The 236,761-nt window shown below is 48.5% G+C and overlaps 20 protein-coding genes, 5 long non-coding RNA genes, 1 other non-coding gene and 2 pseudogenes across 56 annotated transcripts; 13 read left to right on the top strand and 15 right to left on the bottom strand.

Moving 5' to 3' along the window:
* Window positions 1–9,904: 9,904 nt before the first annotated feature.
* On the top strand, window positions 9,905–67,011 carry M1AP (meiosis 1 associated protein). The gene is made up of 9 exons (XM_037064925.1): window positions 9,905–10,352; window positions 19,069–19,254; window positions 21,050–21,218; window positions 38,662–38,835; window positions 42,649–42,811; window positions 43,991–44,132; window positions 64,130–64,336; window positions 65,382–65,522; window positions 66,443–67,011. Exons 1-9 carry the CDS (start codon window positions 10,113–10,115, stop codon window positions 66,608–66,610), a joined length of 1,590 nt encoding a protein of 529 aa, XP_036920820.1. The 5' UTR covers window positions 9,905–10,112; the 3' UTR covers window positions 66,611–67,011.
* On the bottom strand, window positions 10,289–12,493 carry LOC119000111 (uncharacterized). The gene is made up of 3 exons (XR_005069246.1): window positions 12,314–12,493; window positions 11,370–11,481; window positions 10,289–10,488 (listed from the first exon to the last, which is right to left on the bottom strand). It is a non-coding gene; the product is annotated as an uncharacterized LOC119000111 (long non-coding RNA).
* On the bottom strand, window positions 39,478–47,736 carry LOC119000112 (uncharacterized). Its single transcript, XR_005069247.1, has 3 exons — window positions 47,463–47,736; window positions 41,226–41,312; window positions 39,478–40,008 (listed from the first exon to the last, which is right to left on the bottom strand). It is a non-coding gene; the product is annotated as an uncharacterized LOC119000112 (long non-coding RNA).
* On the bottom strand, window positions 57,024–57,501 carry LOC119000110 (60S ribosomal protein L27a-like; annotated as a pseudogene).
* A 626-nt stretch (window positions 67,012–67,637) lies between the features above and the next one.
* Window positions 67,638–70,496, bottom strand: DOK1 (docking protein 1). Its single transcript, XM_037064921.1, has 5 exons — window positions 70,371–70,496; window positions 69,759–70,058; window positions 69,488–69,581; window positions 69,116–69,300; window positions 67,638–68,888 (listed from the first exon to the last, which is right to left on the bottom strand). Exons 1-5 carry the CDS (start codon window positions 70,428–70,430, stop codon window positions 68,076–68,078), a joined length of 1,452 nt encoding a protein of 483 aa, XP_036920816.1. The 5' UTR covers window positions 70,431–70,496; the 3' UTR covers window positions 67,638–68,075.
* A 688-nt stretch (window positions 70,497–71,184) lies between these two features.
* Window positions 71,185–86,225, top strand: LOXL3 (lysyl oxidase like 3). 3 transcript variants are annotated; one of them, XM_037064911.1, is made up of 16 exons: window positions 71,185–71,341; window positions 72,785–73,109; window positions 74,941–75,104; window positions 75,673–75,887; window positions 79,868–79,924; window positions 80,548–80,607; window positions 82,791–83,010; window positions 83,253–83,433; window positions 83,574–83,728; window positions 83,960–84,127; window positions 84,264–84,426; window positions 84,626–84,869; window positions 84,967–85,082; window positions 85,167–85,303; window positions 85,392–85,503; window positions 85,674–86,225. In XM_037064911.1, the coding sequence occupies exons 2-16, from the start codon at window positions 72,797–72,799 to the stop codon at window positions 85,745–85,747; spliced, it is 2,379 nt and encodes a 792-aa protein (XP_036920806.1). In that variant the 5' UTR covers window positions 71,185–71,341; window positions 72,785–72,796; the 3' UTR covers window positions 85,748–86,225. The 3 variants fall into 3 exon arrangements, with proteins under 3 accessions (XP_036920806.1, XP_036920807.1, XP_036920808.1); XM_037064912.1 differs by lacking the exons at window positions 79,868–79,924; window positions 80,548–80,607 and having other exon boundaries at window positions 71,186–71,341; XM_037064913.1 differs by lacking the exons at window positions 71,185–71,341; window positions 72,785–73,109; window positions 74,941–75,104; ... (1 more) ...; window positions 79,868–79,924; window positions 80,548–80,607 and adding an exon at window positions 80,624–81,620 and having other exon boundaries at window positions 82,309–83,010.
* On the bottom strand, window positions 86,173–89,409 carry HTRA2 (HtrA serine peptidase 2). The gene is made up of 8 exons (XM_037064916.1): window positions 88,773–89,409; window positions 88,460–88,664; window positions 88,185–88,379; window positions 87,938–87,970; window positions 87,602–87,707; window positions 87,392–87,461; window positions 86,633–86,728; window positions 86,173–86,527 (listed from the first exon to the last, which is right to left on the bottom strand). The coding sequence occupies exons 1-8, from the start codon at window positions 89,276–89,278 to the stop codon at window positions 86,362–86,364; spliced, it is 1,377 nt and encodes a 458-aa protein (XP_036920811.1). The 5' UTR covers window positions 89,279–89,409; the 3' UTR covers window positions 86,173–86,361.
* A 150-nt stretch (window positions 89,410–89,559) lies between these two features.
* Window positions 89,560–92,890, top strand: AUP1 (AUP1 lipid droplet regulating VLDL assembly factor). 4 transcript variants are annotated; one of them, XM_037064918.1, is made up of 12 exons: window positions 89,560–89,704; window positions 89,785–89,922; window positions 90,002–90,152; window positions 90,352–90,536; window positions 90,832–90,904; window positions 90,996–91,069; window positions 91,552–91,618; window positions 91,718–91,820; window positions 91,953–92,072; window positions 92,188–92,303; window positions 92,487–92,602; window positions 92,719–92,890. In XM_037064918.1, exons 1-12 carry the CDS (start codon window positions 89,655–89,657, stop codon window positions 92,753–92,755), a joined length of 1,230 nt encoding a protein of 409 aa, XP_036920813.1. In that variant the 5' UTR covers window positions 89,560–89,654; the 3' UTR covers window positions 92,756–92,890. The 4 variants fall into 4 exon arrangements, with proteins under 4 accessions (XP_036920813.1, XP_036920812.1, XP_036920815.1 ...); XM_037064917.1 differs by having other exon boundaries at window positions 91,938–92,072; XM_037064920.1 differs by lacking the exon at window positions 92,719–92,890 and having other exon boundaries at window positions 92,425–92,516.
* Window positions 92,891–93,000: 110 nt separating this feature from the next.
* Window positions 93,001–100,471, top strand: DQX1 (DEAQ-box RNA dependent ATPase 1). The gene is made up of 12 exons (XM_037064915.1): window positions 93,001–93,609; window positions 93,934–94,186; window positions 94,446–94,639; window positions 95,186–95,570; window positions 95,907–96,140; window positions 96,230–96,329; window positions 96,432–96,590; window positions 96,674–96,865; window positions 98,614–98,733; window positions 98,902–99,092; window positions 99,414–99,604; window positions 99,821–100,471. The coding sequence occupies exons 2-12, from the start codon at window positions 93,953–93,955 to the stop codon at window positions 99,972–99,974; spliced, it is 2,154 nt and encodes a 717-aa protein (XP_036920810.1). The 5' UTR covers window positions 93,001–93,609; window positions 93,934–93,952; the 3' UTR covers window positions 99,975–100,471.
* On the bottom strand, window positions 94,766–94,864 carry LOC119000375 (uncharacterized; annotated as a pseudogene).
* Window positions 100,472–104,047: 3,576 nt separating the features above from the next.
* On the bottom strand, window positions 104,048–107,593 carry TLX2 (T cell leukemia homeobox 2). The gene is made up of 4 exons (XM_037064910.1): window positions 107,505–107,593; window positions 105,625–107,283; window positions 104,931–105,168; window positions 104,048–104,816 (listed from the first exon to the last, which is right to left on the bottom strand). Exons 2-4 carry the CDS (start codon window positions 106,028–106,030, stop codon window positions 104,600–104,602), a joined length of 861 nt encoding a protein of 286 aa, XP_036920805.1. The 5' UTR covers window positions 106,031–107,283; window positions 107,505–107,593; the 3' UTR covers window positions 104,048–104,599.
* Window positions 107,594–110,659: 3,066 nt separating this feature from the next.
* LOC119000355 (U1 spliceosomal RNA) lies at window positions 110,660–110,819 on the bottom strand. Its single transcript, XR_005069297.1, has one exon. It is a non-coding gene; the product is annotated as a U1 spliceosomal RNA (small nuclear RNA).
* Window positions 110,820–112,246: 1,427 nt separating this feature from the next.
* Window positions 112,247–114,817, top strand: PCGF1 (polycomb group ring finger 1). 2 transcript variants are annotated; one of them, XM_037064905.1, is made up of 9 exons: window positions 112,247–112,377; window positions 112,856–112,961; window positions 113,119–113,271; window positions 113,650–113,721; window positions 113,839–113,944; window positions 114,147–114,180; window positions 114,279–114,365; window positions 114,501–114,581; window positions 114,684–114,817. In XM_037064905.1, exons 1-9 carry the CDS (start codon window positions 112,285–112,287, stop codon window positions 114,729–114,731), a joined length of 780 nt encoding a protein of 259 aa, XP_036920800.1. In that variant the 5' UTR covers window positions 112,247–112,284; the 3' UTR covers window positions 114,732–114,817. The 2 variants fall into 2 exon arrangements, with proteins under 2 accessions (XP_036920800.1, XP_036920801.1); XM_037064906.1 differs by lacking the exon at window positions 112,247–112,377 and adding an exon at window positions 112,419–112,458.
* Window positions 114,818–118,492: 3,675 nt separating this feature from the next.
* Window positions 118,493–120,755, bottom strand: LOC119000100 (uncharacterized). The gene is made up of 3 exons (XR_005069245.1): window positions 120,567–120,755; window positions 118,929–120,098; window positions 118,493–118,528 (listed from the first exon to the last, which is right to left on the bottom strand). It is a non-coding gene; the product is annotated as an uncharacterized LOC119000100 (long non-coding RNA).
* A 404-nt stretch (window positions 120,756–121,159) lies between these two features.
* LBX2 (ladybird homeobox 2) lies at window positions 121,160–123,000 on the top strand. Its single transcript, XM_037064908.1, has 2 exons — window positions 121,160–121,364; window positions 122,345–123,000. The coding sequence occupies exons 1-2, from the start codon at window positions 121,160–121,162 to the stop codon at window positions 122,734–122,736; spliced, it is 597 nt and encodes a 198-aa protein (XP_036920803.1). The 3' UTR covers window positions 122,737–123,000.
* Window positions 123,001–125,581: 2,581 nt separating this feature from the next.
* TTC31 (tetratricopeptide repeat domain 31) lies at window positions 125,582–133,777 on the bottom strand. Its single transcript, XM_037064904.1, is given in 14 exon segments — window positions 125,582–127,209; window positions 127,211–127,341; window positions 127,483–127,584; window positions 127,811–127,952; window positions 128,040–128,130; window positions 128,214–128,265; window positions 128,594–128,788; window positions 128,897–128,977; window positions 129,086–129,142; window positions 129,594–129,677; window positions 129,848–130,077; window positions 130,194–130,296; window positions 133,388–133,476; window positions 133,628–133,777. Coding segments are annotated over 14 exon segments (1,632 nt in total). The 5' UTR covers window positions 133,752–133,777; the 3' UTR covers window positions 125,582–127,058.
* A 142-nt stretch (window positions 133,778–133,919) lies between these two features.
* Window positions 133,920–141,521, top strand: CCDC142 (coiled-coil domain containing 142). Of its 4 annotated transcripts, XM_037064899.1 has the most exons (10): window positions 133,920–134,988; window positions 135,310–135,396; window positions 135,487–135,633; window positions 135,769–135,899; window positions 135,971–136,084; window positions 139,384–139,498; window positions 139,706–139,883; window positions 140,010–140,209; window positions 140,376–140,859; window positions 141,436–141,521. In XM_037064899.1, the coding sequence occupies exons 1-9, from the start codon at window positions 133,926–133,928 to the stop codon at window positions 140,633–140,635; spliced, it is 2,295 nt and encodes a 764-aa protein (XP_036920794.1). In that variant the 5' UTR covers window positions 133,920–133,925; the 3' UTR covers window positions 140,636–140,859; window positions 141,436–141,521. The 4 variants fall into 4 exon arrangements, with proteins under 4 accessions (XP_036920794.1, XP_036920795.1, XP_036920796.1 ...); XM_037064900.1 differs by lacking the exon at window positions 141,436–141,521 and having other exon boundaries at window positions 139,384–139,468; window positions 140,376–140,815; XM_037064901.1 differs by lacking the exon at window positions 141,436–141,521 and having other exon boundaries at window positions 140,017–140,209; window positions 140,376–140,587.
* On the bottom strand, window positions 136,867–140,899 carry LOC119000099 (uncharacterized). The gene is made up of 3 exons (XR_005069244.1): window positions 140,815–140,899; window positions 138,123–138,314; window positions 136,867–137,063 (listed from the first exon to the last, which is right to left on the bottom strand). It is a non-coding gene; the product is annotated as an uncharacterized LOC119000099 (long non-coding RNA).
* Window positions 141,522–141,662: 141 nt separating the features above from the next.
* Window positions 141,663–142,444, top strand: MRPL53 (mitochondrial ribosomal protein L53). Its single transcript, XM_037064907.1, has 3 exons — window positions 141,663–141,779; window positions 141,880–141,992; window positions 142,091–142,444. Exons 1-3 carry the CDS (start codon window positions 141,688–141,690, stop codon window positions 142,222–142,224), a joined length of 339 nt encoding a protein of 112 aa, XP_036920802.1. The 5' UTR covers window positions 141,663–141,687; the 3' UTR covers window positions 142,225–142,444.
* Window positions 142,445–146,783: 4,339 nt separating this feature from the next.
* On the top strand, window positions 146,784–150,566 carry MOGS (mannosyl-oligosaccharide glucosidase). Its single transcript, XM_037064895.1, has 4 exons — window positions 146,784–147,293; window positions 147,479–147,705; window positions 148,189–148,385; window positions 148,624–150,566. The coding sequence occupies exons 1-4, from the start codon at window positions 146,942–146,944 to the stop codon at window positions 150,365–150,367; spliced, it is 2,520 nt and encodes an 839-aa protein (XP_036920790.1). The 5' UTR covers window positions 146,784–146,941; the 3' UTR covers window positions 150,368–150,566.
* Window positions 150,567–150,713: 147 nt separating this feature from the next.
* Window positions 150,714–153,141, bottom strand: WBP1 (WW domain binding protein 1). 2 transcript variants are annotated; one of them, XM_037064897.1, is made up of 5 exons: window positions 152,892–153,141; window positions 152,462–152,563; window positions 151,860–151,962; window positions 151,557–151,733; window positions 150,714–151,385 (listed from the first exon to the last, which is right to left on the bottom strand). In XM_037064897.1, exons 1-5 carry the CDS (start codon window positions 152,958–152,960, stop codon window positions 150,925–150,927), a joined length of 912 nt encoding a protein of 303 aa, XP_036920792.1. In that variant the 5' UTR covers window positions 152,961–153,141; the 3' UTR covers window positions 150,714–150,924. The 2 variants fall into 2 exon arrangements, with proteins under 2 accessions (XP_036920792.1, XP_036920793.1); XM_037064898.1 differs by lacking the exon at window positions 152,462–152,563.
* Window positions 153,142–153,637: 496 nt separating this feature from the next.
* On the bottom strand, window positions 153,638–156,007 carry INO80B (INO80 complex subunit B). The gene is made up of 5 exons (XM_037064896.1): window positions 155,865–156,007; window positions 155,441–155,633; window positions 155,097–155,215; window positions 154,795–154,964; window positions 153,638–154,246 (listed from the first exon to the last, which is right to left on the bottom strand). Exons 1-5 carry the CDS (start codon window positions 155,920–155,922, stop codon window positions 153,716–153,718), a joined length of 1,071 nt encoding a protein of 356 aa, XP_036920791.1. The 5' UTR covers window positions 155,923–156,007; the 3' UTR covers window positions 153,638–153,715.
* Window positions 156,008–159,951: 3,944 nt separating this feature from the next.
* Window positions 159,952–174,365, top strand: RTKN (rhotekin). 7 transcript variants are annotated; one of them, XM_037064884.1, is made up of 13 exons: window positions 161,329–161,429; window positions 161,575–162,208; window positions 167,091–167,290; window positions 169,102–169,163; window positions 169,258–169,311; window positions 169,408–169,525; window positions 169,750–169,959; window positions 170,704–170,798; window positions 170,898–171,004; window positions 171,243–171,371; window positions 172,043–172,211; window positions 172,983–173,087; window positions 173,681–174,365. In XM_037064884.1, exons 2-13 carry the CDS (start codon window positions 162,137–162,139, stop codon window positions 174,007–174,009), a joined length of 1,650 nt encoding a protein of 549 aa, XP_036920779.1. In that variant the 5' UTR covers window positions 161,329–161,429; window positions 161,575–162,136; the 3' UTR covers window positions 174,010–174,365. The 7 variants fall into 7 exon arrangements, with proteins under 7 accessions (XP_036920776.1, XP_036920783.1, XP_036920779.1 ...); XM_037064885.1 differs by having other exon boundaries at window positions 161,333–161,429; window positions 161,571–162,208; XM_037064881.1 differs by lacking the exons at window positions 161,329–161,429; window positions 161,575–162,208 and adding an exon at window positions 159,952–160,308.
* Window positions 174,366–174,491: 126 nt separating this feature from the next.
* On the bottom strand, window positions 174,492–178,378 carry WDR54 (WD repeat domain 54). Of its 4 annotated transcripts, none has more exons than XM_037064890.1 (11): window positions 178,293–178,377; window positions 177,686–177,908; window positions 177,455–177,517; window positions 176,992–177,058; window positions 176,846–176,899; window positions 176,405–176,532; window positions 175,462–175,610; window positions 175,285–175,363; window positions 174,985–175,068; window positions 174,754–174,825; window positions 174,492–174,679 (listed from the first exon to the last, which is right to left on the bottom strand). In XM_037064890.1, the coding sequence occupies exons 2-11, from the start codon at window positions 177,905–177,907 to the stop codon at window positions 174,548–174,550; spliced, it is 1,050 nt and encodes a 349-aa protein (XP_036920785.1). In that variant the 5' UTR covers window position 177,908; window positions 178,293–178,377; the 3' UTR covers window positions 174,492–174,547. The 4 variants fall into 4 exon arrangements, with proteins under 4 accessions (XP_036920785.1, XP_036920787.1, XP_036920786.1 ...); XM_037064892.1 differs by having other exon boundaries at window positions 178,288–178,376; XM_037064891.1 differs by lacking the exon at window positions 178,293–178,377 and adding an exon at window positions 178,145–178,239.
* A 271-nt stretch (window positions 178,379–178,649) lies between these two features.
* CUNH2orf81 (chromosome unknown C2orf81 homolog) lies at window positions 178,650–184,326 on the top strand. Its single transcript, XM_037064889.1, is given in 4 exon segments — window positions 178,650–178,748; window positions 182,294–182,515; window positions 182,603–182,833; window positions 182,980–184,326. Coding segments are annotated over 4 exon segments (1,656 nt in total). The 5' UTR covers window positions 178,650–178,730; the 3' UTR covers window positions 184,165–184,326.
* Window positions 184,327–186,960: 2,634 nt separating this feature from the next.
* LOC119000087 (retinol dehydrogenase 11-like) lies at window positions 186,961–191,380 on the top strand. The gene is made up of 6 exons (XM_037064880.1): window positions 186,961–187,192; window positions 187,362–187,601; window positions 187,894–187,983; window positions 190,233–190,421; window positions 190,905–191,011; window positions 191,121–191,380. The coding sequence occupies exons 1-6, from the start codon at window positions 187,015–187,017 to the stop codon at window positions 191,307–191,309; spliced, it is 993 nt and encodes a 330-aa protein (XP_036920775.1). The 5' UTR covers window positions 186,961–187,014; the 3' UTR covers window positions 191,310–191,380.
* A 7,564-nt stretch (window positions 191,381–198,944) lies between these two features.
* LOC119000086 (uncharacterized) lies at window positions 198,945–207,881 on the bottom strand. Its single transcript, XR_005069243.1, has 4 exons — window positions 207,814–207,881; window positions 202,871–202,959; window positions 202,624–202,747; window positions 198,945–199,224 (listed from the first exon to the last, which is right to left on the bottom strand). It is a non-coding gene; the product is annotated as an uncharacterized LOC119000086 (long non-coding RNA).
* Window positions 202,342–231,663, top strand: DCTN1 (dynactin subunit 1). Of its 12 annotated transcripts, XM_037064875.1 has the most exons (32): window positions 212,900–213,183; window positions 214,893–215,138; window positions 215,431–215,509; window positions 215,667–215,701; window positions 216,398–216,418; window positions 218,802–218,819; window positions 220,280–220,300; window positions 221,514–221,708; window positions 222,068–222,265; window positions 222,424–222,628; window positions 222,705–222,783; window positions 222,896–223,055; window positions 223,176–223,280; window positions 223,457–223,648; window positions 223,738–223,854; window positions 224,061–224,213; window positions 224,810–224,970; window positions 225,074–225,242; window positions 225,514–225,582; window positions 225,807–225,869; window positions 225,982–226,131; window positions 226,289–226,450; window positions 226,539–226,670; window positions 226,877–227,002; window positions 227,231–227,373; window positions 227,658–227,824; window positions 229,214–229,228; window positions 229,424–229,557; window positions 229,671–229,863; window positions 230,101–230,180; window positions 230,706–230,795; window positions 231,183–231,663. In XM_037064875.1, the coding sequence occupies exons 1-32, from the start codon at window positions 213,151–213,153 to the stop codon at window positions 231,315–231,317; spliced, it is 3,846 nt and encodes a 1,281-aa protein (XP_036920770.1). In that variant the 5' UTR covers window positions 212,900–213,150; the 3' UTR covers window positions 231,318–231,663. The 12 variants fall into 12 exon arrangements, with proteins under 12 accessions (XP_036920771.1, XP_036920770.1, XP_036920767.1 ...); XM_037064876.1 differs by lacking the exons at window positions 212,900–213,183; window positions 229,214–229,228 and adding an exon at window positions 202,342–202,420 and having other exon boundaries at window positions 229,391–229,557; XM_037064872.1 differs by lacking the exon at window positions 229,214–229,228 and having other exon boundaries at window positions 229,391–229,557.
* Window positions 231,664–236,761: the final 5,098 nt, after the last annotated feature.

Here is a 236,761-nt window from a genome sequence, read left to right as displayed (position 1 = left end):
CTCCAAGAAGCAGACACCAAAATGAGATTAAACATACAAAGATTTTATTAGACAAATCACCCATGAGAGAAAATGGCAAAGGAGCCAGGAGAGACTCCGAGAGCAGTCAGATGTGATGCAAGTCTGACCCCAAGTGAAGAAGAGAGGGAAGGAAGCATCCTAGACTGTAGGAATCCAGCAGGGCTGACGAGGAATCACTGACCCAAAGTTGTTCATTAGAGGAGTTCTGTGTCTCCCACTATCAAGCCTGCCTTAGCACCCCCACCACATTGTCATTGGCTGGGAGCAGCCTGTGGAGAGTGTGGTCTCCATGCAAATATGGCAATGGATTCTAAGGTAGCAGCTGATGCCCTTGGTCAATTATCCTCCTTGTAGTTCAAAGTATGCAAGGTACTTTCTCAGCAGTTTGTCACCCTCAGAGTTTAGTGGGGTCTTTAGGAAATCACATCACAGTCCCCCAAGTCTGGCATAGTCCTTAGCACATTTTTCAATCAATGCTACTCCAGATGGATTAAACAACATATAGAAAGTACAAGAGAAATGTATTGCAGGTGGGTGTTCTTGTTTGGAACTGAGTGAAAATATTGTTAGAGTTGAGCCTGGTAAGGTAGGTGGGGTCAGTTATAACAGATCTTGCAACCAAAAAGGAAACACAATTTTTAAGCCAAAGAATGACATGACCAAATATATTTTTACAAGAATAATTCTAACATCAGTGTAAAAGATAATACAGAGATTAAAGACAGGAAGACTAATTTGGACTATGTAAAAGAGCTGTGGAGAAACTACCTTTTATATTAAAATGCAGGAAGTGTATTGGAAGTTAGATTCCTACACCTGGGACATATGGGTTAAATGTTTCTGGTTTCACTCCAAGGAGCAGTTGAGAAGAAAAGTGAGTTAAAGGGACTAGAACATAGGCTGGTGGGTTTTTTCTTATTTGTTCTACCCTGTCCTGAGCTACTCATTGATAAATCGACTTCCCCTCTCTCAATCCACATCTCAGGCAATGAACCGGGGGGGCGGGGGTGGGCGGGGGGGCAGACAATGAAGAAGAACAAAATGGGAGAAAATGCTTGTCCATTTCTGATCTGGTGCTAGCATTATCTTTGCCTCTCCTCTGTGTAGGTTAACACGGAGAAAAAGACCCATTTAACCAGGTGGAGTTGAAGAAGGACCAGGACACTCCTGTTCCACATGGATTTTGTCAAAGGACTGTAGGAATCAACAGCAAGTAAATGAAAACAAGCACGAGGCTAGAGGGGCGACTCTCAGGGAGTTGTGGAGATTTGAAAAGGCTTCGAAGAGCTTCCTGAGGGAAGACTAACCTCTAAGTTCCGTGAGGGCAGGGGCCGTTGGTGTGGGTCCTCTGTACCCCAGTCCTGGCACAGTGCATGTCCCAGAGTGTGCCCTCGACAAATATCTATTGAATAAAAGACAGGCTGCCGAAAGAACGAGGGGGGGGGGGGTAGCTGAGAAGTGTCGACTTTAGCATAATATTCTCCACAAAATCCAAAACTCTACCAGAGGCCGAAGAAAAGCTGTGCTCCCGACAGCCCGGGGCTTGGAGACTGGGGTCCTGAAGGGCAGCCTGAGGTGGACCCTGACGCGGCTCGCGCCGTGAGCTGCTCGGCCGGCCGCCGCCGGCCTGAGGGGGGCGCCTTCCGCCGCGCAGGCGCGCCGAGGAGCCCGAGGGCCGCGTGCTGGGTTCTCTGCTTTCCCGCGCGGGCGCTTCTCCACACCTCGCGGCAGGAGGAGGGCTAAAAAGCGCTGCACGGAGGAAACAGGAGGGAAACGCGAGACGCCACCTCGGAGGCTGGGCTTTGGCCAACTCGCGTCTGCCCCAGGCAAGTGATGGAAGCTCCCCGGCAGGACTGCTGCCCGGAGGCCAAAACCCACCGCGGGTCGGGGCGGCCCTGGCCCGGGTTTCTGAGGGCCGGGCAGGCAGACGCCTTGTTTCCGGGGAGGGCTCTCCCAAGCCTGGCGACCCGGCCGCCCTTGCGTCAGTCACGCTGGGCGCGCTGCCTGTGACCACGACACTTTGAGGGGCCCATGAAAATGCTCCAACTGCTTGTAGTATCAGAAGAAAACCATGAAAGGATCAAAGACAATGTGTTGATTTTTTTTTTCTTACATCGGGGAAAAAAGTGAAATTTTTAGGGCACTGAAAAACCTATTAATTAATTTATACTTTTTTAATGAAGACGGGCCCCAGGAAGACAAAAGTGCGTAAGATCCACGAACTTTTAAACTCAGAGTTACAGGAGAGAGAACCATTGAATGATTTATCGCACATAAATTGTCCTAAAGGCTATAAAAGCATGGTCTAGGCACTTTTATAAGGGCATGGGAAGTGGCCACAACATATTAAGACCTCTGTTATCTAAAGAATGAGTAGGATTGGGGGGGGGGGATCAGAAAAGAATGAGAGTGTGAACCATAGAGGTCTGCAATCTGTGGACTTGAGCGGCGCCTCGGGGACCAGATAGGGTGGAAGGGGGTTGGGCAGGGATGGCATGGCATGAGAATGGAGAGTTGAAAGGAGACACAGTACAGAATTTAGGAGCCAGAGTAAGGATTTTGGATTTTGTCCCAAGTGCAATTGGAAACCATTGAAGGGTTTTTAGTAAGGGAGTAACTTGATGGCTTTTGGTTCAAGGCTCAGTTCCAGGTTTAACCAGTTTGTAGGGGGATACCAGTAAGTGGGTGTTCTTGGCAAAAGTGGGGAGTATAGTGTAAAGTCAGAAATAGATGCTGCTTAGTACCATGCCCAGACACCTCAGATGCATTAACTGATCATGTTTGAGGATATAGGGAAGAAAGCTGCTTCTTACCTCATTTAAAGCACAGTCTTGGAACTGCACACAGTGTGGGATCTAAAAATGACTGTGCAAGCTGAAACCGTTCAAAGTAATCTTAATAATCAATGGGGAAATTACATTTATTCCAGGACCTCTCAAAACTGTTGTCAAATGTTAAAACTCTCTTATTGTCCGTTATAAGTTTACAGGGAAATGAAAAATAATAAAACTAGTATCTATTTTTACACTATAATTTAAAACATCAGAAACATTGAGAATTAAAGTGTTTACTTATTTGTAAAAATTTTCAATAGTAGTTTGAATAGTGCTTGTTCTTGTCTTCTTCTCAAGGCAGAACTTATGATAAAGCAAGCATCTTTTCTATGCCTTAGCAAATTGTTATACTCGTAAGTTTGAATCAGCTTCCGACGTTTTATCCTTTGTGCTCTAAATTTTGTAAAATATCTTGAAGGGTCCCTTTAATATGAAACTTTTTTGTCAGTGGCACTTTGGGACATCTTTTTTTTATAACCACTTTTTTGATTGATAAGTTCACCTTCAATAACTTCTGGCTGTTGATCTAGAGTCTATCAAATAATGTCAATATTCTCACAATCAGCTCTTTCTTCTATAACTTCATTTATGCTTAACTCAACTTTCACTTTTGTTATTATATCACTTATATTTTCTGTTTTTTAAAATATATTTTATTGATTATGCCATTACAGTTGTCCCATTTCCCCCCTTCATTCCCCTCCACCCTGTACACCCCCTCCCCCACCATTGCCCCCCTTTACTTTATGTCCATGTGTCACAAGTTCTTTAGCTTCTACATTTCCCACACTACTCTTGCCCTCCCCCTGTCTTTTTTCCACCTACCGTCTATGCTACTTATTCTCTGTACCTTCTCCCCCCTTCTCCTCCTCCCACTCCCCTGTTGCTAACCCTCCATGTCATCTCCATTTCTGTGGCTCTGCTCCTGATCTAGCTGTCCACTTAGTTTGCTTTTATTTTACCTGCAGTTGTTAATAACTGTGAGTTTGCTGTCCTTTCATTGTTCATATGTTTTATCTTCTTTTTCTTAGATAAGTCCCTTTAACATTTCATATAATAAGGGCTTGGTGATGATGAACTTTTTGAACTTGACCTTATCTGAGAAGCACTTTATCTGCCCTTCCATTCTAAATGAAAGCTTTGCTGGATAGAGCAATCTTGGATGTAGGTCTTTGGATTTCATGACTTGGAATACTTCTTTCCAGCCCCTTCTTGCCTGTAAGGTCTCTTTTGAGAAATCAGCTGACAGTCTGATGGGAACTCCTTTGTAGGTGACTGTCCCCTTATCTCTTGCTGCTTCTAGGATTCTCTCCTTCATTTTAATCTTGGCTAATGTAATTATGATGTGCCTTGGTATGTTCCTTCTTGGGTCCACCTTCTTTGGGACTCTCTGAGCTTCCTGGATTTCCTGGAAGTCTATTTCCTTTGCCAGATTGGGGAAGTTCTTGTTTATTATTTGTTCAAATAAGTTTTCCACTTGTTGCTCTTCCTCTTCCCCTTCTGGTACCCCTATAGTTCGGATGTTGGAACATTTCAAGATGTCCTGGAGGTTCCTGAGCCTCTCCTCATTTTTTTGAATTCTTGCTTCTTCATTCTTTTTTGTTTGGTTGTTTGTTCCTTCCTTCTGGTCCACTCAGTTGATTTGGGTATCAGGGTTTTTTTTCTATCACTATTGGATCTCTGTGCATTTTCCTTCATTTCACTTAGTGTAGCTTTCATCTTTTCATCTAATTTGTGACCAAAATCAACCAGTTCTGTGAGCATCCTGATCACCAGTATTTTGAACTGTGCATCTGATAGGTTGGCTATCTCTTGGTTGCTTAGAAGTATTGGCTCTGGGGCTTTGAGCTGTTCTTCTGCTTGAGCCATAATATTTTGGTCTTTCACACTAGTCTGGATGAGTGGTTCGTTGTTGTTGGCCTTCGGTACAGTTCAATTTTCTGTTTTGGTTGTGTTTTTGTTTTTAAATCTTTGTTGTCCTTAAATTTGGTTGTGCAAAGAGGCACAGTATTTCCACCTATGCCTCTATCTTGGCCAGACACTTATCTCTCTTTTTTTTTTGCTACACTTTTATATTTGCTGGCCAATTCTCTCTTTCAATGAACTATTTTTGTAAAGTGTCCTGTAGGTTTATCACTAGGAGACAAGGAGATAAAGTAACCATACACTTTGCTATCTGTGCTTAAGCTAAGAAATCTGCAATGACTAGTCACTGACAAACTTTGAATAAATGACATAACTGATCACTGATCATAATGTATATCTGTTATTTGCATAATGATTTGTGGGCTGAAGTTTATGGACTGAGCTGTGATCTGTACTTTTTGTGAATACTCACAGTATTCTATGGTAACTAAAATTTTAACTGTGTTGATATGTACTGGTGTTATTTAACTAAGCTGCATTTAATTTGAGATTTGTATATGTATTAGAACCATGAAAAGTTAGAACTGCCTGTACTCTAAAATGGCAAGAGTTTCAAATGTGAGGAAAGATGGGCAGGAGGAATAGAAGCTCATTCTATATTGAATAAGACCTCTGTATGGGTGCTTGTGTGTCTTATGTGAACCTACCTGTCTGTGTGTCAGCATCAAATTCAGCATTACATTAGTCTCATGTGCTTAATTTTAAAAGTACAGTTAAAAGATATTTATGATATGTGCTTTTTTTAGTAAATACTTTAGTCATTGACTTGGATTTCTGGTTCAAGATTACTTTCAACAGATTAGCATATTCACTCATTTATTTGTTCATTTTGACCAGCACATACTGGAGTTTAATGAAAAATTATTGAACAAACAAATGCTAACTTCCACTGTCCAAAAAGGAGAGTTTGAAAGAGAATAATTTCACAGGTTTATTTTGAGGAACACAATTATGCACTCTTAGATCCCTTTTAAAGATCCTAAATTCTAAAGTGTGACTGAAAATTATCATAAATATCTTTCTCTTGGACCCAGGAGAAAAAATTTTTAAAGCTTTTATTTTTTCTGCATTAAAACAATTATATAAAACAGCTATAAAACAATTACATAAACTCATTTAAGTTTCTAGAGTTGGGGACATGTTTTTTTAATATTAAAAAATTCTTTTATGTTTGTCTTAATGTTCTTTTTGAAATATTTTATTGGTAAATATAACATGTATAGGATATTTCATAAAATATCAACATTGTTTAAAATTATAAAGTAAGCACCCATGTAACCACAATAAAGATCAAGAAATAGAATATTGCCAATACCCCATAATTTCCCCCTTTGTCCCTTCTAATCATAATACCGTCCTTCCTTTCTAGAGAAAATCACTATCCTAATTTTTGTGATAATAATTTTCTTGCTTTTTAAAATAGTTTTAAATAGTTTTACTGTTATGTACACATCTCTAAACAATATAGTTCTTTTGCTTATTTTAAAAATCTGTGTAGATGAAATCATACTATGTAAATTCTTTGTGTCTTGCTTCTGTTATTCAGTATTGTTTCTTAGAGTCATCCATGTTGTTGCATGTAACTCTAGTTTTCTGAATTTTATTGCTGTATGTGTAAATATAGCATAATTTACCAGTGTAGTGATGATTAGCATATGTATTATTTTCAGTTTGGGGTAATTGTGAACAAAACTATTATCAATAGTCTTTTCACTGCTATGATCTGACTTTGTTCATGTACCTTACGCATTCGTTATTCACAGGTTATGTGATTGTGAACACAAAATATCAGAAAGAATCTACAGATAAGTCATTATAATTAATAAAAGTTGCAGCAAGGTTATTAAATACAAAATCAGTGTATAGAAATCAATTACATTTCTAGGCATTAGCAAAAAACTAAAAATGAAATTAAAAAAGATGTCATGTAGAAATTCCAGCCAAATTGAGGCATAGGCGCTTCACTTCTTTGCACAACCAAAAGGATAACAACCAATTCAAAAACAAAAACCAACCAGAACTGCCAGAAAATCAAACTGTATGGAAGTTTGACAACTAAAGAGTTAACAAAATATTCTTCCAGACTGGTAGAAAAGGCAGAGACAGGAATCCCAGGCTGAGAGGATGCATGACCAGATGGCAGCTGGCAGACTGGCACAGTGAGGAGGTAGCTGGCAAACTGTGCAGTCCCACACTTGCATGCGGATAAGCCAGGAGGAACAGCTGGTGAGCAAGATAAACTGCGCAACCCAGGGTTCTAGCACTGGGAAATAAAGCCTCAAAACCTCTGGCTGTGAAAACCAGTGGGAGTTGCAGGAGCGGGAGAAACTCTCAGCCTCCCAGGAGAGTTTGGAGAGGCCCACGAGATCCTAGAATGTACACATGAATCAGCACCTGAAAGGGTACAATCCAATTATGGGAAGCAAGGGAAGTGACAAAGTGGGGCAATAGCTGAGCAAGCTAGCAAGCTGCATTGTTCCCTTGCTGACCCCTTCCCCATATACAGTGCCACAATGTAGCGATGTGGGTTGTCCCATTCTTACAACATAACAGGTGCACAGAGACAAAGAAATATGGCCCAAATGAAATAATAGATCAAAACTCCACAAAAATAACTAAGTGATGAAGAGATAACCAACCTATCAGATGCAGAGTTCAAAACACTGGTAATCCGAATGCTCACAGAAATGACTGACTACGGATACAAAATAGAAAAAGAGGTGAAGGCTATTCATAGTGAAATGAAGGAAAATATACTGGGAATGAACAATGAAGGGAATGAAACAAGGACTTAAATCAATGATTTGGAGCAGAAGGAAGAAATAAACATTCAACCAGGACAGAATGAAGAAACAAGAATTCAAAATAATGAGGAAAACAATGAGGCTTAGTAACCTCTGGGGCAACTTTAAACATTCCAACACCTGAATTGTAGGGGTTCCAGAAGGAGAAGAGGAAGAGCAAGATATTGAAAACTTATTGGAAAAAATAATGCAGGAGAACTTCCCCAATCTGACAAAGGAAATAGACTTCCAGGAAGTCCAGGAAACTCAGAGAATCCCAAAGAAGTTGGACACAAGGAAGCAAACACCAAACACCAAGATACACCATAATTATATTACCCAAGATTAAAAATAAGGAGAGAATCTTAGAAGCAGCAAGAGAAAATGAGTTACCTACAAAGGAGTTCCCATGATACTATGAGCTATTTCTCCAAAGAAACCTTACAGGTAAGAAGGGGCTAGAAAGAAGTATTCAAAGTTTTGAAGTGCAAGGACTTACACCCAAGTTTATTCTATCCAGTAAAGCTATCATGTAGAATGGAAGGGCAGTTAAAGTGCTTCCCAGTAAAGTTAAAGGAGTTTGTCATCACCAAGCCCTTATTATATGAAATGTTAAAGGAACTTATCTAAGAAATAGAAGAAGATCAAAAACTATGAACAATAAAATGGCAATAAACACAACTATCAACAACTGAACCTCAAAAACAAAAATTAAGCAAACAACTAGAACAGGAACAGAATCACAGAAATGGAGATCACATGTAGGGTTATGGGGAGTGGGAGTGGAAGAATGGGGGGGAAAAGTATAGGGAATAAGAAGCATAATTGGTAGTCACAAAAGAGACAGGGGTAGGTTAAGAATAGTATAGCAAATGGAGAAGCCAAAGGACTTATATGTACAGTCCATGGACATGAACTAAGGGGGTTGGGGAATGCTGGGGGAAGGGGGGTGCAAGGGGAGGGGAATGAAGGGAAGAAAAATAGGATAACTATAATAGCATAATCAATAAAATATACTTAAAAATAAAATTAAGATTAAAAAATGTCATGTAATTAATATTAAAATTAGCAAATCTCAAAGAATAAAATTTAAGAAAGTGTGAGGATACCTTTTGAAGATAAAACTGAATTATTTTATATTTTTTATGTACATAATATCATCTCAATGAGTTTTATTTCTTTTATAATTCTCTTTCTACATCACTGTTTTCAATTTACTTATATTTTGTTTAGGATTTTCACATCTAAGTTCATGGATGAGATTATCCTATATTTTTTCTTACAATACTCTTATCTGATTTTTATATCAAAAGTTATGCTAACCTAGTAAAATTAATTGAGCAATGTTCCCTCTCCTATTTCCTGAAAGAAGTTGAGATTGAAATTCTTGGTCTTTGAGAGTTTGATGGAACTCATCAGGGGAGTCATCTGACACTGTCTTTTACTTTGTGGGAAGATATTTGACTACTAATTGTTTCTTCAGTGGTAATAGAGTATTTAGGTTTTTAAATCTTCTTTTTGATGTAGTATTAGATATGTAGATATATTTTTCTAGGAATTTGACCAATAAAGCTGAAGGCCAAGGCATGAAGGGTCTTGAACAGGTCTTGAAGGGGAAAACGTGGCCATATTTTCATTTTTAAGAATTACTAGGCACTCGCCCTGGCTGGTGTAGCTCAGTGGATTAAGCGTGGGCCTTCGAACCACACGATCGCAGTTCGATTCCCAGTTCCCAGTAGGGGACTCACAAGAAGCAACCATACATTGATATTTCTCTCCTTCTCTCTTTCCTTTTCCCTCTAAAGATAAATAAATAAAATATTATTAAAAAAAGAATTACTAGGCACCAAAAAAAATGTGCTAAGCACTAATAAATAAAGCTGGCAAAACAGGTGCTCCATCTTTGGGAAACTCACAATATAGTGGGGGAGGCAGTCATAAAAACAAAGCACTAGACAGCACAATAAATGCTAATAAAGTTTATGAGAGGAGATAGCTTACTCTGGGGCTGAAATTTGAGTTCTGTGTAACTTTTCTGATAGTTCTGTTCAGCATCTCTAAGCATTCTGTCTTACATTACAGGTACATATCAGATCCCTTGAGAGCTCTTAAGCTGGAAAAGACTTCCAAAATATTCATCATTTTCAAATGTATAAATTAGTGGTTTTTCCTGCATTCACAAGTATTGGCATCCATTACATTCTATAATGCCAGAATGTTTTCATCCCCCTAAAAGAAAGACTTCATCCATTAGCAGTCATTCTCCATTTCCTTCTTCCCTCAACCTCTCACAACCATTAATTTACTTTCTGTCTGGTGAATTTGTCTGTTCTGGACATTAAACATAAATGGAATCATACACTTAAAAAAAAGATGGGATAGCCTGCATTGAGATTCTTGAGTTAGTATCTGATGACTCCGTTCTGGACTTTCTGTTTCAACAGAGCATATAACTCAGTTTTACAAACACCATTGATTTCTCTTTCCTCCCTACAGGTGTGGAGAATATCCAGGTGGTGGCTGCAGTTCCGCCTCCGGTCTGACTGCCATGTATCATGGGCGAACTACTGGTAAAGGGCCCCCCACTCCAGCACAGATTTACCAGCAACCCTCGAGGCTTCTTATTGTGCATGTTCCTCTACCATCTTGGGCTGACATCTGCTCTAACCTCTGTGAGGCTCTGCAGAACTTTTTCTCTGTATCCTGCAGCTTGATGGGCCCCAGCCGAATGTCCCTCTTCAGTTTATATATGGTACAAAATCAGCATGAATGCATCCTTCCATTTGTGGTAAGTGTATTTATATTTGTTCCCTTTATCCTGCTCCAGAGACCTCACATCACAGCTATTATTATTTACAGCAATAATTGTTCCTGTTCCCATACCCAGTACCCCACAAGCAACGCAGTGACAGCCAGATGTCATCCTGCACATAAGGGAAAACCCAAAATTATTAATGTGGAAGTTAGCCCACATATTTCCCCCTCCTGAGAGAAACCTTGGTGTTTACAGACCTCTGGAATATTAAAAATTGACTCTTTTTGCATACTCCCCTTTAAAATGCAAGCATGGGGAAACAAGTCTCTAAATTTCTGCAGAAGTCTCTGGCTATTCAAGTGAATAGCAAAGACTTATCCTTTAACCCAGGTTCCAGATTTCTTTGCTCAGATAGCCCTAACTGTACAGAAACATGAGAATACATTCTTTACAGTTTCACACAGAAGGCAAAGGCTGGGCCAGGGGCAGTGCTTTTACAAAGCTCCCTCCTACATTGACAACTATCTCTCCTTCCCCTCAGACAAACCCTAATTATCACTTTATCCCCTATACAAAGTTTAGAATCACAGGAACCAGAAAGACTTCAGAGGTTCTCATGCATCTCTTTCCTGAGACAGCTTGCTGCTGGGATAATCAGAGAAGGCCTACTGAAGATCCAGGACTTCCATTTTCACCTGGTGGAAACCTTCCCCTAGTATCCAGGGAATTTATGTGAGAGCCTGGATTCCCACCCTCCTACCCAACATTAATAAGTTATCTCTTCCCCTGAGGTGGTGTAGGAGGAGGCAGAGTGAAGGCCACGTGGAGAGCACTAGTGAGGCACCTTTTTACTTCTAAGGCAGGGTGGTGACAATGAAGGCCCTCTAGAAAGGCAGGGCTTTATGCCCACCTGACCATAATGAAGCTTCCCTATCCCCAGGGTGCCCATGGGGGCCATGTGGAGAGACCAAATTTCCATACCTACCCAGAAATAGCAAGGCATCTCCCTTTCTGGGTTGTAAAGAGAGATCAAGTAGGGTCACACCTCACCTGGCAATAACTCTCTGGAAATCTCACTTTCCCCATTTGGCACAGTGTCAGAGGAGGGCTGCTAAAGCAGGAGATTTAAACAAAATGCAGGGTTTCATAATACCCCAAATGTCTGGAAAACAATGTTAAAAATCATTCACCTTATCAAAAACCAGTAAAATCTCAACCTGAATGAGAGCACAGCAGACACCAGTACTGAAATGACACGGGTGTTGGTTATCTAAGAAAAAAAAATTTTAAAGCAACTATCATAGAATGCTTTAACAAGCAGTTATTGACACTGATCAATGGTTTCTCTCTCACATCAATGTTTCTTTCCCTCTCTCCCTCCCTTTCCCCCTCTCTAAGAATAAATAAAATCTTTTTTAAAACAAATATATCCAACTCATTTTTTATGAAGATGCAAAAGCAAGCCACTGTAAAAAGGATAGCCGTTCAATAAATGGTGCTGGAGCAGTGGGACAGCCACAGAAAAAAATAAACTTCAACCTCAACCTCTTACTTAAAAATTAGCTCAAAAGATATCATAGTTTTAAATGTAAAACTAAAAATTTGAGAAGAAAATGTAGAAGAAAAGTTTCAGGACCTAGACATGACACCAAAGGCATAATCCATAAAGAAATGACAAATTGGACTTCATCAAAATTAAAAACTTTTGCTATGCAAAAGACTTTGCCAAGAGGACAAAATAACAAGCTCCAGACTGAGAGAAAATATTTCCAAACCACATATTTGACACATACACACACACACACATATAAATATAATTCAAAAATGGGCAAAACACATGAAAAGAAATTTCACTGAAGAGGATATATGGATGGCAAATGAGCACATGAAAGATATCCAACATCACTGCGCATTAGGCAAATGCAAATTAAGTCCATGATGAGATGGCACTACACACCTAATAAAACAGCTAAAAAATAAAATAGTAACAATACCAAATGCTGGCAAGGATGCAGAGAAACTGGATCTCTCATACATTGATGCTGGGAATGTGAACTGGCACAGCGATTTGGGAAAACAGTTTGTAATATTCTTAAAAATCTATACATATACTTACCACATGACACAGCAATTGCACTTTAAGACATTTATCCCAAAGAAATCAAAATTTATATCTGCACAAAAACACATAGTTAAATATTAATGACAGCTTTATCTGTAATAGCCAAAAACTTGAAACAACCTAAATGTCCCTTAATAGGTCAATGATTAAGCAAATTAGTATGTCAATACCATAGAATACTACTCAGCAATAAAAAGAAATGAACTATTGACACATACCACTTGGTAGAATCTCAAGAGCATTATGCTGAGTGGGGAAAAAAGCCAATCTCATATGGTCGTGCACATCAATTCTGTTTATATGACACTCCCAAAATGACAAAATTATAAAGATGGAGAACAGATCAGTGGTTGCCAAGGGTTGGGAATGGTAAGGACTATAAAAGCATAGCATGAGGAAGAGCTTCGCAGTGATGCGAGAATATGAGATAGAACTCTATGCACACACTGTACCAAGGTTTGAAATTGTGCTCTAGTTTTACAAGATGTAACCACTGGAAGAAGGTGGGTGAAGTTCTCTATATATAATTTTTGCTGTTTTATTTAAATGTATAGTCATTTCAAAATAAAAAGTTAAAGTAAAACAAAGGTGACTTTACACACTAACTAGAATGGCTTCAATTAAAAAGGCAGACAACACTGACAGGCAATCCAAGTGCTGATGAGAATGAGGAGAAACTATAACCCTCATTCATTGCTGATGGGAAGGTTAAATGATACAATCACTTTGGGAAATATTTTGTCAATTTCTTAAAAAGCTGAATACATACTTTTTATATAACTCAACAATTCCACCCCCAAGAATCTACCTGACAGAAATGAAAATATGCATCTACACAAATAAATACATGAATATTCATGGCAGCATTATTCATAATAGCCCCAAACTGGAAACAACCAGAGTATCTATTAACTGGTGAATGAGTAAACAAAATGTGTAAGTGTCACTGTATATTATTCACAGACTATCTATTTTATGAATATAGTGAGGACAGAGTGAAAGTGACACTGATGCTTATAATCATGAGGCAGATATATTCCTCCATTGTGCCATTTTTCTTGCACATCTCTGTCCCAGGACCACATTTGGTTGTGATATCTCTCTTCTGTCAGGCAACAGGGGTAGGGAAAAGAAGAGAGCGATATGGGAGGACAGATGGAAGATAGCCAGCATAAAGAGGTTCTGAGAAATGAGTTCATGTCCCAAAGAAAGGTAAAAGGATTTTTTCCCCTCCTCAAGTGACTATGTTATATGCATCCGGCACTCCTCAGTACACCTGGACCCAGATGAATCCCTTGATCCCTTATTACTCTAGTAGGAGAAACAGGCCATTCTAAACTAAAAGCTTCTGATGGTATCTCAGGAAAAATTGCAAGCCAAAAAAAATTTTTCCAAAAGAACAGTAAGTTCAAACCTGGTTAAAACTCAAGAAAATCACTAGAACAATGCTACTGCCTTACATATAAAATAATCAAATCTTTGAGGAAAAATGTTATTTTAAATCCACTGTCTCTGGCCTATATAAGTGTCTGACATTTTTCCGTCTTCAGATTTAGCTCAAAATATAGATNCCCAGATGAATCCCTTGATCCCTTATTACTCTAGTAGGAGAAACAGGCCATTCTAAACTAAAAGCTTCTGATGGTATGTCAGGAAAAATTGCAAGCCAAAAAAAATTTTTCCAAAAGAACAGCAAGTTCAAACCTGGTTAAAACTCAAGAAAATCACTAGAACAATGCTACTGCCTTACATATAAAATAATCAAATCTTAGAGGAAAAATGTTATTTTAAATCCACTGTCTCTGGCCTATATAAGTGTCTGACATTTTTCCGTCTTCAGATTTAGCTCAAAATATAGATGGAGAAAGATAAGCAGGTAAGAAAATTGCCCAAAATGAACTCTTCAATATAACTTTCATATTTAATTTCTGAGTATAATCAAGTAATCCTGAACTTTTAATAAGGAATCCTGACAGAGGAATCATAATTAAAATATTGGAATTCCTTTTATACCGCTCATGACCTTAATATAAATAAATCTGACCAAAGTGATTAATCTCCTCTCAAAGCTATTTTAGAAGGATTCCCTTATTGTGAGTTTACCAATTATTTTTTTAATTTTTAATTTTTTCAATTACAATGTACATTTAATATTATTTTGTATTAGTTTCAGTATACAACACAGTGGTTAGATAATCATATACTTTGCATAATCTCCCCCCCCCCAGTATTTCCAGTACCACCTGGCAACATACATAGTTACCTTACCAATTCTTTTATCTTTTAATGAGAATGGAGACATTATTCAAATCATATGTAACCTACAGTGGGATTTTAGGATTAATAGTGGTCCTAAAACCACTAACTTGGCTATCTTGTGGTCCAAGTTGGCCACTCTTAGGGCTATATTCCAGCAAGCAGAAAAGGAAAAGGAGCAAAGAAAACTCTGGCACCCTTTTTAAAAACTCATCAAAAGTTGTTCCCATCAGCCCTGGCAGGTGGCTCAGTTGGATAGATCATCCTCCTGTACACCAAAAGGTTGCAGGTTAGCTTCCCAGTCAGGGCGTGTAGGGGAGGCAACAGATTGATGTTTCTCACATCAGTGTTTGCTTGTTTATTTGTTTCTTTCTATCTATCTATCTATCTATCTATCTACCTATCTACCTATCTATCTCTGTCTCTGTCTCTCCCTTCCTTTCTCTCTAAAAATCAATGAATATATGCTCAGATGAGGATTTTTAAAAAGTTGCTCCCATCACTTTGTTTACCAGCATCCCACTGGCCAGAACTTAATCACACTGAAACTCCTAGGTGTATGAGAAATACCTGGAAATGTAGTCATTCCAGCTAGTTACAGGGCCCAGATAAAAACTGATAGTTTTGGTACCTAGAGGAAAAGGGTAAGCATTGAAGGACAACTAGAAATCTCTGCCACCACAGTATAAGCCCACAAGAAAAAAAAATAATGAGAGAAGAAAAATCACAAAATTTTGAAAGCTATATACAAGTGAACAAGTGATAATTGAGTTAGCAGTCCCAAGAATGCTGAATCTTATGACAGTAGAGGGGAAAGCCAAGGAATAAAGCAAATTATACCACCAAGTCCTCAGAAGGCTTTGGAATTAGCAAGAACAAGTACTTCTGGAGGAAAGCATGAAGGTTTAACTAAAAGTAAAAAGATGTTGAACCTTTAGATTCTCTCTTCTACTCCAAAAGCAACAAATTTAAGCTACCCTTTGGAAGGGGTATCTCAATATGCCCCATACCAATGCATCCCTAGAAATTTCACCAAGATAGGAGACCCCTTAATTGTAGTCAAATTTTTTCCTGCCCTCTGCCGCATAAATTTCTTACCAATAAGTCCAGAGTAGTTGCCACTTCTTGCTCACTAAGTCTAATCAGCATGATGTCATTAATATAATGGGCCAGAGCGATATCTTGTGGAAGGAAAAGGTGGTCAAGGTCTCTGTGAACTAAATTATGATACAAGGATGGAAAGTTGATATCTCCCCGAGGAAGGACAGTGAAAGGGTGTTGCTGGCCTTGGCAGCTAAAAGCAAACTGCTTCTGTGGGACTTTATAAATAGGAATGGAGAAAAAGGCATTGCCACGTCAATAGCTGCACACCAATAACCAGAGGACATGTTAATTTGCTCAAGTAGCGAAACCACATCTAGCACAGCAGCTTCCATTGGAGTCATCACTGGTTAAGCTTATGATAATCCACTGTCATTGTCCAAGACTCACCTGCCTTCTACCCGGGCTAAATAGGCAAGTCGAATGGGGACATGGTGATAATTGCCTCCCTGCATCTTTCCAGTTCTCGATGGTGGCACTCTGCAGTGCCTCCAGGAATGCAGAATTGCTTTTGTTTACTATTTGCCTAAGTAGGGACAATTCTAATGGCTTCTACTTGGCCTTTCCCATCATAGTAGCCCTCACTATACAGGTCGGAAAACCAGTGTTGGAGAATTCTGCTAGCTGTTAAGTATGGCTGTTCCAATCATGCATTCTAAAACTGAGGAAGTCCGCCACAGGCTGCATTCAGGGACCCAGTGGACCCACCATGAGACAGACCTGAGCTAAAGGTCCAGTGATCACCAGGAATAGACTTCCAGGAAATCCAGGAAGCTCCGAGAGTCCCAAAGAACTTGGACCCAAGAAGGAACACACCAAGGCACATAATTACATTATCCAAGATTAAAATGAAGGAGAGAATCCTAGAAGCAGTAAGAGATAAGGGGTCAGTCACCTACAAAGGAGTTCCCATCAGACTGTCAGCTGATTCCTCAAAAGAAACCTTACAGGCAAGAAGGGGCTCGAAAGAAGTATTCCAAGTCTTGAAATCCAAAGACCTACAGCCAAGATTGCTCTATCCAGCAAAGCTTTCATTTAGAATGGAAGGGCAGATAAAGTGCTTCTCAGATAAGGTCAAATTTCAAGGAGTTCATCATCACCAAGCCCTTATTATATGAAATGTTAAAGGGGCTTATCTAAGAAAAAGAAGATAAAAATATGAACAGTGAAAGGACAGCAAACTCACAGTTATTAACAACCACATCTAAAACAAAAGCAAACTAAGAGGATAGCTAGATCAGGAGCAGAACCATAGAAATAGAGATGACATGGAGGGTTAGCAACAGGGGAGTGGGAGGAGGAGAAGGGGGGAGAAGGTACAGAGAATAAGTAGCATAGACGGTAGGGGGAAAAAGACAGGGGGAGGGCAAGAGTAGTGTGGGAAATGTAGAAGCTAAAGAACTTGTGACACATGGACATAAAGTAAAGGGGGGCAATGGTGGGGGGGTGTACAGGGTGGAGGGGAATGAAGGGGGGAAATGGGACAACTGTAATGGCATAATCAATAAAATATATTTTAAAAAGAAAATAAAAAAGAATACATAGATTCTCAATTTCCATAAGTATTCTTTTTTTAAACTTCTTTGACTAATTATGCCTATGATGAGGTCATCAGGCTGCTTCTTCATTCCCACCAACTCTGTCACAATCACCTCCTTTCACTTCACAAAGAAAATCCCAAGTACAAAGAAAGAGGGGAGAGCTACATATTTTTCACCCATTATGCATCTTACTGTGATGAATTTCCATGTGGTTTTAAAACTTCCAGGAGCATTAAACAAAGGAATAATTCAAAATGTTGATATCAGTGTAAGAAAGTAAATGACTTATGACTGGTTTTAGTCTTTTGCATACAGGTGGTTTCCAATTTTAATAAACATGAAGGTAAAGCAAACTTAATATCAACTGATAGATCATTAAAATAATTTTTATTGGTAGATCTTTGTATGACTTCTGACATACAACCCAGGAGGAATTTGACATTTTGATTGACATCTTATATTTATGAAGACAAGGTTTTCAGGCACCGAACCCTCAACCTAGGCATGTGATCTGACCAGGAATCCAACCAGCAACCTTTTGCTTTGCAGGACAATGCCCAACTAAGCCACATCAATCAGGGCTATAATTTTATTTTTAAATGTTGATATTTAAAATATGCTGGAAGTTATATTCTTAGCAGCATTTTACATTCTGATTTTTTAAATCTAGATGTCAATTTAAAATTGAAGAAGTGTATCATTCTTCAGATACTTTTAGGTGTACATGAAAAGAAATGCTTGAAGTCTGCTAGTTTCTACATATCATCTCATTTTCTAAGTAAGTTTCTTATCTTTCTATCTAGATTTCAAGTTCTCTTTGTATACAAATTATGTCCTATTTCTTGTGTTTTTCACAAAGACTCAGGGAAAGGAGCATGTAAGCAAAGTCAGCAGTTGTGAAACTGAGTGGGGCAGCCTTGGTTTAAGTGGTCTTTGTACCCTGGCAGTCGTGCTCATGAGTTTTATGTGCATTTACAAATATTTCTTAGTTCTGCTGTTTGGTCAGGAAGGTTTCCTTATCCCCAAATATATCTCCTCCCCCCCCCCACTTCAAACAGTGTCACAAATTTTCATTTCACATTTATTCAGAATGCATATATCCTTAGGAGATGTGACATTGATCTAAAATCAGACCATATTAGATTACTTCCTGATACAAGTTTTTATAAAAGAGGGTGAGGAGAACCTTGAAGTTAACCTCTTGGCTCCTTGAGCAGACTGCAGACTAAACTGATATTTACCAGGAGGTGATCCTGAGGAACAGATTGGTAGGACCTTATCAGTTATAAACAACCACATCAAAATCCCCATTTCTAGGAAAACATCACTCTTGAATAGAGAAGCCCCCAATGCTTAGACTGAAAAAAAAAGATAATGTTTAAGAATAACCCTGCTAAGCCTCCAATTTTTAGATCACCCTAAAGTAAAAGTAAGCAATCACAATTGGACCTTCCTTTGGGTGACGGAGTGATTTAACACTTCCTTTCCTGTTTCTGGTAGATCCACATAATCAAGGCCCTTGGGCTGCAAATTTTCTTTCTTCTGGTATGGGGAAGATTTGAGTGTGGTGCCTGGAACATAGCAGGCATTCAGTTAATGTTGGTCAAATAAACAGATTTTTAGGAAGAGAAGGGACTCCTGGGGAGTAAATGGTAATGAAGTTAGACTCCCAATTAATCTGAATTTGGGTCACTAAAGATTTGTATCTTCAATTCATTTTTCTCTGCAGCAAGTGAAAGGGAACTTTGCTAGGCTGCAGGCCTGCATCTCAGAACTCCGCATGTTACAGAGAGAAGGTTGTTTCCAACCACGAGGCACTTCCCTGAAGCTGGCAGTAGAAAATGGGCTCCAGCAGTTCAACCAGTACTGCAGACACGCCACCACAGGTGCCGCTCTGGCCCACACTGCCCTGGAGGTAAGAGGCTGGCCTTAGGATCCTAAGCCATCTTCCCATTTCAGTCCATCTAGATGCTTCATTATTTATCACTTATATTGTTCCATGTTTCATACACATTGAATGCAATTTTCTTTTTTTATGTCAACTTTATTGTATTTTTTCCATTACCATTTGGTCCCCTTATACCCACTTTGAATGCAATGTTCAAGACTAGATTTTCAGCCCACTACCGGCAGGAAACATGGTCCCTTTTTCCTATCACCTGTGCAATACTTAGTACACAGCCAGGCATAGAGAAGAGCTCTAAAAATTGGGACGAAAGTGAATTATAAGGAAGAACTGAAATCAAAATAAAATCTGAATATGCCATCTGCCTTTGGACTTTTGGAACTTGCAAAGCAATCATTTAACTGCCTAGATTGGTGTCTGTATTTATATATTCTGGGTACCCCTAAGAATTAACAGTTGTTCTTGGGCCACTTGTAAAGTATGATTGTCTAACTACTATGCTGTACACCTGAAACTAATGCAAAATAATACTGAATGTAAACTGTAACTAAAAATAAATAAACAATAACAAAGAATCACCACATCTAGTGTAGTCTAGTTCAATATCAGATCAAATAAAAAAAGAACTTGTCATTGTTTTTAATCAAATATTGGCATCAAAATGAGTAAATTTTCTTGAGATTAGCAAATATGCAAGTGAAGAAATTTCTACAATTCTGATGCCAGACTGAGGCAATCTTAAAATATAGTAAGTCAGCTTTGGCTGGTGTAGCTCAGTGGATTGAGCGCGGGCCTGCGAACCACACGATCGCGGTTCAATTCCCAGTCAGGGCACATGCCTGGGTTGCAGGCCAGTTCCCAGCAGAGGAGGACCCACAAGAAGCAACCATACATTGATATTTCTCTCCTTCTCTCCTTTCCTTCTTCTCTAAAGATAGAGAAGATAGATAAATAAAAATAGATAATTTATTTATCTAAAGATAAATAAATAAAATCTTTAAAAATATATATAGTAAGTCATGACCATACACTCCATTGAGTGTCTGAGTGTGAGTTAAAGCACTTTCCATCTCTGGTAACCTCAGGCATCAAACTGAGCTTTAAAAACAATTTAAAAAATAATTGTGCTTTCATCTGCATCTCTCTTCATCAATCAAAAATGTCTAAGTACAAAAAAGAATTGCCTCCCAGAGTTTCAAATTCAAGGCAAAACTGCTGATATTAAGAGTATATTCATTCAGTTGGAACAAAATACTCAAATTTTTCACAAACACCTCAATTTTCCTTTATATCAGATGTATTGGTCAAGGGTGAGTACATTTTAGACTTAAGGGATCAAAAGAAACAGCTCAGCTGGATCCAGGCTGAGCAAGGAAAGAAATCTACATGGAAGCACCACTGTGGAAAAGGAACATGTAGGCTCTCTGCTATTCAGTACACATATAGCAAGTGGAATTTAGGGATCCGATTTTCTTTATTTGCTCATAAAATCAAAACGTTTTGAGCAGGACAGATACTACCAGTGCTTCAAGCAATCTGTAAAAACTAAAACACAGGGATGGCTTCTCACTGGTCACTTTCTGAGGTAGGCTTACCCTGTTTGAAAGGGTCCTGAGATGATCCAAAATAACCTGTCAAATAAAATTTGATTTGTGAATTATTGTACAATTGAATCCTCTCCCTTACCCTAAAGACAATAGCCATTACCACAGACTTCTCTGGTGTTTATCCTCTAGACTAACCTATGTTCCTCACTCTGTATATAAGGAAAGGCAGACACACTGATTCTTGGATTTATTTCCAGATTACTATTCTGACTTCCCAGCCTGGAAAAGAATTGGTCAAACAGTTGGAGGAAGGATTGAAAGACACAGACCTAGTCAGGGTCAGGAGGCTTCAGGTGGTTGAGATCGTAAAGGAAACCCTAGGGTGTATGGACTCAGGATCCCCTGTTGAAGAGTCCAGCAGTGATGGTAAGAATTAAATGTAAATGTAAAAACAATAATAACAGTTTTAATGAGTAGTGTTTTACAGGTCAGGAAGATCATTTCCTGTGGTACTTTTATGTTCTTAAATGAGATGAAGCCAACAGATTTCACTGTGGGTCAGACCTATGCTTCTAGGCGTTAGTGATGAATTTTTAATCATAGTTTTTATTTCAGAAGCAATATATGTATGTTAATGAAGAGCCTGAAATATTGTAAGTATGAAAAATAAAAGTTCTTTCCTCCTGTAACCACTTTTAAGAGATTCAGGCATCCCTCCCAATGTTACTTTAGGTAGCCATTCTAACACATATATGTGTTAGACACATATGTGTGTGTTACTTCACGTAGACATTCTAACACATATATGTACAAACACATATATGTCCCTCAATATCTGCAGGGTATTGATCCCAGAACCCCCACAGATACCAAAAGCTGCAGATGTGCAAGTCCCTTATATAAAGTAGTGTAATATTTGCATGTAACCTACCACCAACACAATTTACATCATCTCTAGATTACTTATAATACCTAACACAATGTAAATGCTATGTAAACTTTTGTTATGCTGTATTATTTAGAGAATAATTATCAAAAAGAAAAATCTATACATGTTTAGTACAGACACACTATCATAGGTCTGTAGGTCTTACTACATAAAACATCAATAACATATAACTTTTTTTTCAAATATTTTCAATCCACTTAGTTGAATCCACTGATGCAGAACCCATGGATATGGAGGGCCAATGATATTTAATATTTTAATGTGATTACCTATATAATATTCTATAACCTTCTCAGTTTTTAGTCAGCTATCTATGTGAGTATCTATAAGATGATCTATCTCATTTTTTCCTGGCTACATGATTTTTTTTACTGTGTGACTGGTTGGACTATAATGTATTGGTTCAATCACTTATTAATGAACAATTTGTTTTATTACATTCTGCTATTAACCAATGCTGTATGAACAGACTTTTATGCAGGTTGGCTTCATGGGCTTATGACCAGCACAGTCACTCAGGGCCCTGCATTCATAAAAGCCCTGTGCTTAGGACTCAGTGCTCTTAGTTTGCTGTCGTGACATTCTTAATAATTTTGATATTTGAATTTGTGTTTTGTAAGTGAAGTTTGATGGAACAATGAAGCAGTGTGCCAGGGGGTTGGAGTTTTGGTTCACATACACCCTGTCTCCTGCATCCCTCCCACCTCCTCAGAATGGGTTCTCAGTTACCAGTCCTGGTATCACTAACCTGTCTACCCCCTCTCAGTTAAGAGATAGAATGAATCTACCCCCTTCAAGCAACCACTGGCATCCAGGTCCCTGCCAATAAATCCTACATAAATTACCCATAATTCTATACTTCCTAGAAAAAAATATCTTCCTACTGAGTCTTAAAGGACAAGTAGAATTAGCCAAGCAGAAGAAGAGAAAAGGAGCACTCAAACAGGGGACCCAGAGGCATGAAAAAAAAAGATGAATCAAACTTTCAGAGACATGCCTATGATTCGCTATGGCTGGAGGTGTATCAGGTGGAGGGATGAGTGATGCTGTAAAGGTAGGCAAGGGTGAGATCAAGAAGGGCCAAATACGCCCTAAATCCACCCTAAGATTTAGCCCTTCATTCTAAGGCAATGGAAAATCATGAAAAGATTTTCGTCAGGAAGTCAGGTAGAGATTCCCAAATTATAGAACTTAAGAGGTTTTTAAACTGATTTTAACTTATCCAACAGTCAAGTTACAGTTCACCCTCCAGCAGTCCTTCCTGGCTATATTAACCTTCTCCAAGGTTATACACATAAGGAGGCACCCACTGTTCTGATACTATTGACCTCTTCCTGGTCCCACATGGATAACATATTCTGCCCTTTACTCCCTAATGAGTCAAGGAGTTGGTAACTAGGAGTGAGTTTCCCATTAGATTCTGACACATGTGGATCCTTCCAGTATCATGAGGCCACTGCCATTGTTCTGGTCAGGGAGGGAAGGTGGGCAACTAGCCTTAGCTGTGTGGTTTACCAGCTCTCCCCTCCTGCACACACTCTGCTTTTCTCAAGTCAGTGTCCTCACTGTCTGCCCTTCTTTCTCTACATTCCTCCACTCACAGTAGACTTTTCCTCTGAATTCCTTCTTCTTTCCTCTGAGTTCCTTCCCCTATCTTCTTCCAGCCGAATACTCCCCATCCTTTGAGACCTGATTCAGGTTTGTGACTACAGAATTGATTCTTCTTTCCTTAAAACAACCACATATTTGTGGTCTGCACCACACAACTTAGCACTTAATTATATACCATGTAGAATTGTTTACCCCTGCTTTATAGTTTGACAACTTTGCCTTCTCACCTAAAATTATAAAATATGTTTCATTTGTTCTCTCTGCATTAAATATGACCTCACCTATAAGTGGAAACTAGTGAACGAAACAAACAAATGAGCAAAATAGAACCAGGTGCATGGAAACAGGGAACAAACTAGCAGAGATCAGAGGGGAGAGGGACAAGGGAGGAAAGAAGGGGAAGGGTCTAGTTAAAGAACAAGGGTAAATGTCCCACGGACATGGTCAACAGGGCAGGCATCGACTGTGGGAGTGGGGATGCAGGCGGGGCGGGGGGAAAATTGGAACAACTGTAACAGAACAACAATTTAAAAAAACAAACTGTAAGTACCTTGAGATTAGAAATTTGTCTTACTCATTTTTGTGTCCCAGTGTACAACATATACTAGAGTATCAGTAGACACTTATTGAATGAACTGATGGCAGTGACACCTGTGAGGCTGTTCTGGGTCTGCCCAGCATCCCCTGCACCCCCGTCTCTAGTAACACCTCCACCTTCCTGGTCATAGAGTAGGCCACGGACTCATCCACCATTTATAGCCCTTCCCAGTGGGTTCTCAAACTGAATATGTGAGCAAGAAGCTCTTCTTCTTTCTTTTTGGCCATGAACAGATCAGTCATGGACTCTGTCCTTTTCTCCCTTCTGTGACTGTGCCCAGAAAGAACTTAGTGTATCTCTAATGCACAGAGTTCAGAGTACTCTGAGGCCGCCCAATGCCTTCACTTAGAATTGTTAGTGGCTAGGGCTGTCTGAAAGAGCTTTTAAATGCAGGAAAGCAGCTTTCTACCTTTGTGTCACTGCAGATCATTTTCCAGTAACTTCCTATTTGCATATAAATAATATATCATCTCATAAATTGCTTGTAATTCCTTTTTGTGGGTTAAGTGTACATATGATTTATGGCTTGCAGTCTTCTACTTTGCCCATACTTTCCTCGTAATTAATTTCTTTAGGGCTGTGGGGGTGGTTGTGTGCCCTGGCCTGGTGGCTCACTTGGTTGGAGCACCATCCCATACACCGAAAAGTTGCAGGATCCTTCTTCAGTCAGGGAACATAGCTAGGTTTCAGGTTAAATCCCCGGTTTGAGCACATATGTGAGGCAACTGATCAATGTTTCTCTCTCACATCAATGTTTCTTTGCCTCTCCCTAAAATCAATTTTTTTAATTTTTTTATTCTATTATGTTTTGTTTCATCTTGGTGTCCTTATCAAAAGACTAGCAGCATTAGCTTCTCTCATTCTCAGAGGGTTGCATGCTCCAGAATTAGGTTGCCTAAGTCTAAATTTCAGTTCTATCACATACTAACTATATGACTTTGGGCAAGATACTTAGCCTGTCTAACCCTAGTTATTAATTCTTACCCTATACAGTTGTGGTGGTGATTAAATGAGATCATATAGGTTAATTACTTAGTACATAATAAGTTCTCAGTAACAGTTAGCTGTTCTTGTTATTAATATTTTTTTAAGTGTTTGGCCCTGGCCAGTGATTAAAGCATTGTCCCATACAGCAAAAGATTGGGAGTTCAATTTTCAGTCAGGGCCCATGCTTAGGTTGTGGGTTTGATCTTCAAGTCAGGGCATGTATGAGAGGCAACCAATGTTTCTCTCTCACATCTATGTTTCTCTCTCTCCCTTCCTCTCTCTCTAAAATCAATAAACATATTTTTTAAATTTAAAAATAATTTAAAATGTTTTTGTATATAGGTGGTTTGATATTTCTGAAAAAAATTTAATGGGCAGGTCCCAAGTGGACTGTGAGCCACCTGAGGATGTGACTATGTCTTAAATATCTTTATATCACCAGTATATATCACTCTGTCTGGCACATAGTTGACTCTCAATAAATGTTCAATAAATAAGTGAATGAATGGGAAAAAATCAAATGATTTGGGAGAGGCCATGGTCAACCTGTCTGACACCAACTCAGATAGTTACAGACATATCCCAATCACCCATAGCTTTCCTTCATAGTCCATGAACATCATGAATTGATTCAAACACTTCTTGAATTCATTTACATATAATTTTTAAAACTCTGATAATCATGATCATCAGTTAAATAAAAATTGTCTGTACTCCACTTTTCAAAGAAAGAAACATGTTACAAGGAAGTGTTGATATTGCAGATTAGTGTAAAATGTAACTATAAGGCCCTGGCATCATCCCAGTTGGTTAAAGCATCATCCCGATATGCCAAGATTGCAGGTTCATTCCTTGGCCAGGCACATACAGGAAGCAACCAATGAATGCATAAATAAGTGGAACAACAAAAATCGATGGTTTTTCTTCTCTCTTTCCCTTCCCCCCCCCTCTCTCTCTAAAATCAATTTTTTTAAAAAGTAACTATGAGTCCTGGCTGGTATAGCTCAGTGGATTGAGTGCAGGCCTATGAACCAGATGATTGCGATTCGATTCCCAGTCAGGGCGCACGCCTGGGTTGCAGGCTAGTTCCCAGCAGGGGATGTATGAGAGGCAACCATACATTGATGTTTCTCTCCCTCTCTCCTTCCCTTCCCCTCTAGAGATAAATAAATAAATAATCTTTAAGAAAATAAAAATTAAAAAAGTAACTATTGAGACTATGTCCTTTGATAGGTCTAAAGTCTGTCTTCTTTAGTACAGCCCTGTATAGTGAGAACTAATCATTACAAAGATGACTTGGAGACTCTAAAAGATCCAAGAAAAAGTGAACTTAGAAATTAAGAAAGTCGACTCACATTTTAGAAAGTTATTTAATAAATCTAAAATGAAAAGGTTAACTTTAAATCACATTTATATCAGTTAGGGTTTTCTATAAGTTTTCAGCTTGTATAGCCTGTTATATGTTTTCTTCTAACTGTATGTTAAATAGCACCTTCATCTGTTCCTGCTTGGTCTAACTTCTTAATTTTTTCTTTACTTTAAAATTTAACTGAAAGAACCTGCCTAGTGCTCTTTTTTCTGGTTAGTTTAATTTGTTATTACAAGCTATACAGATTTAAACACTACAGGAACATAATGTAAACAGTTTGAAATGATCCAAAATTCTATCCTCCAGAGATAAACACCATCAGCAGTATAGGACATTCTCCTGAATTGCTCTCCCTACATATGCATGTATATGGACATACAGGTAACATGATTATTGTTATTGATATTACCTACTTTTATAAAAAGAGAACTATACAGTACTCACTGCACTGTATTTTTGTTTTTCATTTAACTGTTTATCCAATATTTTTTCCATATAGAGATCTAACCCATCCCTTCTAATAGCTTTGAGATATTCCAATGTGTAAATTCATCACCATTTATTTAACCATCCAGTTGTATTTTTACATTTTACTGAAGAACAGTGTGACCTTGAACAAGTTGCTTAAACTCTTTATTCCACAATTTTCTCATTTACAAACTAGGGTGAATAACAGTAGCTACTTCATAGGGGGTTTTTTTTAAGATTTTATTTCTTTATTTTTAGAGAGAGAGGAAGGGAGGATGAAAGAGAGGGAGAGAAACAACATTGTGCAGTTGCCTCTCTTGCACCCCCTACTGGGGACTGGCCCACAACCCAGGCATGTGCCCTAACTGAGAATTGAACCAGTGACCCCTTGGTTCTCAGGCCAGTATTCAATCCACTGAGCGACACCAGCCAGGGCACTTCATAGGGTTTTTACGAGGATTAAATGCAACTTGTGTGTAAAGCACCTAGAACAGTGCTTGGACATATGAGTAAGTAAATGTTATCTGTTGATAGTAGTAATAGTAGTAGCTTTTTACATATGTCTTTTTAACCAAGAAAATCTCAGGCTCTAATAATTTTTTATTGAAAAGAAAATCTGATCATAAAATAAATTTTTAATAAAAAATCATTCTCACTACCCCATTACACTGATTTTAATTCTGTACGTTGTCTCTCAGTTCTCCACAATCATGTTTAGGTTACATATTATAATTCATGTATATAATTTTTTTGTTTTATAACAAAAAATAACATAACATAATTTTTCTATAATTTTTGTTATTTATCTATTTTGGGGTTTTTGTACTTAATTGAGGACTAGGAAATATTGGTCTAAGAAATAAAAATATGTACACATATACCTCTCACAGGGGAAGCTTGGATGCCTTCCTTGTCTTTCTATGCCCTCTTTACATATAAGCCAACCCTACACCTTAGGGCAAATCCTTAATGCCGGATCCTGATTGTAAGTTTGGTATCTAGAGGGGGCTGCCCATTCCAGCAGCCAAAGTTAACCCCATAGAAGAGCCATCAATCAAGGGAATAATGCTGCTAGTTGGTTCCATTTTTAAATAGTTTCTGAGCCTCAAGGAAAAGATATGCGAAATAAAAAACACAGTCTCTTAACATACTCTAATATCTGTATATAGATTGTAATAATAGCAACATTTTATTGCTCATTTACTGTTCAAATACTTTCCACTCCAGATAGTTTCCACATATTCTCTTATTTAATCTTCATGTATCTAGATGAAGAAAGTAAGGCATAATGTCTTGTCCAAATTAAATCTCCCAAGGTCATAATTCTCAGTTAAATGATAGAACAGAGATTCAAATCTAAGCTCCCTGGCTCCAAAGCTCACACACTCTACACTGCCTCAGTTGAAAAGAGCAACAGAGATAACCAACAATTCAAAAGTTGGTTCTTTGAAAAAAACTGATATATAGAAAATCCTTTGGTAAATCCAATGAAGGAAAAAGAAGAGAAAAGGCACAAGAAACTATGTTCAGGTTGGGAAAGGGGAACATAAGTACAGATAAAATTAAGAATTTAAACATTTAGACAAAAATAGGTACATTCTATTAAAAAATAACAAATTTGACTCAGAAATTAAAAATCTGAGTTGTTCCCATAATATACCAAACCTAGATGTATAGTCAAGTTCTACTAGAATTCCAAATAGTACATCACTCCAATCTTATACAAAGTGTTTTGGAAATTAAAAAATAAGGAAGGAAGGAAGGAAGGAAGACTTTTCAAGTAGAAAACCAGACAAGGATAATGTAAGAAAAGAAAATGGCAGGCCAATCCACTCATAAAAATCGTTAAAACAATCTTAAATTATCCAGTCATATGTAGAAAGAGAATGCGGTGCTAAGTAGGATTTACCCTAGGAATGCAAAGTGATTTAGCAATAGAGATGTATAAATATAATTAATAACATTAACAGATTAAGAGGTAAAAGACATGTTGTCTTATTGATTAAAATACAATAAGATTCATTCACTATTTAAGAGGAAAAAAACTCTTAGTAAACTAGGAATAGAAAGTAACTCCCTTAACTTGGCAAAGTGTGTTTACAAAAAAAATCTACAGTAAATACAATCTTAATGGTGAATTATAAAAAAAATATTGCCTTCAAAGAATTCAAGGATAAGACCCAGCTGGTGTGGCTCAGTGGTTGAATGCCTGCCTGTGAATCAGAGGGTCACTGGTTCAATTCCCAGTCAGGTCACAGGTCCCCAGGACGGGGTGCACAAGAGGCAAACACACATTGATGTTTTTTTCCCTCTCTCCCCTCCCCTCTCTAAAAAATAAAAAAATAAAATATCTTTTTAAAAGATCAGAAATAAGATACGATGCCTCATCACCATTTTCATTCAACATGGTTGTCCTAGTCTAGTAAGATTTTTTTTTAAGTAGTAAAAGGTATAAAAATTGTAAAGAAAGGAACAAAAGTAACATTATTTGAAACTTATTTGATTGACTACATTAATCACTAAAAGATCCTATGAAAAAATTGTTACAATTAGTAAGAGTTTAACAAGGTAGCTCGATATAAGATCAATATTTAAAAATTAATAGCATTTCTATAATTAGAAACAAGCTCTGAGAAAATTTAATTTAAAGAAATACCTTTTACCATAATAAAAAAGTAAAAAATTAGAAATAAATCTTAACAAACGACATACAGAATATTTATTGGGAAATTGATGCCCCTTAAGGAAGACATAATTATAAGCGAAGCAGTTTAATGGATATAAATTATATATATATGGCTAAGATATATATTAAGGCTAAAGGTTTGCCTTACCAGGTATTAAGATGATTAATTGTAAGGCTATTCTAACTAAGATGCTGTCAGACTGAAAGAAGAATAGACGAACTGTCCAGTCTAGAACAGATGAGCAAGCCCAGAAACAGACAGCATGCTATAAAAACTGGCATGTGGCTAGGCTGGTATGGCAGAGCAGTGGGAAAAGGATAGATATATTCCATTCAAAGGACATATATTGTCGTTAAATCATACTGGAAATATCAGTATCCCATATGGGAAAAGTGAAATTTGATCCTACCACACATCATTCATAATAATATCTAGATATTATTATCTAGGTTTTAGATAGGTCGGAGGCTTATATGTGGAAGGGAAACCTTTAGAACTTTTATAAGAAAATAAAGAATAAGAATTTTATCACCAGAGGTAGGAAGGAGGATGAAGGATTTTCTAAATGAGGCACAAAGTTTGCTAACCACAAAATAAAAGATTGATAAGTCTGACTACTTTAAAATTAAGAATTTCTCTTCCTCAAAAGACATCTCGAAGAGAGTGAAACAGCGAATCATAACTATATTCCCAACTCATGTGATCAGTAAAGAACTGGTATACAGAATAAAGAATGCCTGAAATTCAATTTTTTTAAAAAATACTCTCTAATTTTGAGATGAGCTAAATATCTGAACAGGCATTTCACAGAAGAGAAAATCTAAGTGGCAAATAAACATAAGAAACATTCTCACCCTCATTAATAACTAGGGATATACAAATTAAAACAATGATATACCATTTTATGCCACCTAGATTGCAAAAAAATTAATGTCTCAATAATATTGACAACAACAAAGCAACAAAAATTCTTTTACACTGATCAGAAGAATGTAAATTGGTACACAACTTGTCATTTTGTTGTAATAACATTCACAATACTCTTGTCCTAGTAATTGTATTCTTAAAGGACTGTCACCAGAAAGACTTTTACAATATACACCTGGAGACAAGAATGTGACCATCTTGTCTCCAGGTGTATCTTGTAAATCTTGAATATTGACATATTCAAAAAGCCAGAATTAGAAACAACTCGAATGTCCATTCAATGAGGGGTGTGAATAACTATTACAAAGTATATTCACAACGTGAAATATTATACAGTTACAAAAATGAATGAACCACAACTACACACAATAGTATGAATGAAACTTAACACTGAGAAAAAAGCAGATAACCAAAGATATACATTAACAATATAGCACCTCTTCATAAAGCGCAAGCAAAACTAAAATAATGAAGTACTTGTTTAAAATAATAAAACAACTTTTGAAAGAAAAGGAATGATAAAAAACTGTGTGTGGCAAGGTTTCCCTTGGAGAAGATCAGGGAAAAGCATACAGATATCTTGCTAATATTGATGACGCTCTACATCTTCAGTTGAATAAAGGAATCATGGGTGTTCACAATGCTGCTGTGCTGCTTAGCTTACATGTATGTTACATGCATTGATTTGCATGTGATAAGATTTTATAATAGCTTTCTAAAGACTGGCTAGGTAATAAATATGCCAAAACTAAAAAGGCCACTGTGATCAATGCACTTTAGCATCCAGAGGGCATCTGTCCAGGTTGACAGCAGTCTGTACTCATTGGGTGTGTAAGTCTTTTCAGCCAGTTACAAATCAACCTAATGTTGCCGTCAACCAGCCTACGTCTCTCAGCCTTGTACACAAGGATATCAGGTTCCCTTCTTAAGTGCTCACAAACCATCTGTTTAATATTTTCTCTGAAACTTTGCCACAGATCGATGTCAAGCTCTTCTGGAAAGGTATTTTATCCATATGTGTTCTTAGGAAACACCAAATGTTACCAACCCAAACATAGAAGACAGAGATTCGTTGCTTCCTGAAGGATTCCAGGGGGAAAGGGAGGTAGCCCTCTTCAATGCTTCATGCTTCAGTGCACTTGGCTGATTCCACATTTTTCCCCTTTTAGTGTCTTAGAAAATAGACTGGAAAATACAGCTGTATCTTGAGTTTGTCTTTGATAACTGTATTAAAGTCATTTCCCTGTGGCATTAGAACTAAATTACAACCACTGGTGTATTTATTACCTAAAGATTTTTAACACAGAGAGACATTTATTTCATTAAGAGAAGACTGGTCTCAGAAAAAAGCAACCCTTCCCTTTTTAAAATTGAATTAAAGAATTCTTTAGAGCTCAATGGAAAATATAAAATTATCTGAAAAGTGAAATTTTTAAAAATTTCCCTCACCAACTTTATCAAAAAATAACTTACATACTGTACACTGCCTTCATGCAAAGTGTACAATTCAATGAGTTTTGACAGTTGACTGTGCCCATAAATCATCACCACAACCAAGATATTTTTTTATCACCCCTAAAAGATTCTTTTTGCCTTTTACACTCACTTCATCCCTGCCTCAGACCCTGGTGTATACCACTGATCTGCTTTTCGTCTGTAGATTAGTTTGCATTTTATGTAACAACTCATTGAATTATACAGTCTATTCTTCTTTTCTGTCTGATTTTTTCCATTCAATTTTTGAGATCCATCCATGTTGTTTATATCAGTAGTTAGTGTCTTTTTATGGCTGAGTATCATTATATTGTATGAATTTGTCCCATCCTGTTTAACCATTCTCCTGTTAATGGAAATTTCAGATGTTTGTTTCCAATTTTTGCCTTTTGTGACTAAAGCTGCTAGAAATACTTACACACATCTTTGGAGACATATGTTTTTATTTCTTTTAGGTCTTACTGTGTTTATGGTTCATCCTTTCCCATTCATTTATTTTCAGCCCATTTGATCTTTATACTCAAAGATTATCTCTCATAGACAGCATATAATTGAGTCTGCTTTTATCTGTTCTGTTAATCTCTTCCTCTTTTTGGAGTGTATAGTCCATTCACATTTATCATAACTGTTGATATGCTTGAATTTAGGTCTACCATTTTATTTTTTGTTTATCTTCTCTGGTTTTTGTTCATATTTTCCCTGCTTCCCTGCTTTCTTTCAGGTGATGAAATATTTTTGGAATTCTATTTTAATTTATCTGTTTTCATTTAGCTATATTTCCTGGCATTATTTTTAGTGGCTTCTCTAGGAATTATGTTATATATTCTTAACTTTTCACAGTCTACTTAGAGTGCAAACAGTTCCACTTTGCATAAAATGTTGAAGACTCAGGATTACAATACTTCACATAAGTAGGGATTAAAATAGAGTTTTTAACTTTTTGCAGCTTACTTAGAATTAATATAGTACCATTTCATGTCAGATATGAAAACATTACAACTATCTAGGTCCACTTATCCCCTACATACATACATACATACATACACACACATGTCCTTATTCTGCTTTATTTTTCTTCATAGTATCTATCATTATCTGCAATTATTTTCTGTTTTGTTTGTTTATTGTCTGTTCTCTCACTGGAATGTAAGCCACAAAAACAAAGAATTTGCCACTTTCATTGTTGACACCAATCAGTGCTTGGCTCATAGAAGACACTACATAAATAATTACTTATGACAAATTAAGTGAAAGAATAAATGAATGAGTAAAGAGTATTCTCTTTGAGTTCTAGGAAATTCATTTTCTCTATTTCATACTCTTCTGGTGATGTCTTAACCCCTCTTGTAGACTAAGGCCAGAGAAGATGGTCACCACTTGGGAGCCCTGTACTTACTTCTTGGCAAAGTCCACACTGCCGTAACCACCACTGTCCCTGCCACCTCCTTTTCCGAGAATCCGAGAATCACCTCCACAAATGAGGCAAACGAAAAGCAAGCTGGTCTGCCGCCAAAGTTGTGAACTGTTGGAAGCTATCCTCATGCCACTGCTGATTTAAGGACTGGTTAAATGGCTCTGCGTGAGCTGTTCCTGAGCAAGCTCTGTCTGCTCTGATTACTTAACCCGGTTGGTAACATCCGAGAGCTACTCCTACATTCCAAGAGTAGACAACACTGATTACGAACTGACGCAGGGAGGCTAAGATCCCGTAATTTCATAGTTTCTGAGGTTACAGGGCTCTTTTGAGAATTGTATAAAAGCTAAGAACCTATCCCCTTCCACCACCCCACCAAAATATATCTATACACATGCAGATGAAATCGTATACCATTTCAGGTGGTTCTAAGAATCCCTGAAGCCCATCCACGATGCCCAAGAATAGGCTAGATGAGGATCATTTGGAAAGAAACAGAGCTAGCCAATCGAACAGGCCAGGGCCTCTGTCAGACTGTAGAGGATGTGCAGGACTGGCCGGGAGCCCCATTTTCTGGACCTCTTCTTCAGATATTCCATGTCAAGAGAAAAATACAGCCATTATATATGCATATGCGTGTACTAAAACATTAAATTCTCCCATTAAAAATTTACACATTTCCATTTTGTAACCCTGATTTTAGGCTGACCTCTGAGAAGGACTGCTTTAGGCATTACCTCATTTTCAATGATCAGGCATTCTTAGTCTTTCACATGAGTGCAGCCCTTCCAGAAAAGCTCAAAATGAACTCTTGCTCTGCAAAACAAGTCAGAGAGATAAATTAAAGAACCGTATGATTTCACTCATATGTGATACATAAAACTGAAAGCAACAGATGAACAAATAATGCAAACAAACAAACTCATGGACACAGACAACAGTGTGGTGGTTACCAGACAGGGGGGAGGGAAGGTAGAAAAGGGTAAAGGGGCCAAATATATGATGACAGGAGACCTGGCTTTGGGGAGTAAACACACAATGCAGCACACAAATGATGTGCTATAGAATTGTACACTTGAAAGCTATATAATTTTACTAACCAATGTCACCTCAATAAATTTAATTTTTAAATATTTTTTATGAAAAGGAACCTATAGCCCTGACTGGTGTGGCTCAGTTGGTTGGGCACCATCCCCCAACCAAGATGTTGCTGGTTTGATTCCCAGTCAGGACACCTGCCTGGGTTGTGGCCTGGTCCCTGGCTGGGATGTGTGAGAGGCACCCAAGCGATGTTTCTCTCCCTCTTTCTCCTTCCATTCCCCTCTCTCTAAAAATAAATAATTTTTTAAAAGAAGCTATAGTAAACCAAAAACAAGAAATCTTGTTTCCTGATGAAGATTTAAAATATGATTCTTTAAGAAACAGTTTAAATGTTTAAAGATAAGGTTGTGGAAATCTCCCAGAAAGTATAAAATTGGAGGCAGGTGCGGGCAGGAGGGAGGGTGGCAAGGGCGGGGGGGGGGGGGGGGGGGGGGTGGGGGGGGANGGGGGGGAGCTTAGTGAGGAATCTAACTGCTTGTGACCACAAGGGGGCAGGATAAATCCAAAAAACTGAATGTGAGTGCTGGCTGCTGTGTAGGCTGCCGTGAATTAGGCCTTCCTGGCTTGTCTTAACTACACACTGCCGGCTAGCTGCACCCTCACTCTGGTAACATTTTTATTTCATACCTTCAATCGGACCTAGCTCATTCAATGTCCTGTGCCCTGCTCGCCAGTCAACTTGGGAGCTGCTCTTCAACATCTGAGAAGTGAGAAGCCTCCTCCCTGTTTCCCAGGTTTAGCACATGTAGGTGTATTGTACTTGGGAGGAACTCAGTGCCAAGTGTTGGTGGTCTTATGTATGTTGGCGCTGGGGATGAAATAATCACCAAGGGAGTTGACAGGGGGGAAAGTTTTAAAAAGGAAAGCACATTCTTGTCCTGCAAAAGCAATTAATTTTGTTGATCAGAGTGAAAAATAAAATACCATTTGTTGAAACTACTTCATGTCATTCATAGATAATCATCTCACTTCTTATGCCTCACCATAACTGAAATAGGCTGCACTATCCCCACTTTGCCCAAAGTAACACAGCTGACAATGTCCAAGTCACGATTCAAACCCTGGTCTTTCCACTATATCCAGCCATGTTTCAAAAACTCACAGAAAGAGAATAAAACCCTTCAGGGGAAACCAAATAACAAGTATAATTTGTTCTGACCAAATGAAGCCCACAGATACCCAGGGGGTGCTGATTAAAACTGAAAAAAAGAGAGTATAATTAAGCATAGCTTCCTGGACAAAGTCAGCTCTGAGTTGAATTCTGGGGGAGGTGCAGGCTAGAGATTGATAGAGTAATAAAAGCACTAAGGAAGGAAGGAAGTCATGTGGTAAGGAGACTAACTTAGTTGAAACAGAAGAGTTACAGGAAAAAGTAATGAGAGCCATGGAGGAGGGACCAATTGTTTAATTTATTGTTTAACTCCACGGGCCTTTGCTGAGCTCCAGCTCCATGCACACTACCTGTGGGGGATGGGAGCAGTCCGATGAGCAGTCACAGAAAAAGGGAAGGGTGGCGTGTTGGAGAAATAACCAGTATAACCGGTTGTATAGGATGAGTGAGGGGAGAAAAGATGATAGCGGGAAGGCAGCACGTGCTCTTAAGCAAAGGTGGGATCTGATGAAACCATACTTTAGAACATTTATTTGGTCATAGTAGTACATTAAGTACTGGAGAAGGAATGGAGTCTGAATGGAGGTCACCACTCTGATCCAGGCACAAGGAAAGGAGTGCCTGAACCACTGACAGAGAACATGAAAAAGATGTTTTCCCTTCCACCCGTTCCGCTTTACACGTTAGTTGTTAGCTTGGACAAAGCAACTGTCCCTGGGAAGCTGCTGAGTCCCTTCTGAGCCTACAAAACTGCAGAATCGAACCTGAAGCACAGTGTCTTGGTGGGAATTACATGAGAGCTTTTTCAGAGAAAGAAGCTCTGGTCTGTGGCTCTCCCAGGATCCTGTAGGTTGAGAACTTGGGAAGAACTTCGGGAACGTTGATGGGGTGGGTATCTGCAGAGAACACTGGAATTGTCCCTTATGGACGTGCCATGTGTCATTCAGGCTTGGTTCTTTGCAGGACCAGAAGGTTACTTTGTCAGCACCCTCTCTGCAATAGGCTCACCTTGTCAAACTGAAGTCCAAAGTAAAAGCCAGCCTATTTTAGAGGGAGAATCATTACCACCATCATCACCCAGACCTGACGAGCACATCCTGCCTTTGGGGTGCATCATCAGGCCAGCACGCCCCCTCCCCTGGGATAATTTAGTGTTGTCTCCTTATACCACCTATGGGAATAGTTTCTACCCTTCTGTCCTTTCCCTGGGGAGGAAAAATGAAACACTTATTTCTCTTCTCCAAAACTCTGTTGTTTGAGCAGTATTATCCTTGCTGCTCAGTTCCATTTGTGTAGCGCTGCGTCTGCCTCTGTACACTTTAATAATTATTTTGCCTCCCTGATGAGGATCTGTTCAGTCATTTCCATGTCATTCAAGGTGAAGTCCAGGCTCAGAAAGGTAAATTATTTCTTGTTTTGCCTGTGACAAAATAAGATTCACATTATTTAAAAGAACCTTTCTCTTTACTTATGAGGGACATTTCTTTGCCAATGACTTCATATTTATCACTGTAGTTTTCTAAAACGTAATGGAGCAGGTGAGAGTTTAAGGAAGCGAGGTCAAGAATAATGTTCCTTTGTAACTGTAATAAATATTTCTTTTTAAAATATATATAATATCACTTTATAAATGCCAAAAGAGTGCAAAGTATCACATATCTCTGTAACCTATACGGTATTTAATCTTCTACATAATACATAATATTACTGCTTAAAGAAATGAATAAAATAACTAATTAGCTAATGAATCCTCACAACTCTTCACAGAAGGTGGTAGAGTTTCTCTCACACATTTCACAGGAGAAATGCATTTGGTGCCCCTTCTCAGCCAGAGTTAGCCATTGAGTACCATGTGGAGTCATCTAAGTCTCCCCTGTGCGGGCACCAGCATGCTGGACTGAAGCCCTTTGTTTCCGTGTGGAGAGTCTGCCACCTCGGCATACTTGTCCTCAGGAATGTCGTTCCAGAAATAAACCAGCCTTCTCCCTGGGGCCCATGAGTCACACACAGAAGTTAATTCATTGGAGCAACTGGCTTTTCTTAGGCCCTTTGTAAAAGTGTTTCAGAGAGCCCCTCATGGTCAGGCAAAAAAAAAAGTGGGTTCCTCTTCAGGTTCTTTCCAGCTCTTGCGTCATTTCCCCTCTCTGCTTCCTTCACCACCACAAACTTGGCTTTTCCTGACAACCTTTACCTGCAGACCTAGACCCCAGGTCCTGAGCTAGTGTTGCCTGAAGCAGGAAGTAGACTAGCAAAGCCTCCTCACCCACCCACCCAGCTCCATTCATTCATATTTGGAATCAAATTACACTACACGTGTCATTCCTGTCTTCTTGTCTGCTAAACACACTTTGGAGACTTGGCATGCTGAAGACAATCTCGTGTAATCTGTGTCAGAAGGTAGAGCCTGGGAATTTGTCTTTATTTTTCTCTTCACCTTTTTGTATTTTATTTTTTATAACAGAAGTACCAATTGAATACATTTTCACTGTGAAACAACAATGTAGAGCTGAAGTTCCCCTGGTTAACTAAGTATTTAACTTGCATTGCTGTGTTATCTTACTGCTGTTTTGTATTCTAGAATGCTTTTTAAGTATAAGAAATACATGATAACAATAAAATTTAAAAGGTATAGAAATAGGAGTGGTAAAAATGGACTGTATCTCAGAACTGCCCCATCTCTACTCCTGTCCACTGCTAACAGTTTGGTGACAGCCTCCCAGACCTTTGTGAGATACATTTGCATACATTCATATGTACTTAGGCCAATAGTTTCATTTTTATATAAATGGGTTCATACTACATATCTGTTCCACGACTTTATTTACTTACTATCTCATACCTTTCCATGTCAGTACATTTACCTTTACTTTGTTAATAGCTACATAGTACTCCACAGCTTGATTGTGCCATAATTTATTTAAGCATTCCCATATAGGTGAGCATTTGCATTGCTTCCCGTTTGGGGTTTTGATTACGATAATGCTGCACTGAACAAACTTCTTTGCCTGTGTCTCTTTGTGTACTATCCAAGAATGTCTATAAGCTAGATGTCTAGAGATATCTAGCATTGACAGGTCAAAATTTAAGATTTCATAATTTTCAAATTTTACAATTAAAGAATTAAAAACTTTCCTCTTCCCCTTTCTTCTACAGAGAGTTCTTTCCTGGGGACTGACATTGACCTTCAGACTATAGACAATGATGTTGTCAGCATGGAGATGTTCTTCAAAGCCTGGCTACATAACAGTGGAACAGACCGAGAACATGTTCACCTTCTTCTTCCTTCACAGTCTTTCAGCAAGATTTCCAGAGCCACAGATAATCCAAGTAACACTCCTAAAAAAGCATGTTATGTAGGCTATCATAATCGTAGTCTAGGATTAGAGCTCCAGATTGGCGAGTCACCAGAACACAGAGCACTGGAGGTTTAAGAATTAGAGGAGGATTGGGTGAAGTTGTTCAGCATCAGCAGAAGGAGAAATAAAAGAATTTCTAAAGAGTGACCAGTTAGAAAACTGAATGTAATTAATCCCAGACAGCAAGGGACAACTAGTTTAGAGGCAAAAACTTAGACACCTCAATATTAGGGCAGCAGCTACACTGCAAAAGAACACAGTGAGTTATATATTTTTCTCCAGTTTTTAATTTTTAATGCAGTAGATACCAATGACATTATAATTTGAAGCATGCTGGCACCTCAACAATATCAACGGGGCCTATGAGTAGAGGAAAAAAAGCAAGACTAAACCAAAATTAAATAAAGGTCTTCTGGATAGTGAGACATCAAATTGAGAGTAGCAAGGAGTAAAGCAACTACCAAGGCAGGCCCCAAAGAGGATATTTAGAGACCCAAGACCATGTCCATAAAGCACGTTCTGGCAATTATGAAAACCAAGGGATTGATCCAGTGTTTTAGACATGCGAGCATGGCCTTGGATATTGTTCTGTCTGGTAGTGATATTCATTCCAGATCCCACTAGTCTCCATCCCCTTTGAAGACTGGTTCAGGACCCAGGGTGACAAAGGCCTGCAAATGGTCCCATCAGTACAGTCAGCCACATAGAGTTTGGAAAAGCTGACTCCTCAGGGCCTGGCTCCAAAGGAAAAGGGCCAAGGTGTGGCTTTGGGAGTTGGCATTCACTCAGAAAAATGATTATAAACTCCCGGTCCCAAAGGGAAAGACACCCCTTGGTTCTTTCTTTCTGGGAATAATCATTGGGTCCTTACCCTTTACCCCATTCCAACCTAGGGCCTGGAATGCCTTTGACAACTCACCTGGATTTTTTCCTGTCATTCCTTTGCATGTAAAATCTTCCCAGGACCTTGTTTCCAACACTTGTGTCTAAGAGTAACAGTACCATTTGCTTCCTGTCCCATGCTCTGGAATTCACTTCTTATCTGCTTTCCCCCAGACACTATGTCAGCTTCTTTCCTTGCATTATCCTGTTTCATCTTCACACAGCATCGTGCGGCAGGTAATGTTACAGTACGTCATTAAATCTAAGATGCAATCAATAGTAAGATATACTTTTATTTTCTGTACCACTAAGAAACAAAACACAATCAATTAAACATGACACAGTTCTTTCTTAATCACTTGGAAATATTATCTCATCCTTACTTAAAGAGGTTTTTTAGGTTGGAGTAGTGTGTAAGGGTTAAGGACATGTGTCTGGCCAGTGGTAATTATAGGACACATGTAGATATGCAAGTATGTGGAAAAATGCATCTTAGCATCAGTTAAATACAATATTATCCCTATTTTACAGATGAGAAAACTGAGACCTAGAGAAATTAAACATTTCCCCAGGGCTGTACAGAAAATTAGCAGGGGAACCAGAATTTGAAGTTGGGCAATTCCAGAGCCCACTCTTACCTTTAGGATTACAACTCTGTATTTTTTGCATTTGACTACTCTTAGCCCAGAGAACAGTCACCAAACCCAGGTCTATCTGCCTCCAAAGCTGACCCCATACCTACTATGCAACCTGCCTCATGCTGAGTAATTCTAAACAAAGACGCTAAAGATTCACTTTTCTTATTAGGAGAGCAGAGGGCCTCAACGGCCAGGAACGCTTGCAATCAGCCCTTCTTCCACTGTTGCACAGTATTTGCCCATGGTACTGTTGAGAATTTCTTGCTTTGCCCTCTCTTTCCATGGCTTTCAACACCAGGATCAGAACCCAAATGTTTATCTTCATCTGCAATCATTTTTCAGCAGTTCATGGGTCTTCATGGTGCACTGTAGAACTTAGATCTAGACTCATCAGCTCTCCTGCTGGGGAGGACTTCACTGCAGTCCATATGCTCAGACACAGTTGGAGTGAGGTCTGGGGAAATTAGACCTCCTGTAGTTATCAATTGTTTAAAAAATTGCTGCATTGCCAGATACATGGATTTCTAAAATATGGCTCATTACAATAAAAAAGTGAAACAAAACAAAACAAAAAACGCTGAGCTCTCCTACTCCAGCATCCTTTGAGGACTGCCCCTCAGGTATTCACTTTGACTTCTCTTTATAAGGTTCTCCACCCCCACATCACCAGCTTCAGTAGCTGCCTAGGGCCCTTCATCCCATCTACAGATGCTTCCCTCAGAGGCCTCCTTTTGATGGATAAAGTACACAGTCAGCTTCTGATGAGTGTCCTTTCTCATTTCTTGGGTTCAAGGTCTGCCACCTTGCTCGTCACCCAGGTTCTGGGTGGTGAGAAGCATACCTTGTTCTAGACCCAGGGTCTGCTAAAACAGCTTTCCCAGCCTTGGAGCACTGCTGACTCTACCGTGCCCATAGTTCTCAGCCCTGGCTGCAAAAAAAAAAAAAAAGAGAGTCACAAGAGGAGCTTTTCTTAAAAACCAGCATTTGGGCCTCATTCCAAGAGATACCAATTTGATCAGTGTGAAGTAAGATCCAGACATTGGTATCTTTTAAAAGTTCCCTGTGTGATTTTTAATTTAGTCGGAGTGAGGACCTCAGCCAGGTGAATACAGCTGTCTAGTCCTAAAACCCAGGGACCCAACAATGAAGTTAGACACACAGGAAGGAGGGGAAGCTGGAGCCCTAGGCAAAGTCCCTCCTATTGACTTCCTGGGCCCTGGGACATACCAGAGGCACCTCGCCCAACATCAATGTCTATGTATGATTGCTGAGCCCGAGGGCCAGCTGGACCTAACATCTATTCTGGCATCCTATTTCTTTCTACTTTTGTTTTTACCCCATGTTGCCGTTAGTTTAGTCATTTCCTAAATCACTAACACCAACCACTAACCTTCCCACAAGGATTCAACATTGGTTTATTCACTGGTTTGTTAACAGTATTCAAACCTGGTATAAATTTTATTGAAAACCTTTGTAATATCAAGCATTCAAGTTTAGTGCAAAAGAACCCTGTACATTGTGGTATGTGAATAGACTTGCTGGAGCAGAAGCTTAATAAACAAGAGTATAAAACCTTGATGAGTAACTCGTACCTAGTTGAAGCCCTCCTTAGAAATGTGGTCTGGTGCCACAGATGCTCCAGGGTCTGATGCTCCGAGACTCAGAAGGTTTTATACTTTGGTTTCTTTGGGGAATTTAAAAGTAGACTGTTTCGGGAACTTATTCCTCCTCCCCCCAAATGTCCCTACAAGAGCTCGCAGAGGGGAAGTCCTTCCGCAGAACAGTAGCTGTCAGCTGACTGCCTGACTTCTGCTTTCCTGCTCTTCTTTCGTCTGCCCTGAAGTCTTGCCAAAGCTTAGCCATTGGGAAGCAGCAGAGGCAAGATTTCCTTCTGTGGTTGCCAAAGGGCCCTACACATTGTAAGGTTAGCCACCTCTTCCACAGGGAACACATGTTCTTCTCAGACTGGATCACAAGCCAGATCTCTCACTATTGGGCAACTGTTCAGCCAGCCCAGGAGTAAAACAAGTAAAAATCATGTCAGACCCAGAAAATGTTACCTGTTATGTAGGGCAGTCCTGTAGGTGCCAGACCCACTCTGCCTCCCTAAACCCATCATGTTTTCCTCTCCCCACTTCTCCTGCCTGCTCCCAACCCTTACTTGCCTGGCAAAGGTGGAATGAGTGGCAGATGTTGTTCTGAAGCACATAGCCTGAGGTAACTTGTGACAAACATTCTTCCCCCAATGCCGTTTTTTACTGTAGTGTGCCTGAAATGTGATCTCCAAGAGCGACTTCTCAGCCCGTCTCTGCTCCCTGGCACAGCTGATGGCTCCTTGAAAATGGATGACCCCAAAGGAGACTTCAGCACACTCTACCAGATGGCTTCCCAGTCATTGGCCTCTTATTACAAGCTCCGGGTGATCAAGTAGGGTCCATGGGAAGTCCCCAACCCATGCAAACACTGATTCTACAGGTTCCATGGCTAGAAGGTCCAGGGTTAGAGGACATCCCTAAGTATCAGGCAGGCAGGAGTCTGGTCCAAAGCAGCACCTACAGGTATGGGCATGAAAGAGCATGGTCAGGCTGCTCAGCACAGGGAGACAAACAAGCAAAGGGCGGAGATGCGCCTTGGTAGGACAATGAGGGCTGAATGAGGACTGGAAATGCAGAAAGTCTCCGAATGCAGAGACTCTCTCAAGAGAGAGGCCTGGACTTCAAGGAGCAACTGGTACACAGGATCTTCCCCGACCCTCCCATTTCTCCAAGTCAGTGACTTTCAACCTTTTTATCTCATTCATTGCAAAATAAACTAAACTAAAATTCCACAGCATACCAAAAAGTAGATTTTTGGCTGATCTGACAAAAATAGGTATAATTTTGATTCATTCACACTGGACAGCTACTATTATATTAACCATCATTTTTTTATATGACAACCTAAGGGAAAAGAAGTCAGTGACCCTGACTAAATAGTCAGGTATCGTGTGTTTTAAAAATTCATAAAAATTGCAGCACACTGGTTGAAAATCTCTGCTCTAAAAACTAGAATACCTGCTTCCAGGGGAACCAACTTCAAGGTAGAATTAGCCATGATAGCAAAGGCCATTTTTAGTTCCTATCACAGTGCCCACACCCAGGTATCTGCACAAGCTTGTCCATGGGTTTCTGACCATGGATGCTGCTAGGAACCTCCTGAAATGCATCCTCTTCTTAGATGCATCCTCTGTCAACACATCAACTCAAAAGAGCCAGGAATGGGATGCAGATGGCTAGCATACAATTGTGTTATATGGTTGCTGTAGCAGGGGTATTATGAGAATGTCCCCAGGTACATCACTTGGCATAGAATGAACTCAGGAGAAAAAAAATTCATCAGAGTCTTGAGCCTTCCTGATGGCTGCTTTATTCACTGATTAACAGGCTTTGAGAATGTGCTGTGTGCCCGATACCTTGCTAGGTACTAGCCATATGAGGGTGAAGAATTCACAGTCCCTGGTCTAAAGGATTTCACAATAGGGTCTTAGACTTAACTGAATTTTACTGGATTTGGGTTGAGGTTCTGGATATCACTGAGGAGACATTCCGTGCCATTGTCTCTTCCCAGGGCTCTCAAAGCCAGTGGGATCTGCGAATCAGTGACATATGGACTCCCATTCATCCTCAGACCCACAAGCTGCTGGCAACTGGACTGGGATGAGCTGGAGACGAATCAGCAGCATTTCCATGCCTTGTGTCACAGCCTGCTGGTGAGTATCTGTGCCACGTGAGGAACAGGAAGGATGTTCAAGTACCAACCACAGAAAAGCAGTTAGCTGAATTGTGCCCTGTTTCCAAACCTGTCCCAATCCTCAAGAGGACAGGAGAAAACAGGAGGCACTCTGAAATGTAGATTAAATATGACTTACCTTTGTTGCTTCATGTTACAGAGAATAACCCTTGAATTCAACTACATACTAAACTTTAAAAGCCCCATGTTTTTACAATCATCCAATCAATGGCAGCAAGGAACTTTTCATAAGTAACTATATTTTAAAACTTATTTTCTTCCTAGCACTGTCCTGGACATTATGGTTCATTTAAATGAAGAGTACCTAGTCTGCACCAAACATGTGCTAAGCCCCAGATGTTTAATAGTTAACAAGATAGATGTTATTTTTGACCTCAAGAAACTTGCTCTCTAATGGAAGAGACAGAATTAAGTTTATATGTTACTGTGAGAAGTTTATGAAGGAAAAGGAGTAGCTGCCATAAGAAAGCCTCTCTGTGAAAGTGACATTTAAACTGAGACCTGCCGATAAACGGGGATTAGCCAGATGAAGAGTGGCAGGAAGAACACTCCAGGCACAGGACAAGGAATGCACAAAGACCCCAGAGCTAGAAAGAGCAGAGAGAATAATGAAGAATAAGGCAGCCAGCCATGGCTGGGTAGCTCAGTTGGTTAGAGCACTGTCCCAACACACCAAAGTTGCTGGTTCAATCCCTGGTCAGGGCACATGCAGAAAGTAACCAATGAATGAATAAATAAGTAGAACAATAAATCAGTATTTCTTTCTCTCCCCTCCCCCCTCTTCTCTCCCTCTCTCTAAAATCAATTTTTAAGTATATTTTATTGATTATGCTATTACAGTTGTCCCACTTTTTTCTCCCATTTATTGCCCTTCACCCTGCACCCTCCCTCCCACCAGCATTCCCCTCCCCCTTCATGTCCCTGGGCCATACACATAAGTTCTTTGGCTTCTCCATTTGCTATACCCTCCCCCTGTCTTTTTTGTACCTACAATTTATACATTTTATTTCCTGTACCTTTTCCCCCATTATCCCCCTTCCCCCTCCCCGCTGATAACCCTCCATGTGATCTCCATTTCTGTGATTCTGTTCCTGTTCTAGTTGTTTGCTAAATTTGTTTTTGTTTTTGTTTTAGGTGCAGTTGTTGATAGTTGTGAGTGTGTTGTCATTTTACTGTTCATAGTTTTGATAGTCTTTTTCTTAGATAAGTCCCTTTAACATTTCACATAATAAGGGCTTGGTGATGATGAACTCCTTTAACTTGACTTTATCTGGGAAGCACTTTATCTGTCCTTCCATTCTACATGATAGCTTTCCTAGATAGAGCAATCTTGGATGTAGGTCCTTGTTTTTCAGGACTTTGAATACTTCTTTCCAGCCTTGTCTTGCCTGTAAGATTTCTTTTGAGAAATCAATTGACAGTGTTATGGGCACTCCTTTGTAGGTAACTGTCTCCTTTTCTCTTGCTGCTTTTAAGATTCTCTCCTCTTTAATCTTGGATAATGCAATTACAGCATGCCTTGGTGTGTTCCTCCTTGGGTCCAGCTTCTTTGGGACTCTCTGAGCTTCCTGAACTTCCTGGAAGTCTATTTCTTTTGCCAGATTGGATGAGTTCTCCTTCATTATTTTTTCAAATAAGTTTTCCATTTCTTGCTCTTCCTCTTCTCCTTCTGGCACCTCTATGATTCAGATGTTGGAATGTTTAAAGTTGTCACAGAGTTTCCTACACCTCTCCTCTTTATTTTGAATTCTAGTTTCTTCATTCTGTTCTGGTTGAATGTTTATTTCTTCCTTCTGCTCTAAATCATTAATTTGAATGCTGGTTTCCTTCCTTTCACTGTTGGTTCCCTGTGCATTTTTCTTTATTTCACTTTACATAGCCTTCACTTTTCCCTCTATTTTGTGACCATAGTCCTTCTCTTTCTCCCTCCCTTCCCCTCTGTCTAAAAATAAATAACTAAAATATTTTTAAATAAAAATTAAATTGTTTTTTAAATAAATAATAAAAAGGCCATTGTGACTGAAACAAAAAGAGTGAGGGGTGGGAAGAACAAGTGAATGGGGGTCAAATCGTGCAGAGCTCTATAGACCAAATTAAGGACTTTGGACTTCAAGTACAGGAGAAAAAATCATGATAAATGAATCATCTAAGTTTTATTTTAAAATTACTTCAGCCAAAATTTGGGAAAGAATGGACAAAGGCAAGAATAGAAAGAAGAAAATGAGGGCAGGAGGGCATTTCAGTCACCTAAGAAAGAGATGATGGTGGTTTCAACTCCAGTGTTGGAAGTCAAGATGAGAGAGGTAAAAGGATTAAAGAGGTACTTTGAAAGAGACTCAGAACTTGGTGCAGGGTTGGATGTGGGGAGCAAGGAAGAGGAAAATATCAAGTAACTACCTGGTTTCTGATTTGAACAAGTGAGTGTATGCCATTTCCTGAAATGACAAAACTAAATAGCGCACACATGAAGCAGTACTGCAACACTTACAAGGCAAAATATGTAAAACAGCCACCAGAATAATCCCAGGACATATGCAGCTGCTCAGTGGATACAGAACAAAGGTTTGACCCAGCAGGACATGCCTGATCAGAACAGCACAGCAGTGCATCTCAGTCACTATCAGAAGCAGACTTCTTTTTTTCCTGTTTCAAGCCCACACTGCCTTTTGGGCCCACCCACTTAGTTCCTGTTTCCTATCTGAAGAACACCCATCTCCTGTCCTTGCTGAGCAGAGACAACAGATGTGTTCTGACTGTCAGAGCCCAACAGCGCGGTTTACTGTTTACTCCACCCAGTTCCTCAGGATCTCGGAGATGCTACATCACTCAAGAGGAATTTCTCTCAAGTGGCTTCAGTACATTCATTCTTACAGTACATGATATTTTAAACAGACATTGGCAACTTTTTTAGGACAAGTCAGGAAAAATATGAATTATTTGTTTTGAAATAATTCATTCTTGCTTGCTTTTTCATTAGCAATGAGTGATATAACTTTTAATACTGTATTACTGTGAATTGGAGTCTGGGTGTTTCACCTAGTTATTTTTATATCCCTAACTGACTTCTGAAAAAACAAGACTATTTCCAAACAGAAACTCCTCGGTCTGGGACCCTGGCAGCTCTCCCTTGAGGGCATCCAAAGTCCATTCTTTATAGTTTGCCTCAAACCTCAGCTTCTCCAGGAACCCTTTACCAATGTACCACCCCTGCAGCAATCTCTTCTAGTGTCTTTTTTTATTTTAAATAAGTTAAAAATACAGATAAGCGTAAAGTACAAAGTTTTCTTACCTCCCAGAATTGAGAGTTGTTACGTGTTGGCAGATTTGCTTTTAGCCTACATGTATGCTTTTCTGCATGTAATAAAATAGTCCCCAAGACATTTGCAGTGCCTCCGATCCCCAGTGTCGTCACATCCCAGCGCCGCCTTGTCCCCTGCAATCATCAACTACAAGTCAGCTGTGAGTCCTTTGAGTTCCTTTCTCATTTTCTGCTACTTCTTCATTTAGGTATCATGACTGCTTTTCTTTTTTTTTTTTTTTTTGTATGGAGTTCTTGGTAGTGACTCTAGGACAGTCGGTTTTCCCTGCTAGACGAGGGTCAGCCAGGGGCACTGGTCTGTGAGCCGCCAAACTTGGTGGGGAGTTAAGTATGTCTTGCTTCTCTCCTGAGTGTGTCTTGTCTGCTTACTACAGTTCATATCTTGGTCCTTGATAACAGATTTGCAGAAGAGCTCAAACAGATTTATGGTCCTGCGCCCAACAACATCTGGGCCCTGTTTGCGGGGAGCTCTGTGACTAAAACTTACAGCTTTGCTTTTGATTTTCTAATTGATCTAGTTTTCTTCTTGTTTGGCTGATAGAAGCTCAAAACCAAATATAACAGCATTTTAATACACTGCTGGAGGGAGCGTACAAGTTCCGGAAAGCGATACCCTTCAACATTTTCATTCCATTGCTGGGCATGTAGCCCAAGAAAACAATCAGAAAGAGAGCAAAGCTATATGTACCAGCATGTTCTTCCTACTAAGTACTAGTCACTTAACCAAGTGTTCTGCATACTTTACCTCGTTTGATCTTCGCAATAGCTCCATGAGAATAGGAACTGTTCGTCTTGTTTTTACAAATTGGGAAGTCTGAAGAGATCAAGTGACTTACCAGAGGTCACACAGCTGCCAAAGCGGCTGTCAGAATTTGAATCTACTTCTGTGGGTTACAAAGCCAATGCTCCTAACTTCTTGCTAAGTTCCCTACTCCAGATGTGGACAAATGACTACAACACTGAGGCTGACTCTCCCTTGCTGAACACTCCATGCTTCTGTCCTCCACTGGGCATGAAGTAAAGGGACTGGGTGCTTGTGATAGCTCCTCTCCCATCGTTTTCCCTACTGTTTTTCCCTCTACTCTAGGTTTGTTCCACCTCATTCAGATTATCGACCACTCTCCTTTTCTGGAAAAGAGAGACGCAAAATAGTGTTGGAATGGATCTTCCCTCTTACCTTTTACGTGCCAACTTCTCCAAGCAACAAAAAACCTCAAAGGCAGTGTGTTATAGAGAGAAGAATTTCCCACAAGCCTCAGCTCATTCATTCAATAACAACTTTTTTTGAGGGCCTACTATGTAATAAGATTTATTTAAAAATTTAACCATCTTGGTCTTGTTTGTAAAAGTTTTTAGCACTTCTTTAACTTCATCCTTGATTTCATATTCTTTCTTACAACTTTTTCATATGTTCTTTTAAAATCTGATGTTGTCAGCTCCCCTATGTAAGTCTCTTGCCTCCTGTTTCTCACTGTGATGTTTTCCCTACAGTTAACTTCTCATTCTAACTTCTGTCTTTCTGTTAATAGCAGCAGCACCATTGTCTGCTCACTCAAGCTTGAAACCTCAGTCACTTTCAGCCCTCTAAGCATTTATACCCACTTCATCGCTAAGTCATATCAGTTTTCTTCTCATAACATGAATTATAACTGTCCTTTCCTTCCCATTCCCACTGCTTGTTCTCACCAAGACTGCTTCAGTAAGCTCCTAACTAGCTTCCCTACCTCCAGTCTCTTCTCCTTCTAATTTTCCCTGCTCAGTAAACCAGATTCACCTTTTCGAAGCATTCCTCTGACTATCCCATGTTCTTCCATGGTGCCAGTACGCAGGGCTCTAGCCTTGTCTGCTCTATCCTCATAGCATCTACCAGTATTCCATGTGTCTTCTCCTCGCCATCCTATGTATCGACATCCTAGTTTAGGCCCTTTTTACTTCTTTCCTTTAATATTGCAATACTATCTTAACTTGTCCAAGTGCCTGTTATGTTTTCCCCTTCACAGTCCATTTGATGTACTGCCACTGGATTTATCTTCTTCAAACACAGCGCTGATTCTGCCCTCTTCAGCTTAAAGATATTTTGTGACTTGGTGTACATTACACTTAACCAAGTATTAAACACAGCCTTGTCTTCCATTATTCTCCTTCACGTACCCCACACACCAACCAAATTAATAGATAGACCTTCAATTGCCCCACCTTTGAACCTTTGTTCATGTCATCCCTTCTCCTGTCTCCATGTGTTCAAATCCTACCCCAGTCTGAAAGATGCAGCACAAAGGGCCCTTCTGCACTGAAGCCTTTCTGAATTCCTGTGTTTGTCATTAGACCTCTGTGGGCTCTGTCTCTTTTTAGAGAAAAGCATATTTCAATTCATATGATCCTATTAGACATGGGTTAAAGTATAGGATATAAATGTGACCATTCAGACTCCAGCATAACATGAGTGCCTTTCCAGGGCATTTCTACCACTTCTTCACTTTACCAACTAATTCCTGAGCCTTAGTCAAATGTGGGTTCAGAGTAGAAATTGTTACCTCTCTCTTTTGGGAGTTAAGGCAAGGCAGTTTTCTAAGCTGTGGTGGTAAAATATAATTTGTATTGTCCCTGAAAAGGTGGACTTCAGAATCAGATGGCCTGAATGACAGCTTCATTATTTCCCAACTGTGTGAACTTAGGCAACAGACTTCACCTTTCTGAGCATCAGTGTATGCATCTGTTTGTAACCCTGACACATCTCCTGGCCCCAGGGGGTTCAGTCCCTGCCTACATGGTAAAGAAACACTACCCAGGGGCCAAAAGGTATTTTTAAAATTAATTTGTTTGTGCTTTCAAAGAACACCAAAAAGGAAATGGTTTGTAACCTACAACAACATTCCTCAAATTTTCTTCCTCTATTCCTTTAATACATCTAACCTAGATCCATCCGCAGACCCTTTCATACATACACACACACACACACTGAATAAATAAATACACACAAAACACTGTCTACACCCCAGTCCTTGTTCCTCTCTCTTCTTCCTCTCTCTGTCCCAGCCATATAATTTTTCTGCAGATTGACAGCTTCTCTGACATTGTCCCCTCCCTCTCAGGTCCTGTCTCTCTCTACCTATTTAAAATATCCAGGAAGAGAATTCACAGTGCTTCTCCTTTTTTGAGTAGAAATGAAGTGGGGGAAAGGAGATGAAGGGGGAAAGGTGCATGACAGACACACATTATTAACTCTTGTTCCTGTCACATGCAGATATAGACAATAAAAATATACCTCATATGGTTTTTAGATGAGTAAGTAATAGTGTGTGTAAACCACCCAGTGTGTGTCTGGAATGCAATGTGCATAGAATGGTTGGTTAGTGATTCTGTGATTTCCATTTGTTCCTCTTCTATTCTAATTCTCTAGAGAAATTCTCCATAATTTCACCTATATTTTTGAACATACTAATTATAATTATTTTAAGGTTTTTATCCACTAACCCCAATACCTAGATCACCTGGGGCTTTTTTTCTTTTTTCTTTTCTTTTTAACATATTTTATTGATTATGCCATTACAGTTGTCCCATTTCCCCCCTTCATTTCCTTCCACCCTGCACACCCCTCCCCCACCATTCCCCCCCTTCAGTTTATGTCCATGCATCACAAGTTCTTTAGATTCTGTATTTCCCATGCTATTCTTGCCCTCCCCCTGTCTATTTTCTACCTACCATCTATGCTACTTATTTTCTGTATCTTCTCCCCCTTCTCCTCCTCCCACTCCCCTGTTGCTAACCCTCCATGTGATCTCCATTACTATGGTTCTGCTCCTGATCTAGCTGTCCTCTTAGTTTGCTTTTGTTTTAGGTGTGATTGTTAATAACTGTGAGTTTGCTGTCCTTTCACTGTTCATATTTTTTATCTTCTTTTCCTTAGATAAGTCCCTTTAACATTTCATATAATAAGGGCTTGGTGATGATGAACTCCTTGAACTTGACCTTATCTGAGAAGCACTTTATCTGCCCTTCCATTCTAAATGAAAGTTTTGCTGGATAGAGCAATCTTGGCTGTAGGTCTTTAGATTTCAAGACTTGGAATACTTCTTTCCAGCCCCTTCTTGCCTCTAAGGTCTCTTTTGAGAAATCCACTGACAGTCTGATAGGAACTCCTTTGTAGGTGAGTGTCCCCTTACCTCTTGCTGCTTCTAGGATTCTCTCCTTCATTTTAATCTTGGCTAATGTAATTATGATGTGCCTTGGTGTGTTCCTTCTTGGGTCCAACTTGTCTGGGACTCTCTGAGCTTCCTGGATTTCCTGGAAGTCCATTTCCTTTGCCAGAATGGGGAAATTCTTCTTTATTATTTGTTCAAATAAGTTTTCCACTTGTTGCTCTTGCTCTTCCCCTTCTGGTACCCCTATAATTCAGATGTTGGAACGTTTAAAGATGTCCTGGAGGTTCCTAAACCTCTCCTCATTTATTTGAATTCTTGTTTCTTCATTCTTTTCTGTTTGGTCATTTTTTCTTCCTTCTGGTCCAATCCCTTGATGTGAGTCCCAGTTTCCTTTCCATCAATATTGGTTTTCTGTGCATTTCCCTTAATTTCATTTAGTTTAGCCTTCATTTTTTCATCAATTCGTGACTAAAATCAACCAGTTCTGTGATCCTCCTGATCACCAGTATTTTGAACTGTGCATCTGATAGGTTGGTCACTTAGAAGTATTGGCTCTGGGGCTTTGAGCTGTTCTGCTGCTGGAGCCATAATGTTTTGGTCTGTTTGCACCTGGTATGTATGAGGGGCGGAGCCTTAGGTGTTCACCAGGGCGGGGTGACCCAGTAGCTGGGTTGTGATGCTGTATGTGGGGGCAGGGTCAGAGAGGGGCAATGGCGTTTGTTCTGCTCTCTCTCAGATTTTGGTCCCCTCTCCTGCTTCCCGCAAGCAAACTGGGTTCCCCTGGTACCAGCGCCTGGGTGTGTGGGACTGTGCACCCTCCAGCACCCTGTGGATCTTTCCAACAAACTCTCTGCAAGCCTGGGAGCTTCTCCCAGCACCTTGACCTTGAAAGTTTTTCCAATTGGTGCTTTTAGGCTTTAATTCAGGTAGCTGGGGCCCTAGCCTGCGTGGTCTGTCTCACTGCTCTCTCCTTCACCTGGTTTACCTGAGTATGAATGTATGACCACGGTCAGCCAGCTGCCTTACGTCCCCACTGGGTCCGCCTGTTGCTACCCCACACCTGGGATCTGCCAACTGCTGCCTGTGCACCTGGGTAGGTCTGGCCACTTTTTCCTGCGCAACCCCGCTCCATCAGCCACTGATTCCGCCCCTTACCAGTCTGGCTGAATGGTTCATTGTTGTCAGACTTCCGTACAGTTCAATTTTCTGTGTTTTGGCCGCATTTTTGTTACTAAAACTTTGTTGTCTTTAAACTTGGTTGTGTGAGGAGGCACAGTGTTTCCACCTATACCTCCATCTTCAGCTTTTTTTTTCTATTGTCTCTTTTTTCTTGTGGTTTTCAGACATTGGTCTTGTCTTTTGGTGCACATACTAATACTACAATGATAAAGATGCTCATTGCATCTGAATAAATTGTAGAGGTTCCAGTTGGTGTTGGCTTGCTTCCTCCAGTGGGGTCTCCCCCTGCCCTGCACTAAGCAGATAGAGTGGTGACAGATCATCTCATTCCCCTCCGGCATTCTGCTGAGTCAAGGCTGGGCTGCAGCCCTGCTAAGTCTCTGTCTGCTCCTGGTTTGCCCCTGGCCCTCCAGGACTTTCCACTGAAAACCGGGTATACTGTGTGTGTCCCTTCCCTTGGCCACTACAGTGCTCGACTTCTAGAGGCCGTCTCCTTAAGTGTTTTTGTCTCTTGTTCTGTGCAGCCCCAGTATCTGGCAAATGAGCCAAGTGAAAAATTGGCTTAAGCACCCACCCTTCCCCCACCAAGTCTCCACTAAAAGATCTGCTGGTCTCTCTGTTTCCTTGCACGTGCCTCAACAGGAACAAATCCTAGATTCTCAGCCGCCACCCTGACTCCAACTCAGAACTGACATACACCCTCATGGTAAAAGCAGTTGCAATAATTCCCTCATCTCTCTGGATTCTTTCCTTTCCAGACACTTAGCTGCCCTCATTTTCTTTGTCACAGCACCTCCTCACTGCCTTCTGACAAGTGGTTTCTCTATATTATCCAGCCTTTCTAACTGTTCTAGGCAGGAAGGCCAGTCTGCCTCTGGCCATTCCAACGCACTCTGATGCAGAAGTAGATGCTTATTAAATGTTCGTTGATCCCCCCCTTTGCACCCTTTATCTGGCTAGACAACCCATAATACATTTTCTGGTTTACCATTATCAGTTGGCACTCTACGGTGTTCTCATTTTCAGGTTCCCAGGTTTCCTTACAATTATAAGCAGAGCTCAGTTCCTTCAGTGCTGTCTGTTCATCCAGCCCTTCTTTAAGAGCAGTTCTTCTGTACAAAGTCCATGCTGCCATAAAATCTAGTTCCGGCCATCAGCGCCAGCCCTCCAGGCCTGGTCAACTATAAAAGTTGTGTGACTTTGCAAATTATACTTTACACGTACTCTAAAACTTTAGTCAACTGCAGCCTTAAGTGTTGTTCATTCCCTGATGCTTTTTACTTGACAATTGAATGTTGTATCCTTCTGTCCTCATAGGATACTTTGCTTTATTTGAGTATTTTACTTCGTTTTCCTCTGAGAAATATTCCTTCATCAGATAAGCAAGGCTCTTGGTAAACTCATCTCCAACCCTTTCTGAAAGATGTATGCTACCCACCACTCCCATAAATTTCACTCCAGACACAAGAGAGCTATGTGTTTTGACTTCATTCTTCAGTTTTATAGATCTATATCTAAAAATTATTAAATTACTTTTATTTATTCTTTATGATTTTATTTATTTACTTTTAGGCAGAGGGAAGAAGGGGAGAAAAAAAGGGAGAGAAACATCAATGTGTGGTTGCTTCTCATACACCCCTGCACCAGGGAGCTGGCCTGCAACCCAGGCGTGTGCCCTGATGGGAATCGAACCAGTGACCCTTCAGTTCACAGGCCAATGCTCAACCCACTGAGCCACAACAGCCAGGGCTAAATTATTTTTAAAGTAATAAAATTTAATAAACAGAATCTAATAATTATTAAATGTATTTTAATTTAAAACTTTTAACACTTCATGGTGCTTACTATGAGCCAGAAACGGTTCTAGACATTTCACAAATATTAATTTGTATTACCTCCATAACCATCCTAGGAGGTAGCGATGATTTGTGTCTACTTTACCGATGAGAAAGTGAGGCCCAGAGAGGTTAAGTACTTTCCCATGATCACACAGCCAGTAAGTGGCAGAGCAGGATTGAACCCAAAAAGGTTGACTGCAGGACCCAAACGCTTAACCACTCTATGACCATATGAAGTTTGTTATCATATTGACTGCAGGAGTTCTCTGAAATACATTCACTGCTCAGTAAGAATGCACAAAATAACTTCTCCCCGGCTTTGTATCAGGAAAAGCTGTGAGGCTCCCTTCTAGCAAAAGTGGGAGGTGTACATTTCTATGACGCTTATCTAATCTTGGCTCTGTTATTGCCCTACCCTTATTTTTTCTTTGCACAATCCCCTTATTTGTTTACTTTATCTTTGTTTTGTTGCATTTTTCTAAACTGGCAAAACTGCTTTGTGGAATGTAGTAGGGAATATATATATATATATATATTTGGTATCTTTTTTGGTATATATATATATATATATATATTTATATATATATATAATTTTTCCAAGTATTTATGAGATGAATCTATCCACCACCAGGAAAACATTTCAGTTACNTATATATATATATATATATATGTATATTTATATATATATATATAATTTTTCCAAGTATTTATGAGATGAATCTATCCACCACCAGGAAAACATTTCAGTTACCAAATCCTACTATGTAGTCCCAGTTATGCAGCTAGTGACTCATTTTCCACATCCTCATTTCTCTTACAAAGTCATGTCTGTGTGAACTAGAAAAAGAAATGAAAATACCACCTAGGTCTTTCAGTTTCCTATTTAAAATGTCAGAGTCTCTGGAGACACATTCCAGAGTTCTCCTGGCCATGTCTGCCCTAATTGGCCACAGAAGTGACAGAATTCAAGCCGGAATGTGTCCAGCAGGAGTCTGAGTACACAGGCGATGACCTCGTTGGGCTGTAAATGGGCGGGGAAGTGGAAAGTCCTTGGTTATGTTAGGCATAGAGTCAAGAGCAAGAATCCAAGCTGAGAGTGGGGTAATGGCAGGTCAGGAGCCATTTTTTGAGGAAAAAAAGAAATAATCAGAGCGAGGTGAGAGGACAGCGCCCGCAGGGAGACAGACAAGTGCTGGGACAGCAGTGGGCTGGTGACCCAGCCTCGTCTGTTTCTCTCCATTCATCTTTCACCATGCCCCTTTGATCATCCGCTCCAGCCACATTAATAAATTACTAAATGTTCCTCAAGTATCCTGAACTGTTTCAGGCCTCCACCTTTTTTCATGCTGCTCCTGTCCCCTTACCTCTGTCCACTTGACAAATATCTACTCACTTCTTTCCAGATTTTGCTTAAATGCCTTCACCATGAAGCTTTTCCTGTACTCTTTCACTCCAGCTACAGCCGGCCCCCACTTATCCTTTTTGCCCCTTCCTACCCACATACCTGTTGCCACATCTATCTGGAGCTTCACATCACTGAGAAGTGGTATAAATTTGCACCTTATCTCTCTGAGGTGAGAAATGTCACGTTGCTATATTTTTCTAAATCAAATTTAGACTATATTAGTCCCCAAGTACCAGGATGTTGCCACATTCAATATTTTTATGAGTGCCTCTCCTCTTCCCTCAGAATCTCAGGTCTAAAAGTCCAGAAAATATGGGAAATGGCCCTTTGGTCTCCAATACACTTCCAATACATTGTTGAATAGAAGTGGCAAGAGCAGATATCTCTCTCTGTCTTGTTCCTGATCTGAGGGGCAAAGCACCCAGTCTTTCCCCACTACCTACAGTGGTTAGCTGTGGATTTCTGTAGAGACTTTGTCAGGCTGAGGATGTTCCAGTCTGATCCTGGTCTGTTGAGTGTTTTTATCATGAAAGGGTTTAGGATGTTATCAAATCCTTTTTCTGCATCTATTGAGATGATTTTGTAGTTTTTGTCCTTTGTTCTATTAACATGGTGTATTACATTGTTTGATTTGGGGGTATTAAACCAACTTTGCATTCCTAGCATAAATCCCACTTGGTTGTGGCATATAATCCTTTTTTATGTTGCCAGATTTGGTTGGCTGACATGTTGTTGAGGGTTTTTGCATCTATATTCATAAGGGATATTGATCTATAATTTTCTTTTCTTGTAATGTCTTTTTCTGGTTTTAGAATCAGGGTTAATAATGGTCTCATTGAATAATTTGGAAAGTGTTCCTTCATCTTCTATTTTTTGAAAGAATTTATGAATGATTAAAATTATTTCTTTAAAGCTTTGATAGAATTCCCAGTGACAATTTTATTTTATTTATAAAAACATTTGTAAGCATTTAATAAATTCTCCTCAATGTAGCTTCAAGCTACCAGCACACAAGCCCCACCCACACTCTCAATCTTCTCCTCAGATCTCCTGCTGAAGAATTTGCCCTTCACAGTGACAGGCTGCTTTGGGGGCTTTCCCTCCCCAGAACTCCATGGTAGCCCGATGGCACCACATCAATGATGGGAGCGGCTCTGGTCTTATTTTTGCAGCATTTACCTGTACCTGCTCACTGACCAAGGTCCACAGTCTATCAAGGCTGAGACTGGGACAGGAGCTCTGGTTCCTCTTTAAGTGGCCATGCCTCATACCAACTTTCCCAAAGTGGCCTGGGTGATATTTGTTGAAGTTGATCCTGTGATGATGCAAGCTACCAGCATTACCTCGGGCTCCTGGGTGCTTCCCGTGCTTGCTGATGCGGCCGTGGCCATGGCTCATGTGGCCCCAAAGTTTCCGGGTCTTCCTCAGTCTGGATGGCATGTTGGTGGCCGAGACGCCCCCATGACAGTTTTAATGGCATTGATGTAGGCCTTGCTAAGGTGTAGTGATGCCATCTGGGCCTTAGCTTTTCTTCTGGAAAATTTCCTAATTACTAGTTCTTTATCTTTTCTTATATTGGGTTGTACCAAAAAAAGTTAATAAAGCAGACCTCAGACTTCTATCCTTAGATAGTCCTACTTGCAAGATTGACCCTTGTGTGTGGCTCAAGGAGGTGGGTATAAGGGGGATAAATGGTAGGGGAAAAATACAATGAAAAATAAACTATTAAAAACCAAGATTGAGCCCTGGCTGGCATAGCTCAGTGGATTGAGCGCGAGCCTGCGAACCAGACGATCGCGGTTCGATTCCCAGTCAGGGCACATGCCTGGGTTGCAGGCCGGTTCCTTGCAGGCTAACTACCAGCAGGGGACGCACAAAAGGCAACCATACATTGGTGTTTCTCTCCCTTGCTCCTTCCCCTCTAAAAATAAATAAGTAAATAAAATCTTTAAAAAAAAAAAAAAACAAAGATTGACCTGTGGCTGGTATCTGGGGATATGGATTTGAAAAGTGTTTCCACCATTCCCTAAATAATACAAATGGCACATTGAGCCTAAACTGTGCAAAACTATATGGTTTCTGCTAAACACCTGCTTTTCTTCTAGGACTCTAGAATTTTTATAGCTGCTAGGTACAGGGCACCTAGGTGACCAGTCCCCAATAAAAATGTTGGTCACAAATCTGTAACTTCTCCTGGTGGATACTTTATACATGTTTTCACAATTCAATGCTGGAAGAAATAAGCACATCCTGTGCAACTTCATAGGTAGAGGACTCTCAGAAGCTTGTGCCTGGCTTCCCCTGGACTTCACAAACTTGTCCCTTTGCTGATTTTGCTTTGTGTCCTTTTGCTGTAATGAATCATATCTATGAGTGTGACTATATGCTAAATCCTGTAAGTTCTCTTAGTGAATTGCTGTACCTGGGAGTGGCCCTGGGGACCCATGACACAGATTTATTCAGATTTCCTATTTCTTCTTGAGTCAGTCTCAGTAATTTGTGTCTTTCTAGGAATATGCCCATTTCATCTGGGTTATCTATTTTTTGCATATAATTATTTATAATATTTCCTTATTATCTTTTCAGTTTCCATAAGATCAGCAGTGATGTTGCCCTTTTTTCTTTTATTTTAGTAACTTGGATATTTTCTCTTTTTCTCTTGAACAGTCTAGCTAAATGTTTGTCAATTTTGTTGGTCTTTTCAAAGAACAAACTTGTGTTTCCATTGATTTTTCTCTATTATTTTTCTATTCTCTAGTTCATTTTATTCTACTCTAGTATTATTTCATTTCCTTCCTTCTGCTTGCTTTAGTTTGGTTTCCTTTTTCTAGTTTCATAAGGTGGAAGGTTAGATTATTGATTTGAGGCCTTTTTTTAAAAAATGAGGGGTTTTCAGCTATAAATTCTTCTCTAAACACTGCTTTGGCTGTTTTTCATAAATGTTGATATATTACATTTTTGTTTTCACTCATCTCAAATTATTTTCTAACTTCTCTAGTGATTTCTTCTTTGAACCATTAATTATTTAGGAGTATGTTGTTTACTTTTCACATACTCATGAATTTCCCAAATTCCTTTTTGTTATTGATTTCTTTTTTTAAGATTTTATTTATTTATTTTTAGACAGAGAGGAAAGGAAGGAGAAAGAGAGGGAGAGAAACATCAGTGTGCAGTTGCCTGTCCTGCACCCTCCACTGGAGTGCTGGCCCACAACCCAGGCATGTGTGCTGACTGGGAATCAAACCAGCGACATTTTGGTTTGCAGGCCACACTCAATCCACTGAGCTACACCAGCCAGGGCCTTGTTATTGATTTCTAATTGCATTCCACTTGGTCAGAGAAGATACTTTGGATGACTTTAATCTCTTTAAGTTTATTGTACCCTGATTTATGGCCTATCACATGGTGTCCTGGAGACTGTTCCATATTTACTTGAGAAGAATGTATAATCTGATGTTTAGGGGTTTGCAATATCTTTAATCACATTTCACTGGCTCTTTTTTAAAAGTGAGTGTGAGATTAGCAGAGTAGTGAATATTGCAACTTTATTTTTCCCCCTCCTAGTCCTGCCTTCTGGTGTGAGAAAATAAGCAAATAATGTCAAATTAACCTAATTCCCTCCTGATGCCCTTCCACATACCAAAAAAACCCCAGGCGTGCCTGGCTTTCTCATAACCAGCCAGGATTCCTCTTCCTGGATGCATCAGGACAATGAAGTGTGTCTCTGCCTGCAAGCAAAGCAGACTGAGTGTTCTTGCTCGTCTCTCCTCTCAGTGGCTGCCTCAGAAACATGCCTTCTCAGGAACTGGTCAGTGCTCCTTTAAAAAAAAAGACTTTATTTATTTATTTTTCGAGAGAGGGGAAGGGAGGGAGAAAGAGAGGGAGAGAAACATTGATGTGTGAGTAAAACCCAACCAGGGACCTGGTCCACAGTCTAGACATGTGCTCTCACCCAGAATCAAAAAGGTGACCTTTCTTCAGTTTGTGGGCGATGCCCAACCCACTGAGCCACACCAGTCAGGGAGGTCAGTGCTTGTTTAATCACTGTATTTGATCACTTCTAGTCCTATTTTCCCAGATACTGGATATGAGTAACCACATCCTCTTTCCCTTTGGTATCTGTAATGGATCCATTTGGCTGCAACTAACAGAAAACCAAAGTAACTCTAATTTGAGTAATTAAGAATTTATTTTTCTCATTAACAAGAAGTATGAGGACAGACAATTACAAGCTGATGCAGTTGATCAGTGATACCATCAAAGACTCAAGCTCTTTCCATTTTTCCACCACAGCACCCATAGCAGGTGTACTTCATCGTCATGCGTATTGCCACCTGGTGACAAAATGTCTGTTGCAACTTAAGACTCAGTCCTGTCCTAGGGAGAAAGAAGGGGTAGGGTGCAGAGGCAAAAAAAAAAAACTTGCCAGAAGATAAAACTTTTCAGAAGCTTCATCCAGCAACTTTTGCTTATGTCTCATTATTTAAATATAGGTTATAAATTATCCCTAGACCAATCACTGAAAGGCTGGAAAATGGGTAGAGAAAAGGGAAAAGGAAAAGGGGAGAGGGAGCAGTGACCAGTCAACCCACAGTGGCTGCCACACCTTCCTTCCTAACCTTAGGGATGCAAAGTTAGGGCAAGGGTGGGGGAGCGTGACTTTAGTATGACACACCATTCCACTGTGCCCCCACCACACCTGCTCTGAACAGAATCAGTCCCCACCTTCTAAAAATCTAAGCTCTCTGACCTCTTCGATAGCAAAGTCCCTAACTACAACATAGATACCTTTTCACCTGCCCTCTGTTAAATTCAGCATCTAACTTGTGCTCCTTTCTCTGGAATTAGCAAAAGCATATTCTAAGTATTCAGCAGTCACCTATAGTCATTAAATGTTGCTTGACTTGAGAACCCCAAAGGCTGGTCTGGGACATCCCAGAAGACATCCCCATGCCAGTGCTTTTTCTCAGCCTCAGAGACCTGCTGTAGCAGGTAGCCATTTCCGTCACAGCTACAACTGCCTGTACCAACAGGCCAACCCGTGACCTGGGCAACATGTTCAAGCTTGGGTCCTGGGTTTCAAATTTCCAAAGAAGTTAGAGATTGAGATTCCAAAACAGGGACCTTAAAATTCAACTTTTCTACCTCTCATTTTCTCAGAATGCTCCTGGAAATTTCAGATAAGTTAATATCTTTATCAAATTCTAATACAGATGCATTTTTCTCTCTTCCTTACAGAACCTTCTGTCAGCCTCTCTGTAAAAAGTTTTAAAGTATTTTGTAAAATTCTTTCAACTCAATCTCTTCCCAGTCTTCTGCTAGTCCTCACACCAGGGGTTACTTTGGAGAGATCTCATTCATTTCTGCACACCAATTCTCTCACAGAATCTTAGCTATAATCTCAAAATCAGTCAACTGAAACTCTTGGGGTCATAACTTTTTTGTACAATATTCAAAGATTCTTAGTAATCCCATGATGTAGCAAGTGAGAACTTTTTCTGTAACACTAAAGTGCAAGAAAGGTTCCAATACTATAGTTAACCTTCAGTGACTTGCCGCAGTGGCAAGGGACCCCATTCTCCATAGTCTGGAAGGGTGACCAACCACCCAGTTTTCCCAGGAGTGAGGGGTTTTCTGGGACACAGGACTTTCAGTGCTAAAAATGGGCTAACCAGATCAGTTGGCCATCCACACTGTGGGCAAACATTAGTTTGCAATCCTTCCACTTAGTATAGTATAAGCTGTAAGAGGACAATGAATATGTCTAATGAATTTCTATGTACCCACCCCTAGTGCTCAGACACAATAGGCACTAGATAAATTCTCAATAAACAAACTAATTTACAAACAAATAAATGAACCAGTATAAAAATAGAAAGTAATCATCATTACCATCAACATCATCATCATCATCCAAAGCCTGAGTTGATCTCAAAAGCCACATCAGAAGTTACTAGAGCTGGAAAAAGAGGATCAAAAACACGGACACTAAAATGACAACAAACTCACAGCTACTGAACCTTAAAAAAAAACTAAGCAAACAACTAAAACGAACAGAATCACAGAAATGGAGATCACATGGAGGGTTATCAGTGGGAGAATGGGAGGGAGAGAGAGGGGGAAAAGGTACAGAGAATAAGTAGCAAACATGATAGGTAGACAATAGACAGGGGGAGGGTAAGAATAGTAGGGGAAATGTAGAAGGTAAAGAACTTATATGTATGACCCATGGACATGAACTAAAGGGGGGAATGTGGGTGGAAGGGGGTGTACAGGGCAGAAGGGAATAAAGGGGGAGAAATGGGACAACTGTAATAGCATAATCAATAAAATATTTTTTAAAAAGAAAAAAAAGTTACTAGAGCCAACTGAAATGAAATGCCCTGCCACTTCCTGCTTATCCCTCCCAGAGAGCATCTCTTTCAAATTTAAAGAGGTCATGTCCTCAAGGAGGGGCAAACATGTACACACACACCATGATTTCTACATCATCTATGTTCGGTTTGAGGGACCTGGGAAGCATCAGGTAGACCTTCCATTGTGAAGGTCTGTTCCTCAGGAAGAAGCACATCTCCAGACATAAACGAAATGTTGAGAAAGAATAAACTGCTGGAGGTGCCTATCACCTACCCATCCTTACAGGCCTCCCAGAGTTCTGCACTGCACAGAATGGCAGTGATTTAAAGTGTCCAGAACTGCCCCACCCCCACCCCAGCACATCCCCCAGGGGTATAGCTCTAATGCTACAGTAGTTTTTTTCTGCTTCACTATGTCACTTACACTTGTCTTCCACCAGACACTGACCTTCCTCTATTCCCTTAATTTCTTTTTTCTTTTTGCCTTATATTATTTCTTCCAACTTTTCAAATCAGTTAGAGTGCTGTCTTTCATCTTATGAAGTAGGGAGACCATTACGTCTGTACCAACTGTAACTGGTGATCACCTCAAGCAGGAGAACACAGTTCACAGAGTGTAACAGTTCTAACTCCATATTTCTTGGAGTCTTGTAGTGTACCTTGAAAAACTAACAGAAAATTTCCTCATTTCCATGCCTGGTTTCAAAGGGTGCACCTCGAAAAGTTGGTCATAAGTCTGTCTGTCTGTCTCTTTACCCATGCGCTAACTAACCTCTGACCCCCATGGCGCATGGCCAAGTGTCACCACTCTGTTCTGCGGCACCCTTTGCTCACAGAGTCACTGCCCCTGGGATTCTGACCCTTTTTCTGTCCTGTGACTGGCGGAAGTGATCTCAAAAGCCCCATCATCCACCCCCACCCCCACCTTGTTGTACCAAAGGTTTCCTCTCCTTGTTCCCCATTTCTCCTCTTGATGCACAGGCAACTCTGACCACCGGCTTCTCACACCCTCCCTGGGTATTCCAGAGGTTCCCCTGTCAGCCCACCCCACCCCAGTCATGCAACATAGCCAAACTCTACCACCCTCCAGATAAGACCTGAATTTTCACAACACCCCACGCAGTCTTTGTCCCAAAGCTCTGTTTTTCAGAATCATAATTCTTGCCCTGACTGGTGTGGCCAAGTGGTTTGGGCAATGCCCAGTGTACTGAAAAGTCACTGGTTCGATTCCCAGTCAGGGCACATGCCTAGGTTGCGGCCTAGGTCATGCAGGAGGCAGCTGATCAATGTTTTTCTTACACATCAATGTTTCCCTCTCTTTCTCTCTTTCTAAGAATAAATAAATAAAATTAAGTATTGCTTCTATAGTAATAATTTTCTAAAGAGTTATAATTCTTAAAACTCTACATTTACTATTGAGTAATGCATTAGCCCTCTCTGGGGTAAACACCTACTTCAGGCTAAACAGCATCTCTTACTTCCTCTCGGTACCATCAACCCTTCTGTGTACCCCCCTGCCCAGGGAGGAAAAGCAGCACTTGGGGACACTGGGGATTCAGGCGGGAAGTCCCTCCCTCCCAGGGCCAGGGGAAAGTGGCTCAACCCTCCCTGATGCCACCCCTCCCCAGGAACTCGGGGGAAACCTCAGTTGGGGTTGATCTTCAAAATGTTCCAAAGACTGAAGATGAACCAGAGTTTATGTGTGTCTTTCTTTCAGAAAAGAGAATGGCTGCTGTTGGCCAAAGGGGAGTCCCCAAGCCAAGGATCTAGCCTGAGAGAGCCTGCCAGCACCTTCTATGTGATCGTGCCTTCGAGATCCCCCACCCTGCTGGTGAAAGCAGTGGCCACTCGGGAACTGATGCTGCCCAGCCCCTTTGCCCTGCTCCCTGAGAACCCCCCTGATGACAGCGTTAAGGTTGTGGAGGCAAGTGGAGCCCAATCTCAGGAGAGAGGTAGAGGGGAGAGAAGAGACAAGAATTCGGGGAAGTGGGGCAGGAGAAGAACAAGCCGGTGAGGGGAAGGACAGGGAGCTAAGGGAGAAGTGCTTCCAGGGGTGTGGTGAGGGTCAGAGAAGAAGCAAAGGTAGGAACTGAGGCCAGGCAGGAGGAAGTGAGCAGTAATGGTGTGTCCCCACAGGCCTCTCTCTGTATTATGGGTGTGCATGTGTGCATCTATTTCGGTCTGTTAAAGGAAAGAGAAAAAGGCAGAAATGTAGGCACCTAGAATAGAAAGGGCTTCAAAGTCAAATTCCAATGCACGGGAAAGAATATCTCTGGAGGCCATTTTCTCCTGCTCCTCTTCCTTAGCTTCTGGGCTTCCTCTGCCTACCTCTCCAGCCTGGGGGCAAGGAGAGTGACTCTGGGTGGGGAGGACTGGAGCCACCTCCCTGCTGGGTCCCTGGCTTCTGTGCAGAGAGGACAGAGCCTGGGATTGTGTTCTCAGCTTGGCGGCCATGGGGATGCAGAGAGAGGTGAGCACAAGTGGCTGTGGCTTGCTCAGCGTCTCACTTCAGGGCCAATGGTTCCTGGCACAGGATGTTGTGGCCGGAAAACCTGACTGCTCAGGAATGCTGTGCTCTCGTGTCCTCTGGTTATGCTCACCTGGCAGGCGGGCAGAGAACTCAGTGTACTCGCCTTGCGGGCTGTGAGCACCCCCAGGCCACGGACACACCCTCCCTCACAGTCTTGCACACTGGACCCCTTGTAACTCTCACAGTGCTCTGGAATCCCGTGACACACTTCTTGGGCTGGAGCAACTCAGGATTGCTCCGACCTCTTGTACCTGTGCCTGGCGCTTACCTCCCAAACATCAGACCTGGGGCCTGTGGGACACTCATCTATCCCACAGCCTGCAGGGACACCCTGGGTCTTCACACCTCCTCTGGCCTCTTACACACAAGGGGCTCTGCCTGACATCTTGTATTCTGTGACCTCAAGTTCCCCGGGTGAGGCTCCTCTTCTCTTCCTCAGAACATACTGGACCTCCTGGAGCTAGAGCCCACCTACAACCCCTTACAGGTTTGGAGTCACCTGTACCCACACCTGACCAGCACCTTTGCCAAGCCTCATGGCCGTCACCACCCAAGCTGGGAGAGCCGGGCCCTGAGAAAGGTATGGTTCTCCTCTTTACTCCCCTCCCTTCCCTCTATGCCCAGAACCCAAGGGACCCCATCTCCTGTCCCCACTACCCACCCCACCCTCACCCCAGGGTGTAGCCCTCTTCCCTGGATTCCCCTGGTGGAGGAGAGAACCAGGCCTCTGGGGAGGAAAAAGAGCAGCCCTTTGCCCTAGACAAAGGAAATTACAGCCCCTCCCCAGCAAGGAAGCTCTTCTGCTTGGGCATTGACATATGATCACATTCAGGTATCTTAGTTTAGTGTTTATTCATAAAACAGACCATTGTCCGTTTTAAGGAAACCAGCGGCACTGAAACTACACCATAGCCCGTCACTGAAAGGAAAGGCTGAAGGGAAAGAAGTGCCCCAGGGAAGGGAAGTTAGCATTTACTGAGCACTAGTCCTTTGCCAGGTGCTGTGACAAGCCCTTTCACATGAAATGTTCTTACTTACTCCTCACGGAGTAAGCATTATGCTCATTTTTCAGGTAAGCAATGGGAGGCTGACCAAGATTAGTAGCGTATAGAGAGGGCTCTAGTGACAAGGGCTAAAGAGAAGAGTAATTGGAAAATCCATATTTTATAACATTTGAGCTTCCTTTTTCTAGTTTCACAGTAACAGAGCCTTTAGAAACACTACTTTCCCTTAGCTGAAGTTACAAGAAATGTTTCCAGACCAGGAGGAACAGAACCCACATAAGTTAGCTGGCGGGCAAGCCAACAAAGGAGGAACACTCAGCCAGGGCCTGGGCACTGGGGAAGCTAGAGTCCAGGGGACTCCGTTGCCCTGCGCCTTGAGGCTGTCACTCCAGGGACGGGACACAGGAAGGAGTTAAGACAGCAGACCCAGAAAGGGATAGGGTAGCAGATAAGGCAATCTGATCTTCAGAGATGGCTCTGCTCACTTTCTTTTCAGGCTGGGCAGTTGCAAACTAATCGAGTTCGAGCTACGGTGGCCCCTCTACCTATGACTTCAGCCCCTGGCAGAGCCCCCAAGATGCCAGCAGCCAGCAAAGCCTCCTCAGAAGCCATTTTCCAGCTTTCTGAGGAGGAGGAAGAGGAAGAGTACCCCTCAGGGCCTTAAGTAACCAGCACCAGAGCCTGGCCCCCCTGCTTAGCCACATCCATGATAGGGCTCACACGATGGTGTTCTGAGGCCAGGTTTGCCTTCCATCCACCTGAGCCTCTGTGAGCTCTAGGTGACTGAGAAACAGCCTTCCCCTCCTCTGTCCCCAGTGCCACCACCACCTCACTCAGCCTGGGAAGAGGCACAAGAACCAAGCCTCTTGCTTATCCAAGCAGCAAGTTTTCTTTTGGGTCATTTGATACTGTTAACACAGATGAAGATTAAGCACCCAGTAAACCAACACCATTGTTAGGAGCATTTCCAGCCCTGAATTTCTCCTTGTAGCTCTATGTAAGCAGGTGGATGTCATGTAACCTCCGGGAAACTGGGCCTCAATAAACAAGGATGATGTTTTCAGAGCTCATGAAAAACAAGGATTGCAATCCAAGCCCGATTCCAAAGCCTGTGTCCCTCTCCCTACATCTACCACACTGTATGCAGTTCCCTTTAGGCTCCAGACAGAAAAGTGGTTGGTGCAGTACCTATGAACAGTTGTATGGGTTAGGGGAAGGGATCCTATGGCTGAGAACAGGGGAGCGGATGGCATGAAAAAGACCTATTCCCTTTCTATTCCCCTCTCCTCACCTGCCTACCTTCCCACGGGCCCTCTCCATCCAGAGAATAGTAACTATAAAATGTACTCTGCTTCAAATTGCACCAAGTACTTGAGAAATTCAACTTCTTCCATACCAACCCTGTGAGGTACAGCCTGTTATTAAGTGTTCCTAGTTTACAAAGGACAGCAGGGGTGACTGGGGGTTGCAGATGTTATAAAACTCACCCAGGGTCACAGAGATAGGGTTAAGCCCAGATGGGCTGGATGGACCACCCAGGCTTCCAACAGGCAGTCAGCTCAGCACACCACCCTGGGGCCCTTGCCTCCTTGCACAGCCCCCAGCACATTCCTGGTTGGCCTGTGCCGTCCACACCCACAGTACCCCCTGCCTCTGTGAGCCCTCTGTGACCAGTCACACACATAGACCTCTTAAATACAAACTGATTTTAATGAGAATAAAACTTTTTTAAAAATCTCTGGCAAAGAACAATGCAGAGGAAAGGATCCAGGCACAGTCCAGCATCTCCCTGTAGCCTCCATGCGGGCCCCTCCCACTGTACCGACTCTGGTCCAGCACCCTTTCTGCAGTCTGGTCCAGCAGCTTTCCATTTCCATTCCTCTGGGGGGATGGCTTAAGGATGCCAGTCTCCCCGGGTCCCACCCCCAAGCCCCTGCCATCTGTCCCACTTCCAGGACTTCCACTTCCAGGGATTAATCATTCTTCCCTTGACTCCCCTGATACATCTGGTCCCCTAGTCTCCACAGGTCCCTCCAGCCCTCTGGTTCCCACTGCTTCTAACAGGTTTCTTTGATCCCCAGTGCCACCTCTCCATGGTCCTACCAGCTCCCCCAGCCTTGCCCAGCTTCTCATGAGGAGCCCTCTGATTTGACCCCAATCCTATCAGCCTCTGCCCTAGAGAGCTCACAGTCCCAGCTCCCTGAGGCTCTGCTCTTCTGGACCTGGCTGTACAGGGCAGTGTCTGAGCTGTGGCTTTTGCTGCCACTGCCAGTTCCAGGACCAGGTTCGGGGAAGGCCAGGCCCTGGGGCTTGGGAGCTGGCAGGGGCTTTGTGATCCGAGAAGGGGGAGGCACAGCGTAGTCATCTGTGGCAGGGTTGTAGGGGAGCTCATAGCCCTCCTCCTTCACTCGAGCCTGGCACCACCATGCGTCCTTGGGCTCCTGAGGCAAATCGTAAAGGCCCCGGAGAGCAGCTGGGGCCAGGCCTTCAGGTTCATCATAGATGGGGTCCTCTTTGGGGTCCTTCAGCTTGGCCTTCATCAACTGCTGCTGCACATGCTCATACAAGTTCCAATAGAGAGTTTTCTTTAACTGTACCCGTTCCCCTGCTAGCGCAGAGGTGCTGTCCAAAGGGTCTGAGTAGAGGGAATCCTGAGAAGGACCTGGATGAACACGCAGGGAGTCTAAGGGTTCAGCATACAGGGCCGGAGGGCTGCCTGGGAGCTCCTGGGCACCAGGGTGGGAAGCCGGCTTCTGCTCTGCCAGTTCTTCTCGGGAATCAGCTCTAACAACATCCTGTCCCTGACCAGCCTTGCCCTGGGCCTTCTGTCGTTGGATAGCAGTCTCAACAGCCTGAAAGATGTCATTTCCCTGTGCTGTCTGGAAGGTGAATGTTCCAGGGCCAGAGGGGCAGCGCCGGCCAGCCTCAAATGAGAACATTACCTGGAAAGAGGAGGAAGGAAAACACATTACCAAGAGCCATCGTGCATGGTGAGTCACAGGGCCGAACTACTTAGGGGGTATACCTGGGGAGGGAGATGGGCTCATGGGCTAGGCAAAAAACGGTTATCAGAAGGCAGAGCTTCCCACCTTCCGGCCCTGCCCCACCCAACCCACCCAACCCACAGCCCTGGCCCCAGAAAGCCAACCCTCCAGGACAGCATACCCACCTTGTCCCGGCCATAGCGACGCAACAGAGTGTAGGGCCAGGAGAGGAGTGGCCCCAGTATCTGATTCTGATTGCCCACAGTCAGGAGAGTCAGCCTCTCAGCCTCCACCCTCAGCACATAGGAGCCTTGCAGGCCACAGCGCTCAGCAGCTTCAGTCCTCTGCACGGTTACCCAGAACTGGGATCCTGGGGGGAATATACAATTAGCTTGGCACCTAACCAGGAAGGGGGGCAGATCATCCCAGCACTCACTTGAAAGCCAGCTCTCAGAAACTTCCTACTTCCGAACGGGTCCCTGGACCCCTCTAATCAGCCCCTTCCCAGGGCACCTTTCTTTTCCATCCCATGCCTGCCCAACTGTTCAGGCGGCTACCTTCCCAGGTGGGACTATACAGCGAGTTCTCCAGCATCTCCAGGGCAGAAAGCTTGGGTGGGTTCTCTGCAGGCGCCAGAGGCCAGCTGCCTTTCTGGAGTAAAGAGAAAAGAGTATCTAAGACCCTGTCATTCCCTCAGTGCAATTCTGAGGGTCTGAGCCAGCCCAGTTCCTCCACCGCTGATTTTACTGACCCCTCCCTACCCCGAATCGCCTCTAGGACCCAGTTCGGCTGGTCCCAGCCCCTCGCGGGCAATCCCGGCCCCCTCACCGGAAAGGCGTTTAGGCACAGCGTTTGCACCCAGGCGGCGCTGGACGGTGCATCCGCGGCCAGCAGATGGGAGCGCTGTGCGGTGTCCAGGCGGAAGGCAGAGGCTCCAGGCTCAGGGAGACTGTCCAGAACCACCGGCACCACGCTCACACACTCGGCTAGACGGATCACCTTGCAGTCCAGGCGACGCGAGGCCACTCGCCCTCCTCCAGAGCTCGACCCCTTGTGATCAAAGAACTCGAGGCGTGCTACACCGTGGGGGCTGGCCGGGTAGAGCACGGCCCAGGTCTTCCTCCACCTCTGCGGAAAAAGAACGAGAGAGACGCTGGGGAGGCGGCAGGCGAGGGCCGACGGCCCGGCCCCGACGGGGAAGGAGGCACTAGCGCAGGCCTTCCGACGGCGCCGAAGTTACCGAAGAGGATGCCGCGGAGGCGCCTAGGACCAAGAGAGGGCGTGCCCCGGCCGGCGAGCGGCTCTCGGCTCTCGGCAGTGCGCGGAGAGACTTCGCGGGAACTTCGCAGGGCTCGCGGCTCCTACCTGCTGCCCCCCGCTTCCTGGGCCCTACCACCACCTCTAGCTCTAATGGGGTTCGGCACCCCCGCCCCGGACTACCTTGGTACCGAAACGCTGACTCTGTATGAAGAGCGGCCCCTCCATCACGGCCCCGTCCATGGCCCCCGGCGGTTCCTTCTTCGCTTCCTGGCCTCGCAGGCCGGGGGCGGGGCGGGGGGCGGGCCCACCCGGGGCGTTCCCGCCCCCGCCCCGACCCAGAGGACGGGGAAGGGGGAGGAGAGAGGAACAAGAAGGAGGCGGGTAGGGTCCCCAGGTAAGATGGACGGTGCACTCCCTCCAGGCCTCTACCCTACCCCCGGCCCTGGGAAGTGCACAAGCGGCTCCACCAAGAGACACCTCGCGGTTTCCGCCAGAGCGCTCTGGCGCCTGGGCTGGGGAGCTGCGTGTGACATCATATGCTCAACGTGACATAGTAGTGAAGGCTGTGACGTCACCTGGGAAGTGCACCCTGGGGACCCGAAGGGACCACGTGGGTCCTCCTAGCCTCAGTTTCCCTGACCAGACCCTTCCCAATCCTGGCTATTTACTCTCCGCGGAGCAGGGGACACGGAGGACGGGCTAGGGGCTCGGGACTGGAAGGCTTCCCCTAGTCCAGAGCGGAGCCGCGGCCTTCCGCCGCCACAGGGCAGCTGTCCGGGGCCAGTCCGCTGCCTTGTGGCCTCTTGCGTGTCCAGTTCCCTGACCGCAGCTGCCCGGCCTCCAACTCAAGGGAAAAGAAAGCTTCATTGAGCCGGCCTGGAGGGGAGGGGCGGGGAGAGGTGGAGCAACAGTGGCCAGCTAGCTCCACGGGGGGAGGGGAGGACCTAGAGGAGGGACCTGGCCTAGGAGGAATTCAGAGAGAAGGCGGAATGTAGGAGGGCTCTAGGGGACATGGGAGGGACAAAAGGAGAAGGGGGAGAGAGGGGAGGGGTCCAGTCTCCCCTGGCCGAATAGTTTTTTTTGGAAGTCCTAGGACTGATCTCCAGGACCAGAACTCTTCTTCCAGCGTCTAGGGCCCTGCTCGGCCAAAGGTAGGGGAGTCACGTTGCTGAGGAAGGGGAGTTGCTGATGGAGAGGATGGTGGAGGGACCAGGAGGGCAAAGGAGTGATGTTGGATGGAGTCGAGCGGAAGCCAACCAGCTGTAGGTTTTATAATTGTCAAGGAAGAGTGAGACAAGAAGATTGGGAAAAGGAGGCAGATACGGAGCGATGGGTGGGGCAGTAGAGGGGGGGAGGCTGCAGGATTTTTCAAATAGAGCAGCTGGGAGGGCCCTAAGGCGGGGGGCTGTTCTGTGAGGCCCTACCCCTGGGCCCCCCAAGCCAAAATGTCCCCAGAACAAAGCTGTCCTCTTGGGTTGTTTGTCTGAGTCTGGGGAAGTATTTTGGGTGCCCCCCCCTCCCGTTGTGGAGGAGCTGTTCTCAGCCCCAGACGGAGGGAAGGCCTTGGCTGAGGAACTGAATGGTGCCTGGGCCTGCCGTTGCCCAGTGACAGTGGTGGCGATGTTGGCAGGAGGCTTGGACAACCCCACCCCACCCCACCCCACCCCCGACCCAGCTGGAGGCCTGGCTCTCCTGGGCCCCTTGACCCTGCAGGGCAGTGAGAGCCTGTGTGCTGGTTAGGGCCTGAGGTGGGCTCTCCTCCCGCGCTAGTCTCTGCCCTCTCTGCGGGGGAATCTGCCCAGATGAGACACTGGGCTTGGCCTCCACTCAGGGACCCTAGATCCAAGGGTCTCCTAAGCCCCCCTTGCCTGCTTCTCTCCACAATCAGTAGCTGTCTGTCCTCTGTCTGACTGGCTGAATGGGTCCCTCCGGCCTCTGCTTCTTGCTCCTGTCAGTCCCTCTCCTCCTCACCTGCTACCTGCCTCTCTCATCCATTCCCCAGTTCTGTGTTCCGGACTCTTTTCTGATCACCTTCTGTCCGTCATCAACATTGTCAGTCTGTCTGTCTCTGTCTCTGTCTCTGTCTCTCTCCCCGCCTGCCCCCGCCCCCCACCTTTCATTCCCACAATTTCCCTTCCTCTCACATCCTGTCTGTCTGGGTCTTCCTCTTTGTGTCTCTTGCTCAGTCTCTATCTCTAAATGTCAACCGTTCTCTGACTCTTGGTGTCTAATCATTGTCTTTTGATCTCTGGGTCTCTGATGTGAGTGGAGGGTAATGAAGGTGATCATTGTAGAACAAGGGAAGGTCATTGTGACACATTAACAACTAATAGTGAGAGTTTTACTCTACAAAAGGGAGGGAGAGTCTCAGCCGCTCTATCTCTCCTGCCCTCCCTCTCTCTCTCTCTCTCTCCTCACTCTGCACCTCCCAGTCTGTGCTCCTTGACTCTGTGTTTCAGCTTTTATTTAGTGTGTTTCTCTCTCACTGTCTTAATCCCTGTCTTCCTCTGTCTCACTAATGTCTCTTTTCCTGTCGTGATTTCTCTCTCTCGGACCTGGGTTTCTCTCACACACACTCTTTCTGGGGTACCCAGGCCTTCTCTACCATGCAACCTGTCAGTGTCTGGTGGTGGAGTCCGTGGGGGCTGCTGCTGTGCCTGCTGTGCAGCTCGTGCCTGGGATCTCCATCCCCGTCCACGGCCCCTGAGAAGAGGGCTGGGAGCCAAGGGCTGCGGTTCCGGCTGGCTGGCTTCCCCAGGAAGCCCTTCGAGGGCCGTGTGGAGATACAGCGAGCTGGTGAATGGGGCACCATCTGTGATGATGACTTCACGCTAGAGGCAGCCCATGTCCTCTGCCGGGAGCTGGGCTTCACAGAGGCCACAGGCTGGACCCATAGCGCCAAATATGGCCCTGGAACAGGTGAGCACTGCTCCAGGTATAGCCTAGTTATTGCCTAAGTGTGCTGTAAGGGCAGGGAGCAAGGCCATCAGGATAACACAGCCACAGGGACACAGGACACGAAGAATAGCTAGTGTCAGCCAACATAGTCACTTCTTAGAGCTCTGTGTTCTTAGGCTGATCCATGCCTTCTCCAAGGCTCCGATGCCCCATGTGCAAAAAGACTACATGATATCTAAGTTTCTGTTGAACAAAGTATGATTCTCCAAAGCTATGCACGAGCACAGCCCTGATTAAGTGAACCCTGGTTAAAGTACAGGTGCTCTCATGAGATGTTGAGAGCAGGTAAATGATGTCTGGATGTCCCAAAGCCAGACAGATCACAGGTGCTGCAGCTGACGAAGTCACATTATAGGCCAGAGCTGAAACCAACAAGCTGGCACTGACCAGGACAAGTATGAATGTGGGTAGTAGAAGCTTAGGGACCATTCCACCTGAGGCCTGGGGGTGCTTGCACTGTATGAACCCACAGTGGGATTGACAGGCAGATGCTGGTGCAGTCAGAAGTGGATTCCCCAATTCCACCTGGCTAGACTGCTTCTGAACCACTTGTAAATGCCACATTGTAAGAGATGTGATAGAAAATGGAAATACTTGCAGAAGAGAACTGCCCAAATGTGAAAGATTTTAAAAAGTTTTTATTGTTTGATTTTAGAGAGAGAGGGGAAAGGAGAGACAGCAGAGCGAGAGATGCATCAATTTATTGTTCCATTTAGTTATGCACTCATTGGTTGGCTGTTTACGGGCCCTGACAGGGTGTCGAGCAACCTTGGCATATCTGGACAATGCTCTAAGTAGCTGAGCTACCCAACCAGGGCCCAGATATCCAAGATTTGAAGCCAAGTTTTAAGGAGGAGTAGCTGAAGAAACCAGGGATTTTTTTATATGAAAAGGAAAAAAGCTTGGGTAGCAATTACATGATGGTTATCTTCAAATATAAAGATAGTCATGTGGCTCAGGGGCTTTTTTTTTTAGATGGCATCAAAGGACTGAATTAGACCTGGTAGGGAAAAGTCATAAAGACTCATATGGACTTTGTAACGGTTCCCGTAGCCTTGTGGGCAGGTGGAAGGTACCCCAGCAGAAGTTGGGGAAGTCCTGTCAGGTTATGTATGCATCAGGGGTCCCTGCACAGTGGCTGAGACAGAGGACCTTTGAGGGTCCACCCAATTCTGAGAGGAAGTCAATGACAGTCATTCCAAAGGTCCAGGCAGAAAGAAGAACAAGGAACAATGTGGAAGCACAGGCAGGGGGCACATGGGAAACTGTGAGGCTGAGGTGAAAGACCTTAGACTGCCCAGACTCACAAATGGCTCAAACCCCTGAGCCCCCATTGGCTGTGTGGTCTTAAGCAAGTTTTTTAACTTCTCTGAACCCTTGTTTCTTTATATACAGTGGTGGTAATATCTTCTGGCAGCTCTGTTCTAACAGTGATGCGCATGTGCAACCACAGCAGAGTGCCTAACACGCAATAGGTTCTTGGTTAGGTGTACTATCATTGAGTGGGTAAGAACTGAGTCGAATTTCAGTGTTGACTCTTGGTTTTTTATTCACTGTACCAGATTCCTGACTATCCCCAGATCACCACCAAGCCTCCATCAATCTTGTGCCTCCTTTCCTATTCCCTCCAGAGTCCCTTGTCCCTTCCTTCCCTACCCATTATCTTACCAAAAAATGGGATCATCATGGCCAAGTGTGAGACCTCCATCCTCATTGTCCCCAACTCCCCCATCATCCCTTCCCCCATCCTACCTCTCCAATCCTCTTTGTCCCTTCATCTCTCCCTCCACAGGCCGCATCTGGCTGGACAACCTGAGCTGTAGTGGGACTGAGCACAGCGTGACCGAATGTGCCTCCAGGGGCTGGGGGAACAGTGACTGTACCCACGATGAGGATGCTGGAGTCATCTGCAAGGACCAGCGCCTCCCTGGCTTCCCTGACTCCAATGTCATTGAGGTCTGCAGTGCATGCACACACACACACACACACCAGCCAGGATGGCCAGACAGAGAGGGCTGTGGGGTGTTATATGTGGTTAGAGGAGATACTAGAAGGTAGGGGACTTCATGTGCCCACTGGATAATTTGGGTGGGTAGGAAGCTGGGGGCTGGGGGGTGGGGGCGAATGCTAGGGCTCCTAGATGCTGAAAAATCCAGATTTGTTTCAGCATTAACAAACCTGGCAGGGACCTGGTCCCCAGGGCACCCTGGAACATCCCTCCTTGCTTCCCCCTCCTCCAGTGCCACTTCCTCTGTGAAGTGCGCCACCTGCTCCAGGCAGTGAGGTGCTCCTTCCTAGCACCCCCCCCCAGCATCCCTCAGGGCACTTCACAGCAGTCCTTCACTGGACACCCCCCACACCCCAGTCAACACACACTAGGGGAGGCACGCCTCTCATCCCTGCCTCAGCCCCTGCTCCCCTCACTGGGTTCACAGGAAGCACACCCAATCTGGGTTCCCTAAGGGTGTCAGGACATGTGAAAGGTGCTACCGGATGCCTCCCTCCGCTTGTGGTCCCTCCTCAGGTAGAGCATCACCTGCAAGTGGAGGAGGTGCGACTGCGACCAGCAGTTGGGCGGGGCAGGCGACCCCTCCCGGTGACTGAGGGACTGGTCGAAGTGAGGCTTCCCGACGGCTGGTCCAAAGTGTGTGACAAAGGCTGGAGTGCCCACAACAGCCACGTGGTCTGCGGGATGCTGGGCTTCCCCAGCGAAAAGAGGGTCAACGCGGCTTTCTACAGGTGAAGGGATACGGGCGCTGGTGGAGCAGACTGGGGTGGAGGGGCACTCCTCAAAGAATGGGATTGAGAGGCCTCTGAGAGGATCCAGGCACGGGGGTGAGGGGGTCCTCTGGGATAGTGGGGAAAGGGGGCACCGTTGCATGGCTAAAGAGGTGAGAAATATTGTGGGACCACGACAGGCTCCTCCAGGTGGGTCTGTAAGGGGACCAGTGAGGCTCCTGCTCTCTGATGTCCGAAGTGGGGGCAGGGTGAGTGGCGGGGCAGGCAGGCAGAGTCCCCCGCCTCTGGCGCGAGCCGGGTCTCGAGGCCACGCCCAGCGGCATGGGTCCGCGTGGGTTAATGTCACAGCCCTGGCACCGCCCGGATCCCGGGTCCGAGTTCAGAAAGGGTGAGGACGCCCCCTGCCCAGGAGGGGCCTGGTTGAGTGCTTCGCAAGCCTGGGCGACCAGGGTCTGAGGACTGGAACTGGCCTGAGTCACCCGCCCGCCGGGAAGTGTGTCCGGCTCTGGGACTCATCCCTGAGAGCCAGAGAGGGAGGGTCCCCGCTCCTGGTTCAGGCCGCCAGGGGCGCATCTGCGAGCTCCTAGGAATATTTTCTAGAATATCCTTCGGCCCTCCACCTGCCGGAGAGCCCAGCCAGCTTCCAGAATAACGAATCACACTGGGGACTGGTGTATTTACTGCGTCTCTCTTCCCTGGAGCATCTAATTTGGTCATTTAGAAGAATATGGAAATCTTTAGTCTCTCTATAATCTACTTTTGCAGGATAAAAATGCTTGTGTCCTTTTTTTCCTTTGTTTTCTATATTTTTTTCTGTTGAAAATGATTATTTTCTTCAGTAGTTCCTTAGATCCGTTTTGCAGAAAAATCTCTCAACATCTAGGTGACCTTACACTGGGCTCACTGCTTCCCACGTGGTCTGACACAGTCCGGTCAGAGGAATGCTCCACTTTGGGGAAGGCGTGCCTCCAGGCGCACCGCAGTTCTATTGAAGCGGCATCCCGCTGCTCCGCCTGAGCCTGTAATCACCTAAAACCAGTTCAGGGCTTCGATTATCTTTGGTACTGATAGAACAGCCTATTTGAACCTAAATCTATGTTGAGTTTATTAATTTGCTACATCATTTTGAAGCCATTTTGAAGGCCATGACAATCCCATGAGATTACCTTGAATCTTCACCTTGTTTTCCATGTGTCGTCCTTCCCAGCCTCCTTCCATAGACAGACCTGATAGCTGTGCCTTCTGGCTTCATCAGAGTAACTGTTGAACTTGTTGAAATGTTTAAAACCAAAGCCTGACTCTTCTTATGAAACTTCCCTTCAGGTTTATACAAAGGCTTCAACCATTAGTTGTGAAATGTCTTTTCAACCAGTTGGGAACAAACTGAGCTCTACAATGATGTGGCCAACATTTCACCATCTTATCTATAATGAATTCACAGGAGACTTCATTAGTCTTTGCTGAAACCCAGGTCTACTTTGTTCATAGCCTTTCTCCAGCTTCTGGTTGATTAGTAATCATTCAAAAAAGAAAATTGTGGTGGTCTGACCGAGTTAATTTTTACTGAAAGCATCTTAAGCCTCTAAGGATCACCATAATTTTTCCTCAGTGTTCACGAACTTTCTATTTCATAAATTACTCTAGATTATTACTTATCTGTAGTTTGAGGAATCCCTTCTCTTCTTTTTGAAAGTCAGTATATTATCCAACCTCCATTCTTTTCCATACTTGCTCAGATTTTCCTTGCCTTAGGTCTGAGACACAACTGAAATCTCTTTCAGCCCCCCAAAATATTCTTTATCTGCTCTAGAGACTCAACTGTTTTAAAGCATCTATGTGCTCAGCTCCTCCACTGTTATTTTATCGGGGCTCTATTTCTTTCTCTGTTTGCTCTTTATCTTTCCTATCCAAACACCAGGTTTTAAAAGATGAGTATGATTTAAATAGTAGGCATTTCAACTGAAGAGGATAGCACAAACAAAAGCATAGAGATTTGTTCATTCTGTATTTATTTATTGAGTGCCTACTGTGTGCCAGGGACTGTTGTAGACCATAGATATTCAACAGTGAACAAAACAGACAAAAATCCCTGATCTCACAGACTAGGGAAGAAACAGAGACTAAGAATGTAAGAACAGCAAAGAATATAACCATTACAAATAAAACAGGGGAGGGGTTAGGAAATGGCTGTGGGGTTGCAGATTTAAACAGGGGGTTAGCAAAGGCCTCTTTGAGAAGGCATCTCTTGAGAAAAGATTTAAAGGAGGTGAGGGAATAAGGTATGCAGAAATCCAGACCAGGATTTACAGGAACAGTGATTATAAATGAAAAAATCCAGGGGGGGGGTTGGGGGGGCGGGGTCAAGCACACTGGGAGGCATTCTCATGGATAAGAGCAGACTACTGTACTTCTAGTTTTCTAAATAATGCTACATGTTTCTGAGCACTACTCTGGAGATCAAGATGATCTCTCTGGGTCACTGGCAAAAGGAGGTGCCAAGTGTATTTTATTTTGTTAAGATTTTATTTATTCATATTTAGAGAGAGGGGAAGGGAGGGAAAAAGAGACGAAGAGAAGCATCAATGTGGGGTTGCCTCCTATGAGCGCCCCACTAGGGACCTGACCCACAACCCAGGCATGTGCCCCAACTGGAAATCAAACCGGCAATCCCCTCATTCACAGGCTGGTGCTCAATCCACTGAGCCACACCAGCCAGGGCCCAAGTGTATTTTACTTTAGACATGTTTGAGAAAAAGACATTTGGGGGAAGGTTTTCCACTATAAACTCTTAGTAATGTCTCAGGAAAGAGACCTGAGAACTACTATAGACTCTTGGCTTGCAATATTGGACATAGTAGATGTTTTGGCAAAAATACCGACTAAGTACATCCTCAGGAAGTAGCCAGGGCAGGAGAAACCCAACAGCTTCAGCCCTATTTAGAATCTATATGCTAAAATTTTAGTGCCTCTTCACACCATATACTGTATCGAGATGTGACTCCTCAAGAGAAACAGCAGAGCAGGACATGTTCAAAGAAAATAACGGGATTTCATGAACGTATAAGAACAGACAAGCAGGACCTGCATTCATTCATACACAGTTGGACGGGACAAAGATGGGGCAGAATCATAAAGTTTTTGAGAACAAAGGGAGAGTGAGAGAGAACACAGACCTATTTTCCAGTCATTAAACTTAAGGCAATGTCTTGAAAAATAAAATATGTCAAACGTTTAGACTAATTGCAAATAAATAAGGTTTTAGATCTTATTTCCCTTGGGGGATGAGCTTGGTTTGTGAATGACTAAAGCACATGGGCTTAAACTTGGGCAGGAAGAGTACTGTCATCCTAAGCAGCCTGGCTTTATATCCCCCAGTCAACTATCTAAGGTAACATCCTTAGATATCTCTACCTTGGTCCTTGGTCCTCATTCACTAGCCTCAGGCCTGGGAATGCCAGAAGCCAGAGAGCATCCAAGAATAAAAAGACAGTTTGCCTCCCTAGACATGACCAGGCCAGCTCTCTCTCTACTCACCTGGTGAGTTTGACTAGCCTAACAATCCTAACACCCTCTACTCACACCCTTTCTCTTAGCCCTTCCCTAAGGTTTAGGTCAGCCTTAATATTGACCCAAAAGATGGGATCACCCCATCTGCCTTAATTCTGTGGGTCTGGTGTAGGGGTTCTGTCAGTCCTGAGCCTTGTCAGTCCTGTCAGTCCTTGTCAGTCCTGTCCGTCCTCAGTCCTTCTGTCAGTCCTGTCAGTTCATGCCCTTCACTGCTGCTCACACACCTGGTCATGTATTTATGAGGCCAAACAGCTGCGAAGTGTAGAGCCTTGGGAGTATCTGACTTTATAACATCCTGCCACCATGAACCCTTTGATTCCAGGAAAAGAAACCTTGCCCCTGGTCCCAGAGCACCAGCCTTTTCCACTTGGTTCTAGAATGATCCTGACTCTGCTATTGTCTTACCCTCACAGAAAGTTGAGGAAGCGAGCGGCCAAAGCCTCGGCCCGACGCCCCAAGCCCCTTGGAAGGTAATGGGGCAAGAGCCCCGGGACCTCCTGCACACCCCTGTGGCCCCAGGAGGTGGATGGATGGAAGGCAGCCTATCCATGTCCATCCCCAAACCCAAGCTGATGAATGAAGGCTACGACTGGAAAATGGCCATTCCGGGGGGTGATGGGGCAGGGAGGCAGGCATGGGAATGGGCAGGCTTTGATCTTAGGAGGAATAATGAAGGAATGGCTGAGGAGAAGCCTCCTCATCTTTATTATTTCCCCCAAACAGCTTGGACTGCAGCTTGAGCCACCTACATGCTTCCTCCCCTTCCCCAGTCTTCTTTCTTAATTCACCCTCATTCCCATTCCTTCTTTTGCCTTAACTTTCCTCTTATCTCCTCCCCTCACCCACCTGGATTGACATAATTAAATTTCACTGATGCTGAATCCCGAGAGCAGCACGAGATCCCAAATTACATGTCGGTGGTATGCAGCAAGCAGCCAGTGTTGGCGGCAAATTGGGCTGCCTTCATTATATCCCTTCCCACGCTCTGCATAAGGGGTCCTTCCCAGAAACAGGCAAAAAAAAAATCACTCTTTCTTTTCCTGGGCCATATACCTAACCACTACTTCCACTAATTTCTGTCTCCTTTTTTCAGACCAGTCACCAAGCGTAAAGTCAGATCCAAACCTCGAGTGGGCAGGGGGCCAATCAAGAGGTAAATAAAGTTCAGGCGTGGTGGACAGGAGAGAGGGCACCTAGCCGTGAGCACCGCGATTGGGCCGTGGTCACGCAAGGGTACCAGAGAGCCCTCCACCAAGAGTGGAGGGGCAGCAGCAGCTATTACAGACCACCTTCCTGATGAGTCACTGAACCAAGAAGTACAGCTCGTCCTTGTGTCACTGGGGAACTATGCTTGTGGTGGGGATTTTTGAAAATCTCTATAGGAGTTCATCCACTGACTGTCCTTGTTGTACATGCTCATTTATCTTCCCCAGTGAATTCTAGTGGAAACTCTAGCACTTTCGTCCTCCACGCGCCATGCTTGCCTCTCCCCTAAGAAGTTGGTGTTTCCACCCTACCTTTATTTGATTAACTTTTAAAAACAAGTGCTACTGGCCTGGAGGTAAGACTCAGTGTCCCCTCTGGAAGTTAACCAGCAATGGGATCCTCTCTGGCCCAACTGACACAATTAGGCTCCCAGTTCCATAGTTTTCCTCCTGGGTTGCTTCAAAAAGAACACAAGTACATGGAAAATTTCCACCTGTGATTACATCTCACTGGGCTTCCAAAGGCCATTTGCACATGCAGCCTCCCTGATGACTTCTTCAGGAGTGACAGACACAGAATTCATCCCTCTCTATTGTCCCCTCCTCTCCTCAGTGCATTCCGAGATCACCCACTGGTCTCCTGGTACCCCTCATTTTCCAGCTCCTCCCTCTGGTGGCTTCAAAGAAGCTTGGAATTTTGGGGTATTCTTGTAGTGCCTTTTAGTTTAGGGTCATCTTTGCCCAACGTGGCCATATTCTTGCCTTCCCTGACCCCCACATTAAAGTGCACACTGCATTTTTACTGTGTTAGTTGTGGGGCAAGGGGGGGGGAGGGAGTCCAGAAGAGAGATGTCTTTTTCCTGCGATGGCCTCTTTGACTTTTATTTTCAGCCAAACAGGACTTTGGGAGAGTACCTGATCTCTTTGAGCTTCCGAATCCACTTATCCTGAGCTTCCAAAGGTATTCTGTCAAGTCTCTAGGCTGCCTTTGTCATGTTTATAAACATGTCCTCCTCTCTGTCTTCCTAGCCAATGTCTTCAAGTTGTCACGTTCCTTCCTTCCTCTGAGGCACATCGCTGTGATATTTCACTTTCAAACCAGCCTCACAAGCCCACTCCACCAATACCAGGCCTTAGCTGGTTACCTTCCCCTCTGGGCTTGAACCAGCTGTCCTAGCAGGAGTGTACTTCGCATGCCTTGCTGCGATCTCTCACTCCACTGGTGTCAATAATAAGTCCCCTCATTCTCTGAAGCATCTCTCTGCAGTGATTCCAAATTTTAACATCCCTCATTTAGTCCCATTTTCCTGCTTGTAGTGGCTATGGAATGTTCTTTCTGTTATGTTTAAATTGCAGAAGCACAGACTGCCTCATTAAAGACTCACAGCTTGGCTCAGGTCTGGGGATGTCTTTGCCATTGTTGTTCATATTTGCTCTCCTTCTCTGGCCATGTGGTCCCTCTAACTTTTGTCTGTCTTTCATTTATATACCATCATCCCTACATTTGCCAGCCCATTTTTTGTGTGTCCCCTATCTGGTCTGTTCTTCCCATTACTGCCTGTCATACTCTGGCCTGGGAGTCCCTCTGGCCTCTCAGGAACCGTTTAGACCAGAGATTTACTCACTGATCTGCATCCTGACTCATTCAGTTATTCCATCCTTAGCACAATAGAAGAATCTGCATACTCTGGCTATACAGGCTTCCTGTTCATGTCGGCTGCCCCCTCTTACCCGTCTCTTCCCACTGGGTGGTCCTAGCTTCCCATTCTCTTTGCACAGCGGCCTCAGCTTCAGCCTCCATTATTAAGCTCAGCAGTCTGAAACCATTTGGAGCAAGGTTTCTGTCAGGCAAGACAAGACTGGCTGCCCTCCCATAGGCCCTGTGGCATAGGGTTTTTCTGCCGCAGAAGGTCCCCATAGACCCTGCTGTCGGAGTAACCTAGGCTCTTTCAGCCCAGAAACACCATTCCCTTTGTCCCTCTGGAGGGCAGTGAAGCAGAGAAGGGAAGAAGAGGGATACAGTGGTCGTGAAAAGTTAGGGGATGGTAGAGGCATGGAGCGGGAGGAGGGTTGCGAGCACAGAGGCAGGAGTGCTGTTTTACCCTACTGCTCCCCACTCCTGTCCCCCCAGGCTGCTGGCCCAGCGGCAGCAACACTCCTTTGGTCTGCATGGGGTGACATGTGTGGGTACAGAGGCCCACCTCTCCCGCTGCTCCTTGGAGTTCTATCGTGCCAATGACACCACCAGGTGCCCGGGGGGTGCCCCAGCGGTGGTGAGTTGTGTGCCAGGTCCTGTCTACGCAACGTCCAATGGCCAGAAGAAGCAACAGCAGTCAAAACCTCAGGGGGAGGTGTGTGAGACAGTGACAATGACCTTCCCTGCCCCAGGTGGAGACCCATCCTAGCCTGGCTGCCCCTGACTAAGCATAGCCCTGACCTTTAAGGACAGAGAGGAACCTTCCAGTGGGTGGGCCACAGACCTGAACCCCGCCCCCCCAATCCCTTCTTCTGTTGATCTCCAGGTCTGCTCTGCCCTCTCTGTGCTGCTTGCTGTTCCCATTCACTGCCACTGCACTGTCTCTCTTCTCTATAGGCCCGGGTGCGTCTAAAGGGTGGGGCCCACCCTGGAGAGGGCCGGGTGGAAGTCCTGAAGGCTGGCACATGGGGCACAGTCTGTGATCGCAAGTGGGACCTACAGGCAGCCAGCGTGGTGTGTCGGGAGCTGGGCTTCGGGAGTGCTCGAGAGGCTCTGAGTGGTGCCCGCATGGGACAGGGTAAGGGAGATGAAGGTGGGAGGGGCAGGGAAGGAAGGTATACACACTGCTGGGGGATACAGCCCTTGGGGAGAAGGAGACCCCTGGGTGGACAATGAAGGCCCAGTTACAACATCCTGATCTTTGGCCTTTGACCCTAGGCATGGGTGCCATCCATCTGAGTGAAGTTCGATGCTCTGGACAGGAACCCTCCCTCTGGAAGTGCCCCCATAAGAACATCACAGCTGAGGACTGCTCCCATGGCCAGGATGCTGGAGTCCGATGCAACCTGCCCTACACCGGGGTAGAGACCAGGGTCAGTCACTCTTTCCACCTTGGCTCAGGTATCTCGCATCTTACCTGGTCATGCTCTGAAGCATGATGGCTCCCAGACCACTGCCCTCGGCCCCTGCAATCCTGCAGCTCCCACCTGACACCACTGTGTGACCTTTATGTGCCTCTGAGTCACCCGTTACCACAAGCCTGCTGCAGACTCCCACTGCCTCACCCCAAAAGCTTTCCCAGCTCTTCGCTTCTATCACTACAGATTCGACTCAGTGGGGGCCGCAGCCGACATGAAGGACGAGTTGAGGTGCAAATAGGGGGACCTGGGCCCCTGCGCTGGGGCCTCATCTGTGGGGATGACTGGGGCACACTGGAGGCCATGGTGGTCTGTAGGCAACTTGGACTGGGCTATGCCAACCATGGCCTGCAGGTGAGTGGGAAGGAGAGAAGAGCCAAGGTTATTGCCTCCAAAGCCTGTGTTTGGGGCAGAGGACTATGGAAATGAGTCCTTTGACCCTGGAGGCTGGATGGTGGGGCCTCACAGGGACATCTGCATATGTCCCCAGGAGACCTGGTACTGGGACTCAGGGAATATAACAGAGGTAGTAATGAGTGGAGTGCGCTGCACAGGGACCGAGTTGTCCCTAGACCAATGTGCTCATCATGGCACCCATATTGCCTGCAAGAGGACAGACACCCGTTTCACTGCTGGAGTCATCTGTTCTGAGAGTGAGTGGAGAGCCAGCCAGGGAAGGGAGGTTCTGGGCCGCCCCTTTCTGCCAAAGAGAAGGCTGTAATCTGGAGGAGTACTCCTCCCCACAAAAAAACAGCCTTATACACTCCACAGAGGGGCCAAAGTAAAAGCATCCCCATCTGTCCCTGCCCTTCAGCAGTGACTTCTAACACTCCCCTTCCTTCCTGGGTGCAGCTGCATCAGATCTGCTGCTGCACTCAGCACTGGTGCAGGAGACGGCCTACATCGAAGACCGGCCCCTGCACATGCTGTACTGTGCTGCGGAGGAGAACTGCCTGGCCCACTCAGCCCGCTCAGCCAACTGGCCTTACGGCCACCGCCGTCTACTCCGATTCTCCTCCCAGATTCACAACCTGGGACGAGCTGACTTTAGGCCCAAGGCTGGGCGCCACTCTTGGGTGTGGCACGAGTGCCATGGGTGAGTGGGTCTAGTAGAAGAGCAAGGCCACTGGGGTTTCTGTGAGGCTGCAGGGAGCAGGGCAGGAAACAAACTCCCTTGTCTCTTGTGCCCGTAGGCATTACCACAGTATGGACATCTTCACTCACTATGATATCCTGACCCCCAACGGCACCAAGGTGGCTGAGGGCCACAAAGCTAGTTTCTGTCTAGAAGACACTGAGTGTCAGGAGGGTGAGTTGGGGCCTAGAATGGACAACAGTACCGCCATCCCTCAACCTTGCCTCACGCTGATGTGTGCCATGCCAATCCCTTCAGATGTCTCCAAGAGATATGAGTGTGCCAACTTTGGAGAGCAGGGCATCACCGTAGGCTGCTGGGATCTCTACAGACATGACATTGACTGTCAGTGGATTGACATCACAGACGTGAAGCCAGGAAACTACATTCTGCAGGTGCCTGGGGTCTGAGATGTCCTGCTAGCAAGTGGAAGGAGTGTTTATTCGATACCTTTGAATTATGTTGCCTTTCCCCCCCTCACAGGTGGTCATCAACCCCAATTTTGAAGTAGCAGAGAGTGACTTCACCAACAATGCGATGAAATGTAACTGCAAATATGATGGACATCGCATTTGGGTGCACAACTGCCACATTGGTATTCAGTGGGAAGGGCAGCCCAGGAAGACCGGGGGATGGGAGGGGAAGGCCTTCATTCTCTTCTCCGAGTTGTCTTCCCACCCACCTCTGGATCTCCTAGCCTCTCCACTTCCACCCACCCTTTCCCACAATCTGTTTTCCTGCCCAAACTGCCCATTCACTTTACAGGTGATGCCTTCAGTGAAGAGGCCAATAAGAAGTTTGAGCGCTACCCTGGACAGACCAGCAACCAGGTCATTTAAGGTGCTAATACCCACCTCTTCAGACCACCACTGGCCCCTAATGGCAGGGGTCTGAGGCTGCCATTACCTCAGGAGCTTACCAAGGAACCCCTGCTGTCAGCAAGCCCACTGCACTCATCCAGTAGGCACTACAGACATGGAACTGTCAAGCAGAAGTTGCCATCCTCTTCCCTAGGCCAGCTGTGCACATCTGTGACCAAGCACGGGGAACCCTGACTCCCAGGCCCAGCACTGAGCTCACCACAAAAAGCAGCCCGATTAACTGGCCAGAACAACCAACAGCAGCAGCTTTTTCTTGCATAGGGAGGTCAGGATGGTCAGCTCCAGTATACCCACTCCTCAGTGAGGGGAGAATACAGCTTCACCTCGAGCCTTTTTGTGGGAGAGAAGATCAGTACCCCTCCCTCATTTTTTACTATAATATGTTGCTAGGTATAATTTTATTTTATATAAAAAGTGTTTTTGTGATTCCTCAGAACCCAGGGATTGATGCTGGTGGTTGGAGGGACCTGCCCCCCACTGGTTCATTTAATCCTCTGTCCAGGTGCCCTCACAGCCTAGGCCAGGAAAGCAGTGGAAATCAGAACAGGAGCCTCATACTCTTGCTGATCCATTCACTCTGTGACTTCAGGGGTCACATATAAGGTCAGTGTTTCGGTTCCCCGCCGGATCCGCACTGCAAGCTGGGATTGGGTTCGAACAGCTTCATAAATATCTTCAGCATTCTGTACCAGCTGCTCCCCGATGGCCAAGATCACATCACCTGGCCGCAGACCAGCCCTGTGGCAAAGGATGGACAGAGAGAAAGGAGAGAGTAGATAGCCCAGTTCATGGGCTCACGTACATCTCACCCATCTCCACCTCACAGTGTAGTCTCTCCCTCACCGGTGTGCCGGGGAGTCCAGGATGACCTTATGGATGAGTACACCATACTGAACATCAGGAAAGCTTGGTTCTCGAAGCTGTAGTTCAGCAAGGATGCTGAAAGGACACAGACTCCCCGTTAACCACACCAAGGTGCTCTTCCCATTTTGGGTTCACCTTCAATCTCTCATCAACACACTAACAACTGTATGAACAAGGAATGCACTTGGTACTCCAGATACAAAGTCAACTTACTTTCTGCCTTCTAGTAGTTAGGAACTGGGACATGCATAGAAAAGGTACCTAATTCTACAGAACACATAATGTTAAACCAACAGAAGTAATCTCATTGTAGAATCCTAAGAAAAGCTTTAAAGAGTAGAACTTAAGCTGAACCTAAAAAGATGGGCCAGCTACTTAACTATATATAAAAAAGAACAATATAAATAAAATCACGTAACAGGAAATCAGGTTGGCTGGAACAGAATATAGCCATGTGAAAGCCAGGTCTGGAAAAATGGGAAATGGCCCCTAAATACCAGGTTAATAGATTGAAGGTTTTAAATCAAAGCAGTAATGAGATGAAATCAATCGGTGACAGCTGTGCAAAATGGAATGGGGTGAGAAAGCCAAGAGGATGAGAGAGGACAGCTCTTCTGAGAGTTCCAAGTGTGAGGCAGTCACATTTAAAGAGAGAATTTTCTGGGAACAAAGCTCAATAGAAGTGCCATTGGCTCACCAATGGCAATTCTACAGATCACCCCCACCCAAAGCTCATACCTGGGAGTCAGGGTCAACATCATCACCCCAATGTAGCGGCGCTTGGACCCACTGGTTCCAAACCAGGAATCTGTGATAGAGAGACAAATGAACCCCACCCAACTACATCCTTCCTTCCCCTCTCTCCTCCCAACAGACCCTTCTCCAAAAAGGCCCAATGAATGGCCCACCACCACTTAAAGGAGCCTCTCCCCCACAAGCTGGGCTCACTCTTCTTTTCCCCACGGTGCAGAAACTCTCGAAGGCGATCAGAAGGGATAGCAAAAGAGATTCCAGCTGTGACCTTCATGGTATTCACTCCGATCACCTCTCCATCCTGCAGGGACAGATTCAACTATTCCCTAACCTGAATAAATAGTAGGAGATGGGGTACCTGAACAAGAACAGCAGGGAGCATTGGGAAATTGGGAAGATCTGACTGGGTTCTGGGAGACAGCTAACAAGTCCCGTTCAGAAACTTAACCAAACCTCATTGAATTAGGGAAAAGCCCACCCCTTTCCACACTGACCTGGGGCAGGGATTCTTGGAAAGGATGTCCCACTCACCAGGTTAACCAGGGGACCTCCGGAATTTCCAAACTGCAGGACAAGAAGAAAATATGGGAAGAGATCCAGGGGCTCTATGCCTGAGTGCATACCAGGCTGTAGGTGTCTTCTCCAGATTCTACATTTTTGTAGCCCAACCTCCATATAGTATAGGCTCACCCACCTTCTATCACATTCATTGCCGGCACCACACAGCCTCTGTCCCTCCCCCAACATAGACAGTCACTTTTCCCGTATCAGTACGCACATCAATAGCTGCATCAGTCTGGATGTATTCCACATTGGTTTGCGGAAGGCCCAGGTCTCTGGCTGGACGCTGAGCAGAGCTGACGATGCCGGATGTGATCGTGTTCTGCAGTGCAAAGGGACTTCCCATGGCAACAACAAACTCCCCTTGTCTGACCTCAGCTGAGCGCCCCAGAGGCAGTGTGGGGAGGGGTTCCTAAAAGAGAACGGACTTGTCATCTGGAAACAAGGGCAAATTCAGGGCCCCAGCCAGACCTGGGCTGCCCGGACCCCCACCTTAGTCTGAATCCTCAGCGTGGCAATGTCTGCTACGGGATCCACAGCTGTTACCATGGCTTCATACGTGTCCCCACTAGGCAGCCTCACACGGACTCGGCGCCTATCGGCCACCACATGGGCGTTGGTAACTATGAGCCCGTCCGCAGCCACCACGAATCCTGAGCCATTCGAGATGGGAACTTCGCGGCCCGAGAAAGGGTGGCTGGAATGGAGGGAGAGCACGGATGAGAGGAGGTCGGACTCCTCCAGCTCGCCCGCCCTCTAGCCCGCAACTTCGGTGCCTCTGCCTCCTGGTCTACCCCACCGTTACCGTCCCAGGATCTCGATATAAACCACAGCAGGTGCAGTCTTCTCCACCACGTCTGCAATGAAGTTGTACTGGCTCCGGGGAGAGGTGGGCGGCGAGCCTAGGACAGAGGCAAGGACGGCCGGGGGACCCCGCCCCCAGCGCCACAACAACAGCAGCACTGCGCCCCCAGCGCCCAGTGCCACCGCCAGCCACACGCGCGGAGGGGCTCCAGGGGTCTCTGAGTTCTCCGGAGTCTGATGATCTGGGGTCTCCGCAGTCAGCCATGCTCGGGAATCCGAAGTCCCCGACGTCAGACATGTTCGCGGTCCAGGGACCCCCACAGAGAACTGGGCCGGGAGCCTGGGAGTCCCGTAAGTCACTCCAGCCCGAGGGTCGGGAGTTCCTGACGTCAGCAGGGCCCGGGGTTCAGGGGTCAACAGTGGTGCCTTTCCCCCAAGAAACCCCCCAAATGCTTGCCATCCCCGAAAGCCCCAGCCTGCACCCCGCCCCGCCCTCAGTGCAGCCATCAGCTCCGCCTTGGCTGCCTCTTCGCCCGCCCTACACAGAGGCGGCTCCCTGGACGTGAGCGGGTGGACGGCCGGACGCGGAGCACGCTGGTATCTGAAGTCCTCCAGAAGTGCACGCTTGAATCAGGATCCGGAAGGCCGACTCCGCCCCCGGTCTTGCGAATGCCGGGAATTGTGGTCCCTGCTGGGCGCGAGCTCTGAGGTGGCCTTCGGGCCCGCGAGGCATGCTGGGGCTCTAGCCCTTCCGGGGCGCCTCAGGATTTCGGTCCCGGCACCCTGGGCCGACGCCCGGAGACTCCGCCTTCCCAGGAGCCCTTGCGGCGGGTCGCAAAGATGGCGGCTGCGGCAGCTGCCGGACACCCCTAGAGTAACTGCGATGGAGCCTCCGCCGACGCCGGGGCCGGAGCGGCTCTTTGACTCGCACCGGTAAGAGCTCAGATGGGGAGAGACCGGCTCCCGCGTCCACTCAGCCTTCGGCACCGGATCACCCCGCCTTTCGCCCCCAGGCTCCCAGGTGACGGCTTCCTGCTCCTCGCGCTGCTGCTCTACGCGCCCGTCGGGTTCTGCCTCCTAGTCCTGCGTCTGTTCCTTGGGATCCACGTCTTCCTAGTCAGCTGCGCACTCCCAGACAGCGTCCTTCGCAGGTTCCGACCCGGGCGCCCGGGGAGGGTCAGGGATGTGTCCGGCCCGAGACGGTGCAGTCACCACTGCCTGCGTCCCCAGGTTTGTGGTGCGCACCATGTGTGCAGTGCTGGGACTCGTGGCCCGGCAGGAGGACTCCGAACTCCGGGATCACCGCGTCAGGGTCCTCGTTTCCAATCACGTGACACCTTTCGACCACAACATAGTCAACCTGCTCACCAGTTGTAGCACCGTGAGTGGGGGGCGAGGACCAGTGTACCACGGCCAGCCCCCTGGGACCCAGCTTAAGTCTACCCTCTGCCTGCCCCGTTTTCCCTTGGAGACCACGAAATACTGAGCCTTACCCCTAACCTCGCTTCTATTCCCCATATGTCAGTTTTATCACGTCCCAACATTCTTTTCTTCTTCCTTTCTATCTTCCCTGTTCCCAGCCTCTACTCAATAGTCCCCCCAGCTTTGTGTGCTGGTCTCGGGGCTTCATGGAGATGGATGGGCGGGGGGAGTTGGTGGAGTCACTCAAGAGATTCTGTGCTTCCACGAGTCTTCCCCCCACCCATCTGCTGCTATTCCCCGAGGAAGAGGCCACCAATGGCCGGGAGGGGCTCCTGCACTTCAGGTGGGTGAGCACAGGTATTAGTCTCTAAATGCATAGGTAGTCAGGCTTGGGGGCCCTTAGGTTTTCCACAACCTTCTTTGCCCCTAACCCTTCCATTTGTAGTTCATTTCCTTTTGGTTCTTTTCCCTGAATCCCTTTATTCCCCATTTATCTACTTGGGCAGTTTGACAGTTTCCTCTTTTAAGTCAGGTATGAGCTGCTGACTGTGCTGGCTGCAGCACAGATATGGGACTGCTGGCTGCAGCACAGGTATGGGACTGCTGGCTGCAGTCCCATTCTACTCTCTTCCTTCTAGTTCCTGGCCATTTTCTATCCAGGATGTGGTACAGCCTCTTACCCTTCGGGTCCAGAGACCTCTAGTCTCTGTGGTGAGTGCATGCTGGATGGAGAATCTTTAGGGCTTGGGAGAAAGTTCCCACTCCTGGCCCTGACTTAGATCTCACTTTCACGCTTTCTTAGACTGTGTCAGATGCCTCCTGGGTCTCAGAACTGCTGTGGTCACTATTCGTCCCTTTCACGGTGTATCAAGTAAGGTATTAATTTCTTACTTTTTGGTGGCTGGGAAAAGCTCACCTCGAGGTCAGGAAAGTAGTTGCGTCTGCCCTGTCCGTTTGTAGATCTTTTTATTTTTATTTTTTTTTAGGTAAAGATTTTTTTAAAAGATTTTATTTATTTGTTTATCTTTAGAAGGGAAGGGAAAGAGAGAGGGAGAGAAATATCAATGTATGGTTGCCTCTTGTGGGTCCCTTGCTGGGAACCGGCCTGCAACCCAGGCATGTGCCCTGACTGGGAATTGAACCTCGATCCTCTGGTTCCCAGGCCCACGATCAGTCCACTGAGCTACACCAGCCAGGGCTGTAGATCTTTTAATATTAAGGTTCCAACACAGATGCAACACAAAGTATTTACTCTCTCTCCACCGTTAACACCACTGTCCCATGAAATGAGGCATCAAAGTAGGGTGACAACCTACACTCCTGGTGCCCCCAACATGGCCCTGACTTGTTTTTTGCAGGTGGCTCCGTCCTGTTCATCGCCACCTGGGTGAGGGGAATGAGGAGTTTGCCCTCCGTGTACAGCAGGTAGTAGGGTACACAGGCAGGGGGAGGCAGGTTTTTCCTTAAGCAGAAGGAGAGGACAACTTGAGGCTTTGACGCTCCCAACCTTCCAATTCTCCCCAGCTGGTGGCCAAAGAATTGGGTCAGACAGGGACACGACTTACTCCAGCAGACAAAGCAGAGCACATGAAACGACAGAGACACCCCAGATTGCGTCCGCACTCAGGTGTGTAGTCTCTATACACAAAGGTTTTTCTTTTCCCTCAGCCCGTTATGATTTTCTCCCTATTCTTGTGCTAGTCAGCCTCCCCCTTCTATTTATTCTCTACTAACCATATTTCAGATCTCTTTTTTGCAGCCCAGTCGTCTTTCCTTCCCTCCCCTGGCCCTTCTCCTGATGTGCAGCTGGCAACTCTGGCACAAAGAGTCAAGGAGGTTTTACCCCATGTGCCACTAGATGTCATCCAGAGAGACCTGGGTATGGAAAAGGGTAGCCTCCCACAGAAAGACAGGCACAGAGAGGAAAGGTGGGTGTTATGGAGAAATGGTGATCAGGGAGACAGATCCCTTTTCCACTCTTCCTTTCTCCCCAGCCAAGACTGGATGCGTAGACTTGACCATCACCAATCTACTTGAGGGAGCTGTAGCTTTCATACCTGAAGACATCACCGAGGGGACTCAGTTCCTTCCCACAGCTTCTGCCCCTAAGGTGAGACCCAGAAAACGGTCAGATCCAAGACTTGGGGGTTAGGGCAGTCCATGTACTCCTTATCCCTGATGTCGCTTTTTCGATCCTGAGACCCTAGCACAGTGCCTCTCTTGCAAAGTAGGCATTCGATGGGTGTTTAATGATGATGACTTCGCAAGCCCTCTGACATTGTGATCACCTCAGTTCCCCAGCTCTGGCCCGACGCCTCAGCCCACAGCCATAACATTTGCCAAGTCCTCCTGGGCCCGGCAGGAAAGCCTACAGGAGCGCAAGCAGGCACTGTATGAATACGCAAGAAGGTGAGGGGCTTAGAGGACAGTGGGTAGGAAGGGGCAGGTTGAAGAAAGGAGCTGATTATGGAGCTAATACCTAATATGGCAAAGCCCACACAATGTCTTCCCCCTATGTCCCACAGGAGATTCACAGAGAGACGGGCCCAGGAGGCTGACTGAGTACAAGATGGCACCCAGAGCCGCAGGACGGAGACTGGGGGCAGCCCTTACCCAACTCACAACAGGCCGATGGGTGGGTGGTAGAAAGGGAAAGATGGGGCTCCCCCCAATATCACATTAAATTCAGGGTTTTCATTCAAGGTCTCTGTTGCCTCTCTGGGTCTAAAACCCCCCCTTAGCAGGTTCCTTTTTGTTCAGATGGGGGAATGGGGAAGAGGTCCTCCTTGTAGGTTGGTTGGGGGTAGTCAGAATGGAACTGTTGGAAATCACCCCTTCATGTCAAGAGATGAGTGGCATTAAGTGTAACTAAACTGAAGATCCAACAGCAACTGGACGTAGCTTGGGTGTGGAGCCCAGGTTTGTGAAGAAATAGCTGCCAAACCACAAGTCCTCGGCCCTGACCACCAGTGTGACTCGGTTGGTTGTTACCCCACAAAGTGAAGGGTCGATGGTTCAATTTCCTTGTCTGGGTACATGCCCAGGTTTGGCCCCCAGATGGGATGCCGATAAGGCAGTTGACACGTTTCTCTCTCTTCCTCTCTCTCTAAAAGTAAATAAATAAAGTATTTTTAAAACAAAAATACAAGTCCCAGGATGCCTTTCACCGTACATGGTGTCTGTAGAGTTCATACATGCTCAGTGTGGTGGCTGGAGCCTGTTTCCATAGGCTCCTGACTAGGTCAAATAAGGTGGAGCAAATGGCTCCACCCCAAACACAAGTCTTTAGAATTGCCTTTGAGCCAAGCTCCAGGGTGGAGCCGGAACTTACCTTTGTACTTCACTCTGGTCAAGGTAAGTAGCTGGCTGCTTCTGGAACTGGCTGCCATTCTGACACGTCTCAGAGCTGCAAGCAGGTTTGAATCCAGGATCCTTGTGGCCCTGTTCCCCGATTCATGGTCCCTCTTATTCTTTATCCTTTTCCCTTGGGGTCCTTCCCATAGGTTTCACAATTCCTGGTGGCCCCTGTGATAGTCACAGGATTATTACTACCTGACTACAGGGTAATCAGTTTTGCTAGTCCCTTACTTTGAAACTCAAGTCTCCACCATTTTCCTAGCAGGCAAGAAGTGCTGGGAAGGATGGACCCCTGTATGTTATCAGCTGATGGTACAGGTTAGGGATCAGGGCTGAGATGGAAAGATGGTATGAAGCCTTAATAACTGCCCTGCCTTCTGTAGGTCCTACCAGTGAGGCACCATGGCCTCTCAGCTTGGGCTGGCAGAAGAGTCTGGCCGGAGCCCTGGGGAGTCTGAACTGGCTGTGAACCCCTTTGACGGGCTCCCCTTCTCTTCTCGCTACTATGAACTGCTTGAGCAACGCAGAGCCTTGCCCATCTGGGCTGCTCGCTTTATCTTCTTGGAGCAGTTGGAAAGTAGCCCCAGTGGAGTTGTGCTGGTGTCTGGAGAGCCTGGCTCTGGCAAGAGCACCCAGGTGTGGGGGCAGGGGTTGGTTTCTAGGAGTGGGCAAGGGGAGGGGCCAGGGAACTAACCCTTCCCTGAGCAAGGGGGGATTGGGCTGCCAGGAATTATGGGGGAGGTAGGCAAAGGGAGTTGGGTTAAGCTGGCCCCTGGGTGCTGAAGAACCAGGGTACAGCCCCAAATAAGGAAGATTAAGCTGGCCATAGCTCCCCTTGCACTTCTAATGGAAGTCCATCTTGATGGCTGGTTGTCCTTCCCTACCTCTATCTCAGATCCCGCAGTGGTGTGCTGAATTTGCGCTGGCCCGGGGGTTCCAGAAGGGCCGGGTAACTGTCACTCAGCCCTACCCTCTGGCAGCCCAGAGCCTGGCCCTGCAGGTTGCTGATGAGATGGACCTGACCCTGGGTCATGAGGTTGGCTACAGCATTCCCCAGGAGGACTGCACTGGGCCCCACACCCTGCTCAGGTGAGGCCTTCTGCAGGCCTGATTAAAATCTAATTCCCCTCACCCAGGAGAAACAAGCCTAGTCCTATGACATCTTACCATGTGCTCTCTCAACCCAGCTCACTGCCCACCCCCACCCCCCGCTTTTAAAATATAGAACAGGTCACAAATTTGCATGTCATCCTTGCATGGAGGTCATGCAAATTTCCATATTGTTTCAATTTTATGTGCTGCCAAAGTAAGCACCCAGCTCACTCTTTAAATCATGCATTATGCATGATTTATGCAGTGCTGAATTAAGCTCTTAACCCCAGCCAGGACCTCAGACACTCACCCTCACCCTCATCACAAAAGTCTCACTTTCCCAGCTGAACTACAGCTTCTGAACAAAGTATCGTCAGTCAGTGAGGTTGTAGGTCACTGTTAAGGGTCCACAGGCCCAGGAGTTCAGTCATGATCTTTTTCTGACTTTATCAAAATCTAGGGCCCTTGGGGAGAAGCTCCCCTGGACTTCTGGGTTTAGTCAGTGTCCACACTGACTCCCCTGCCCACTGCCAATGCCAACAGGTTTTGCTGGGACAGGCTGCTGCTTCAGGAGTTGGCCTCAGCCCGGGGCACTGGAGACTGGGACGTGCTGGTGTTGGATGAGGCTCAGGAGCGGTCAGTGGCCTCAGATTTGCTCCAGGGGTTGCTGCGAGATGCCAAGCTGGGAAACCTCCCACAGGACCCCAGAGTGGTCGTGGTTACTGACCCAGCCCTTGAGCCTAAGCTCCAAGCCTTCTGGGACAATCCTCCTATTGTACATGTACCCAGAGGGCCTGGTAGGTGTCCCACTCCCACCTACATGGACACTGCCCCTGCTGACCGAGTGGAAGTTGCCTGCCAGGCTGTGCTTGAATTGTGTCGAAAGGAAGCTCCAGGAGATGTGCTAGTGTACCTGCCCAGTGAGGAGGTAAAAAATCAGGCTGCAAAAGGAGCTCCTTACACGGCCTTCTTGTGCTGGGGAGCGGGAGCACTGCTTGTCAGAAACACAGAAACTGCGGTATTCCCTTGGTTGGGGTCCTGAGGAAAACGAGGATTTCAGGGTGGAGAGGTCTACCACCCTCTTCTGAGTCCCTCTAATGCCGACATCTGTGGTTCAGTGAATTCCTAAAGTTATAATACCTCCTACCTATTATAAGTATGTGTATTTTTTCAGAGTGAAGGGCCATAGCTTTCATAAGTTTTTCAAAGGGGTCTATGACCCAAAAAGGTGAAAACTACCCTAACGTCCCACCCCTCTCCCCAGGAAATTTCCCTGTGCTGTGAATCCTTGTCCAGGGAGGTGGGGACCTTGGCTATCCAAGGGCCTCCACCACGGGTGCTGCCCCTTCACCCAGGCCTTGGCCAGGCTGTTCAGGCTGTGTACGAGGACGTAGACCCGGGTGCCCGAAAGGTTGTGGTCACTCACTGGCTGGCTGACTTCTCCTTCTCCCTCCCTTCCATTCGACATGTCATTGACTCAGGACTGGAGCTTCGAAGTGTGAGTGACACAAGTGAGGGGGTGTGGAGGCTAAAGATACAAATGGCCTGCTCTGATCTATCTTGGCCTTGGTTGGGGGGTGGAGACAGGTGTACAGTCCTCAGATCCGAGCAGAATCCCAAGTGTTGAGGCCAATCAGCAAGTGTCAGGCAGAGGCAAGACAACTGCGGGCAAGAGGGGCCACTCCAGGTAAGAGCCTTTGCCCTCACTGAGATCAACCACGAAAGAGTCACCAACAGGCAAGCCCTGAGAGGTCCACAGTGGTCTTTCCCAGGTCTTTCTCCCCATCAGGATCCTGCCTCTGTCTGTATCCTAAGTCCTTCCAAGAACTGGAAGCTCCCCCATTGACCCAACCCAGGGTGTGTGAGGAAAATCTGAGCCCCCTCATATTACTGCTAAAGAGGAGACAGATTGCAGAGCCAGGGGACTGTCACTTCCTGGACCGGCCTGGTGAGCCCCCTCTTGCCGACGCCCTGCTCTCTGACCACCAGTCTCTGAGACTCCCTGCTCTATCAGCCCTGTTTCCTCACCAGCTCCAGAAGCACTGATGCAGGCCCTGGAAGACTTGGACTATCTGGCAGCCCTGGATGATAATGGGGACCTGTCAGACCTGGGTGTCATCCTGTCAGAGTTCCCCCTGTCCCCCGAGTTGGCCAAAGCCCTGCTGGCCTCCTGCGAGTTTGACTGTGTGGATGAGATGCTCACCCTCGCCGCCATGCTCACTGGTATAACTCCTCTCTCCCTGGCTCCTTTGCCTATCCAGTCCTTCCCCTTGGTGTTTTGGTGCTCGGAAGGCCAGCCCTTTCCCGTGCTCCAGTTCCCACCCCTCACAGTGCCTACAGAACCAGGTTTAATCAGCTATCTCTCTCTTATCTCTTCAGCCATTCCCTTCTGCTGGTTCTTCCTCTCAACATGCTTCAAACTCTCCTATCTGTTGTTACTAAAACCCACACCCCTCTTTCTCAGCCCTGTACTCCCCTTCAGCTGGACAGTATAATCTCCACCTGCTCCATCGAACTCTCACCCACCGCATTCCAGCTTCACGCCTGTCACAACACTGGGACAGCCTTCAGCTCACCAGTGACCTCCCAAAGACCTAATCGAGTGGACACTTTTGAGCCCTTATTCATGACCTTTTGACACTTCAGAATGTCGACCATTCCCACCTTGAAACTGCCCCTACTAAGCTTCTGTGTCCTCTCCTCATGGTTTTCATCTTCCCACGCTGCCCAGTCTGTTCATCTCTTACTTGGGCTCTTGGTCTTCTATTCATCCACTGTAAATTGGACCTCAGAGTTTTCTATTCTTGCCCCTTTTTATCTCCTCATTCCCTGAATTCTCTAAGCAAGTCGTCCACACCTGTGGTCTAAGGTCTACTTAAAATTTCTAACCCTTGTATGTCCCTGTCAATACCATTCTTCTGAACCTTAGATTCACACAGCTGATTGCTGATAGACATTTCTGGCAGCATAGTCCTCAGTACTTCAGCCTAGAACTAAACTTGACCACTTTCTTAAGTGACCTTCTCACAAGATCATACCATCATCTCTGCTCAGTACCACCATTCTAGATTAATCTTTCTCCAGGTTCTTTTATTTTTACCTCCTAAAGTTTTTAAATCATCCTGCTTTCCTCCACTCTCCCTCCATCAGTACTAATGTCAGGTCCTGTCACTGTTCAGTTGGGTTCTGTGAACTTCTTCAAACTCATGAACTCTCTTATTTAAAAACTCTTCTCCAACATCTGTTCTTTACATTCCAGACAGAATGTAAAACTCATTTGCCTGGCACATTCAGCCTCTCATGATCTGGTCCACCCCTACCTCCCCAGCTCTATCTCCTGTAAGTCTGCCATACCATTCCTGCCACCCAAAATAGGTGCTTGCAGTTCATGCTATGCTGCTTGCCCTTCCCACCATCTAGAATCCTCTCTCTACCCCTTCTCCACTGAGCTAATTCCTACTCAAACTTCAAGTACAAATACTGGCCCACCACTTATCTTGCTCATCAAGTTTGCTTGCTTGTTAGTCTCTTTCACCAGACTCCTTGAGGACAGAGACTGTCTTTCATTTATCATCAATGTATAATAAAGTGCATAGCATGTAGAAGTTATCAATGTCTTTTGTTTAAGGAAGCATTTTTTTTATATTTTATTCATTTTTTTAGCAGGGAAGGGAGGGACAGAGGGAGAGAAACATCTACGTGTGAGAGAAACATCAATCGGTTGCCTCTCCCACAGCCCCAACTGCCCCCAACAGGGGACCTGGCCCGAAACCCAGGCATGTGCCCTACCTGGGAACCGAACCTGCAACCTTTTGGTTTGCAGTCCGTTGCTCAGTCTACTGAGCCACACCAGCCAGGGCCAATGTCTTTTTGAATTAAGTTCCCAAAGTGGCATTTCTACCTTTTCACCATTCCACCTGTGCTGCTATCCTTTCATTCCCCAAAACAACCTTCCTGTCTTCTGCCTCCAGCCTCCCCTGGGTTTACCCATCCTCCACTCTGTGCAGAAGAAGCTGCCTTACGTCGGGCCCTGGAACATGCAGATGGTGATCACAGTTCTCTGATCCAAGTGTATGAAGCCTTTATACAGAGTGAGTGGTCCACTCTGCATCCTCTTACAAAATCCCAGATTTCCCAAAAGAGAAGTTGTATGCAACCAGCTGACAGGTCTCAGGAAGACAAGGCCCTTTGGCCAAGGGTTAGGTTCTTTGGGGGGATCATAAAGACTTGAGTTGAACCTGGTCCCTTTCTTCTCCTAGATGGAGCAGATAAAGCTTGGTGCCAGGCCCGGGGTCTAAACTGGGCAGCACTGTGCCAAGCCCAGAAACTTCGAGGAGAACTCCTAGAACTTATGCAACAAATTGAACTTCCCTTGTCCCAACCAGCCTTTGGCTCTGAGAAGAATCGCAGAGACCTTCAGAAAGCACTGGTGTCTGGATACTTCCTTAAGGTTAGAGGGAAGAATTGGGATCATAAAAGCAGCAGAAGGCAGAGAGACCAAAGATTGGAATGTCATCTCTAAAACTGAGGTCCAGGTGGCCAGTCAAAGGATTTTTTTAGAACCAGGAGAAACTTTCTCTGAGGCTTTGGGGTACAGGGAGCTCTGAAAATGTCATGTGCTGTGGTAGGGACTATAACATCTAGAGGTAATGCTTTACTTTCAAAACTCTCACCACCCTTGCTAATTCTTTCTCAGCCCCCTTTACTTTTTTTTCTACTATCTGCCTATTCTCTCTAACTTATTCCTTCAATTTCTTTGCCTTTCAATGAGGTGGCCCAAGACACAGATGGGACTGGGAATTACCTGCTCCTAACCCATAAGCACGTGGCCCAGCTCTCCCCACACTGCTGCTACCGAAGCCGCCGGGCTCCAGCCAGGCCTCCACCGTGGGTGCTTTACCACAATTTCTCCATTTCCAAAGACAACTGCCTTTCCATTGTTTCTGAGATTCAACCACAAATGTGAGTTTACTGACATTCCTCCTACACTGCCCATTCCTGTTCCTGGGGCCAAAATTATGGCTGGGGAGCTAGAGAGCTTTTTAAGAGGAAGAGATCATAACGGTTTATAGTAACATGATTTGAGAAGACAGGGTTTGTGGAAGGGACAGTGAGAAGTTTTAAAATCTGCTTTATGTGAGTATTCAGAAATCATCTAATTATGACTCTCTCTGTCAGGCTGGTGGAGTTGGCCCCTCCATACTTCCTGAGTAACCTGCCCCCCAGTGAAAGCAGAGACCTCCTGAACCAGCTGAGGGAAGAAATGGCAGATTCTTCACCAGAGGATGAATCCTCCGCCCAAGAGTTTGCCCATGCCTGTGTCCTGCAGTGACCGGCCTAAGGGATGGAGCAGAACTCATCTCGTTGCATGCAGTCCTCCTTTGGTCTAGCCCCAAGGCAACCAGCCAGATTTAGAAGCCAAAAATTGTGAGGTTGAATATAAATCTTGGAACCTGAGTCTCAAGAAATGGTGGACCGGGAGTGAAAGGAATTGGGTAAGCCACAATCTACGTAGGGTCGGATCCTTTCCTCCGCCTTGTTTTATTTAATGGAGAGGGAATGACATGCCTCTGTATCCCTAACTTAAGCCAAACCTACCCTTGTGCTCCATTCTGAGCTGAAAAAGTCCTTTTCCTATGGTGCCAAGTTTGAGATCGGTTCTGCAGCAGATGACACAGTATCAAAGACTCAGGACCAACTGCTCCAGTGATACCCCCTTGCCAGGTCCCTACCTCTGGTGAAGGCTTTGTACTATAGCCCTGATTGGTGTGGCTCAGTGGGTTGAGCATCCTCTAGCAAACCAAGAGGTTGCCAGTTTGATTCCTGGTCAGGGCACGTGCCTGAGTTTCAGCCCGGGTCCCTAGGTGGGGGCGTGTGAGAGGCAACCAATTGGTGTTTTCTCACACCCATGTTTCTCACATGCCAGTGTTTCTGTCCCTCTCTTCCTCCCTCCCTCTTTTGTAAAAATAAATAAATAAAATCGTTTTTTAAAAAAAGACTCTGTGCTATGGCTGAGCTAGCTGTCACTAACACAGAGCGCTAGTAGTTTGGCTACCATTGGCCTCTGATCCCGCCTGAAGCTTACTTCCTTCTGTCGCACTGCACCTGCCTCCAGGGGAGGAAGAACAAGAACGGGGTGCTACAGGAATCAGACAAAGTCTCCCCTTTCATCTTCATACAACTTAAGCCCGGCTCCTTCTCTAAGGCTATTGCAACCATTCCCAAACTCTCAACTGTCCATCAGATGGCTTCCCAGCAGCCCCTCACCCACCCACAAGCTAACATCTTTCTAAAAAACTTCAAGGAGAACTTCTGGTCAAAGTGGTGGCAGAGGCAGACATGGCTTGCCTCATCAACATTACAACTAAAGTATAGAACAACCCTCACTTGACACTGTCAGAAATCAAGTTGAATGAAAGTCTGACAACCACAGAAACCACATCCATCCAGACTGGTAGGAAGGCTGCAAACACGGAATAGGCCGGTCACATACCCACGTGTGGTGGATAAAAATTCAGAAGGGATATCTTGGGAGTGAGGAGTCCCAGCCCCACACCAGACTGCTCAGCCCAGGGTTCCAGTTCCAGAAAGATAAGTCCCCATGATTTCCGGCTGCAAAAACGAGTGGGGATTGAGTTAGTGGAAGACACTGCTAGAGCCCCAAATAGTTCCTCCTAAAGAACCTACACATGGACTCACCTACTGACACTCACTCCCCCTGAGCTCCAGCACTGGGGTAGCAGCTTGAGAGGTACCAGTGGCAAACTGGGAGAAACGGAAGCATCTGACATCAAGGTGAGCAGAGGCCATTGTCCCTTTTCTAAAACCTTCCCCTCACAGAGCCACAGAGCTGGCAGGTTGGCGTCATATCTGTGACTCCATCGACCTGGCCAACACTATTTGACATGACTTGGAGATCCCCAGAGATTCTGCTCCACCCAACTTACAGGTCCCCCAAGCTGCTTTTCCATTGGAATGACTGGTCTTGGCTGATGCTTCTCAACTTTCTAAATCCTCTCAAACTAGCAACAGCTGGCCTCAGGGAGCCCCGGGCCCTGCACTAGCAGCAGCCAGCCTGGATTCACAGCTTGGCTTCACACCAGAATCTCCAAGCCCAGGGTAAGAAGCAGCCATCTCAGATTGCTTTATAGCTCAGTCAGGGTGGCCCTGGGTGAAACATAGCTAGGGGGCTGACCTTGGCCTGCACCACCCAAAAAACCCCAGGGCCCATGCACCCAGTGAACATCGGAGCACCACCACCCTGCCCCTGAACAGCTGATCCTCCACTGAGGGTGAAGGTTAGTGGTAAGTGGTCACAGCCAACATTTGCAGCTGTCTGGCCTGGGTAAATCCCTCCCATTAATATGCCAACAGCAACCAGGCTCAACTGTAAGAGGAGGGTATACCCAGCCAACATGAAGGGTGCACCTTGAGTACCCAGCTTGGTTGAAAGGGGAGGCTGTGCCACTGGACCCTACAGGACACCTACTACATTAGGCTATGCTACCTAGACAGGGAGTGACAGCAGCTCTACCTAAGATAAAGAAAAGAACCCAGGGTGGCTGCCAAAATGAGGAGACAAAGCAACATGGCCCAAATGAAAGAACAGATCAAAACTTGAGAAAAAAGAGCTAAACGAAATGGATATAAGCAATCTATCAGATGCAGAGTTCAAACCAGAGTTCAATACTTTATTGAAGTAAAGTATTTACAGGGAAACAACAGTAGAGTTGATGAAGCTGAGAATCAAATCAATGACTTGGAACATAAGGAAGCAGAAAACAACCACGCAGAACAACGAGAAGAAAAGAGAACCCCCCCCAAAATGGAGATAGTGTAAGCAGCTTCTGAGACAACTGCAAGAGATCCAACATTCTCATCACAGGGGTGCCAGAAGGAGAAAAGAAAGAGCAAGAAATTGGAAATCTATTTGGAAAAAAATGAAAGAAAACTTCCCTGATTTGGTGAAGGAAATAGACATGCAAGTCCAGGAAGCACAGAGAGTCCACACAAGATGGATGCAAAGAGGCCCTCTCCAAGTTACTACATAATTAAAATGCCAAAGGTTAGAGATAAAGAGAGAGTCGATCTTAAAAGCAGCAAGGTAAAGAAGTTAGTTACCTACAAGTGAGTTGCCATAAGTCTGTCAACTGATTTCTCAAAAGAAACTTTGCAGGCTGGAAGGGATTGGCAAGAAATATTCAAAGTCATGAAAAGCAAGGACCTACAGCCAAGATTGCTTACCTAGCAAAGATGTGATTTAGAATCAAAGAGCAGATAAAGAGCTTCCCAAACAGGAAAACCATTATTATATGAAATGTTAAAGGGACTTATTTAAGAAAAAGAAGTTCAAAACTATGAACAATAAAATGGCAAAAATACAAACCTATCAACAATTGAATCTAAAAAACAAACTAAGCAAACTAGAAGAAAAGAGGCAAACATGGATAGGGAGCATTTTGATGGTTGCCAGGTGGGAGGGGTGTGTAAAGGAATGGGTAAAGAGGTGAGGGGATTAAGAAATACAAATAGGTAGCTAGAGAATATCCATGGGTATGTAAAGCATGATATAGGGTAGAGTAGCCAAAGACCTTAAATGCATGACCCTGGACACAAACAATAGTGAAGGGATTGCCTGATGGAGGGGGGGGTTGGGTGGAGGGGGCCAAATGGGAAAAAAATCAGGAGAACTGCAATGGCAAAATCAATACAATATAAATAAATAAATACTTCAGGGACATCATGCTTTCCTTTCTTTGCAGCTGGGGACTCCTTTTCCTTGTCTTCCCTTGGACCGCTAACTCCAATATCCTCCATCATCTTGCACATTGTAAAAGTGCTTGTAGAATTTGCTGGAAAAACATATTCACTCCAGAGAAAGAACTCTGCTTTCTCTTCAGAGTTTCCTTCTTTGGAGTTTCTGTCCCCGTTATTCCATGTATCTCCACCTCCATGTGGATGTCAACCTACTTCCCCCAAGGCACTATGCCAGAATTTATTCTCTCCAGGTTTAGCATTTAGTTTTGCCTTCAGAGTTCGTCTTGCTTCTGTCTTCCCAGTTTCCCCTTCATCGTCCATAACACCATTGATTTCCTGACTCCCTACATTTCCAACCTTGAAATTATCTTTGATTCTTTTTAGGTCTATCAGATTATTTTCCTAATTATTTTCCAAGTTCTGCTCACCTAACTCCACTGGGCCCATGAACTCTGTCCCCCATTCTCCCTCCTCTCTCCTGCCTGTCTCAGTGGGATTCGTGTTCCTAGATTTTCTCTGTCACCAAGTGAAAGATGGAAGAGAAGTGTCCTCTCCCCAGCCGCTCCCCCCGCCCCGCCCCCACGCTGTGAGGCTCCAGTGGGAGGCGTGGTCAGGAGTTTGGACGCGCACGAACAACACGAGGCTCAGTAAGGAAGGAATCCTTAGCGATTATTTTACAGAAGGACAAGATGCCCAACGTGGGTAACGCTCTGGTTCCCGTCGCAGTGAGACCTGTTCCCCAGCACCTCTTACACTGCTCCGCTGTCGTCCGCGTCTTCCTTCCATCACACCTTTGGTACCGACTCAGCCAGTGCGGGCGGCCCCCATCGCAGTACCACCCGTTCGGGCTCCGCAGCGCAGTTCCCACCCACCAGCCGCAGAATCCGGGCTCCCCCACGAAAGCCTCGACCAGCGCCCCACTCCCCGCACCGCACTGGCAGGTCCCGCCCTCTCGGCGCCTCAGGTCCCGACAGCCGTAAGACAGAAGTGGAAAACGCCCGCGGGATAGGCCGCGTCTCAACGTGCGGGGCCAGCGTGCCACGCTGCCCTGGGAGCCCGCGGTGGCCGAGGAGCCCTGGACGAGAGCCTCAAGGCCGGCGACTACTCCTGCGTTTCGCTGCCACGGGCCTTGGCCAGGGTGGCCGCACGCCCCGCAGCCCTGGGCACCGCGCTCCGTGCAGCCAGCCAGGCAGGCGTATCTCACACCACCGAAGCGAGGCCGGACACTGAAGCCACTTTGTTGTCCTCGGCCCAGGGCTGCAGGTTCTGCAGCGCGAAGAGGGACGAGTTGTGCAGGCACAGCGGGTCCGGGGGCAGCGGCGGCCGCAGCGGCCGCGGTAGCGCGTCTTGCTGCAGGTGCAGGAGTAGTCGGCCCGCGCGGTGCCGCTCCGCCTCGCGCTCCTCCGCCGTCTGGCGCCTGGACGGGCGGAGACGGGGAGTCAGCGAGGCTGGGCCCTGGTCCGGCCCTCGCCGGCCCCGTGCCTCTCAGCCACTCGGCCCGGCCCGCGGTCCCTCCCGCCCCGAACCTCACCGCCACTTCGTGCGCCGGTTCTGGAACCACGTCTTGACCTGAGCGTCGGTCATGCGCAGGGCCTTGGCCAGCGCCGCCCTCTCCGCCGAGGCCAGGTACTTCTGGCGCAGGAAGCGCCGCTCCAGCTCTAGCACCTGCGAACGCGAGAAGGATGTGCGCGGCTTCTTCCTCTTTGGAGGGGTCCGGTTTTGGTAAGGGTGTCCGATGCGGCGCGTCCCGGAGAAGGGGGAAAGCGCGGCTGCGGGGAGGAAGAAAGAGCGGGGCAGGGTTTGCGGGCGGTCGAGGTGCCCCTGGGAGGAGAGTGCGGCTGCCCGGGCCGCAGAGCTCCCGCTCCCGGTCCTTACCGGAGCCCCCAGCTCAGCCCCACAACAGTAGAGGCCTCGAGACCAAACAAGGGAGAGGGCTCGGAAGAAATAGCCCTCCCCCTCGGATGATGGAGAATTGGCCCCATAACTTCACCCTGCTCTCCCCGCGGTGTGGACAGTGGACTGTGGAGAGGAGCGCGGGCATCGACGGCAGCTCCTTTCCCATCGCCTCTCAGCAGTGGGATCAGGAAATACAAGATGGGAGGGCATCCCCTGAAATGATCTGGGGCAGGAGTATGAAAGGGGACCTGGATTTGGATCCAAAGGATCAGAGATGAGGAAACCCGGCCAGTGAGTGACAAGACGATAGAGGGGTTGGGCAACCTCACCGGTGAGACGGTCCTTGGCAAAGCGGCGTCCGCTGTCCATCCAAGGGAAGGTGAGTCCTGCTAGGGCCCCGGCACCGCCCAAGCCCGAGGGGCCCGGCATCGCAGGCGCGCCGCCCGAGGGCGGCGGCACGGGCAGCGGGCGGTGCGCGGGGACACGGATCACGCCGCCCGGGCCCAGGCCCGGGCTGCCAGGTAGCGGGCCCAGGGCGCCTGAGGGGCCGTAGCTTGAGGCTCCGTGAAATCCACCCGAGAACGCCACGCTCTCCCCCTGGCTCTGGCCCTGGCCCGTGCGACCCGGGCCTAGGCCGCTCCCCGGGGGCTCCGGGCAGCTCAGGATCTGATCAATGCCAAAGCTGATTGGTTCGTGATGTGGGAGGTTGTGCGAGGCCAGCACCGCAGGTTCCATGGGTCCGAGTCAGGGAAGACCGCAGGAGGTTCGGCGGCTGCGGATGGCGCCCCGGGCAGCTCTGGGAGCGCAGCAGCGGAGCGCACAGGGCGGCGGCCTCAGGGGCCGGCGGAGCCGGCCACGGCGGCGCGCCGGGCCCCCCAGGACAGCTTCATCCCAGGGCACGGGGAGTAGCCGCGCCCATGCCGGCCTCCGCGGGGCCTCGGTGCAGGAACTCGCATCCCGAGGGAGCGCGACCGACCAGCGTCCCGGGAGCGCCCTTCTGTCTCTGAAGCGCAGATGGACGCTGGGCTGGCAGGGCCTCTGCCCGAGTCCGGGGTGGAGAGGGTTGGCAGGCTCTGGCTGGGGCAGTGACTGACGGATCTGCCTCGAGTGGGCAGTGGGGGCTGGGGGGAGTGTAGGGGCGGGGCCCGGCCCATTAAAGGGGAAGAGACGCCCGTGTGCGCCAAGCGAGGGGAAGGCTGGGCTGTAGGGACTGCGGGGGTGGGGTAAAGAGGTGGCGAGGGTGTTAGGAACCAGGCTCAGCCCGGGAGGGGCCAGAGCCTGGGAGGCTACGCGCTGAGTCAGCCGAGATGCTCATGGCTACTCCATCCTGGCCAGCCTCCGCCTTAGGGCTTCCTCGCAGATACCTCTTCTCACACTCCCTATTTTTTTGCCTCCCGATGGGTCCTGCCTGCGGACTCCCGGATTCGTTGTGCCCCCCGCCTAAGTGCCCTCGAAGACCAGATCTCGTTGTGGTTTCTTGGATGCGTTGGGAGGCTGCTGGGGAACGACGCTGGCGACTTGAAGGCCCAGGAAGACCGCAGGTGTGGGAAGTGGCAGCAGGGCGCGTCTGGTGGGCTAGGGTGCGGAACCACCACTCTGGGCCAGGGCCTCCTGCCCTCTTCCGCAGGACCCCTAGCTCCCTTCGGGAGTGCCAGTAATCAGTGCCCTGTTTCTCAGAATTTCGATTTTCTCAAGTTGGTGTAAAGCGGACCCTTGGCTCAACTCAGACCAGCCCAGGCCGGTGTGAGGAGGGGCTGCCGTTCTGCCCCCGACCGGAGACAGCCAACAAGGGACTCTGCCTCTCCACTCTGCGCCTAGGAAGTCTGTTCTCACACGCTCCCCCTCCCATCCCCACCACTACCACCACCAAAGACGGGAGGACGAAATCGCCACGGGAGACACATGGTACCTCAGTGAAGCCTTCAGATGATCCCAACCGCCTCGTTTCCCACTGGCGCTTTGCCCTACCCAAGCGCAGGAAACTGCGCCTGGAGCGTGTTGGAGAAGGGAGGTGGGGAAAGGCCGAGGCAGCTTGGTGACCTTATGACCTCTAGCAGGGGACCCAGGAGTAGGAGTGTGTGAGCTCTGCGTCCTCGCCGGGGATGGGACCCCTGGCCGGGCGGGCCCCTTCGCCTTAGACCCGCCCCTGCCGCCGCCCGGCCCGGTGCAGGCCGCCATAATCGGGTTAGCTGGGTCGGAATTACATTACCTTCCCCAGCCTGCCCCGGCCCTGGGGGGGGCCCTGGCGCCTCCAAGCCGGTGAGACTGGGCGCAAGGAGGGGGTGTTCCTATCATGCCGTGGCGGGTTGGCACCAATGAGCAACGTGGCCTGCCTCGGACACGTGGTGGCCAAAGGGCGCCACCCCGCTGTGCCAACCCCTGGCCCTCGACTCCAGCCCACTGTGTGCTCGGTTCCAGGCTGCCTGTCGTCACCCCGTGGGAGCCAACACGCCTTCTAAGTCTAGTACACGGGTCTCCCTGGGAGCGGGAATCTTCCAGTTGACTCTCCAGGATCTTCTGGGAAAGGCTCTGCCCCTTCTTTCTCCCCAGCAGATGGGCTGGCAGCCTGGTGCCTGGGGCAGGGTGAGAGGTCTTTTCTCTCTAGGGAAGAGAGGCATGATATTTGGGCATCTGGACAGGAAGATAAAGAAAAGAGAGTGGGCGCTCTCCCCCATGCAAAGTTACTAGCCCCTCAGTGTTCTCAGCAGCCTCTGTCTCAAGTCTGGGGGAGGGAGGCCGTGGACATTAATATGTGACATCCCTCCCCAACCTTGTCCACCCCCATCATCTAATTTCTCAGCCAGCCAACATTTCCTTCTCTTTCTCTCTTTTTAAAGGATTTTATTTATTTTTACAGAGAGGGGATGGGGGGGAGAGAAACATCCATGTGGGAGAAAAACATTAATCGGTTGCCTCTCCTACTGGCCTTGTGCTCCACCTGGGGACCAAATCTGCAACCCAGGCATGAACTGGTGATCTTTCATTTTGCAGGTGACCTTTCACCTTGTGGAACAACACCCAACCAATTGAGTCACACCTGGTTAGGACCAGAGCCCCTTCTGAGACCATGGTGGGGAGCTTCTGCAAATTTGGCAGGTGTGTTATCTTGGTAGAGAAGACAGACATTATCACCTTCCCTAGCCCTTCACAGAAGCCCAAGCACCCTTTCTCAGCAATAGAGGGACGGGGCTCTTAGAGAGCCATGAAACCTGCTATTCAGGCAAAACCTTCAGACGTAGCTAGGCTGGATTCCCCGCCCCCCCCCCCATGTGAACAGAAATGCTAGGGAGACAGCAAAGTAAAAAAGCCTCTTCAGGGGACTTGCCTGCAGGTCAGGCGTTTGTCCGTCCCTTTCCCCACTCTAGGAGGTGAGCCTCTGAGGAGAGGGTAGGCACTAGTGTACCTCCAACCAAGCCAAATAAATCAATCCTGGGATGAATCAGTGAGTGAATCAATGAAGGAGAGAAAAGGCAGTACGGTATAGACCTGCATACGTGCTTACTGTACACCCTGTCTTTTGAGGTCAGCACAGATGGCACTGCCACCCAGAGGCTCCTAACTGATCCTTTGGAGGAAATGGCCAGAAGTACATCCCACTCTGCTAGGGAATTTTAAAAAAACATTTCAGGGCCCCACTTTAAGAACAAAGGGCTTTCATTTCTGTCAGCCACAGCCCTAGGAGTTTCTCTGCTTGCCTTCAGTTTGCCAATTCCCTGGAAAGGAGGGTTTCTGCTAGCCTATGGAGGCTCTGGGGTCAGCACCCACTCACCTCCCATACACACTGCTTTGGATTCATCTCACCATCTCTGCATGCACGTGGCCCCCCAACTCTTCAAGTTTTCAGCTCTCAAGCCTGCAGCTTCACAAGAGGCCACGTTCTCAGCCTGTGCTTCTGCGCTTTCCCTTCCATTCTGTCATTGGTATCGTGTCCTTCCCTTGAGATCACCCCCCCCTCCTGTATCATCATCATTTCTCTCATGAACTCAGTCCTTCCTACCCCCAACTGCCTTGGATCACTATTTTCTAGGAAAGTCTTTGCCTGACTCTTCATGAAAAACTGTTTTACTTTCCTGTTTAGTGGTCATACCCACTGCCTCCATTTTCTCACTATTTATTCTTTTACCCCACAGCAAGCCACCTTCACTACACAGAGAGCTTCAGTGCCAGTGTCCATTACCCAGGAACCTCTGACATGCTTTACTTTGTTGATCGCTGACTCTTTGTTGAAATGTCCCTTATTTGGGCTTCCATATATTGTCTCCTTCTACATCTTTGGACTTTCATGGTAAATGCTTATGTTCTTTCCTCCACTGACTTTTCTTCTTCCACTGTAGACTGTGAGCATTCTTCAGATCCCAGACTTCAGCTTTCTCTCTCTCTACACCTGCTTAGGTTTCATCCATTTCAGTAGTTTTATCTATTACATCCACCCAGAAAACTCGGAGACTTCCATCCCTGTTTCTGAGGCTTGTGTTGTAGCCCCACCATTATAGCCTCTGACCAACTATAGCCACCGGAAGTCCAGCAGGCTGGAGGACAGGCTCCCCTCCCAAGCTCCTTACTCACTTCCTCCTATTGTGCTTTGTCTTGACATATTTCATATACAGCTCTTCCTTACCATTTCTGCTGATAAAAAGCCTAATCTAGGCCAGCATCACTATCACCTACTTTCATTCATTTGTTCATCCAGAAAACTTTGACTGAATACCTGCTCTGTACCTGGCACTGGACATACAGCTGTATAGACACAACAGGAAAAAAAAAGTCCCTGCCACCGAGAGACTTACATTTTAGTGGAGAAGGCAGGTGTAAAACAAGAAAAATATGACAATATATTAATAATAAATGTTAAGAAGAAAAATAAAGCAAGGAAGGGGGAGAAGTGGAAAGGTGGGGAGCTGTGATTTATCTAGAGTGAAGGAGTAAAGGCCTTGAGGAGTAAAGACCTGAAGGAAGAATGGAACCATTTGGACATCGGAGCATTTCGAGTTGGGGACACAGTGGGAGAACATCCTAGTGCGTCTGTGGAACAAGCAGAGAGAGGGCCGGTGTGGCTATAGAAACGGGATGGTGGAGAACCTGTGCAAAGCTTTGTAGACCATTGTAAGGATTTTGCCTTTTATTCTGATTTTTAAAAGGAAGCCATTGAAAGATTATAAACAAAAAAGACACCCGGTTTTTAAATTTTATTTTTAACAGCTTTTAAAAGGTAAACCTAACATAAAACTGCACATATTTAAAGTATACAGTTTAATAAGTTTTGACATGGGGAAACACCCATGAAATGATCAACACAATCAAGATAGTAAACATATTCATCAACTTAAAAAACTTTTCTTGTATCCTCTCCCCTCCTTTTTTTTCTGGGAGAAGGTGAAGCAGTCCCCCACCACCATAAATTATGCAGTCAATTTTCCCACATTTGGGGAAATCACAGGGGTCAGCATATCCAGATGCAATGGATAAGTCTCACCCTGGGAAAACCACCTTGGTTATCATGGTACCTCCCCTGCCAGGTAAGTATCGTTGTATCCTTTTTTATTCATGTTTTATCAGAATTGCTCTGAGTTGCACTGTTGAGAATAGACTAAAGAGCGGGCAACGGTGGAAGCAAGAAAAGCAGGCAAAATACCACTACTCATCCGGAGGATAGAGGATGGCATCTTGGACCATCCTCTATCCTCAGGGATGTAAGCAGTGGCTATAATGAGAAGTAGTTGATTAAAAAATCACTACTGCCATAACCTCTTGTCATTTATCCACTGCAATTCACTCTGAAGATAAATGAACAAAAGTGTTTCTTTCATGGGGTAACCCTCTCCAAGAGTCAGCTAGTGCCCTAAGGCCCACAAGCTAAAAGTCTTTACTCTGTAAGTCCCTGCTTCTTCTACCACTACTCTCAAATGCACAAGTTAACCTCCTTCCTAGCCCTCTCCAGTCACTCCCCTCCACTCGAAGCCTTCCTTTTCCGTTTCCACCACACTTTTTCTCGCCCGTTCCCAACTCTAAATTGTCCCCACACGAAGTTCCACTTCCTTCAGAAAGCCTTTTGGGGTCTCCACAGGGACCCCAAAAGGCTTTCTCCCTTCTTCAACCTCCAAATGCATTCTGTGTTTAAAAAAACTTCATAGTAAACTTATCCTTGTTTTTTTTTTAATCCCACTGTAAGTTCCTAGGGACAGAGGTGTACAAGCTTTCCTGAGCCCCTGAGTCTTCCCCAAATACCGGGCTGAGCTTACACTACTGCAGGGGCTCACTGCCTCAGCTTGTCCGTGTGCGATAGTGTCCTAGTCGTCCTCCCCTCCTCCTTGGGCATCTGCTCTGCATTAGTCTGTCCCAGGCCTCCGCAGGCGCCTATGATTGAATCATCATCATTAACAAGGGCCTGCCCCCACCCCGTCCCCGGCGGCAGGGGAAGGATGGGGGTAGGGGTACGTAAGATCTCCAAGTCTCTAGGGTTCCCTCCTCTCCGACACCCTCTCCGAGACTCCGAGACTCCGGAGAAACTCCCGATTGGGAGTTGGGGGGAAGGCCCTCCATCGGGATGAAGCTCCTTAATGTCAAGGCGTCAGCAGATGAGGGCGACACTACCAAGAGAGGTGCCGGGAGGGGCATTAGCGGGGTGGTAGTCACAGGAGCTGGACGACCCTGAGCGGTGGCGGGTAGAGACCATTGGGCCTTTTCGGGTAGGTGGGAAGAGTCTTTTGCAGGCTCCAAAAGTTAGTCCCGAGCTCCGGTAGAGTCTATCACGGCGATTACTACCAAAGGTCAGTGAAAAAGGGCCCCTCCCCACGCCGCCCCCCTTCCTAATTACTGGGTGAAGAGGGGGAGGGGCCATTGGGGCTCAGGTGAGCACACGGGGAGAAAGCACATGGGCGGGGACTTACAGAGAGTCAGCAAATCCAAAAAGACCTAAGCCCTTGTTGCTAGGTGACAAGCCCCGCCCTGCAGGCGGCACCGGAAGTGGCAGGCCGGGATCAGCCTTTAAGATGGCGTCTCCTCAGGGGGGCCAGATTGCGATCGCAATGAGGCTTCGTAACCAGCTCCAGTCAGTGTACAAGATGGACCCGCTACGGAACGAGGTGCAGGGGCGGCAGGGTTACTTCTGTGGTCTGTTTAACCAGCTCCAGTCAGTGTACAAGATGGACCCGCTACGGAACGAGGTGCAGGGGCGGCAGGGTTACTTCTGTGGTCTGTTAGCGTTGCGAACTGGGGCCGACTAGAGGACAGGCCTTGGCTGGCCGGGCGCCCAATGCGCCTGCGCAGGGACAGGGGTTCCAGTGCGCCTGCGCGACTGCGGTCGAGTTGCCAAACTCCGGGCTAGGACGCCTGCGTACTGTGCCGCCCACGTCTTGTACTCTCCCCTAGGAAAGAAAGGTCGGGAGAATCCACGTGAAAGGGGTCCCCGCTGTGCGCAGAGCCTTCTCCTCAGCAGAGGGGTAGTGTCAGCCCTGGGGACCTAATCCCCTGCTGACCGTGTAAGGTGCGGGGCTTGGCCGAGGGGAAGGCGCAAGGATTAGGGCTGGGAAGGGTGATCCGTGACGGAGGTTGTTCCTGCAGGAGGAGGTCCGAGTAAAGATCAAAGACCTGAATGAGCACATCGTCTGCTGCTTGTGCGCCGGCTACTTTGTGGATGCTACCACCATCACAGAGTGTCTTCACACTTGTAAGTTTTCTGGACCCTGACTTGTTCTTTCAGGCCCTATTTCCCACTAAGCAGGTCATCAGCCTCTGTACTACCTGTCCCAGCCACCCAGGCACCCCCTCCAGTCCATGAACCTGCTTCCCAGAGGGCCTGAGAGTCTGCTTTTCTATTCCTGCAGTCTGCAAGAGTTGTATCGTGAAGTACCTCCAAACCAGCAAGTACTGCCCCATGTGCAACATTAAGATCCACGAGACACAGCCACTGCTCAACCTCAAACTGGACCGGGTCATGCAGGACATCGTGTATAAGCTAGTGCCTGGCTTGCAAGATAGTGAGTGACCAACCTGACTCTGAGGGACTTCTAGGGGACTGATGCTAGGTAGCAGCTTGAGGTGACCAGGGCTTTGTGGGACTAATGTAGGTAAAGAGGTTGCTCTAACTACTGTGGCCCAGTTGGCTGGGCATCCACCCACAGAGGAAGAGGTTGCCAGTTAGACCCTTGGGTCAGGGCACATGCCCGGGTTGCGGGCAGTCTTCAGTTGCGGTGGGTGCAAGAAGCAGCCAATCAGTGCTTCTCTCCCTCTCTTTCTCTCTCCCTTCTCCTATCTCTAAAAATAAATGAAATATTTTAAAATAAAGAGGTTGACAGCCAGAAGGACAGAGTGAGGGAGAGCTAATACTTTACTGCCCATCCTCCACTCCCTTCTAGGTGAAGAGAAACGGATTCGAGAATTCTACCAATCCCGAGGCTTGGACCGAGTTACCCAGCCCAGTGGGGAAGGTATGTCCCTTGACAGCAGGAGGGTAAGGTAAAGCCCCCAGAGCGTTCTTCCTGCCCAGTTTTGCTCTTTGGGGAAAAAGGACTGTGGAACCTGTGCTGCTCCTCTGTCTTTCTCAGAGCCAGCCCTGAGCAACCTTGGCCTCCCCTTCAGTAGCTTCGACCACTCTAAAGCCCACTACTATCGCTATGATGAGCAGCTGAGCCTATGCCTGGAGCGGTTAAGGTGAGGGGCAGGTTCTGGGCTATCTGAAATGACAGTGTCATTGACCCAGAGCCAGGGAGGGGCTCAGGGAGAGGGCTCCCAAGGGAGTGTCTATTCCCTTAAAGAGAGTCTGTCACAGCTGGGTGGGGATAAAGGAAAGATACCACAGCTCTGGATGGGGATAAAGATAGGGCTCTCTAACCTGTGTCTCTTTCCCCCCCAGTTCTGGCAAAGACAAGAATAAAAGTGTTCTGCAGGTGAGAGGGGCTAAGGGAGGGCCTCTCTAAGGGGACTCCCTTCCCCGGGGCCCTTCCTTCACACACCTTGTCTTCTTCCTTACTTTCCCCATCCCCAGAATAAATATGTCCGATGTTCTGTTAGAGCTGAGGTTCGCCATCTCCGGAGGGTCCTATGCCATCAATTGATGCTAAATCCCCAGCATGTGAGTATTCCCACAGTAGGTTCTTTTGGGAGGGGGAGGGGCCACAAAGGGAGGGAGAGAGTTTAGAGTGGGCCAGGTTAGTTTTTGATGGTGTGAGAGGACAGTTTGTAAAACTGTGCCCCATCTGCCTTCTAGGTGCAGCTCCTTTTTGACAATGAAGTGCTCCCCGATCACATGACCATGAAGCAGATTTGGCTCTCCCGCTGGTTTGGCAAGGTGAGCCAGGTCCAAGGCAGTCCCAGGGCAGGGGTGGGCTGAGGGGGCCTTTTAGGTAAGGACTCTCCCACTGACTACCTCTTCCTCTTGTTCTGCCCCTAGCCATCCCCTTTGCTTTTACAATACAGTGTGAAAGAGAAGAGGAGGTAGGGGCCAAGCCTCTATCCCATCCCTCCTCCCTTCCCTCCCCAAATATTTATGTGAAATTAATTGTGGCTTTATTTTTTTGAAATAAAAACTTTAATAAAGCACCTGTCTTCCTTCTTTTCTACCACACACTCATGCTTTGTCCTGTGCCTTGCTTCCCTCAGAAATCCTCTGAGTGTCATCAAGAAGGATGTCCCTCAATGAATGACCAGAGAAGAGGGGTAGAGGACCCTATACATGTAAAACTCAGAAAGTGAGCTAAGTGAGGCCAGGCTACCCACACCAGCTGTTTTGGTGAAGGGAAGTTTTTCTGGAGGGGAGCTTTGACTGTCTTTGGGTGTTTCAACCTGTGATACAGGCCTGAGTGGAGGGGTCCTAATTCAAGACTGGTGAGTGTAGGGCTTGGGTTGGACAGTGGCCACTACAGAACTGAAGAGTGATGTTTTAAAGAAAAACCCAAAGATTTGGACCGTGAGGAGTCTTAAAAAAACGGGGGCATGGGGCACACCACAGGGATAGTCAGAGTTGGAGACCTGGCTATGTATACAAGATTCGGTCGGCCTTCAGGTACCTGGGTCAGGGGAAGCTGGGTTGTAGAGAGGGAGCTGGTGCCCAGCAGAGCAAAGGCAAGTCCAAGGCACTTTACAGATAATTCAGCAAACATTCCTTGTCCTCATGAGTGGCCATCAGCACTGGGCTGTGGAAATGAACCTAGCCAGTGTCTCTGTTCTCTCATTGGGATAGCCAGACACTTGCCTGACTGGGGCAGTAAGAGAGGGAGGCTGAAGACCTAATTAAGAAAACAAATGGGCTGGGACAAGCCAGATAGAGCAGGCAGCGCAAATGTTACCAGACCCCAAGTTTAAAACCTAAATCACCTGGCTTTAGTCCAATCTCCAAGATTCTGAACACTTCCCATGTTTCAAGCCTCGTGCCCCGGAATGCCCCTCTCCCCCACCGCCATACTCAGCTGTCCTATGTGTCACCTCCTCTAGGAAACACTCCCTCAGTAAGAATCAGGGTTCTTTCCACAGACCTTGGGCCTGTTTCTACACCAGCATAGGAGGTCTGTCCAGAAAAAGTCCAACCATTGTAAATAATAATGGTTTGCATGATGACATCGATGTAACCTGGCCGCCAAGGAGAATTGACTGAAGAGCACATGCATGAACAGTGACAACTTCACTGTACTAGTCAGTGGGGGTGGTAGATGCCATTGAGTGAGCCTGTGTACTGTGTGGCTGGTCATTCAGAACGACCGAAAGAGTAGGGGTGTCCAGCCTGTGGCCCATGGGCAGCAAGCTGCTCAGGAAGGCTCTGAACGTGGCCCGACACAAAATTGTAAATTTACTTAAAACATTAGATGTTTTTGTGATTACATGTCACAATGTATTTCATGTTTGGGCCAAGACAACTTTTCTTCCCGTGTGGCCCAAAGACATCAAAAGGTTACATACCCCTGGAGTAGAGCAACAAATCTGCATCAAATTTTGCATTAAATTTGATGAGTCAGACGGCTGCAGCTGCGGGCAACTGGTGATTGGCAGCTTCATCACGACAGCGTGCCCATTCATGCGTCAGGTCTCCTGCAGAGTTTTTTTGCGAAACATCAAATCGCCCAGGTGACTCGGCCTCCCATAGCCCAGATCTGGCACCCTGGAACCTGCCTTTTCCCAAAACTAAAATCACTTTTGGAAGGGAAGAGATTTCAGACCTTTGATGAGATTCAGGAAAATATGACAGGGTAGCTGATGGTGACTGGGAGAACTGTGTGAGGTCTCAAGGTGCCTACTTTGAAGGGGACTGAGATGGCCTTGTCCTGTGTACAATGTTTGTTGTATCTTCTTCAATAAATGTCTCTATTTTCCTGATATTCCATCTGGAAGATGTCAAAGTTCTCTTTGATACTTTCCAGACCTCGTATATCTCAAGATTTTGGATTAATTCTGTCTGTCCCAGGGCTCCCCACCCTCTTCTGGGATTTCAGCTGCAGTAGAGCACTCTGCATCTAGGCTCTTCCCAAGGCAGTTCATGTGGGAAAGGGCATTTCTGAGGAGTGACTTGGAAGGGAGAGGTGTGAGCTAGGGGGAAAGAATAGAGACACCCCCCGGGGACTCTTCTTGGCCCAAGCAGCTTCAGGAATTGGGGAGTAGTCTGACTGGGGTTTGGCTTGGGTCAAGAATGTCAAGCTAGAATACAAGGCTGCCAGAGGCCCCCAGGCCTGAATGCCAAGCTGGGGGATGAGGCCTCTGACGACAGACACGGGGCTTGTGGCCAAGGAGCAGCCAAAGGCACTCAGGCCTGGACCTGCGGTGGAGCAGCTGCCCCACCTCACCCCACCTTAACGGAGCCTCACTGTTGCCTGTCAGCGACTGCGGCGGTGGCAGCAGCTGCGGGCCATTTTCCCAGGTTGCTGATGCAGGCCAGCTGTGGGCTCTGCATCTCTCCTCTCCATCTCTCCCTCATCTATGGGCTCATCAACCCCCTTCCTGGTCTACTCCACACAGACCCTGTCTCCTGGGGTGACTCAGTTCTCTACCTGCACCAGGACAGGTGAGTCAACTCCACGGGTTCTCTCGGGCTCTGTGACACAGCACACGTGCACTGGCCCTGTCCCCAGGGCCTTTGACCTCGAAGTACTTTCAGGTGTAAACGTTAGTCCTCAGCTGCAGGGCCCCAGCCACCCTAGCCATCCCGGTGGGTGCCTCCGCTGTCCGCCTCCGCTGTCCTTTGTCACCTAGCTGCTTTGGCCCAGGAGAGGAGAGGCGCCAAGATTTGCATGCCTCCCCCCCACCCACCGCACCCCGCCCCGCCCCACCTTTGGCACCGAAGGGATCCGGTCCTTCTCAGCCAAGCCAGTCACTCCCCACCCCTGGGGGGAGGGGAAGCAGGGGTGAGGACAAAGGACTTCCCTGCCACAGTGAGTCTCAGGGTGTGTGTAAGTTTGTGCGGGGGCGGGAAGTGTCGGAGTATTCCGTGCTCCGCGTCCCAGCCTGCAGCACCCCCTCAGCCGGCAGCGGTATGCAGAGCTCTTTGTGAACCAGTGTAAAAGGACATAAAGAACTCACGAACTTGAGTCCCTAGAAGTATCAAATCTAAAATCTCAGTGTTTAAATCAGTTCATTCTTCCATTTTCTGGAAGAGAAAACCATCCCTGAAGTGTGCGAGATGGATGGATGCCCCGCCCAAGCTCCTCTGCTTGGAGTCGCCTCCCTAAAAGCCCCACCCACTTAGCTCGAATGCTGGCTAAAGGCTTTGAGGGGCGGGGAGTGGCAAGCACATCTCCGAGACTTCTCTCTGCACGGCCCCAGGAGGGTTATTCTGAGGATCCCCATACGTGTCCCCCTCCTCCCACACACACAGAATTCAGGGCAATGCCCAGAGTGAGAAATCCAGAGACTAAAGGCGGCTTATTGAACAGACCTCCGTACCAAAGAAGAGGGGTCTATCTGGAGTGGGCCTGGGTAGAGGAACCTGCCAGATGAGAGGCTGAGAAGGGCAGAGTGGGTGAGAGGTGTGGTGTCGGGGAGTGAGAGGTAAGGTGGGGGTGATGAGGAAAGGGAAATCAAAGGGGTGATGAGGGCAGGTGTGAGAAAGCATCACTAAAAGGGAACTGAGCCCTGACTGGAGTGGCTCGGTTGGTTGGGCGTTGTACCGGTCAAAGGCAACAGGTCTCGTTCTGGGCACACATCTCGGTTGTGGGGCTCAATCCACTATGCTCAGACAGGGCGGTTACAAACGGGGCATGGGAGAAGCAATCGACGTTTCTCTCCCCCTCTCTCTCCTCCCTTCCCCTCTCTCTAAAAATAAACAATCTTTAAAATTTTAAGGAAATTGAGGCACCTTCCCAAGAGAGTGACAATCTGAATGTGGAGCTCTTTACAAGGAGAGAGGGCAGAGGACCCCTGAAGCGTCTAAAAAGAACAATGAGGGAAAGCTGAGAGAGGCTCGAGGGACTGCTCGAGAATGCTCGGGGAGGAAAACGCTGGAGGGCAGGGGCGAGTGACTATGTCTGTGGGTCGCTCTGGGGAGGACCGCGGTTGGGGGAGGAAGAGGCACACATCAGGGAGCACTAGAGCGTGTCTCCCAAGGGATTGGGGCTGGGCTCCCAAACTGGGGCGGGGGCAGCCTGAGACAGCTGAGCTCCCCCAAGCCCAGAACCCAGGTTTAATCTCTTAATCTTCCTCATTAATCACTCACCCTCCTCCGACCCACTCCCAGGATCCGGTTTCTCCCCAGCTCAGATTCCAGATGCTTCGTTGGGAAAAGTCCCTTCCTGTGGCCCCACAGTCTGGACATGTCGCTGGCCGCTGGGAAGACATCAGTTGGGCTCCTGTCAGCAGCCTCCTCCCATTACTAGTCTCTCTTGCCCCCTCCTTCCCCAAACTCACATGTGGGGATTGCCGAACCCCATTACCTGAGCCCACTTACAGGGCAAAGAAGGTAGGCAGGAGAGACAGCAAAGGCCCTCAGGAGAGCCCCACACTCCCCACAGACACACACTGGTAATCAAGAGCAGAAGGGATGACAAAGGCCACATAGAGGGTGCAGGAGTGGAAGCTGTAGTTTCTAGTGACAGGTCTGGGACCTGAGCTAGCCAGTTCCTGCAGCCTCCTGGGACCCTCTTTAATTTCAGATTAAGTGAAACCACCAGGGTCGTTCAAAGGGCTAAGGCCTTCAGCCAGGAGGATCTCTTCTGGCCCTCCTCTGCACCCCCACCCCCACCCCCAGCCACTGATAACCAATTAACAAGGTCCTGAGGCATCTTGGCTTTCTGCTGTGGCCTAACTGTGCTCCCTGATCCATTAGGCTGAGCTGCTCAGACCCGCCCTTAGCGAGTGTCTGTGTGTATATGGGGGATGGGATGGTCAGTGGAGGGAGCTTTTACTAAGACCCCATGTTTCTGCACCTCTGTTGGGTGGGGTAGGTAAGTGCCTCAACCTGCCATTCCCTAACCGCCACGATCAAAGTGTCTTCCTGTCTCTGTCACAGAATCTTTGGCCCAGGTGCCTCAGATCTCCCAAGCTCTGTTTGGGGCATCCCAACTACAGGCTCTACTTGTTCCAGGGACTAGCTAGGTGGACCTAGAAGATCACTACACAAACGGTGGGAGGCGCAGAGGTTTACAGAGACTAGGTGACAGAATGGACAGTCCAGGGGTGACCCTGTTTATGGCATCGTTTGAAAAAGCTAGAAGAAACCCATAGCAGAGAGTTGCGAGTGCGAGTCCCTGGAGTGGAGAACTCACTCGCTGTCCGGGCCTTGCCTTGTTGGGCCTCCACTAGAGGAGCGCACTGTCCCAGAACCGACCTGTTCCTAAACGAGGGCTGTGGAGGTGCTCGCCCTGGCGTGAGCCCCAGACTACATTAGCTATGGGAGAGAAGAGGATGACACACGGGATGCAGATAAAATGGGAAGAAATATCCCAGCCCTTAGAGTTTGGCTTGGCAGGGGTTTCTATCCCGGAATCGGGTTGGGTGTATGAAGTCTGCCCTTCAAGTCACTCATCTATAGGGCAGTGGCCCTCCCACCACCGCTCCTGCTGGGCGGGGGCCTGGGCGAGGAAACCCCTACTGGGACGACCCCTTCCTAGGCGCTTAATACGGAAACAAAGATACACAGACAGACTGATGTGTAACCAGAAAGCCCTCTGTGGAGGCCAGTCTTTACTGGCAAAGACTCCTCCCGGGCGGCGGTGCCAGCTCTGGGTTTGCTGTGTCCCCTCTCCTGAGGACCAGGTCTCCGGCGCTTCTTCAGATGGTCTGACTTTCTCAGGGCCTCTGAGCCGTGCTGGGACAGCCTTGGGTCCAGCCGCAGAGCCGGCCGCAGTCCACTCACCTGCGCGTGCTTGCGCATCAGTCCCCGCGATTCCCCGTTGCAGTCGCTCAGCCGGGCCAAGTCCTTCCAACTCTTGGGTCCCCCCAGCCCCGCGCGCTGCACTAATAACTTCCAGCCGCCGGGACCTCTTTAAGAGTTTTCAGCAGAGGTGGGGAGGGGACGAAGGGTCCAGGTCAGGAGACTGAGGTCCTTCCTAGGGTGAGATCAGGGATACTGGCACAGTCACAGCCAGAGAAAGCAATTTTACTGCCGACAAGTTTATGAGCCGGAGCGGCGGCTAGGCGGGAGTACGGCACCCAGCATCTGGGGGCCCGCCTAGGACGGGTCCAGCGCGGAGCGGGGTGGCAGGCCCCGCGGGTTCTTCCACCGGCTTCTCTGCGCGCCTCCATAGCCTGTACAAATATCGCTGCTCCAGACCCACCACTGCCCGGGGTTGGGGAGTGGGAGCGCAGGAGGAGGGGCGCTCGGGGCTCGGGCCCAGCATGGGGGGCGGGTCCGAGGCGCGGGGCCCATATCGGGAGCCGCCCGCTGGGGCTCAGGCAGCTTCGGAGCCGAGAGCAGCGGGCGCCAGGACCGCCACAGCCCGACCAGCTATGGGCTCGGAACCCGAGCCCCAGGCAACCCAGACGCCCTTCAGCATCGCAGACATCCTAGGCCCGCGCAGGGTCCCCCGAGGACCGTCGGCGTCGCCGCTCCCAGAGTTGAGCCCAGCTCCTAGGTCGCCGCTGTGCGCACTAGAGGAGCTGACTAGTAAAGCTTTCCGTGGACTCGACGGGCGCGCCCCACAGCCCTCCGAAGGTAGGCGCCGGCCGGTCGCGCCCTGCGACTTGGCCTTTTCCCCATCCCTCTCCTCCAAGTTCCCGGTCTCCACCTTCCTTCGCCCTGGCCGCCACCCTAACCTCCCCCCTGCCCGCCGCCCACGCCCACGTGCCGGACCCGCACCTCCGGCTCCTCGCCTCCGTGTCCGTCAGTTCCAGGCTCGGTGGCTGCTCCTGGAGGCTGAGGGGCAGGACAGGGCTGCTGAGAACTGAGCGACCCTTGGGTCCTTTCGCAGTAGGCGGGGCAATCGCGACAGAGAAAGGCCGGAGAGAAGGAAACAAAAGGCCTGAGCCGAGGCTGTAAACAAGTGAGTTAGGGCAAGAGCAGAGCAGAAAGCAATGGGAGGCGAGGCTCGGACCTCTCCCGGTAAACACGCTTCGCTTCAAACCCCTCTCTTCTGGAGAGGGCGCAAAGACACACACGAAGGGCCTTGGTGTGGCAAGGGCCCCAGGACTCCGGACGTCGCTTTTTCTTGCCCTTTGTACTCCCACTACCTACCTTTTATGCTTGAGGAGGGTGGGAGCGAGTCACTAAACCAGAGTAGGCTGAGAGGGCCCCACACGACCCACGAGTCTAACGGAGGGCCTGATTTGGATCCTGTTACACTCGCCGTGCCAGGTCAGCTGCCCCTGCTTTGCACCAGCCTGCAAAGCCGGCTCAGTCTGGGGCTCCAGCAGGCTTGGAAGGCCCCGCCCCAGGCAGCCAGACCCTGCGCCCTCCTCCCCCTCCCCTCGGGCGGCGCCCTCAGCCCACCGCCTCCCGTATCCCAGTGGCTGGTTCCACATTGTGTCTCCGCACCCTTCTTTGGCCTGACCCTCCCGCAGTTCGCCAAGGGACCACGGTCTAGTTCTGGTCCCCTCACCCTCACCCCGGCCTGACCGCGTCCCCAGCTTTTCCTCCCGGTGGAAGCTCGATTGCCGCAGGCTGGAGACTGACGGACCCCTGCCCTATCCCTGCAGGCGGAGCGGCCCTGAGTGCTCCGGGCCCTGGCCCGGCCGGCCACAGACGGCGAAAGTCACGCACGGCCTTCACCGCGCAGCAGGTGCTGGAGCTGGAGCAGCGCTTCGTCTTCCAGAAGTACCTGGCGCCGTCCGAGCGCGACGGGCTGGCGGCGAGGCTCGGCCTGGCCAACGCGCAGGTGGTCACGTGGTTCCAGAACCGGCGCGCCAAGTTCAAGCGCGACGTGGAGGAGCTGCGCGCGGATGTGGCCTCGCTGCGCGTGCTGTGCCCTGAAGTGCGGGCTCGCCTGGGGCTGCAGGACCTTGCCCCCAGCCTCGGCCTCCCTCCGGGCCCAGCGCAGCCTGACTCCGGGCCCCACCTGTCAGAGGAGGAGATACAGGTGGACGATTGAAGGCAAAGCCACCGCCTTGGCTCTGGAGCCTGGACGTTTTTACCTCCTCGCCTCTGCGTTCCGCCCCCGTCCGGGTTATGGGTGGAGGGCGGTGTTGATCCCGGCCAATTCCGGCTCACGGTCCAGACGCACACCTTTCCTAGTAGTTGAGAATAAAGTCGAGACTCTACCGAACCACGACTCAATCCCGCTCCCGTAGCGGTAAGAGCAAAATCTGCTGGTTATTTCGGATATTCCGTGCTTGGAGCGGTTTACTTTAATTTCCTAACAACCTACAAGGTAGGTGATATAATTATGGCCATTTTACAACGGGAGAGCCCCTAGGTCAGGATCTGGTCCTAAGCATCCAGCCAGGACTCAACGCTCCAGAGACTCGGGGCTGAAGAAGGGGACAGACCTTTGGTACCTGCGGCTGACCTCCCCTACTAGCTGCCTGGGTCGTAAGACTCCACCTCGCCTTTGACACACCGCAGCCTCGGAGGCTCTGTTCCAACCTCTAGACCCGTCCCAGACTGACAGCGGCCTGCCAGACTCTTTCCTCTTTCCCTGCCCTTAGGTCGTTCGTTGATGGAACCGGGGACACTTCTCCCCGCCCCGCCCCCCCAAAAGAACACTGAGTCACGAGGTGGTGCGCGCCTGGTGAGCGGGGAGACACCGGTACCTTCGGGACTTCCAGTCCACAATTGGGCAGGAAATGTTCCCACTAGGACAGTGGCGGTGGCAGTGTCGGGGATGTGGGATGGGTCGCCTAGGCCTGCGGAGGCGGAGCTTAGAGGAGGGACCTTGAGGGGTGGAGAACCCCAGCTTACCTCCGCTGCCGGACATTCTGAGATTGATTTACTCCACTGGAGATTAATCCATCTCCTGCAGTGTGACGCTGGGGGGTGGGGGGCAGGAAGGAGAACGCTCCGTAGCTACAGACCTTCCCTACGCCTGGCCTTCCCAACTGATCAGCAGGGACCGTGCTTATGCCCCTTCCCTGCTCCCTGTCTCTCCAGGTCAGTCCCTCAGTCCTCCGCAGATCTTCCCGAGCTCTGCCGGTGCCACAGTCCCACTCTCAGGGGTTCCAGGGTGCCGAGCTAGGGCCTGAGTTTGCGGGTGGGGGTCCCAGGAGAGGGTATTTCAGGGACGGTGAACAAGGCTGGAAGGCAGAAGGAGCCAGGCATTTTCAGACAATAGCTACCACTTATTGAACGGTTCCAGGTATCTTACACTGATTAATCTTCACAATAACCTCGTGAGATAATGAGGCTTTCATTTCATTTTAAGGATAAGAAGACAATCACAGAAGCCCAAGGAAACTTGGTCATGTCATGAAGCTTCTAAGTGGTGGGGCCTGGACTCGCCTGTTTGACGCAAAAGCTCATGCTTTTGGCCACGACAGGTGCTGTCCCTATCACTGTGACTGGGCCTGACTCAAAGAAAAGAAATGACGGAGAGAGGAGAGAAGGGCCAGGGGGAGGAATTCAGGCATTGTGCTGCAGACAGAGTCTGGGGTTTGGAGTTTTAGAGGAGGGGCATAAGAGCAGCGTTTTGGGCAGGCCAATGTGCCGTGTGGACCAGAGACTGAGGAAGTAATGCATTTCTGGCCACTGCAAAAGGTAAGAGCAGAGAGAATCCAAGGTCAGACTTGGAGCGGGAGAGAGGGAGGTTGTCAAATAAAAGGAATCCGTGTGATTTCCCCAGCAACCAAAAATTGCATGAGTCAGTGACACCCTTGCAAACCTGGGCAACTGGAAGAAAAATGGCATCATAGACAGAAATAGACAGTGACTACTACCACAGAACTAAGAATCTGTCGGCCATTATATACAATAAGCATTCTTGGTGTCTGTGCGGCTCCTTCAATACACAGACTGAACACACACACACCTCCTCTGGTTCATGTCCAGGGCCCCTTGCTGAGTCCCTTTGTCCCCCTCTACAGGTCTCTCTGGAACCTTTAGATTAGGGTGACCAACTCATTCCTGCTTACCCAGGACCTTCCTTCCCAGTTTTAGTACTGGAAGTCCCACACCCAGGAAATCCCTCAGTCCCAGGAAATCAGGATGGTTCACCCTGCCTTCCAGACTTGGGGACTCAGAACTCAGGTTTCTGGGTGAGCCCTACCAGTTAGCAGTGTGCGTGTGGGGACAAAGTTTCAGGAGTCCTGTGGCTTTTGGAGAAGATTCAAGTCCAGGATAGGGAGGGGACATTTCTTTGAGAGGCTGGAAGAAAAAGGAGCCAGCTTAGCCTGAAAGCAAACATCCCACACAGTAGTGGTGGGCGGCTATTCTCCGAGAGGCCAGGAGCCCTGGTGAAGTTCCCAAGGCAGAGAATTCTCCCAGAACAGAGCCAGATAGGCAGACTTCTGGTGGGGCCAGTAATCTAATCACCCCTTAAACAACCACCTCTCCCCAGCCCCACTCCCCAGTCAGGCACAAGCAAAGACCTCCCAGGGCAAATAATTCTACTTAGAAAGGTAGGAGCCAGTCAAGATCATTGGTTCTGAGCCATAACCCCTCTTCACTTGAGGCTCCTTAAATTCTAGCCCAGTGCTGCCACCTGTTGTGACCAAGCTCCCGGCAAAAACTCAAAACCATCTGTCAAAATGGCCCTGGATGGGTGTATCAGGACCACCTGGAGGGCTACTGAAACACATTGCTGCCCCCCACCCCCACCTTGTAGGTTCAGATGTAGAAGGTCTGAGGTGCATTTGTCACAAGTTCCCAGGCAACTGATGCTGATGGTGCAGGGACCACATTTTGAGAACAATCATCCCAGGAATTCTGTCTTGTGTGAAATAAGCAGCAATTCACTCATACTTCACTACTCCCACTGTGGGAACTGTGAATATGGAGGCCAGTTGCAGATAAAACTTGGTTTATTTAACAGTCACTATATACCAGGCACTTGGTATTTTCTCAGTTTCTGTTTAAGTCCTCACAACAGCCCTGTGAGGTAGGAATTGCACCCATTTTACAGATGAGAGAACTGAGGCACAGATGTTGACAGGCCTGCCCAAGGTGGCTCAACTAGTAATGGCAGACTTCATCCTACTATAGTTGCAACACCTCCTACCTCCAGGTGAGAATGGTGTTGAGCAAGACCCACAGGGTAGCAGAAATCATTTATCCTGATGAATGGTTCCTTCTGGAAGGGCATTTTGGGAGGCCTAAAAGTCACCTGAAGATCCGCTTTTAAATGAGTTGAGTGTCCCAAGAAGGGATAGGGAGGAACCAGCCGGAGGCAGCTACCAGAATCCCAAGAAACCAAAAGAAATTCATGATTCTTACAATGAGAAACAGAAAATTATAGCCACCTCTGGGGGCAGTGACCCTTGCTGGGAAAACTGAGTAAATACAGAGAAGGACAGACCAGTTACAATGCGGAGTGCTGGATGGAGGAAGAGCACAGCCGGGTGGCAGCAGCCTGGGTGCCTGCTGACGCCCCATCAGCAGGGAGCCAGAAGTGGGAAGTGCAGAAATGCAAGGGCTCTGCCAACTCCAGGCAAGAGCTGCTAAGGGAATTCCCAAATGCGAACCCTTGGCGAATCTTCTACCAGTTGGAGGAGCTAAGCATCAGACCAGTGGGTGAAGGATAGGTCCAAATGAACACAGAAATATGGGCAGGACAGAAGGCATGAAGGGCTGGGCTAGAGAAAACAGGGCAAGAACTGGGATTAGGAAGAAGTGAAGGGCGGGACTCACCCTTATTCATCACTATGACCCGATTCCTGAGCACAGAGCTCTGGTTAGTGAATGAGTTCCCCAGGGCCAAGAGCAGAGCAAGCCTCAAATGCCCCCTTCGGGGTCTATTATAGCCTTAAAATCTGAACTTTTGTATAGTTCCCTTTTAAAAAAAATTCCTCACCCAAGGATATTATATTTTTAGAGAGAAAGGAAGGGAGGAAGAAAAAGAGAATCAATGATCAGCTGTCTCCTGTATGCACCGACTGGGGATTGAACCCACAACCTAGGTATGTGCCCTGACGAGATTGAACCTGAAACTTTTTGGGATCTGGGACAATGCTCCAACCAACTGAGCCACCCAGCCAGGGCCAGTTCCCTTTTTGAGTCTTGAATTTTGTTTTCTCTTATTGCTCCCAGAGGATGCTAAGGAAGCTATGTGCTTGAAAACCAAACAAAAAGGCTGCTTCCATGGACATGGGGCTCCTTTCTCTCATAAGGTCTCTGTGGCCAGAGGAATGACTCCCAGGAATGTTTCTAACTATGGTTTTAGAGTACAAGGTCCCAAGATATGCAGGAAACAGCCACCACACAGTGTCCCTTACCTCTGTGGGATACAAATATGGCCTTGTCCTATGAGGGACAGGTCTGCCCTCATCTATCCTGAGGTAGACGTTGAGGCCCAAGTCCCTGGATGCCCCCGCCCTTTGAGGGGTTCTGGAAATGGAGAGGAGGTCTTCTACTTTGAGTCTGGGGAAGGATCCCATTGGAGAGGCTCAGGTGACATGGCAGATAATGCAAAGGGGCCAGGGGCCCTTGGAGCAGTGCTTCGTGGGTGACTGAGGGACAGGAGGCCTGTGGCCCCCAGCTCAGTGTGGGGAGCTGGCTTGAGAAACCCAGTTGGTGGAGGTGGTGCACAGAATCCTCTTCGCTGATCCTGCTGAGAACATGAAGGGAGGGCACCTGATATACTATCCTAGCAGCACAGGCCCTGCTCCTCATCCCACCCACTGCTGCCCCCCTGAGGCAGAAGGTAGCACTGCTTGGCATTGCAATCCAATTCTTGCTGCCCCCTTACCACAGCAAGCTGCAGAAGACAAGAGTGGAGCTCCCGAGCTGCATCAGGCTGGGACCCGCCTCTTAGAGTCTCCTGGAACACAGCAGCTGCCTCCTCAAAGCGCTTTCATGCCAGAGTGATTGGAAAGAGGAAAGTTTAGGTATCGGGCAAGGGAGGGGGGTCAAGGAACTTGAAAGTGCCCCTGTTCTTGAATTGGCCCCAGCTACTAGTACCACTGGCATTGTGACATTGTGGTACTTCGAGCTTACCTAGAAGATGCTGGTGTAGACCCAATCCCCAACCCATTCCACTCAAAGTCCTCCTCTGCTTCCAATGTCAGATCCATTACCTGCAGCCCCATCAAGGCCTTGCCCAGGCGGAAAAGGCCCCGGGGCCAGCCGGGCCGCAGGGTAAGGGCCACCTGGGCATCAAACAGGGCCCACACCGGCTGACCCAGCCGCTCATGGCAGAAGGAGCGATTTCCAAATAACCTGATGAAGACAAAGTGACTGAAACTCAAGCCCTGGACACCTTGCCTTGCCCTGACCTCCCAGCACAGTGGCCAAGCCCCAACCTACCGGTGGTCCCGAGGGTTGAGCTTCAAGGCCTCAGTGAAGAGGCCCACAGCCTCACGGTAGAAACCATTCTGGGCAAAGTCAGTACCCAATTCTGTTGAGAAGAGACAGAGGGAAGGTTCAGATGAGGATGGCCCAGGGAGGGTGGGAGGAGGAAGGGGAGAGAGAGAATCTTACTTGCTAGCTCCTGGCTCTGCTGTAAGGCAGCTGCCAGCAGTCCTGGAGATGCCTAGGGACCAGAAGAAAACTCAAGTAGGACTTGGGCCTCGGCCTCCCCAAATTCTCTTTTGTTCAAACAAATAATATTACAATTAGCATCAACTAACTCGTGCAGTTCTCATGACAGCTCTGCAAGATGCTATCAGCCCTGCCTTCCTGTGGAGGAAAACTACCCGGGGTTAGGGAGTCAGTGATGGAGCCTGACCCCAGGTTTCTTCATCTTGGGCCAAAGAACTCCTTCTATTGGTCGCAGCCCTCAACCCTTAGATCATGTGACTTCCAGAGAACTCTGGCACCCTTCCCACTGGTTCCAGCTGTGGTTCTTCTGCCCACCTCACCTCTGCCTTAGGGTTCCGCCTGGGGTGCTCTTCTCTTGAAGGCCTCCCTTCCTTCTCATGTATCTTCTCTGGAGGGCCCAGGCTCTTGCTTTGGGGCTCCGGGCTCAGTTCCTTCTCTCTGAGCGCACTAGGGGGCCAATCCCCAACCTTGCGCAAAGCCAGAGACACGAAAGTGCTAGAAAGATCCAGTGCATCCTGTGAGTAGAAAGGAAAGGGAGGGAGGGGGTGGGGATGAAGTGTGTGGCGGAGTAGGGGCAAGTAGGGGTGGGCAGAGACCCAGAGAGGAAGAAAGGGGGCTCTCACTTCTTCCTCACCACACTGTCCCTGGGCTGGGTTCCCAGGGCTGGATGGGGGGCTCTCATTCCCATCTGGGGTGCCCTCCACCTGGAAGGAAGGTAGATAGGCACAGAGTTGGGAATGCCGGGATCCATATGCCTTCTGAGTGCCCTCACCCTGGCACTTGGTGCTCTTAGAACCCGCCTGTAGACTCACCTTGGGCTCGCCACTGTCCTGCTCCATGCGCTCCTGACGCTTTCGGTCCTTTTGACGCTGTAATAATAATGAGGAGGAGGCTGCATTTTGAACACTATATTTAAATACACACACAATTTGTATCTTGAGACCAACTCTTCATGTGTGGGATACTATATAAGTCATGTATGTGCTAGGCTGAGTTTTGTATACTCTATCTTATTTAATCCTTGGAACTCTTTGAGGTAGGTGTTGCCCTCATTTTACAGGTGAAAAAGTGGACGAAAGAGTTACCAGGCAGACGTCTCACAATAGACAGGAGGCAGATTTCAACCCAGGCAGTACAGTGTGACCCCAAAACTGTTGCACCGCATGGCCCCCAGGAGACCCCCCAGCCCCTGTACCCCTCTGGCCCTTCTGGCAGAGGACCCACTGCAGGCCACCTTGAGTTCTCTCCTGTCTCATGAAGCTTCCCTCTCGCCGTGCCCAAAACCCCTCTGAACTCCCACTCCTTCCGACCTCCCGCTACCTTCTTCTTGAGTCGCTTCTTTTCTGCTTTCTGTTTCATACGCTCCTCCTCAGCCACCAGCTCCTCAGCCAGGCGGTTGGCTTCCTGGAGGAGGAAGGGCAGGTGACAGGATAAAAGGGAGAGAAGGAGAAAGCAAAAGAGGCAAGCAGTATGGAAGGACCCTGAAAGGGCCAGACTTGGGGAGAATACAGATATGGGAATATGGGGCTTGCGAGAACCCTGGGTGGGGGTGAACCCCTTCCAGAAGGGCTCACCTCCTCAGTCGGCAGGAGCCTCTGGGGCATAGCCACCTGAAGCAGACTGTCCGAGCCGCTGGGGAAGGATGCCGAGGCAGAGGGTCTTTGAGGGCAGGGCTTAGACCCTGGGGGAGGGTACAGGAAGGAATTTTGGAGACCACAGTAGGTATCCAGTCCCTCAGCCCCCTTGCCCCTGCCACTCTGTCTAGTTGTTTTCCCTTCATCACGGAAATGTTCCGGGAGATCATCTGTGGGGAGAAAGAGAAGGGAAAGAGAGAAGAACGTGAGAGAGAGGAGCATCTGAGGGCCAGCCCTCCCCAGTGTACCAGCCTTGATCCCTGGGCCCGACCCGTTCACTCCCCACCATGGTGCCACAGCTGCAGCCGCCCGCTGCTCCCATCCACACGGATCCGGTGTAGGCCCTGGGGATCATTCTCCACCAGCCGTCGCAGAAAATCCACTATGTCCTGGGAGGGGGAGGGGAGGCTGGTGTTGGGGGAGAGCTCTGAGAGACAGCAAGGGGCTTGGCTGGCTTGACCCCTCCACCATGGCAACCACAAAGCAGCCACCCAGCCTGGAGAACCTTACTGCCACCCTGTCCTGACTCAGCGCCTCAAAACACACTGCTCCCAGCTCTCATGGTCTATCACCTTCCTTCACCACTGCCCTGCCTTCTCAAGGACTGCGCGTGCTTTTCCCCCAGCCTTCCCTACCATCCGGGCAGTATCTCCTCCCCAGGACTTGCCACTAGGTCAGCTACTGACATGAAGTCCTCAGATGGAGTCCTCTTACCTCCTCTTCCAGGTATGCCCCCATCACATCCCTGAGTAGAACAGTCCCCATAAAACCCACCTGGAGCTGTCTCACGTTTAACTGCGCACAGCAATTCCTGGCTGGCTTCTCACCTGCACTTCATGTTTCTCCCCAAAACCAACCTCTGAACAATTACTCTCTTACTCAGAAACTCCCAGTAATCTCCCACTGCCAGGGCCACACGCTGGCATCTAATTCCCCAACCTGGGATTTGGAACCTTCCAAACAGCCCCCTGGCCAACCTTCCCAGTCTTCCCTCGTCACCCTCCCTCTGCCACCAGGCTGCTTCCAGCCTTGGGACTTGCCCCCAGTGGTCCTTGGATCCCTCCTGGCTCTGAGCCTTTCTTACCACATCTTGCCTCACCTTCGAGGTCCAGTTCACATTCTGTCTCCCCTCAGAGACTTGAGAGACCCTTTTATCTCCAATTATCTCTACCACGCTGTGCTCACATAGACCGTGTTATATAATTTAGAGCCTTACTATTCACTGCTTTTTATTGGTCCCTTGCTTGGTGAAGCATCATGGGACTGGGGAGAGCACATGGGCAAACTAGCCCATGGGCCTTTTCTTGTGCTGGAGCAGAGCTACTTGCATCCTACTCCTGGCTCAGCCACTGCCTGGCTGTTCGATTTCGGACAAACTGTTTAATTTCTCTGGACCTCAACATCCTCATTCACAAAATGAGGCAAGATCCTTCAAGGCCTGGCCCATACATTCTGTGGTTCTGATGAGAATGGTTTTCTCAGTTAGTGTAAGTGAAGAAGAACAGGAATCACCACGTCCCTCTGTGGCTAATCAGGCCTAAACAGAGCAGACCCAGACTAGGTGGGGACTGGGTGGAAACCACAGAGTGGTAAAATAATGCATAGGCAGGACTCAGGTCACTGAGGCATAGTCAGCCTCTGAACAATGTCAGATCCAAGGCTCCCCTCAGGAGACAGTCCTGACTCAACAGCATCTTCATTTACATGGCTGAGCACTTTCATCAAGTCTTCGTCTCAAACTCAACTTCCCAGTGGGTTTATTTCAACTTCCAAAACTGGAACTTGGGCAGAAATAATGCATGCTCTGGACCCATTTTAGGCAGTCTCCTCAGGATGTGCCTGCCATTCAAATATAGCCTTCCCTATATCTTCACCCTCCCTCTTCCTCGTCAGCCCAGTCCAGCCATCTAAAAAGAAAAATTTTTGACCTTCCACCTCTCCCCAAACACATTCTATGCTATTGTCTTAATTCACTACATGGTCACACACGGTTGGGCCGCCCCTGAAGCCTTCATAAATCATCTCCCACCTTTTCATCGCCCCTCTCCCAGCTACTGTGATCTTCTTTTAAGTCCCTACAACACACCTATTACACCGAGAACCTTCACTTCTAACATCTCAGGTCTTTTGTACTTATTTCCTCTTCCTGGAACGCACTTTCCCAGGTGAATGGCTCAATTTGCTGTTCCTTTCAGATCTCTGCTTAAACCTTTGTAGAAAGGCCTTCTGACCACTCCTTTCAAAACAAGAAATCTCTCAAGTCCACTCAGTGCTCCCTATCTTCTTTCTCACTTGATTTTTCTTTGTACTTCTTATATTTGACATACTATATCGTTTATTTATTGATTGGCCGCTCCCACTATATACTAATTCATTTAATAGAGGGATTTTTGTCTGTTTGATTTGCTGTCTTTCCAGCCTAAAACTGTGCCTGTTTCAGGCACACGGCTGGCACTCAGTGAGTGTGTGCTGAATGAGCAAAGGCAGACTGATGAGGAGACTATTCCCACTGAGATGCAGTCAGGAGCTGTATCTGAGGGAACTCTGTGTGACCCAGTGTTTGAACTTTGTCCTATCAGTGAGTGATAGGAGTGGACCTGATATAGGAAGTGAAACACTCAGATAGAATAGTTTAGGGGTGGGATGTTTAGTTAGAAGGCCATTACAGCTATTCAGGTCAGAGAGGAGTTGTTCTTGAACTAAGGCAGTGGCAGCAAGAGCAGGAATGGAAATGATGAGTTTGATTCAAGAGACATTTCAGAAGTAGATTTTAGTGACTGACTCAATGTATGAGGTATAGGAAAGGGAGTATATAGAATGATTTTCACAATTCTAGGTGAAACAACTGGATGGAAGTTTGTGTTATCAACCAGAACTAAGATTAGAGGAAAAGCAACTGATCTGCAAAGATGACAAATAAACTTCCGGACTTATGAGTTTGAGGTCTTAGAGAAAACCAACCAGGAAGCAGCTGGAAGTACTGCTTCTCAGTGTTCCCAGATCTGATCCTGTCTCTCCCTCAATAACGCTATCAACCTACCTGAGGACACCCAACCCCGATATTGGGCAAGGCCTTTCAAGTCTCTTGTTGCCTTCTTTCCCACCTTAACTCCTACAGTTCCAACCAAACCCTCAGCTCATGTTCATTTCAATAAAGTTCTTTTAACTTTTCCTTGCCTTAGTGTCTTTGCCCACACTGCTCCCTCTTGTCGTATCTTCCCCAAGGAACTCCCACCCACTCCCCAGTGCTCAATCCTAGTCTGCCCCTGTCTACTTTAAGCAGTTATCCAGGCAGCGTCTTCTCGGTCTCTACTGCTTCCTCCGACACACACCACGCTGTCGAGGGCGGGGCCGAGGCAACGCCTCCCTAGCGTCCCTGGAGCCCAGAACGGCTACTGGCCAGGCAGGGCTCAGCAAAGCTGGGTGAAAGTGGCGCGGCAGACATAAATAGGGCCAGGGGTAGCTAGGAGTCTCTTTTACCTCTTCTCCATAGTCCTCAGGACCGAATTCCCTGCAGAGTTTGGGAACAGCAGCGACCCCCAGCGGGCAGCCGAGCGACAGAGGACAGTCTACAGGAAAGGAAACCCACAGTGCGTCAGGACGGTTTGGCTGGAGCCCTCTACCAGCACCTACAACTCAAAATCCCACTGAAAACAGACACGCCCAATGAGGCTGCCCTGGCTCTCCTGGATCCCCTCCCCTTCTGTCACACCTCCTTACCTAGCTTGATCTGCCCCACCGTCTTCGGAACCGGCGCCATCTCCCATCCACAGTGACCCGAAAGTGAAAGACAGTCCCGTATTTTGTGGGCTGAAGGGAGTGGTAAGGCAAAGTGGGTAGTCATCTTTGTTAAGGGCAGAAGCCTCAAACTACGGAATGCGAGAGAGTTCAGGACGGTCCCTGCAGCTTCTGGGCCAGAAATGACGGCTCTTAAGGTGGGGCGGAGTCCGAGCTACGGCGAGCGTTGGGCGTTGCAGGCCAGTGGGAATCGTTAGGTTCGTTCGGACACGCCGCCCCCATGGCCCAGGCGTCCCGCATAGGTGTCTTCCTGCCTCCGCTCGCTCCCGTGTCGCAGGTGCGGCCGCCAGCCGGGGCCACCGGTGAGGAGCGGTGGGAGAGAAGGCCCGCGGGCGCTCTCGGCGGGGATGTTCCTGGCTGGCCCCGGCCGCTGGTTGCCGGGAGCATCCCCTGCTTGGACCGACTGCCCAGCGGAGCTCCAGAAGGGCAGCCGTGGTGTGCGGCGGCGCTGGACACAGGAGAGCACCTTGAGGCTGGTGCTGCAGACCCGAGGCAGAAGCCCGTTGCTGGCGGGCCGATCCCTCCCGCACTGCAGCGTCTCCGGGCGGTGTTGCTGCGGCTGCACCGAGAGCGGGAGCAGCTCCTCCAAGCCCGAGACTGCGCCCGCCACCTACAGGCGGCGGTGCGCCTCCTAAGGGTGCTGAGTATTGGCGCGCCGTCCCCCGACCTCTTGCCTCAGCTGTGTCTTGACCTGCTGCCGCAGCTTTCCCGAAAGGCAGTCCTGCGAACCGGCCTTCGGGAGACTCCCGAGCCGCTACTCCTGGCGCGCCCCGTCGGACTAGCTGCCCAGAGTCTGGATGCTGTCATCGAGATGCAGCTTTGCGCTTTGGGCCGAGCGCCCGCCAGCCCCGGTCTGTCATCCCAACTGGCCGACCTGCTGCTGGTGCTTCCCACCTACCATCAGCTGCAGGGAAAAGCCTTAAGTAACGTCCCAGGGGCAGCGCGCCCTTTCCCTCCAGCCCGTGTGCTCTGTCTCCTCGCGGGGGAGCGGGGTTGCCAGGTGGCAGGTCGGCTGAATGAGGCGCTCAGGGGATTGGACTTGCGGGACCAGCTCCGCATGTGGTGGTATGAGGAGCAGGAGCTGCTGCCAGGGCTCCTGGGTTTGGTCGGGGGCGTGGCAGGTTCAGCCGGCAGTGGACCGGGAATTGGAGAAGCTGGAACCCTGTGGAGCCAGTACTGGACCCAGCTATGGGCAGCCTGTGCGCAGAGTCTGGACCTAAGTCTAGGACCCTGGAAGGACCCCAGGGCAGTGGCACAACAACTAAGTCAGGCACTGGATCAAGGTGAGTGGTGGGCTTGGGTGGGCGTTTGGGAAGCCTGGAGTCCCTTTCTTCTCTCTAGTCACCTCAACTCATCCACCAGCCCGACTACAAAAGTAGGCCCTTTAGAATGAACACCCTTGCCCCACACCCACCCCAGTGTTCAGGCTATAGCTTCTGACCTTTTAGAAGCTATAGCTTCTTGAAGACCTTTCAAGGCAGTCTTGCTTACCACCCCTCTTGAGTCTTGGGGGATGGCTCCTCTCTTCTCCCATCACTGGGCCGGCAGTGGTTGTAGAAAACTGAGGCCTTGTTTGCAGGCTCCAGAGTCATTTCTTCCCCTAGCATCCCTGCCTCAGGAGTGTGAGAAGGAGCTGGCTTCTTTGTGCCACAGCCTATTTCATCAGTCTCTTATCTGGAGCTGGGACCAAGGTGAGAAGGAAGGGACACTGGAAGGGGCACTGGGAGTGACACAAGCCCCAGCTGGCCCTTCCCCATCAAACTGTACCCCCTCATCCTCAGTCTTCTGCCAAGCCTTGGGCTCTGCTGGTGATCAGAGCCGCCTTTCTTCATCATGTCATACCACTGAACTTCTACAGCAGCTCTTCCCTCCTCTCCTGCACGCCCTTCGAGAGCCCAGGTCAGGGCTGCTCCTCTGTCAGCCTCCAGGTGAGACAAGTGGCTGAGGTTGGGGCAACAGGAGGACAATTGAGGATATCTTTTTTCTTTTGCTCCATTCTGAAACCTGCTTCTTCCCAAAGGTACTCCATGAGCCCTCAGGTAACTTGTCTCTCCCCTCCCCAGTTCCTACACCCCTTGCCTTAGGGCTCTGTACCTTGCAGACAACCCTGCTCTGGTTTTGGGGCAGATCTCAGCAGCATCTGGCAGCGTGGGCCCCAGAATCCTTCCTGCTTCTGATCCAGAAGGACTTACCTGTAAGTAGCCAGGGTTGGGGAGGGGAGCAGCCTAGGCTGGCTTCAGAGCTCACTCCCTGTTTCTGCCAAAGCCTCTATTACATGAGGCAGAAGCTCTGTCTAGCCTGGCCTCAGGGGAAAGCGTGGCCTTGGAGGTGGAGGAGCAGCTGGGCCTGGAAATCCGGAAGCTGACCTTACAGATGCAGGTGAGAAGAGCAGGGACCTTGAGACCAAAGCTGGCGCTTTGGAGTTAGGGGCAGGCACAGAACATCCCAGTGACTTGGAATCTTCTTGAAGTTTCTGCTAAATTTACCTTTTTTGCTTGGTTCATGTTTTGTTCTATTTAACTTTTTATTTTGGAAAATTTCAAACATGTACAAAAGTAGAGAGAAAGGTATAACAAATCCCCATATACCCACCATAGAGGCTTTAAGAGTGATCAACTCATGGTCAACTTTGTTTCATCTATATATTCCACCCCTCCCCCATGTTAGGCTCTCATTTTGTCATGTTGACAGCCATTGACGATCACTGTCCAAGTCCATGATTTCATTAGGGGTGCAAAGTGGTGATATTCCAATTCTATCATTCCTTTTTTATTTATTATTTGGATTACTCCTATAAAGGGAAACTTTCTCTCATTAATTATTTGGTTACTCAGAGGTCTGTTTTGCAGAGAAAAAGCAAGATAAATAATTGAATCCTTTTATTTACTAGTTTTTAATACAATGTTTCTTCTCTTTCTTGAACATGTAATTTGTATTTTTTTACATTTTATTTATTTATTTTAGAGGGGAAGGGAGGGAGAAAGAGAGAGAGAAACATTAATGTGTGGTTGCCTCTCATGGCACCCCTTACTGGGGACCTGACTTGGCCAGCAACCCCAGCATGTGCCCTGACTGGGAACTGAACCAGCAACCCTTTGGTTCGCAGGCCGGTGCTCAATCCACTGAGCCACACCAGCCAGGGCGTAATTTGTATTTTTATTAAAGTAATACATATCCATAGTTTAAAAGTGAAATAGAATGTAGCCGTGGCTGGTATGGCATGGTTGGAGCGGTGTCCCGTAAGCTGCAGGCTCCATTCCAGGTCAGGGCATGTAGCCTAGATCGCAGGTTCGATCACCAGATGGGGCGCATGTGGAAGGCAACCATTCAGTGTTTCTCTCTCTCACTCTCTTTCTCTCTAAAAGCAATGCAAAAAATGTCCTCAGGAGAGGGTTTAAACATTTTTTAAAGAAATAGAATATAATTTCTAATGAAAAAAAAAGTAGCACTTTAACTGCCCCCCATTCCCACCCGATTCCTGTTCCACAGTGGTAACTTCTATCCACTCCTGGCTGTTTCTCCTAACATCTCTTATTTTCTTCTCAATTTATGAATAAAACTATTATACTTCCACTTGACCTTTTCCCCATTTTGCATATTGTCTGTTCCTACTGCGGAAGATGTCTGTCTTTTGTTTTCTCTTCATATCCAGATTTCTCCTCTTTGCCTTGAACGAGGCCCTAGCTATGGAGTTCAGTCCTTGTCTCTCTGTTCCTTTTCTCTGCATTCCGACTACCCACAGTGCCTTGGTGCTGTGGACCCCCACCCCTACCCCAGTTTAGCCCCAATCCACCATCTGATCTGTCCGTTGGGCATTTCCACCTCAATTTATTGCCGCCTTCTTCAGTGCAACATGCCCCGAAGCAGGCTCCTCATGAGTAATGATGCTCGTGGGAGCTCTGAGGAGGGAACGTCACAGTGGGCATGTGGTGACAGAAGCTCCATACAAGGCCTATGGGCTCAAGCTAGTAGCTTGGCAGCCTCACAGGAATGGCAGGGCAGGGGTTACTGGAGGTGGGAAATTCATAATTTCTTGGGGGAGTCGTGGGGAGATAGCCTGACCAAAGCAGAAGCTCCCTTTGTGTGTAGTGTGCACATGTGTGTGCACACACGTACACGTGCACACACACACAAGTCTGCAGTGGGGGTGGGAGACTGTGGAGGAGTTCGCAGGTGGAGGGCACTAGTGAACACAATCACAATCTGTGGACACTAGTCCACAGAGTGGAGGCTTTATCTCACCAGCGGTGGGGAGGCATGTAAGAACGGATGGGGAACAGTGGGAGGTGGTCATGGAGTTTGATCCAGTTACAGTGGTCAGGATGGAAGGGAGGTGAGGAGATATAACATCAGAAGGATCTAGCTTCTGGTAGTTGTGGTGAGAAGAGAGCAAAAGGTACAGGGACAGTGTGCCCACCATGTGAACCAAACACTGTGCAAAGCACCCTGATGCCTTGTCCCTCTGTCTGGTGACTGCACTGTTAGGCATCTGCTCCGGACATTCCACCAAGTACAGCACTGTGATGTCCCATCATGTGGCCTTACATTTCCTGAGTCTTGAGTGCACAGTTTCCTTACCAATATCAGCTGACAGAGGAAGGAGGGGGTTCTGATTTTCAGGAAAGAGAGAAAGAACTTGGATTTAGACAGGCTATTGCCAGGATGTATACCAGGAACCACATGGGCTCTACCATCACCCCCGTGTCTGGATCCCAGGCCCCTTCCTCTCTTCGGGCTTGCTGGCATCTAGGCACCTTTTCTTACAGATCTGCCACTACATACCCCATTTCTTGGGGTTATTCTCCTCCAAGATGGGCTGTAGGGGCCCTCTCTTTTTTTTGCTGTCTTTTCCTCCTCCAGAAAAATAAAACCTATCAAACCAAAGAAACCNCCACATGGGCTCTACCATCACCCCCGTGTCTGGATCCCAGGCCCCTTCCTCTCTTCGGGCTTGCTGGCATCTAGGCACCTTTTCTGACAGATCTGCCACTACATACCCCATTTCTTGGGGTTATTCTCCTCCAAGATGGGCTGTAGGGGCCCTCTCTTTTTTTTGCTGTCTTTTCCTCCTCCAGAAAAATAAAACCTATCAAACCAAAGAAACCAAACTAGCACATGGGCCTTTTCTTGCCTTACGGGTTACACTGATCTGGGGAAATGCAAGTGGGCTGTCAGAATACTCACTGTAAAGTGTAAGGACATCTCAGAGGTTGCTGAATCTCAGAAAGTTACAGTCTTTGTTCCCGAAGTGCACGCCGCAGATCCTACCTTCCTTTTGTAGATAACAGCTGGAAGATTGTATGGTGCCCCTTTCCTCAGCCTCTCCCTAGCATTTGCTTTTGAACATTGGTCATAGTAAGGGTGTCTGTTTTTTTCCTATTAAGTTTCCTATAGAAGAAAATTAACCTGGAGGACTTTCATCCTCTGACCCAAGTTAGGGAGAACAGGATAATCCTAGGGCAACTGTTCATAATCTTTTCAGGGTCCAGACCTTTTGAAAAACCCAATAAAAGTGATGGCATCTCTCCTCAGAAAATGCCTAAGCCCAAACAACTTTGCATACAGTTCTCTCCTTAGGTTTTATGGATGCTAGATTAAACTCCTCAGATTTAGAAGAGCAACAGAACTTGACAAGTCCCTAACAGATAAGCCCCTTTTACTTTCTCCCTATCCCACAGCTCCTGTCTGAAGAGTCACTAAGTCTCTTTTTGCAAGAATGTCATAAACAAGCTACACAGGGCTTCGAACTTCACATGCCAAGGGGTCGGTACTGGCGACATCCTCTTTGTCTTGGTAACTCCTTATTCCAGCTTCCTCAGGGTTCCCAGGGGGTAAGAATATCCTGAGCCCTTCAATTCCTGGTTCCACTTCTCTCCATCCCTGTCCTCACTCCCCATACCCCCACCATTGGATGTCCTACTCTCTTACCCCAATCACTCCATTAGGTGCTCAGTGGATCTCAGCATTTTTACATCCTGTCCTTTCTCTCCGTCACTCCAGAACTCCCCAGCATTCCTAGTGAGTATGCTCGGTTGGTGGTCCACACTGTACTGGAGCCTGTGTTGCAAGGATTGCAGGGGTTGCCACCCCCAGCCCAGGCTCCTGTCCTTAGCCAGGTGTTGACAGCCATTCTGGGTGCCTGGCTTGACCACATCCTTACCCACAGGATTCGATTCAGGTGGGGAGAAATGAAGGTAGTGGCAGGGGAATGAATGGAACTGGAAAAGTTGGGGGGGGATGGGTGTGGCAGAATAGTTTAGGGAGACCACAAGGTCAGGTGACCCCATTGTACCTCGGCCTTCAGCCTGCAGGGAGCACTGCAGCTCAGACAAGATTTTGGAGTGGTCCGGGAGTTGCTGGAAGAAGAGCGGTGGGGCCTGTCACCTGAAATTCGCCAGACTCTGCTCATGCTCAACATCTTCCAGCAGCTGGATGGGGCCCTGCTGTGTCTACTGCAGCAGCCCCTACCCAAGACTCAAGTCCACAGAAGGCCTCCCTGTTGCTGTGAGTCACTCCCCCTTCTCAACTCCAGGCTCTTTCTGCCCTAGCTCACTACTTTAAGTGCCCCTTAAGGTGAGCCCCTAGGTCACTACTTTAAGCTGAAGCTCATCATTGATCTGACTTCAGCAGTCCCCCAATAGCCACATGCTTTCCACTCCTGCCTTACCAGGTGCATGTAATGAGGTCCAGACATCGGAATGGCCCAGCAGCAGCCTCAACAGCCTGGAGAGCTTGGAGCCCCCTTTTCGGACTGGAGCACCTCCAGCTCAGGCAGCTCAGCTGCTAAGTACGCTGTGGGGTGGGGGACCTAGCCCCCAGGCTTACCTGGTGGGAAATCAGCAGGCCTGGCTTGCCCTGAGGCAGCACCAGGACCACCCTCGTTGGCACTTGCCTTTTCTTTCCTGCCTGGGGACCAGTTCTGAATCCTAAGGAGTCTGATCAGCAGCCAGAAAGTCAGTGTTCTGCATTTCTGCCTGGGAAAGCCCAGACATTTGGAACTGTATTTTAAAGAAACCTATAACTGGAAGCTTGGAAGAAAGCGTACCAAAGAACCACAAACTACACAGACCCTGGACTTAAAAGCTGAGAATCCAAGATCACTCCAGTACCTGGGATCCAGAGTAAATGGCAAAACTACAGCCTGGAACCTGGAGGTCAGCATCTCTGGAGGCTCAGGCTTAATTCCCCATCAGTGAAGACATCTCAGGGCTAGAAGCTGGAAGGAAGGGCTATAGGGTTGCATTCCAGAGGAAAGGGAAGGAGAAAAAGCAATAAAAAGCAGAGCCTAGATGCCACTTCCTCTTAAGTCCCCAGAATCAGGATAAACAGAAAGTTAATTTATCAGGAACGAGAGGCTAAATGGTGATTTCTACAGCTGGATCAGTCCCAAGGGCTGTATTACCCTGCACTTTACTCCCCATTACTACTTTCAGCTATTGAAGCATATTGGGCTGTAGGACCTTCACGTTTAAGCTTTGGTTACTAAGAGTTCAACATGTTTGTTTAATCTTCAGTTACCTGAGTGGGGTTTATCCCCTGGTAGGGACAAAATCCCTGTGCAGGTGATGGTGTCTTCTTGGAAGGGACCAGCACAGAAGATGGCATTAACCTAGATCGGGCACAACAGGGAATGTAAGGGGATTCTGCAGCAGAAGACGGACGTGTGATCATCAGAGCCCTGTGCAGGCAGCTTTTACACTGTATTTATTGCCTTTACTGTGGTACAACAGGGCCACGAATAATAGGCAGTATTTGCTGACCGCTCACTTTGGGCAACGCCATACCCTGTGCCGAAACCAGCTCTCCATCCCGACCTGCCTCCTTGCCTCGCGCTGGGGAGCCCATGCCTGCAACTCCAGGTCTGCCGCCTGCTGGTCGTACTCGCGGAAGCTGGGAGGGCGGGGCCTGGGGCAACCCGGCCACTCACTGCCTCTCACTGACTATACGTCTGTTGGGAGAGTGCTTCCGGGGCGGGCGTTACCATGGCGGCGGCCTTGGCTCGGCTAGGGCTCCGTGCTGTCAAAGAGGTTCGGGTTCAATTCTGTCCTTTCGAGAAGAACGTGGAGTCAACGAGGTACGAGGGGAAGGGAGTGGGAACAGAAAGGGACGCGCTTCCCTCCCGCCACGGGGCTCACCATCCTCGGCCGGACGTTCACGCCGCTTTCCCACCACAGGACCTTCCTCCAGGTGGTGAGCAGCGAGAAGGTCCGCTCCACCAACTTTAACTGCTTAGTGACTGCGGATGTGAGGCACGACGGCTCGGAGCCCTGCGTGGACGTGCTTTTCGGTGGGCACGCTTGGGGAGTCAGGCGGGAGAGGCGGCAGGCAGCTCGCACCCCCAAGGCACCGTTGTCCTCGTACCTGATTCTTTCGTTTCTTCTCCAGGAGACGGGCATCGCCTGATTATGCGCAGCGCCCACCTCACAGCCCAAGAAATGCTCACTGCGTTTGCCTCCCACATCCAGGCCAGGGCTGCGGCGGAGAGCCGGGACAAGCCTGTAGCTGGTGCTGGGCGCTGACAGCGCGTAAGAGACCAACAAGCAGATTTTAGCCTGAGACTTAATTAGGACACTTATCCAAGAAAAGTTTGACTTAATCTCTCAAATCACTATCTTCATGGCCACAGAGAGCCCTCCCCCTACTGTCACCACCACCAAAAAAATTAAAAAAATAAAAAAAAATAAAAGCCCTGGGACTACAAATCTAACCAGTTCTTCTAGGACAAGTCGGAATGTGGGAGGGGTCTGGACAAACTTGAATTTATTTCAGTTTCTAACCATCACTCACTGCTTAATCGTTTGAATTTTACTTCTCGACCTCTCACTCAAGGTACCTTTTAAACTTATTAGCTAAGTCCAGTGCTGTTTTCTCAGTCCTCATCCTTCCATCTCAGTATCACTTGCCTGTAGAACTTTTCTTTTCTTTTCTTAACCATAAAAGTGAACCTCTTTTTCTTTTTTGTTTTTGGGGTATCTCATCTTCTGATATAACTTGAACTACCCTCTTAGGTTAAACCTTGCATTTCTGTTTGGATCTAATCTCAACTTCTGTGCTATAGTCAGGTTACCTGCTCCTGATTTTCTCCAAATCTTACCACATTCTTTGTCCAAAATAATGGTGATCTTACGTACACATATATTTGCCTCTCCTCCTGACTTCCCTATTCCTTTTAAGGTCACTACATCTACTCAGCCACCTGGGTTGGAAACCACAACATTACCTCTGGTTCTGCCCTCTCATTTTCCCTCATATCCAGTCAGAAAGTTCAGAATATTTTATCTTTTTATTTTTTATTTTTAATATTTTGTTTATTTATCTTTAGAGGGGAAGGGAAGGAGAGAGGAAGGAAACATCAATGTATGGTTGCTTCTCGTGCATCCCCTGCAGAGAACTGGCCCCTGCCGGAAACTGGCCTGCAACCCAAGCATGTGCCCTGACTAGGAATCGAACCGCGATAGACTGGTTCACAGGCCCGCGCTCAATCCACTGAGCTACGCCAGCCAGGGCTTTATCTTTTTATTTTTTAAAAAATATATTTTATTGATTATACCATTACAGTTGTTCTATTGCCCCCCTTCAATCCCCTCCACCCGCACACTCCCTCCCCCACCATTCTCCACCCCCCCTTAGTTTATAACCACGTGTCTCAAGTTCTTTAGACTCTATATTTCCCCCCACTATTCTTGCCCTCCCCCTATCTATTTTCTACCTACCATCTATGCTATTTTCTGTGCCTTCTCCCCCCTTCTCCTCCTCCCACTCCCCTGTTGCTAACCCTCCATGTGTTCTTCATTTCTATGGTTCCACTCCTGATCTAGCTGTCCTCTTGGTTTGCTTTTGTTTTAGGTGTGGTTGTTAATAACTGTGTGTTTGCTGTCCTTTCACTGTTCATATTTTTCATCTTCTTTTTCTTATATAAGTCCCTTTAGCATTTCATATAATAAGGGCTTGGTGATGATGAACTCCTTGAACTTGACCTTATCTGAGAAGCACTTTATCTGTCCTTCCATTCTAAATGAAAGTTTTGCTGGATAAAGCAGTCTTGGCTGTAGGTCTTTGGATTTCATGACTTGGAATACTTCTTTCCAGCCCCTTCTTGCCTGTAAGGTCTCTTTTGAGAAATCCGCTGACAGTCTGATGGGTACTCCTTTATAGGTGGCTATCCCCTTATCTCTTGCTATTTCTAGGATTCTCTCCTTCATTTTAATCTTGGCTAATGTAATTATGATGTGCCTTGGTGTGTTCCTTCTTGGGTCCACCTTCTTTGGGACTCTCTGAGCTTCCTGGATTTCCTGGAAGTCTATGTCCTTTGCCAGACTGGGGAAGTTCTCCTTTATTATTTGTTCAAATACGTTTTCCACTGGTGGCTGTTTCTTCCCCCTTCTGGTACCCCTATAATTCGGATGTTGGAACGTTTCAAGATGTCCTGGAGGTTCCTAAGCCTCTCCTCATTGTTTTGAATTCTCATTTCTTCATTCCTTTCTGGTTGGATGTTTAGTTCTTCCTTCTGGTCCATTCCATTGATTTGAGTCCCCGTTTCCTTTCCATCACTATTGGTTTCCTGGGCATCTCCCTTCATTTCAATTAGTTTAGCCTTCATATGTTCCTCTAATTTCTGACTATAATCAACCAGTTCTGTGAGCATCCTGATAAATAGTGTCTTGAATTGTGCTTCTGAGAGGCTGGCAGTTTCTCGGTCACTTAGAGTTATTGGCTCTGAGACTTTGAGTTCTTCTTGCGCCATCTTTTGGGCTGTTCGTGCCTGTTCCATAGCAGGATCAGAGCCCTAAAGTGTTCACTAGAGCAGGGCAACTAAGTCGCTGGGTTGTGACGTTGTATGTGGGGGCGGGGTCAAAGAGAGACAATGGCTCTCACTGGTATTGCAGGGCAACTAAGTCGCTGGGTTGTGACGCTGTATGTGGGGGTGGGGTCAGAGAGGGACTATGGCGTCCTGTCCGCTGCCTGCCGCCACGGCCCTCACCGGTGCCGCAGTTGCTGCCGTCACCGGGCCCACGCGTTTCGTCCCACGGCACGCGAGTGTGCCACCGCCGTTAGCCCTCGCCCCCTGGGGCCTGCGTGGTCTGTCTCACTATGCGCGAATATGCGCCCGCGGTCTGCCCCGCACCCCAACTGGTTCCCGTCTGCCTGCGCGCCTGGGTCGGGGGCCCTGTCCTGCCCGACCCTGCTCGCTGCTGGCTCCGCCCCTCTTACCGTCCCCGTTGAATGGTTAGATGTAGTCGGACTTCCGTATAATTCAATTTTCTGTCCTTTGGTTGTGTCTTTGTTTCTCCAAACCTTTGTTGTATTCAAACTTGGTTGTGGGAGAAGGCACAGTGTTTCCACCTATGCCTCCATCTTGGCGGAAGTCCTAAGTTGCATTCTTAACCATCAAAAGTAAAGTTGACTCTTCTGGGTCAAATTGAGGTGCTCCTTCCTAAAGCCTTCCCTAACTGAACATAAGTGATCCTTTCCTTAAGCTCCTTTGCCTCCTGGGTTGTGGAAAATAAGCATTCTCTAAGTTCATGCACAACCATTATGGTCCTTTTAGAGTTCATCTAGATAAGGAATTCTAGCCTGAGTGAAGATGAGATGTCTCAAGTCATGGTCCCTGAGAGACACTGCTGCAACAGGTCTCAGGCTTCCCCAGACGTCCACTCCAGCACCCTCCATTTCACTAGGAAAGTGGGTAAAATGATCCAGTTTGACTTGGATATACCTGGATTCCTAACCACTTCCTGTCCCTGACCAGGGCCAAATTACTTGAACTTTCTTTTTTTTTTTTTAAAGATTTTATTTATTTATTTATCTTTAGAGGGGAAGCATCAATGTATGGTTGCCTTTCGTGTGTCCCCTGCTGGGAGTTGGCCTGCAGGGAGTCGGCCTGCAACCCAGGCATGTGCCCTGACTGGGAATCGAACCGCGATCCTCTGGCTCGCAGGCCCGTGCTCAATCCACTGAGCTACACCAGCCAGGGCTACTTGAACTTTCTTAAGCCACAGTTTTCAGCCACTAGATTGGGCCATGCTGATGAAACCAAGGGTCCTTATGACTGATTAAATTGAGTTTTAAATCATAGCCCTAGAAATCAGTCTATCTCCACACATATACCTCTCAAGAGACCCAACCTTTTCCCCATTATCAGTGACCCTCACCCCCCAGGTACCAAAAGACCGTAGCCCAAATGACTAATGTTCTTAGGGTCCCAACCTCTGGCAAGCTAGAGAACATCTTTACCTAAATTGTTTCAGTTCCTGGGCCCAAAGGTGGTGCACCCCCCACTACTTTCCCATGAAACCAGACACAGGCGGGCAGAAACACAGCTCAGAGCTATCCTCAAGACCTGAAGAAATGATTCATTACCCTTAGCTCACCAACCAATAAGCTCCCAGCAGGACCCGGAATCCCTGTGTCCTGTGATTTTGCTCTATATAATCTGTAACCTACCAGCCATGCCATTAGGGTGTTCCAACTTTTGAGTAATAATTTCCCAGTTCTCCTGGATGAGACCCTTAATCATAAAATGGCGAATAGCCCTGGCTGGTGTGGCTCAGTCACAGATTCGGATTGAGCGCAGGCTGCGAACCAGTCACTGGTTCAATTCCTAGTCAGGGCACATTCCTGGGTTGAGGGTCAGGTCCCTACTTGGGGGTGTGTGAGAGGCAACCACACAGTGATGTTTCTCTCCCTTTCTCCTTCCCTTCCTTTCTCTAAAAAAGTAAATAAATAAAATCTATTAAAAAATAAAACAGCCAATATTTCTCCACTGCAATTCTTGGTATTTAGCATTTAGCTCTGCTAGCGCCTTGTGGACGAATTCTGTCGTGCTACAGTGGAGGCAGTGTTAATCGTAAATCACTCGGAATGGCGTCTCAGGTATAAATAATATATATATTTTAGAATAGCCTAATGTAAGATTGTCTTTTCTTGACTAGCCCGTGCACTTCGCGAGGACACCAAATAAACATTAAACGCAGGCCCACTGGACACGAGCGACCCAAGCAGCCCACGATCCCTGAACCAGGTGTAGAAGCCCGTTCCAACCTAGGAGACTTAACCTGACGTGGCGGGGCGGGACTTCCGGGGAGATGCGGAAGCGTAGAAGGAGGCGCCGGCGGGCTTCTGCGACTGACAGATCAGTGGCCGCCGGGACCCTGCGCTCGAGCTGGGGAGCCAAGGCAGAATCCGGGCTACTTTACCGCTTCTCCGAGCTCCCGCGACGCCGACCTCCGTGCCAGGATGGTTCGGGGCGAGAGGCGGCGCCGCGGAGCGCCGACAAATGGAGGGCGGACGGCTGAGGGGGCGGCTCGGGGCGGCCCTACGCGACGGGAAAGGCGGGCCGGCGTGGCCCGTGGCACTGTCGGGGGAGCCGTTCTGGTCATCGTGGTCCTGCCTCTGGCCCTGACCCTGTCGGGAAGCTGGCTGCTGGCGTGGCACCGTGCGCGGCGGGCGGTCACGCTGCACTCCGCGCCCCCAGCGCTGCCTCCAGACTCTTCTAGTCCCGCCGTGGCTCCGGACCTTTTCTGGGGCACCTACCGTCCACACGTCTACTTCGGCATGAAGACCCGCAGCCCGCAGCCCCTCCTCACCGGTAACCGGGCCCGAGCGGGCAGACAGGCGAAGCCGTAATCTGGGCGCCCCAGTTTCACTCCAGAGTAGGAGTGGGGAGGAGTGGATTAGGAGAGTTTTGAAGAGGGATGACCCCGAAGTTCTCGTAAACCCAGAGGAACAGTATCCCTGCTCTGTCTTCGACTTACGTGGCCATTCTACCCCCAGGACTAATGTGGGCACAGCAAGTCGCCGCCTCAGGGACCCCTAGGCTCAGGCACACGTGTGAACAGGGGGACGGCGTGGGTCCCTATGGCTGGGAGTTTCACGACGGTCTCTCCTTCGGGCGGCAACACATCCAGGATGGGGCCTTAAGGCTCACCACTGAATTCGTCAAGAGACCTGGGGGTCTGCACGGAGGGGACTGGACCTGGAGAGTGACTGTAGAGCCTCAGGTCAGGGCCTCGGGACACCCTACCCCCACCCAGACTCACTCCACCCTTCCTTTGCTGCCGGCAAATGCAGTTTGAAGTAACAGCAGGAGCTCTGAGTTTGGTTGCCTGGTTTGAATCTGCCTGCCTGTCTTAAACACTTGCCTTTATGACCCCTCTATTTACTCTCTCTAAGCTTTGTTTTCCTTTTCTGTAAAATGGAGATAAAAATAGCACCTAACTCACAGGATTGTAAGAATTAAAGGAAATATACAGAGAGTTCTTAGCATAATACATGGCACAGGAATACTTACTTCCCAGAGAACCCTGTGCAAGGATCTTTCATCTCACTGGGTGCTCACCCTGAGTGACCCTCATTCAGCACTGCCAGTTATATGTTGTTTTTCATGTTGCTTCTACTTGGTGCCCCTTGCCCTCACTAAGTCTGATTCTCAAGAGAGGATGTCACTCTAATGCTATGTGTTTCTGTCCTTCTTGGTCATCTAGGCTTCAGGTACCTCTTCCTTCCCTTTGGTGTCCCTGTTCTTCTATGTGGTGACAGATGGCAAGGAAGTCCTAGTGCCGGAGGTTGGGGCTAAGGGGCAGTTGAAGTTCATCAGAGGGCACTCCAGTGAACTTGGGGACTTCCGTTTTACACTTCTGGCACCAACCAGTCCAGGGGATACTGCTCCCAAGTATGGCAGGTAATTGGAGGGAGAATGTGGGGTGTCGGCAGGGGTGGTATGGATGCTGACTTAACCTGATTTCTATCTTCTTCTCCACTCTACCTCTTCCCACCAGTGTTACCCTTTTCACCACTCTCCATGTCCTCTATATTGCTGGGACCTTCCTATCCTGACTCCTGGTCACCTCATATTTCTCTTTATAATCTCTTCCACTTTCTCCCAAATAATATTTCCTATTTATTTTCTTCCCTTCAAGCTACAATGTCTTCTGGTCCTCCAACCCAGGACTTCCCTTGCTGACAGAGATGGTGAAGAGTCGCCTAAATAGCTGGTTTCAGCATCGGCCCCCAGGATCCTCCCCTGATCGCTACCTCGGCCTGCCAGGATCTCTGAAGTGGGAGGACAGAGGCCCAAGTGGGCAAGGACAGGAACAAGGGCAATTCTTGATACAACAGGTGACACTGAGAGTCCCCTTTTCTGTGGAGCTGGTGTTTGAATCAGGCAGTGCCCAGGCAGGAGGAAACCAAGCCCTGGGGCAGCTGTCAGGCAGCCAGCTGACTCAGGCTCTGGAGACCCATATTAAAGCCTTTAGAGAGCGCTTTGAGAAGACCTTCCGGTTGCAGGAGAAGGGCCTGAGTCCTGAGGAGCAATCTTTGGGTCAGGCTGCCCTCAGTGGCCTCCTTGGTGGGATTGGCTACTTCTATGGACAGGGTCTTGTGTTGCCAGACATAGGGGATGAGGGATCTGAGCAGAAGGTGGCCCCAGCCCTCTTTCCACCTGTCCCTCTTTTCACAGCAGTGCCCTCCAGGTCATTCTTCCCACGAGGCTTCCTTTGGGACGAGGGCTTTCACCAGCTACTGGTCCAGCGGTGGGATCCCCGCCTCACCTGGGATGCCCTAGGCCACTGGCTGGGGCTACTCAATGCCAATGGCTGGATTGGGCGGGAGCAGGTGCTTGGGGATGAGGCCCGAGCCCGAGTACCCCCAGAATTCCTGGTGCAACGAGCAGCCCATGCCAACCCCCCAACCCTGCTTTTGCCTGTAGCCCACATGCTAGAGGGTGATGATCCTGCTGACTTAGCCTTTCTCCGCAGGGCCTTCCCTCGCCTGCGTGCCTGGTTCTCCTGGCTCCATGAGAGCCAGGCAGGACCAGAGCCACTATCTTACCGTTGGCGGGGTCGAGACCCAGCCCTGCCAACCCTACTGAACCCCAAGACACTGCCTTCAGGGCTAGATGACTATCCTCGCGCTTCACACCCCTCAGCCACTGAACGGCACCTGGACCTGCGATGCTGGGTGGCACTGGGTGCCCGTGTTCTTGTGCAGCTCGCAGAGCAGCTGGGAGAGGCTGAAGCAGCTGCGGAGCTGCGCCCACTGGCAGCCTCACTGGGGGCAGAGGAGATCCTGGATGAGCTGCATTGGGCCCCAGAGCTAGGAATCTTTGCAGACTTTGGGAACCACACAAAAGCAGTGCAGCTGAAGCCTCAGCCCCCTCATGGGCTGATGCGGGTGGTGGGCCGGCCCCACCCTCGATTGCAATATGTGGATGCCTTGGGCTATGTCAGTCTTTTTCCCTTGCTGCTGCGGCTGCTTGACCCCCACTCATCCCGCCTTGGGCCACTGCTGGATGTTCTTGGTGACAGTCGCCATCTCTGGAGTCCCTTTGGTTTGCGCTCCCTTGCAGCCTCCAGCCCCTTTTATGGCCAGCGCAATTCAGAGCATGATCCTCCCTACTGGCGGGGTGCTGTCTGGTTCAATGTCAACTATCTGGCCCTAGGGGCTCTCCACCACTATGGGCGTCTGGAGGGTCCCCACCAAGCCCAGGCTGCCAAACTCCACAGTGAGCTCCGTGCCAACGTGGTGGGCAATGTGTTGCGGCAGTACCAGGCCACAGGTTTCCTCTGGGAGCAGTACAGTGACCGGGACGGACGGGGCATGGGCTGCCGCCCCTTCCAGGGTTGGACCAGCCTTGTCTTACTGGCCATGGCTGAAGACTACTGAAGGGAGAGTGTGGGAGGGGAGCCAGACCACTTGTGCCACTCCAGACTACACGGACCAGGTCTGTAGCTTCTGCCCCCAGCCCTCAGCTACCAGTGCTTCAAACCATCTCAGGTGTCTCCTTACTATCATCCCACACAGCACTGGGGTGAATGTGAATTCAGAGTCTATTTTTCTAAATAAATTGGAAAACCATGAGAAACTATTGTTTTTGCTAGCTTTGCCTCACCAAGAGGTCTTGGCTCATCCAGGCCTTAGGGATATTATCTTCAGAGAAGGTGGGAAGAATGGCCAGTCGGGTCAAGTGCAGTGAAGTGAGGTGAGCACTAGTCCACCCAAATCCACAAGCAGCTGGTTCACATCTCTTTAATGAGATCAAAGGCTCCTGTGTATGTCAGTGGGGGTAGAACTAGCACAGTCCCCCAAACACAGTCCCTCTCCTCAGGACTCAAGCCCTCTTAGGCAGATTCCAGGAGGGCAGGGAAAGGCCGAGAACTCAAGGAACTGGTACCAGGGGTGTTTCTAGTGGGCAAGTAACTCTCCCACCCTCCTAAAACTGCTTATGGGATGTCCCCTTCACTGGAAGCCAGCCCCACAGAAGAAACTTGGGATATGGGATCTAGGGGCAATGCACAAGGGGAGTGGTCCCCCTGATCTGGCTGGGTGGCACTAACCCTAGCCTCCTTGACTGGCTCGCCCTCACTGGAGTCAGGACAAGGGCAGAGCTCAATACCTGAGTCACCAGTCAGGTGGCGATAGCGGCAGGCTGGGGGTGTGGGGGCAGGGCTTACCCCTGCCCCAGGCTCACCCTCCTGATGAGGGAGGGCACTCTGGTGGGAGGAAACACCTTCCACATTTGTTCCCTCACAGTGGGCAGGGCAGCTAGAAGTGGAGGAGCAGCAGGTACATTCCCTGGAAGCAGTCAAGGGGCAGCCTGGGACCGCAGTGTAAGGAGGTGGTGGTGTGCCTGGGCGGTGAACCACATCCTCATAGGCTGGGGGTTTGAAGGCGCTGAGGAGGCCTGCAGGAAAGAATGGCATGGTTGGTTGAATGCAACCAGGGATGAGGTGGTAGTCTCTTTACTATTAGGGAAAACTGTGCTTTGAAATGTCTGCAAACAATGTGGGGATGATTCAGGGTCCTCATTTGGGAGGGGCAACTGGTATTGAGCCCAGAGCCTCAAGTCACTCACGAAGGTCAAGCAGTGAACCGGTAGGAACAGGGCCAGCCCCATGACATGCCCCATGGTAGGCCAGCAAGTTGATCTCACGCTGCCGCTGCTGCTGCTGCAGTCGGAGTTTAGCTCTTCGATGACGGAAGGCGCAACAGCAGCTAAAGAGGATGAGGACTGTCCAGAGCAGCCAGAACCCTGCAGGGGGTGAAGAGGGAGAGTCTTAGATACCTCCCATGCAGAGAAGGGTCCCTGAAGGCTAAAATTCTGAGGTCCAAGGGAGGCTGGAAAAAGGATCTGAGAACAGCCCTCTTGGAGACTCACACCAGAGCTCATAGTAGTAGGTGCAGCAGCCAGTCTCTCCGCAGCAGTGGCCACTCTCACAGAGGTAGGGCTGGTTGTTCACTCCTGGGCAAAGCTCTCGAAGCTGGGAGCAAGGAAGCACTTAGAACCAAGGGAGATTCCAGCCCAAGGCACTGTCCACTCCCACCCTCAGCCCCTGCATGCAAATCCACAAACCCACCCTGTGAACCAAGTTTAGTACAGATCTATGAAGAGGGGGAAGAGTGACGCTGAGAGGGATGCTCAAATGTCTGAAGGGCAGGGAAGAGGGTTTGGAATAGCAAAAATCAGTCCAGAGAACCAGACGATGGTGTGGACATACAGAGAGGCAGGTTTCAGCTCTGCATAGGGCTGGCCCCCAAGGTATATTCAGTCAATGAAGTGTTTTGGCAGAAGACGAACTGAGCTATCTCAAAGTCTCAAACAATGGGTTAAGAGTTTAAAGTAATTTCTGAAGCTTAAATGCTTTCATCATCCCCACCGTCTGCCACTCCCCATCCCCAAGGTGGGTCTTTCCAACCCTGGGTCTCAGACTTCCTAGGGTAGAGCAGGGGCAGTATGAGACCCAGAACAGTGCTCCCAACCAGATGGGATTGCTGTGGATGATAAAGGATGGCATCCAGGGCGCGAGTCTGGGTTCCAGCTCTTCTCCAAATTGCTCCCTCAAGAGAAGACGCTGCTGGATTCTGTTGTGACAATAGGCACACAGAAAAACATCACAAATAACTGTTACAAGACAGAGGGAGCCTCCCTGGGGCCTCACTAAGACAGTTCACTGGAGAGCCACTGCAAGCTCCCACTGCAGCCATGGGATGGGTCTATGATGGGTCTACAGGCAAAATCATCTGTAGCTACGTTACAAAGTTTAAACAAAGAATGGAAGGGGCATATTCAGGAACTTCACAGTACCTTTGGCTCTGTGAGTTCCTCCCCCCACCCCCAAAAGGAAGGGACAGGAAGGAGGAAAGGGAAATAGAGGGCTGTCGTGATACGCTTTTGGAGCTGTTGGGATACCTGCTGTTGTGGCACCCGAAGTGCCCCCCAGGCCTCCTCGCTGCCGTTCCCGCTGCTGTCCTGAGCCATGCCTCCACCTACAGCCCCCTGAAGACTACAGCCTCCTCTACCACCAGCTGCCCCGCCCCTGCCACCTCTGCCGCCACCGCCATGGCCCCTGCCCGGCCCATCTTCTCCGCTGCCACCATCACTCGGTGGCCGGAGCTCCCATCCGGGGAGAGCTCTGCCAACTAGGACCCCGGTTGCTCCGTCCTACCAATCAGCATCCGCCTCAGAGAACAAGCCAATAGGAAAGGATCGGAGGTTTCTCCAAGTGACCAATCCACAGCAATGCCTCTGCCACTCTCCCAGACAACAACTCTCCCAGACAAAAGAGTGGGGTAAGGTTCGACCCACCGCCCTGACTGGCAGCGACGACAGCCAACATGAACAACAATATAGGCTTTCAGTTGCCAACCAATGAATGGCCACCTAACAAAGCAAACTTCCCGCTGATTGGCTTGAGCCCTGCTTCCGGGGTTTCCGATATATGCCCAACCTCCCCAGGTAATTCCGCCTGTAAGAGGCGGGGTCTCCAAAGTCTGCAAGAGTCTGGGCAAGAGTGGTCAGCCGTCCCATGGTCTGGTGGACGTTTTCTAGGCGTCAACGCAAGCCTAGAAACATCTCGTTCCTCATTGTAATGCAGGCGAGATGTGTGCACCGGAAATTGGCTTTCCATACCCCATTCTCCCAATTCTGTACAAATTGAGGAACTGGATGAAATTTAATAGGATGGCGAAGACAATCCGGGCAGGGGAGAGGGCACAGAATCCGGGTTAAGGGTTTTAAGTAGCCAAAAGGGGGGACCCGGGGCCTTCGGGTCCTCCCAGCCGCATCTGCAGGTTTATGCGGTAGCACTGAAGGCTGCAGAGCGCCTGTCCCGTGCGGGAGCAGGCGTAGCGGCGCGGGTGCGGGCAGCCGGGTACTGAGCATCGCGGAGGGGGACCTGATGGAGGTGGCCTCTGAGGCACTGGTACTGGGGTAGGGACGCCGGGTGGGAAGGAAAGGGTGGAACCCTGTGCCCCGCTGCAGTAGCGCACCATAGGGGTTGGGACCACGGCCCGCCCTCCCCGCCGCTCCCCCCTCGCAGCCCCTCGTCCTCCGCGCCCACTGGGTGCTGCAGTCTTGGTGAGGCGCTCTATAGTCTGGTTCTTGTGCTCTTCCGCCCGCCGGGCCGCTTGCAACCGCCTCTTACGCGCTCGCTCCTCGCGCTTCAGCAGCATTTCCTCGGTGAGGGCGGGGGCAGGACAGCCCCCAGCCACAGGCAGTGGCAACATCGGGGAAGGCTGACTCTGCGCCTTCTGAAGCAGAGCTCGCTGGGGGGTGAGAGAGGGATGGTGTCAGAAAATGGAAAGGTGAGGTCCGTGGGGAGGCAGAAGAGAACACGAGGAAAGCAAGGGTCTTAAGGAGCACAGCCCTTGGGAGATGGGGTGGTACGAGCACCCTCTCCAGGAGTCCTTAATATTGTCTCCTCCCAGGTCTTCAGACTTTCAGCTTTAGATCACTGACTATCTAGAGGCCTGCCCTGTGTACTAAACTCTTTGCATCCCATTTCTGGGGATTTCTTGAGAAGCTTCTCTAGTACTGGAAATGGTTCTTCAGAGAAGTCTTTCCTCCCTATCTAATGCCATCTCTTTATCACCACTTTATTTTATCACCCTATTTTTATTATAAAGATAACAGCTTTTCAAAATTGTTTACTTATTTACTGCCCCCCCAACCCACACACGAATACCAGCTCCATGAGAACAAAAGTATAGTTTGTCTTTTCTCCATCACTGATTGGCCATTGCCCAGCAAAGTTTTGGGGACATGGAAGGTTCTCTAAATATTTGGTAACAATAAAAAAAATGAACCAACCTACCTGTCGAGCAGTGAGCAGCCGTTCATTGATCTCCTTTTTGAGATCTCCATTGTCATCCAGCTCCCCTTTCTCCAGGGCATCCAGCCACCTCTGTTCCTCCTCTTCCTCCTGACCCCCTAAGTCCCCCGACAGGTCTCGAAGTGGGGAGGGGGATAAATTGCTGTCTTCATCTGGAGAAAGAAAAGTAAAATTATTCTTAACTTGGCCCAAATTTGGCCAAGTTAATACTGGGACACTCAAAATTCTCCCCTTAATCATGTATAGTGAGAAACCCGGTTTCCCCACCTCCAGATCCTTCTTACCTAGCCAGGCTCGGTACTGTTCAAGGGGGACCCCTTCCATAGGTTCCTCTTCATTGTCCACAACCATAAGGGGAGAGGGTGACCGAGTTCCCTCAGGGATCACAGTGAAAGTGGGAACACTGTGGAGAAGCAACACCATTCCGTAAGTTGAGTAAGTGCCTTCCTTCGGCTAAGTAGGAAGGCACTACATCTAACCTTGCTCACACCCTCTAGGCTTCTTGCTGCCTTAACCTGGGACCTAAAGTCCCAGTGTCTATTCTCTGTCTTCTGAAAAGCCCAGTCAGCTTCTATCTCTGCCTGTTCCTAAGGTTCCTCACGTAAAATCTTGGCTCATTTGGCCTCACCTCTTGGTGCCCAAGACCTGGCCGCCCAGCTTGATTTTGAGTTTCAGCTGGGGTTTGGCAGGAGACGGCTGAGTGGGCCCAGGTTCCTCTTCCTGATGGTGTTTTTTCTTGTGTTTCTTCTTGTGCTTCTTGTGCTTCTTCTTGTGTACTCCGTGGCCGTGGGCACCCGCCAGACTCAACTCCAGTGCTTCCCCTGTGGAGGGAAAGTCTGTCAACGGTGTATGGCAGGAGCCCGGCAGTAGAGAGCACTGAAGAACGGAATACCCCTAAGGGCTCCCTCACTTCCCTGGGTACACGTTGTTACCATAGCAACAGCCCCGCCTTTTTCCTCCCACCTGTGGCGAAATACCTCAGAAGCTGCAAAGAGCGAGAAAGGAGCCTCCTTTCTGCAAACACCTAAGTTGCTTTACTGACCCTCGTTTACCTGGCTCAGGGCCCTCCATAGCCCCAGAGGTGCTCCCTCGCCGCCACAGTTTACTCATTGATTCCTGCTAGGAAAGGTGGCTGGAAATGGTCGGGGCGCAAGCAGACAAGCCTTTTCCGCCCCGCGGAAGAAGTAATTCCTGCGAAATAACCTGCCACTTCCGGTGCATAGCAACCATGTTTGTGAAGGGCACACATTGAGGCTAAAATCTTCCCTGAGAAACAACGATACTTCCAACAAAAGTTCCGGATCCTCAACCTGGTTCAACTTAAAAGAGCACGGCTTTTCCTCGTGTCTTTCTACACCATATCCCCGAGTCCAGCGAGGGCTATTTAATTATTACACTCAAGCATCGGGAGCGTATACTCCTGGCCAAATTCGGGGCTAGGCAATGAGGATACAAGGATAAATGTGAACACTTTCCTGTTCCGTTGAGGAGCTCACAGTTTGGTGGAGGAGTATATAAGTTATATTGCCAGCAGAAGGGCTGAAGTGCTTAACAGCACAAGTGCGCTAGAAGCACGACAAATAGTAGTGTTTAAGCCCATGTTCTTATCAGTAGAAGTCCTTGAGGGATACAGCATTACATGGATTCTGTGTCCAATGAAAAGAGATGTGCTTATGTGTACAAAGCAAAGAACCACACAGTAACTTCCGGTGGCAAACCAAACAAAACCTGAGTACTCTGAGGAAGGGTAGCTTGTGCACATGGGAATACTGGCATGGTTCATGCTAAATTTCGAAACGAGTTGTTTTAAGTCATGAGAACATAGAGAAGCAAGTACGAAGAGAATTATTTAGTGTTGCAAATTATTTAAGGTGAATTTGAAATGCCTGTGAGAATGCCTGAATAAGAGAGGAGAATTCAGTGCAGAAGGTACAAGTGGTAGGAGACCTCAACATAATAATGGGGGCCCCTAAAGGGATGGAAACATAAGAGATATTCCAGAATGAGCAAGAGGATGAAGACGAAAGGACCAGGAACAGACCTGAGTGGGCACCTGCCCTGGACAGGCAGTTGAGAAGAGGACATCAAGAAAGGAACCCTGCCCTGGTTGGTGTGGCTCAGTGGATTGAGCTCAGCCTTAGAACCAAAGGGTTGCCAGCTCGATTTCCACTCAGGGCACATGCCTGGGTTGCAGGCCAGGTCCCCAGTAGGGGGGCGCGTGAGAGGCAACCACACATTGATATTTCTCTCCCTCTCTTTCTACTTCTCTTCCCCTCTCTCTAAAAATGAATAAATAAAATCTTTTTTAAAAAAAGAAATGAACCCAAGGTCAGAGAGTATCAGCAAATGAAGGCTTCGATCAGATGTGTACAGTTCTGCAAAGGGCAGGCTGAGCACCAAGAACAGGATGCATTGTAGCAGGATGTGAAGGCAATAGTCCTGTATCACCAGGAGTTAAAGTTCAAGATCATCAGTAGTTAGAGTTAGAGTTGATCTACTTTTATATCCTCTCTCCCTTGATTCCCATGGCAGATCCCTAAGGGAGATACTATTATTCTCTCATGAGGAAACTGAGGCTCAGAGAAGTTAAATGATTTGGCCAAAGTCACATAGTTAAGGAGGGGCAGAACCAACCTCAAATAGAGGCTTCCCGACACTGGGCCCAGTGGTATTTCCTCAACATCCTGACACCCAGCAGGGAGGAAGTGGCAATAGCTAGTAGCCACTGGCTTCATTATTTTGTTTTTAGTTTTGCCTTGTTTAGATTGAGAGAGATTTTAGCATGTTTGCATGCTGAAAGGAAGAACTCCTTCTGAAAGAGTTCTTAGCCTTGTTTTTAAAATATAGTTTATTTTGAGCCCTGGCTGGTGTGGCTCAGAGGACTGAGTACTGGCCTGCAGACCAAAGGGTTGGATTCCCAGTCAGGGCATATGACTGGGCTGCAGGCCAGGTCTCCAGTAGGGGGCACACTAGAGGCAAGCATACATTGATGTTTCTATTCTTCCCTTCCCCCTCTCTAAAAATAAATAAATAAAATCTTTTAGAATATATTTAATTTCTTTTGAAATCATTTCAAATGTACAAAAAAGTTTGAAGAAGAATACAAAGAACCTGGCTGGTGTGGCTCAGTAGATTGAGCACCAGCCTGCAAACCGAAAAGGTCACCAGTTCAATTCCTGGCCAGGGCACAGGCCTGGGTTGCAGGTCAGGTCCCCAGTCAGGGGCTTGCAGGAGGCAACTAATTGATATATCTCTCACATGTTGATGTTTCTTTCCCTCTCTTTCTCTCTCCCTTCCCTTCTCCCTAAAAGTAAATAAATACAATCTTTTATTTTTATTTTATTTTTTAAAAGATTTTATTTATTTATCCTTAGAGGGGAAGGGAAGAAGAGGAGAGAAACATCAATCCACTGAGCTACACCAGCCAGGGCATTTGTGGGTTTTTATAATTTAATGTTTAATTAAAGTTGTGTTTAACAACTGGAATGCACAATTCTGGAAAAATCAGCATTGTCTTTCATGAGCTAGGCTCAAGCACCAAATTGTTTTGGTGTTTTTTTCTGATGGTAGAAAAGTCATGTTTTTATTGATTTATTTTTAACTTTTATTTATTTATTTTTAAAGATTTTATTCGTTTACTTTAGACAGAGAGGAAGGGAGGGGGAGAGATAAACATCAATGTGTGGTTGCCTCTTGCGCGCCCCCTACTGGGGACCTGACATAGTCTGCAACCCAGGGATGTGTCCTGACTGGGAATGGAGGCAGTGACCCTTTGATTCTTTGCAGGCCCGCGCTCAATCCACTGAGCCACACAAGCCAGGGCTAACTTTTTAGTTTTAAAAGGTAGGATTAGGCATGTTTAAAAACTCTATGTGTGTTTTTAAATAGGAATTTTATTTTATTTTATTTTATTGTGTGTTCACCACCCAAAGTCAAGTTTCCTTCCATCACCATTTATTATCCCCTCTTTACACTGAAAAGACATAAATCCAGAATTTTTGTCAACAACCTTGTTATGTTGTGGAGAGTGAAGTCAACATAGAGCAAAGAAGCGCCAGATGATGGGAAGAGACTGAATGAATCCCTGGGTCAAGCCACAGTCAAAGCCTGACTGATCCCTTAAGCCATTTTAGTTCCTTAAGCCAATGAATTTCCCCTTTTGCTCGGGTAATTTTAAGTCAGGTTCTCTAAAAATAATATTGGTTAATTTGCTGTAGTAGAGCAAGGCTAACCTGGGCTCTCTAAAGCTAAAAGGTGGTATTTCTTTGGCTCCAGCCCATGTGCTATGGAGTCCTGCTCTCTCAAGCGCTCCCCAGTAAGTCCTCAGGTCTCCAGGAGACTCCTCACGTGCTGTCAGAGAACTACCGTGGTTCTCTGCCATTTCTTTCTAACTAGACTCTCTGGGGATAAAGAGGGGTCCCCTTTTTCTGCAGAAGCAGGGAGCGGTAACCCTGTGTCAGCCGTCCAGCAAACAGTTGGGATGTAACCATTACGGACGCCACTGTACACTGGTCCTCTTAAGGCGCTTAAGGTCTAGGTCCAGGGGTGAGGCCGCTGGCGCCCCACCCAAGGGCACAGGGTGCTGTACCTGCTCCTTTGTTTACTTAGCTCCATTTACGGGGCACTTGTGCTAGGTGCTATGCTATGCATTTTACGTTGGTTCTCATATGTAATTCTCACAGCAACCGGAAGAGTAGAGATAACTACTGTATCTTCATTGGACAGATAAGAAAACAAGCTCAGAAAGTTCAGTGGCTGAGTCAGGGCGTCACAACTAGTAAGTGACAGAACAGGTTTCCAAGACTTGCCTCCTGAATTGTGGCCACTAGGAATGGGACTATAAGACGCGAGGGAAACCTAACCAGAAAAAGGGTCAAAAAAGAAATATTTGGGACTGTAGGAAGTTGAAAGAGCCGCTTCCGAAGCTGCTTAGGGGCGAGACAGGGCGCGGCTCGAGGGCCGGGCTGGCGCTGCCACGTGCCCCGCGACGATCCAGGCGGCGGGATTTTCCGCGCGCAGGTAGTCCGGACAGCCAGGTGCGGGAGGCTGGGGGCGGGGCTTCCCCGGGCCCGCCCCTCGCGCAGGTGTGGAGCCCGCGACCCCGGCCGGAAAAGACCGCGCTCCCCGCGCCGCGCTCGCCGGCCAGGCCGGCTGCGGAGGGGCTGGAGGGCGACTGGAGACCCGCCTCCCCGAACGGGCCTTTGCGGGGGAGGCAGAGGAGGGGGCCGCGCCCTGCCTGGCCCAGGTGCCGTCTCAGGGGCGGAGTTTGGGAACCTGCCGCGGGAGCTTCCCGGCCGGGCGTCGAGGGGCAGACGCCGAGGAATCGGGGCAGAGCCGGGCGGCGCGGGCAGGGCGCCGGGCGGGCGAACGCGCGGAACCGCCAGCATGTTCTCCCGAAACCACCGGAGCCGGGTCACGGTGGCCAGGGGCTCCGCGCTGGAGATGGAGTTCAAGCGCGGCCGCTTCCGACTCAGCCTCCTCAGCGACCCGCCCGAGGTGAGAGCGCCGCGCGCCTTCGCTCTGCGCCGCGTCGGACCCGCGCCATCCCGGGCGCGCCCGGCCGGCGGGGAGGGCGCGCCTCTGCTCGGGCAAACTCCGGGTGCTCTCGGGTGACGGGGCCCCGGGCTCGGATCCCGAACTGTTCTGACGCCTGCCGAGCGTCCCAGGGCCAGGGCGGCGGGCGGCGAGGGGGGCCCGGCCGCTCGGACCCCGGACTCGGGCGCCCGCTCCGCTTCCAGCCCGCGTCGCGGCGCCTCCGCCGTCGGCATCCGCGTTCAGGCCGGGCCGGTTCCCGTAGCTCCAGCCGCCGCAGTCGCTGCCCTGTTCGCTGATGGGCCGGGAGGGCGAGTGTCCCGGGGCGGGATGGGGGGCGTCCCTTTCCGCGATCAGCGGTCATCTCCTTCGCCCGGACGTGCAGCCCCCTTTCCTGGGGCCTGAGAGGAGTCCGGCCGCCGCTTTGACGGTCTCCTCCGGGGCCGCGGTCCGAGCCCACCTGAGACTCCCGGACCGGGTTCCGCGGGGGCTGAGCGGCCGCGTGGCGGCAGCTCGGAAGCTGTCCCGGGTCAGCGCTGCTGCCCTGCCGGGCCCGGAAGGGTTAAGCGAGGGGCCTTCCTCCCGTCGCCCTCTCCGCCGGCCGGGATTCCGGGCCTGGCTTCTGCCCTCCACCGCCACCCCCGCCCCCCGGCCCCCTGGCCTGCTCGGAACAAAGGCCCATTCACGCGCGTCCCGGTGTGGTGTCCCGGGCCTTCTCTGACTCAGAAGCTAGTGAACTCGGTGGAGAAGGCCCTTGTCGGGTTCCCCCCCAAAGCAGCCCCGCCCGGGGCCAGCGTGGGAGAGTGAGGGGCGAGGCCAGGAGGAGGGGCCTTGGGGGCCGGGGCCCGCGCCGAGGAGCCGGGGCGGAGCCGCAGGGCCCGGCCGGCCGCCCGGGGGTGTGCGACTCCGTACACCCGTGGAGAAGGGGGGGGGGGGGCGGGTAGGCAAAGCTGCAGCTGGCTGGGAGTCGGTGCTGGTTTCCTGTCTGGAAGGGAAGGGGCCTGCAGAGGGGAGCGGGGGCAGCAACAGACAGGCACACCCCTGCCTTTCTCCCTCCCTCTTCTCCCTTCTGCTGGAAAAGCGAGGTAATTGTAAGCCCAGGATGGGGCGGGCTGGACAGGGACCCCACGCTGGAAAAGGTGGCCCTGGGAGTTGGGCCGAATTTACACTCCCTGGGCTCACTCTCCCAAGTCCTCACCTTCATTCCCCTTCTTCCTCAAACTAAGCCAGAAACCCTCTCAGAAAGCTCCAACCTCCTGACAAACTCCAGGAGTCTGTAAAACCTACGTGAGGCGTCCCTTCCCTGCCCCCTTCCAGCTGTGCCTGCCCCTCAGGCCCTGCAGGCACACAGACTCTGCGTCCACCCTGCCAGGGATGTGGGCGGAGGCTGGGGAGGGGCCAGAGTCGGAATGAAAGGGCCTTTTTCTTCCACAGCTGGGAGAACAGCTGCCACCACAGCAAGACTGGACACTCTGTGCCCAGTGTCCCCTCTGCAGCTGGCCTCCCCTCCTGGAACCCCACTTATTCTCACCTCACTTTCTTTTCCTTTCATGCCTGGCTCCCACCAGGACACTGGAACATCGGTAGGCAAGGAAAGTTTGTCGCAGCTGTCAGAGGGGTCTAACCAGAAGTGCAGAGGGACAGGGGCAGCCTCTGCCCTCTGTCCAAGAGCTGCCCACCTCTTTCAAGACCAGGGGAACAGTGGGAGGAGGAATTGTGGAGCAGTGTGGTTCCTGCCCACCCCTTCCCTCTGGAGGGGTTGACGAGGGAAGGGGCACTAGGGGACACAGAGATGCAGGACAGATTGCACATCCTGGAGGACCTGAATATGCTCTACATTCGGCAGATGGCACTCAGCCTGGAGGTAATGACCCCCACCCCGCAGTCCCCACCCCCAGTGTACCTCTTTGGCATACATTGCAGCCCCAGTTTCTGCCTAGCCCATCCCTGCTGGGGCTGAGGGGGGGAGGGCAGGCCTGCCAAGTGGGAAGAGGAAGGAACAGGTGGTTCTGTATTTCTTCCATTGGGTGTGTGTGTGGGTCCTGCTCAGTATTGCCAATCAGAGCATGTGTTGACAACAGGGTCATCACACCTTCGTCTGGAAGCTCTGTTGGTGGGCGAGGCTGTGTGTTTTGGAGCTGAGGGTCCTTTCAGGTATGGGAAGAAAAGAGGAGTTCAATTTGAGAGAAGTTTGCAGAAAGGATGTGACCTTCCTAGAGAAGAGGAAGGAACTCTGGGGCAGGAGGTAAAGATTTTGCTGGCCCTGGAGATGGCAGAGAACTGTTTATTAGTTTATTTAAACACATTTATTGAGCAACTATATGCCAAGCTAGATCATGGGATACCTTAGTGAACCAGACAGGAAAGGCCCATTCTACCAGGGAACAGAGAATACACATGCAGATACATAAGTAATCTCACATAGTGACAGTATGATGAAAATGGGCATATAACTATCATGAGGTGTAGGGAGGGCAGCATTAGATAGAGAAGGCTTCTGTGAGGAGATCGTTGAGCTGAGACCAGAAAGATGTGAAGACAGGAGGAAGAGCTTTCCAGAGGGCAAAGCAAGCGCCAAAGCCCTTTAAGGCTGATGAGTTTCAGTTCCAGGGTGGCTGGAAATAGCTGGGGTTGAGCTCATGGCCAGGGACCAAACTATGTAGGGTCTTGAAGGCCATGACAAGACACTTAGATTTTACTCCTGCTGTGGCGTTGGTGCATGGAAGGGCTTTTCACAGGGGAATGACTGACTCATCTAATGCTTTAAAATGATGGCTGCTGAGAATAGGCTAGGTAGAGTAGGGGTGGGAGAGGAAGGTTGGAAGGGGGGTAGCAGAAGACCACCAGAAGGGAGGTTGTTACAGCCTCAAGGGGACGAACCTGGTGGTGTGGGTGCCAGTGCTCATGGTGGAGGCAAGAAGGGGGTGGATTTCAGGTGTTGGTGGGCAGTCTGACAGAGCTTGCTGATGGGTTGGACATGAAGGGCGAGGCAAAGAGAAGCCTCCAGGATGATTCCCAGGTGTGTGGCCAAGCAACTGGACAGTGCGGCAATTGATTGAGATGGGGAAGACAGAGGAAGCTGTGGAAATGGGCACCTGGACCAGGCAGGGGTTTCCTGTGGAGGGAGGTCAGAGGCAGGGCTGTAAAGAGTCTAGACCAGGAATGGCATTTTATTCATGGGTTGCCTCTCTGAGCCCCCACCCTGACTCCCTGGATCAGAGCAGACATTACTCGTCAATCATCGCTCTCTATTAGCAAGAGGAGGCAACTTAAGCTGCAAGGAAAGGGGTGGTGGGAGTGAGAGAAAGATTGTCTATAACCATGTCCTGGGCCCAGGGAGAGGTCAGACTCCCCACATGATCCCCAGACCATAGTGTGAGCAGGGTGGCGTACTACCCCTGTTTACAAACGGAGGATTTGGAGGTTAAGTTCTCACAGCTAGTCAGCTTCCTAAGTGAGGATTTGAACTTAGCCCTGGTGAATAGTTTGAAGGGAACAGAAAGTGAAGCAAAGCAGGAAGTCAGGGACAGAAGAGAGTGGGAAGGACAGGAAAGGATGTCCCAGGAGGGCCACATTAGTGTTTTGGGGTTTCTGCTCATTACTTATCCTTCTTCAGCCCTTTGGGTCCTGACCCACGTCCTGCTGACATGCAACTCTGGGCTCTTTCTCTGGAGAGTCTGGTGAAAATGCTGCCTCCTTGGGGAGAGAGGGTGTGCGGGTGGGGAGGAGGTAATAAGCTGCTGTCCCCGGAGTGGGTGGGGACATGGGTGAAAAGCACGGAGATCTAGAAAATGTGCCAGGATTCCTGAGATGCTCTCCCGGAAGAACAGGAGCCGGGATTTCTAGGCCGTGAGAGAGGGGTTTTAGAATCGGCGGGTGGTAGGAGGGGTGTCAGGGCCTTAAGTCAGGTTCGTCTAGGCTGCGCCCAGTGACTTCTGCAGCCTATTACTCCAATTTATACACTGTCCTCCACACTCCGGGGGAAGGGGTCACCTTGGAGTGCAACCACACAGGGCAGGGGCCTCCCTCCCGGCCTCCTGCAGCTCCAGCGCCTGCTGTGGCCCTGGAGCCCTTTCTAGGACAATGGGGCGCTCCCGGAGGTAGTACTGTAGCACTGCGACTTGTCTCCTCTGTGGTCTCACCACTAGGAGCCCAGGAGCCCGGACCCTAGCGTGAGCAGGCTCTCAGTCCGACCGCGTGCGCCCTGGAGCCCCTCCGCAGCTCTCGCGGCAGTTGGGAGCTGATGTCACCGGTGCCCTGAGCGCCGCGGGCGAGGCAGCTAAGCGGGCACCCAGACAGTACATCTACCCGGAGCAGTGCGCTGCAGCTGCTGCCCGTGGCATGCGCAATGGCCAGGGCTAGGGAAGGATCCGTGAGTGCTGGGGCTGGGATGGAGAGGCCAGCCAGGAGGGGCCTTGAGGATGCCTGTTCCCCCCGCTCCCTGCCTCACCCATTGGGAGTGTTTGTGGAGGAAGCTGGATGCAGAATGGAATGGGGGTTGGCAATCAGAGAAGATTAATAGAAGTGGGACCCTGGTACAGACCTAGTGGGGCTGGGTGGAGCTGTGTAGTCTGGGAGGGCTTCCTGGTGGTGGAGGCTTTGGGACCAGGTTGGGTTTTTTCCTGAACCGTCAGGGAGGGAAATAGATGGATACGGCTGAGGTAAGGGGTGATGAGAATCTGGCCTTGCTTAGTGGCCCAGGAAACAGTGAAGGAAGAATCTGCAGGGAGGCTGGGCAAAGCTTTTGGAAGCAGGGATTTAGGGTATTCAGGTCTTACAGACTTGAAGACTGGAGCCACCAGGGACAGAAGCAAGAGCACAGGGTGTGGAAGAGATCTGGTATGGGAGAGGTCACATTTGGGTGGTCACATTCACACCCATCTCCAGCCTGGTGCTGCCATTGGCCTGCTCCCTGAACTGATCTGTACATTGTCCTGGGGTTGGTCTACCTCTCCATCACTCAGCCAGAAGCAAATGGGATGTATGTTCTGTGAGCGTGTGTGTGCCATGACCTAGCACTTAAGGAGCAGCCATTACTGTCTGCATCTCTCGCCTCCCAGCTGCATTTTAAATGGAGTCTTGTTCAGCACAGGGACACTCACTCCAGTGTTTGTTGGGGGACTGCTGCTGCGCTGAAGTCGCATCACTAAAATGGGCACCTTCACTGTTCTGGGTACCCTGTGCTGACACTCGGCTAGTGCTTTACTTTCCTGTTCCACTGAATCCTTTCAGCCCTAGAATGTGGGGACTATTTCCATCCTTATTTTATAGATGGGGAACCAAGTCTCAGAGAGGCTGAGTAAAGTGCACCGTGCTTTTCTAGTAAGTTTCTTCCCATCTTCTCAAGCCTGGCAGGGCTGTGACTCAAACCACATTTGTCTTATGTCAAACTGATGTTCTCCTCCTCTGCCCTATGCCAAGACCTACAGGGCTCCCTTCCAAGTGTAGAAATTCCTGAGAATCCCCGTGCCTCTCCCACTACACCCACTATGCACGGCCTGCTCAGCCCCTCACTCCTGACCTCCTGCTTCACCTGCCTTCCCATCTCCATTCCTTGCCTCTGTCCTCACCTTCCAAGCTCAGAGGGCCAGCAGGTGCCCAACCCCCTAATTTGGGGTGTGTACAGGCTGAACTCTGTAGGTGGTATGCTTCTACATTGATCCCTTGCCAACTAGATGTTCCCCCATAACGCGAGTCTTTAGGGTAACCCAGGGTGGTTTTTATTATGTGTCCACTCCCTTTAGTTGGTGATTTCTAGCCCTGGCTGCACCTCAAAATCACTCAGGGTAATTTTAAAAAATGTATATGCCCCACTCTTAGAGATTCTTATTCTGCAAGTCTGAGGTAAGGCCTGATCCCTTTTTTTTAACTGAGAAGATTTAATTTTTAAAAAGGTAACATAATTTCCAATAGTACAATAGTAAGAAGGGTACATGTAGATAAAGTTTCATACCTGTTTTCCATCCCCGGCTCCCAGCGCTGTGCCCACTAATCTTTCATGCATCCCTGCGTCTGAGTGAGTGAGCGTGTACACGCAGCGCACACATGGTAGATGTGACAATTCTGTTCTACTTTTCTCATTTCATATGTTTTGAAGATGGTATCATATCTGCACATTCTTAATGTCTGCATTAAGACATTAAGAGAGATGTGCTGTAACTTAATTATTTTTATCTATCCCATTTTTTGTCAATTACAGTTAACATTAAATATTATTATATTAGTTTCAGGTGTATAGCATAGCGATGAGCCATTTATATAATTTACGGAGTAATCCCCTCCCTCCCGCCCTGATAAGTCCGTCGTGCCTGTCATGCTCTGACTTATTTAACCAATGCTCTGTTGAAGGACTTTTAATCTTGGTGTTCTAAAACAACGCTGCAAGGATATGGCTTTGCCCACATGTGTAACTATATTGGTGGGATAAACTAGATATTGGGTAGCTGGATCAAAGGATATGTGAATTTGTAGTTTTCATAGATTTTTTTTCCAAACTGCTCTCAACAGATGCTGAAGGAATGCATACTTCCCCCCATCAAATGCATGAGGGCATCGGTATTTTTACAAAACTGCTCTGATTATTCTTGGGTAGCTGAGGTTGAAACTCAACCCTTGCCCTTGAGGTACCTGAAACATTAGTTTCTTGTCAGTTTCTCCTGGGCCACACCCCACTTGGGGACTGGAGAGTGATTTTGCTTGTCCCCTGACTGACATATCCTTCTCATCTTTCTCCCTACTCTGGCTAGGACACAGAGTTGCAGAGAAAACTAGACCATGAGATCCGGATGAGGGAAGGGGCCTGCAAGCTGCTGGCAGCCTGTTCCCAGCGTGAGCAAGCCCTGGAGGCCACCAAGAGTCTGCTGGTGTGCAACAGCCGCATCCTGAGCTACATGGGCGAGCTGCAGCGGCGCAAAGAGGCGCAGGTGCTGGGGAAGACAGGCCGGCGGTGAGCAAGAGGGAGGCAAGGTCTTCTGGGGGTTAGCGGTACAGTGTGTGTGTGTGGAGTGTGGATTATTACCCTAAAGATGATCTTCTCATATCAGGCCTGGAAGACACCTTGATGTTTTACCACTGCAGTGTGCTGCGCAGAGGTGCCCTAGTGAGGAGCTAGGGGTAGACTCAGGAAAGCCGGGATTTTCGGTGACAGGCTGGCAGTCGGAGGGGGAGTAATGCAAAAACACTAATTTGCTAAGCCTTGCCTGTGATCTCGTGAGGTTATCTGGCTGGCTTCTAGAAAGCCAGTGTTCTCAAAGTCAGTTCACCAAATGATCAATTTGCTGAATGGACAAATTTGCCACAAACTGACAATACTTTATTGTACCTGGGGTTCACCAATAGAGACAGAGATTGGGAACGGAAATAATAAAATGTGGTTTAAGGGAAAGCCTACCCTTCACATAAACTAGATTGTGCATTCCAAGGGGCTCGGCTTTTTTTCTGAATGTGGAACACAAGCTAACATTAAGACTCTGCTGATCTGACAAATCTGCAGTGAAATGATTGAGGTGATGCTCTGGTAAAACTGAAATGGGGAGAAAATATTTGGCAAATTGATCATTCCAAGAAATGGCCATTTTTGGTAAATTGGTCATTTGTAAGATTGACTTCTGGCAAAGTGATCTGCTTGACCTCACAGGGTTGAGTAGGAGAGGGCCTCAGCTCAGCCATGAAGGCCAAGACAAGGAGAGGTTGCCAGGAGCCCTCCAGTGCTCACCCATTAAGTCACATGGGAGGCAGAAAACTCACTCGATGCCTGTCCCATAGAGCTAAGGCAAGGACAGGCAGGCAGGGGGACAGCTTCTACTAGGAGTTTGATGTCTCCTGAGAGGCAGCTGTCAACAGTTTCTGCTCTGTTCACAGGGCCTAGACAGTGTGACCTGAGGTAGACCTGAGTCTTTGACAGCTAATCACACTGACATTAGTGTCACATCATTTAGCTGAAGTCCTGAGTTGCTGGTTACATCACCGGCACTATGAATCAATATGGGTAAACTGTCTGTCATTCCCTTAGGAAGGGACATACCACATGAGTCCTGATGATGGGCTGTGGAGGAGGGGAAGGCCTGGGTCTGGGGACTTGCAATGGGGCGTTGGGGAACGTGGGGTGTTGGGGAATGTGGGGTGTTGGGGAATGTGGGGCATTGGGGAACGTGAGGCCTGGGGAAGGTGCAGCCTATCTAACCGGGAGGGTAAAAGAGAAATCAGAGCTGAGGAGGAGAATGGTTTGTGGTAAATGGAATACAAATGTTCCCTATTTGGGTTTTTTCCTTTCATCAAAAACTGGTCTACTTGATTTTTTGGCTGACCCAGTACCCTCTTATATCTAAGAAGTGATAAGATGGTGGAGGTGCCCAGCATCCCTTATTGTAAAGTAAAAAAAAAAAAAAAGTCTGCCAACTCCTTCAGGCCTGGGGTTTAATGGAGGAGAGCCCTAGAAAGAGAGAGTCTCTCTGTGGACCCCTGTCCACTCAAGACCCACTGGTTCCTGGGAGGGGTTTGGGGGGATGGTCAGGGAGGGTGCTTGCTGGCGACTTGGAGCCAAGCTCGTACTGTGTGTGAGCTAGCATGCCTCTAGTGACCCCAGTGACCTCCTAGGTTTAGTTGACAACTCAAAAACAGTCCCTCAGCCCAGCAATGTCAGCTGGGGCTGCCTGGGCTGGGGGTGGCATGGGGTGGGTGGTCCTAGAACCCTTGGAATCCAGAGCCAGGGAGGGTAGTATTTGGAGACCAGGCCAGAACACTGTGATTTGCCCACAGGCCTTCCGACGGTGGGCTGTCTGCTGAGCGCTCCCCCTGCCGAGGCCGGGTCTGCATCTCTGGTAAGAGCACAACTACCGCAGCCCCTGGTGCTCCTTGCCCAACCACAAAATATCCTGCCCCATCTCAACCTCTCTTCCTAACCTCTGCCCCTAGACCTCCGAATTCCACTCATGTGGAAGGACACAGAATATTTCAAGAACAAAGGCGGTGAGTTCCACACACACTGGAACAAATTCAGGGGTGTGACCCGAGGCTGAAAGTTCCTGTGAGGCACTTTTTTTGCTACCTGTTTTGCCCTCTCAGATCTGCACCGTTGGGCTGTGTTCCTGCTGCTGCAGTTAGGGGGAGACATTCAGGACACAGAGATGATCCTGGTGGACAGAACCCTCACGGACATCTCCTTTCAGAGCAACCTGCTCTTGTGAGTACCTCTTCAGTGTGGCTCCCTCCCCTTCCCACTCTGCCCCAGTGCTCTGATGAGGTGGCTCCAGGGGAGGGGAGAGGAGGGAGGGAGGGAGGGCGATGGGCCTTCCCTGTGGAGCTGTCCCGAATTTGTACCACATCCACCCTTCCCCCACCCCCATCCCTCATGCCTTCTTGGACTTCCCAGGATCATCCGCTTCTCTTCTTCCCATAATTCTATAGTACTGAGGCAGGGCCAGACTTTGAACTTCGACTGGAGCTGTATGGGGCCTGCGTGGAAGAGGAGGGGGCCCTGGCTGGTGCCCCAAAGAGGCTCGCCACCAAGCTCAGCAGCTCCCTGGGCCGGTCCTCTGGGAGGCGTATTAGGGCATCACTGGAGAGTGCTGGGGGTTCGGGGAGCAGTCCCATCTTGCTCCCCACCCCGGCTGTGGGGTAAGGTCCTGCATTCTCCCCTTGCCTTCAAATGCCTATCCTGGCCATGGGTGACCTCTGAGCAGCTGGGAGCTTGCAGAACCTACTTTGTACTGCTACCAGGACGTATAGACACATGTATGAGCAGTGGCCACATGGCTGGGATGCACTCAGAGCTGGGCCTAAGCCAAATGAGATAACCAATAGAGATGCAGGGACACTTAGGCTCTGGAGTCTTCACTTTTTTGCAGCAGCAAATGCATCTCACATGGATAGAACAGAGCACCCTGGCTGGAGGAGGATAGCCTGGGCTCTGTCACAGTGCCTACAGGAGTCTGGAAGCACCCTGTGGGATCACTGGGTCTCTGAGGAGTGGTTTGAGAACATCTAGGGTAATGAACAGAATGCTGATTTGGGAGACATAGATTCAAATTCTAGCTCCACCACCTACCCATCAAGCTATAAATTATGGGCAAATTTCTTAACCTGTGTGTCCAGCTGCCTCATCTACTAACTAAAGAATGCCATCCAGGGCTGTCATGGGGATATAGTAGGATAACATATATAAAAATCATCGAACCTGGCACATAGCAGGAGCTGAGTAAATGTTTGTTCCCACCTTCTATGGGGAAGGCAAGCTGGTTTTCCACATGGCCGTCTAACAATGGGGCAGATCTACTCTGCCCTATATGTAGCCCCTGCCTCCTGAAGCGGCCCCCATGCTCTCCTCGCCTGCTAAGGCCCTCCTCTCCGTATGCCCTGCAGCGGTCCTCGTTACCACCTCCTGGCTCATACCACCCTCACCCTGGCAGCAGTGCAAGATGGGTTCCGCACGCACGACTTGACCCTTGCTAGCCATGGTGAGTATGTGCCTGTGGGTGATGCTGGACGGTGGAGAGGGGCTGTTGGGTGGTCCCCTCCTTGTTTTTCACCCTCACCCTGCACTTGCTCTCCCCCAGAGGACCACCCTGCCTGGCTGCCCCTTTATGGCAGTGTGTGTTGCCGCTTGGTGGCTCAGCCTCTCTGCATGACCCAGCCTACTGCGAGTGGTTCCCTCAGGGTGCAGGTGAGGGCCTCTGAGGGAGTGGAAGGGAACTGGGAGAAGGCAGGGGAGAGCAGGCTCACCCGAGAATCTTAAGAACCACTAAAAAACATCAAGATACGGTGGGAGGAGGAGGGGAATGGCTAGACAAGAGGAGGCTCAGACAGCAGGGGGCCAAGAAGGAGCAGACTCTTGATGGAGGGCTGGGAAAGAGGGTGCTGGGAGTGTGATTCCCCCAGGAAACCTTGAGTCACCTACGCAGCAAGCTGGAGCACGGCAGGGCTGGGCACAAGTGCATGGAGTCCTGAAGGGCACGAACCTCTTCTGTTACCGGCAATCTGAAGACGCAGACACTGGAGAAGAGCCGCTGTTTACTATTGCGATCAACAAGGTGATGGGTCCCTGGTGGGCAGGCAAGCAGGTGCTGGGGCCTGGGGCCTCTCCCTCAGGCCCCAGGAGGGTGGGTGCAGACCTTAGAGCAAAGCGTCCTGCTCCTCAGAGCACCACACCCACCTCCAGGTCTGGAAATGCTGACCATGTTCTCCCCGACAAGCATCACTGGAAAAGGGCTGTCACTTCTACTTACCAGCCCGAGTCCCTGCCAATTCTCAGAGAGGGTTTTACAGCCAGTTTAGGATTTTTCATTCACCTTCCACCTTCCCTCTCAGATTCTAATTTGCATCTACTCTACCTTTTCCAGATTTCCTCTCCCAACCCAAGTCTAATGACCCCTTTGTTCCCTAGCCCTTTTGCTGACCTTACTGCAGATTTTTACAGAAGTGGTGAGGGACATTAGGACTCAGCATTCCTGCCAGCCTCTGTGCCTTCCTTGCCCACCCTGTCTCAATCTGCTGCTCTTTCCTGACTGAAGATCATCTGTCTCATCCTCAGTCCCTTCCTGCCATTCCTTCCCACTCTGTTCAGTAGGAGGCAAATGAAAGGGCTTGGTAAAAGCCCCACAAGCTCCTCTTTCTAAGGCAGGGACGATGAAGCTCCCATGAAGTCACTGCTGACTTCTGCGATGAACATGGACTTGGAAGAAGACCCTTTTTTCTCTTACAGGAGACTCAAGTCCAGGCAGGGGAGCTGGATCAGGCCACAGGCCGGCCCTTCACCCTGATCATCAGTAACCAGTATGGGGAGGACAAGGTGACACACACCCTTCAGACAGAGAGTCGGGGAGCCCTGCAGAGCTGGATGGAGGCTTTGTGGCAGCTTTTCTTTGACATGAGTAAGAAGAGGAAGCTACATTAAACCTTTGGGAGGAATTGGGGTTACTTTTTTAAAATATTTTTTTAAAGATTTATTTATTTATCTTTAGAGGGGAAGGGAAGGAGAGAAACATCAATGCACGGTTGCCTCTCGTGAGTCCCCTGCTGGGAACTGGCCCGCAATCCAGGCACACGCCCTGACCAGGAATCGAACCTCGATCATGTGGCTTGCAGGCCCGTGCTCAATCCACTGAGCTACACCAGCCAGGGCTGGGGTTACTTTTTAAAAAAAGATTTTATTTATTTATTCTTGGAGACAGGGAAGGGAAGGAGAAAGAGGGAAACATCAATGTATAGTTGCCTCTCACACACCCCACACTGGGGGCCTGGTCCGAAACCCAGGCATGTGCCCTGACTGGGAATCGAACTGGCAACACTGGTTCGCAGCCAGCGCTCAATCCACTGAGCTACACCGGGCCTCTGTAACAAGAATGTGTGAAAAGCCCTGGCTGGTGTGGCTCAGTGGACTGAATGCCAGACTACGAACCAAAGGGTGGCCAGTTTGATTCCTAGTCAGGGCACATGCCTGGGTTGCAGGTCAGGTCCCCAGCAGGGGGCATTCGAGAGGCACACATTGATGCTTCTCCCTCTCTTTCTCCCTCCCTTCCCTTCTCTAAAAAAAAATAAATAGAACCTTAAAAAGTGGAAGGAAATGTAGCAGGAGCAGTGGAGGGTAGCCTGGTCCTTTTGGCCTTCTTCCTCTCCATCCCCAATCACTGCTCTCCCTCCAGGCCAGTGGAAGCAGTGCTGTGATGAAATCATGAAGATTGAAACCCCTGCTCCCCGGAAACCAGCCCCAGTACTGGCCAAGCAGGGGTCCTTGTACCATGAGATGGGTGAGTGAAAGTGTACTTGGGAGCCTGATGGGAAGTGGGCCTGGAGCTTTAAGAGAACCCAGATAAGGGGAACAGGCCAAAGGTACACTTCGGACTAAGGCAGAGCTCTGGGGAGTCAAGTCCCCCCCAGTCCTATTGAGTCCCTTTCTCTCCTCCAACTCTTCGTGAAACCACTTCCACCAAAGTTCAAAACAAAACCCCAAAGAACCAGATTCATTCCATGGATTTCTTTCCTAATTTCTTCTTTTTTGTTTCCCTTTCTGCATGTGGATGTGGATTCCTGTCTCTTCCTCTGACCTTCACTTGCTTGGCACTGCTTTCATTTTCCTCTTCTTTCTTGATTTCTTCACCCACTTCTGCCCACCCCCACCCCAATCCTGTCCACCCTGCACCCTGTACCCCACAGTCTTATCACAACCTGTGGCTCCAGGGGGCCCAGGTGAAGGGCTGCTACTGCAAGATAACGAAATCTCAGCCGAGATCCAGGCTTTGCTTTCCTCCTATTACAGTGACAGGTGATGGTCAGGGCTGGGTAGGCCTGGGGCCTCAGCTCTGACTAGCCCCATCCCCTCAACCCCTTCCTGGTGCCACAGCTATTGAGCCTCTGGATGACATCGCAGCCGTGACAGACATCCTGGCCCAGCGGGAGGGCGTGAGGCTGGAGACGCCCCCACCCTGGCTAGCCATGTTTACAGACCAGCCTGCCCTGCCTAGCCCCTGCTTGCCTGCCTCAGTGGCCCCGGCCAGGACCCACCCCCTACCCTGGGGACGTCCCCGAACATTCTCCCTGGATGCTGCCCCGCCAGACCATTCCCCTGGGGCTTCCCGCTCAGTTGCTTCTCTTCCCCCACACCGATCCCCACGATCCAGAGGCCTCTGCAGCAAAGGCCCACCCCGCACTTGGCTCCAGTCACCAGTGTGAGAGAAAGTCGCTGGCAGTGGGATCTGGCCAGAAGAGGATGACCTGTACACCGCTGGGCTCTTGATTGGGCACTATCTGTAGCGGGTTGGCCAGCTTGGCCTCCCCTTCCTCAGCTGGACTGGGGGTAGGTTGGGGATGGGGAGCAGAAGCCTCTCTTAAACTATGATGGCCATGGTGCCGAGGGACTCATTCCTGGGGCTGGCTGGGAAGCTAAACCTTTCCTGGGAGAAAACTGGAACCAACCCTGCCCTATACCTCCTGAACTAACCAGCTTTGAGGATGGCACTGAAGCACGCTGGGAGGGAATACACCTCCCTTGTGACTCCCACATCAACCATTAAAATTATTTAACAGCAGCCTTTACTTAGTTCTTGAGGAGAGATTGCCTCTGCTTGGTCTGGACCTGCCCCATCCCCTCTTCCCTGGAGCTCAGTTCCACGGCTGTGAACGATAACTCTGATAACGACTAATTAGACAAGGACTAGGTGGAGAAGGTACTTTATAAATACCACAGGGAGAAAGGAGGGCTTCTCTGCTCTCACACACTGCTGAATCTGAGGATTTCAGCGAGGTCGTAGCCAGTCACAGCCAAAGAGCTTCCTGAGGGATCACAGAACCGGGCACCACACACCTGAGTGTCAGGCACACATTCGCCATGGCAGTGTTCCACCTGGGGGAAGAGAGGGCTGCTCAGGGCCTCCTGCCCTATGCTTGAGCCCCCAACCCACCCCTCTGCACACACACCTCAATGCAGCCATTTAGATTTCTGTTCAGCTTCCAGATGTGTACAAAGGTGTCCTCAGCTGCAGAGAGTAGCTATTAAAAAAGGCAGTAGGACAAGTGGGAGTCAGAACGTGCTGACAGGAATGGTAGGGGCTGGAGTGCTATCCCAAGTGGCAAAGACAAGCCTGTCGGGTTCCTCTCAACACCCAGCATCAGGAATAAGGCTATGTAGGGATGGAGGAGGAGACTAACCTTGCCCACCACCGGAGCCAGATCCAGGGCACAGATGGCCCGGGCGTGGGCGTTGATCTGGGCGTGTAGAGTTCCCGTACTGGCCTCATACAGACACAGTTGCCCATTCCCGTAGCCCGCTGCTACGATCCCCTGCCACAGCTGCACAGAAGTGCACGGGGCCCTGCAAGGGTAATGCCCCGCTTTGATTTCCCCAGACCCAAGGTCCCTTCCCACTCTGAAGCTGCCTCAGGAAGGCTTCAGCCCCTTTGCCTCACCTACCCAAATCCTGGGATTCGNGTGTAGAGTTCCCGTACTGGCCTCATACAGACACAGTTGCCCATTCCCGTAGCCCGCTGCTACGATCCCCTGCCACAGCTGCACAGAAGTGCACGGGGCCCTGCAAGGATAATGCCCCGCTTTGATTTCCCCAGACCCAAGGTCCCTTCCCACTCTGAAGCTGCCTCAGGAAGGCTTCAGCCCCTTTGCCTCACCTACCCAAATCCTGGGATTCGGGTCAATAATTTGAATTCAGGACCTGACTGCCAGACACACAGCAAGCCTGAGTCATCTGCCGTCACCATGTCAGCAATGCAGTCCTGAGCAGAAAGGCAGGGTGGGCCTTTCCCTTTCTCCCCTGCTGGGTCCTGTATACAGGGGAAGGGAGGTAGTATTTGCATCTTTACCTCTCTAGGGGAAGCAAAGATAAGAAGTCCTTACAAGCTGGACCCAGGGTTCCCTCGGGAAGCATAAAATGCTATTCCTCAGTCTCCCCACCCTCCCTTCACATACACACCATGTGCTAGGAGGGGTTATATAATTGTACTCAGTGTGTGGATGAGGAAACTGACTATAGTGTTATGACCTTCTGGAGGTCTTATAGTGAGCCAGTCCCAGTCATAACTGGATTCGGCCTCTAGATCCCCCACTCCAGACAGCCAACATAGCCCATGGGCCCCATTCTGGGCCAGATTCAGTAGAGGATATGAATTAGGAGATACAAACCATGTTCTCAAGAGGTCTGCAATCCAATTAGGGACAGAAGAGTTGTCTTTGAGGACAGTACAAATTCAGAGTTTAGTTAAGGGAGATCAGTGGGAGCTGGAATACTGGGAAGGCTTCTTGGAAAGGGTGGCACTGGGGGTGTAGGACTTGCCCAAGTCCAGAAAAGGAAGCTGCACATGTCAGAGCTGGAAAGCCTTTTAGAAACCATCTGTCACAACTCCTCAATTCACACTAGTATTGAGAAGTGTTAGTGAACTATTAAGTATCCCTGGCTTCATCATTGCACTGAGGTTGCTGAGGCCTAGGAAAGTACTGCAATTTGCCCAAAGTCATCCAGCTGCTTAATGGCAGAGCCAAGACTGGCATCCAGGTCTTCTGCCTCTCAAGTTGGGGAGGCTCCCAGGCTTACTGGAATTAGAAGAGGGAATCAACTCACCTGTTCCTGGGCAGGCTCGCTGGCAATGTCTGTGACTGAAGTCAGGTGCCCGGCCAGCTCTTCACTCAGTACAATGTTGGGACCCTTGGCTGGGATATCAAATACCAGTACCCGGCCTGACCACGTTCCTGCAGGAGCAGCGAGTCCTAGTCCTCCCGCGTCTCCAGCCATCACACTGAGCACTCCCTCCATCCCACAAACCTTAGTAACAAACCCACCTCTCACCACTCCAACAGTCCTGGCCCTCCACGATTACTCTTATTCTACCCCACCCTGCCCCTCTGAACCCATCTACGGCTCTTTGGAGTCTCTAACTCCCCCTTCACTTCCACCCTTCCCTCTAATGCTCCACAATTTCCTCAGACCTTTAGCATCTACCAGGCCAAAGCCCACACCTTTATACTCCAGCACACCCCAATGCCCTGCCCTTGGCCCCCTCACCCACACAGATGAAGTGGCCACTGGAAGCAATTCCTCGGGCAAACACAGCCTGTACTGAGTATAAAAGGGTAAAACAATTAAAAACAGCACTTCCTCCAGCCCCAGGAAACACCCCCTACCCATAGCCAACTCAGTCCTGCACATACCTGGAGAGGCATCTCCAGAGTCCAGTGCGTGCCAATAGACCATGACAGAGCCATCAGACTCATACATCTGGAAAATGAGGGCAAGGACAGGAGTACAACCCAGCTATCCTTTGCTGTGCTCTGTGCTGAGTATGTCACATACTCATGTTAGGATTAGCCCACTGAATTCTCAAAACAACTCTGGCAGGTAGGTACTACTTTTTCTCCTATTAACAGAGGAGGACACTGAGGCTCTGATAAGTTAACTAAATTGCCCAAGGTCTTACAGCTAGCAAAGGGGCAGATGTTGGAGAGGGTACTTGGGAATTTAAAAAGATAGCAGGAATGAAGATGAGAAAAAGGGAAGAGTGGGCTAAGCATGTGTAAAACCTGGGAGTGTTTAGAGGCAAGTGCAGAAAGCTTTTGGGGACATGGAGAGGAGCTGAGAAAACTAGTGCGGGAGGCACGAAGTTCCTCCTCTTACCTGTATTCCTCGATGTGAGGTGAGTACCAGCAATACTCGGAAGGGAAGTACACACCAGTGGACCTGGAAGGAAGGTGGGTCAGAGTAGGGGGAAGTAGTCATCAGAGAACATGAGGACCCAGAGGAACAGAAATTCAGAGGGTTAGGGAAAGTCTATTCCTTGAGATATAGGGAGGAAGGGCAGGGGTTAGGACTTGGTTCAGCAACACCACTCTCAACTCCATGCCTCACCTGGGTGATAAGTGGGAGGCTCACCCCAGCTCTCTCCTTAGCGTGGAGCTGGCGCTGGGCCAAGGGCACACCCTCAGGAGCAGCACTGAGAAGCTGAGCGCTGGGTCCATGGACTACCCCAAAATGTGTGAGGTTACGGACCGGCAGCTGCAGCACACTGAGGTTGTTGCAAAGGGCAGCAGCAGAGCCTCGAAGGGGGATGGAACGCTCCCGGCGGAACATCCTAGGGGAGAGACGTCTGAATCACCAAAATCTCAAGAATAAACAGACGACAGCAATGATTCTGCTGGGGGTGGGGGTGAGGGTGTTGTTAGGCTGTAATGGGGCGCCCCCCGCCCCGAGGATGATGATGGGGGTCTGGCAGTGGGAGGATCTCGTGGAGCAAGAGAGGGGAGCCCCAGGGCTGAGTCATGGGGGGATGGTGGAGATTCTGGAGAAGGAAGGGTGATGGTACGAGACCTGGTGGCTTCAAGTGCTGGAGCCAAGGCGTATTAAAGTAAGATAGTCCCCAGGCCCTTCCACCCTCGGTTCGGATCCCCGAAGCCCCAGCCGAGGTCAGAGGTCACATAGTGAGCCCCACCCCCGCCCCCAGGGCTGCTTGCCTTACTCCAGGATCTTTCTGTCCCACCGAATCCGCCGCCACCATAGAAACGACGCAAGTACGCAGCCGTTGGGCGGGGCGAGCACCAACATGCCAAGCGCAGCGCGGTTGCTGAGGCAACTGTGGGCGGGGCAAGCCACCCAGCGCAGAGCTTGGTTGCTGGGGCGACTGTTAGGCGGCGGCGGGAGCAGGGTCAGGAGTTACTCAAACATCGAGGTTGGAGCGACTGCGGTGGTGATGGCGCATGAAAGCTCGGTAGGCTTCAGTTCAGCTGGGGTTTCTCCAGAGCCGGGATTGGCCTTTAAGGTTGGTGTTGGAAACCGAGGGCCAGCTCCGCGATGTCTGGTGCCCACCCATCTCCGGGGCNGGCGACTGTTAGGCGGCGGCGGCGGGAGCAGGGTCAGGAGTTACTCAAACATCGAGGTTGGAGCGACTGCGGTGGTGATGGCGCATGAAAGCTCGGTAGGCTTCAGTTCAGCTGGGGTTTCTCCAGAGCCGGGATTGGCCTTTAAGGTTGGTGTTGGAAACCGAGGGCCAGCTCCGCGATGTCTGGTGCCCACCCATCTCCGGGGCGTTCAAGATGACCGAGGAATCCACTTCGGTACTTAGGCAAAAAACCTACCCTTGCATCACGCCTACTTACACACTTTTTTACACAATGGGAAGCTGAGGTTTCTCAGGAACACGAGCGACTTTGGAAACAGCTAAGTCTCTTACACTTAGGTACCCACTTAAATGAATTAACCATACTTGGTCAGGATTTGGGGGGAGTTGTTACCTATTTCGAGAGTTTTACGAGGAAGAATTGGATTAAACAACAACCCTGAGGCGGCACTTGAAAACAAAATTGTTTTAAAAACAAGAAATTTTAAAATAAGACATTGGAAGAACCTTTGTGGAACAATGTCCTCTGGCCTTCCTAACTGTCACGGATGTCACAGGAGAAGCTGAAGAAGTCTAATGAAGCGGCTTTTCTCTGCCAGCCCGACCAGCCCTGCTCTGGCCAAGCCCGCTTTGGGCCCTTTCCCAGGTTTGCCGGCGGGGCTGTTCTCAACTAACAAAGAGAGAAAATGAGGCTTAAAGGATTCTGAGTCCCTGTGAAGTCTAGAAAGCATCGGATTTGAGGGAGAATGAATTTGGGGGAACATCAGGTATGAGTCAGTAAGCCTAGGGGTGAAGAGGCAAAGGTTTGAGAAGATTACATTTGGAGGTAAATTTTTGGAGGAAACCAGGTTTACGAGACTCTTGTGGGGAAGTGAGGAGGCTCCAAAGAATCTGCTAGTGAATTCCTATGCCCGGAAATGAATTTTTGGGGACTAGTGTTTTTAAGTGGAGTTTTCTTGATTATAAAGGAATACAATATTATTGTAAAGAACATACAAAGTAGAGAAGGGTATAGGAAAGAAACACACCTACTGTTACAATTTTGGTGTTTTCTTTTTTCTTCAACACATACAGGCTTACATTATCTGAGATCATACTTGATATATAATTTTGTATCCTGCTTTCTCATTTAACATTAAATCTTAAGTATTTTTCTCTGCTCTTGCAAATTCTTCCTAAGGATTACCTTTAATCATTGCATAATATTCCATCATACAGATAGTGCATAATTAGCTATCCATTCTCTTTTTGTTAGAAATGTTTTCAATATTCTGCACTTATCACACCACAGGAAATATGTCAGAGAATATATTTTAAAGACTTTTGAGTGCATTTATAATACTAGAATTAATATTTTTGAAGGTTAGACATGTTTTCAAATGTTTATTTGTCCCCTATAGTTCTACTTTTGTAAAATATGTCCTTACTATTCTGGGATCTTATGATTTTTTTAAAAATTTCACATGAATTTTTAATATATTGGGAGANCATTTATTTAATATATTGCTAAAACTAAAGTCAAGAAGAATAATTTCTGAAGGCAAAAGAAGTTCGGTAGGCCCTGGCTGGTGTAGCTCAGTGGATTGAGCACTGGCCTGTGAACCAGAGGATCGTGGTTTGATTCCCAGTCAGGGCACATGCCTGGGTTGCAGGTCAATTCCCTGCAGGCCAACTCCCAGCAGGGGACGCACGAAAGGCAACCATACATTGATGTTTCTCTCCCTCTCTCCTTCCCTTCCAAAGATAAATAAATAAATAAAATCTTTTAAAAAAAGAATAAACTCTTTTTTGTGTACTCACAACTATAACCCGCTTTGCCCCACGCTGTACTTTTTGCTTGGGAAGCGGTATAAAGTCAAGCTCTAGGATCAGACCTGCACATGAATTATCACTCCACTACTTCCTTGCTGTGTGATAGTGGGAAAATTCTGTAAAATTCTGTAAAAAGTAGTAAGTCTAAAAAATGTAAGAATCGAGTCAAGACAATGTATGTGACTGTTATATTTTCAGTACCAGAAAATAGTAACTACCAATATCAGCTTGTAAACTAGGAATGTTTATAAAAATAAATACAGGAAAATTTGACCTTGTATGTGTATACCCTTTTACCTATTTCTCCATTATTCTTTTTATATATTTTAAAATTTTTTGCTTATTTTTTAGAGAGGTGGGAAGGGAGGGAGAAATAGAAGGAGAGAAACATTGATGTGTGACAGAAGCATCCGTAGGCTGCCTCTCACATACCCCTAACCAAGGACCTGGCCTGCAACCCAGGCATTTAACAGGACTGGGAATCAAACCAATGACCTTTTGGTTTGCAGGCTGGCACTCAAGCCACTGAGCTATACCAGCCAGGGCTATTCTTTTTCTTCTTCTTCTTTTTAACAGATTTTATTTATTTTTAGAGAGAGGGGAAGGGAGGGAGAAAGAGAGGGAAAGCAACATAGATTGGTTGCCTCTCATATGCCCCAAATGAGCACAGCTGGCCAGCCAGGCATGTGCCCTGCCCAGGAATCAAACCAGCAACCTTTTGCTTTTTGGGATGATGACCAACCAACTGAGCCACACTGGTCAGAGCTCTTCATTATTCTTACAGTTTTTTCTTACTCAAAGATTATATGAGAAGTTAATCTATTTCCTACATTTTACTTTTTGTTTATGCCTTTATTTTATTTGTGTATGTGTTTATCCTTTAATCCATCTAGAATTTACTTCTTTAAAATTTAAAAAATAACTTAATTGATTTTTAGAGAGGGAGGAAGGGGGAGAAAGAGAGAGACAAACATAGATTCATTGTTCCACTTATGTATGCACTCATTGGTTAATTCTTGCATGTGCTCTGATCCTGACGGTGGGGTGGGGGTGGGGGTGGAACCCAAACCTTGGTGCATTGGGATAAGCTTCTAACCAACAGAGCTACCTTGCAGCGCCATCTGGAGTTTATTTAGATATATGTTGTGAAATAAGGATCTAGGTTGATTTAAGGAAGGGGGAGGAGACTTTAAACAGCGCCTATTTTCTTTTAAAGATTTTGTTTATTTTTAGAGAGAGGGGAAGGGAGGGAGAAATAGAGGGAGAGAAACAGATCAATTGGTCACCTCTCCTACGCCCCCAACTGGGGACCTGGCCCACAACTCAGGCAATGTGCCCTGACTGGGAATCAAACTCATGACCTTTTGGTTTGTGGGACAACACCCAATCCACTGAGGCTCACCGGTTGGGGCAAAACACCTGATACTTTAGAACCCATATATTGATTCATCTTTTCAAGTTCTTTGACCTCTCAAGAACTTAGAACATTTTGTACTAGTGCAAAGAGCAAGGACTGTGGAGTCGGATGTATAGCCTGGGTTTACTGTGTGATCCCAAGCAAGTGCTGGTTAACTTGTGTCAGGTTTCAGCTTCTTTGTGAAGTGGGCTTAGTGAGCTATTATGAAAATTAAATTAGCTAGGTCAAACACCTGAAAAGCATGTGTCACACAGTAGCTTCTTAGTAAATTGTCCCTTTCAAAAGGCTTTTCCTTCCAACTAGAGAACTTGAGAAAGCTTCCTCCTTGCCTATAGCTGCTTCTCTCTTCCATTCCTCGATTTCCTTCCCTGATTGTCCTATTTCTTTCCCACAGAAGCAGGCCCGGGACCGCGGGGTGACCAGATCCAAGGTGGAAAAGGCACGGCCACCTACTGTGCCTGTGCCGCAGGTGGACATTGTTCCTGGGCGGCTCAGTGGGGCTGAGTGGATGGCACTCTCAGCTCAGGAGGAGGGCGAGGACGTGGTGGGGGACATCTTGGCAGATCTGCTGGCAGGAGTCATGGACTCTGCCTTCAAAGTCTACTTGACTCAGCAGGTGAGCCTGGATCTGGTTCCTCCCACTCCCCACTCTGCAACCTCTTCCCACCCCGTTGAGACCCTCTCTTGCCTCCCTCCTCCCCAGTGCATTCCATTCACAATCAGCCAGGCTCGGGAGGCCATGCTGCAGATCATTGAGTGGCGCTTCCTGGCCCGGGAAGGAGAGTCCACAGTGGCCGAGGACCCCACGTGGGGAGAGGCCGAGGCCGAGGATGAGGAGCCCTCTGCAAGCACAATGGATGCCTGGGCTCAGGGATCCGTGCCAGTGCTGCAGGCACCAGCCAGGGCGGGGCTGGAGGAGACTTTCCAAAGTGAAGTAAGCCCAGTGCCCAGCTCCCTCCAACCCCCACCTCTAAGCCCATTGCACCCTCTTTTACCCTAGGGCCCCTCTTGACTCCTCCACCCTTAAGTCCTTTCTCCCTTTCTGACTTCTCATTGCCTGCCTCTGGGGCATTTCTCCAGGACCAAGGTAGCGTGGACCAGATTCCTTTAGACAGATTGTGGATGGATAGAGGCTTTGATGAGCAGATGGAATCGCTGAGAGACACCCCCGGCTCCCCACCCAAACCGGATCTGTTTCAGGAGGCAGGGCCTGGGGGTCCTTTAGAGGAACTAGAAGGCCAGGGAGAAGGCAACCTTTCTTCAGCTGGGTCCTTGAACACAACTCTCCAACAGTCATTGTCTGTGGAGATGGTGGAGATGGTTCCCACTGGCAGCCTCAACTCTTCTTTGGAGCTGTCCCAGGTAGCCAGCTCCCAGGAATCTGCCGAGAGGGCACGGCCCCACAGCTCCCAGTTTTCGATAGAGGACTTCTATTGCACACCACAGTCACATGCTGCTGGGGACCAGGAAATGGAGGAGGAGGTGCCTTGCACAGCCTCGGGCCCCACCATGCTCAACCCCTCCACATTCTTCCAGCCACAGCAGCCCTGGCACGTGGACTTCTACAGGAAGGGTCACAAGGCAGTGTTGGGGCGGCTGCCTGCATTGGGGCGGCTGCCGAGCCGCTTGGTAAACCCGATAGTTGAGATTGTAGATCCAGGTTCCGAGGTGGACTCCCTGGGAATCTATCGCAGGCGCCAGCGGGTCAAGAAGACCGAGACCTTGGCCAGACGCCCAACCACTGGCCCCAGTTTCAGAGTCTCCGCAGCAGCTTTCTGCCCGTTCCCTCCAGCCTGTTCTTTTCCTGCCTTGGGCCCCGGCCTCCAGATTCTCCCTTTAAGCTTAGGCTGGTCAGAGGAGCCCTTGCTCACCTCCCAGAACCTCTTTCTTGAAAGGCACCTGGATCGCCCCGGCCGCATCAGCCCCAAGACGTGGCCCAGTGCAAAGTGGCCCCAGGGCTGGGAGCGGGAGGCCGAAATGCTGGAAGAGCTGTGGGCCGGCCGCAGCCGTGTACCTCCTCAGGGCCTGGATCCTCACAGGTTGCCTTATTCTGAGCCCCGCATCCTTGAGGCCACTTCCCAGGTGATGTGGAAGCCTCTGTTGCAGCCAGAAGCCTTGAAGCTGGTTCCCGGTGTGACCATGTGGAAGCCAACCACTCAGGAGCTGCTCAGCTCTGGCACACCCCAGGAGAAAGACAAAGAAGGCTGCACCTCTCCGCCCACTGAGTAGCACCCCATCCAGATTGGTGCCCAGAAGCCCAGATGACCATGGCAGAACTAATGAAGAACTCAGCCCCCTAAGTGCGATCACTCCCCTCCAAGCCCCTGCCCTATTTTGAGTACCAAATCTCAGCTAGTGGAAATCCTACATTCCTCTGTCTGCTTGCCAGAAATAAACACCTGAGTTGCCTTAAGAATTGGCCTGGTATCTCTGCTGGTTTCTTCCAAAGATGGGTATTCTCACTGAACTGGGGAGGAAGAGTTCTCCTGGCAGGACTAGAAGAGGATAGAATACTATTGGTTTCAGGGAATAAACCCATTTCCACCCAAAGGAGACCCTACTTCAGGGTCAAGGCCACTCCCCAGCAGAGGCATTCTGGAGAACTATCCCTGTCCTACAAAGGAGCAGATGGAGAGCTGCAAGTGGGGTCTACCTCAGTTGGGAGAACTTTGTCTCCTCTTGGTTGGGGAGAAAGGAAGTGGCCCTGCTTAGGCACAGAGTGATTCAAGGCACCAGGAATTTGTGTTTTTTCTTAATTAATTAATTAAATTATTTAATTTTTAAAAAATATATTTTTGTTTATGCCATTACAGTTGTCCCATTTCTCCCCCTTCAGTCCCCTCCACCCTGCACACCCACATTCCCTCCCTTTAGTTCATGTCCATGTGTCACAAGTTCTTTAGCTTCTACATTTCCCATACTATTCTTGCCTTCCTCCTGTCTATTTTCTCCCTACTGTCTATGCTACTTATCCTCTGTACCTTCTCCTCCCCTCTCCTCCTCCGACTCCCCTGTTGCTAACCCCCTCTGTGATCTCCATTTCTATGGTTCTGCTCCTGATCTAGCTGTCCACTTAGTTTGCTTCTGTTTTAGGTGCGATTGTTAATAACTGTGAGTTTGCTGTCCTTTCACTGTTCATATTTTTATCTTCTTTTTCTTAGATAAGTCCCTTTAACATTTCATATAATAAGGGCTTGGTGATGATGAACTCCTTGAACTTGACCTTATCTGAGAAGCACTTTATCTGTCCTTCCATTCTAAATGAAAGCTTTGCTGAATAGAGCAATCTTGGATGTAGGTCTTTGGATTTCATGTCTTGGAATACTTCTTTCTAGCCCCTTCTTGCCTGTAAGGTCTCTTTTGAGAAATCAGGTGACAGTCTGATGGGAACTCCTTTGTAGGTGAGTGTCCCCTTATCTCTTGCTGCTTCTAGAATTTTCTCCATTTTAATCTTGGGTAATGTAATTATGATGTGCCTTGGTGTGTTCCTTCTTGGGTCCAACTTCTTTGGGACTCTGAGCTTCCTGGATTTCCTGGAAGTCTATTTCCTTTGCCAGACTGGGGAAGTTCTCCTTTATTATTTGTTCAAATAAGTTTTCCAGTTGTGGCCATTCCTCTTCCCCTTCTAGTACACCTATAATTTGGATGTTGGAACGTTTAAAGATGTCCTGGATGTTCCTAAGCCCCTCCTAATTTTTTTTGAATTCTTGTTTCTTCGTTCTTTTCTGTTTGGTTGTCTTTCTTTCTTCTGGTCCGCCTGATTGATTTGAGTCCCAGTTTTGTATCCAACACTATTGGTTCCCTGTGCATTTTGCTTCATTTCACTTAGTGTAGCCTTCCTTTTTTCATCTAATTTGTGACTAAAATCAACCAGTTCTGTGAACATCCTGATTACCAGTATTTTGAACTGTGTGTCTGATAGGTTGGCTATCTCTTGTTTGCTTAAAAGTATTGGCTCGGGGCTTTGATTTGTTCTTGTGCTTGAGCCATAATGTGTTGGTCTGTTCACGCCCATTACATATGAGGGGCGAAAGCTTGGGTGTTCACCGGGGTAGGGCAACCCAATCACTGGGTTATCACTGGGGGTGGGGTCAGAGGGGGAACAATGGTGCTTGTTCCTCCTGCCTCTCTCTTTCTCTCTCTCTCTCTCTTTCTCTCTCATTTCTGTCTCCTCTGCCACTTCCCACAAGCCGGCACCTTTTCAATTGGTGCTTTTAGGCTTTATTTTCCATCGCTGGGGCCCTGGGTCACATGATCTGTCTTGCTGCTCATTTTTGCCTAGTTCATCTGCAGTGAATGTGTGACCACGGTTCGCCTGAGCCACCTGTGCTCCCGGGTCTGGCTGCCACTGCCTTTTCCTGCCTCAATCCCTTTCCGTCCCTCTTACTGGTCTGGTTAAATGGTTGTTGGACTTCTGTACGGTTCAATTTTCTGTCTGTTCTGGTTGTGTTTTTGTTTCTAAATCTTTGTTGTCCTTAATTGTGGTTGTGGGAGGAGGCACAGTGTTTTCACCTATGCCCCCATCTTCGCCAGAAGTCTCAAGGCACTAGGAATTTGGTTTCTTTTTTAAAAAAATAATGTTATTTATTTATTTGTCTTTAGAGGGGAAGGGAAGGAGAGAAGGAGAGAAATATCAATGTATGGTTGCCTCTCATGAGTCCCCTGCTGGGAACTGGCCTGCAACACAGGCATGTGTCCTGACTGGGAATCGAACCACGATTGTGTGGTTCACAGGCCCGAGCTCAATCCACTGAACTACACCAGCCAGGGCCTGGAATTTGATTTCTTGCTTCCCCAGTCCCTGGGGCTCTGTCACTTCACTTTAGAGTGCAAATCCAAGTTTGGCTTGGAGACAGATTTGAGCCCTAGCAGAGTTCAGGGAAAACCATGAGGGTTTGTTGATTTTTGATTATTGGGATGAGGCAATCCAGTGCCTAGGACAGACTATAAGGAGGAACCCACTCCTGGGTTCAGATGGGTTGCTTGAACAAATGTGAGAGTGCCTCCTTAAAAAGTGTTGTGACTTGGGCTCCACCCCAGCCTGACTGCTAGGAGTCACTCAGCTTTGACTTCTTCACTCTCTTCGTACTCTGGGTGGCAGGCCAGTAATCTGCTATGTCACTGTGGTCTCTAGTCAGCACCCACGTCTGGGGCCCTGGCTCTGTCCTCCTCATTCTGGCCTTCCTGCTGAGACTAAGTGTGAGGTTCTGGTATAAGTCTCATCTTTGGGACCTCCAGCATTGCTCCACAGACCTGACTGGGAAGACAGCGGTGGTGACTGGGGCCACCAGTGGTGAGTGCTCCTCCCACCCTATTACCTTACTGGGGGCTTCAGGCCCCAACAGCCTTAACAATGGGGGCAGCAGAAGAAGCAGTACGCATGGTCCGCACCTCTGGCCCCTTGCTCCATTGCCCTCTAGTCACTTCCCAGACTAGCCTATTCTCAGGCTGCTCTTCTACAGGCATAGGGAAGGCTGTGTCCCAGGAGCTGGCCCGCCGTGGGGCCCGTGTGATCCTTGCCTGCCGAAGCCGTGAGCGTGGACATTGGGCCCTGGCTGAGATTCAAGCAGCTTCAAAGGATGCCTGCCTTCTGCTTGGGGAGGTGGACCTGAGCTCCATGGCCTCCGTCCGGAGCTTTGCCCAGTGGCTCCTGCAGGAATGTCCTGAAATACATCTGTTGGTTAACAATGCTGCAGTCTGTGGTATGTGCCTTCATTGGCTTCTCCTAAACATTTCAGGACACTGCCCTCTAGGTCAGAGACCCCAAAACAGGCATCCCAAAAGCCTAACCTTACATCCTGCTGAAACACTCTTAATTCATACACAACCCTAAAGAGCCTGCCTCAAGTTACAGCCTCAAATGTCATTGCCCCATGTTTGCACATACATGCTCCTATAGCATTTCTGCTGATCCCCAATATACCCCCCCCAGACTTTTTCTCCCTTAGGGCAGTCCCTCCATCATCCACTTCTTGTGTGTTCATCTCCTCCCAGGACTCCCCAAGAAACTAACCCCAGAGGGCCTTGATCTCACCTTTGCTACCAATTATGTTGGGCCCTTTCTGCTCACAAACCTACTACAAGGTAAGGAAGCATGCCTACCTTCTTTGCTGGCCCTGCTTCTCCACCCCCCTGGCATTTTCTTGGCCAGCTGCTTGCTGCACATAGCAGGGCAACCACCTGACAGGATTGGGATTCTGGTCATGGAATCAGCCCAAAATACAACCGGCAAGGGGACGTAAGATGCCACCTCTCCTTCTTGTAGCTCTGAGTTCCAGGGACACCAGTAGAGTTAGTCATCTCAACCAAGGCGTCCTGAGGTTGGCACTAGGCCACTAGGAGTAGAGCCACCAAGAAGCTCAGAAACCACCAGGGATAGTGATAAAAAATACCACAGCCTTGGCCACTTCCTTATGTGCTTCCTTGGGCCCAGGTCATTTGACTTTCTGACTCACAATCCTTTCTGACTAAGGAGGTTTGGGTTCCTCCTGGGGAGGAGGGGGAAAATGGGTAGCCAGCAAAATTTCCCTAACGTATTTTCCTGTATTGTGTAATAGCCTCTTTAAAAGAAAACCAATGTTTTGGTCAGGTAATACATATCTAAAATACAAAATTGAAGGATATAGAGAAAAAATTATCCTCTGCTCCTTGAAAGTCAGCTATCCATTCCCCTCCTGAGTGGGAACTGCTGTTCTCGGGGCCTCGTATCCCCTTTTGTGGCTGATTTTGTTAGTCCCAGCTGGAGAGTGAACGAAGAGCAATGCAAAACTCTGCATCTGTGAGTATGAGTATGCGTTTCCTCTTCCAAAAAACTCAGACGTTTGCACCTTGCTCAGTGTTAGTGTTTTGTCTTTTTTCTTTTTTCTAAAAAGAATTTATTTGAGCAAAAGTTGCTCTAGCCTGGGATACAAAAATTCAGCTAGCAACCTAAATTGTGTTCCTAAGTATTTCTTGCTTATAATCCTGTGAAGTTACTCTGTTCTTCATAGCAGGGGTTCCCCACCTCTGGGCTGTGGACTGTTACTGGTCTGGGCCTGTTAGGAACTTGCGCCCATGAGCAGGAGGTGAGTTTGAATGTAATGCGCTTGAATCACCCCAAAACCACCCCCTTAACCCAGTCCATGGAAAAATTGTCTCTCACGAAACCAGTCCCTGGTGCCAAAAACACTGGGGACCACTGCTCTATAGGATAAACTCTAAGCCCCTTCTTTTTACTTACAAGACTGAGGACCTTAACTTTCACTCTTCCTTAACCCATACCCTTGTCTCCAGCCAGAGACAGTCTGTAGCTCTTGGACCACACTCTATCCCCCCCACCCACCCCCGGCTGTGCTTTCACACATGCCATTCCCTCTACCTGGAATGTCCTTTCCCAGCAGCTTAGTCTGGTCAACTTTAGTTCATCTGTCAAGACTCAGCACAGATACAGCCTGTGCTGTGGATCCCGCACTGACAGCAGCTCCAACTCCGTGGAAACCCCCCATTTACAGGGCTGTCATAAGCCTCTGTCAGTCTCCAACTAGGCTGTGAGTCCCTTTGGTTTTTATATCACTGTGTCGGCAAGTTTAGGGTCCACTGTCTTTTTTAAGAATAATTTTCTCTGTAGCAAATTTTGGCTAAATACCACCTGTTTAAATTGTGTTACTTGTGATTCTTTATTTCAATGTGGAGCACAAAGTAGTTTTAGCATTTTGAAAGCAATACTTTAAACTCGTGACAACTACTATTTTTCATAATTTATATAATTGACTTTTTTGTATAGTTAGGTACTCACTTTTAAAAAAGATTTAACGTGTCCTGTTGATTATTATTTTATTTTTGTTCCTTTGGGAGACAGTTTAAAAAAAAACATTCCAAGTATCTCTCTGTATTTCTTTTTCCTCAAACCTAGCACTCTTACGTCCTTAGCATGCATCTCGGTGCCTGCCGCAGGGGCCTGATGAGCACATGTGAAATGAGCAAGGGAATGAACGTGGGAATACGTGCCAGACAGCTCTGGTGGTGCTTCCAGTCTCTCCTTTCTCCCCTCGTCGTCAGTGAGGTCAAACACAAACAACGATCAATTACATTAGCTCCAGCTGGCAAGTGGAAGAAAAGCTAGACAAAACTTCAAACCCTAAAATAAAAGAGGGAGGCGAGCACTAGGAAGCAGCTAATGAAAATGAAGTCTCCGTTCACATTTCCTTCTCCCGTGTGTAGCTCGGGTAGGGGCACCCTCACCCTCTCCTGAAAGCCCCGATGGTCCCTGCTTTCCTGGAGTCTCCTGGAGAAGCAGGCTGGGAGTTTACTCCAGGACTTGGACTCAAGGAGCGTGGTCCTCTCTCTCTCCCCAGGGGCACTACAACGGGCAGGGTCAGCTCGAGTGATAAATGTGTCTTCCTTTAAGCACACATCTGGATACATTGATGAGGAACATCTGACAGGGGCTGGCAGACCTTTGACCTTCAACCAGAACTATTACTGCAGCAAACTGCTTTTGACCTCATTTACTGGGGAACTTGCCAGAAGACTTCAAGGGACAGGTAACTGCCTCTGACACCCCTATTCCTCTGCTCCCAACCCTTCACACCTCTCAACATGTCCTGGCCATAAAATACTTCTGACACCCTTCAAGCCGACTGTTAATTCCTTCCATTTACATCTGTGCCCCTAATAGTTCTCTCCACCCTGTCCTCATGTCTCCTTTTCAGCTTTTCCAACTCTCTTATCACCTGCAAAATCCCTCTTCTCCCAGTGTTTCCCAGTACTAACACCATACATCATATTCCTTCTAAAGTTAACTTGACACTTTCAAATACTCGTGTCTCCTTACTGGCTCGGCTACCACCACTCATGCGGGTTACAGAGCACTGATGTCCCTGGTACCACCCCCAAGTCTCTGGTTACCTATACCAACAGACCTGGGTAGGATCCTTCTCTCATTGCACACTGCAGAATCACACCCCATCCTTTCCTCCCATCGTCCTCTCGCTTCACTTGGCATTATGCTTGTCTTCCCTTCTCAGGTGTGACTGTGAACTCTGTGCACCCAGGTGTTGTATACACGAAGATCATGAACCAGTTTTCTTGGTCGTACCGTTTCCTCTTCTGGCTCTCCAGCTTCTTCATTAAGGTGGGGAGGGGAGGAGCTGGTTTGGCCTGAAGAGGGTGGGGCAGGGCTCCACTTCTCAGTGTGTCCCCCCTGACCTCCCTCCACTCCCCTGCCCCCCTCTTTTCCACAGGATCCTCAACAAGGTGCAAACCCAATCCTCTATCTGAGTTTGGCAGAGGAACTGGATGGCATTTCTGGAAAATATTTTAGCAGTTCCTGTGTGATAACTCTTCCCCATAAAGCTGCTCAGGATCCTTATGTGGCCCAAAGCCTCTGGAATGCCTCAGTCAAACTAACACACCTAGACAAGATGGACTGATGATACTCAGTGACTGGGTCTTAGAGTTGTTATTTTTTTCTCATTTTAATTTTGTTTCCATCACCATTTATCCCTCATAAGCTCTTCCACCTCCACTCATTCCCCTCCCCTGCCAATCACCACACCATCGTCCATGTCTGTGAGTTCTTTACCCTTTTTGCTCCATCCCTCAACCCCCAGTCCCCTCTCCCAGAGCTGCCCACTGCTCTCTAAGAGTCTGTCTCTATTTTGCTTATTAGTTCAGTTTGTTTGTTGGATTCCACATGAGTGAAATCATGTGGTATTTGTCTTTCTCCGACTGGCTTATTTCACTTAGCATAATGTTCTCCTTTGAATTTATATGCTTGTGGAACCCAGTTTTTTAATTATAGTATTTCATTAATCTAACAAATTAGATATATTGTTATTATTTTAAGTAGTTAAGATTTGTATAGCTTTACTCATATATTTGATATTTTCTGTTTATTCTTTTTTAAATTATATTTTATGATTATGGTATTAGAGTTGTCCCAATTTTTTCCCCTTTGGCCCCACTCCACCCAGCACCCCCGACTCCCTCAGGCAATCCCCACACCTTTGTCCATGTCCATGGGTCCTGCATATAGGTTCTTCACTACACCATTTCCTATACTGTACTTTACATCTCCATGGCTGTTCTCTCCCTATTTGTCCTTAATGCCCTCATCTCTGCACCCATTTCCCCACACCACACTCTCATCTGGCAACCATCAAAAAGCCTTCTGTATCCATGATTCTGTCTCTGTTCTTCTAGTTTGCTTAGTTTGTTTTTTAGATTTAATTGTTCATAGATATGTATTTACTGGCATTTTGTTGTTCTTGGTTTCGATCCTCTTTTCTTAAATAAGTCCCTTTAACATTTCATATAATAATGGTGTGGTGATGATGAACTCCTTTAGTGTTTTCTTGTTTGGGAAGCTCTTTATCTGCCCTTTGATTCTAAATGGTATTTTTGCCGGTAGAGCAATCTTGGCTGTAGGTCCCTGCTTTTCATGACTTTGGATATTTCTTGTCAATCACTTCTGGCCTGCAAAGTTTCTTTAAAAAAATATTTTATTTATTTATTTTTAGAGAGAAGGGAAGGGAGGGAGAAAGAGGGAGAGAAACATCAATGTGTGGTTGCCTCTCATGTGCCCCCTACGCGGGACCCAGCCCACAACCCCTGCATGTGCCCTGACTGGGAATCAAACCCATGACCCTTTGGTTTGCAGGTTAGCACTCAATCCACCGAGCCACACCAGCTGGGGTATGGAGCCATTTTAAAAGAGAGCCATTGCTGCAATCCCAGAGGAACTAACTGCCTTGCCCATCCCATGCCTCAGACTTTGGAATGTTAAACAGGGCAAAATAACCTTTGGACTGGGCTTAAAGCAAAATTGTGTACCAAAGAACTGCTAGCAAAAAAGAAAGCAGATATTGTGACTATTGGACTGATGTTTACCACATTGAAAATTAAAAGTACTGCTTTAAAAATATATATATTTTATTGATTATGCCATTACAGTTGTCCCATTTCTCCCCCCTTCATTCCCTTCCTCCCTGCACACCCCCTCACCCCATTCCCCGCCTTTAGTTCATGTCCATGTGTCACAAGTTCTTTAGCTCCTACATTTCCCACACTACTCTTGCCTTCCCCCTGTCTATTTTCTCCCCACTGTCTATGCTACTTATTCACTGTACCTTCTCCTCCCCTCTCCCCCTCCCACTCCCGTTGCTAACCCTCCATGTGATCTCCATTTCTGTGGCTCTGCTCCTGTTTTAGCTGTCCGCTTAGTTTGCTTTTGTTTTAGGTGCGATTGTTAATAACTGTGAGTTTGCTGTCCTTTCACTGTTCATATTTTTATCTTCTTTTTCTTAGATAAGTCCCTTTAACATTTCATATAATAAGAGCTTGGTGATGATGAACTCCTTGAACTTGACCTTATCTGAGAAGCACTTTATCTGCCCTTCCATTCTAAATGAAAGCTTTGCTGGATAGAGCAATCTTGGATGTAGGTCTTTGGATTTCATGACTTGGAATACTTCTTTCTAGCCCCTTTTTGCCTGTAAGGTCTCTTTTGAGAAATCAGGTGACAGTCTGATGGGAACTCCTTTGTCCCCTTATCTCTTGCTGCTTCTAGAATTTTCTCCTTCATTTTAATCTTGGCTAATGTAATTATGATGTGCCTTGGTGTGTTCCTTCTTGGGTCCACCTTCTTTGGGACTCTCTGAGCTTCCTGGATTTCCTGGAAGTCTATTTCCTTTGCCAGATTGGGCAAGTTCTCCTTTATTATTTGTTCAGATAAGTTTTCCACTTGTTGCTCTTCCTCTTCCCCTTCTGGTACCCCTATAATTTGGATGTTGGAACGTTTAAAGATGTCCTGGATGTTCCTAAGCCCCTCCTTATTTTTTTGAATTCTTGTTTTTTCATTCTTTTCCGTTTGGTTGTTTCTTTCTTCCTTCTGGTCCACTTGATTGATTTGAGTCCCAGTTTCCTTCCCATCACTGTTGGTTCCCTGTGCATTTTGCTTCATTTCACTTAGTGTAGCTTTAATTTTTTCACCTAATTTGCGACTAAAATCAACCAGTTTTGTGAGTATCCTGATCACCAGTATTTTGAACTGTGCATCTAATAGGTTGGCTATCTCTTGGTCACTTAGAAGTATTTGTTCTGGGGCTTTGAGCTGTTCTCCTGCTTGAGCCATAATGTTTTGGTCTGTTTGTGCCTGTTACATGTATGGGGAGCAGAGTCGTAGGTGTTCACCAGGGTGGGACAACCCAGTTGCTTTGTTGTGACTGGGGGTGGGGTCAGAGAGGGGCAATGGCGTTTGTTCTGGTCTCTCTCAGATTTTGGTCCCCCTCTGCTGCTTCCCACAGGCAAATTGGGCCCTTCTGGTGCTAATTCCCAGGTGGGTGGGCTTGTGTATGTTCTAAGACTCTGTGGGTCTCTCCAACGAACTTTCCTGTGAGGCTGGGAGCCTCTCCTGGCACCTCAACCCCTGAAAGTTTTTCCACTTGGTGCTTTTAGGCTTTAATTCCTGTTGCTGGGGCCCTGGATTGCGTGGTATGTCTCACTGCTCATTTTTTTTTTTGCCTGGTTTATCTGCATGCAAATGTGTGTCCGTGGTCAGCCAGCCACCTTGCACCCTCACTGGGTCTGCCTGTTGCCACCCCACACCTGGGATCTGCTAACCACCACCTGTGTGCCTGGGTTGGTCCGGCAGCCACCACTTTTCCTGCCGAGACCCCTCTCCACTGGCCACCAACTCCACCCCTCTTACTTGTCTGCATGAATGGTACATTGTTGTCGGACTTCTGTACAGTTTAATTTTCTGTCTGTTTTGGTTGTGTTTTTGTTTCTAAATCTTTATTGTCCTTAAACTTGGTTGTGCGAGGAGGTACAGTATTTCCATCTATTTGACTTCGGCCTCCATCTTGGCCGAAGTCAAAACACTGTTAAGAATTAATATCAGTCTGTTAGCTTGTCTGAAGCAATAGAAATGCCTTCCTTTTATTGATTGAATTGTTCCCCTTCCCTTTCTCATAAATACTCCTTGCCTTGTCTCTTGATTGGAACACTATCTAGGCTTCTGCTTGAATCAGTGCTTCCCAAATAAATGCTTGTTGCCTCTTACTATGAAAGGCTTTTTATTCTAGCCCTGGCTGGTGTGGCTCACTTAGTTGGAGCGTCCTCCCGAAACCAAAAGTTTGTGGGTTCATTTTTCAGTCAGGGCACATACTGAGGTTGTGGGTTCTATCCCTGATCCCGGGTCTCAGTCTGGGTGCGTACAATCCCTGGTCTGGGCGCATACGGGAGGCAACTGATCAATTCTTCTCTCACATCAAAGTTTCTTTCTCTCCCTTCCTCTCTCTCTAAAAGCAATGAAAAAATGTTTTGATGAGGATAAAAAAGAATTAGAAAGGCTTTTTGTTTTAGGTTAATAGCTATGACTAATCTTTTGTTTGTGCCATCTAGTAACTTTATATTATAATTATATTTTTATTACTACATGTTATCATTGTTTTTTCCCAATCTACCTACTCAGTTTTTATAATTGTTTGTTCCTTCATTATGAGAAAATTTCTTTTTTTTTAAAGATTTTATTTATTTATTTATTTTTAGAGGGGAAGGAGAGAGGGAGAGAAATATCAATGTATGGTTGCCTTTTGTGCATCCCCTGCTGGTAGTTAGCCTGCAAGGAACTGGTTTGCAACCCAGGCATGTGCCCTGACTGGGAATCGAACCGCGATCGTCTGGTTCGCAGGCCCGCGCTCAATCCACTGAGCTACGCCAGCCAGGGCTAGAAAATTTCTTTTTTAAAAATATTTTTTAAATTTATTTTTAGAGAGAGGGGAAGGGAGGGAGAAAGGGAGAGAAACATCAATGTGTGGTTGCCTCTTGCACGCCCTCTACTGGGGACCTGGCCTGCAGCCCAGCCTGACGGGGGGAACAGAACAGGCAACCTTTTGGTTCACAGGCTGTCACTCAATCCACTGAACCACACCAGCCCCGGCAAAGTACTTCTTTGAAGTTTACTCTCTGGGGTGTTACTCTTTGACTATCTTGGCTTTAAGTGTGTAGGGGGTAGTTTTCCAACCCAGCTCTCTCTGCTCAATCCCTGACTTTGTTTTCTGTCCCTCTTTATGGCCATTTAAACTCAGGTTCCGGGCCACCAGGGGTTACTTTAGCAAACACAGGCTCCAGGTATCATCGGTGCCTGGGAATTCATAATTTCACATTATCTCCAATGTCTGAGGAATTCCTCCAGTTTCCTGCCAGTTCAGTCGAGCAACACAAATAGGTGTGTGCACGTGCACGTGCTTGTGTTAAATGTTGCATCTAGCATTTTCCAGTTCAGTCGAGCAACACAAATAGGTGTGTGCACATTATCGTGCTTGTGTTAAATGTTGCATATAGCATTTTTATTTTTATTTAATTTTTTTATTTTTGCAGAGTTTTTAAAAAAGAGTTTATTTATTTATCTTTAGAGAGGAAGGGAAGGAGAGAAGGAGAGAAATATCAATGTATGGTTGCCTCTCATGCATCCCCTGCTGGGAACTGGCCCCTGTGGGGAACTTGCCTGCAACCCAGGCATGTGCCCTGACTGGGAATCGAACCGCGATCATGTGGCTCGCAGGCCTGCGCTCAATCCACTGAGCTACACCAGCCAGGGTGCATCTAGCATTTTTAGTTGCACTATATCAGGTGGACTTTCTGTGATATTTAGTTCTCTGAATTTCTAGAAATGAAAGCATCCAATTTTTCCTTCCTCCCTCCTTCTCTCCCTTCCTTTTTCTTTCTTCCTTTTGCATTTGGATAGCCAATTGTCCGAGGGCCATTTGTTGAATAGTGTGTCCTTCCTGCACTGATCAATAATATAAAATTTTGTCATATAGCAAATCTTTGTGTGTATGTGTTTGTTTTAGGTCTAGACTCTTTTCTGTTCTACTGGTCTTTTTTCCTATTCCAACATCAATACCACACTGCCTGAATTACTATAACTTTAAAGTAAACACTGTCACCCTGTGTCCCTTTTCTTCAGGGGTTTCTTGGCTATTTTGGCCTTTTGCTCATCTCTACAAATATATTAATTTGTTGTCATGTTCTTAGAATATCCTGATAGGATATTGATGGGAATTATTTAAAATATACCAATTAATTTAGGATAACTACTTTATGATTTAAATCTTCCTGTTCATGAAAGGGCTAGATCTCCCACTTATTTAGGCTATGGTTAATGTCGCCAAATACAATTTTATAAGTTAGATTGTGCACATGCTTTCTTACGTGTATTACTAGGTACATCAGCTTTATTTAAAAATTACATTCTTGCCCTGGCTGGTGTAGCTCAATGGATTCAGCGCGGGCCTGTGAAGCAAAGGGTTGCCGGTTTGATTCCCAGGCAGGGCACATGTCTGGGTTGCAGGCCAAGTCCCCAGTAGGGGATACATAAGAAGCAACCACACACTGATGTTTCTCTCCCACTTTCTCCTTCCCTTTCCCTCTCTCTAAAAATAAATAAAATATTTAAAAAATAAAAAAATTACATTCTGTAACTTCTATTTTTGATTATAGAAATGCAATTGATTTTTATATTGATTTTATATCTAGCCAGCTTGCTAAATTTTAGAAAAAGCAATCCTAATAATTTTCAAATTCTTTTGGTATCTTATATATAAGTCATTATATAATCTGAGCAAAAGGACAGTTCCATTTTTTCCTTTCTAATCTTTATGCCTTTTATATTTTTCTCACCTTATTGTATCAGTTATGTCCTAAAATACAATGTTCATTAGAATCAGAGATATTGGACATCTTTTTATTTCTGATGTTAGAGAATCTAATGAGGCCTTGTATTCTTTTCAAGGGTATTTGTTTTAACAAAAATGTCTCTATGTAGGCCCTGGCTGGTGTAGCTCAGTGGATTGAGCGTGGGCCTGTGAACCACACGATTGAGGTTCAATTTCCAGTCAGGGCACATGCCTGGGTTGCGGGCCAGTTCCTAGCAGGGGACGCACGAGAGGCAACCATACATCAATCCTTCTCTCCTTCTCTCCTTCCCTTCCCCTCTAAAGATAAATAAATAAAAATTTAAAAAAATGTCTCTATGTAAATATGGTTTTTCCCATGATTTTTACAGCAGGACATGAGTGGTTCTGAGTCCCCAAAGTAAGAATAACATTTTATGGTTATTCTGGCTTACCCACATTGTGGACTCTCATTGCACAGTCTTCACGGTCCCCAAGGGACCATCCTGACATTGCACCCACCTCTACCCCGGAATGAAATGGGAAACAGCACATTGTTGCTCCCTGGGTCACCTTGTCTCTCCTCACTTTCCCATTGTGTGGTGACAAAGTCAGGCAATGAAGAACATACATTAGATTATTTCCTGAAGCCAGACCCTCTAACGAAAGTATGACAAAGCAGGGGGAAGAAGGGTTGAAATTCTGTCTCTAGACTGTCCAATGCAACAGCACTGCCAATGTGGCTACTGAGTACTTGAAATGTAGCTAATGTGACTGAGGAACTGAACTAAATTTCACTTAATTTTAATTAAGTTAAAAAATGTATGATCAATCCAGTTATTGGAAAACTTCTAAATATATTTGAAACAAATTACATGCTTGAACTTATTTTTCAACTGCAAGTATTATGAAATCTAAACCAGATCAAATATTTCTAATGAAAATTTACCATCTGAATATAGATGTGCTGTGAGTGCAAAATACACACTGGATTTCAAAGACTTTGCCCCCAAAAAGAATGTAAAATACCTTGTTAATATTTTTATATTTATTATATGTTGAAACAATATTTTGGATATCTTGTTAAAATTAATGTCACTTGTTTTTTTTTTTTAAACACTTTATTTATTTATCTTTAGAGGGGAAGGGAAGGAGAGAGGAAGGAAACATCAGTGTATGGTTGCTTCTTGTGCATCCCCTGCAGGGAACTGGCCCCTGCCAGAAACTGGCCTGCAACCCAAGCATGTGCCCTGACTGGGAATCGAAACGCGATCGTCTGATTCGCAGGCCCGCGCTTAATGTCACTTGTTTTTAAGATTATGGTTGATAAAAAATTTAAGATTGTAAGCATGACTGTCCCACACCTGTCCCCGCCCCCCATACCTGGCTTTGACACCTTTGATTTGCTCTTCGCCTTTATGCAAGTCCCCTCCAAGTCTCTCAGCCTGAATACCACCTCCTTCCTCCGGGAAACAGCATTCCTCTCTTTAAGGGGAGGTTTTCCCTTTTGGTTCTTTCCAATGTTCTGGAAGGATTCCACCCAGATGAGCAGATGTTCTCTGTTCAGCATCACAGTTTAGGAGATGGGCTTCAGGCATGCAAACCGGGGTTTCAGAGTCCTAGGGGTCCTGTTCAGGCTCCCCCATCAAAGGGAGCCGCAGGCTGGCACCTATGAAAAGACACATAGGGCAAAGAAAATATTAATTTCCCTTGAAGACCATCAGTCTGATCCAATGTAAAAGAAAAAAAGAAACAATATTTTCCCTATTAGCACATCTCATCCTTTAGACTCATTGGAACCCCCGCTCATGATGCCGAGAAGCATTTGGGTCTTTCCTGTTCTTCCACCCCCATTCCGTCTGAGGTGTGGCTGCTTCACATGGAAACTCAGCACATCTATTAGGGTCGTTAAAGTCACTCACATGAGTGGCTCCAGCTCAATTTTTTTAAAAATACACTTAAAGAAATGTCAAGGTAGATCAATATGTACTACTATGAATAACCTGTGGACATAACAACAAGTAAGTACAGGAAGCTTGTATCGCAAGCTACATTTGCATCTAAGTTGCTTAAGTTTTCAGAGACTGACTCTGGAACAGCAAAAAAAAAAAAAAATTGGCATTAAAAGTTGCTTTAGGTAGGCCCCCGGCTGGGTTAGCTAGGTCGATTAGCTAGAGCATCATCCTGATAGGCCAAGGTCACGGGTTCCATCTCTAGTTGGGGCATATACAAGAAACAACCAATGAATGCATAAATAAGTGGAACAACAAATCAATGTTTCTCTCAAAAAATCAATAAATTAAAAGAAAAATAAAAGTTGCTTTGGATAGCAATCTTGGGGATGGGATGAGTGGGCTATATGTATTTGTTTAAAAATATGTGCATATCGCCCTGGCTGGTGTAGCTCAGTGGATTGAGAGCGGGCCTGCGAACCAGACGATCGCGGTTCGATTCCCAGTCAGGGCACATGCTTGGGTTGCAGGCCAGTTTCCGGCAGGGGTCAGTTCCCTGCAGGGGATGCACCAGAAGCAACCATACATTGATGTTTCCTTCCTCTCTCCTTCCCTTCCCCTCTAAAGATAAATAAATAAAATATTTTAAAAAAAAGAACCGAACTACACAAATCCATGCAAAATATTATAAAAAAAAATGTGCATATCTACAATGACCAAAAGGTAGAAACAACCCAAATGTGCACTGATGGGTGAATAAGAAAACAAAATGTGGTAGATACATTAATGTATCTATGGCCATTAATATACATTAATGTAATATTATTCAGCCTTAGAAAGGAAGGAAGTGCTGACACCTGCCACAACATGAATGACCCTTAAAGACATAAGATTGACACAAAAGGATAAATATTGTATGATTCTACTTATACCAGGTATTTAGAATAGTCAAATTCACAGAGACAGCAGAATGCTTGTTACCAAGGGCTAGGGTAAGGGGAGGAAAGTGAGCTAGTGTTTAATGGGTAGAGTTTCAGTATGAAAAGATAAAGTTTTGGAGATGGGTAGTGGTTGGTGATGGTTGCAGGATAATGTACATGTACTTAGTGCCACTGAACTGTACACTTAAAAATGGTTAAAATGGTAAGCTATTTGTTATCTATTGTTTTCCACTATAAAAATATGCCTATGCAGTGCATTTCACAGCTTTTAAATTTGTTTTTCATACCATTTCTCTTTAATTGATGGGGATAGAGGCCATTTCTACTAAAATTATAGATGCAATTATTATTTGGCCTAGTCAAATAATACTTGCTCACGTATGGAATGTCATACATACAAGGTGATTCACTGCTGCATTGTTTTCATAACAAAAGGCTGAAAACAAAGAATTCCACTAGAAGAGGCTGGTTAATAAATTAAGTATATGCACGCAGTAGAGTACTATGCAGTTGGCAAAAGGAATGAGGAAGAGCTCTATTTGCTGATTTAGAAAGATCTCCAGGATACATTGTTAAGTACAGAAACTAAGGGGCAAGTGTATATAGTATACTACATTTTGCATAAGAAATGGAGGAATAAGATGATATATTATTCATATTTGTTTGCATTTGCATAAAACATTGAGAGGATAAATAAGAAGTTAATAACAAGGGTTGCCTGAAATGGGCAAGGGGGGAAAAGTGGACGGGAACAAAGGGATGACAGGAGGTTTCTCAGTGCTTTCTTTTTATATTGTTTTGTTTTTTTGGATTATGCAAATGCATTAAACATTCAGAATAATTAGAAATATTTAGAAGATGAAATGGTAAAAAAAGCAGTAGTAGTAGAAAATTTGCCCAGTTCATTCTTTACCATTTGCCCCCCACCTCCACCAGCCATCAACTGTATAGATTTTTCAGGTTGTTTTTAATCTGAGATTATAAAAAAACACTACAATAGTTATATTTCAAGTTCTTTACATAGATTCACTTAATCTTCCTACCAACCTAATAAAATAAATATAATCATTAACATTATCATTAAACAAGTGAGGAAATAGAGGCACAGAGAGGTTACACAATCAACCTGCCCCAGATCTCACATAGCCGGGAAATTGCAGTTAGAATTTGAATCCATCATCTGTGGAATCCTGGCTCTCCCAATATCCTCCCAATATCTTTGAAAATTTGCTGTATTATGTCTTTTTTCTTTGCATACATTATTGGAAGTGGGTGCATTGGGTGAAAGTGTTTGTACTTTTTAATGTTTCCTCTTTTTAAATAAAACAAATTTCAAAATGCCATTATGTAAATTTGTATTATTTTATGTTTGCATCTTAAGGACGTGAGAATGCCTTTATCCCCATATGGTTGAATAGCACCAAAATTAAAATTTGGTACTGAGTAGCACCAAAATTTAATTTTTCATCAAGCTAACTCAGGAGATACGTAGTAATCGAAATTACCACGATTTTTATTACTACTGAGCTTTTAGCCCTCAAAATCTCAGCGACCTGAACCAACCAACTTGCCTGCTGCAAATCAGACCTCTATCTCTCCGCGCGGTCTCCTATCCGCCGGCAGAGGGCGCTGGCCATGACCAGCCTCTCTCCTGTGGTCCTAATCGGCTTCCCAGGCACAGGGCGCACGCGCATATTTCATGCCAGGTGTCCAGCTTTGTGCCTGACCGATGTCTCCTGGGCCGCGCTCAGTGCACCGTTTTAAAACCAGACATGTTTTCGGGGGAAAGTAGTGTATTCCCTAAACCCAGAGCGCCTTTGGGGCTCAGTAGTGGGAGGATGTGGGGTGGGCCTGGAGGGGTTGGACGGCGCGTTGGGCAGCCCACACGGGCGGGGCGGGGCGGGACCGGCAAGGTCTCGGGCGTCGCTTGCCGGTGGTGCCAGACTCGGGCGCGAAGCCCCTGACCAGACAGGTATGGAGGCGGCGACCCTGGCAGCCGTCTTATTCGCCGCCCCCCGCGTGCTCGTGAGGTTCCCGGCCGGGGACTGGGGGCTCGGTGCTGGTCTGAGGGTAGCATGGAGCCCGGTGTGCCGTACAGGGGACAGCAGGGTGGGCCGCGACAGGGGTGGTCGTCAGTCTGGGTCTGGACTGGTCCCACCCCACAGAGCGCTCTACCTGGCGATGTTCTCCAGGGGTCAAAGCAATTGGGCCACCGAATTTCTCCGGAACTGCAGAGGTCCCCCCTCCTTTCCTGGGCGCGTCCGAGGCACCCCTGAACCCATTCCGAGCCACAGGTTTCCTGTGGACACATGGTTGAGAAGTTTGTGTCAAACAAAAATAACAAAACATAAAGGACTCAAGCATGGGGGCATGGATATGGGTTTGGTGTGTCTGTGTTTCCCGCTGCTGGGGTCCGCCTTACCTGGTAGGGTGACCCTTGAGAAGTCATCTTGCGCATTCCTCTTGTCTTCAGGCAGAACCACAGCTAAATTACACAGATGAGGAACCTCGCTGTATTTAAAGAGGCAGAGATTTAGAAACTTAACTCATTTATTGCAGTTAGGAGAACAGTAAGCCCAATATCGACCATTTTCTAATCTAGTGTGCCTGTTACTGAGAGTTCAGTCATGAGATTGATATTCTTGGTGTACTGCCGAAGCCTGATCCACGGGAATGTTAATACATTTTTTAAGGCATTTTGTGCTCAGATATCTTCAGAAACTTAATGGTTAAAGTTTTCTCTACTGCCGAGTATTTCAGAGCCATTAATATGGTAATGGCATTACCAGGAGTCTCCCACTGGAAGTGTAGCAGGAAGAGTTTTCCAGATTTGAGCTGGAAATACTGTTTTTCTTGGGTGCTGCCCCTGTTTAACATCTGATAGAGCCTGGGAAATGCAGTTCTAGAATAAGAAATTCGAGGCTTGGGAGGGGCAGTGTAGGTCAGTGTTTTTGAACTTCAGTGGTGCATGTACCTGAGGGTCTTGTTAAAATACTGATTCTGGTTGGTTGTACATTTATTTCTAACAAGTTCCCAGGTGGTGCTGGTGCTGGTGCTGGTGCTGGTGCATGGACCACACTTTGAGTACCAAGGGTATAGATCACTGGATTGAAAGTCAGAAAAAGTGTTCTGCTTCCTGCTTTCTGGAACAATCTAAAACATTGTGATTCTAGTTCAGTTACCCTTGCAATAGATGAAGTCCATGTAAAATATTCTTGCTCAGTGGCCAGTTTGGGCTTGAACATTCCTAATGATGGGAAATTTACTACATATGTGGAATCCCCTCTTATTTTTGGATAGTTCAATAAGGAAGTTTTGCTGCTGAAATACATCTCCGCAGCCTCCATGCTGTGGTCCTAGGTTGTCTCTTGGAATCGAATAGAAAAAAAGCATTCTCTCTCTTAAAAAGGTGACTTCTAAAGCATTAGATGGCAGCTGTGCCTACCAAGTTTTCTCCACACAAAATTGCTCTTAATTCTCCATGATCTTGTTTCAGTCCCTTTATTCCCTATTTAGTCCTACATGGAGTGTAGTGGGGTTTAGCTGGATGCTGAAGGATGGATCCTGGCTTGCAAGGCCAGAGAAAGCATCCTGGGCAGCTGACAGTAGTGCGGGGATGGCAGTGCATAAGTCAGATCCAGGACTGTCTGGCTCAAGTAAGAAATGGTCTGTTGGTGAAAGATTTTGGGCAAGTGAGATAAATGGGCAAAGCAGATATTTTAGGGTGTATAGTTTCCTTACTGTGGTGTATAATGTTGGAAATAGGGAAGGAGAGAGGCAGGGAGCCAGATATGCTTCACATATTAGATACAGAGGACTAGCTTGCTGATAATAGTAATGCCTTGTATTGATGTATAACATTTTACAGATTACAGGACCTTTTACAGGTTTAATTTCATTTGATTAATAATCCTGTGAGGTAGACAGAGCAGCTGGTACCCTGTGTTAAAGAGGAGGCACCAAAGACAAAAAATGATTTGTCGTAGCTCTCAAAGCTGTTAAATGGCAGACTAAGGTGATGACAGTGGTAATGGAGGAAAAAGTAAGGCCACAGGAGGCAATACTAAAGGAGAATTGATAAGTTTGGCCTGACTGACAGCGGGGTACAAGGGAGAAGAAGTTAGGGAGGAGTCAAAATAGTTGGGAGAACCATTGTACCATTGACAACTGCCACTGTAGGTTTTACTCTGCCACCTTTATCATTGCTAGTGGCTTCTCAGGGTTATGGTTTGGGAGAGACTGTAGTAAAGGATTCCCAGGTTGCTCAGCCTCTGTCCAGATACTGGGTGGTACTGTGGGACTTGGGTTATCTGTCCCATACCAGGGGAAATGAGGACTGGGTCCTTAGTGTCTCCTGAGAAGGTAAGTGCTAAGAAGTTGATTGAATTAATGTATTTAGGGCTTACCATCCTGCAGACATTGAATTTGATTTTCTATCATTTTTCTTTTGAAGTTTAGGCTAATATCAGGTGCACTTGGCCAATGGACAGATTTAGTGTCCAGTCTGACCTCCCCAAGCTCCTACATATCCCCAGGGGGGTTCACTGAAGCGGAGACTGGACCCTTGTCATACCCAGAGCGTTACGAGAGCTGTTTTTCCAGCAGAACTGCACTTTCTTTAGAGCCCAGAGGTCTCTCTGTGGTCCTTTTACTCTGAAAGCATGTGAGATTGAGATTTAGTGTCACACCTAATTCCGCGTAGTACGTGGGGCTGTCTCTGCCTTTTTAGTTTTTTTGTGCTCCTATCTGGAGAGGAAAGAGCTACCTCTGCTGGAGTGTGTGTGTGTGTGTGACTCCAGCATACATAGAGCGTGTACTGCTTACTGCTGCCTTCCTCCGTGCTGGTGGTCTTTAAGGGTGGGGCCGCTCTGTGAAAAGTTGTCAGAGCAAACATGTGTCCCTAGAGCCCGGTGTTGGTCCAGGCTTGTATTCAACATTGAGTGCCTTCTGTGTCCAGTGCTCAGGAGACGGAGGTGAATAAGAAATCTCCGCCCTGGAGGAATTCACGATGCCGTAAAGGAAACACTATTGTAAGTAAAATGTGGTATCCTAGAAGATTGTCCAAAATGCTGTGTGATGGCAGAGGAGGGAGTAACTGGCTCTGCATGGAGATGTCAGGGGGAATCCCCAGGAAAGAGATGAGACCTGAGCTGAGCCTTGAAGTTGAGAGAAAATGGCCCTGTTGACATTGGCAGCATGTTCAGAGGCATAAGGGGGAGGGTACCTGAATCCAAGGGGCTGGAATATAAGAGAACTTTGGGATCAAAGGAGAGGTGATTGATGAGACCAGATTCGTAACAAAGCCAGGTTTTAAATGGCTTGCAGTGCTGTGCTAAGCAGATTCAATTTCGTGGGTAGGGGAACCAGTGGAGGGTTTTCGGCAGGGAAGTGACAGGATTGTATTTTGGGAAGCAAACTGTGGAAAGAGACTGAAAGGGGAGCATCTGGATCAGGACAGTCAGGAGACTCTTGTGATAACCTGGGCATGGTCTAAGGCCAAACTAAGGATAGCTCAGGGGGGATGGAGAGGAGGGGACGAATCTGAGAGACTGGAGACAGAATTAACCTGACACAGTGACTAACTGGTTGTTGGGAACAGTGGAGAAGGAGTTGCTGAGGATGACTTGTTTTCTGTTTCAGGCAGATGGTGGTGCCAGTAGTAAAGAGGGAATACAGAGGAGGAAGGGGGGAAGACAGTGTCTGTTGGGTCATGTTGAACTTGGGGGCCTCTTGGCACTTAGCAGACAGGCAGAAACGTGGATCTGAGGCTCAGAGGAGTCAGCCTATGGGTGATATGTGAGTGGTGGTTGGTTCTGTGGGAATAAATCAGTCCAGCCATGCTTATGGAAGGCTGAAGATGACAGGAGGTGAGAAGGATTGGTACGCAAAGTGAGGGAGAATGTTGTCCAGGAAGCTATGAGAGGAAAAAGTTCCAAGACAAGGATCAGCAGCCTCAAATGCTACAGGGAGATCAATTAGGATGCTCTTGGAAAATGCACCTTGAGGTCAGGCAGTTAGGAGGTTGTAGCTGCCAGGACTCTGACTGTATTAGTGTGAGCCACTTCAGCGGAGTGGTAGGGCCAGGAGCTGGGTAGACTGAGGGATGCATGCGAAGTGAGGGTAGGGAGGGTGTACTCTCTGAACAGTTTGGCAGGGAAGGAAGGAAAAGAGATGGTGGCAGCTCTCTGAGAGCAGTTTTCTTCCACAAGAGTAGAAGAGTCTTGTGCATAGGTTACATACGTGGTGGTGTGTAAGAGCCAGTTAGGGAGGGTGCAATTGAAGGCACAGGGAAGTGCATGTTAAATCAGGTTCTCAGAGAAGGTGGAGGGGTTGGCCCTGCAAAGGAGGGTTCATCATTTCCTTTGAAGAGGAATGACATAAGAAAGGACAGAATGTAGGAAGAAAGGGGCAGTGACTACTGCAGATATACCTAAATTTGCAAAGGAATTCTTATCCAATAGGCTCAATTTCTTTCTCTACAGGGTTACGTGCTGTGAGGGCAAGGGTGCAGGTATGGGCTCAGGCTGTACTCGCGACTTGAAAGTTGTACAGGAAACTTGAAACAGCTGTCCAGAGGAAAGGGAGAAACAGCAGACTTGGAGTGCCCTCTTACCTACATGGTACTTTCTCCTCCCTCTTCCTGATGATAACAATGGCTGCCGTTTATTGAGTGCTCCGTAGCAGGCACTCTTCCTTGTGCTCTTCAGGTTTCTTAATGTGATTTTTATGACACCTCTGTTAGAAAAGGCATTGTTATTTCCTCTGTTTCACAGAAGAGGAAATTGAGGCATGTAGGGTAACTTAGGCTTAGTTGTAGCTTTATGTTTGATGAATCTCTTTTGCAGAAATGGCATTGCTTCCCTTGAGACATCAGAGAAGGCAGAAATTTAATTTCAACTCCTAATATCTAGACCTTGAGGGGCTGGAGTCCAGGGCTGCTAACGAGGTGGTCTCACCACACCAGTCTGTGGGCGTGATCATGGCATGGGGCAACAGGCTGGTGAGGTCAGTGTTGCTGCTGGCTTTTCACAACTGTGTAGGGACTTCTGAAACCCTTGAATGATAGCTCAGCATCCTGACTACACAGACCAGTGACTAATAGTGTAAGGTACTGTAGGCTGAGATGTCACCTGAGGTAGTGAGTAAGAAAAGAGATTTTGTCTCTGTCAGCCAGAAAAAGATTTTTTCTGCCATTATAAGGCTAGAAATACCTATAAACTTACACAATAACATAGGTTATTAACACTCACCTTGTGTGTTTTCCCCACTGGTGCGATAGTTAGAATTGGCAGATAAGGCACACACCTGACTTGAGTGAAAGGGGAAAATGGTGGGTCGGCATGGATAGAGGAGAAATGGACTTACCTTTCTCTGCTGCAGCCACGGGAGCATCATTTCCCTGTCCTTCCTCCTGAGGTTGCCATGGAGACGCCTTTGCGCGGTGACTTGAGATTGATTTCCATTATGATCAGACGATGACGTGCATTTAAAAAGAGAAAGGACAGAATGCTGTGTTTCTGGGGAGTGGCCAGGGAGCTGCCCAAAAGGCAGAGCCCAGCACAACCCAGGTAGCTATGGCTTTGTTGGCTGCTTTGGCTTTTGCTGAAGTTGTGAAATGGTGCATCTCTCTTTTTAGAGCGCAGGCTCAGAGTTCTCTGTCTGCAGGGTCCTAGTGCCAGGGCTTTCTTGCTAGTTGATTTGTGGGGAGGAACCAGCAGGAACTTCAAAGTGGTTGTTATGTAGGATTCCTAGCACTGGGAGGGTTGCAGTTCCTGAGTACAGCCCTGCACTCCAGTGCCTCTTGCCTTCCTGCAAAAGGTCCTTTATTGAGGATGAGTGAGGCAGGTTGTGTAGCTTTCCTTGCTGGCTCTTGGAGGTCGGACCCTTTGGAGGTTGGCCTGGCAGTCACTGGGTATTCCTGGAGCAAGGATGTACTTTGTGAAGAGGTAGACCTGCATGCAGATTGGGAGTGGGCTGCAGGCATTTGTGGGGGTAATGAGCTGGAGAGGTAAAGGAAATCCATTGAGAGGCAAGGCCCTCTGTATGAGATCTGTAAAGCAGAAACAGGAGTAGGACCTAGGAACAAAAGGTGCTGTATGTGTCTCCTTCCTGGAGTCCTGTATGTATCTGGAATCCAGCCTTCCAAACTTCCAGCCACCGCCCCCCACCCCTGCCTCAGCCTCCATTCCCCACTCAGTGAGCATACCCTGTGCTTTTCTGAGGGACTTCCATCCACACTTATCCCTTACCTACTCGTCCTTTCAGAGATGTACAACTTTAGTCTTTAGAAGATCTGATTCTTGTTAATTACCATTGTATTTCATTTTATCTCTGTAACTGAACTAGTCATGCCCAATGCCTAATGTAGTTCAGATCAAGTGTGTGGACCCCACTGTCAGTCTGCCTGGATTTCAGAACAGCTCCTTAATGAGTGGGATCAGGGAAAGCAAACAGTTGGGTTAGCTCAGGTCAAGGTGAGGTAAGATAAGAAGAGGTTAAGGGCTCAAAGGATGCTAGGGTGCCAGTAGAAGTGAGGTAGCAATGGTACAGGTGGGGTGCCAAAGGGGCTTTTCCTCCAGAATTCCCAAATATGAAAGGAAATCTACCTGTTTTCCTTTCGTGTTCTTAAATGTTCTCCAAGACCATTAGTAACCTATTTATCAGACACAGAATTTTCTTCCTCTCCTCCATTTTCCTAGATATTTTAGTTGTCTAATATCATTGGGGAGGAAAATGTATTAGAAATCTAGGGGTATCTGTCTTCTCCCTGGCTGAGGGAGCACGTAACTCGGACCTGTCCCGTGTGACATGAAGTGGGGCCCAGAGGCGCTGTGGAAGGATTGTGCACCTGTTAAATTTGCCCTCTGCCATTTTCGTGCCATGAGACTCAGAGTGAGTTGTTTGACTTCTGTGCCTCAAGTCCATAACCTGTGGATTGGGGATAAAGGAATCTGTTTTGTCTGTGTGACAGGCACATTTTGGAAGGAAATAGTGAAAGACGTGTGTTAGTGTACCCAGGTAAATTTGCCCCAGATGAGGCCCTAAGAACAAGACTTACTTTCTCCTAACATGGTCAGTTTCCCTTCCCATCCCCTCTGCCCAATTCTTTTATTTAAAAATTTTTATAATTTAAAATTTCTACTCCCTACCCAATGCTATTAATGTTTTCAATCATTACTCTTCTATTACTCATGCTTGTAGACTCCCGTTTGTTCATTCACTTATTTGTGCATTCATATATTTATGTGGCATTTGAGTTGCTACTGTGTGCAAGTCATCGTCAATGTACCCTCTCAATAACAGTGAAGATGGTGCCCACAATTCCTTGGGCACGTATTCTGGGCCAAGCACTGTGCTAAATGCTTTGCTTTAATCTGATTGAATCCTCACAGCACCACTGTGAGGCAGGCAGTATTTCCCCTTTTTTTCAGACAAGGTAACCTGGGCTCTGAGTTAAATATCTTGACCAGAGTCGTACAGATGAAGGAGCAGAACCGAAGCCGAACCAGGTGTGTCTGTCTCCGGAGCCCTTGCAGGCCCGCTGCCTCTTTCCGCTTGTCTGATCTGTCTGTGGGCCTCTCCAGGGCCTTTTGGAACCAGCTCTAAAGGGGCCCTTTTCCTTTTCTCTCTCTCTCAGAAGGCTGGTTCAGGTCCTCTTTACCCATTGTTCATTATTGCAGCAGACCCCTTGCTGCTATCCCCATTTAAAAAAAAGATTTTATTTGTTTGTTTTAGAAGGAAGAGGGAGGGAGGAAGTGAGGGAGAGAAACATTGATCGGTTGCCTCTCGTGTATGCCCTGACTGGGGACTGAATCAGAAACCTAGGTATGTGCCCTTCAACCCAGGCATGTGCCGTGACCGGGAATTGAACAGGCAACCTTTCACTCTGTGGAACTATGCCCAACCAACTGAGCCACACTGGTTAGGGCATATTATTCCCATCTTTACCAAGTTGCTCCGGTCTCCACTCCATGCTCCTTGCTTTTCCGTTTGATCTTCCTAAAGCAGTTTCCATTATGCTAGTCTGCTGCTCAGAAAGAGGCTGGCTTCCTGTTGTTACTGGGTCAAATCCATCTGTCTCTCTGTGATGTTAAACTCCTTCACTAGCCACACTTACCTTCTAATGTATATCAATATTAATGTGTTTAGTCAATAAATATTTGACTCCATGAGCTAAGGGTGATGGGATCATAAGGAGGAAACGTTGTGGGCTCTGCTTTACAAGGCTCGTTTAATAGGAAAACTCATCTTGGATTCCTCTCTTCTGTCCACCTAGTGTTCTTTGGTATTCTTGAGTGAAGCGAAATTGTTTCTGTCTCTGCTCATACTGTGTTCATGACATGAAGTGTTTGTAGGTCTTTCCTCTCCACATGTCAGAAAGAAAACAACCATCCTAAAGTATGAGGCAGTCAGGTACCCTTTCTTTCTAGCTCATCTTTCTCCTGTCTGTAATCCTCATAATATTTATTGTCTAGATATTTTATTTGAAGACTTATATTCCATCTCTGGTTATGACAGTTGACTCTTTGCACTTCTACAACTTCTAGACTTTTTACAAAGCACTTTTATGTGCTTTATCTTATTCATGCCACATAACATTAACATAGATAATTATTCCAATGTTATAGGAGAAAGAACAGCCTCCAAGAAGCTAAGTGACTGCATATGCCCGTGTGGCCAGTGAGTTGTGAGGTTGCTCTTAGAGCTGAGCCCTTTGGATTCTCTGAGGCGGTGTGGTCTAGAGGAGGAGCATGGCCTCAGAAGCCTAGCGTGACATGTGTGATGGCAGTGAGGATGTGCAGAGGGTTCAGTCCAGGCTGAGGTCCAGTTTTGGGTCCACTCCTCACCTTCTGTGTAACTCTAGGGAGGTGGCCCAGTTCTCTGAGCCACAGTTTCCTTTCAGCATTGTTCCTGGCTTGCCTTTCTGTGGTGTTAACTCTGATGTCCAAATATGATGATAATAACATTGTTATTAGCTAACTTTTGTTGACTGCTTACTAAGTACCAGGCAATGTCTTCAATATTTTATATGGATTATCTCAGCTAGTCCTCACAACAACTCTCTATGTTCTTTGATTGTTCCCAATTGGCAGATGAGAAGATTGAGGCACAGAGATATTAAGTTAGTGGACCAAATTTATGTAGCTACCAAGTGGTAAAGCCAGGAATTGTATGTAAACAGCCGGAGTCTAAAACCAAGATTCTCTGTAGACTGTAAAGTGTTCTGCACATGTGAAGTCCATGCTGCACATGTGAAGTCCAGACCTGCATGGCTCTGCCCCCCTGTGTAATGGTGTTTAGGGAAGACAGGAGGCCACGTGGAGATTTTGCAGGGGAAGAGAGAAATGGTTTCCTGGGGGATCTGGCCAGGATTGAAGCTGTGGAGAGGTGTTTTGGGACCTTAGATCTGGCTGTTGGCCACCATTCTACTACGAAAGGGCTATCTGGCTTGCTTTAGCAAGAGGGTGGAGTGGAGGAAGACCCAGGGAAGCCCAGTTCAGACAAGTGAGGTATCTCTAGGCCAGGCGGTGGACACCACACCCAGTGGAGCCGTAGGTCAGACACCAGGCCAACCTTGTTGGCTACTTAGTGGCGGGGACCCTGCTCTTTTGGTGCCTAGCCCATGTTAGATGGGTGAATGAATGATATGGTATAGTTACTTAGCCTTCTGGAGACCTTTCTCTAGAATGCACAATCTTACTAAATTAAACATTTTTCATTATAAAAGTAATGCATGGTTAAAGAAATTTTGTGAACTACAGAAATAGAGAAAATAAGCCGTCTTGTCATTTCTGTTAAGGAGATGTCTAGGAGGCGAGGCCAAGAGTACAAGGGTCAGGTGTCAGGGTAAACTGGGCCTTGTGTTTCTGACCCTTATGGAATCCAGTTAAACCTAATAATCTTGAGGTTTAGAGCCTGACCCTTTATGACATCCAGAAGGGAGAAAAGTGACTGGCAGCCTTTGCCAGCCTGGGGGACTATGGTGTTGACTTGCTTTGCTGTGTGCATGAAGTTGCCTCTGGCACCGCCCTTCCTTTACTGGGTATTTGGGAGGGCCTATGTAAGATTGAAATCCAGACCCCAACGTCATGGGTTTGGACCCCAAATGCAGAGTTTAGAGAAGGGAGAAAGGACCAGAAAGGGGGGTGAAAAACCCTCATTTTGGTTGTATGGAGGCCCTGGGCAACTGATGGTTTTGAAGTGTCACTTGATGCTTTTGGGCCTGCTGAGGCCTCACATTCCAGTGGGGGCGGGGGGCCAGTGTGGTTAGGGTTCTACTCCTAGGCCTGGGACAGTGTACTCCAGAGATGAGTGCTGAGGGTCTGTGGCTGGGCCTAGCCCCCCTAGTCCCTGCCCTTGTTGTCTAGCCCAGGTGAAGCATGGGGGCACTAGGACCCAGAGGCTAGCATGGTTCCTGACAAGTCTAGAGCAGCACTAGCGCAGAGTGAGACTCATCAGCTGGCAAGCAGGATTCTCCGTGTCTCTGGGTTCAGGAATCCTCGGGCAGCAGAGGGGACGTGCGCCCCAGTCCCCATCTCTGTCCTCACCTCTATTCCAGCAGGCCCATGGACTGGGTAGGGCCACATCCGATAGCTCCTGTGGCTGTTCGTGCGGGCTGGCAGCCCTGACCCTCCTGCCTAGGCTTCTGCCTTTGCTCTCTGTCTTTGGCCAGCTGGGGAGGGGGTAGAGGCCTTGAGCAACATGGCCCAGAGCAAGAGGCATGTGTATAGCCGGGTAAGTGGCCCTGATCTGGGGTGGCCCTGGGAGGGCCGCTGAAAGGCCCGTGGACATTGCTGTGGGGGCTGGGGAGACAGGCTGGAGCTGGGATGGGGCCACTCGCAGCCCTGGTAGTGTTAGGCTGGACTGGCTTCCCCTCCCAGAGTTGAGCCCTCAGTGGGGACTAGTGAGGCCTGACCTTTGACTTTAACTAGACCTCAGGGTAGGGGTTCCTGAGAGGGGGGGCTAGACTGTCTTTGGGACTCTGAAAGGAGTCGGTGGGTTGGAATGGCTTTACAGTGAAGCCTTTCTTTAGAGCCGCTTTGTTGTTTGTCCCTTGCTTTCTCTCCTGGCATGATTGAATCTGTACCCACTGCTGTGTCCACCTGGTGCTGAGAGGCTGATTAGGGCCAGGAGGTTGGGGAGAGTCTCTTAAGTTTGGGGCCAGCCTTGATGTCACTGTCCGCTCCTTTTATTGGTAGGTCCATCAGAGACACCTGCGTATCTTGGGTACAATTTGGGGTCCTGGAGCCCCTGGGCGCTCCTAACCTTCCTTACCTTCCTGGATAAGCTCTTTGGGGAAATGGGTTAGGGAGTGACAGGCTCTGGCCCCTCTCCCTTCTGAAGCCAAGTGGGGGCATCAGAAGGGAGCCCTGTGGAGTCATTGGGACCATGGTGTCACTTCTTCACGCCTCATTCATTTGTTTGCTGCAAGGCCCCTGGTTCATGGAGCTGCTATTGCTGAAAATGGCTCAGGTGTGATTTTCTTCTAAACCATGGGCCTATTTGGGACCTAATTTCATGCTGTGTCCTGTCATCACTGGTGTGTCAGGAGCCAAGAGCTTCCCAAGGACAGTGTTTAGTCTCTTCTTTTACGTTGTCCGTCCTCAGGGTGATAAGCCATCCATTTGGACCCGTGGGCAGAGTGTTGGGGGCAGAGTGTAGGGCAGATCTGAGGTACCTGGTTTACCCAGTTTTTGTTTTACTTTTTGTAGCAGCATAAAATGGGCAAAGGATCTCTAGAGCTGGAGGAGTAGAGAGTTGATAGAACAGTACCCAGGTCAAGAAGAAGGGAATTAAATTGTCGGAATGGGCAGCAGTGAGGCAGCCAGGAGAGTCACGGTGGGCGTGTGGGTGGGTGTCGGGAGTCAGGTCAAGAAAGAGTGGCGGTGACCTGAGGGCTAGGAGGGAGCGCAATTGTGTGCTTATGGAAGGGAGAGGCCTAAAAGCCATTTGAATCCAGGGAAGACAGGCGACAGTGGGAGGGAAACAGGATTCAGTGGGGTCACCTACTGAATCGCCTGTCTTTCCAGCTCAGGTTCCTGTGTCAGGGCATTGGGTTGCGGAAAGCCTGGTCTAACTGAGTTATTTGCTTGAGCTTCATTCCCTTCTTGGGGGGGGGGGGGACAGGGGACACTGCTCCTGAGAAAGCAGTCATGTGGTGACATTCATAGATCTACTGATGAATTCTGATTTGTTACAAAATTTAAATATAAACTCTTGAAAATTCTGGCAGATTCCAGAGGAGTTTAGAGAAGTCTTACAAGAACACATCACTGACATTTTTCAGAAGGGAATTTGGGGGTCCACTTTACTCTGTAAATGGGGTTCAGGGAGGTGACTCCTGGTTCTTTCTCGGTCCAGGGTCCTGACTGGGGCCTTTTTATGTGTTGGGATGACACCCTTGCTTTAAGGCCTGTAACCATGTGTTCGAATGTGCCTTTCAGACACCCAGCGGCGGCAGGATGAGCGCAGAGGCAAGTGCCCGGCCTCTGCGAGTGGGCTCCCGTGTGGAGGTGATTGGGAAAGGGCACCGAGGCACTGTGGCTTACGTTGGAGCCACACTCTTTGCCACTGGCAAATGGGTAGGCGTGATCCTGGATGAAGCAAAGGGCAAGAATGATGGAACTGTCCAAGGCAAGAAGTACTTCACATGTGATGAAGGGCATGGCATCTTTGTGCGCCAGTCCCAGGTACTCATACCCTACCTTCCTGTGTCTGTGTGCACATGCACTGCATGCACATGTACACACACATGTTCATGTCCTGTCTTGTGTGTGCAGCTGGTGTGTTGGTGCCCCCTTTTCCTGGGCATGAGTATAAGTCTCTGGTTGGGCGAATGGGAGGTAGTGGGGGAGGCAAGATGGGAGATATATCCCTAGGGAAGCTGCCCTCTACCCCAGGCTTGTTTGGGGCCTGGGGACGGGCCACCTCACAGCATGGCAGTCTTCATCTGGCCGTATCACATCTGTTCTGTGGCCTCAGATCCAGGTATTTGAAGATGGAGCAGATACTACTTCCCCAGAGACACCTGATTCTTCTGCGTCAAAGGCCCTCAAAAGAGGTAACAACCACCCATTTAAGTTGCCCCTCCACACCCAAGAATCCCAGGACCTCTCTCAGTACATGGGGCCGCAGTGGGTCCTGAGATTTTTCTCTCACCACCATCTTCTCTTGTTATAACTCTCCTGTCCACCATAATGTTCTCTTGTTTTCTACAGAGGGAACTGACTCAGCTCCAAAGACCAGCAAACTGGTAAGTGATGGGGTGGGAGTGGGAAGTATTAAGGAAAGGAGGGGAAAGATATAGAAAGGAGGGCGACTCAATGCCAGGCAGATAGAAGCGGTAGGTAAGTAAACTGAGGTAGCCTTCCAGCTTCGTCCCCCCCGAGAAGGAAGCTTTCTGGGCATGAGTTGCTGTTTTATGGATGAGTGAAGGGGGTAGCAGGGAACAACTGTTAGGGCCTAGAAGTTCCAGGTTGAATGGCATGATTTGAAGGATGGGTCTGACCCTAGTATGTTATGGTCAACATACTTCCTACCTATTGGTACCCAACGCTGCCAAGATCTAAAGAGGCTGAGGAAAAGGGTAAAGTAGGAGCTAGAGGCAGAAGGAGCTCTTCTGTCCACACGTGAATGGTAAGGACCTGGGCCCTCTGCCACCTGGTTTGGGTGGTGTGAGAGGGCCTATCCTAGTTCCCTTTTGCTGCGCTGCACAGGGTGTTTGAGGTGGGGTTTGGACTCCAGCTTTTCTGGACCAGGGTGTGGACATCCTAGAAGCTGATTGTTGGGGGACCCCTCACCTCATTTACCCAGAGCATAACAGTGACCTGACTCCCTCTTTGCCCGTGTATGCCTAAGTTGGTATTAATACTTACACCCAGGATGTCTGGCCAGCTAGCACAGTGTGATGTCTGTTCTCTAACTCTTCCCTTTCCTACTCCTCATGCAGCGGGGACTGAAGCCTAAGAAGGTGGTGTGTTTACTATTTGTGCCTGGGTGGGTGAGGGCTCTGAGCCCCCTCCCCAGCTGTCCTGCATGTCTTGGGCTGCTGCATGCGTGTATGTGTGACCTTGGGCTGGGGTGGCCAGAGGAAATGGAGGCCTTGGCTTTCAGAGTTCCTTTGAAGGGCTGCGAGGATATCAGGCACAGTGTCAGGGCCAAGTAGCATTCACTAGGACAATCCCTGCACCTCCTCGCCTCGGGACTTCTAGTCAGAGACTGCTGGTGCTTGACTGTAAATATCAGCAGCATGGAATAGAGCCTTTACTGGGCTATGATGAGTTCTTTCTTAGTCCATGCTTGAGGCAGTGAGAGGAGAGACTGGAGGGTTGGGGGTACGCAAGCACCAAGTGAGGTGGTTGGGCAAGGAGGCAGGAGGTGAGGATCCCAGTAAGAACAGCCTCAAGTTGGAAAGCCTGAGGGTCTAAGCCTGCCTCTGGGTGGACACTGCCACAAATGCCCACCTTCACTCTGTTCCACTAGACTTTCCTTCCTCTTCTGGTGTTGTGTCCGGGGCCCACTTCCTACCCTTCGCAGCCTTCCATTAGCCACTGTTGGAATGGGGCTCACTTCTTTGGTTGCTACCATGACCACTTCCTCACACCACCCCCTGCCTCGGGCTTGCGCCCAGGCTGTCTCTGACCTGCATGTGCCTGTGTGACCTGTACCGTGCTATGTACGATTCTGTGATTTCCTTGTTGCCAGTCTGTCTTAGTTGCCAGGCTGTCTTAGGCCTTTCTGACCTTGCATGGAGAGCTGTTGGGTGGGGGCAGTGGGAGGGGAGAGGAAAGTGCCTTCCTTTCAACTCCTGTTTGGTGATGGGTCCGCACTTTGAAGTCTTGCCATGGAACAGACCACATGCTGGTACTTGCTTTGGGGTCCTGGCTCAGGTGGGAATGGGGATGTTAGAAGGAAAAGAATGCTAGTCTAGTCTACAGGATGTTGGGCCCATTCCAAGGTCATAGAATCTTGGTTTCTTCCCTTGATTATTGTCTCCTTGGTTGGGGCTCCTCTTGCATCAGGCCCCTGGATAGAGAAGAGCATGGACCTGCATTCCAATGTCTGTGGAGTTCTGGCCAACAGCCTGATCTGATGCTGACGGGGCCTGAGCCATGCCCAAATCCTGGGGTTTTGACAGCTGCCTGGAGAATTGTGGCACTGCCCTGACTGGGCTGCCTGAGCTGGGATATAGTGCCTTTTTGCTCATGGTGCAGTGTCAGTTAAGTAAAGTCTACCCCTCGCTCCTGGGTTCCTCTCTCCAGTGTTCTCTCACAGCAGATTTCTTCACCCAGGGCCTCTGCTCTCACCCCCTGGGGATCAGGGAGCTAACTCTAGAACAAAAGAATGTACTTGAGGGGGAGGGCAGAGGAGAACTCAGATGTCTCTGCAAGGTCCCCAGTCCTTTCTGGAAGTGCTTTGGAGACAGGCTTTAACTTGCCTACAGTCAGGGGAGGGTTTGGGAGAGGAGCCAAACACTGTCAGTAGAGCTGTTGTTGAAGGTCCCCAAGGTTTCTCAGTCTCACTGTGTGCCCCTCAGAGCTGTTGCTGATGCTGATGCCAGAGGGCTGCTTTGGGCATGTATGTGTCATAAGACTCTTCTTATGAGAAGAGAAGTAGAGTTGATGGTGTTGAGGACTCGGGGGAGTATGAGTATGAACAAGGCTGATGGGGCAGTGAGACCCTGCATCCCTGCCCAGTGATGCCCTGGCTCCAGAGGGTACCATTGCTGGAATGGTCCCTAGCCCAGTTTCTTGGAACAAACACTTGGGGGCTGGTGGAGAAGGGAGAGGGAGGAGCCAGAACTTGTTCTTTGGAGGAAGAAGCAGGGCGGGCTCTGCGCAGGACTTTGTCCAGTCATGAGGAGGAGGAGGAGGAGCCAATAGAGTCAGGTGGTTGCTAGGTGACTGAGGAGCAGTGGCTCCACCCCCAAGAAGCAGAAGAGGGTGGGTGCATGACGTCAGGTAGAGCTGGTGCTGCGGCCACTGAGGCTGCCATAAGCCTAAGCTGGAAAACTGGGCCGGGTGCCTCTCTGGTGCCTGCAGGAACCTGGCTGTCCCTCTGCAAATCTGTGGGGCTTCTGCATCTGTGCCGCAGCCGTTTCCAGGCTGGGAAGCTGCTGGTCAGGAAGCTGAGGCTGCTTTGTTGGGATTTGATGCACTAATCTCCTGTCTCCGCTGCCTTTCCCTCTGTTCGGTCTCTTTCCCTCCCTCCCTCCCTCCCTCCCTCCCTCCCTCCCTTCCTCCCTTCCTCCCTTCCTCCCTTCCTCCATCTGTCCTTCCTCTGTGTGTCCATCCTCCTCTGTCCTTCCTCTTTCCTGTCCTGGCTTTCTTTGGTTTTCTGCAATGATGAGACAGGCACCGACAGCCCGAAAGGTACTCTTGCTTGTTCTGGTCCTGCTGCTGGGTTGCCAGGGTGATGGTGGCAGCAGGCTGCTGGGGTGGGGGTGGAGGCTGATTGACTTCGTCTGTCTACCTGGTTGGGGGAGGAGGGTAGAGATGACGGTGGGGGCAGCGAGAGGTATGTGTCACTCCCATGCCCCACGCTCTGAGGATTTTGCTCCCTGCCTGCTTTTGGCTCTGACTGAATCTGTGTTCTGAGCCTTGTACCCAGTTGCCCCCAGTTGCCGTAGAGGCTTGGGGTTCAGGTAGCTTCTGCTGAAAAGCAGCTCCGAGAGAGTTTCCTGTAAGAGAATCCGGGGAAGCAGGTCCAGATGTCTCTGCATCTCTAGCAGGCCCCCCTCCCTTGACCTTTGCTAGAATGACTATTGGTTGTACTCCCAACACCCTTCCCCCACCAGGGTGTATGTCAAGGGACTCTTTCCCAGGGTAAGATGAGTACCCTAGAATAGTTTTTGATCTACCCCCATGGAGACTCAGCTCAGGGTAGGAGGGGTGGGGGTTGGTCTCCTTGGGCTCAATGTCTCCTGGGAACAAGTCCCAAGCCAAATCTTGTCTTTACTGGAGCCTTGAGACACTGGGTATCAAGAACACTACCTGGGAGCGCGAGCTAACCATCCATTTACAGCTCTGCAGTAACCTGAGGGGGACTCTGGGTTTGGTCTAGGGCAGTAGTTTAAGTGTGCTGCTGCCCACCCCCAACTCCTTTCTGGGGGGGGCGTTACTTTGAGCTCTGAACTTCTGGCTAATGCAGTGTTGATGGTCTTGACACCTGAGCCCTCTGCCCTGGGGATGGAGACTGCTATAGGATCCATTCCTGGGTGGGGGAGGGGGTGTGGGGGGAGGGTAGGGAAGACCTACCCAGCAGTGTTGTTCTGCTGTTTGGGGGGCTGAGCTCCCTCTGTTGGGTTTGCATCATTTCTCTCTGGGCCCATGTCATCGTCAGTCTTGTCTACATGGTATTTCTAGGGGGTCCTTTGTGGATTCTGGCACTTGCTGGAAGGAGGCTGACCTGGGAAAGTCCCTGGGAGTGGTGGGGTGGGCAGGGCCTCTGGCTCTGGGCTGGAGTGCCAGAAGTTGTTTGCAGAAGGCCTGGTCTCTGGAGACCTTCTCTGCCAGCTGCTGCCTTTGGTCTCCTGTGGCTCAGCCTAGGAGACCAGGGTTCTGGGATTTCCAGTGTTCGAAGGGGTGAGGTGTGCAAGGGTTGGGTGTAAGTGGGGGAAGGAACCAATGGGGAACCAGAGTCTGAGTTCCTGGAGTGGCAACAAAGTGATTCACTGGAAGGGGGTGGGAGGTGGGGTGGGGAGAGGGTGTGGCTAATCCGAGCCCCATTCCTGTTACTTCTTCTGCTCTCACTGCTGTCCCTTTTGCTGTCTGTCTTTGTGCCATCACCCTTTCTTTCCTGACTACTTCTCTGGCTCCTGTTGCCTGCCCAGACCACAGCTCGGCGGCCCAAGGTGAGAAAAAGCAGGCCTCTGTGCAAGCCATTGTGGAGTGCACACACATTTCAGGCATGCGCATGTATGTGGGCATGTGTATGGCCAAGTAAAAGTTGGTCACAGTGCATCCTGGGTGCTTTTTTCACGGGAATAAGGGGACTGAAGGTAGCGACAGGTCACTCCTAGGAAAATGATATCTGACTTTTGGGAGGATGCCTGAGCCAGTAGGTTGAGTGCAAGAAGAAATGAGAGTAATTGTGGTTCATTAAGGCAGGCTTACTTGAAGGAGGGCATTTTGACTAGCTTTGATGGGGATGGGCTGAAAGACAGGTGAAGAACTTGGCCTTCCAAAGGTCAGGAGACAAGGAGGCGAGCATGCATGTTGATACGTGTAGTTCTGAGTATCTGTTGACCCACTGGGAGAGCCTCAGAGCTCAGCACTGCACGAGAGAGCTGTGGGCAGGCCTGGGTGCTCCAGGACCGGGGCTTCATGGTGGCTTCTCTGCCCTGCCCTCCACAGGCCTGGGTAGTGGCGCCTGACTGGAGCCTCCGTCTTCGGGAAGGGAGATGACGGAAGGGTTGGCTGTGCTGACCTTGTTTCGAGGGGGAGTCTGTGAACGCAACTTTAACCTTGACCCTTTTACCTGCAGAGTCCCCTGAAATAGACCTGGGGAGGAAGAGTTAGCTTGACTCCCAAAGAGCAGGGAGGGCCTAGCGGGGATATAAAGCCTGGCACCCCCACATGTAGCCCAGCTTTCTCTAGAAACATGAAAGAGAACCAGCTACATTCTACATCGAGGCACTTCTTATCCCTGGGAGGAGGGTGTAGGCCCAGAGCCACGGTAGGATTGGGAGTGTGAAACTGCTAGAGTGATCACTGGTGGGTCGCGGGGGAGAGTGCTGGTAAGTAAGGAGTCCTGCTATGGGGGGGCAGTGTCAGGGCAGGGAGGAATGTGGGGTTGGTGCCAAGGAAGAGCCTTATAATCTTATGTCTTCCTCCCCCTCCTGTCTATCTCCCTCCTTCCTCCCCTGTCTTTTGTCACTATCTCTGACTCTGTGGCATTTTCCTTCCCCCTTTACTCTGTCTCACTGTTCTCATTGTTCTCTGAAACTCTGTCTTTTTTCTTTTCTGTCTCCCTCCCTTACCATATTCTCATATTCTGTCTTTCACTCTTTCACCACTCCTGTCCTCCACTTACTTTGTGACCTGCCCCCTACCCTCTGTGAGTAGCCCACCCGCCCGGCCAGCAGTACTGGGGTGGCGGGAGCCAGCAGCTCCCTGGGCCCCTCTGGCTCAGCATCAGCGGGTGAGCTGAGTAGCAGTGAGCCCAGCACCCCAGCTCAGACTCCGCTGGCAGCGCCCATCATCCCCACACCGGCCCTCACCTCTCCTGGAGCAGCACCCCCACTTCCTTCCCCCTCCAAGGTAAGAACTGGGGTTGGAGTGAGGATGAACTGGGACACAAAGGGGCTTGTGACCCCTGGCAGATCTTGGAGATTTCCCTGGGTTGGGGAATTCCAGACTTTGGATCAGAAGGGTGGGGATGTAGCATTTGGGTATCCTGCCATTGACTAAGCTACCCTTCCCTCTGTGTCCTTCTATACCTTTCCCATATGTTTTGTTCTCTTCTCAGATGTTTGTATGTCACTTGCTTTTGACCCTGGGGCTGGAATGAAGTTTGCACACATTCCTCTCCTTTCTGCTGCAGCTCAGCCCTGGCGAGGAGGGCGGGGGGTTGGGGGCAGTGGAGACTATGCACAGAATGAGGGGTCCCTCCTTTGCAGGAGGAGGAGGGGCTGAGGGCCCAGGTTCGGGACCTGGAGGAGAAACTGGAGACCCTACGACTGAAACGGGCAGAAGACAAGGCAAAGCTAAAAGAGTTGGAGAAACACAAGATCCAGCTGGAGCAGGTGCAAGAATGGAAGAGCAAAATGCAGGAGCAGCAGGCCGACCTGCAGCGGCGCCTCAAAGAGGCACGGAAGGTGCGACTTGGGGGGAAAGGGGTGGGTGGGGAGGCGTGGGGTCCGAAACAGTGCACTGGAACTCAACTGGAGCTGGAACGTGGAACCTGGAGCATTCTGTGAGGTAGAGCACATGAGGCCTCTCTTCTACTTGTGTCCCCCCAACCTCCACCCCTCAGGAAGCCAAGGAGGCACTGGAGGCAAAGGAGCGCTACATGGAGGAAATGGCCGACACTGCCGATGCCATCGAGATGGCCACTCTGGACAAGGAGATGGCTGAGGAGCGGGCTGAGTCCCTGCAGCAGGAGGTGGAGGCGCTGAAGGAGCGTGTGGATGAGCTCACCACTGACTTGGAGATTCTCAAGGCTGAGATTGAAGAGAAGGGTAAGGGGCCAGGAGCTGCTGGGAAATGCAGGGTGGGGTTAGAATGATGTCTGAAAGTGTTCATGGTTTTCCTCAGGCTCAGATGGGGCTGCATCCAGTTATCAACTCAAGCAACTCGAAGAGCAGAACGCCCGCCTGAAGGATGCCCTGGTGAGGTAGGATCCCTTCACTGCCAGGCTCTGGAGCCCACTCCCCTGTCCAAATGCATTCAAGTGCCCATTGCCTAGTGACTGACATTCGATGCCCCTTCTCCTCACTTCCCCACAGGATGCGGGATCTTTCTTCCTCAGAGAAGCAGGAGCATGTGAAACTCCAGAAACTCATGGAAAAGAAGAACCAAGAGCTGGAAGTTGTTAGGCAACAGCGGGAGCGGCTGCAGGAGGAGCTGAGCCAGGCAGAGAGCACCATCGATGAGCTCAAGGAGCAGGTGTGGGGAGCCCAGCCCCTCTCCCCGAGACTACACTAGCCCCCCCAGACTCTCCCATAGATGCCTTCTCTCCCAGCACCTTTTAGCAGCCCTTCTCCCCATTCCTGCCCTGTAACACAGGTGGACGCTGCCCTGGGTGCTGAGGAGATGGTGGAGATGCTGACAGACCGGAACCTGAATCTGGAAGAGAAAGTGCGGGAATTGAGAGAGACCGTGGGGGACTTGGTAAGAGGAGAGCGGATGCTGACTTCTGACTGGGATGGATGGTGTTTAAAGGGACTTGTTGAAAGAGGGACTGACACGTGACCCCTGACCTTTGAGCAGGGTGTGTGGTGAGTGCACCCTGCCCTGCTGCACTGACCCTGCCTTTCCTTTGCCCCAACTCCCTTGTGGTCTCCCAGGAAGCGATGAATGAGATGAACGATGAGCTGCAGGAGAATGCACGGGAGACAGAACTGGAGCTGCGGGAGCAGCTGGACATGGCAGGCGCCCGGGTCCGGGAGGCCCAGAAGCGTGTGGAGGCAGCTCAGGAGACAGTTGCAGACTATCAGCAAACCATCAAGAAATACCGCCAGCTGACTGCCCACCTGCAGGTGCCTTTTCACCCGCCGTGCTCCACCCGTGATCACACCAGGGCTCGCTCATGACCCAGCTGCGTCATACAGTCCATTTCTGCTCCCAGGATGTGAACCGGGAACTGACGAACCAGCAGGAGGCATCTGTGGAGCGGCAGCAGCAGCCACCTCCGGAGACTTTTGACTTCAAAATCAAGTTTGCTGAGACGAAGGCCCATGCCAAGGTCAGGAAAGCAAGTGGGCTGGGGAGAGGAGAGTGTTTGGGAGCCCAGCCTAAGTATGGCTGTGGACTGACTGGGTGGGTGGGTCCCTGGCACGGGGTGCTTTGTGTGGTTTGTCCTAGAAGCAGGGGACCTGGTAGAACAAGTCACAGTGGGTCTGGGACTCTCTCCAGCCCAGCTGAGCATCTGCCTTACTGTCCATCTCACAGGCAATTGAGATGGAACTGAGGCAGATGGAGGTGGCCCAGGCCAATCGGCATATGTCCCTGCTCACAACCTTCATGCCTGACAGTTTCCTTCGGCCTGGTGGGGACCATGACTGCGTCTTGGTGCTGCTGCTCATGCCTCGTCTCATTTGCAAGGTACAGCCAGTCATACATTCAGCAGGGACCTCTGCAACTTGCTGTGAACCAGGCCTTGAGGGAGCCAAGTGAGGCCAGCAGTCAGCATCCCTGCTCGTGAGGAGTGTATGATGTGGCGCAGGGGCATAGTCAGCAGGGTTGCAGATAGATTTGTGTTACGGATGGCCCATTATGAAGGCAGAGTAGCTTCTTTGAGAGTGCATAGTCGGGGAGCTGATTTAGATGGAGGGCTATTACTGAAGGAATAACATTTGGGCTGAGATCCAGAAGATGGCCAGGAATTAGTGAGGAGAAAATTGTCGAGATGGTGTTCTAGTGGAAGGGTAGCAGGAGCATCAGCTTTAGGCTTGCAGGAAAGAGCTTGGTCCCGCAGGTCCCACTCTCCTTTTGTCTCTACATCTCAAACCCTCCCAGCCGCTGGATCTCCGCATCACTTCCCTGACCCCATGGGAGGCTTCCTGCCCATCTAAGATCTGTTTCTGTTTTATCTGCCTCTCCCCCACCCCATAGTTGCTCAGCTCTGTGTTCTGTATTCCTGAGTCTGTGTTCTTCATCCTCTGCTCTGAGCCCCAGGATCCTGGCACTTCTTCCCACAGGCAGAGCTGATTCGAAAGCAGGCCCAGGAGAAGTTTGAATTAAGTGAGAATTGTACAGAGCGGCCAGGTCTTCGAGGAGCTGCAGGGGAGCAGCTCAGCTTTGCTGCTGGGCTGGTGTACTCGCTGACGCTGCTGCAGGCCACGCTCCACCGCTATGAGCAGTAAGTGGGCCCCAGCCCCCATTCAAGGCCACAGATCCCAGATTGGCTGGAATGGAGATCGCCAGGCAGACCCTGGCCTCATAGGCCGTTCTCTGGTTTCCAGTGCCCTCTCTCAGTGCAGCGTGGATGTGTATAAGAAGGTGGGCAGCCTCTACCCTGAGATGAGTGCCCATGAGCGCTCCCTGGACTTCCTCATTGAACTGCTGCACAAGGACCAGCTAGATGAGACTGTCAATGTTGAACCTCTCACTAAAGCCATCAAGTACTACCAGGTCTGGGGCGAGGATTCTGGCTTGGTACAGGAGGGAGGGAAGGTTTCTCTTTCTGGAGCCATGGCCAGCATAGCCCAAGGTGTGTGTCTGAGGCTTAGCTTGCTGTAGATGAACTCACCTCAGGATGCAGCCTCTGGGGGTGGCCTTGGGGGTTTCGGGTTCTCATGTACTTCTAGAGTCCTCTGATGACTGGGGCTCAAACTGCTTTTGGGGAAGAATTCTCCGTCTTTTCCAGGACCTAAAGGCTGACTGTTTCTTTGTCATCTCTCAGCATCTGTATAGCATCCACCTTGCCGAACAGCCTGAGGACAGTACCATGCAGCTGGCGGACCACATAAAGGTGAAATGTCTGGGCTAGTGGTTGAGCCCCATGTAGAGGTCAGAAATGGAGGCCATCAGGTCCAGAGGTCTGGCCCTAAGGGAGACTAGAACAGGCCACATCAGAGAAGACAGAGAACCTGCTTATGTGTGGGGGTCAGCAGAAGGTGGGGACTTCTTAGAGATGCTGAGGGGGCAGAAGGGCTCCTGTCGGGTACTGACAAGCACGTACTTCTGTCCTCCCAGTTCACCCAGAGTGCCCTGGACTGCATGGGTGTGGAGGTGGGACGACTGCGTGCCTTCTTGCAGGTAAGAGCACACTTGGATCTGTTCGAGTGCTTCTGCCTTCTTAGTTGCCCCATCCTCACCTCCAGTGCTAATGCTGACTTTGTTCCCCATCCATTTCCTGTTCCCTGAGTAGGGTGGGCAGGAGGCTTCAGACATTGCCCTCCTGCTCCGGGACTTGGAAACATCTTGCAGTGACATCCGCCAGTTTTGCAAGAAGATCCGAAGGCGAATGCCAGGGACAGATGCTCCTGGGATCCCAGCTGCACTGGCCTTTGGACCACAGGTTTAGGGCTGTGAGGGAGGAAGGAAAGGAAGCCGAGTAGATCAGGAGGGGCCTAGTACATCCGATCTGGATCTGGACGGGGCAAGAATGATTTCTGGGTAGCTGGGAGTGTGGTGCTGGACCCAAGGTGGGCTCCTGACTCTGGCCTGTTGCACAGGTATCCGACACACTCCTTGACTGTAGGAAACACTTGACATGGGTGGTAGCTGTGCTGCAGGAGGTGGCAGCTGCCGCTGCCCAGCTCATCGCTCCACTGGCAGAAAATGAAGGCCTGCCTGTGGCTGCCCTAGAGGAGCTGGCTTTCAAAGCAAGCGAGCAGGTGGGCCAGGATGGCTGGGGAGAAGGCGGTAGGGAGTCAGGTGGCCAGTGGCAGGTTTTCACTACACTATTGCCCTTGGCTCCTACAGATCTATGGGAGCCCCTCCAGCAGCCCCTATGAGTGTTTGCGACAGTCATGCACTATCCTCATCAGTACCATGAACAAGTTGGCCACAGCCATGCAGGAGGGAGAGTATGATGCAGAGCGGCCCCCCAGCAAGGTGGGTGAGAGCTCTGTGGAGGGGCTTCTGGGGCCTAGAGGGGCAGGGCTTGCAGAGCTGCTGCTAGTTGTGGGAGGGCTGGGAGGTGGAGGAAGGAATCGAGAGCACCTCCGTGCTTACAAAAGCAAGAGACTGGATCTCTGAAAGGAGCACATTGGTAGTACCCTCTTTCCACCCCTGCCCACTGTCCCCACCTTGGCCCTTAGCCTCCCCCTGCTGAGCTGCGGGCTGCAGCCCTTCGTGCAGAGATCACAGATGCTGAAGGCCTGGGCTTGAAGCTTGAAGATCGAGAGACAGTTATCAAGGAGCTGAAGAAGTCACTCAAGATCAAGGTGAGGGGAGGGTAGGCTCAGCATCTGGGGCCCAGGAAGTATTGTGGGGCCCAGGGCAGCAGTGAGTGTTGGGGATCAGGGCTGAGAAGGGTTGGGATTAGGGGTAGAAGTGGCGCCTGTGATCAGTGGGAGTTCTTGTGGGTCCTTAAGGAGTTTTCTCTCTTGTGGTCTGTCCCGGGGGGTTGTGAGGGGATGTAAAGCAGTTAGAACCTCTCTGTCCTCGTCCAGGGGGAGGAGCTGAGTGAGGCTAACGTGCGGCTGAGCCTCTTGGAGAAGAAGCTGGACAGTGCTGCCAAGGATGCAGACGAGCGCATCGAGAAAGTCCAGAGTCGGCTGGAGGAGACCCAGGCACTGCTGCGAAAGAAGGAGAAGTCAGGCACTTCCCCGGGCCCTGCTTAGTTCAGTCCTCCCTCCTGCCAGCAGCTCTCTGCCACCTAACCTAGCCCCTACTCAGACCGTCTCATTGTGAGATTCCCCTGGGGAACATACGCCATTTTCTTTGCCCATTGCCATCCTGTTATATCACCCCAACCTGAGTCTGTATTGCCCCTCATCCTCTCCAGCAGGGTTACTCCAAGGACCTGTCAGGCCTGGGAAGTAGCGTGGGGCCACGGGGGAGGGACACGGCTGGAGCCAGACAGATTCTCTTTCACAGAGAGTTCGAGGAGACAATGGATGCCCTCCAGGCTGACATCGACCAGCTGGAGGCAGAGAAGGCAGAGCTGAAGCAGCGGCTGAACAGCCAGTCCAAGCGCACGATCGAGGGGCTGCGGGGGCCCCTTCCTTCGGGTATTGCTACCCTGGTCTCTGGCATTGCTGGTGGTGAGTGCAGGGGGACAGGCAGCGCCAGCCCACAGGAGATCGGAAGGCCTCCCTCTTCACCTGGCCTCAGTTTGACGTCTGCCCCTTCTCAGCCCCCAGCGTTCAGCCCAGCTTCATGCTGGCAGCTCTCACCAGGGTCTCACTTCTCCCAAAGATACATGGGGGGGCCCTCTGAACAAGGTAGGGTGCTACCAAATTGTTGGTGTAGCTTGAAGACAGTGGAACTCCACTGGATGTCCCTCTGGCTCTGTGGTCTGGCCTCTCTGACCCAACCTCGCATCCCAAAGGGTCAACAGTCTGCAGCAGGCTGAGCTGACCCTGCTGTGGCAGCCAGTGGGCCTGAGGCCCGCTCTTGGTTGCTCTTTTGCTCGGGCGTGTTTTCCCTGCAGAGCTCACGTGGCTCTCTGTGGTGCAGCTGTCTCTTTCGTGGCCGAGTCCTCCCTGTTTCATCGGGGCTTGTGTTCTGACCCTTGTCTGGTCTGGTAGTGTGGTCTGGGCTCCTTATGTCGAGTTTTCCTGGCTTCTAGGCTCAGTCTACCCTGTGTCCTGACCAAGGAGGTGGCCAGTGCCACCTCACTTCTCATCTGCTCTAGAGTTTGTTCGTTGTTCTTTCTGCAGTTTCTTTCTTACCTTTCTCACCTCCAGAAGACACACTCTGGAATTGAGCCCTCGGGGTCTCTAGGTCTCCCATGCTGTACCTGTCTTGTCAGCTGATCTCACCTAGGGTCTAGTCCTCTTCAAAGTCCCTGTTCCTGATATGTCTGGAACTTGGGAGGTGACCACATACCTTCTTCATTGTCCGCTCTGTGGTACAGATGGCTCCCGTTCCTTGGGGGAGGGGTCTCCAGAGTCACCACATTGTATTGTTTCAACATAGGCTATTTAAACAAATACTGGTTGTGAGTTTACGAACCTCCCCACCAAAAATGAGTGTCTTCAGCCTCAGCAGTGGGGAACCTGAGGAGCACAGGAATGCATCTGCATCCTTAGCCTCAGCTGTGCTGCTGGGCCGGAGGAAGGGCGCTGACGGGTCAGGGTCTCGGGAGTGCCCCCTCTGCCCCTCTGGGAGATGGAGTGTGGGGCAGGGAGGCAGAAACGGCCGTAGGCCCCGGTGCTTCTCCTAGTGCACACTCCCATTGCCATGCTTGCTCCCATATCACATGCTGCCTCATGGCCTCACTCCCCTCTCCTCTCCTGTCTTTCACATGTTTGCTCTTCCCTCACAGGTGGAGGGCAGAAGTAGTTTTGTTAGAGAAGGTATGGTGTTCAGGAAAAGGGTTTACTTGCAGCATTTGTGTTCAGGATTCTTCTGGTGTGTTCCTCTAACCCCCAAATGACCTAACTGCTCTCTCCTCTTTTCCTGCTTCCCATGGGCTCTTTTGAGCACAGAAGAACCACAGAGAGGTAGACAGCCGCCCTGGCTGGGGGTGGGGGTTGCCAGGGCTGCTGGGAATTGGGGATGGGGGAGCGGGTGAGACTTCCCCTTGGGAGCAGCCGGAACTAGGGCTGGGAGGAGATAAGGAAAGGTGGTGAGCAGAGATGGAGCCCACCTCCTACTCTCTCCAGCTGAGACGGACAACGTTTCTTGTGGGACTATAGGAGGTGCCCCTGGGCAGGTGCTGGGGTCTGTGCCAGGTCCGGGGCTGGTGAAGGACTCGCCACTGCTGCTTCAGCAGATCTCTGCCATGAGGCTGCACATCTCCCAGCTCCAGCATGAGAACAGCATCCTCAAGGTGAGGAGGTCACAGGGAGAACTGGGATGGAGGTGGAGCTCACTTGTCTCATTGATGATGGATGGCAGAGCCTTCTGTCACTTCTTACCACCACCATCTTCCTCTACCAACAGGGCGCCCAGATGAAGGCCTCCCTAGCAGCCCTGCCTCCTCTGCATGTTGCAAAGCTCTCAGTCCCGCCCCACGAGGGCCCTGACAGGGAGTTAGCAACTGGAGCGCTGTATCGTAAGACCAGCCAGCTGCTGGAAACATTGAACCAGCTGAGCACACACACCCACGTAGTAGACATCACTCGCAGCAACCCTGGTATGGACCCGCCAACCCCAGGAGGAATGACTTAGCCCCTCACCTTGTCTCAGAGGTGTAGCCCCTTCCCAGGCAATTCCCACACTGCTTTTGGGTCTCAGTTTTCAGTTTGCCTGATTCATCCACTCTTACGTGCCTATTTCAAAAGAAGGCCCAGTACCTGCACCACCGACCCTTGTTCCAGGACAGCCACCTGCCTGGGCCTTGGTGGGCCTCACTAGCCTTTCCTCCCCACAGCTGCCAAGAGCCCCTCGGCCCAGCTCCTGGAGCAAGTGGCTCAACTCAAGTCCCTAAGCGACACCATCGAGAAGCTCAAGGTCAGCTCTGACCCTGCCCTTCCTCACCCCAGTGTTTTCTCTAGAGCATTTTCTGGTGGAGCCTTAGCACATTCATTTCCACAGGCATTCCCGGGGTACCTCTGGGCCCAGCCCTGGGCTACATGGCATGTTGCAGGGGAAGTGGAAGGGAAGGCAGGGTTCCTGCCTTGGGTGCTCACTGGCTCGGTGCAAACAGAAGGCGGATTCTCATCAACAAAATGTGTGGAGCAGGATCCCCTTTAGCGTGTGTGGTTCAGGTGCAGCTTCTGTCAGAGCTGAGATCGCCACAGGGTAGAGTGGTTTGTGGTGGCTTCCCTGAGCCTGTAGAATCTGAGTTGGGTCTCAGGGGACAAGTATCTTTAAAATAAGGATGTTGGGGTGGAGGTGGGGTCAGAGGTGATAGTGTAAGTTTGGTGCTAGAGAAGACTGGCTTCTTGCTCTTGGCATTTGTGTCCCTGGGAACTGGGGGTAATGGGCTAGCCTGTGGGGTTCCCTAAATGAACCCTCATTCTCCTCTGCCATCAGGATGAGGTCCTCAAGGAGACGGTATCACAGTGCCGGGGAGCCACAGTCCCCACTGACTTCGCCACCTTCCCTTCCTCAGCTTTCCTCAGGGTAAGAGGCAGCATGGGGAGTGGGATGGACAGTATGGAGGCACAGGTCCGTCCTCCTCACCCCCAGTATTTGATAAGGTCTGGGGGTGAGGAGTCCAGTAGCTGTACATCCTGAGTTACCTGGCCAACTCTCAAGTCAATGTACTGCTTCCAGAAATTTTACTATTTTAACAGTTTAACTTCTTATATGACTTTTGACACCAGAAGGGGTTCAAAGCTCCCTTGTCAGACTGTGTCCCCCAAATTTGATTTGGAAAATGATCACCGTAGCCCAGGAGCCCCAGAACCTGTCTCCTAGGGGCTGCCTTGGCCTCCAGGCTCAGGGACAGTCAGTGGTACACAGTTCAAGTGAGCCCTGACTTGGGGGTCTCTTCTCGCCAACTCCCAGGCCAAGGAGGAGCAGCAGGACGACACTGTCTACATGGGCAAAGTGACCTTCTCGTGTGCAGCCGGCCTTGGACAGCGACACCGGCTGGTGCTGACCCAGGAGCAGCTGCACCAGCTACATGGTCGCCTCATCTGAATGCTCCTTTCCCTACTGTCCCCCTCTGCCCTCAGCACCCCTGGTGCCACTCTGCCCAGTGCACAGCCACCTCCGCTGGCCCCCAGGTAGAAGCGTGTGTGTCAAGCTGTTCCGGTCCCCATTCAGCTTCATTCCACCTGTCAAGGCCTTGCCCCTGCCCCTCGACCTGGGCTCCCCCATTTCCCAGTCCCCGACCTTTGCCAGAATTCGCTGTCCAGCTGCCCCCTTCTTCCTAAGGGCCTTCAGGGTGTGTGGGGGATAGGCTGAGACCCTTCCACCAAAGGTTGAGTGGGGTCCCCCGGATTGAGGACTTCACCCCTTGATTAAAGCAACGAATGCTTCAGTGCTTTCTGTGTGGTGTTGGGAGTGGGTCCTGGGCTGTTCAGCTTGGAGCAAGAGAGGAGGAGAAGGGATGCTGTGTCCCTTAGAGTCACGTGCCATTTATTACCGTGAGCAGGGGAGAAAAGGGGCTAGCTGGACCCAGGGCCCAGCGCTTGCCTTCATTTATGGAGATGGGGGGCTGCGGGTATGTAGCCTCTGCCAGGCCCTGCCTCTGCTTCCTGGGTCTTCCTCTGCTCTTCAGGCCAGTGCTTGGAGCTGGGCTGATGATGTGGTCACCACCCCAGCCAACCTCAGATGCACTGATCACAATCCACCTGTGAGGCCTGGGGCTCCTCCAAGGGAACATTTGCTCAGTAGGGGAAGACCAAAGTAACAGCAGACTGGTACGGAAGGACGGAAGTTGCAGAGTCCCTCTACAGATTAGTACCTGGGGAGCTGATTTAACACAGGTTACAGATGGGGCCAGTAAGCAGCACCCTGGCATTTTAGAGTTCGGCACCAGTTTAGCCTAGTTGGCGGGCACTTTGATCTTCTCTTTTATTCCTCCCTTGGGGAACTCCTGCTCAGGTTCCCAGAGATCTCTGATCCCGTTGGAAAAAGAGACCCTCAGCACTTGGAAGTGCCTCCAGCTAGGTCAGGCCCTCCGCTGTGTCTTCCTCTGGTGGGAGAGGAACAGATGGGATGAGGAGGCTCCATGCCGGGAGCCCTGCGTACCACAGTTGGTGCTGGGCTTACTCCCAGTCGAGCCCCTCTGGGAAGGGCAGACACCCTCTGCTGTCCGATACCTGCTCTGTACCTTGGTCTTTCTCAACTGTAGTTCCAAAGGAAATGGTTTGGCGACTTCCCTTAATGCATTCACCGGTGAGCCGTGGCTAATGCTGCTCTAGACGTGCAGGATATTATTTGTTCCACCCGAGGAACACCTTGGGTTGTTAGAGCTCAGTGCTCACAGAACTGACAGCGAAGGTTGCTGTCTTGGTGCTATTCGCCTCACTTCTCTCCAAGGAAATCGCAGGCCACACTACCCTTTCCTTGGGATTGGATTGTGTTCCTGCCCTTTTTACCCAAGCTGCTGACTTGCCTTCTGATTGGAGCGTTAGGTACTGAGGGTCAAGTCTGGGCAACTCCTGAGGCTGGTTGAGGAGAGGACAGGGCTTGTTCCATCCTTTTCCTTTGGTGGTCGTCTCTGCGGCAGCTCTCCAGAATGCCAGGCTCAGCCGTCCCTTTGCTGTTGGTATCTGTCTCAATGTCAGCGTGTCTGAGACAGCAGTCATCGTCCAGGCCCTGGATGTGATGTGCCACAAACCTGGACTCCTGATGCTTTCTTCACTATCATGAGCTAATTTACTTCTCTGCTAATTTAGTTGCTCTGCCCTGTTCGGTGTTTCCTTCATTACTATCTCAGGTCTGCTCACTTTTCCCCAGTCCCTCCGCTGCTCCTTCTGTGTAATTTCTTGCTTTGGGTACTTAGCAGTCTATAAACTGGTCACCTTACCTTCCTTGCCTCTCTGTTCTAAAGAAGCACCCTTCTAAGATGCAGACTGGGCCCTTCCATTCCCCGCTTTAAATCCTGAAATGGCTCTTCCAACTAGAAATTAAAAGTTACGTTCACTGGAATGGCACAGGAAGCCACCCATGATTTGGGTCCTGCCCACCTGTGCAGCCTCTCACGGCGCTGCCCCTCTGCATGTGCTCTGTTGCCTGGGCGTCTTAAACCCCTGCAGTTTCTTCACCACCCACCCTGTGCTCTTAGGCCTCCTCTCATTGTGACCTCGGCAAGGTTTCTGGTCACCAGACTGCTCTCTCAGCTGCAGGATGGTGTGGTAATGAGGCATTCCAGGGCCGTTGTGGTGACGGCACTGCCTGGTTCTGTGGCTGGCTCTCCTGCTCAGTACGTGCTCCTGTGCCACTGTTTGATACCATGAAGCTTTTCTTATTGTTAGTTAAGCCATCATCTTCCACTTTACAGACTGACAGCTTCTTTAGGGTATCTTCCAAAACAAGCACATAGGAGTATGTTTGGGGAGAACTGGGGGTTTCATTGTGGACGTGAGTTTTCGGTGCCTGTGAGAATGTCGAAGTGGAGATGTCCACTGGGTCTGAAGCTCAGTAGAGGAGTCCAGATTAGAGATAAAGTTTGGGAGTGAATTGGGGATGTTAGAGATGGTTGAAGGCGGTAAGGTACTGTCTCAGTTCAGGTTCCTTAGAAAACCAAACCTGAGGGAAAGCCGAAGTGCTAGTGGTTTATTGGCAGATGCAGTCTCAGAGCAGTGAGAGAGGGGAGCTAGGTGGGGAAGGAGCAGAAAACAAAGTTTGTTTAGTGAGATGGCCACAGGCGGCCCCTTGCCTGTATGATGTTTCTGGATAGGGTGTATGGAAACATCAGGGCTGGCTGGATCCTTACACTGTGGTTGATGAGGGGATTGAGAACAAGTTCACCTGCTATACCTCCTGTTTCCTGTCCTTTGTTTCTCCCAGTTTGCCTTGTGGCATGTCCAGTCCCCTGCACTTGCTGGGTGGGACTGTATGGTATTACTTGGCCCCTGCAGCATGGCATGTCTCTGAGCCTTGAACTGGTGGAGTGAGCAGAAGGGCACCACCCTACAGGACTTGGTCAAGGCGGAGCAAGCTGCCAGAGACTTGGGAGGTAGGGGAGGCCATGCGTCGTCACCTGAGGAGAGTGTACGGGCAGGGGAAGGGCAGAGCCCTGTGCAGCCCTGAGTGTTAAGGAGCCCACATCCAGGCCCTGGTCAAGTAGTTGGTTGGAGGGCCTCTCCAGATACGCCAAGGTTGTGGGTTTGACCCCCAGTCAGAACACATACAGGGATCAACCAGTGAATGCATAAATAGATGGAACAACAAATCAATGTTTCTCTCTCTAAAAGTCAGTTTTAAAAGCCCACATCTTTTAGAGCAGGGTCCCTCAGAAGAAGCATTGCAGGGCCAAGAAGGAGAGGTAGTCAGCAGCCTCTTTTACTAAGTGATCAAGTGAACTGATTTCTGGGAAGTGGCATCTGAGAACCTGGGGAGTGACCAGAGCGGTCTTGTTGGATACAGAGAGCAGAAACGGGGTCCTGGTGGAGAGGAGGGGAGAGACCAGCGCACGTGCATCACTGTGTCCCAGGTTCGGTCGGGGAAGCTGGGAGCCAGGGGATGGCAGGCAGCTGACACAAGCATCATTGCCCGTAGGTGGTAACAGGAGCTATTCACAGGGCCCGAGAGATTGCTGGGAACAGATGTGATGATGGGGAGAGAAGCCTGGTAGGCTTTCTGTGCACTGAGGATGAAACATGGGAACAGCCTCCTTTCATCCATCCAACCCCAGAGCTGCCCATTGTGATGAGTTGGTAGGGGCAGAGAATGAGCTGTCTCAATTTTGTCCCCTAGGAACCTGTGTCTGTGGGGTTCTCAGGCAGATTCCTGGGGCAAACACTGAAGAAGGCAGCTTTGTGAAATAATAGGGCTCTTCCACCTTCAAGCTGTGAACTTGGGCAAGTTGTTTAACCTCTGGACCTCAGTTTCTGTATCTGTAATGTGAGGCTAATGACACTTACCCAGGTGGTGTTCCTTCCTCAGGTAACTGTCAGGGGAAGATGAGACAGTAAGCTTGATGTGGGTACTAAAAAAAAAGGACACCTGGGAGAGACTGACACTGAACAAAAAATGACATACAAGCAGCCATGTTCCCAAGATATGCACTTAAGATACAACCATATTTTAGGTCCCCAAAGACAGGCAGTCGTTGGTGCCCCAGCTTTTGGCTGGTTTACCATGAGTTGCTACTGTCTTATTCTCTACTGTTCAGGTTCTGTGTCTTCCTACAGTTGGGAGGCCGGGGCTGAGGGATAGTCAAAAGTGTACTTCCCTGCCCACAGCCAACTTGAATTGACCTGCTTGGTTACCACTTTCTGTGCTACCCCCCCTGGGGAGCTGGAGTAGGGGCAATAGAGACCTGAGACTGCCAGCTAATCCTAGGAAATGTGGAAGGCCCAGCTGATTCTGTCCTACCCAGTAGCCATGGGGCTAAAACTGAACCAGCAGCATGTATGTTCCACCCAAGGCAACTTCATAGCATGGAATACCATGGTCCCTGCTAAGTAGGCCCAGGACCCCCCGAGAACACAGGAGCTGAGAGTAAGCAGCCTCTCCTGCCTCCCTGTGGGTGTTAGGCTCTCTTTTGCACCTCTGTGGGTGTTGAGAAGCACGTTGCTGCACCCAGCCTTCCTCTGACTCTACCACGCATGTCAGCTGAAACAGGCAGCCCTGCTCTCAGGGACAGACAGCCATTCCTGCTGAGGTGCTCAGAGGGGTGGCTGGGAGGTTGGCCTCTTTCTCTCCAGAAGGCTGGGGAGCGTAGGGTGAGACCTGGAGTCAGGGTAAATATATGTCACCCTGTGTTTTGTTATTTATTACCATCGGAAACTTGACTATACAAGTGAAGAAAGTAGAGCGCAGTGAATCTCCATGTGCCCCTGCTGATCATTTCGAGGCTGATCTTTTTTCATCTATAACCCTGCTTCAATCTCCCCTCCATGAAGCAAATCTCGAATGTCATCATTTTATTCTGAAATATTAGTGCTTAAAGCATTTTTAAAAGATTTTATTTATTTATTTTTAGAGAGAAGGGAAGGGAGGGAGGGGGAGAAACATCAATGTGTGGTTGCCTCTCATTTGCCCCCAACTGGGGCCCTGGCCTGCAACCCAGGCGTGTGCCCTGACTGGGAATTGAACTGGCAACCCTCTGGTTCGCAGGCCAGCACTCAATCCACTGAACCACACCTGCCAGGGCACTGAAAGCATTCTTAAAATAAAGAAAACTATGATACTATTATCATGCCTAAAAATTTATCAAATACCCAGTGTTCAGATTTTCTTGATTGTCAAATAAATGTCTTGTTAGACAGTATGTGTATTTGGCTAAAGTTCAAGAGAAAGACTGCTTTAGATGCATATATTTTCAATGTGTCAGCAATTCAAATACATGCTGTCATACTGGGATACAAAGAACACAACGTGGAGGAGGATTGAGAACAGAGCGTCCCGGTATTTAGTTACTAGTGACAGTAGAGATTTTCCTTTAGGTGTTTTCTGTTAGAAACATT

This window comes from Sturnira hondurensis, unplaced genomic scaffold (genome assembly GCF_014824575.4).
Source record: "Sturnira hondurensis isolate 20B ecotype Veracruz unplaced genomic scaffold, ASM1482457v3 Scaffold0015596, whole genome shotgun sequence".
Taxonomy (NCBI): domain Eukaryota; kingdom Metazoa; phylum Chordata; class Mammalia; order Chiroptera; family Phyllostomidae; genus Sturnira; species Sturnira hondurensis.
The sequence above is the reverse complement of the archived record's forward strand: the minus strand, read 5'-3'. Positions and strand labels throughout refer to the sequence as shown.

Coding starts and splice junctions, on each gene's coding strand:
- M1AP (XM_037064925.1), top strand. CDS start 10,113: ATGTATCATGGGCGAACTACTGGTAAAGGGCCCCCCACTCCAGCACAG. Junction 10,353..19,068: donor AATGCATCCTTCCATTTGTG/GTAAGTGTATTT, acceptor TTTTCTCTGCAG/CAAGTGAAAGGGAACTTTGC. Junction 64,337..65,381: donor ACAGCGTTAAGGTTGTGGAG/GCAAGTGGAGCC, acceptor TCTCTTCCTCAG/AACATACTGGACCTCCTGGA.
- DOK1 (XM_037064921.1), bottom strand. CDS start 70,430: ATGGACGGGGCCGTGATGGAGGGGCCGCTCTTCATACAGAGTCAGCGT. Junction 69,301..69,487: donor GTATAGTCCCACCTGGGAAG/GTAGCCGCCTGA, acceptor TATTCCCCCCAG/GATCCCAGTTCTGGGTAACC. Junction 68,889..69,115: donor GTCGCTATGGCCGGGACAAG/GTGGGTATGCTG, acceptor TCCTCTTTCCAG/GTAATGTTCTCATTTGAGGC.
- LOXL3 (XM_037064911.1), top strand. CDS start 72,797: ATGCAACCTGTCAGTGTCTGGTGGTGGAGTCCGTGGGGGCTGCTGCTG. Junction 73,110..74,940: donor CAAATATGGCCCTGGAACAG/GTGAGCACTGCT, acceptor CTCCCTCCACAG/GCCGCATCTGGCTGGACAAC. Junction 75,888..79,867: donor GTCAACGCGGCTTTCTACAG/GTGAAGGGATAC, acceptor TTACCCTCACAG/AAAGTTGAGGAAGCGAGCGG.
- HTRA2 (XM_037064916.1), bottom strand. CDS start 89,278: ATGGCTGCACTGAGGGCGGGGCGGGGTGCAGGCTGGGGCTTTCGGGGA. Junction 87,708..87,937: donor GAGGTCCCCTGGTTAACCTG/GTGAGTGGGACA, acceptor CTGTCCCTGCAG/GATGGAGAGGTGATCGGAGT. Junction 87,462..87,601: donor GCACCGTGGGGAAAAGAAGA/GTGAGCCCAGCT, acceptor TCTCTATCACAG/ATTCCTGGTTTGGAACCAGT.
- AUP1 (XM_037064917.1), top strand. CDS start 89,655: ATGGAGCCTCCGCCGACGCCGGGGCCGGAGCGGCTCTTTGACTCGCAC. Junction 89,923..90,001: donor CCAGACAGCGTCCTTCGCAG/GTTCCGACCCGG, acceptor CTGCGTCCCCAG/GTTTGTGGTGCGCACCATGT. Junction 91,619..91,717: donor TTGCCCTCCGTGTACAGCAG/GTAGTAGGGTAC, acceptor AATTCTCCCCAG/CTGGTGGCCAAAGAATTGGG.
- DQX1 (XM_037064915.1), top strand. CDS start 93,953: ATGGCCTCTCAGCTTGGGCTGGCAGAAGAGTCTGGCCGGAGCCCTGGG. Junction 94,187..94,445: donor GCTCTGGCAAGAGCACCCAG/GTGTGGGGGCAG, acceptor CCTCTATCTCAG/ATCCCGCAGTGGTGTGCTGA. Junction 96,330..96,431: donor GGCAAGAGGGGCCACTCCAG/GTAAGAGCCTTT, acceptor TCTCCCCATCAG/GATCCTGCCTCTGTCTGTAT.
- TLX2 (XM_037064910.1), bottom strand. CDS start 106,030: ATGGAACCTGCGGTGCTGGCCTCGCACAACCTCCCACATCACGAACCA. Junction 105,169..105,624: donor TGCCAAGGACCGTCTCACCG/GTGAGGTTGCCC, acceptor TCCTCCCCGCAG/CCGCGCTTTCCCCCTTCTCC. Junction 104,817..104,930: donor AACCGGCGCACGAAGTGGCG/GTGAGGTTCGGG, acceptor CCGCCCGTCCAG/GCGCCAGACGGCGGAGGAGC.
- PCGF1 (XM_037064905.1), top strand. CDS start 112,285: ATGGCGTCTCCTCAGGGGGGCCAGATTGCGATCGCAATGAGGCTTCGT. Junction 112,378..112,855: donor TGGACCCGCTACGGAACGAG/GTGCAGGGGCGG, acceptor TTGTTCCTGCAG/GAGGAGGTCCGAGTAAAGAT. Junction 114,582..114,683: donor TCTCCCGCTGGTTTGGCAAG/GTGAGCCAGGTC, acceptor TTCTGCCCCTAG/CCATCCCCTTTGCTTTTACA.
- LBX2 (XM_037064908.1), top strand. CDS start 121,160: ATGGGCTCGGAACCCGAGCCCCAGGCAACCCAGACGCCCTTCAGCATC. Junction 121,365..122,344: donor CGCCCCACAGCCCTCCGAAG/GTAGGCGCCGGC, acceptor CTATCCCTGCAG/GCGGAGCGGCCCTGAGTGCT.
- CCDC142 (XM_037064899.1), top strand. CDS start 133,926: ATGGCCCAGGCGTCCCGCATAGGTGTCTTCCTGCCTCCGCTCGCTCCC. Junction 134,989..135,309: donor AAGTCAGGCACTGGATCAAG/GTGAGTGGTGGG, acceptor TTCTTCCCCTAG/CATCCCTGCCTCAGGAGTGT. Junction 135,900..135,970: donor TGATCCAGAAGGACTTACCT/GTAAGTAGCCAG, acceptor TTTCTGCCAAAG/CCTCTATTACATGAGGCAGA.
- MRPL53 (XM_037064907.1), top strand. CDS start 141,688: ATGGCGGCGGCCTTGGCTCGGCTAGGGCTCCGTGCTGTCAAAGAGGTT. Junction 141,780..141,879: donor AAGAACGTGGAGTCAACGAG/GTACGAGGGGAA, acceptor TTCCCACCACAG/GACCTTCCTCCAGGTGGTGA. Junction 141,993..142,090: donor CTGCGTGGACGTGCTTTTCG/GTGGGCACGCTT, acceptor TTTCTTCTCCAG/GAGACGGGCATCGCCTGATT.
- MOGS (XM_037064895.1), top strand. CDS start 146,942: ATGGTTCGGGGCGAGAGGCGGCGCCGCGGAGCGCCGACAAATGGAGGG. Junction 147,294..147,478: donor CCCGCAGCCCCTCCTCACCG/GTAACCGGGCCC, acceptor TTCTACCCCCAG/GACTAATGTGGGCACAGCAA. Junction 147,706..148,188: donor GAGTGACTGTAGAGCCTCAG/GTCAGGGCCTCG, acceptor TTGGTCATCTAG/GCTTCAGGTACCTCTTCCTT.
- WBP1 (XM_037064897.1), bottom strand. CDS start 152,960: ATGGCTCAGGACAGCAGCGGGAACGGCAGCGAGGAGGCCTGGGGGGCA. Junction 152,564..152,891: donor TTCGGGTGCCACAACAGCAG/GTATCCCAACAG, acceptor TTGTCACAACAG/AATCCAGCAGCGTCTTCTCT. Junction 151,963..152,461: donor ATCCACAGCAATCCCATCTG/GTTGGGAGCACT, acceptor CCTTGCTCCCAG/CTTCGAGAGCTTTGCCCAGG.
- INO80B (XM_037064896.1), bottom strand. CDS start 155,922: ATGAGTAAACTGTGGCGGCGAGGGAGCACCTCTGGGGCTATGGAGGGC. Junction 155,634..155,864: donor TATGGAGGGCCCTGAGCCAG/GTAAACGAGGGT, acceptor TTCCCTCCACAG/GGGAAGCACTGGAGTTGAGT. Junction 154,247..154,794: donor GGCTGCTCACTGCTCGACAG/GTAGGTTGGTTC, acceptor CTCACCCCCCAG/CGAGCTCTGCTTCAGAAGGC.
- RTKN (XM_037064881.1), top strand. CDS start 160,198: ATGTTCTCCCGAAACCACCGGAGCCGGGTCACGGTGGCCAGGGGCTCC. Junction 171,005..171,242: donor GTGGTTCCCTCAGGGTGCAG/GTGAGGGCCTCT, acceptor TCACCTACGCAG/CAAGCTGGAGCACGGCAGGG. Junction 173,088..173,680: donor GTCCTTGTACCATGAGATGG/GTGAGTGAAAGT, acceptor CTGGTGCCACAG/CTATTGAGCCTCTGGATGAC.
- WDR54 (XM_037064894.1), bottom strand. CDS start 178,331: ATGGTGGCGGCGGATTCGGTGGGACAGAAAGATCCTGGAGTAAG. Junction 177,518..177,685: donor GCCTCCCACTTATCACCCAG/GTGAGGCATGGA, acceptor CCTTCCTTCCAG/GTCCACTGGTGTGTACTTCC. Junction 177,059..177,454: donor CCTCACATCGAGGAATACAG/GTAAGAGGAGGA, acceptor CTCATTTTCCAG/ATGTATGAGTCTGATGGCTC.
- LOC119000087 (XM_037064880.1), top strand. CDS start 187,015: ATGTCACTGTGGTCTCTAGTCAGCACCCACGTCTGGGGCCCTGGCTCT. Junction 187,193..187,361: donor GGTGACTGGGGCCACCAGTG/GTGAGTGCTCCT, acceptor GCTCTTCTACAG/GCATAGGGAAGGCTGTGTCC. Junction 190,422..190,904: donor CAGAAGACTTCAAGGGACAG/GTAACTGCCTCT, acceptor TTCCCTTCTCAG/GTGTGACTGTGAACTCTGTG.
- DCTN1 (XM_037064872.1), top strand. CDS start 213,151: ATGGCCCAGAGCAAGAGGCATGTGTATAGCCGG. Junction 221,709..222,067: donor CACTTCCTTCCCCCTCCAAG/GTAAGAACTGGG, acceptor CCTCCTTTGCAG/GAGGAGGAGGGGCTGAGGGC. Junction 225,243..225,513: donor AAGCCATCAAGTACTACCAG/GTCTGGGGCGAG, acceptor GTCATCTCTCAG/CATCTGTATAGCATCCACCT.